Source organism: Euprymna scolopes, chromosome 1, assembly GCF_053919585.1.
Source record: "Euprymna scolopes isolate OS-2025 chromosome 1, ASM5391958v1, whole genome shotgun sequence".
In the NCBI taxonomy this organism is placed as follows: Eukaryota; Metazoa; Mollusca; class Cephalopoda; order Sepiida; family Sepiolidae; genus Euprymna; species Euprymna scolopes.
In genome coordinates, this window is record NC_136482.1 from 132,355,811 (window position 1) to 132,644,168 (window position 288,358).

Genomic DNA, 288,358 nt, shown 5'->3' on the forward strand with positions numbered 1-288,358 from the left:
TACAAAAATATCGATATCAAATATAAGCAACAAAACACCAATAACTATAATAAAATTAAAAATAGAAGAAAAAGAACTATAATTTGGTATACGGCCCCATACAATCAAATGTTAAAAACAAAACTTGGCAAGAAATTTCTAGATCTTATTGAAAAACACTTTCCCGCAACCAACCCCTTATACAAAATCTTCAATAAAAATACCTTAAAGTTATCCTACAGTTGTTGCGAAAATGTAGAGATGATAATTAAAGCACACAATAACAAAATACTAAATAAAAACAATGTAAACAACAACAAAATAAACAATAAAAAAGTAGACACCATGACAAAAATAAAACCAGCACTAGCAGAAATAATAATAATAATAATAATAATAATAATAATAATAATAATAATAATAATAACAAACCAACCCCGGACAAGAACAACCATACCATAAATAAAAATACTAATAACGAACAAGATAAATGCAACTGTAGACACCGCACATTTTGCCCAGTTCAAAATAAATGTCTAACAAAAAGCGTAGTTTATCAAGCAATAATATTTGCGAAAGAAACCCCGAATAACAAGAAATATTACATAGGCATGACTTCCTTAGATTTCAAAACCCGATACTATGACCACAAAAGTACATTCAACAATAAAAAAACACCGGATAAAAACAACACTAGCGAATAAATACTGGGAACTCAAAGAAAGCGGACATTCGCCGGTAGTCGAATGGAAAATAATAAGACAAGCTACCACGTGTAGACATTTAGACGACCCATGTAAATTATGCCTTCATGAAAAATTTGCTATCCTGTACTTTAAAGAACCCCAAAATCTATTAAACTGTAGAAGAGAAATAGCAAAGAACTGTGTTCACAAAATAAAACTTACTCTAGGATAGCGATACAAAATAGCTTTAAAACTAACAAAATCAATAGAAAATAAACAAATAAATAAATTAAATAAACATGAATATACATAAGCGATCACACACATATATATATGTGTGTGTGTATATGTGTGCATGTATGTATGTACACATATGTATATTTATATATATATAAAAAAGGAGGAAAACGTCTGCCTTAAACCACTAATCTAGTTCTAAAACAGATCCTTTGTTCGATAAAATGCATGCCCATTGGCTGATAGGAAGGGGCGAGGTGGATACTAGAAAGCTGATTGGCTAACTAAAATCCTCAGCAGAAGAGGACCATATAAAAACGAGAAACAACCACAGAATTCGCTCATAAGCCTGATGAATCCTAGAGTGGATGAAACGCCGAATATTCAGTGTAGCTTAATCGTCATATATATTTTATAAAATACTATATATATATATATATATATATATATATATATATATATATATATATATATATATATATATATATATAATGACTGTTTCTGACTTGTTCGAGCTATTGAAGTTTAAGTAATTTACCAATAAATTCAAAAGAAACAGATATACAAGTAAGAAAAGCATTTCTTGCGAGGCATGAAAATTATTAAATAAAATGAATTATATGCACTTAAAAAACTAATTTATTTCTATGTTTTAGTCATAATGATATAAATATATCATTTTCAACTAATTTTTTAAGGGCAACAAAATGCGCCAAACGTAAAATTTACCAAGGTAATTTTTAGTTTCAATTTAAATTAAATTTTATATCTTATTTTATAACGTTTATAAAAGTGTACTTTCAGAATTTATAATTTTCAAATTAAATCTTGTACCTAAATTTTAAAATTTATAAAGAAAAATTTTGTTTAACCATTTTCATAAGAGACTTGCCTTTTTTCTGTTGTTCTTGGCCTTCGAGTCGGGATCAAAGTGTAGTATCTGTTCTGCAGATGCTGCCTTAAGATAATTTGTACCAGTCAATGGAGGAGAAACCCTCTATACTGGGACAATTATTATTTTTGGTAACCAGAGTGCCCCCTTTTTGCCTACTTTTAGAGGAGCTGGTTTTTACCCCACATTAAAAACGGCCTTGTGCCTAATTTGCTTTGGTGGGGAAACAAATAAATACATTAAAGAAATGCTTTATTAACATATATTACATTTTTAAGATTATACGGTCCTTATTGTTTTTTAAATTTAAATTGAAAAGAATGAATATACTTTTGTATGTCTGGAAAATGTTGAAATCATGATTTTTTTTCAGTATTTTACTTGGCTGTAAAAATAAAGTTCCTTGTAATAAAAATGGTTAAAACCTAATTTAAAACAACAAAGGTAAAACAGAAAAGCATATACAATTAAGTCTACTCTTGTCTTTCCTTTCTTTGTTTTACTCCTATTTCTTCTTTGTATTTCTATTTTCTTTCTCTCTTTCTCTTCCTTTCTCTCGGGCCTCATATATTTTCGATCTAGGGTATTGAACACTGGTTGATTCAACATAAGATTTAATAAGAGTGAAATGATATAACATACCATCTGTATTTAGAGTATTGAGTACTATTAGAATCAGCATCTACCACGTTCCAAGTGGCCTCCTGCATTATTGCATGCATCTCTTACATCTGTGGAATTGAGAACTATTTACCGAGTGTCCCACTATATTGACAATTTGCTGATCCAGAGTTTATTTCAGATTATTGATCGAGGCCATAGGTCACAAGGAAGCATAAAAAACCCCGTGCTTAACACATTTCTATTAAAACGTATTACTATATGTCTCATTATCCTAGAAATCATTTGTTATAAACCAAAGTTTATCTACCACTTTCTAGCAAAATATAATGAATAAAATAGAAACAATTTCATAAGTGAGCAGTGAAAAAACGAAAATCAGGAGGCCTCCAGAGAGCTACTGGAAGCACTAAATAAAATTAAGGAGGTTACCAGAGCACTAATAAAACCAAGTTTCTAACAACTTCCTAGAAGATAATTATTTTTTAAGTGATCAGTGGAAGAAAAACTCAGAGGGCCTCCAGAAAGCTACTGAAAGCACTAATTAAAATTAAAGAGGCATCCAGTGTACTACTAAATTTAAAAATAAAATTACTCGAGATTTTACATGATATTTTGTTGTGTCCTATTCTTTCTGTCACGGGTAAGATTTTGTTTGCTTTTTCATGTGTGTAGAATTTTGTACCTTATTTCATATTCAAAAATAAAACTACTCGGTTTTACCTACTTTTTTGTATGGATTTGTCTTTTCCTTCACAATTAAGATTTTGTTTGTTTTCTTCGCATGGGTAGAATTCTTATATAAAAATAAAACTACACGAGATTGTACGTGATTCTTTTGTCGTACAGTGTTGTCTTTCTATCATGGGTAAGATTTTGTTAGTTTGTTTGTTTGTTTGTTTGTTTGTTTGTTTGTTTGTTTGTTTGTTTTTCGGGTGGGTATAATTCTGTACAAAGAGCTTATTTTTATTTAAAAATGAAACTACTCGATGATTTTATATGATTTTTTTTGTTGTATGACGTTTTCTTACTGTCGCATATCGCATTAAATTGTATTGCAAGATTCACTCTTAAACAAATTAATCGATCATGCAGCTGCTATGCATAAGAGGGTTCGTATATTTAGTTGTATTTAGTTTCATGCGAAGGAAGCAAAGAGAAGTGGCCATAGACCTTCAAATTTAGATAATTCCGATGTGGGGACAAATTTAATAATAGATGTTGAATTTTATCTATGTTCATTAGACACCAATTAAACAAGATTCCGTGAAATTCAAATTCTTCTTAAGATCCCTTGAATTAGCTATTTTCTAGAATCACCATCATGATATGGATTTTGATTAACATTGAAATAAGGATTCTAACCACAAAGTTTAGTATCATTATATCTTAATGTCAATCTTCCTAAAGGGACATATAAACAGTGCAACACTGTTCTGGAACGAATAACTATTTCTCTATCTATTTATCTATTTATCTATCTATATATTTAATCCTTACCTTCCATGGACTATTATTTTTTTAGTTCAATTAAACTTTTCTTTCTAAGCTATATGGGTGAAATTGGGTTGGTGGTTCGATTTCGGGGATCCGGTAATTTGCAACCGGCACGAGCGTGGATTTGCCAGTAGCTGTGTAAGATATCCCAATCGTATAAAAATGCTTGCTTTTTGAGCCTACATGCGACCCTTCTCTATTTTATCTTCCTTTTTCATTTCTTCCCCTAATGACGACATGTTATCTTTTTTCTCTCTCTCTATTTTCTTCTGTCTTCTTTTCTTTAACGAATTCACTTTTCTCAGAATTGATAATTCATTGCGAGCATTTACTCTGTCAGTAACTTGCCAAACACACTTTGAGTTAATCTGTGTAACCCCTTTTCGTTTTGACAGTTGCTTTTTGTTTGTTTTTGTTTTGTTTTGCTTTGTTTTTTTTGGGGGGGGGGTCAACTTATTTTCTAGGAGTTAAAATTCTGTCTGTTTTCTTTGATTAGTGATAAATGAATCGTAAGAACTTACCAACAATGTAATACGATTTTGCTCGAGATGCATTATATCGCCACATATATACATACATTTATGTATATATATATATATATATATATATATATATATATATATATATATATATAGAGAGAGAGAGAGAGAGAGAGAGAGAGAGAAAGAGATTAGTTGGACAAATAAAGTTGATGTTAAAATCTTCGTTGTCTCTTTTTCCCTGAAGATACCAGCTACACGAGAAAATTATCAAAACAGCAACTTCAGCCATTGCTGTTGAAAAGCCGACAACATATTAATTTATTTAGTCTCAAACTAGAAGTGTTTGTCGCCATAACAAAAATGTCCGATCACTTTTCAAATTAGGTTGTTGCTATTACGAATCGCTCATCTACATTTTTAATATTTTATTTACAACTAGCCACAGCTTTCTAAATACCTGTCGAGAATACGTGCTCGACAATCAGTGTGACAGGGCTGACCATTTCGGTGACCTTTATCTGTCGAACTGAGCTATTATGTCTTGGGTAGTCCAAGGAGGTTCACCCTCGCAAGTCTTTCCTTCGCTCTTTGGGAAGTTGTTTTTGCCAATTGCTTGAGGCTCCCCTAATGGGAAATGCAGACAGGTATACGCAAGCTAATTTTAGAGGCCAGCTTAGTGTAGGAACAAGGAGAGCTAGCTTTTTCTTCCACCTTTCTTTGTGTCGCATCATACGTGGGAAGTATGTAATGTTGGTATAGAAGTTTCGGGCTGGAGGGGTTATTAATCATTATAATTAGCATGTTGTTATTTCATTACATCCGGCATTCAAAGGAACTATTTATGTTGCATGTAATTCTCTTCAATAGTTTTGGAACCTATATGTGCTTATAATTATTATGATCATTATGATTATTGGGGTGTGACGATGGTCTAGTTGTTACCGATACGGATTGACGACCTGGGTGTCCCAAGTTCGAATCCAGTTCGTTCTACAAAAATCACTTTCACTCAGGAGGTTGGCAAGCTTCACACGCTCCCTCCCGTTATGAAAGAATTCTAACAAAAATATCGGGGAAACCAATGGCAACAATAGAATCTTGGGATTCATGCGATGATGATGATGATGATGATGATGATGATGATGATGATGATGATTGTGACGAGGAGGGTATATATTTCTACCACTGTAGTAGTAGTAGTAGTAGTAGTAGTATATGGGCATAGTAAGGGTACTTCAAGCAAAATTTGATGAAAGAGTTACAAACATAGTAGTAGTAGTAGTAGTAGTAGTAGTAGCAGTAGTAGTTGTAATAGTTGCTATTAACGCGCAGCACTGCAAAGATGCACGATGCTCAGTTTTGTGCAATTTAGAATGAATATGGATTAGTTTTTGGGGACGGGTGTTTATTTCAGAATTTTATCCCATCGATATTTCGATATCAACGTCGTTTAGAATCTCACGTTTTATTGTCAAAGACATATTAAGATCCATGAAGATAAATTATGTTTCATTAGTTGAACGGACACCCAGAGCAATATTGACACTGACTCTTTCCATCAATTAGTCACACTAATCATAAACTGAAGGAATAATGATGGATAATAATTTCTTTTAGATCATGTTAATTGTCGTGATTATGCCTGTAGCCAATGGCTGACGAGCAGGTCTAAATATAGTCATCATGAATGTTTTATTGGGTATAGGTCATCTGGCTACGGCTATCTCTCGGGGTTGAGTTTCTTTTTAGTGTTAACAAAAGAATTAGGCCAGCTCATTATAACGGTTATTATTGAGTTGTAAAAAGTGCTAACAAAATGAATAAAAAGAATGCATTACTGTGTGGAGATAAATCATTCTCACTGCCAGAATAAAACTAAAACTAAGCGGCGACTATAGTCGAGGGCGATCCGAAGTCTCCCTTTTTGTTAGTTGCTACACGAAATGTGGGAAATGGGACCACTAAATTCCCACAATTACTTCACTTGCTCGTGACACTTCCCTTATAATGCTGAGTGTTTAGCAAGGGGTCATCAAGTACCATTTTTTGTGGTCGTTTGTTATGACTCGACCGAGGATTGAACCCTGGTCCCTTTTCCATTAGCGAACACTTGTGCCTAGAATGGGCCGAACAAAAATATGATTAATTTCCAACATGGAATACTAAGTATATTACAGTTTAACTGTTGGGCGACGACGGAACAAATAAAAATATTCATTTATTCTTAATAGCAACATCCATTTGAGTCAACAGACTTCAATAATAAGAAACGTGGAATCACCACATCAGCTAAGCACTATCGCTATAAATTAACATGGGAAGGCAGTCGTCCATGTTAATGTCGTAAAAATAAAAGATTAACAAACAACGTAAACGGGCAGTCGCCAAACTTTAGCCACCCGAGCTTTGTCACTAATAAAGTATTGTTGGCAGTAGTATAGCATTAATATTTACGTATCGACTCTTCACTGGGCAAAATCTTCAATCTGTAGTTTCCTCAACCAATGAAAACACAAGAAATCTTCTCCCCGAATATTGGCGCGCAGTGCAAAAAAAGCCATAAAGCGTTTTCCTGTACTCTTTTCCCCTCTTTCGTTCACATACACCAGACTTGCGTGCGACATAGTTATACGTAGCTGTACAAGAAACGCAACGATAGACATACACGATCTTCTGTGCAGCTAACGGAGTACGCAAACGTCGGTCAACGAAAAGGTATTCTTTTTCAATGTAGCCATTCTGACCATGATCAAAATCGGATTTAAAGACTGTAATATCAGTTATTTTATACATGTCTGTAGCTTTTTCTCTTCACGCTTATCAACTAGTTCCATATAATAACCATTCGATTTTCTGAAATTTTATTTCATATTCCAAAATCTCACACACACACACACACACACATATATATATGAATATATATATATTGATATATATATATACATATATATATACATATATATATATATATATATATATATATTATTATTATTATTATTATTATTATTATTACTCACTGATGATAATCAATGATGTTCCCTGGAATCTAGGTAATAACAAGTCTCTTCACATTTCCAATACTCTCAACCTCTTTCGATACCTATTGCAAATGACTTTGCATTATCGCAACAGTCGCTTACCAATGATTTCTCGCTAGCAACGATAATTGTTTTGTTTTATTTCTGTTGCAGTTTCCATGTGGCTGGTTAGTGTCTGTATTTTACGTGAATTGGTTGCCGCATTCGATTTCAGCTGTTTTTATCACTGTTGACCATTATATAGTCACAGTCTTTCTCTCGATTCAAGTTTTTCTTAGTTTTATTTTCTAGTTTTTGGGAGGAACTGTAATTATTACCACACATGCATACACACACACACGCCCACATGCATATATACATACACAGATAGATAGATAGATAGATAGATAGATAGATAGATAGATAGATAGATAGATCATGTAACTCATTGTATATCATTATACGTACATATTATTTATTATGGTCTGTTATTCCTTTCAGTTCCCTGACAAGCTCCGGATATTTGTTTCTATTTTTATCTCTTTGATCTTCATCTTTTGATCTGCTGAAACGGTAAGATCTACAATTTGGCAGTTTCTTTTATTCTTTTCAACTATCATGATGTCCGTTCTACTTGCTTGTGTAAGGTTATCTGTTTGCTTCTCCATATTCCAGATTATTGTGTGTGTGTGTGTGTGTGTGTGTGTGTGTGTGTGTGTGTGTGTGTGTGTGTGTGTGTGTGTGTTTGTTTTTGTTTTTGTTGTTTTTTTTTGTTGCTGTTGTTGTTTTGGTGGGGGGGGGCAGTACTGTCTCCAGTGTGTGTATGTGTCATTTACCTGTATGTTTGAAATGCAATCGTTTGCATAGTTACCAGTGCACTGCTTTCTCCACGTAGTTGTGTCTGTTCTTGCATTCTTTTTGTGCTAGTTTGCTGATTATTATTGACTCACAAGGAGCTTTCACATAGGTCATCAAAGATCTCTCCTTGAAAACAACCTGTGGTGTTCCTTTTTAAGCTGAGTGACAACAAGTCTCCTTATATTTCCAGTTCTCTCCATCTCTTTCAATAAGTATTCTCCACCTTTTTCGATAACATTTGCAAATGAATTTGCGTTATCGCAACAACCGCTTACCATTGTTTTCTCACTGTCAGCGGTCATTAGTCTCCACTGGAATTTGAGTCGCACTACCCCAAGGTATTATTATTATTATTATTATTATTATTATTATTATTATTATTATTATTATTATTATTATTGATCTTGTTGTTATTATTATTACTGTTGTTGTTGTTGTTGTTGTTGTTGTTGTTGTTGTTGTTGTTGTTGTTGTTGTTGTTGTTGTTGTTGTCGTCGGCGGCGGCGGCGGCGGCGGCGGCGGCGGCGGCGGCGGCTCACAAGGAGCTTTCACACAGGTCATAATTACATGTGGTGTTCCCTGGAAGTCTCCTAGATTTCCGGTACTCTCCACCTCTTTCGATAACATTTGCAAATGAATTTTCATTATCGCAACAACCGCTTACCATTCATTTCTAGCTAGCAGCGGCCATTGATCTCCACTGGAATCTGAGTGGCAATGAGCCTCCCCAAGGTCCCAGTTCTCTTGGCACTTGTCTAGCGGAGGTCTTGGAGAGGGTATTATTATTATTATTATTATTATTATTATTATTATTATTATTATTATTATTATTATAGAAACAAATTGAATTCGTTTTTGTATAAATACGAAATACAATTAGAAACAAGATATTTCCAGAATACTTGATTAATTATATATTAAGAATTTAAAAATTATCTGAATATATATAAATAATAATATTGCAATTAATTATCTTATCGAAGTATTCTTTTTTTTAGTTAAAAAAAATGAATGAGAGAAAAAAGAAATATTTTTATGAAATGCCTGTAAGTTGTAAGGTCTTACTAATTTTTAAATATTTATATGCATCGATTAAGAAAATATCGGTATTTATATGTACTTTTCTCTTAACGAAATATAGGTATATGTTGGCGGATATAGTATATAATCGACGAAGTATATTGAAATTATCTTTATATTACGGGAAAAATACTGAAAATTTCCGTATTTAACTCGCTAGACAGAATCCAATATCAATTTGGCAGATCCAATGCTTTCTAGGTCTGTTAACGAAAAAATTCACGAAATATCTGTATATGTTATGTGATATGTTAGATAGGAGTCAAATTTTGAAGAAATATTCTGTTGTTTATATTTAAGATTGCATTATGTTTTATACCGTACGATGGAATGTAAAATGAATATATCAATTTTACAATGTATTAAGTTATAGTTATTCAATCATTGTATCACCGTAATGGAATTGAGATAGCGTGTATTTTTCTATTAATTTAAATACCAATGATTTATTTAAGAAAATAGTAGAATCTAATTGCATTTTTTTAGTTCGCCATATGGCAACGATATGTCGAGTACACATTAATTAATGATCATACATACTTCCGAGATTTTCAGGACATGCAACAATCACCGGAAACCAATTGTCACACAACTCGATAACGAAATGAATGCAATCAAATATAAATTGATGGCTGTAGACTTGTTGGTGTCACTGTGTGGAAATATTAAAGGCAGATGTGTAAAAATGAAATTGTAAAAGCCGGTGTGTAAAAATTAGGTTAAAAATGGAAAATTTTACGTTAGGTTAGTTTAATCATTTTCCATTGGAATTCGAGGTAGACGATAGAGCTACGTGTACAGGAAGTTGCATGCATGGCAAAGAAGCAAGATAGGATCTGCCTCTTTTGAGTTCAGCATCGTGGTCGGTTTACGAGGCTGCCAATACCGTTACGAGGGCTGGAAGATAAAGTTGCACTTCATCTAAATGCGCTAGTTATAATTTATTGTTAAATCACAGAGAAAATAATGACGTTATGCATACTCGTATTTTATTGCTTCCATTATTTCAGCCATAAAAAGACAATAAAGAAAATATCAACATCTCTCTGGGTGGTGCTATAACCACTGCTGAGAGACGTCACCACTCGTTGCGCCGTCACTACTCGTTGCGCTGTAGTTTGCATATCATATCGCAAAGTTCTCTTTTTTTTATTTTTCTTATCAGTTTGTTCAAGCTGGGGATGGAGCATCGTACCAGATGCAAAACATTCACTCGCTAACTCAGATATTCCAACCGAGAGATGCTTTTAAGATTCTGAACGTCCCTTCAATTGCAATTGCATTTGATTCACCGATTTGCATTTGACAGATACTTTTTGAACTTCTTTTTTATGAGTCCAGTTGCTCCTTAATAGAAATTTCCTAAGATTCTAATTTTTTTTCATGTAATACATAAGACCTTGGTATTTCGTTTACTTTCCCCTCTTAGCTCTGTTTAACCAATAATCGTTGGGGACATTAACTTCTACTAAGGTTGCTTCTTTCTTGTTGTCCCATATCACTATGTCAGGTTTTCTAGATACGTAATTGTAGAAATTGGATAATCATTGTGAATGGTGTATGACTTATTTCCGACTGTTCATTCTGGTAAACATGTTTCAAGGATTTGCTGCTGCATTCGATATTCAATTTTTACAGATCGTTCAGTGGTTACCTTTGCACACTCAATTGTGTCGGGGGTGGACGGGGTTCGTGCCTCTTCAGATCTGATTGAGTAGCCGGTTTCGCAAAATGTATTGCCTTTGATGTCATTACATCTATACAGTACTGAATTAGTAATGTAACGCTTCTAGGGCATCGACTTCAAAAAAATATTTCATTACATCCTTACGATTTAAAAGAGTATATTGCTCAAGATTTTATTCATTTCTCAGTCTAGCTGATAATTGATCGCTCTTTACAGTCTTTCGTGAGGGGGTGGCATGCCAGACATGTGAATCGTCACCCAGGCTTTAAGATGAATTACGAAATATAATCAATCTCATGGCGGTCCAAAGGAGAACATTGCAATCCGAAGCGATAGTGCATTGTTACAAGATTTTATTATTATTATTATTATTATTATTATTATTATTATTATTATTATTATTATTATTATTATTCATTCATTCATTCATTCATTCATTCATTCATCACTTAGAGTTCTCATGTAGGCCATCATCAGCGAACTGGCAACAACCTATGGTGTTTCCTTGAGTTCAAGTGTCTCCCGAGATTTCTAGTTCTCTCCGCCTCTCGTGATAAACAGCGAAGGTGACTTAACGTTATCGCAACAGCCGTTTAATATTGATTTCTCGCTGGCATCGGCCATTGATATTATTTAGGGTTTGGATGAAAAAAAATTCTTCAGTCTTAGTTTTCTATACATTTTTCCACTCTCATTTTGTGAATGTTTTATCGTAAAAAAATGTGATAAACACCGTTTGTGTTCTAAAATAAGGATATTTTAATTCTGTTTTAAACGTTTTATAGCGATGCATAGATAGATAGATAGATAGATAGATAGATAGATAGATAGATAGACATACGAACAGATAAATAAAGAGGGAGATAAATCATTGGATAGATAGATAGATAGATAGATAGATAGGTTGGGTGATTGATTGTAAGAGATAAAGAGGAGGATAGATAGATAGATAGATAGATAGATAGATAGATAGATAGATAGATAGATAGATAGATAAGTCTTATACTGTTATATAGATATTTCTATCAAAAGAGGAATTAACCGTGTTAAGTAAAGGAAAGTTGTACTTGTGTGCGCATGCAATTAAAAATTGTGTGCATGCGCCAGCTTGGGTATGTGTCCGTTATCATTGTGCATGTCGGTGCAGTGTACGAGTTCTTTATGAGAGTCTCAAAAGAATCCTTGCCAGATTTCCACATTGTTGTGGTGAAATCGCAAAGGTCAGTCGACATAATTGCGGTCCGGCGGAAGTTCCCAAGCAGCGTTAAACGAGACTTGGGGTTTATTTTTAGATCGTTAATTGCATCCTTTTCGGGAGTAATTCCGGGGCGGAAGGACAACACGAAATCCCACCAGAACCCATGAAGTTGGCCTTAAATCTACATTTAATATCGGTAATACAAGAAGCTTAAGTATCTGTTAACAACGACGTGAAATAATACAATGCAGACGGCGACCCTGGACAAACCGTAGCCATTTTTTTAATGATACCACTAACAATGACGACGAAAACGATAAAGAAAGATAATTATATAGATAAGATTAATAAGAGTTAGTAATAATCTATAGCAGAAAAGAATTAATCGCCCAAACAAGTAAAGCAACTAAATTGTCATACGAAACATCCAAGCTCATTGTCCTCCTTAAGCATTAAGTAGTATCAGCTTTCAATATATCAGCTTTAAAGAATCCGATTTCAAAAAAGAAAAAAAAACTCCTAAAATCATTCTTGGTAAGAGAATTTTTCTCAGAAAATTTAGTCCACGCTTCTTGATTTTAATGTCGTCTAAAAATATTTAGAAGTTTGATTTTTTAATAATAAAATGCTAAAAACTTAATATATTTTTATTGCATTTTCACCCCAAACAAAGCGCATCAATTTGATGTAGATAGCTACTATATGGGACATAAAATTCAGGGACACTATGTAGGGAGTTGAGAAGCAAGATGTTCGCTTACATTACACTTGAACTTCTACATGTTAATGCAGTCGAGGAAGCAGGAACCAGGTAGGAAATTCGAAAATCTAGCAGTTCTGGGGGAAAAAAACTATTAGAGTAGAAGTCTTTCTGGCATCTGTGGGTCTCTATGGTGTATGGGGTATGATTTTGCTGCTTGTCGGGTTTGTCGGGAGTATTTATGTCAAGGGGGTAGAAGTGCTTGTAGTTCGTCGGAGCATTTACCATTATTAACACTTGTAAAACAGGCAGAGGGGTGCAACATTTGGTGGATAAGACAGAGGCTGAAGCCTAACTGACAGTTCGGAATCTATTAGGTTGGCGACTCTCTTTTAAACCCTGTCCAGGAGTAAGAGACGAGTAGCAGATGCACCAGCTTAAATGTGACAACAATACTCCATACATGAGTGAATGGTGGCCTTGTAGATTTACAGGATACTTTCAGACGTAAGTATCTTCATAGGTTTAAATTGATTTTCATTAAATCTTAACTTGTAAACAATTAATTTACCAGAAAACTAATATACTTCGTCAAAAACTAATACAGAGTGATCCAAAAAAACAAAAACAAAAGCTAAATGGAGGCCATCTAGAACATATGCTGTAGAACGGAGAAAAAAAATGTCAAAGACCATAGTGTTTTGATGTGATATTTTGAATATAATAAACTAGTTATGACCAAAGTTTCATTTCATTCGGACAAAACACTAAGAAACGGGGCCTAATTAGAGTTGGGGCCCGTTTTTTTTTTGGGGGGGGGGGGTCACCCTGTATGCCAAAAACTTAATATACCCTATAAAAATCTAATATATCGAAAAATGTTTTCATATTACATAATATTTTCCCCCACTCTTTATCTGTGCCTAAACCTAAACATAGATTCCATGAACAAAGCTTCTTTCTTAGAACTGCACGCCTGTGGAATTGTCTTCCGTTTTCCTGCTTTCCGGCTGACTACAATATGGTTGTGTTCAAGTCTAAGGTAAATAAGTTCTTGATGAGCCGTTCCATATAAGTTATTAAATTTACCAAATTTTCATTACTAATGATTACTATATTGACCAACTTCTACTGTACACTCTTTAACCCTTATCCTTGAGTGGCCTCTGGGCCTTGATAATGTGGTGATGCCTTTGTAAAAAAAAAAAAAAAAAAAAAAAAAAATATATTGAAATATGTTTTTACAGCATTATATTGTTTGTTTTTTATGTTTGTTTGTTTTTTATGTTTGTTTGTTTTTTATGTTTGTTTGTTTTTTATGTTTGTTTGTTTTACTCACCTTCACTCCAAACAAGGCATATTGCCACTTGGACGTAAGAGACCATGCCTAAGAAAGATTAGGGTGTTGGTTTACGTTGCATTTGAACTTCTGCATATCAGTACCGTTTGGGAAGCAGGTAGCAGGAAGAGAATTCCAAAGTCTAGCAGTTCTACAGAAAAAAAAATATTTGAGTAAAAAAACTTTCTGACATTTAGGGACCTCAACAGTGAAGGGGTGTGATTTTGTTGCTAAGCGTGCTTGTCGAGGGGGCACGTGCAATGAGGTCATCAGAGTACATTCCATTAAAATACTTATAAAACAGGCACAGGGATTAGAACCTAGTTAACAAAGTGGGACCTATTAGATAGAAGATCCTTTTTTGAACTCTATCCAAGAGGGGAAGACTAGTGATAGATGCACCAGCCCAGATGTGGCAACAATACTCCATGCATGGGCGAATGGTATCCTAGTAGAAGTACAGGATACTCTCAGGCGTGAGCAGTTTTCAAGCACGATAAAGGGAGCCTTCCTTGCAGCAGTCTTAGCAATGTCCTCAATATATTTATTCCAGTTCATAATTCCTGTAAATGTTAAGCTGGGGAGTTTGAAGGAAAAATTCTCAGATAGGGAGTTATTTGTCATACATCTTTTCTATCTAAGCAAAGAATTTCTATTTATTTAAGAGTATACGCACTGAAAAGAGATTGTATTTGTCATGATCATAATCGCTTGCTTCTGTATAACGAAACGGATCTGTAAAAATTACTGACATTTTAACATGCCGGAGGAGCTGGTTTGCATGAAAAATAAATATTTGGATTTTGGAATGTAACTATTCTGTTATTCTTTTATATATGCTTTCTTATTATATTTAAAGCATACATTGGGCTTATAAAAAAGGGATCGGTATGCACAAAGAATGAAATATAATTGGGAAAAAATATTTTACCAAAAAAAAAAAATGTATATATATAAATAAAACGAAAACAGACGTATATACACATAGGTAGTATTTAAACTAATTCAGTTTTTCTTTAATTAATCTCTTCCTTCCGCACGTATTTTATCATAGGTCAATTTGGAAAACCGTCCGTCTTTTATGATGCTTAAAAAAGCGGCATTGTAATTTGGTTTCTGTCTTGAGTGTCCTGTCTTTGACATGTATAGGTCAACTATAAATCCATAATCCAAGAATTACACGTTGTTTTGTTTGTTGTTAATATTTTTATTTTATATTTTTCATTTTTGCGAACATCGCCCATGTTAATTTTGTTCTATTTCAGCGGCAAGATAAAAAGGTTAGCATTTTCTCATTTCAAATTTTCAAAATCCTCTGTAAAATATGGAACGTTGTTTAAAAGAACAAGCCGGCGTAGGTAGTTCATGTATATGTAAATTATCAGGTTATTTCTTCTTCTCTATTCTATCTATCTATCTATCGTCTTTTTTTTTACACGGTGATCACCACTTATCAAGGCCCGGAAGCCACTCAGGGATAAGGGTTATTGCAAGTACAGTACGTTAGTGTGGAGATTTGATGAAGTGTTTACTTAAGGGGGCGATTCATTAGGAATTTGTTAACGTTGGACTTGAAGACATCCAAGTTGTAGTCAGGTGGGAAGCAGGCAGACGGAACAGTTCCACAGGCGTGCAGTTCTAAGAAAGAAGCTTTTTTCATGGAATCCACGTTTTAATTTAGGCACAGATAAAGAGTGGGGGAAATTTTTCAAAGTGGATTCAGCTAGACGGGTGTTTTTCGTGAAAGATTGGCGAGGGGGGACCAGAGATTGGAGTTCAGACGAGCACCTGCCATGGAAATAACGATAAAACAAGGATAAGCTCGCAACGTCTCTTCTGTGGGAGAGAGGTTGCAGGGTAGAGAAAAGGGCATCCCCAACTAAGCCACGAAGTCTATTTTGTACTCTGTCGAGGCAGGATAGGCTGTTTTTAGCAGCTCCTGTCCAGATATATATATCGTCTATCTATCTATCTATCTATCTCTCTCTATATATATATATATCTTCTATCTTTCTTCTATCTATCTATCTATCTTTCTTTCTTTCTTTCTTCTATCTATCTATATAAATAAATGAACTCATTTTTCCCCTCCGACTTTGACCTTAATAGGATTAAAAATCATGACATAACATGCAACTGTAATGCGTACAGACTGTAGCACATTATCTGAGGTGTGCTATAGGCCTATTACCTCTACAGTTCCTCGATAATGGTACATTCCTATATTTTTTCCGGTGAGAGTCAACTGACAAAATCGGTTAGATTAAATGGAATTGCAACATCTTTTCTCTCTATTAGATTTCTACTTTCCCCGCTCCCCATTTACAACGCAGCGGATGCTTTCACAAGGAACAGTACGAGAGGAAACACCGATTTGGAATCATACGAGGTTATTTATGCCGTTTGTTTTTGTTTTTGTTGTTGTTGTTGTTGTTGTTGTTGTTGTTGTTTGTTTTTTTTTGTTTTTTGTTTTTTTTTTTATCTTTTTCCCCTGATTTATGCTTTCTGTTTTTCCCATAATAAAATAAAAATTTAAAAAATATAACAAGAAAACGCGAAAACGCGATTATTATTTTTGTTTTCTTTTTGCTTTTTTTTTAGTTAGTGTAAGACACAACCTGCGGGACTAACCCGTTTTTACTCCCAGTTTTAACGACTCTAACCGTGAAATCTAAGTATGACCTTTATTTATTATTGCTTTCAACTCAACATTTTTTGCACAAAGAATCCATTCTTTACTATTTATTATTACAACGCAACGATATCGTGAATTCACTTGCATTTCACTTAAATTAAAATTTAAACAAATAAATTCATTGAGAATTCGAGAAAACAAAAAACAATCATTTACAATTCGAGTGTGATGTGGGACTACTGAAACTAAACCAAAACAAACTTTACTGCGGAATTGATATTTAATCTAATTCACATTTTAGTTAATTCACCACGTTTTTTTTTGTTTTTTTGTTTTTTTTTCCTGCGCTTTCGCCTCAATGATTCGAGTTCGAGCCCCCCCCCCCTCAAACTTTTTTTTGATTTTTCAAACACCTGGGCACCGCCGGACCGTTCGTATTGCATCACGTTCATTTTTTAATTGTTTTTTTTTTTCACGATTCTTTTAAATAGTTTTAACATCGCTTTGTTTTCATTTTACCACCACCCAACCACACACGCCTCTAAAACCCTGTGCAACGCCGGGTAACCCCGCTAGTTAATCATATTATGTAGTTTTTTTGTGTGGATGTATTGACGGGAAATTGTTGTTTATTTATTGAATGAATGTTTTACTATATTTATTTCAATACTAAATGAATAATGTAAGAATTATGTCGCTCTCGCAATAATCAGTTTCATAAATACCTTGGACAGCCATTGTTTGTGTGTGTCCGTGGTAACCAGATGCGCCACTCTCCTTTGAGAAAGGAGCTCTGGTACGGCAACCAAATCAACGTATGTTACGTTGTGGGAATATTTATATAAGATCGTATATATACACTACAAAATAAACGTACGTGTATATATGATTGAATCGTACGTGTGTTTATATGTGTTTGCGTTTGTGACGTATTTGTGTCGCAGAGGAGTCTGTATATATGTATATAGTTGAATCGTGGTGTGTTGGATGTGTAAACGTGGCACAACTAAATGCCTATGTGTTCTAATCATAAAAGGATCATATGTATATACGTTGTGTAACGGACTGTTGGCTTCAAATCCTTAATGTCTATTTTAGCCCATGACTCTAGGTGTTGGAGCGTGCGTGTCAGAACATATAACACATGACGACAGACCTATTTCTGCTGGTGGCTGCCTCTGTCTTTTGAATCTGCCTGGGGGATTCGTCAATCATCTTTGGGGGAGCTGGAACCTATTGTAACAAAGACGCTTTAAACAGACCCAAGACGAACGATTGTTTTTATATATATATATTATTCACTCTTAGGTATTTTGTCATAGCAGAACTGGAATGAATCTTGGCTTGTGGTTTCTCTATATGTTACAAGAACATGTCCCGTGTTCTTGTAAGTAAGTAAAAATGAGATAGGATAGACCGAGAATTCGAACCTGGAAATCTAGGTTTGAAATTAAGATTCAGGAAGAAATTCCCATTTTTTGTTTTAATATAAAATAGCAGATATGTTTGTTTGAAAAGGAATTCGATTGTTTAGAGATGTTATTGTAAAAAGGAATTTTGATTGTTGAATTCTTTTTTATAAAAACAGAATTAAAATAAGGTTATCTAGAAGCGAACAATAGCAAATTTAAATATGTTGGAAAATAAGTCAGGTCGGAAATAGGTTAGAAGAAATGGGTTGAACACGTGCGAGCCAGACATGTGAGAATCATGCATGTTCAGGCCACGGAATCGACCAAGCACGTTTTGGCCATGCGATGACGTTATGGCTGAGAAATGAATTCTCAATATAGTTGCTAGTTTTAGGAGACAGAGGCAGTTAAAGACAGAGTCAGACAGAAGGAGAGAGTTGGGCAGACGGGAGACAAGAGAGTCGAGTTCGGATCGAATCCCCCTTTTGAAGCGAAGGGTTAGAAGTTGTAATCATGTAAAGACTTTGAATTTCTGGATGTCTTCATTGACCGGTCGAAGAAATAAAGGAACATCATCATTTTGTAACTGCGTCTTGTGTTGTGTCATTCTCAACAAACAAAGGTAAAGTGAAATTGTATTTATATGAATTTTGTTCACACACTCATCTTGATAATGAACATTGTATAAACCCCATCTTTAAATAATGTGTCTCGCCATCTTCTAAGAAATGTACCCCTCTCCATTATAAGTAATGACTGTCACCTCCTGTGATAAAAGAACTGATAACTCATCCCTCTCCTAAAACATGTCTTAAGAAGAAACATTCACAGAACTGTATAAATATATCTCTCTTTTATCTATCCCCCTCTCACTGTTATATACATGTCTGCCGTATCTCTCCCCTCATCAATGAATTTCTCCATCCGTCTCTCTCTAAATATGACTCCTATGCAACATATATCTCCATTCTGAGCCTTCCCAGTCTCCTTCATGGGAAAACTTTCTCCAACTCAACTTAACAATGGTTGCGCAAAGTGAAACACGTGATATGTGACACGTCACTTCCAGTGCAAACTGACCATATCACATGTTTTGACATGTTTGACAACTTGTCAAAACATGTTCTTTCCAGTAGTTGTCTAAGACGACCTGATTCTGTGAATATTTTTTTAAGCAAAGAACCGTATAGTGAGGCTCAGTCGAGCATCTACCATGGAAATGACCATAAAGTAGATATAAAGATTAGCAACGTCTTTTCTGTGAGAAAATAACTGTAGGAAACAAAATAGATACTGTCTCTAGATTGCTCAGCCGAATTTGTACTCTGCCTAGGCAAGGCAGAGTGTTCTGAACAGCACCTCCTCAGACATAACATCGGTACTCCATCTTAGAACGTATCTGAATTTTATACATATAAGGTACTGTGTTGATCGTCGGGTACATTTTTGGAGCAGTGGAATAATGAAATAATTTTTCAAACAACTTTGGCAACAAATTTGATATAAGTCTTCCGTTTCCGGTCGTAGAAACTAATTAAGACAAACGGGTTTTCTCAAGGAGAGAGCCATTCATTTCAAATCAAGCAAAACAAGCAGCGTTAGTGATTAAAGGAGAGGTACTTAGTTATAAAAGGATTAAAAGTAGAAGCCACTTTTATATATACCATGTTATCATTCTAAACACCAAAAGATGAAATCGATTTACACTCATAAATTTTTAATGTTCTAGTAGTAGTAATAGTAGAAGTAGTATGAGTAGGAGGAGGAGGAGGAGGGGGAGTATGTAGGCAAATGGGAAACTTTAGGTGTTTGGTTAAATAAATAAATAAGTAAACTAATAAATATTTTGAGTGTGAATTGATCCCATGTTTTAGAATTTGGAATGAAAAATAATGATGCTCTGAATGTAAAAATTCTTTTCCATTAGGTATAATATTTGTTACAAATATAATTTATGGAATATATAATTCTAGTCGGTTGGAAGCGCCGACTGTCGTCTAGGCAGTATTCCGCGGAGTTTCAAAGCTTTCTTTTGAAGAGAAGGAGTTTGCATTCTTTGAAACTCCCTGGAATAAGGATTTATTAACCATCTTTGTCGAAAAATAAATTTTACGTGTAAATTTTGATTTACGGCTTTCATTCATACTTTATATATATATATATATATATATATATATATATATATATATATATATATATATATATATATATATATATATATATATATATATTAGTGTTGGGGCGATTAATCGGAATCGGAAAATCGGAACTTTTGGTGGTATTGGAATCGGAAAAACTATAGTCTAATTTCCGATTCCAAACCGATTTTTAAAATTTTAAAATAAAATATAAAACAAGGACAAATTGTTTTTTTTTTTAATTAGAAGTTGTTCCTTTACAACATAAGGCTGAGAAGGGCCTCAGAATGAGTCATAAATCTCATTTACAGATTTAACATTGATTAGCAGAATTTAATTTATTTTATTTATTGGGCATTCATTGCCTCATATATTCGCTAAAATGTCTATGTGCTCTCATCCGAGGGAGTTCATATGATTATTAAAAAGTTTTAAATGCTCTAGGGGGGATAAATTTCGTTGGCGCCAGCTGTATATTGGGGTGCCTGTCATCGGTTTCTTCTGAAATAATTAAAGTTTTATGGCACCTCTTTGGGCACAAGGAAATCATTCGCGGCTGTGGCAATTGTTATTCCAAGCATATTTGAAAACCCATTCCTAGATGCAAAGTCTCCAAACCTAATTTAATTTGTTTTTATTAGTTTTTATTGCAAGCAAAGTAAATATTCTAGAGTTAACTTGCCTATTCAATATCATAGATTTTTCAAACCATTTAGCACCTTTTTGATAAATGGCCATATGGTGTCTATTAGACACTTCACAATTTAATATCAAAGATTTAACATGCTTGGAATTTGTTTTCTGACACTGGTTTTGTCTGATCACCACATCCTTTGAAATATTTTATATTCCTTATATTTTGTTTGCTGCCCGGAAAACTCGTCCCCGAAAAACTTGTACTCGGAAAACTCGTTCATTTTTGGTAGGTAGGAAAACTAGTCCATTATTGAATAAATATCGATTGAAAACACATTTTATGGCCGTTCTTGAAAGAGATATTGCTTTTAAAGGTGACTAAACCCCCCCATATTTTTTTAATTATTTTTACTTGCTTACTCTTGTTTAAAAAAATAAACTTGATCACGGAGTCACGAAGTCAAGACACTACATCGAAACCATATTTTTTTTTAATATTTTAGTGGGAACACTTTTTGTGTTATTACGGAACAAACAGAAAGAAAGAAAACACTTGTGTATCATCAAAGAAAGTAAATATTTTTTTATTCAGAAGAATTAATTTAGGTTAAACAATTTTGTGTTATTACGAAACAAAAAAAACATGGTACCGCACTGAAATAATAACGTTATTATTTTGAAAGCTATTCTTAACATGGAGAGGATGTTTTGTAACTATTCTGTGCTTTCACCTAACAATTTAATTAAGAAAAAGATATCGTGAAACTTAAATTTAACCTGAAAAAACTATTTAAAAATAGTGCGGTACCAAAAATACATACGCACTGAAAACACTTATATTCTTTGTTAATATCTTTTTGTTGGTCTTGTTTAAAAGTCATTTGATGGCACTTCTGCAGTATGCAGTATTGTTAGAGGGGTGCCCGGAAAACTCGTCGCGGAAAATTCATACCTGGAAAACTCGTCCATTTTTGCTAGGTATGGAAAACTAGTCCTATATTGAATAAATATCGATTCAAAATACATTTTATGACCGTTCTTAAAGGAGATATTGTTTGTAACAGAGACTATACCCCTCCATAATATTTTTAATATAGTCATTTGCTTACTGTTGTTTATAAAAAATAAAAGCGATTTTCTAAGTGTCCGTTTTCTACCTAACTGGCTAAGTTGTTAGTGGTTTCACTTACTTTAAATTCTGTTCAAAAATGAGACTACAAACCAGATAATATTTTTTAAACATTTATACCTACTTACTGGTGTTTTGAAAAGGGTAAAATCGATTTTTCTATCTAGCTGGCTAAGTTGTTAGTGGTTTAATTTATTTTGAAATGTTTACTCCGTAAAAAAAAATGTTTACTCCGTAAGAAAAAAAAAAAAAAAAAAAAAAACAAGTAGCGTCGAGAACGAGAAATAATACAATAGCGTGAGAACGAGAAATAATGTCCGACATAAGGGGATCACATCTTAAGGGTTTTAATAATCGCTAAATAATAGAAAATTGAAGAAAATACTGAGGGAGGTTTGATTCTCAAAGGAGCCCCCATCCTCCAAAAGAAAATAAATTTTAATATCTTTTAAATATAATTTAGAGCCAGGGGGGTTAAAAACTATATCTCCCTAGATTAATAAATTTCTTTACTGATTGCTTTTTTAATGATTGATTTAATAACTTTGAAATAAAAATTTAAAAAATAAAAGGAGTTAACGAGAGATTTTTAACACACGGCATCTGTCCCGTCAAAAAAATGTTTCGCTTTTTATTTATTAGTTAATTACATTTTTTTTATTTTATCAAGAATATTTTTAATTTTTTTATTTATCGTTTTGTTTTTGGATATGTAGTTTTTAACCTTCCTCTCTCTCTCTCTCTCTCTCTCTCTCTCTCTCTCTCTCTCTCTCTCTCTTCCTCTCTCTCCCTAAATTATATTAAAAGATATTCAAATTTACGTTCTCACGTAACACTCGACGCTACTTGTTTTTTTTAATTAAAAAGATGTTTGATAAACGGTACTAGAGTTTTCGATAAAATAAATTAATAAATTTCTTTATTGATTACTTTTTCTCTTAATGTTTATTTTATGTGTGCATTTGGTATGAGAGAAAAAAACTAATAGAATTAAAAACAAAAGAAAAGTACCGAACAAGAATCGAGTCTCTCCCTGTTTTTTTATTTGATTTGTTTGGGGTTTTTTTTATTATTTTTTATTATTCTAAAAAATATCGTTAAAATAAGAAAATTTAATGCCTAATGACTAGAAATAAAACAAAATTGTAATTAACTAATAAATAAAAAGCGAAACATATTTTTTTTTTTTTTTGCGGGGCAGATGCCGTGTGTTAAAAATCTCTCGTTAACTCATTTTTAATTTATTTTTACTTTAAAGTTGTTACTCCAGAGAAGATCCTAATTTGTCTTATATGTGGGTCAGAATAGCACTTGCTCACAGCACCGCGTTCATATTTATCCTCTATCATCCCCATAACAGTTGAGTTGCTATTATCTCTGAGAAAATTGGCCACATTCTGCCTATATCTCAGCTAACTATTACGTCTACGGAGACTTCAATGCCCACAATGTTGAATGCGTAGTCCACTCAAACAAGAAAGATAATGAGGGGAGGTACTGTCATGATTTCTCGATTACCTATGACCTAACACAAATTGTTCCCAAACCCACTCGTATGGCCAATTCCGACAGACAATACGCAAGTCTCCTTGGCTTTTTTCTTACAACTTGCACCGATCACTTAGTTGTCTCTGTTAAGATAAAATCAAAATGTAGTAAGTCATCAGATGTACCTCTCCGTTGTACTCTATATCGATACTCGATGACTGAGTGAGATAACTTCCGAACATTTATATCAGATATACCTCTGCACCTCATGTTCAAAATGAACGTCTCCTCTATAGTATCTGACCTTACTGAATGGTGAATTGTTGGAATAGACCGCTTCATACCCTCCAAAGAATTCCAGCAAAAACCCAAAAACAAACCGTGGTTCACCCCAGAATGTGCCGCTGCCATTGCGTGCGAAATCATTTTTCCATTGTTTCCAACGTAATAGATGTTGTGAAACCAAAGCCAATTTTAGGAAAGCCAACAACCATTGTAAAAGAGTAATAAAGAATTCAAGAGATTCGTATGCTTTATACCTCAAGTTTAAGTAGCTGAGCAGCGGCTTGCTGCCCACGAGTTTTGGCGAATAACAAATAGGGTCCTGAACAGAAGCGTGTCCTCTATCCCTGCAATCATCAATGAACTTTACAAAGCAAACCTATTTGCCAAGAACTTTGCAGCAAATACCACCCTTTGCGATCAGAGCAGCCTACCCCCGTATTTCCTTTTGTGTATGAAAACACACAATGTGCGTGCTTTTACCAAGCTTATCAAAAACCTTGATTCCAGTAAAGCAACTGTCCCTGACGGTATTCCAATCACAGTGCCTTAAAAAGCTTCAATTGGAACTAGCTCCTATACTTATAAAGCTGTTTAATCGTGGGAAACTTCATCAATCTGCCCCGTATTTAAAAATTGTTGAGAACGGTCATCTGTCTTTCAGTATAGACCAATTAGTCTCATGTGATAAATAAAGTGTCCAAGCACCTCAGCAAAAATACCCTGCTCAGTCAGTGACACACAATATGGTTTCCGTTCTGCTAAGTCTACAGCTGATGTGGTGACTGTAATATCACATAGGGCTAATGAATCTCTGCTCGGGGGTTTCGTTTCTAGAGCAATCGCTCTAATAATATCAAAGGCTTTTGATAGGTTATAACATAAAGGTCTACTTCACAAGATTTCCAGTTAAGAATAGCTGGAAATGTCCTCTCAATTATTAAATCATTTCTCTTTGATGGGTTTATAAGAGTACTCGTCGATGGGCATAAATCAGAAGCTTATAGTATCAACGTTGGCGTCCCTCAGTGTTCTATCCTCTCTTCCTGATCTTCATTAATTGTCTCCACTATCACATTATCAGATCATTCGTAGACATGTATACTACCATCTAAGGTAACACTTCAAAGGCCAGCAATGACCAAAATCTCTCTTATTCTCTATTCTGATTTTGAACACGTAGTGCAATGGGGAAAAGGGTGTCTGGTTAATTTTAATACGTTTAAAAATAAGCTTCTCTCTTTTCACCATGAATGCTGTGAGCCCCATCTGGTCCCAATTGAAATGAATGGCCCCCATCTTGGGAGTAAATCTTCTTGAACCGACCTTCATTCCTGATCTGAAATAGAACACATATATCAAATCCGATGCCAAGATCGCCGGAAAAATAGTAGAATCCTTATACTGCTCCAGTAGATGTCCCACTACCAATGCAATACTCGACCAGTATAAGAGCCAAGTACATTCTAGGATAGAGTACTGTTGCCAAATTTGGACAGGAGTTGCTCGAAACACCCTATATCCTGCCTTCGAAACCGAGTAGGTGATGCCGCTTTCTCTCTCCCAAAATCTGTCTCTGCTCTATCGGTATTTTTATGGCAAGTGTTCGTCTGAGCTTCAATCTATGCTCTCTTGCCAAACTTTTGCAAGAAACACTCGACTAGCTACAATCACGACCAACAATTCCCCCCTCCCTCTCTCTCTCTCTCTCTCTCTTTCTCTCTCTCGCTCTCTCTTTCTCTCTGCCTAAATCTAAACGCCAATTCTATTAACAAATATTCTTTCCTCGATCTTCCCGCCTGAGGAACTCTGTACTACTGGTCTGCTTCCCAACTGACTACTACAACATGGTCGTCTTAAACAAGTTTTTGTTGAGCTGTTCATTTAAATAATCAAATTATACCCAATTTTCACCATTAACGATTACTACACTGTTACCCCGAGAACTACCATTCATTCATTAACTATTATCCTCGTGGATCCTTCGGGCCTTAATAAGTGGTGACTCTCTTGTATTTACTCCATCCTTTTTGTTTTATCTGCTTTGTGAAATTTGTAATATCTATTTGCCTCTGATGAGTTGTTTTATGGCACAATGTAATATATATCACTACAACGAAACACGTGTTAGGGACTCATGAAAAAAAACGCTAGAATATGCTTTTAAGTAAAACAATTTGAAAATAAAAATTGAAAATATGATAAAAATAAACAAAAATCATGGATGTGGACATATTCTTTCTTTATTTTATTAATGGAATGTGACTCACTACTATATATATATATATATATATATATATATATATAGAGAGAGAGAGAGAGAGAGAGAGAGAGAGAGAGAGAAAGAAAGAGAGAGAGAGAGAGAGAGAAATAAAGAAATAATTTATTTAGAAAAAAAAACGCTTCATTATTTTGCTTTCTAATTTCTATAATATAATTCATACACGAAACGATGTTTTCAAAGTGCCAATATTTTTCTCATACAAAATATGCCTTAAATAAGTTTCTAGACATTTTTCGGGTGAGCACTTTTATTCATAGTAAAGTCTAGTTCCCATTCAAAGAAATATTCTCCGGTTGCAATGCACTTGTTGTACCGTTCCAACCAGTGGCGTATCTAGGGTATGGCAGGCATGGCCCGTGCCATGGGCGCCACTCTGACATGGGCGCAAAAATTGCTTGACAAAAATTAAAATTAGTAGTTAGGTATATCTAAGGTATAAATTATTAAGAAGGGGCGCACATTCAAACTTTGCCATGGGCGCCATTTTACATAGGTACGCCACTGGTTCCAACACCTCATAAAAGGTCCCACGGAGGTCCTCTTGTGTGAACGTGTCAATAATTCTTGTCACAGCCTCATTCGTCTCCTCAATTGTCTCATAATAACAGCCTCCAAGATTTGCCTTGAACTTAGGGAATACTTAAAAGTTCCAGGTAACAAAGTCTGGACTATAGTGAGGGTGAGGAACTGTCTTGATATCCATCCTGGTTAGTCTGTAATCTTCTCTGAACACTTTCGGGACAAACTTCGAACAAATCTTCCACGTCTTCAGTTCCTCACGAATAATTGTATATACAGTTCCCATACTGACATCAAACTGTGCGCTTATTGTTGATCAAACTCCACTTTCCTAAAACTCCAGAATAAAAACCTATTCATGTTATCAAAAAATGTTTTCCTTACTTGTCATTATCTCCAAAAAGAGAAAGTATTTGTGTCAAGGTTTAAGGCTGATTGGGAAGCCATCAGGGGACTCATCAGAGATGCCCCATGGAGAAATATCTTTTCTCTTACAGCAGAATAGTGTACAAATAAGACCACTGATGGTTCAAAACTGCAATTGAAGCACATGTTCCCACACGGAAATTCTATAACAAGCCCCACTCTCCCCAATAGTTTACATCTGCTTGTACAGCTGTCATTGCTCAACGGCAGCATGCGTTCTGCAGATTCAACCGATATAAGTCCAGTTCAAACAGACAGAAGTATAGGGAATCTAGAAGTAATTGTAAGAGAGTAATAGCGACAGCTAAGACATATTACACTGAAACAACCAGAAAACGCATCGAAGCACAGAAATTAGGAACCCGTGATTTTTGGAAAATCTACAACTGTAGTAAATAATGGGCAGCCCACTATCAAACAACCAAGAGGTTGCTTGCACGGCAACCGAGAAGACTAATCTGCTTGCCAGTCGATTTGCCTCAAACTCCACACTGGACCCGGTACACCACTCCCTCCCTGACTTTCCTTTGCGGACAGACGCCACACTAGACGATCTGAAAATCACCCCTTCTCGGGTACATGGTATCATAAAAAACCTAGACACCTCAAAAGCATGTGGACCCGATCTGTGCTATTAAAAAAATGCTCTGCTGAGGTTGCTCCAGTTCTCTCCAAACTTTACAATAAATGCCTTAACGAATCCCGACTACTGGAAAATCGCTTCTGTGGTACCAGTCTTCAAGAATTCTGGTGAAAGAACTGACACATTAAATTATCGCCCCATTAGCCTCTTCCCGCTTTTTGCCAAAATATTTGAGTCCTTAGTTAATCAAGCCTTAGTCCAACATCTAACAGCTGCTAAACTCCTGACTGACAATCAATATGAATTTAGGAAAGCCCGTGCAACAGCAGATATCCTAACTGTAATCTCTGGACGTATATACCTTCACTGGACAAAACAGGGGAGGGTAGAGCGGTAGCTCTAGATATATCTAAGGCTTTTGACAGAGTATGGCACGATGGTCTTCCAAGGAAAATTAGATCATATGGTATCATTGGAAGAATACATAATGTAATTAAATCCTTCTTAAGTAAGAGAAAAATCCAAGTTGTCCTTGACGGTCGTACATCTAAACAATATGATATAAATGCGGGAGTCCCTCAGGGGTCTATCCTTGGACCTTTATTATTCCTGATATTCATAAATGATCTCCATGATAAAATTGTTTCGGAGATAGGTATATTTGCTGATGACACCATTCTCTAACAGGCACGACAGAAAAACAAATGAACATATATCTAAGGAAATGGCAGAAATACTAGAGGATGACCTCCAATCTGTAGTGGAATGGGGACAAAAATGGATAGTCACATTCAATGCTGCCAAGACTAAACTTGTTTCCTTCAATGACTACAAGAAACCTTCTCTACCACCAATAGCAATGGCCAAGAACACATTACCTGAAAGTACTGCCTTTAAACTCTTCGGTTTAATGTTTACAGGGAACATGAACCGAAATAGATACATTGAGAGCATTGCCAAGGCTGCTTCAAAAAAAGGTGGGCTCTCGCTACCGTGCTAGAAAACTACTTACGCCTGGAAGTATCAGGTACCTCTATAAGGCCACCATTCGCCCATGTATGGAGTACTGTTGTCACATTTGGACTGGTGCATCTGCTGCTTGTCTTTCACTCCTGGACAAGGTTCAAAAGAGAGTCGCCAACCTGATAGGTCCTGAACTGTCATCTAGGCTTCAGCCTCTGTTCCATCGGCAAAATGTTGCATCCCTCTGCTTGTTCTACAAATACTTTAATGGTGAATGCTCTGACGAATTACAAGCACTTGTAGCTCCTTGACGTGCCTACCCCGACAAACCCGACAAGCAACTAAGTCCGACCCCTTTACAGTAGAGATCCCTAGGTGTAAAAAAGTCTTTAACTCCAATAGTTTCTTCCCCAAAACTGCAAGACTTTGGAACTCCCTTCCGAGATTCTGCTTTCCCAACTGTACTGATATGCAGAAGTTCAAGTGTAATGTGAACAAACGTCTTACTACTCATCTCCCTTCATAATGCCCCATGCAACTTATGTTCCCGATAGTAGCCCCCTACTTCAAAGTGGCACTGTGCCTTGTTTGGGGTGAAACTTGATTAAAAATATATATATATATATATATATATATATATATATATATATATATATATATATATATATATATATAATACACACATAAACCAAGTCATTTACAATTGTTTCAAAAATATATTGGCATAAACGCTATTTATTGCAAAATACTGATTTCGGGAATACTGATTTCGGGAATTATTTATATATAGAAATTTAATTCATATTCATATCATCCATATATCCATCAATCTATCATTCATATATATATATATATATATATATATATATATATATATATATATATATATATATATATATATATATATATATATATAGTGTTATAATGGAATAATTCCAGGAGGAAATCCGGGTATGAGAGCTCAATGTGGTAAACAGAGCAATTATGTAATTTCCGTGTTATATTTATATATATATATATATATATATATATATATATATATATATATATATATATATATATATACACACACGATAGATAGATAGATAGATAGATAGATAGATAGATAGATACATACATACATACATACATACATACATACATACATACATACATACATAAGTGAAATTTTATAACCATCAGAAAATTCTTACTCGGGTCGGTCTACGTCTCGACGACGTTAACTATCCGTTACGGTTCAATAATATATGTATATTAAGCAGGGGCGCCGGACGTTGCCAAGTCGTAAAATACGCTTAAATGTGATATTTTAATTTATTCTTATTATTATAGCTAATTATTTCATATCATAGAGTCCCCAATATTAAATATATATATAATAGTATTAAATTATCATAGTAAATAATAATGTCAACCTCTTTAAGAAACTTGTTTCTTATCGTTGAGCACTTTCAGTTGTAATAAAGTCGGTCAACTTAGCTAATACGCGCAGATTGTCATATAATGATAAGATCACTCTGACTGACTCTAAAAGCATTTAATAAAAATAAATGTTTAATTTCAACTTGTATCTCACACGGTTTTCAGTAGCCTAGTGGTTCGGGTCCTTGCTAATGAAATTTCTGTTGCTGTTCTGGCGTTAATCGTGACACACTGTACTGATGATTCCCGAAAGGATGAAACACTAGTGTGTAGGTATTTAATAATTACTAGATTACCCGTGACCCGTTGGCTCAGTATGTTATATTAGCTATGGAATTAAAGGATGAGTGTGACACTTCTGACGTAAAGAAAATAGTTTTTTTGTGATATAGCAGAAACATTTCTATGAAGGTATATAAAAATCAAAAAGAATACAGGTATATTTCTATGAGTCGTTCTGTTTATAATTGTTTATTTTAAAAAAAAACTTACAGCCATTGAATTATAAGTGGTTTGCCATACTTATAGGTAAATGTGCATTGAACAGATACCATAATACTTAAAGTTAAATTCAAATTTTGATATATCTTTTAATTTAAACGCGAAAAAAAAATGGGACGCTGAAAAAATACACAGTGAAATTACGTACACAGTTTAATTGTCGCGTTGATTATTTATTTGTAACGCAAATTAAAAAAAAATATTTTCGGGGTTATTTATTTATGTTGGTAGTGTAGAAGAAATGTGTGACTGTTCTTTTAAGAAAGGTGTATTAAAAAATGGCGAATAAATTTTTTTTTAAAATGAAGGCAGTGGGTAAATCGCCGTTCTAACACACTCTTGTGAACGCGTTAAAGTAGATTTGTTTGTAAGAAAATTGCGCTAAAATAACTTAAACGTAATATGGAAATGAACGATATAAAAAAAAGCCGAAATTATTAACAATTGTTTATGTGGATAATTTAAACGCGAAAAAAAACAATTGGGGCGTTGAAAACGTACACAGTAAAACAATAGGTTTTATTGTCTCGTTAATTATTTGTTTATGTACGCATGCGCAACCGCAAGTTGTAAGCCGTATGTTGGGTTACAACACCCGTTACAAGGTTATTTGAGTTTTATAATTATATAGATAGATTATAGTAAATAATAATTATATATATATATATACACACACACACACATATATATATATATATATATATATATATATATATATATATATATATATATATATATATATATGAAAAATGTTTATAATATATGGAGAAGGAAAGCAGACACATTGTCTAAAATCTATTAATAAATATTACGTATGTTTTCCTGTTTTCAAGACAGGTTGCCTCTTGAGTATTGCGGATAAACTTTATATCTAAAATCTTCAAGCCGTGTTTGTCGTTTTTTCCTCTTCCTTCCAACGCAAGAACGGCGTTATTGTCTGCCATAATTCCTTCCTTTTGGGATCAGAACCGGTCCAGCCATCTCAGAATCAGAAGAAAGAAAAAGGAAAGGAACGGTCTACTTCCTGTTGTAGATCATTAATTCTCTCAGAATCGGACGAGACGGACAAAAATAATGAGCAATAAAACATGTGCACAATAAGAGCAAATGAACAATTAAAAGAGAAAATCAAAGAACCCTAACCCCAAACAATATAAAACCGTGCTCCTCACTTCAACCCCCCCCACACACACACACTCGGTTCTTCACATTCATCATAGTTAATCCTTGTGCTGATAAGAAACAATATGGACTAAAAGGATTTCCTTAATATCATGTATCATGATTGCATAACTGCATTTGTGCAACTCTTAATACCATTCTTCATTCTTCAAAAATATATAATTTGTTTTTTGTCTGCTGTTTTTTTTTTTTTTACTTGTATCCACCAGAACCAAGTCACACTGCCAGTGAGATGTAAGGTGCTACTATGAATTAGGGGTCATATTAAAGGGGCATCCCACATAGGGCGTTGTTTAGCGAGATGTTTGTTTACATTACATTTTAGTTTCCGCATACTGCTATAGTCGAAGATACAAGAAGCAAGGAGGGGATTCCAAATCAAAGCAGTTTGAGTGTTTACACGAACATCATAGCAAACGAAATCAAGACTATTTAGAAAGTGCAAACTATTGGGGATATCAATGTTCGTGGATTTTTTACTATTGAAGAGTTGTCCCCCTTTGACCCATATTTGACAGTGATATAAGCAGCTTACAGTTTTCTCCCTTTGTCCGTTAACTGGTGACATGGACTTTAAAGAAGACACTCTAGTTGTCTCCCTTTGACTGTTTTTGTTTTTTGTTTTTTTGTATAAAAGGACGCGTGTGCTGTGTTTTCTTTCTCTTTGGTGTGTGGCCTTTTCCTGTAAACATGTAAATAAATAGACGCGTCTTTTTGTGTGTCTCTTGTGTGCTGGTAACATGTTACGTTGTTAATTCATTTGTTTCTTTGTCATCGTCAAGACATACCTTCCACAAATGAAGAAAGGATACTTTACTTTATTTGCTTCAAAATTAAACAAGTTTATTAATTAACTTAACAAAGTTTATTAATTAAACCAGCACAAACAACCGGAAATGTCCGACTACATCCTTAGAAAAGGTATGAATCTATATATCCGGCCTCCGGCTATAGGTCAAATAGAATAAAGCAAACTTTTAAATTTTGTTCTGCAACTAGTTTAGTTAAAGGCAAAATCTGACATACGACCAAATATTTTTCTGCTTATCACACTATTTCCGGTCTTCCTGAATTTTTCTTGTTACTGAACTCAGGCAATATCGGTTCAAGAGATGTGCGGTTTGCGGTTTGGTTAAATAAATTTAAAAAGAAGGTCAATAAAATTGATTAATAAGGTTTTATAGAGGAACCTGTATAGATAATTCAAAAGATATCTTGAGGGGCGATGCCTGCTTAAGAAAGAACGGCAAAACAAATCAAATAAAAATTAAATTTTGTCATTAAAGTAATTATTATGTTAAAGGATTTTGTAATGTTCATCATATCTTATGATAATACTGAGTTCGTCGTTTGGCATCAACGTTATAATCTATTACAAGTTGGTTCATCACTGCAATCACTGAGAATGTATTCCATTGTGTGTCTGGCAGATCTACAATGGCTTGTTCTTACTAGTACCCACCTGTAGTGTTACCTGTTGTTCCTTTCAACCTTTGCTTTTGCTCGGTTCAGGATAACCTAGTCTCATAGGAGATCCATTTCATGTGTTACGTATCAAGAACCTCACGTCAGTAGCGATTAAGTTAGCTAGTGTGACTTTATAAAGGTTCACATTGTGTACAACCCAGATCTATACAACAGGCTCGTTCTTAGCGTTGAATGAAAAATGGGGGATTTTAAGTTGAGGCAGGGGTCAGCGGTCAAACGCTGTAGACAAAATAGAAAGATGATGGAGAATGACGTCAAGTTTTCAGACGGAAAGAAAACTAAGTTTTTCAGATCAATCTTTCGGTGGAAGCCATGTGAACAAGATACCGCTAATATTGTAGAAATAATCTTATTCTTGAGGTATCTGCCTGCATCACTCATTTGAGTAGGTTATAAAGTTAATTTTTAGAAGTAAATAACTAGAGAAGATAATATCAGTCTCTCTCTCCTAAGTTCAGTATCTCCAAATAAAACCTTGAAAAAAACTTAGCGAACGTCTCCCATTGTGTTACTTTCTTAATGAAAAGAGTTTCATCGTCATAGTTAAACAGACAATACAATCGGCAGCCATTCATGAAACGCGGCGAAAGAGAAACAAGGAGATAAAAGACCAACGTATAAACACCCTCGCACGCATATATAAAGAACTTCTCTTTCATTTTTTTTATTGAAAATATAACACACGTATACTTTTTTCGGCGTTCTTGGATAGTTCCGTTTAAGTAGTAATTTCAATAATTCTATCTGTTAATTCACTAGTACTGTAACTGTGCAGGGTCAAGGGTCTCTTTGATCATGAAACGCCTTGATTTCTATCTGCCTCTAGGTTGTCAATAGTGTGATAGAGGGGTGCAGTCGATTTCCTATTTGCATTTTTGGATTGTCACTGGACTGCATCTCATCATCCACCGCGGAGATTGCGTCCACAGGAGTCACGTCTATGCAAGAAATAAGTCTATTATCATTAATAGCGAGGACATATCAAACGCTTTAATAGAAGCTCTGAAAATCTATAACACACCATGCAATTATGTCCATTTACAACCCACCATCAACTCACCTTGCGTAGCCCTTAAATAATATTAACCCGTGCTCTATCTATCCTCAAGAAATAAGTTTCAAAGCTTCATATGCTGTCATCCTGATGATTTCTTGAAACCAAACAGAGGCCCATTGCTACGCGACATCCATTGCTGTGGGTAAAACGAAGAATGGCTTTTGTGTTAAAATAATGTCGTATTATTTATAGAGATTAGAAAAATACTTCATCTTGTGCTAAAATAATATTATACTATTTATAGAGCTTAGAAAAATTCTTCAACAAAACCAAACACCCATAATTATGATGTCACGGTAGTGATGTGGTAGTCGAATTTCCACTCTAACTCACTCGTATGGTAGCTGTAAGAATTGATAAACATAAATGAAAAAACTCCAACAACCTTGTCACTCAATGGCTCATATTCTTTGATTTTTCTTCCTTTACAGTACTGTAAAGTAAGACGTAAGCTTCCCGTTTCATGGAGGAAGGGATAAAGACGAAGCTTCGAAAAAGTTCACGGAACTCAATTAGCTTCCATGCCAAAAATTTTTTTAAAAAGTCCCTTTATAGTTATATACCATTTCGGATTCCTTTCTATTGTGACCTTGAAAAGCCGATAACAAATATAGTAACACGATGGTATATTCACAAGAGTCTATATTTATAGAAGTACAGAATAGTTTGTTACAGAAAGCTGCGTCCGACACAGTGGCTGTGACTGCTACTAATGATATTTCATTCACATCGCGAAAAGATGTGGTACAAAGCTAGAGGAGGAGAATCAAGCCAGCAGAGGTACTATGGCCCTCTAAAAATAATCTGGGAGTAACAAGGAATCTTATTGGTTAGCAAGTTAAACACCACGTGTATATATAGAACACCTGGTAACACAAATTCCATGTATTTTAGCCTGATGATCCCATTGGAATAAAACACAGAATCCTCTGTGTAGCTTATTTGCCATAATATAGTTTCATAACTTACTATTTTATACTCAACTATTGAGCACTGCTAAAGTAGATACTGAAAATTGACGCATAAAATATTATATACTTAACATAATTAAATCCTTTTTAGATAAGAGAAAAATCCAGGTTGCCCTCAACGGCTGTACATCTAGACGATATGATATAAATGCGGGAGTTCCTCAGGGATCTATCCTTGGACCTCTACTGTTCCTGATATTCATAAATGACCTCCCCGACAAAATTTCCTCTGAGATGGGTATATATGCTGATGTCACCACACTCTGTAACAGGCACGACAGGAAAACAAATGAACACGTATCTAAAAAAATAGCAGAAACACTAGAGGATGACCTCCAATCTGGAAGACAAAAATGGATGGTCACATTCAATGCCGCCAAGACTAAACTAGTTTCATTCAATAATTACAAGAAACCTTCTCTACCACCTATAGCAATGGCCAACGACGACTGAGAGTACATCTTTCAAACTCATTGGCCTAACGTTCACAGGAAACATGAGTTGGAACAATTACATTGAAGGCATTGCCAGGGCCGCTGCAAGGAAGGTGGGCTCTCTCTACCATACTAGAAACTACTAACACCCGAAAGTATCTTGTAGCTCTATAAGGCCACCATTCACCCATGTCTGGAGTATTGCTGTCATATCTGGGCTAGTGCATTTGCTACTAGTCTCTCGCTCCTTGACAAGATTCAAAAGAGAGTCGCAAATCTGATAGGCCCTGAACTGGCATCTAAGCTTCAGCCTCTGTCCCATCGACGAAACGTTGCATCCCTCTGCCTGTTCTACAAGTATGTTAATGGTGAATGCTCTGACGAACTGCAATCACGTGTGTCCCCACAACGTGAACACCCTCGACAAACCCGACAGGCTGCTAAATCCCACCCCTACATTGTAGAGATCCCTAGATGTAAAAGATCTTTCTACTCCAGTAGTTTTTTCCCCAGAACCGCTAGACTTTGGAATTCCATTCCAGGACGTGCAGAAGTTCAAGTGCAACGTGAACCGACATCTTGCTGCCCAAATCCCTACATAGTACCGCAGTAGTTGCTGCCCCTCATAGTAGCCCCCTACACCAAAGTGGCTTGTTTGGGGTGAAAATATATCTCCCTATAACATTCTATGCTGATACAGAGAGAGAGAGGGGGATATATATATATATATATATATATATATATATATATATATATATATATATATATATATATATATACTAGACTAGACTATCCGTGAACCGTTGGGTCAGTATTTTATATTAGCTATGGAATTAATGTATGAGCGTGACACTTGTGACGTAAATAATATAGTTTTGTGTGACATAACAGAAACATTTCTATGAAACTATATTAAAATGAAATTATATTAAAATGAAAAAAGAATACAGGAAGATTTCTATGATTCGTTCTGTTTATAATTGTTTATTTTTGAAAAAAAAACTCACAGCCATTGAATTATAAGTGGTTTGCCATACTGATAGGTAAATGTGCACTGATCAGATACCATAATACTTAAAAGTAAATTCAAATTTTGATATATCTTTTAAATTAAATGCGAAAAATAACAATTGGGACGCTGAAAACGTACACAGTAAGATAATGCGTTTTATTGTCGCATGATTATTTATTTTTAATCCCATTTAAATATTAATATATCGCCTCATTTCCGTATCCTTATTTAAAAAGTCATAAGAAGTTTCCACAAAAAACCCTTAGCCATTTAAACAAATTTTTTTAATATATCCCATTCGTTGGATTCCTAAATTAGATTTCTCTATTTCTTTATTTCACATAATTAATTTTTAAAAAGAATTTTCTTTTTTTTATTTCTATATTTATAATATGGCCATAACAACCTTGCATTAACGTTACGGTTAATTTTAGTCTCGTATTTGCTCATTAGTGGCAAGTAATGTTTACAAATTATCGGTTGTTTTAATACTTAGATTTAAGACCTTTTTAGGTTTAATGTTTAATGGAATATGAGAATAAAGAAAAAGGCTGCATTATATATATTAATTCTCATATAACATTTCGAATAAAGGATTCTAATCTATTTATCATTATGTAATATTTTAAAATTCATTATCATCCTAATTAAATATGTTTCCATATCGTTACTAAAAAACAATTGCGAAGGGAGATAATCCAATTACGTTGTTAATTGCTAATAGTTAATTCTGTTGGAAAAGAGGGCAATATTAGTTCCAATAACAGCTAAAGGGAGATAAGTAAGGTCGTTTGATGTTTTCGGTCTGGTAATTACTAGAAAGCGTCTATGATTTACTAATTAATTTAATTAAACAGATCCAGAAATTGCTACGATAGCTTATTTAACAAATTAAAAATATAAATTATATTTTCTATCTTAAAAACTGTTTTTTTACCCATGGGTTTAACCTACATCTGTTATTTATCCAATAACAACTTGGGTTACTCATGTCTTCAAAGCCAAAATTACAATTCGTGTGTTGTATTCTTGGGTATCTAAACAAAATAGTATATATCCTCTAATTATAATGCTGACAGCAAAACCACCCAAAAGCTACAAATGTGTTTCACTCCGATGTGTCTAACCTGCATTTATGGGTAAAAACCTTTAGAACAAAGGGTAAAGTAAATAAATAAATAAACCAGCATGAATTCTACAAACTTTAGATGTCAGATGACAAAAACAATTAATTTCCAGTCCACAAATTGCTAATTTAATTTTTTAATAATAATTGCTGGTTTATTGTTAAGTTGTTTTATTGATTTAACAGTATTTTCTTTATTATTATTGGTAGTAGTGGTGGAGTTAGTAGTGGAAGTATTGTTACTACTACTTTTATTATTATCATTATTATTACTGCTTTGTTTTTATTACTATTCTTATTATTATTGTTTTTATCATCATTATTATTATAATCATCATTATAATTGTTGTTATTATTATTATCCCCGTTATTATCCCCGTCACTGCTACCATAACCGATATCACTATTAACATTAATCTTGAATTTACTTCTACCACAACTATTGGTAATATTATCTTTAACGTTTATCTTTAATGCTTACCTTTAAGTTTGTCTTTGCTTCATCTTTATTTTATCTTCAATTTTACTTCTATTCTATTTTCAGCTTTATTATTACTACTATTATAATTATAATCTTCATTACTATTATCTTTCGTACTATTATAATTATTATTACTATTATTTGATATATTTTACCACTCTCATAAGTAGTAATGGTTTTCTTACTCCCCCACTTCGACATCAATAGGTATACTTAACCTTTTACATCAAATTAAACGCACTCATAGTCATTGCCACCCTAATCTCCGACGGCCCCCTTATGATCATACTCCCTATATCATAACAGAAGAAACTGATATATATATATATATATATATATATATATATATATATATATATATTGCCACATATTACCTTTCAGTTTTAACCTCCCTCCCACCACCACCACAAATTAGAAGCGAATTTATAGCCGCCATCTGCCGTTTAGGTGGCACTTATCAAAATCAACATTACCCACTCCATAGAAAATAGACACCCCACAAACCGTTAAAATAAATACCATGCAGCAACAATATACCCCCTATTTAGCCATAATACATATACCCCTGAATCTCAATACAATGTTAAAGGCCATATATAATCTTATATATCATACTATATATAATAAGCTTCTCCTTATTTATGTAGAATTCAATAAAGCTTCCCCCAACATTCTATAATTCCTCTTAATCTCTTTTGCTCTAATTAACCTTAAGCTAGATGCCGCATCTTCTCTACTCTTCTGATGAGAAGCATTAGGCTTTGAAATGCCCTGGCATAAAGAGTCCCTTCTATCCCCCAAATTTTGCCTGTATTCCATTATTAAATAAATGATCCATTCTATATCTACCAATATACAGTTTTGTGTCTTCATTTCATACGCTTGTTGTCCTACTGTATAAGCTCCAATAATTATTGTTAAGCTTGACATTATCCGGATAGTCTCCTTTGTGGAATTGAACTTTCTCTTTCCTTCTAAATTAAGCTATATATATATATATATATATATATATATATATATATATATATATATATATATATATATATATATGTGGGCTTGGCTACACAAATAAAGATCTGAATTAAAGCACTGCAGTTATTAATTTGCCAGTGACTGAAAACCCCAATGCTTGACAAGCACGTCATTTGCAGGTAAATGCTTGGCTTCTATTAGGAATCATGAATTTAGATTGCTTTTATCGCTTCCTCCACTCTCCCTTTCGTTCTCTCAGACTGGCTAGACAGCTTGATGGATGGTGCTTCTCTGGAGAAGCGCTGCAAGTACAAGAAGGCCCTCACCCCGAGGATGACCTTCGTTGATGACTAACATTATATATATATATATATATATATATATATATATATATATATATATATATATATATATATATATATATATATAAAAGTTTGAATAGCATTTTTGTAAAGCATGAAAATAGTTAAAGAAAATATGTCTTTATAAACTTTAAAATTAAGGTACAAAATTTAATTTGAAATTTATCAATTTTGAAAGTGCACTTTTACAAACTTTACAAAAAGCGAAAAAAATTTTTAAATTGAATCTAAAAATTGCCTTGGATTTGTTTTATATTATGTACATTCGGTTATACTTTTAAAAATATTTAATTTCATAATTGATACCAATTAGCAAGATATAGATTATAATTTTCACTTACTTTTTAAGTACAACACAATATATATATATATATATATATATATATATATATATATATATTCGTCATCAATCCCGTTAGAAGGGAAATTATTTTTTAAAGTGATCAGTGAAAAAAATAAAGCACAGGAGACCTACACAGTGCTACTAAAAGCGCTAATAAAAATTAAGGAGGACCACTAAAAGCAAGTTACTAGCTCTTCTCCTCCCTAGAAAATTTTAAGTGAGCAGTGAAAAATAAAACTTCAGAGGCTTTTAGAGCGATACTGAAAGCACTAAATAAAAGTAAGGAGGACTTCTAGAGTACTAATTAAATCAAGTGTATACCTTCCTAGAGGAGAAATTAGTTTTAAGTATCTTATTTCTTATTTACAAATAAAACTACTCAATGATTTTACATCATTTTTTGTACGACCTTTTCTTTCCCTCACGGTTAAGATATGTTTGTTTTTGCATATGGGTAGAATTCTGTACAAGTATCTAGTTTTCTTATTTAAATATGAAACTATTCAATGATTTTACGTGATTTTTGTATGATTTTTTTTTATTTCTGTCATAGATTTGCTTGTTTGTTTGTTTGTTTGTTTGTTTGTTTGTTTAAATATAGATAAGATTCTTTACACGTACCTCATTTTCTAATTTAAATAATGTATTGTACACTACTTTTATTTTAAGAAAATACACTAAAAAATTTTCCATGTACGTAGAAAATGAACTTATTTTGCCTTTGAAACTTAAGTACATAATAATGTTTTCACCTAAAATGTGTTAGTCTAAAATATCACCAATCTACACAAGCACCCTATTTTTTTCTTGTGATAATGTTTTAAAATATGTTCTCAAATAAACATCGTAACAAGCAGATACAAACTTTTAGTATAGATTTTTCACTCTCTATTGGTATAAATGTGTCTCTTATTCTCCTTCCCCCTCTGTCTATCCCTCTCTCTCGCGCGCTCTCTCTCTCTCTCTCTCTCTCTCTCTCTCTCTCTCTCTCTCTCTCTCTCTTGTGATCTGTATTTTCATTCTGCTGCAACTACGCAATAATCTCCTTCTATGTAACGTCTTTAAAATATTAAAAATATCTTATATTCTTTTTCAAAAACTTTTAAATAACTTTCTAAGTGTTTAGAATGAAATAAGGAACAGTTTTTAGAGAGGTTTCACTAGCAAATATTCAGTACATAACGAGAAAAATCGATATCAAAATTCAAAACATCCAAAAATAAGAAATTTAAGAGACAAACAATAATGTCCTCGCAAAGTGAAAGCGCCTATTATGTAACACGATTTTCATGGACCCTGGACAGCACCAGATTGTCTTGCTGGTAACCATGAAGGTTAGGTGTAGCCAGAGGTGTTGACACTAGGCCAAAAATGGCCCATATCCCCACAGAGTGGTTAGGATATGTTTTTATTGATATATTGTAGAAAAAAGTAATTTTTCAACAAAGTGAACATTTGGTTCCGTGGAATCTGGTCTGATGTGCATGGAGATGTTGGCAGTAAGCCACATGTTTCATGTTAAACAAGAGACCACCTTGTATCTGATAAGAATTACCTAGAAAGACAAAAAGACCTCACGAAGAAGAAGGGGGGAATTAAAGAGAGATATGGATTAAGAGAAAGAGAATAGAAGAGGAAAGGGTAATCTCCAAATGATAAAGGGGAAAAGAAGAGAAATTACAAATCTTATAAAACCATTGAGATTTGCCTGATAGTCATTGGACCATACATATCAGCTTTTGGGCTTTAATCTGAAACTTAGATACTAAGAGCTAAGTGGAAAATCTTCCTCCTCTGATTGAGAAACCATCTGAAGCAATCCAAGTTGAAGAAATCCTGCATCTTGAAACTGTTAAGAATCCAAGTTTTCACTTTCCTTGAATTGATTTGAAAATGCAATTATTTGCAATGCCGACACCAGAATCAGCCCAAAATGCATGGAGAGAAGCGATATACCAACCATTTACCAGAGCACCATGAAGAACTCAACCACAACATCTGATGATGAGCAGCCAACCAGCATGTTAAAGGTATTGCCACAGATACTTCGGGTTGTGTGCGTTTCATGCGCTCTGAGCATCAGAGCAGTAGTCTCAGTAACAAGTAAGTGTCTGGTTACATTTTGAAGGATCAATCACTACACGAATCTAAGAGTGTAGCCATGTGGACTTAGGATTAGCCACTGTATTTAAGGACTGGACACGACCTGATTACACCAATTGGTTTGATCCCGTGAAGCAGAATTGTGTGACCCCTTCCCCAACCTGGTTACAATTAGATTAAATATACAGAAGTAGTAGAAAACATTTTTCATGAGGACAACATACACTACAACGCGTTTGATATGTTGGATCACCTATTGAACGCAGATTAGTGAGTTTATAAAGCTAGTTAAATTTATAAAAATGAAGACAAAATTCAAAATTAGTCTTTTTCTCTTATAATATGATGGTGTATTATATTTCTGAAATATATGGACTCTTTCAAACACCATTTATAGAGAAGATTACAACGACGTTTCAATGTAGCTTTGGAGCTATTTTTTTCTATTCTTTACTTCTGTAAATATGCAACCGTGTTGTCTCATTATCGGCCCTTAAAATCACAACCCTGGACTGGCGATGAGAAACTTGGACTAATTTGAACCAACTTAACCCATTCTTATGCCACACACAATTGTGAAATGGTCGATTAAGTGTGCATTGCATATCAAAAGAATAGCAGGTAAATCAAAAATTAGTGCAATTTAACCCTGTTCAGCCATGAATGGGACACAAAGAGCTTATCTTAAGTCAACAGTCTATAACTTTTTCCCATTTTTATGTTTTTTAAAAATTAAATAAATTCTGGTTGGTTGGGTTTCCATAGAATCTATAAGATAATTTAACTGTTTTGTCTTCGGATAAGTGCCCTGGTAGGTTCAAATAGCAATTGTCGATTGAAAATTTTATTGTTGATAACATGTCATCTGGGTAGACCATCTAGATAGACCTATGGGGATCTGATGTCGTCGTTACCCATGGATATTGAAGATGATTACTGGAACATGAATCAAAGACAAGTAATGACATTGACCAATCTCTCCTAGCAAGGAAATTGCGTGGTTATCTTCATATAAAAGGGGTTGCACTAGTGATTTTTGGCAGTAAAGTAGAGAACTCTTGAAAGAAGGATAGCAGAGCAAGAAGCAGACCAGTTGGGTGAAGAACCAATCAGATATTCAGTCCTGATTGAAAAACAGCCAGTAACCCCAAAACCTGTAATTCTGACAAAAGTCCCTTGAAACGAGAGAAGGGAAAGATACCTGTAGCTTATGCACAAAGAAATCCTTAATCACCATTCCCATGAAAGAGAATTAAATTGAAGTATTTCAACGTCAATTCACTGGAAAAATTAGTGAGGAAGAGAGGAAAAATCCCCCTGACTAAAAATGTCAGTAATTGCTGCAAGAGTTGGCCATACCATAGCTGATTGAGGAGAAAAGAAGAAAAGAAACACGTAATTTGTTGTTTTTTTATGCGCATTTTTTTGTTTATTTTTTTTCTTTTATGAGCAGACAAACTTTGTACAAATTATTTGAAATTTCTCATTAACTATATACACAATACATATATTTTGAAACAAACAAACTTGTTGACTTTTTCTTTCTTTTGGCATGTTTATTTGATGAAATTTCAAGAAAGGTAATTGGAACAAATGCAAAGATTTGGGGAAATGGTTTTTCATGTGGAACAGAAATATATTAATTATCGAATAGAAATTAACAAATGTGCATTCACAAAATGCTATTTGAAGAGCTATTTATAATTTTACTTTAGTTTATTTATAATATCGACTGTGCGAATTGAACTGCTTTTAAAAAGGTTTCTTTGCTATTAAAAAAATTGAGTAAAGTTGAACATATAAAATTTGTTAATTGTAAAAAAAAACGGCAACTTGTTGAAGTGATACAATTATTAACTAAATATTTTAGCCCTAAAACATTTCTTTTTTTACAAAAGGTGGATATGTAATCTCATAACGAAAGAGACATTCGCTAGTGTAGTTAACAAACACTATGATGATTTCAACTTATTGGGGTCGAGCACTAACAATTTCGATCTTTGAATAGATATTAGTATCAAATACAGATGCAGAAATCAGAATGATTCTTACTAAACGAAATAATAAACCTGGTTTAATGCGCAGAGGACTGCTAATGTTTTATTAGCATTTGTCAAAATTCAAGAGACATTAAACAAATCAAAGTGCCACATATTAGAAAAATATGTAACAAAAAGAAGATGCGACATTTTTGTGAAAAAGATAAAATATCTTGGTCAAATTATAAACAAAGATCGTAGAAAACCAGGCCCAGAGTGAGTGTGATAAAAATTATGTGAGCTCCCGAAAATGTAGTTACTAGTGTGCGAGCCTTTACTAGTCTCACACAAAAACACGAGTTCACATTTCAAGCTATATTACTTGTCATATACATACGCGCCCACATCCACACATGTACATATATTCACGTTCGCGTGCATACACTCACATTCATGTGTATATACACACACGCTAACATACACACATGTACTCACACACACGCACACAGATGGACGACGTCACTTCCCCTTTCAAAGGAAATCCACACATGCGCAAAAGACACACCGGAAACACCTATAAAAGGAAGAGACAAGCTGTTTCCAACCCTTTTTCAGACTAGCCTCCCGAGGTGATTGGTCGGCGCACTAGCCGCCGCCAATTCGGCAGGTGCGTGCATGCGCGTACCTCACACACACTGGGCCCAGATGGCCAAAGTTTGGAAATAGGAATGGAAGTTGTTCTGACTATGTTTTAATAGGTTTAAATTAGTTTTTAGGGATATAGATGGTAAATTGGGCCTACTGAAATCATTTTTAATCCATTTATATTACCATTTGAGCCCTTTCATGGGGAAAATGAGGATTTCCGAGCCAACGCTTGTTGCGGACGATGGAGGATAAAAGCCAGATTTTTCTCCGACCTTGAATTTGTTATAAAACGACTTCCTGAAGTGCTAGAGGGTTAAATTGTTTTGTTTTCTCAGTAATTTTATGAGGATTCCAAAATTTTTATTAGATAAGAGCTAGGCGGATCGCATTCTTGTCAATTTTAGGGTAGGATTGATGAAAATTTGGCTTATTTGTTGATCAGATTCCCCGGACCAGAATGAACAACAGTTATTAAATAGGATTTAATGAGATGATTGTAATTGCAATCAAAGTGCAATCCATTTTTTGTCAATTCTAAGCATTCAAGTAACCAACACTAGCATATAAGTATAAACTGAATGACAAATAAACTAACAAGAAATCAATGATCAACATAGACTAATCAAGAAGAATGTCTTCGATGACACTCGCATACCACTTCTTAGGCAGACTGATAGCGTTGATAGTCACAGTTACACCGATAGAGAACCTTTAGAAACCATGTTGTTCCATTGATATACGAGTGTGTAACAGTGATGCTTGATTGATCAGATGTAGTTAGTGGTTGTTGGGTAAGTCCTTCACGTGTTTCGAAATCTCCACTTTTGGTTGTGATGGTACCGTCCTCTTCCACAAGTTGATTGTACAGTTTTAGGGTGTTTTCTGCCGACCTGTTAATCGGGAAACCTTCCAATACTTTCTCTCTCTTTGTCCAATCTGCCTGTTTTGACTTGCACAGGATGCAGTCAGCTCCACCCAGACCAGAGATGAGCTTTTTGAACTTCTGATCTTTCATGGTGTCATGAATGATGACCTTCACATCAAACCCTTGGTCACCGACAGTAAGGCAAACTCCTTCTGACAACAGTTGAGCTCGAGCAGTATCAGTAGATGGAATCACGAAGTTCAAAAGGTCCTCGTCTGTTTCTTTTTCTCTTATCAAGAAGAGAGGACGTAGAGACCTGCAGTTGTTAGGAGCGAGGTTCTGCCAAAGAATTTTGGTAGTGTTATCATTGAATCGTCGGAGTTTCAGGGGTGTAATACCATACTGGAACATGTTTTCTTCAGCATCAAGCATATTTGTATGGTTCCACACAACCTGCTGATCTGCACCATCGCAACCATCTTTGAAGACCATTTCCAGGATACCATCCTTCTTCTCTATCTCTTCAGGTGGAACCAAACCAAGAATCGATGAAATTGTCATCTTAACCACATCTATGTACTGGACCTGGACTCCTCTGTCGTTGAGAACAGGAGAAATAACTGGACGGAGTTTCTTTCTTCCTTCTAACAACTCATTACTAGTAGGAAAGTAAATTCCTTTGGCAGCCAATAAGTTTCTCATCTTCCTCATCTGGTCCCTGTAAGTGTTAGTGAGTGCATAATAGTGATAGCCTCATCCACTTCAAAGGAGCGTGCGTTCGTGATGCTAGAGATAAAGATCTCATGACCGACTTTGGCAATCTTTTTCTCGGACTGAATGTTAATTCTATGAATCAGATATCCAAGTAGCTGGGTGACACGCAATTCAGGGCATTCTTGTTGGACAGTCACTGATGTGTTGAAGAAGAGATTCAGTTCTTTCCTTCTGCATCCGGGAGCCCAAATCAACAAAACTTTTCCTGCGTTTCTTTTGTGGTTCTACTGAAGGTGGACACTTTCTTTTGAAGTCGGTTGTTAATTTTGAAGCCTGCTTGAGGATTTTAGCAGTTCCCACTTTAGCATTTTTCAAACGCCCGAAACGCTTCCAACCTGTCATAAAGAATGTTGTCACTTCTTCACACTCCTTAATACCATGCGTGTCCATGAAATGTTGCAGACATTTTTTATACTCAGGAGATTTGTTTCTGCTGATCTGAGAAGCCACATCAATGATTGACTGGAAAACGTGGTACTCAGAAACAGCTGTGCGATCATCATCTACAATTGATGCCATCTTTGATCTGTTGATAGAGATATACAGATAATCAATTACAAGATGATATTGATAAAGCATGAAACAGCATTATACTAACACTAGATAATGCCACGTTACCTCCCCTTGCTAATGATCTATGATCCTAATTCTAAATGCAGGCAAGTTGATTAAACTAAATTATGACAATCAACACAAAGAACACATCAACACAAAGATTGAATGTTAGCTATTTCCTATGGAATTCACTGGAAAGAGCTCAATGGAGGAAAGATACCATTTTTTACAGAACTCAAAAACCTTGTCTTGTTCTTAAACAATGTGAATTTCAAAATTGTCGAAAAACCTTGTTTTGCCAATTTGGCTCCAAATATAGATAAATTGAATTTCAAGGTAATTTTTCAACAATAAATCGTATTCAAACCGCTAATAGTGACAAGTCAAACTGAACATTTTTTAAACCACCTCATCCGAAATTTTTCAAAACATATATACTATTAGTGGTTTTCTTGCTAATTGAAGGATTATTCATAAATTATCGGTCATTTTTTGCAAAAAATATGGCTATTTTCGGTCATTTTTTGCTAATTTTGGATAATTTTTTGGTCAAAATTTGGATTTTTATCATATTAAATATAGTTTGAATAGCCTAAATCACATATCTAAAGGTATATTAGTCAATTGATGATACAATCATAAGTATTTTGCCTCTTCTACCATAGGAAATTCGTAATCTGAACCGATCAGCAATTTTTACCAATTTTTAGCTTTGCCGTAATCATATCGTTCCGCGACGCGACGCATGACCGAATTTGGCATGATTTCAAATTGCGATAGAATCTCTCCACGATGTGCTAGAGACTTAATTTTTTTTTTTGTTGATTTAGAAATTGGATGGAGATGACGTTTATAGCCTGTAAAAATCTTTGTTGAGACTTTTTTATTTTGGCTATTTCCACCTCTGGGCCCACTGTGTCACACCACTTGCTACTATGTGGGACAAAAAGCTAACAGACCGTATGTACACCTTTACACTCTTTCTCTCTCTATCTACTACTGGTCCCTGAGAACACCTTCGTGTAGCTGACTGCTAACTAACGTCAACCCTCTATCCTTTTCTTTGTCTACACGGTGGACTGCCATTTCTCGTTCTATTACATTACTCACTTCTCTTCCCACACGCGAACAAACGATAGTGACCCGAACTTGAGATGAACACACATTTCCTTTCTTTTCTACAACACCAGTCCCGCAACAAACGATGGTTACACCCACGCGGACATGAACACATGTTATATTTAAAACATTCATTCTTTCAACAGTAAATAAACAACACGTTTATCTTATCCATCAATTGAGTTTTTGTTTCCTTCAATTCTATTCGTTTCATTATTTTCTTGTAGCGAGTTAGGGTATTATTATATCCTGGTCCGCAACACTAGAAAGTTTTCTTCGCTTACAAAATTATTACAGTTTGCTTATTCAAAATATGCTAATTTGCGGTTGGATCTAGAAGACAGAATGCCAGGAGCATTTGAATTTTTTTTTTTTATTCTCACATCCAAAAAAATAGTCTAAGATTACTGACTTCATCAAAAAAATAAAAATTTATCAACTCTATAAGGCTAAAAAAGGGTAAGTGTTTGGGAAATCTGCCCTATTTCGGGAGTATATGAACTCTTCCAGGCACGATATATGGAGGAAATATTGATGCGGTCTCTCTACAGCTTGTTGCTTAGAAACGCTTGACTATTGAAAATCAGTCGAGGATCCATTCTCAACAATCAGTCCAGTAGAAAGTAACTCATTTCAGTTTTCCTTTTGTCTGTTGAGATATTAGTCCTGGGTTATCCTAGAAGACCCATGTTCCCAACATAGCTCCACCTCTTTATGATGGAGTTATATTATTGCTAACTGCCCAAAGCACCTCAACCGTGCTTGAAGAAGGGGACCAGATCCTGACAAACAAGGCTGCCCAGGCAATTTTAGTAAGTCAGAGTGGCCCTTTATTAAGAGTGCTGGCTTGGGTTATATTTTTTTTATTTTCCATGAAATGTTATAAAAACAAAACAATAAAAAAAAAAAAAAAGAAATTAGGCACAAGGCCACTCAAAAGTTGGGGAGGGGGGTGTCTATCGTCATCCTCATCACTTTACCTTTGATAGTTTATGCTTGATCTAGTTCTCATTCATCACAATACCTCAAGCACACCGGGCAGTTGTCCTACTTAAGATTCCCAAACGAAAACGGTTTTATATATACAATTGTTTTTTTGGACAGACAATAAAATAAATTGGTAAATATAGAATTATATAAAAAGTCGTTTTATTTCATTGGCTTTGGGGTGGGGGAAAAAAGTCCAAAAAATAAACTCAAAATGTTAGTAAGACCCTTCCAACCATTTCTAGGTGATAGAATGCCCACTATTGTTCAACTTAGTGTGGGCCGAAAACGAGCAGGTCACTCTCTACATGGGGCTGAATTCTAGGTAGGATCAAAGAAACTGTATAGAGTGTATCAATTTGCTCCAAGATCATTTATTCGGGTAGCCGAGGACAAAAAAAAAAAATTGGGGGTGCAGGTATCTTGGTGGTTTCCTATCGGAGATGGAGGAGGCCATTCATTCAGCTAGCTAAAAACCTAGTCTAAGCAATTCTTTTAAGGGGCTGGAGTCCATCAGGACTTGGAACCATGCACGCCATGCTTAGGCGGGAAACACAAACTCCAACTTGGCATCTCTATGCATGCACAGACTCACTATCAATCCATCTTCGATCACAGGCTTCGGAGTGTAATCCTTTCCCATCACATCTGATCTTTACCTTCAGCTAGTGCTTGAAGAAGGGGACCAGATCCTGATAAGCAAAATATTCAAAACCCTAGAAATCCATATCACTATTCTGGCCATGGCCAGGATCGCATAAAACATCACTCGTCTCTTCCTGTCCCATCGCGGCTCTGCGCTGTGGATTACGTAGGACATGTCCAGCAAGCGAGGCTGATCGGGATCGATGTGAGGCATCACTTTGTTGACATACACCCAGTACCGTCGGAGTCCGCAGCATTCGAAGAATGTGTGTTCCAGCATTTCTTTGGCTGGGGTCCTGCAACGGGAACACCCTGACGATCTCACTAGTCCAGCACTTTTTAGCATGGCATTGAGGAGCAACGCGTTTCAGACCAATTGCCAGGTCAAGGAAAACTCAGAGTTGTTGAGATGTCTCGAACCTGGCACCAAGCTCCACCAGGAGCAGATTTCCTCCTTCGACAATCCCAGGCACTCGATGAGCAGATCATCGGTGGCCTCCTCATTAGTTTCTTATATAGTTCCTTTTTAGTTAGTCGTGAAAGGTCGCTGGGCCTAGGGAGGTTCCTTAGCACAGTACTATACTCTCTCAAGAACTGCATGTCTCTCCATGGCTTTTGACGCGCCTCGACCTTGTAGTCAAGGACGAGGTTGGGAAAAGCAGCCTCGACTGCGGAGTTCCACGCAGACTCTTCTGTCAAGGTTCAGCTCAGAAAGAACAGCCTCTCAGCATCTCGATGACAGATCAAGTCGAGCATTCCCAAACTTTCCTTACATGGACGTTGAATACAGACCTGTCTGTGAACCCAATGTTTCCCATTGTCCCAAAGAAGCAAGGACAATTTGCTCTGTAGCGATTTTAGAGTTTTCAGGCAAAGAAAGTACAGCCAGTCAGTAAAGGATGAGCAGAAAGATGTAGGTGGGGCACGCTTCCGCTCTGCCCTTCAAGGATAGTTTCCTTCGAACTCACGAGTTGACTGCAACTTCGACCTTACCTTCAACTAATACTTCTCCAGCTAGAGACCTGGTCCAAATCATACATCGAAGATCCAAACCAGGCCATCCATCCAGCTAAAAGGCGCAAAAAGGGAGTCGGTGCCCCTCCAAGCTCCCAACCACAGATCGGTCAACTTGCTGCGGTTGATTTTAGCCCCTGTGGTCTTTTCGTATTGTGTGTCTCGATGTTGCGGAGCTCAACATAAAGATAGTGATGTCATTAGCGAACATGGGAATTCTGGCTCTCGATCTGCCAGGCAGAGCAATCCTGTGCAGGACTGAACTTGCCTCCTCCCACCTCAGCTTGTGAAGTAGCGGTTCCAACGCAAGGACATAAAGCAGGAGAGACAGTGAACACCCCTGACACACAGACCAGGAGATAGTAAAGGATTTTGGACGCTTTCCATTTACTTGTACCACTGCCATCAGCACACGGTACAGTACAGAGATCCATATACGGGAATCCAGCAAAACTTCAGAACAGATGCCAAGAAGTGATAGTCGACCCTATTGAAAGCTTGGGACTTGGCCAAAATCTTTAGCTCTGTGTTTAGCAGAGTTATGGGCTTGTAATCATTTAGTTCTTCCCTGCATGCCTATCCGTTTTCCTCAGCAATATGATCATTCCCTTATTGACTTGACCTGGTATGAAACCCTTGACAACCAGTGGTTGAACACATCCATTAGAATCGGTATTAACATGGGTGACAACCTCAAATACAATTAATAATAGGTATCCCAAACCAAAATTTTATTTTTATCATATCTAAAAAAAAGTAATGTGGGCATGTAGATTTTTGTAAACCATTTACAAAAATACCAAATTTATTTTGGTAGGTCAATTAGCCATCAAGTTATGATCATTCAAAGTTTGTCGGAAAGTTGAAATTTGCTATCGTGGCCGAGAAGCCAAATTTCATAGTCTATAACTAAAAATGTAAGCTACTAACAAGTGAAAAATCCTTATAAATGTAATGTCATCTTGTAGTAGATTAAAATCAATACAAATTTAGGCAATAAATATTAGATGAAACCAACTTAAACACTAGGCAAAATCCCTCTATCAACGCGAAAACAGTGAAAATACGACATGGAAATGCAACTTTAACTGTTCATATCAATTTCATTTTAATAGCTAATGTATTGAATCTTCTTAGTATGATTCAAAACACATTAGAGATCAAGATAATTCTTTCTTTTAATTATAAATTGATAAAACCACTCAATTGTGGACCATGTAAAAGCAGTCAAACAGGCAATTTTGTAAAAAGGGCAAAAAAGGTAAAAAAAAAAATGAGTCAGAAGTATACGTTAATGAAATTGTTATAAAACTGTAACGATTGGTGGTAGAAGCTTGAAACTTTGCAACTTTACTAATTTTTGGGTGAAGAATTCAAAAAAATGGTTGTCTTGTTTCTAATAACAAAACTTTTTGCCACAGAAATACTTTTACTTTGGGAAATTTAAACTCGCCAAAAAAAGCACCGACAAGAATATTTAGAAATTTTTTATACAAAAAAAAAAAAGCACAAATCATTTTTTTTAAACATTGAAAAACTTTCAACTTTACAGTGTTTACCGCTGTATTGGAAAATTCAAGATGGCGTCCGACTCTCTCTTAAACACGGTAAGTTCGGGGGGGGGGAAGGTGTTATAAATAATAAACTAGACAAAATACTGTTAGAAATTCGCTCAATGTATATTACCGTGACATAGCTTGACATATATTCGGTGTTTTTTTAATAGTATTTGGCCTAGTTTATTATTTATAACACCTTTTCTCGAACTTACCGTGTTTAAGAGAGAGTCGGCCACCATTTTGAATTGTCCAATACATCGGTAAACACTGCATGTTTTTCGAGCTGAATAAACATGTTACATTGAATAAAAACACGAAAAATATATCCAGTTTGGTAGAAAAGTAACTTATCTTGCCTTTGATAACATTTATTTGTATATATTTGTTTTTGACAACTTTTTCGAATCTATGTGTACAGTAATACAAACCCCGTTTTGTTTATGGAATTTAATTAAAATAATTTAACAATGCTAAAGTTTATCCAACCGAAAAAAAATAAAAGTTTCCGTCAGTCCCACATAACTAAAAATGTTTTGTACACGGTTTTATTAATTAATTTAATTAAAATAATCTAACAATGCTGAAGTTTATCCAACCGTAACCGAAGGAGAAAGCGATGAAAGAACATATGAAAGTTTGAAAAAAGCTATAGAAAATAAACTGGCATTATTTTTTAAATTGTAAATTTTCATTTTTTTTAATGACGTTCTGAAAATATTAATTAAAAAAATATCTTTCTATAACTTTTAAATAATAAAGAAAAAACAAACTCACCTAAGAACTATGAGTTGTTTGTTTATGTTTTTCCGTTCAGTCAGTCAGTACGTTGTGCTGCTGTGTGGCTACTGGCTAGCTGACAGTTGATAATTGGTCTCTCTGCCATTAAGTTGAAAATCTTTGTAGGTACCCCAACTTTTATTAGTGTGCGCTCCTTGATTTATGGGGCCATAAACATGACACCAACAGATTATTAAAGAGGAGATATTCCTCTACAAAACTATGCCTTTTTCGGAATTCTTACTATAAAATTTCTTTCATGTTTCTTTCACTGAAGTTTTCAAGTTGGATTTTTTTTTAGAAAAACCACTTATAACCTTTTAATAACCTCACCATGTTATTAAGTGACCTTTTTTCTTTAAAATGATACCATTTTTATATACCTAGAGACTCACAATATGAAGCGCAACAAATTTGAAAAACATCAACATTTTTTTTGTGTAAAAAATAAAGCGACATTTACCAAAATTAGAGGCATAACTTGAAAAATCCTGAAAAAAAAACTATTAAAGACACAAGAAAAAGAATTATATATCTATAAAGACAAAAGATTAAATTTTATTTAAATCAAAACCATATGAAAATAACCCAAAAAACAAACGAGATATCGCAAGTTGAAGTTAAGGGAAATTTTACTTTATTTACTAGTTTTCGCACCTAAACTAGGCCAGTTTGAGATACCTATTAATAAGGCTGACCATCATCCAGACAATCTGTTGCAGCCAATCTGCTTCAGCGTAGTCAGGACCTCCCGCTCAGTAACCCTTCTCTCAAAACTAGCCGCTTTAGCCGCCTCAAGGCAGGAAGAGTCAGCCAATTAGTTGCCAAATTTGTAGACAGAGATCAGGCTGTTGTGTGACACACTCTTCGAAATGCTCTCAAAATCCCTCACAGATCTCCAGAGTTGACTTCAGGGATGCATCCACCTGAGTGCTTGACACTAGCTATATATTTGTCTGAGCTACGGATGGAGACCTCCCTACGTATGTCTGCATCGGAGTCCACAGCTTCATTGGCTACTTTCCTAAGCCTATCCCTAACTACCTGGTCCTCTTAACGCTCGCTAGCCTTGCACCAAAGGTCCTGCCTATCTAGTTCCTGACCTTAAGTATCCCTTAAACCTGTGGACCTAATGTTTTTTTCTAACTGCTTCTTCTACAATAAATTAAAATTAGGATTAATTGTTTTCCTTGGACTGAAAAATGTATTTTTATTGTAGAGGACGCTGTATTAGCCCATCTCCAGTTTGTGTATGTATTCAATATGGCATAATAAACACATGTTGTTTTCTCCTAATAAGTTTGTTGATTAAGTGTTCAATGTTGTTACCAGTCTAAAAGGTCATGGTCAGATGTCTTATTTCATACTGTGTTTATCATTACATATGACTATTAGTATTTTTTTTTTCAACAAGATATTCCTCATCTTACTACCTCTATGGGAGAGCAATGATTTAAGTGTTGACATTGACAGTAGGTACTAAGATTTTGTTCACTAATATTTCTATTGCTGTGTCCCACAATAAATTACAACAAAGACTTTTTATAAATAGTGCAGTTTAGATTTAATGTTCGAACTGAATCCTTCTGACAATTTATCTGCTTCCATACTAAGAAAAACATACAACTTTGCGACAACTTTTTTATTTCATATATTTTCTTTTCTCATATTGATAATTTCAGATTATGCAACCCATCACAGCATCAAGAAATAAGAGGTTGGAAACAAATTCGTAAAGTATGCTTTCACTAAGGTTTTTTTGAGAAAGACATTATCAAAGCTCAATGCATGACTTAATTTGATTCAATGGAAGTTTGCGACCATTCAAGTTACTGACCCATTTCAAGAAGATGCATGGTGGAGAGGGAGCAGAAGTAAAAATGAAACAAAATAGGGCATGATTCAATCAGAAGGGAACTTTCTGAGGATTTAAGTTTGTAAAACACAAAAAAAAAAAAAAATATTGAAAAGTTAGTAAAAAATAATTACTTAAGCCTAAGTTCAAGTGGTGAGTCCTTGCCCCCCCCCTCAAAAAAAACTAAATTCAGATGGCAAGCTACCCTTTCATCAAACAAAAAAAACTCATAAAACCACATATAATCATCTACACAAAAAAAAAAATAGATACTCCCATATTCATCCCCAAAAATGCAGAATATCTCCTATAGCACAAAAAAAAAGCCAAAAGCTATATGGACTGATGGCTGGAATTTTAGGAAAAAATTAAAAATTAGTCTCAAAAGGTGCGTTTTTCACCCCTAAACCCCCTGGGGCTCAAGCCCCAGAATTTTCCCAGATGTATATCCACATGGATTTGCTTTTGAGTAATATTCAGCAAAACCTAACAGTTGGAAAAGATTTTATGTTGCGAAAAGTGCTATTTTGACTATTTTGACCCCCTGGAGACGCAACCAAAATTTTCCCAGGGTCAAATATTACGTTTCCAGTTGTATATTCATGTGATCCCACTTTTGGGTAATTTTCAGTAACATTTCATGGTTGAAAAAGATTCTATGTCCCAAAAAGTGCTATTTTTGTCTTTTTTAACCCCTTTGGACCTCCTGGGGACGCAACCAGAATTTTTATCAAAAATCAAAGAATGTTATATTTCCTCCCTCGGGTAGTTATAACTTCATGCAAAATTTCAGAAAAATGTAATGAGTATTTATTGAGAATTTTGCAAATGAACAGAGTGAGAGTAAATTCTAACGTCCAAATCTGACTAAGTCGGTGAACCAAAAAACGTTTACCTTAAAATGCTAGAGTGGACCTAAAATGGAGCATTTTCCAATAAATTTATATACAATCACATTCTAAATTCTAAAGTTTTTTTTTTAAGTTTTCAAGTTCAAGTTTTTCAAGGCTGTTCACACATCATTGCTTAAAAACAAGCAAATCATTTTTATTTTTAGGAGAGGGATTGATGGAGTGAAAAGTGTTAATTTCCAATTTATTTCCATACTAAAAATATGAATTTGTTTTATTTTGTGTGTAAGAAAAGTTGAAAACATGAACAATATGTATGGTATTAGAAATAAACAAAAAATATTAAGAGAAAAAAGTATGGCAAAATAAACATTTCCAGGGAGAGGGGAAAAGAAGTAAAACATGAAAAGAGAAAGATAAAGCGAGAAAGGTGAAGAGAAATATAATTGAGCCAATGCAGAAATTAGTCTTTTATCTTCATAAAATAATAAAAGAAAATTATATATATATATATAATTTAAAAAAGCTAAGATCTAACATCTTAGATATATATATATATATATAAGATGTTAGATCTTTACTTTTTTAAATTTTTATATATGTACGGCATAATCACATTGATACACCAGTTCTCGTCAGATCACCGAAATTAAGCAACATTGAGCCTGGCTAGTACCAGATGGGTGACCATTTGAGAATTCTAGACGCTGTAAGTGCTTTCCGCTTATCTCGGCCTTATTTCCAGTTGTCCTGAACCTCCACTTGCCACTGGTATTCAACAATGTTGACTCAGGAGAGGTGTGGTTGGAGAATGCGCAACTCTTGCCACAAAAATTTCATGCGTAGGCACCCATAGTGGGTATCTAAGTCTGTCAAGACTGAAGGAAGCCTTTATATATATATATATATATATATATATATATATATATATATGACAGCCAAGGAAATGTTAGTGTATAATATAGTTAAGACAACAAAATGAATATTCTACTCATTGTTTTATTTACCAAAAAGAGAAAAAAAATTACTTTAAACCAAAAAGTTGAACTGTACAAATCCAATGTTTCATGATATTTTTTTGTTTTAATGAATGTCAGGATAAAATATGACAAAAAATAAAGAAATAATTTTTTTTAATGCATCTTTTCTTATATTGTTTGTATTGACATCATCCTTGCTACTTTGACTTTTAAGTGGAGAAAAATATATCCACAAGAGTTCAGAATGGAGAAATCACCAAGGTATTAAATTGTAAAATTCCAATGCAGAGTTTGTTCTTTTTTATAAATCAATTTTTTTTTTTAGGGGGGGGGGGTCATTCTTAAATAAGGCATAGAGAATGATAAAAAGTGAAATAGAAAACAATGTTGTTAAATTAAAAACACATGGGCCATTAATGATGTTTATGTGTAAAGGTCCTCCCGATCAGCACCAACATTGTCAGCATCTTCCATGGCACTGAAGTTCAAGAAGTGAGATGGGCGATGTACTTCATGATAAAATTCTTTGGGATTTGCGAGTTGCAAATCATACTTCATGTTTGGATCGTGGCGCACACCTGCAGAGAAAAACGATGTAAATAAGATATAACAGGAAATGGAAGCAGTCAATAAACTAATTTTATAGCAAATGAACTTTAAGGTTAAATTTCAAAATAGTTATGCTAATAGCTCTAATTATAAAAAGTTAAGTATGTTTCTATATATAGGATTAATTCCTATAATAAATAATTAACAAGTTATGAATTTTGGAATACAGATGCTAAGTGTAAGGCTGCATGATCTTGGCTATATTTAGTTAAATGTAATTTTGTGCAAAAGGAAACAAAGTGAGAGGTCGAAATCCTTCATAAAAATTAAATTAACCACTCATTTTTGTAAAATTTTGAAATAGGTATTAAATATCAATTAATAATTATTCCTCAATTTCGATTCCTTTGGAGTATTATAAAGTGTTTTTAAGGAGCATATAGACACCACCTCCAATTTAAAAAAATTCAGATTTGCATTCAATTTGATCCGTAGATATTAGATACCAATTAAGCAAGATTCCTTGAATTTCAATTTCTTCTGTATACCCACCCCCTTAAGCTTTAGCCTTAAATTGTAAACATTTTCTAGAATCAAAATCATATAATGTAATTTAATCAAAATCATATAATGTAATTTAATCAAAATCATATAATGTAATTTAATCAAGATTGGGTTCTAGATGGAAAGCATTATATCTTGATTTTAATCTTTGTAAAAGAGACATAAAAGTGATGTAAAATATCTGTTCAGGAAATTTTACCCATCATGGAATGGGTATTCGTCTAGTATTATATATAAAGTGGGTTTTCATCTTATTTTACTGATCAGTATAGTTCATATTTGCATATAGAATTTTACTTTGCATGTTCTTTAGTCCAATCATTGGTGTATACTTAAAATAGCCATTGTGTTCAAATTCACTGATTTTCACATTTTATTTGCTCAGTCATTTTTTCTTAGTGATTCCAGTACATGAGTGGAAGTAAACCCACACCTCACCCTTCAACCCCAAACGTTTTGATTATAAATCCACAATCTTTTCTCATGACATTTTTGTAATATACATAACAAAATGTCCTCTGCAATCCTTTGTTATAAATTTATATTTAATACTCATAACAGACTATTTTTCACTTTCTGTTGTTAGACATGATGTTTTTTATCTATTTATGGACATTCATTGCAATAGCAATTACTTGCTTTATATGTGAGCTTTCATTTTTCACTGCTTTGAACTAGCAAAAACAAGTTCTTAACGGTCAATTACTATGGAAAAAAAACTAGCAGGGTCATATTGTCCTACTAAATTAAAGTTCTCTACAAGGGGACAATTTTCCAAAAGTGCATTTCAGTGTATTTCATGAGAAAATTAGAATCAAATATAACATAATTATTATCTTTGCTAGCATATTACTATATCTTTACTCTAAAAAGGAGAAAGTAATTCTGGGGAAAATGGTATAATCACAGTATCTACTATACTACCTTCCAAAAGGGGAGGTAATACCGAAGAGAATAGTATCATACCAACAGAATTGATATTGCACAATCTCCCTATTAAAAAAAAATGATGTAATACTTACTCCTCTGAATTGAACATGGGAAGATAAATCATTAGTTTGAAATAGTAAAGTGAATTGAGAATTAAAACCTAGTAGAATAGAAATAATAGAAGTAATAATGTAGAGTCTATTTCAGACAAACCTACAGATACACAATCATCATAAGTAGTAGATAAGATTAGTCATAGAATTAAAAGTATAGGTTTGGGTTCAGACAGACAGATATAAAAATCTCTATTGGTAAAAGAAAATGGTACTTGGAAACAAAAAGCAAACCTCAAAGAGATAGATAATTTGAACAGACATTTTTAAAAATGGCTGCAAACAACTTTTACAAAAAAGAGACATGTTGTTCATTGTAAATTACGTACCCATGAAGTTGTAATTCCATGAGCTTTGAGATGGCACCATGAAAAATCCAAGGAAACGATCAGATAACAACATTTGAACTTTCTCATAATGAGAGGGCAAATAGCCTTTTGGATTGTTTCCAGTATCTGTATTCTGTCGACCCCAATCATATCCACTGGGAGTCAACTTGTAGGCAGTTAAGGAACAAGATCCTGGAGTGAAACTAAAAAAAAGAAAAAGTACATTCAAATAAAATAATAGTTTTAACTTTAAATCATTATGATTATATTTCAAAAAAATATGCAAAAACAAAAGTGTAAAAGAGTTCCAACATCAGTTGGATTCTTAAAATATTTCTAAAATAAAATCTTGTTAATTAACCACCTGCAAATCAGATCATATATATGGGCATACATAGAAACTGTTCCACTGTATCATAGTTCTTAAGGGTGGCTAGATTCACAAGTGCTTCAAACTGAGATCAAAACTCAACTGCTTTGCCAATAGTGAAATTGCTTATCCATTGAGCCATCTGCATAAGCTATGAAACAATATTAATGTCCATATAGGTATCACAAGCTGCCAAAAATATTCCATTCTTTTATGAAGAGCTTTGCATTTTGTTGTTTAACAATGTTTGGGTGGAGCTCTCGTAACGAAATCACCAATTTCCACTAGCTTTTAAAGCATTGCTCATTGAGTACAATTTGAGCTCTCAGTACCTGACAATATTTGATTTGATGAGATTTTGCTTACATTCAGTAGGTGTTGGATGATAGCATAGGGGTTAGAAGTGCCAATTGTCAGCTTGAAAATCAAGTTTCAATCCCAGTTTGAGGCACTTGCTTGTCTACCTGTACTGAAGAGCTGTGATATAACAAAACAGCCCATCCTTATGTGTGTGTATAAAATGAATATTATATTGGCAACAATACATGAGTATCTTATCAGATGATTCACAAACAGGAATCTGTTTCTCGTATATCACACATTGTGAGAATGTGTCCCATTGTCTAGCAGAAAAGTTGTCCTTTTACACAATGTGTTAGGAACTGTCACAGATGTAATTTCAGAGTTTTCCTTCCTGACTAGTTGTTCTAACAAGGGTTTAGAATTTAGAATATTATACTATTTTATTCCTTTGTATGGGAAGGAAAGACAGATTCATATCTTTGCAAATAATATTAAAAATGATGCAATTCAAACAAAATTTGAATACAACATAAAAAAAAATGTAATCTATGCAGGAAATCACTGCATTATTGCCCCCCACCACCACTACTATTTTAGTGTGTGTGTGTGTGTGTGTGTGTGTGCACATGTAAAAGCTAATTAAATCATTACAATTGACTGATCAGCTAAATATTTATTATCACGTTCAATGAATGCAATGCGAAATAAAAAAAACATCAAATACATTCAAGGCATGAAAGTGTCATTGTATAAAATAAAGCTTTTTACACCATAAAACTAAAAGAGGTTTAATACCAAGAAAAAAATAGAAGAAAAAAAAAATTTTTATATCTGGTGTAGTATTAGTCCTCGGCAAGCTATGCCGACTTCCTTCAAAAGAAGTTTACAAGGAATATCAAATTCAGAAGCGATCCCTAACCTCATGTATATTCCGATCATGGGAAGATGAAATACGGAACTGAACATTTCCAAATGGTCACCCATCTGGTATTGGCCAGGTTCAACATTATGTCCACACGATTATGCTATTTAGCCAAAGATGCAAAAAAATAAAAACATTCTTTTGTTTTATTTAATAAAACTGCTTTAGTTTGATTGGTTACTCACCTGCAAGTGATGATGACAGTTTTCTCTCCATCCCAAGATGAATTATCAGACATGACTTTAGCATGAGTTGTAATATCTTGGGGAGATAATTGGGGCAGTTCATTGGGTTGAGTATGAACCCAACCAAGAGGTTCCATCTCCTTCAAACAAAAAGTGAATACAAATTAGATAAACTGCAAAAACGTTTTTAATGCATTAAAAAGAAAAAAAATGTAAGCAATATCGAATGAACTATTTTGTTTTTTTCTGATGTCATCACCTTTTATTCAAACACAAAAATACTATAATTTACTTTTTCCTTTAAACTTTCATTCAAGCTAAAATTAGTTTGTATTTAAAGTCTTAAAAACTCATTTTAGTTAATAAATATAGGTAAGATATTTTAAAATCTGAAAAATTTTCTCATCAAAAATTTATTCAGACTTTATAAGATTTTACACTTAAAAACTATAGTTTTTTTAAAACTTGTTATAAAAAGAATGAAAAGAAAAATTGATCATATTTTCTTACTAACAATATACAAAAACTATTAAATCAAAATATGTAAGCAATATGAGATTATTTTTCTTTTTGATATCACTTGCTTAAAAATGAATAAAAAACAAAATAAATAATGCTAACTGCTTATCCTACAAATTCAGACGAAAAATATTATACTTATTTAAAATTCAAACATTATTTATTTTAAGTAACAAACATTAGTGACAAAGATAATGATTCAGAGAGATGATGATATGAGTTAGGACAAACGTGCAAATATTACAGCATTAGATTTTATTAATAGTTTATAGCATTATTCATATCATGATGACAATATTATCACTTAAGTACTAAATTTCAACTTTTTTATTAAACTTATGGTACTTGTATAGTTTAATCAAGACATTAAAAAATGAAAATACAGAAAAAAAGGTTATATTGTACGGATCCGTTTTGGACTGAAGATCTCTAAAAAAAAGAAAGTTCATTTAATTTGATCGAGTAGTTTTTTTTTTTACAGCAGAAAAACACGTCCTTAGGAGAGCGCGTTGAAGTCAGCCACGGGAGATAACTTCAGTTACTCCCTCCCCATCTTTAATGCTAGCTTTTCTTCCTAAAAATCGAACCTTTTGCTCGGTATCGTAACAAATTGCTTTTTTGCGTTAAAAAACACAAAAAATACTTGATGAAATTAAGTGAATTTTTTTTTTTTTTCCGGATAATTTCGTTCCATACCAGATACGTGCAATATAACCTTTTTTCAATATTTTCATTTTTTAATGTCTTCATTAAACTGTACAAGTACCAAACTTATAAATTTTTAACGAAGATGTTCAGTTCACTATGTAAGTTTAATGCAAATTGATGTTCTTGTTATTTCTCAAAGATTTTTATTATTTTATTTGGGGAAAAAAAAAATCTTCAAATTATTTATATGGATTGCACACCAGATTTTCAGTTTATTAAAATTAGAATGTTTGAACAACTTACCGTTCAATTTTTAGAGAGAGTGGAATTTACTAAAGAAATCTATTGTAAAATAATCCCTTGTTTGAAATTTCAAAAAGATGTTTGTTAACAACATTATTTTGAATTAGTTTAAAAAAAAAAAAAATCAAGTAGATCATTTGATGTAAAACTTAGAAAATTGAAGTCCCACCCATTCTACTAAAAACTGAACAAGAAAATTTTGTATAAGATTTTTTTACAATCTGAAAATGTTTAATGCATAATCAGATACAAATTTCACAAAGATTTAAGAAAAAAGAATTATAGAAGGAAAAGAAACGTTGCATATGTCTTCATAGACTTTCTTTTTTAATCTTTTGTTTAAAAATCGTCAGACGCATTATGTTTTAGCAGCATGTCTAAAGTAATGATGGGAAATCGTGCATGTCATTTTTTTTTAATCTTTCATTTAAAAACTGTAAGATGAATCACACTTTTAGTAAGGAATTGAAAATATACTTTAAAGTTTAAACTGTCCATTCCAGTTAAATGAAAAAAAAAAAAAAAAAAATTGGTCTTACCTGCAAATATTCATGATCAGGAAGTGTATTGGGTAAATGGACACGTTGATGCGTTCCCCACTGTGGGGGCATCACAATGCATCGGATTTCTTTTACTTGGGGATTGTCAGCTGGACTGACACCATACAAATAGCCAGCAATCTAAAAACGAAAGAAAATTGATCTGATTGCTTAAGTAATACCAGAAATGATTAAATAAATAATATGATTAACATCACTATTTTTCCAGCCTTAAAACAAAACAGTATTTGTGCATTTTTGTTTTTATTTAATCAAGAATCTTACTGCTAAATATTCAGGTTTATTTGTGTTTAACTACTTATTAACTAGTATGTTGTTCCAGGTTAAACAGTCTGTTTTTTTGTTTTAGAATTAGTTTTTTACAATGATTCTTTATTGTAGGTGTTTTTTAGAATGTGAAATTTGGCTATCCATAATGTGTGGATAATTTTGTTTGATTTAGATTTTGGTATTTGCTTGTTTCTTTTAGGTTGTTTAAGATATCATTTGGATTATTATTTTGGAGAGGTTTTCAAGTTGTTTGCTTTATAACAATACCAATTTTTATGAAGCTATATTTCTTTGTCGGATGTTATCTTGTTAATGCTGGATAGTTTTTATCATTAAATATGTTTGTACAAATTAATCTCTATAAAAAAAATTATAATTAGGACAAAATATATTTTCAAATCATATTTTTATATTTGTTACTTTATAATATCTGTAGCAAATATGTGCAATTTTTTTTTCTATCAATGTTTTTAGTTTTAGTTTTTGATTGCAAATATTCAGGTTAGCTAGTATATGTATTAGTAATTAGGATGTGAGATAAGAAAGGTCATCTAAGATATGAAGAAAGTCAACAATAAGTGCAAATCTAAAACCATGGGAACAGAAGGATACAGGTAAGGAGAAGTGATATCATATGGAGCAAAAGAATTCTGGTCAAGAAGATTTCTCAATCTTCAACATAATAATGTGCAAACAAACTTGTAATCAAGAATGCTTAATAATCTCTTTGTTCTTTTGTCAAGAATAGGATCACAGCTTGATGTAATAATTCAATTCTAATATGATGAGCATCATGTAACTCAATAAATCTATCATTTTCTTCACACAATGTGTACCGAATTATTAATTACCTATTTGTCAAAGAGCACGAGTCTGACTTAAGTTTCCGCAGATAAGTGCAGCCTCAACAAAATTAGAAGTTCATGAAAGCGGGCAGTGAAGATTGTCCGCAATCCTTTAAGAAGGAGTTGAAGGAAAATGCTGTTTTTCTGATTATTGGAGAATTGTTATAGTATGATTAAGGACTAAATTATTATGTAATACTATTTTAACTTTAAATGAAAAAAAACATACCAAGATCTATAATCTCACAAAATATGTAATAGAGATCAAATTTGCAAATATTTCATCAAATAAACCCCAAAACTGTAAATTCATTCTTTTACTATTATTTACAAATATAATCAATAGTAATAAAATGGGTTAAATTTAGATGAATTTCTCAATGTGTGAACACAACCTTTGTGTGTCTGTGGAGAGGGCGAAGCAAAAAGCAAGATGGAAAATGAAGGCAAGACGGAGATAGGAAGAGAAAAAAAATATGAAAAAAAAAAGGAAAAAGCAAAAGAGAAAGAGAGAAGGAAAGCTAAAATCCAACCAACTAGTTACAAAAATTAAGGAGGTAAAGCTATAACTACTTGGCAGAAATCATTTTCTTATATAAATTTTTTTTTAATTTTTTAATTACTATCAGAAAAAAAATATATTGCATGATTTTATTTTTTAAAAATCTTGATAATTTCTAATGTTTAGAATTGTATTCCATATATATTTACAAATTCCATTAACTTGAATGTTACAATTAAATCCATTTTATTTGGAATATATACAAAGATTTAAAAAAAAAAAAAAAAAAAAGGTGTTCTCACCTGTGCCCTCAAATCCGAGATGATGATAAACTTTTTCAGAATATTCTTCGGCAAGATGTATGTATAGCCAGTCTCTTTGATGTCATCTGAAGAGACATAGATGTGGTTGGTACGTAAGTGAAGATTTGTGGCAGAGATGGCACGGACACGCCATTCTGTTTTGGATGCAAATGTAGCAGTCTCATAATTGCTGGTTGTGGAAGTGATGATCTCATCTCCGTGTTTGTTCACTGTACGTGTTGTGGTGGCTGTTAGCTGGGATTGTTCCTTTGTTTGTTTCTCAATTTCAGCAATTTGTTGTCGTTGGGCAGATGGAGCCGAAATCTCCATACCCAAAATAATATCACGAATTTCGGATTGAGTAAGAGATGCAACATTGACACTAGTTAATAAAATAAAAATAAAAGAAATAACATAAGTGCAAAAAACAAATTATTTTCATTATACAAAATATACCTGTCCTAGAATGGCAAAATTGATTCTTCAAGCAGAACAACTTTGCACTATATTTATTCCTCCGTACAAAGATTAGAATCAAAACATAATGAAACTAAACCTTTTGTCTAGAATCCTTATTCTAATGTTACTCAAAATCTATTACATGATTTTGATTTTATAAAATGCCTCAAATATAAGGGCTCGAATAAGTTGAAATTCAGGGAATCTTATTTAATTAGTAGCTATGTTCTTTTTTTTTTTTTTTAACTAGTTTCTATTAAAATGGGGTTTTTTCAGCACACAATTTAATATCTAATGGCTATAGATTAAATTTAATGCAAATCTGAAATTGAAAGATTGTACCATATGCCTTCTAAAAAAGAAAACTTTCAAAATATTACTAGGAAACTAAACTTTGGGGAATATTAATTTATGTCTAATACCTATTGTTAAAATTTCACAAAAATCTGCATGTTTACAAGGGACTTCCAACTCTTCTGTGTGTGATACTAAATTAAATATAACTCAGATTACCCACCTTTACGCCTAGCAACTATATTCTAAAATTCATTAACAGACACATACCTAGCTTTATATAAATAGAGATGATATTTTGTTTTCAAGAAAATCATTCAGTCATCAGTTTTTGGCCACCATCTTGGATGCTTATACAATATAGCAATAAATGTAAATTGTCCAAAACCATTTTCAGTAAAAATCATCAGTAGGTTGAAAGTTTTCAATGTTTTAGGAAAACATTTTCCATAATAATGAGTCATTTTTACAGACAGAATATATCCTTTTATCTACGTGCGAAGAAATCGATCAACATAAAAAAAAAATGTGTAGCTTACTTGTTCTTTTTGCCATAGTCAGCCAAAATGAGATCTTTAAGTTGCATTTCAACTTTAATCCATTCTTCATCTCCGAGAGCCGGCCAAATGTGATGCGGCTCTGTCACAGTTGTTTTGTCAGGTTTCAAAATGATTTTTGTGCGATCGTTGTTCACATGGAGAGCACGCAAAATCAAAATTAATCTGGAGAAAGCCTACAATCAGCAAAAAGAAAAGGGAAATTGTATGATAAAAATATTGAATACTTAAGAATGAACATAAGTTTAGAGATGAAAACATTTATAATATAACAACAGATTCAATATAAATATAGAATAAATAAATAAATATTATATATATATATATATATATAGATATATATATATATATATATACTTGCAACACTAAACTTTATAACATGTCTAAATAATATATAATCACAAAAGCAAGACCGAATAAACAAATCTGATTTGAATTAGAATTGTTTAGAGAAAAAAACATTTTTAGAATCTAAATTTTAACCCATTAAATAAAATATTTTCTGTATCAAAGCTTCTGATTTAGTTTGTCACGGTTTAATTACTTCAATATGAGGGCCAAGTTAGATATAAAGTCGGTTTTTAATATGAGAAAAATCCAGCTGCCTCAAAAGGAGCACTCTGGATTGGGACAAAATTTAAATTGCCATGCTCTAGAAGGTTGTTTGATTGATTGATTGGTTTTACGGCATATCAACCTATGTGGTCATTTAATGCCGGAGTCATTTTTTTTTTTTTTTTTTTTTAACTTTTTTTTATTGGGGGGGGGGGGGACTTTTTCAGCCTTTCCTCCCTTTTTTTATAAAATTGAACTAAGAAATTAAATGTTGTATTTATACATGGATGTGTATATTTGGGTGACTTTAAATTTCCTTAAATTTTCTTATATAAATTTACTTTCCTTAGGTATGTTAGTTGAGTTGACCTTTTCAAAAAGGTCCTCCATATTGCTTTCTGTATAATATAATTTTCTAGTTGGGGCGAGGTCATCACACCCAACTAGGATATGTTTTATTGTGAGTGTCTCCTGGCATGGGATGCACTCTGGCGCCGATTCTCCATTTAGTATATAAGAATGAGTAAAGTTGGTGTGTCCTATGCGCAGCCGAGTCAGTATCACATCTTCTCGGCGTGATCTCTTGATGTCCAGACATCGTTCCTTAAGTTCAGGTTTGATTGAGTATAATTTGTTGCCCTCTTGCTGACTCCACCGCAGTTGCCATTTTTCCTGTATGTATGCTTTTATCTGGGGTCTAAGATCAGTATGTGGAATCTTAAAATTGTCAGTTGGAAGGTGAGAAGATCTTTTTGCAGCTGTATCTGCCCTGTCATTGCCTTTGATCCCCACATAGCTGGGGATCCAGACAAGAATAATGTTTTTAGTAGTTGAAAGGATATTGATTTTTTCTATTAATTTTGTTGTTAGTGGATTTTCTTGTTTTTGATTTTGTATAGATAATAGGACTGATAGAGAATTTGTGAAAATGATGAAGTTTTTGGTGGTTTCCTCTGAAATGATGTTGAGTGCTAGATCGATAGCTATAGTCTCTGCAGTGAATATAGATGCTTCATTTTGGTTTTATGGTATGTTGCTGCACATCCAGTGTGATTGTTGCTTTTAGACCCGTCTGTGTAGATAAAGGTGTAGTCTGAATATTGTAATTTTAAATGTTGAAGTTCGTCGTGGTATTCAATAGGGTTTGTGGTAGATTTGGACTTTTTGTTTAGGTTCAGTTTTATTTCTACTTGTTTCATGGTCCATGGGGGTGTTTTAGGCAGTTTGAAGTTGTGAATGCTGGAGATTGGAATTTTCGATTCTTCAATGCTTTCCTTCATTCGGAGCCCGAAAGTTTTGATAGTTTTTCCTCTCATGTTGAAGAGTTCTTCATATTTAGGATAGAAGGTACATTGGTATGCAGGGTTGTTTGGGCAAGACTTCAGTTTGAGTAAATATTGAAGGGCTAACTTTTCTTGGTGTATAGACTGTTCACGGGGGAGGTTCTGTATGCTCTTAGGGCCAATCTTAGGCCAGTATGGTGAATAGGGTCTAGGCTTTTTATATATGATGTTCGGGTTGATCCATATATGAAACAACCGTAGTCTAGCTTTGAGCGGACTAGTGCTCTGTAAAGTTTAAGGAGTGTTTCCCTGTCTGCACCCCAATCGGTATGTGCTACCACTCTCAAAAGATTTACAGCTTTGTTACATTTTTTTTCAGATAGTTTATGTGTGGGATGAATGTTAACTTTTTGTCAAATAAAATCCCTAAGAATTTGTACTGGTCAGTAACGGGTATGGGCGTTCCTTCTATGGTTAGGACAGGATCATTATGCATGTTCTTTAGTTTGCAGAAATGCATGCATTTCGTTTTTCTTTTGGAGAATTTAAATCCATTCTCTTCCGTCCATCTCATTACTTTGTTTAAGCACAATTGAAGCTTCCTTTCTATTATAGATATATATCTAGATCTACAGCATATTAGGAAGCGATCTACCCCAGGGTTAAGGTTTTTTACAATGTTGTTAATTCAGATACTGAACAGGGTCACTGACAGTATACTCCCTTGAGGTACTCCATTCTCTTGTTCTTTCAAGTCCGAGAGAGCTGTGCCAACCTTTATTCTGAACCGTCTATTTTTTTTTAAATTTTCAATAAAAATTGGCATTCTGCCTTTTAGTCCAAGCGCCTTCAGATCCCTTGTAACACCGTACTTCCACACAGTATCATAGGCTTTTTCCATGTCAAAAAACACTGCTGTTAAATGTTCCTTCCTTACAAAGGCTTCTCTGATGAAGGTTTCAAGTCTGACTATGTGGTCTATTGAACTTCGGTTTTTCCTGAATCCTGTTTGAAATTCTGTAATAAGATTCTCTGTTTCCAGGAACCAGATTAGTCTTTTGTTTATAATCCTTTCCATGGTCTTACAAATGCAGCTTGTTAGACCTATTGGCCTGAAATTCAATGGATCTGAGATGTTACTTGATTGGGATTGGATGTTTGAGTTTTCAGATTTGGGGATTGGTATTATTGTGGCCTCTTTCCAGGTCTCAGGTACGTTTCCACTGGACCATATAATATTGAAAATTTCAAGTAGGTATTTCATTGAGGTTTCTGGAAGTTTTTTGAGGATTTCATATGGAATTTCATCGGGCCCTGTAGCTGTGTCATGGGATTTGGTTAGCGATTCTTTTAATTCAGGCAAGGTAAGAGGTTGGTTGTATTTTTCAGTATTTTGTGATTTAAATAGAATTTTCTTCTTCTCTTCCTTTTCTCTAATCTTTTTGAATTTCTCTGTTTGTCTGTCACATGATGAAATTTTTGATAAATTATCTGCCAGGTTATTGGAAATGTCTTTTTGATCGGTGTATATTTTTTTTTTTTTTTTTTTTTACATACGCATCACCACATTATCAAGGCCCAGAGGCCACTCAAGGATAAGGGTTAAAGAGTGTACAGTAGAAATTGGTCAATATAGTAATCATTAGTAATGAAAATTTGGTAAATTTGATAACTTATATGGAACGGCTCATCAAGAACTTATTTACTTTAGACTTGAACACAACCATATTGTAGTCAGCCGGAAAGCAGGAAAACGGAAGACAATTCCACAGGCGTGCAGTTCTAAGAAAGAAGCTTTGTTCATGGAATCTACATTTAGGTTTAGGCACAGATAAAGAGTGGGGGAAATTATTGATAGTGTTTACAGCTAGACGAGTGTTTCTTGTGAAAGTTTGGCGAGAGGGGACCATAGATTGAAGCTCAGTTGAACACTTTCCATGAAAATAACGATACATCAGAGACAAACTCGCAACATCTCTTCTGTGAGATAGAGGTTGCAAGGAGGAGAAAAGGACATCTCCTACGAGGCTACGAAGTCTATTTTGAACTCTATCAAGGCAGGACAAGTCCTTTCTAGCAGCTCCTGCCCAGATGTGGCAACAGTATTCCATCCTTGGACGTACCTGGCTCTTATATAGATAGAGAATAGCATCAGCAGTGAGATATCTACCGGATCGATAGAAAGATCCCACCATTTTTCCAGCGGCCTTGGCAACAGATTTGATATACGTGTTCCATTTAAGATCAGGAGTAATGATCAAGCCCAGAAGCTTGTCAAAACTTGAGGCCTCCTGAAGACGAGAGCCATTCATTTCAATTGATGACAAATGTGGATTAGAATGTTGATGATGTAAAGAGAGGAGCTTGGTTTTAGATGCATTAAAAGTAACCAGCCACTCCTTTCCCCATTGTACTACGTGCTCAAGATCAGAGGAGAGAGAATTGGAGAGAACTTGGTCGTTTACTGTCTTAGATGTGGTACCATAAATGGTAGTGTCGTCAGCATATGATTTGGAAGATCATTAATGTAGATCAGGAAAAGAGTTGGGCCCAGGATGGATCCCTGAGGGACATCGGCATTAATACTGTGAGCTTCTGATTTTTGCCCCTCAACTACTACTCTTATGAACCTATCAGAAAGAAATGATTTAATAATTTTAATATTTTGTTGCCTTTAGAGATGTGGGATATTGGTGTACTAATACACTTTCCTTCTATTTTCCTCATCATGTTCCAAACTGTTTTCGCCTTGGTATTCACATTAATTTTGGATATATAATTTCTCCAAGTTGTTCTTTTGGATTCCTTTATGATTCGTCTGGCTTTTGCTCTGTTGTTTTTGAAGAAATCCAGATTTTCGCTTGTTGGGTACTTTTCGAATTTTCTCAAGGCAGCTCGTTGAGCTCTGATGGCTTTTCTGCATTCTTTTGTGAACCAAGGTTTGTTGTGATTGTTGGTTTTGGTTGTTTTCGGTATGGTATTATTTGCTATGTTTGTGAGTGTTTTAATGAAGTAATTCAAATGGTCATCTTCATCTATCTTTTCGATAATTAATTGGTTTTTGCACTGTTCCTGGAAGTCTTCCCAATTCGGTTTATGTAGGTTCCATTTGGGTATTTTTTGTTCAGTGCTAGTACTTGGACTTTCCAGGATGATTGGGAAATGATCACTCCCACAGGTGCCATTGTGTACTTTCCAGTCATAGTCCATATATATGGAAGGATCACATAAGGTAAGGTCAATGGCGATGAAAGTACCTGTTGCTGGGTACATATAGGTGTAGTTTTGATTATTAAGGAGGCATAGATTATTTATATTTATTATGTTTTCTATTTCTTTTTTATTTGTTTCTTTACTTCCCCATATTACATTGTGACTGTTGAAATTTCCTAGTAGAAAAAAGGGTTTAGGGATTTGTTTTATTAATGGAGTTATCTCAGTTTCGTTGATTGTATCTTTTGGAGGGATGTAGATTGAGCAAAGTGTTATAGTTCTATGTAGAGTCACTGTAACTGCAATTGCTTGCAAGTTTGTGTTTATATTTATTTGTCTTTGAGGGACTTCATTCTTCACGAGTATTGATGTGCCTCCAGAAGCTCTGTCCGTATCTTTATTTATGTAGTTGTAAGATGTGTAGTGTTTTATGTTGATGGTATTATTTTCATTCAGAAAGGTCTCCTGTAGACAGACAAGTGCTGGGCTCATATTTGTTATTAATAATGTGAGTTCATTTTGGTTTGCTTTTATCCCTCTGATATTCCATTGTAATATTTTGTTCATTTGGAATTGTGTTCAACTTCCATCATCTCCAATCCCTCAAATCTATTTTCTGTCGGAGTCCCTGTTCGAGATATAGATCGGGATCTTTCTTTTCCTGTTTTTGTTTGTTTTTGTTTTTTTTTGTCTGGGAGGATTTTTGATTCTTTTCTGGCTTGTGATGTGTTTGATGGTTGTTCGGTTGTTTTTGTAGAAATGGTTTGCGGTTTTGTTTCTTTTTGTGGTTCAGTAATGTCTTTACTTAATATTATCCTTGAATTGGTTGCAGACATTGCACTATTCATTTTCCTCATTTCTTCTAATAGTTCTTTCATTTCCTTTATTAGTTTGCTTAGGACATCAAATTTTCTTGTCAGTTGTATCCGTTACATGTATATGACCATTTTGATTGTTGATTGGAGTAGTTTTTTTAGTTGCATCTGCATATGTTTTAGTTTCAATGATTTTCCTGGCCTCTGGGTAGGATATATTCTTTATATGTTTTAGTTTGGTCACTTCTTTTTCTCTTTTCCATATTTCGCAATATCTAGAGCCAGCGCCATGGTTTCCAAGGCAGTTGGCACATTTGAAATCTTTTCTGCAGTCAATGTGTGGGCCGCTTTCTCCACATCTTCCACACACTGGTAATCGTGTGCACCGATCTTGATGGTGTCCAAACTTCTGGCACTTGAAGCATTGGAGGGGGTTTGGAATATAAATTTCTACATTTATTTTCATATATCCAACTTTCACTTCTTTGGGTATGGTGAGGGAATCGAAAGTTAGTATATATGTATTGGTATCGATTTTCTCACTGTTTTTTTTTTATTTGAACTCTGCGAACATCTAACACATTCTGTTTCTGTAAGTTTGTCTTGATTTCCTCCAAGGGACAAAGTGCAAGTTCATGGCTTTTCACTACTCCTTTGCAGGTATTTAGGGTTGGATGTCTGTAGCATTTGACTTTGATGTTTTCAAATAATTTTAGTTTCAATATTTCTTTAGTTTGTTTTTCGTTATGGGTTTCTATTAGTAGGCTGCCGTTAAATTGTTTTTTAATAGACTTTGGTTTTAGAGTTTTAAGATTTCTTTCAATTTTAAAAGGTGATAGTTTGCTCAAAGGAGTTTCCTCCATTGATTCTATTACTACGAATGTTGACTTCTTTGGTTTTATCGTCTCTTCCTCAGAGCTACTGATGTCAGAGACATCAGAGTGGGTTCTCTTTGGGTGGTTGGGTGGTTTTTGGGAGGAATAAGCCATATATTTTGTTTTCTTTTTTCGTCATCTTTGTTCCCCACCCACCTTGGAGTTCTATTTGGGAAGAGCCTGGGGGGAAACCCATTCGCCCAGCCTCCAGAGGGATACAATGATGATATAACCGACTTTGGTGGTATCATAATGATTATCTGTTCTCTCTTGATATTGCTATGGGATCTGTAGCAATCCTGAGGGGTTTACAGCCTCGTCATCGATATTCACACCTAATCGATTGACCATCAGCCACCGCTTTCCATCATATATTAGGGAGTAGGGTTATTTGTGGGAGGGGGGGGGTGTTGTATTAGTAGTGAGTTTTTGGAATGGGCAATATATGGTGGGGCTTGGCGTGACTGGCCGATTGGTCGGATCAGGCCTCTCCGACCGCCCGTCTAATCGAAGTAAGGGCCAAAGTAATGTGTTGCGGCGCCTAAACTTCTATGTATCCTGGTTTAGGCCCGCTCAATCACCAGGATCACGTCCTAAGACATTACGGGTAGCAACCCACGGCTAACTGGTTGCCCCATTGAGAGATTTTTACCCTCTGCAGGGGGGCAGTCGGTTTGTTCTCATGCCTTACCGACAGGGAAAAAAAAAATAAATAAATAAATAGATAATTTAATAGAATATATTTGTTTTCTTTTTCTTTCTTTTTTGTTGTTTCTTTTCCTTTTTAAAATCTGTTTCTATTTAACCCATAGTTGGGACCCTAACAGGTACTACCACTCCGGGTCAGGGTGGACCTGGGAGCAATGGCAATTAAGAGGTGGCTCCACACTCCCCAAGCCCGTAAGCCGGACCTCACCATCGGATGTAGTTTAAGGTCATATCCAGGACCGGGAGTAAGGTAGGAAAAAATAAAATAAAAAGGTGGGGGGGGGAGGCTGTTGTCGTTGTTTTTGGTTTTGCAGAACATAATTAAGTTTACAAAAAAGATCAGAAAACAAAAAAACGTCAATGTAGGTGCATTTTGTCTCAGGAAGCCACAGGGCAGCCTGATCTGGTAGCACCAGGTGCTCTAGAAGGATTTCTTCTTTAATGATTGAGTATTAAAAAGGTGTTAAAAACACACTGGATACATTTTGATCCTTTCATCTGTTAGTTTATGGGAAATTAAATCTTTTTGATTATTTAATCTTAAAGCACTATTCCTATTAAAAACAATTCATTGAAGATAAGCTGCCAGGTTATCAATAGCTTGGTATGAATGTGTGTGGGGGTCTTTTCATCACAATATTAGTACATAACTGAACATAGATTTGATTGAAACTTTGCATAGTTGATTCCACAGATAGTCAATTTGATAAGAGAATTCACCAGAAAAGCCATTGACCTGCTTCCACTCCAAGACTGGAAGAAACAGTATGATCATTAACTCAAAACGCGGCTCAGAAAAGTGAAGCAGATAGAAAAGTAACAGTTCAATCAACTGAAGGTAAATGTGGTCCTAAGCAAGCAAGTAACAATTAGACCAATCACACTTCAAAGTTTTTACATTATTATAACAGCTGGTAATGTAATAGTAATATTTAACATAAGTAGTTGGTTATGTAAAAGATAAGCAAATGAGTTATGTAGTTGAGAGGTCAGGAATGACATATCAAAACGAAGATACATGTTGTAGAACAGTAAAACGTGGCAAAAAATACAAGTGACTCTTTGGTTCTGTTTCAGGCATGTTTTCAAAGGATTTCTTAATTCTCTCTTTTACAGGAGGGTATTAAATGAAATCTCGATGTGTAACTATAAGATGAATTTTCTAAATAAATAAATAAAAATAAGAAAAATATTAAACCCACAAAAGGATAATGTATTATTATTAATGTATTGTTTTTAATACAGAGAGAACGGGGACAATCTTATAAACCCCACTATTAACACCATACATCACCCCATGAAGACATCTCTATCACTGCTAACAGATGACACTAATCAGCTTTCACTGGCCAATATTTCTTTACATAGCAAAAATTTTCCCATTGTGTTCTGTCTAGTTAAATGAGACTGACATGTTTTTTAAGAACTTAACCACCTCCTCTCCTATAAAGATGAGCAGCTTGGGATAAGACTAATAAAAAAAATATAGATATAAATCAAGAAGAAATATTAAAACCCAAACAGATAATATTCTGTTGGTATTATGTAATTATGTAGCTGTGATTCCCTAAGAAAATTAAGGCACTATGTTACAATAAGACACGAGTTTAAGTTCTAGATAAAAATTCATATCACACAAATTGCAGTGATTTACAAGATGAGTATCGTAAAATTTTAATTGCAGGATCCATGTCACTATTTTTATGGCATATCAACTCCCTTTGGATTATTTTATGTCAAAGATATTTTCAATAACTATAAAGACAATGTTGTAATATTAATTTTTTTTTTTAATGTTTTTTTCAAAAAGTTTAAAATAAAACTCACGGTATAGGATGAAATCGTCTTGAGCCAATCATCATAAAGATTAAATAAAACCATTTGAGGTTCAGTGGCTTTCAAGATAAGATCGCCAAATTTCTCCACCTTAAAAAGGAAAAAAATAATTATTAATTGCAACATAAAAATATTTAAATACTGTAATTATAACTTTGAACAAAATGTTTTTTTAAAAAAATTATTTTTTGTCAATTTTCTTTCAAAATAAATTTTTTTTTTCTTTGTAATAAAGTTGATGTACTTTACTTTATTATAACTTAGTTGTATCAATCTAGCATTGCCAAGGATCGATTCAAATTTGTTTCATAAATATTTCTATATTCTAAAACCGTGCCTTTTTATATTATGTTTGATATCTAAGCAAAAAAATGCAAATAAGAAATGTTAAATCTTAATAAAAGAATAAGAGTTATACCTTTTTTTTCTAGGCGTTTATTTAAGAATGCCTTAACTGCTAAACAAAAAGCATTTTTTTTAAATAATTTGTAGGAAAGTATGTTAGCTTATTGCCATTAATATGATACAATAAAAACAAATAAAAATTAGCTAATCAGAATCAAAGTTTGATTTGCTTAAATGCTATTTAGATGCAATTTTTTTTTTTAATTCGGACAATATAATTTCCTATTAGATTTTTGACAATGTTTCTGAGATGAGATATTGATGTTATTTAAATATTTCAGGCTGTTAATCTCATCTCAGTTGTCAGTCTCACTTCCAGTCACCACAGACTCTTCCAGGTGGCTTTATGACAACAAAAAGGCACCTGCTGAAGAAGACGAGAGACAATGAACAAAATGTTATAAATATAACCAAGATTTAAACTATAGTTCGTAACATGTTCAGTTGATATGAGCATACTTTGAGAACAGAATATGTATCAATTAATCTTTTAAATAACAAGCTTTGGTGCTAAAAGTAAATTTTCCATGAGACTATGAAAAATGAACAAAAAGGCAAATTACCTTGAGACATGCTTGGAATGGTAATTGCAATTCACTTCCTTTGATTACAATGTTGGGGAAATCAAGTAAATGGACCTGAAATTTGATATTAATAGGATTTCAGAATACGAAAAATTAAAATAAAAACGTTAATACAAAGCTGAAACATGATGGTTAAATTGCATTTTAATGGAAATACTTGAGATATTTGTATCTAAAGTGTACGTATGGATTTCACTTTCCAAAAGTGATGGTAATAGAAATAATTTTTTTAAGGTATTGTGGCTCACCTCAAGAGGATCCAACATTCCTTTTCGAGTCACAATAATTTGTTTGGGTTGTTCTTCAACTGGAAGAGATCGAATCAAGGCAGCAACTTCCTCAGCTGTTTTCCATTTGGCCAACTGTTAAACACAAAACACATTTTTTTTTTTTAAGTAAGAAACATATACAGAAGATTCTTTAACGATAGAAAAAAAAAAAAAAAAAAAAAAAGATATTGAGGAGATTGATTTTCCCTACATTAAAACACGGCCTTGTGAGGAAACAAGCAAATAAGGAGAGCAATAACTAACTACTTAAAAATCAAAGGACACAAATCTCGTTAAATATTAATCACAGTTAATTACCTTGAATCTTTGAAATAAATAAATATTGGATAAAAGTGAAATCAATACAATATCTAAATAGACACGTTTTGTATCATTTAAATTTTATTTTGTTGCAGCATAACATTCGCTGCAGTCTTAATTCAATCCTCTCAGAGCTGTTATTGTTCAGATGAGGTAGAGTAACTTAATATAAAGAACAAAAATACTTCAGAGGGAGATTTATCAGAAAAGATTTTCCATTTTCACATACAATATAGGGAATGAAGTGAAAAGTGGAAACAAGATTAAAACAAAAATTCAATGCTTTCTATAAATGGTGTATTAATATGAATTGTTTCTGCATGGGTAATTTTTCAAGTTTACACAAATGTGGGTTTCCTGGAATGTGATAATTTAAATTGACATCAATACATCTTGGTTAATGCTGGGTAGATACAGTTAGTATCTGTATATCTCCAAATGTATTCATGGAGTTTGGTTTTGGTTGTTTTGCAGAGGAAAATTGTTTTTGTTGTTGACATTGCAGAACATCATTGAGTTTTGTAAAGTGAAAAGGAAAGAAAACAATGATATCAATGTTTGGTGAATTTTAAGCCAGGAAATCAGTATCTTTAGGCAGTTAGATTTGGTAGCACAGAGTCAAACATGGACAAAACGTGATACTTATGACACAGAAAACAGATACTTACCTGACCTAAACGTTTCTGTCCAGCCCAAACTGAAGTGTGGATAATCTTCAAAAATAGCTGACCTGTACGAGGATTGAAGATGAAAATAGCCCCGTTGATTGGTTTAGTTGTCAAGTTGCCTTCAAAAGTCTATATTAGAAAAATAAAAATTAAAAAATTATACAATAAAAACAATTATATTTGATGAACATTATTACAAGTTTAATCAAAAGCAAATGATTTTTTTTTCAATTATTCATTAAATATGTAAAATAAAACATTTGGAACATTTACCTTGTGAATGGTGACTCTGTATACATTGGTATCATCTACAAACCAAATGATTTGGTTAGAAAAGAGTTCACCATAGTTTTGAGAACTGAGATAGGGCTCAGTCGGTTCAGAGGAATAAAGTTGCAGACCTTTCCTGATACGTTCTCTTAATACATAAAGAGCAGGGTTAGCTTTCATGATTTTTGCCATGGCTTGTTGAATCAGTGGTTTGCAACCAGGAAACCAATTCCCATAGGCACTGAAATACAAAAACAAAATATTAAATAAATGATCACGATTAAACAAATGCATTAATATTATCCCTCATCATCTATAGAGGATTGATTAAAAAGGACATGAAATATTAAGATGTTCAAGTCTTTGCATGAATGCTTACAGACAACTCTAAGTTAGTTATGTTAACTATTATCATAAAAGCAAAGTTAATCAACGTTTGTTTTCCTTAAGCATTTTTCTTATGTATTTTATTCACACAAAGTACAAGCTAAAATACCCAAATTTTGTAACTAAACAAAAAATTCTATTGTGTTAATTCACAATAATTTGCAAACTGAATTGACCTATCATTTACTAAATTTTTCCAACTTTCACCTTCTCTCAATGGATGTTGTGTGACCACTATTATTTTGTACATCATGACTGTTCCCATAATTTTTTTCAATCAAATGTAATAAAAGAAAGGATAAAAAGATTGGAATAGTCCATTGTAAACAAAAGGGGATCTCATCACAGGCAGTAATACTATTTAACCCATATTTGGAGATATATATATATAAATCATACTATCAGGCTGCCTTGCGTTGCCCAGTCATAAAACATGCTTAAATATGATAATTCATGCAGATTTCATATTCATCATTATAGAAATAATTCTCTATTGATTATTATATCCAATATATAATAATGATTTCAAACTTAAAAATAAAATATATCTGCCATCAGCTAGAATCAAAAACAAAACATTTAGCACTCAAGCCTTAATCATTACCGTTTGATCTATTGACAGATGAATAAGAAAGGTTAAAAATTAAGCGACTTCAAGCTATGAATGTATATTTGCACATACACAGAACTAATAGGTTTAGTCAACTTATTCCTGCCAAGATCAACTGATTTTTTACTAATTTTGACCCAATAGCAGCTATTTTTACCAACTAAAAACCAAATAGAAAATGTTCCACAGGTCCAAATTCCCTATATATTAATTTTGGTAAAAAATCATTTCACATGCACAGACAAGGTCATTTTTATATAGATATATATGAGTGTTGAGACGATTAAGCAGAATCGGAAAATAAAGACCTATATCAGAAGTGGTATCGAAATCGGAAAACTGTGTTTATTTTCCAATGCTAAAAACAATTTTTTATTGCATTTTTTATTGATTGTTTAAAACTTAATTTTACATGGCTTGTATTAATAATAAAATGATAAATATTTATTGATTTGAAACTACCAGTAAAACTAAAATCGATAGATTACCCAGCAACAAGTGTATTTTTCCGTTTGCAAAATTTTATGCACATATTACATAGGTTTTGCGGCAATCCGCTCCACTCACAAACGAAAACGACTATATATTTAAAAATTTAAAAGAATCGAAATCGTTATCAGAAAAAATATTGGAATTGTTCCACCACTCATATACATACATTTGCGTGTGCTAGAACGTTTTAATTCTAAATGCTACGAAATTATGCACAATATAGAAAATATGCATAATTAGAATTTAGCGTAATGGTTAAATGAAACCAATCGTCTAAGAAAACCATAAAAATGAATAATTAATGAATGTTTGTTTTCAAAGAAATATGTAAATTAGTTAACTTTCATGAAATTGATTGCATATCCATGATTGTGTATACTAAGTTCATTTTAATAATTTTTGAATAGAAAAAGTAGGTTTCTAATATCACTGTCAGTGCAACAAAAAAACTCAACTTTATAGGTGTGTGTATATATATATATATATATATATATAGCAAAAGGAAGCTAATTTTGGATTGTCTTAACTCTGTTTTTTTAATATTTAGCTGACTTTGCAAATTCATATTTTCTTGATTCAAACAATTTAACAATTCAATAGGTCACATTTTATTTATATATATATATATATACATATATATATATATATTAGATATAGAGATGAATGAATAATTGTTATACTATAAATCTGATTTTAGACTAATATATTTAATCAAATGCATGCCCAAAATGTTAAGCAATAAATTCATTTAAAGTAATACTTTTGGATCAGAGTCAATCGGAACGAATTCATTACTTTAAAGGGGCTTGACTTTTTAAAATCTCAGGAGTTAGAATCAAGTGTCTGGACAAGCGACTGACTCAATAACAATGTTTTGAAGTCATTCAAAAATTAATTTTGGAATTTATTTTACACTAGCAGAAGTACATATCGTTGACTGGGTACAAAAAAAAGCCTTAAATGGACTGATTTATATGACAACATAACTTTTAAATTCTTTTAAACTGATATTTTCTGCATAATTTTTCTATCTTATATTCCCTTTCATTAGCAATACACATGAAAAAATTGAAATAGCTTGAAATATTTCAATATTGGTATGCATAGAAAGAGCTTGATGAGCTAAGAAAGAATCTTTTAAAATTTTTTAAATCTGATTAAAATTAAGGAAGTTATGGCTATTTTTGTGCCTCACACGTTTGGATATTTTTCCCTCTTTAAGACCATATGCGTTTCGTCACATTTTTTACACTACTTTTTCAGTAAAAATGTCATATCTTTGTTAAAACACAAGACTAAGAAATGAAATTTACCATATAAGTGTATTTTTGTACAAGGAATCAGAATATGCAACTGAAAATCTCCCAAAGTTTATGGTTTCCAAATAATCTGCAGTAAATGTGCATAAATATGCAGCAATTCCTTAAAAATGCCATGTATCCATAAACAGAAAAGAAGTTGGAGAACTCAAAGTTGAATTGTAATGTGCTTTATGTACAAAAAACTTAAATCTAAACATAAGACCATTTAAAAATGAATATATTGCAATATTTCTTTGGTATTATTGTAGATTAACACCTTCTGTTTAACCCCACTCAACTCCTTCTGACCACCCCTCCAAAATGTGATTTTACCTTTTTAGGAAATTATGTATAAAATGCCATGAAAAACTTTAATGAAAGATAAACAAATTATTTTAGAATTGAATGTAAAATAATTTCCTATTACAGGTCATTCTAGCATTTTAGGGCAGTTCACTGTTTTTTTTTTCTATGGGAAAATATGCATGCTTTTTTTTTTTTTTTTTTTAAGATGATTATGTGTAGTTTTAAGAGGGTTTCTATGCAATGAGAATATGGGGAGGGTTGCCATTCGGACTTTGAATTAATTGTAGGGCTAAGGAAAATTATGTGTGAACATACTGAAAACTTGACAGAGACAAAGCTAACAAAAACAATATTAGAGGGGGGAGCGGTTAGTTTCACAAAAATTTAATGTAAAATAATTCATCATTTCCTGGCCGTTCTAGCATTTTAGGACAGTTAACCAATTTATTTTTCTGTGTATTTTTCTTTAAGGAAGGATCTATTTTTTGTTTGTTTGTTTTAGATGCTTGTATGTGGCTTACAGAGGTATTTTGTTGGGGGGGGGGGCTTGCCACTCGAACTTAGTGTTATTGTTAGGGTTAAAGAGTGTTTTAGGAGGAGACTTGCCACACATAATTTGTATTAGAGGTGAAGTTAAGAGAGCTTTTTTTCAAAAAGAGCGTTCAAAAATTTGTTGATTTCTATTTTCGAGGTTGAAGGTGTTAATTCCATAGGCCGTTTATACTACGCTGGAGCAGGTTGTAAAAATATCTTTCGCTTAATAAGTAGAAAAAAAAATAACGAAATAAAAAGCTTCCTAATTGTAGTTTGATGTGTTTTCTAACTGCTTTTAAAATTTCAAGAATATTTGATATAGATTTTGAGGGTTTGTATTACTATACACATAGATTCGAAAAAGTTGTCAAAAAAACAAATATATAACAAATAAATGTTATCAAAAGCAAGTTACTTTTCTACCTAACTGGATAATTTTTTAGTGTTTTTATTTAATGTAACATGTTTATTCAGCTTGAAAACAGTGTTTACCGATGTTTTGGAAAATTTAAAATGGCGCCCGACTCTCTTGAAACGGTAAGTTTGGGGAAAAGAGTTAAAAATAAAAAAGTAGACAAAATACTGCTAGAAACTCGCTCAATATATGTTACCGTGACATAGGCTGACATATATTCGGTGAGTTTTTAACAGTATTTTGTATAGTTTTTTTTATTTTTAACTCCTTTTCTCAAACTTACCGTGTCAAAGAGAGTCGGGCCGGGCGCCATTTTTAATTTTCCACGGTAAACACTGTATTTTTTTCGAGCTGAATAAACATGTTACATTGAATAAAAACACAAAAAATATATCCAGTTTGGTAGAAAAGTAACTTATCTTGCCTTTGATAACATTTATTTGTTATATATTTGTTTTTTGACAACTTTTTCGAATCTATGTATAAACGAGATTTTGATACTTATTTTGATTTTGAAAAAAAAACATTTGTGGCTGTTCGCAGTAAAACATTGTTTTAATTCGCTGTTCAAAACTAATTTAAAGAATAAAAGTGGATGCAAGCTATATATCTACAAAAGTTTTTGTTTTTTTAACCATGTTTTTAAATTTGACGAGATTTGTGAGAAATTGCAACAGATTTATAATGCCGAATTGGTTAGGATTGTTGTTATTACATATTCTGAAAACCGAATAGTTCTAAACTAATGTTATTCTGATAACAAAATAGCTCTAATTAAACATAAGAACATTTATATTCATATTTTCATGTTTTTCTTAATTCGTTCTTGAATAAAAATTAAAGAACGCGTGTTTGTTTACAACTGTGCTATCGCTGATTCTACAGGCTGGAGCTGCTGCTGCTGCTGCTGCTGCTTAAACTTTATTTGACCAAATTCGATAAATAGAAACAATTTTTTTTTTCGAGTAGGTCCTTTTAAATTATCAATTACCGCGGTCCTACTCAACATAAAACAATACTTTTAATTGATAAAGATAGTAAAAAGATTGATTTACTTACTACTGGGTGTCCGAAGAATTTTTTTTTCAAAATGTTCAATACTCGTCATATTAAAGTCTTATTTTTAACACAACAAAAAAAGAAATGGTCAAAAATATTTCGGACACTTGACAGTATTAAGATTAACACCTCTTCTAATTGGTTCCCAAATTTCATGACGAAATTCTTCATACAATCACGGTACGGACCTTTAGAAAACGGGGGGTCATTACAAAACCTTACCGAAAACGCCATTTTATGACGTTCACATTTTTATCACTTTATTTGCTTAAAACTCTTAAAATATATAATGTACATTCATATTTATTAATTCATTTGAAAGTATATTCATTTCCGAACAAAACAGTAGTAATTTGAAGACTTGAAGTGCTTTGGTTTAAAAAATATGGCTATTTTAGTAGAACTACCTTGAAATCTGTGATTATCCAAAGCGTTTTTTCGTCCGTGTGTATTACTACTTTCATTCTATAGATATACACATAGACATATCCGACATTGCACAGATCATCTTTGAGGGAGGAGGGAATAAGTTGCTCAAAAGAAGATGAGGGGGCAGTAGTGAGAATCTTTAACACAAATGTATGAACACTAATTAGGGTTCCCCATTATAAGTGACCCCCATGAGACCCCACCTCTGTTGGTGTGAATGAGCGATGTAACCCATAACCCCCCATTCTCATGATGGGTTATCGTGGTAAGTTCAGTAGCTCTATGTCATATTATGTGAGCGTGCATAGGGTTCCCAGTTATAAGTGAGGCCATGGTGGTGAGGTTGAACAATGTAAGACGTCAAAACTGCCTCCACCTGATGGTGGGTTATCCTGCCATATTTGGAAACTCTACAGGCATACATCAAACGGTGTAAATGTACACAGAGTTTTCAATTATAAGTGCCCCCCCCCCCACACACTCCCACCTCTGGGGCCCCACTCCCGTTGGTGAGAGTGAGCGGTGTAATCCATCAACTCCCACTTCCCCATGGTGGGTTATCCTGACAAATTTGATAGTTCTACATGAAACGGTGTGAGCATGCATAGGGTTTCTCCTTATAAGTGACCTCTGCCCTGGGCCTCACTTTATCATACCTATTTCAGATCTTTGATACCTTTTTTCTCATTACACATGGTCAGTTTAGTATTATAGTAAACCATACAAGAGCATATTCATGTACAGACACACAAGTGTTGAGCTTTATTATATAGATTTTAATAATTTAATTATAAAAAAAGACCAATTTTTATATTATAAATAAGTCACATTAATACAAGATTCAAATAATTTGAGTGAAATTTAAGAATTTAAAAAATAAATCAAAATAGGATTTGTTCTTCTCACCTGTGCAAATTATACGCTAAATCAATGGCGATGAGTACTCCTGTAGGTGATGGATAGATACTCATGTTGTCTGTGGTGTAGTCCAAAAATTTAGCACGGGCGTATCTCTCGATGTCATGAGAGTCATAGTCACCCCACCTCAGCTGGACGTCGATCCAATATTTCTGAGTGTTTGCATTATCCATTACATCTCTGTAAAGAAAAAAAAACAGGTTTTATTTTGAGGTTTCAGCAATTCATATACTATTCATATCAGAAATATTACATATTAGTCTGTCTTTTAGTTACAAAATTCCTCAAAATAAATGGAATTACCAAGATAGTGAAGTGAATGCAGACGGTTAACCAAAAACCCGGTAATTACTTTATTCTACAGTGACCCACAAAACAACAGAAAAATTAGCTTCATTAATTTACACGTATGTAATTGTTGGCAACAGAAAATGATTTAAGACGAGATATTTAATGTCCCCCCTTCCATTAGCATCTACACAGTTGACGTAGATGATCAACACTTTCAATCACCCTTTGGATAACTTCAAATGGGATATTGTTAAAAAATTCCCAAGTTTTTTAAAATATTTATGCCTGTGGTCTCCACCTCTGCAATTGAAATTGATGCAACAGTAAAATCTATCACATTGGCATCTGAACTTTTTACAGTCATTCATATGGTTCAATAAATCAGGAGTATTAGTTTCTGAGGGAGTCAATAGTGTCATTGGATTTATTGGCTTTTTTTGTTGTCCTTTTATCTCCTCTCATTACTTGGTTTATGTCATAGTAACACACAATGTGGTCAAAATCTAATTTTCCATTTTTTGTGGAGCACCCTGCATAATATATACAAAACACAACAAAAAGAAATTATATAAATACAAGAATGTTTTGGTATATTTAAAATTTATTTTGATTCTATTTGTAATTGTTCAGACTCAATCTCTGTAGGAAATTAAAAATGCTCAGGTTCTCTTCATTGATGAAACAAAATGCTGATCTTTTTCAAATTTAAAATCTGAACCATGCACACATTATGCAATATTGACATAGCAATAATCATAGAAAAATATTGGTTTTCTCTAAATGATGAAAAATGTTTATACTGACAACTCAAGCAAATGTTTGTTTTTGGATTTGATTTTCTTTACACACTCAAGTTAATTGGATAAAAGGGTTATGAAATAAAATTTAATGAAAATCGTGATAATTTGTAAAAGCGAAAATTATTTTACTTTGAATCTGCCAACAGTGATGGTCTCGAGACATTCCATTTGTAAGAGGCAAACAATAAGATGTCAGCACATGAACTGTTCATTTTGTAAGATTTTCGTGGATGGATAGTTTCTTTCTGAACAGTCTCAATTTCAAGAGCATCTAGCTCTTGATCAAACACCTGAAAAAATAAAATAAAATTAGTGGATGTGACGAAAGCAATCTAAGACATAAATTCACTACATATAAAACGTGGGCAAACATTCTACATATTTTGTATAAGAGAAATATAAACGATTTTTAAAATAGTCATTTAGAATAAATAATTATAGTACACTTTTACTAAATTATTTTTCACAAGTTTTATCCTGCAAATAACTTGGAACTGACCTATATAGCTAACAGTATAATAAAATTAATTTTAGTGAATAAATTATTAGTAATAAAGCTCATGAATTGTCAAAATATAACTGAACAAGGAATAACAAATATAAAATTAGCATCATCGCTTATTTTATTTTTCTCCAAACATGGAACTGCTCTTTGTTTCAATGCAATATTTTGTTTTAATTATAGCATATGACCTTTAATATATATATATATATATATATATATAGTTTTAAGAGTGTGGATGGAAACCAGCTTAGAAAAATCAATGCAAAAAATCTTTTCTCTTGTTTTTACAACTTTTCAACATCCTCCCCCCATAAAAAAAACCTCTCACAAATCTCCATATTTTGTACAATAATAAAAGTATAATTAAACAATGTTGAAAGAAATATAGATAATACAATGAAAGAGATAAAAAAAAAAGTTAAATGGAATTTTAATTGAATACAGAAAAATGAAATGATTCGAACCTGACACAAATCCATGACAACACTTTCATGGATCTTTTGCCACAAATGGGCACGGAATATTTGGATGAGAGAGATCTTTAAAGTTGGAATTTTGCCATGCATAAAGATTCCAGTCAAGTCAAGCTGTACTTGGAAACCAACATATACCTGCGAAGAGAAAGAGACATTATCAACTGATGAACAAGAAATAAAAAACAAAACATCTGAGTTGTCATTTAGAGCTGTGGGTTTAAGGTTTGCAAAATTTAAAAAAAAACATACAAGTTATTATAAACTGTATACAACTATGGTGTAAGCAGTTAAATATTGTACCATCAGTTTAGAACTCATATCCTGCTCAGAACGTTGACTGTCTGAAAACCATTCAGAGAAACACAACAAACGAATATCATCCTCAGACACTTGCTATAGTCTGAATACAGACCTTAAACTTTGATGTCTAGACCTCAAACTTTGTGACTAGACAAACACCGACAAAATTATTAATGATCTCACTAACAACAAATTGAACAATTTTGATCTTTGTCTAACACATGCATAAATACTTACCAAAGTCAGAAATTTTTTTTATACTCAGAATTGGTGAAAGATGGAACAAACTCCCTGCATCAGTTGTTGGCCATCAGGACACTGCATACTTTAAAATTCTTATGCTTCTGTGGTAATTCGTCAAAAAGTACACTCATCCCCTTAATACAAAAGCACTTTTGATTCGTTGTAGTTAAGTTGAGCATTGTACACAACTTTATTATTATTAATATTAACTGTAACCATTAGTTACCAAAGTCTATTTGTAGAGAGATTGAATTTTGACACTGAATATAGTTTAAGTGAAGAGCAGATTTAACAACCCAATTCAGTAACAGAAAAAAAATTTTCTGAAGTAATCATAAATTGTTTAATATTATTTACTCAATTTGAAAATACATGTTTTGTCTAAATTTGGAAAGAAATAGCATTTGAGGGACAAAAGGCTAAACATATTACTTTCGGCTGACATTAAACTTAGTCCTAAAATATTGACTTAATAGTTATAAAGAACAAAAAAGTTTTTCAAGATTTCTCAACTCAAAGAATAAATACATTTAATTTTAAATAATTACGCATCAGAAAACTAAAAGAATCTTGTTTTAAACAGAATTAAATTGAATTTTTATTATTAAAAAAATTTTTTTTAAATATTTCTATGAGGAAACTCCCATTAACTTACATTAGCTCTGTTGATTGTAGGAGACCACCACAATGTAAAGCGACGATTTGGAATTTGATTCAAGCCGGATCTCTGGGCATTAGTCAATTTTTTGTATTTCATGGATTCTTCAAAACCACTGGCTTTTTCCCTAGAGAAGATAACAAATGAACATCAAAAAAATCTAATATATAGATATATAAATAAATGTTAAAATATATAGATATACCAATCAGTTAAATATTAAAAAGTACATGGAAATGTTTACCTACCAGAAAAGACCTTCCCATGTAGGAAAGTAGGTTCCTTTGAAAAGTGTATGCTCCAGGATTCCTTCCACACCACCAAGAGCTTGGATCATGTCTGTTCTGTAATTGTTCAAGTTCCACAATTTACCATCATGGCGTTGATGTGTCCACCAGAATGGATTCTGTTTGAGAACCTTAAAGATAAAAACAAGATGTAAATAAAAGATAAATAAAATGTCTTTAAATTTTAACTATCATTCACATTTATAACTATTACTTTTAGGGAGTGCATGAAGATAAGGGGGGGGGGGAGGGCTCAGAAACTACTAGGACAAAATTTTGGAAATCCCAATACTGAATTTCACATGAAAAAAAATGGTATCTACGTATTTCTCGTATTTTTAAGATGATTATATCCAAAAATTACGAAAATCAATAAGGTAGAAAATTATTTATTGAAGAAAATAGAATTTTAAGAACACGATCATGTTTGCTTATGTAAGACACGGAAGAGTTCACAGGGATATCTCTAGAGAAGATCCTAATTTACCCAATATGTGCTTCAGGGTTGCACTTGCTAACACCACTGCATTTATATTTGCCCTCTATCGGCCCCACAACAGCGGAGTTACTATCTTTAAGAGCATATCTGAGAAAATAGACCACATCCTGTCTGCACATCCCTTGGCTAACATCCACATCTGTGGTGACTTCAACGTCCATAACATGGAATGGCTGACCCATTCGAATAAGACAGACGATGAGGGGAGGTTTTGTCATGATTTTGCCATTGCTTATGACCTCACTCAGATTGTTCGTGAACCCACCCGTGTGCCCGATACACCCGGTCAATATGCAAGCCTCCTAGACCTTTTTCTCTCAACTTCCCCTGAGCTATGTTCATGTTCCGTTCATTCTCCTCTAGGATCCTCCGACCACTCCGTCGTATCAGTTAAGATAAAAACGAAATGTAAGAAGCCCCCAGACTTACCCCTCCACCGTTCTGCATACCGATACTCTATGGCTGACTGGGATAGCTTACGTACATTCATATCTGATTTATCTCTGCACTCCATGTTTAAAAAGGAAGTGTCTTCTATAGTATCAGATCTGACCAAATGGTTAATTGTAGGCATAGACCAATTCATACCATCTAAAAAATTCCAACAAAAACCTAACAGCCAGCCATGGTTCTCCCCAGAATGTGCCACTGCTATCGCGCACAGAAATCACTTTTTCCATAGCTACCAACATAATAGATGCACTGAGACTAAAGCTGCTTTCAGGACTGCCAGCAACCACTGTAAAAGAGTAATAAAAAATGCAAGAGAGCTATATGCCCAGTCTGTTAAATCCAAGGTAGCTGATCAGCGGCTTGGTTCCCACCAGTTTTGGCAAATAACAAATAGGATCCTGAACAGAAATGTGCGTTCTATCCCAACCATTATCAATGGACCACAGGTCATCTCGTCAGCGTCAGACAAGGCCAAACTATTTGCAAAGAACTTTGCAGCTAATTCTACCCTATGCGACGAAGGCCATCAACTCCCCATATTTCCTCCTATAACACAGAACATGCTAGGTAACATACAAATATCCGTGCATGAGGTCACCAAGCTAATCAAGAACCTTGACTCCAGTAAAGCAACTGGCCCTGACGGCATCCCAATTATAGTGTTAAAAAAGCTTCAACCAGAACTTGCTTCCATACTTACAAAACTGTTTAAGCGTTGCCTTAAGAAGTGCTTTCCGACTCCCTGGAAGACCTCATCAGTTTGCCCTGTATTTAAGAATTCAGGTGATAAGTCATCTCCCTCTCAGTACAGACCAATAAGTCTCCTGTGTGTTATGAGTAAGTTGCTGGAATCCATATTAAATAGAGAAATAGTCAACCACCTTCTTAGTGACACACAATATGGTTTCCGCTCTACAAGATCTACCGCAGATGTGCTGACGGTTATATCTCACAGGAATTAGTGAATCTCTTGACAAAGGCTTCCTTTCTAGGGCAATTGCTCTTGACATATCAAAGGCCTTCGACAAGGTATGGCATAAGATTTCCAGCTACGGTATAACTGGAAATGTTTTCTCAATCATTAAATCATTTCTCTCCGATAGGCTCATAAGAGTAGTGGTCGATGGACAAAAATCGGAGGCCTGCAGTATTAATGCTGGAGTCCCTCAGGGGTCAATCCTGGGCCCAACTCTCTTCCTGATCTACATCAATGACCTCCCTAAACACATACTTAAATCATTCGTTGACATCTATGCTGATGACACGACCATCTACGGCAACACATCAAAGGCTGTAAATGACAAAGTTCTCTCTGATTCTCTCTCCTTTGATCTCGAGCGCATGGTTCAGTGGGGGAAGACGTGGCTGGTTACCTTTAATGCATCTAAAACCAAACTCCTATCCTTACATCATCAACGCTCTGATCCCCATCTGGCATCAATTGGGATGGATGGCTCTCGTCTGGGAAAGGCCCCGTGTTTTGACAAGCTTCTGGGTTTGACCTTTACTCCTGATCTGAAATGAAACACGTACATCGAGTCTGTTGCCAAGGTCGCTGGAAAGATGGTGGGATCCTTCTACCGCTCCAGAAGATATCTCACTACTGATGCAATTCTCTATCTATATGAAAGCCAAGTATGTCCAAGGATGGAATACTACTGCCATATCTGGGCAGGAGCTGCTAAAAACAGCCTATCCTGCCTTGACAGAGTACAAAATAGACTTCGTGGCTTAGTGGGGGATGCCCTTTTCTCTACCCTGCAACTTGTCTCCCACAGAAGAGACGTTGCGAGCCTATCCTTGTTTTATCGTTATTTCCATGGTAGGTGCTCGTCTGAACTCCAATCTCTGCCCCCCCCGCCAATCTTTCATGAAAAACACCCGTCTAGCTGAATCCACTGTGAAAAATTTCCCCCACTCTATATCTGTGCCTAAATCAAAACATGGATTCCATGAACAAAGCTTCTTTCTTAGAACTGCACGCCTGTGGAATTCTGTTCCGTTTGCCTGCTTCCCACATGACTACAACTTGGATATCTTCAAGTCCAACGTTAACAAATTCTTAATGAACCGCCCCCTTAAGTAAACACTTCATCAAATCTCCACACTAACGTAATGTACTTGCAATAACCCTTATCCCTGAGTGGCTTGCGGGCCTTGATAAGTGGTGACCACTGTGTAAAAAAAAAAAAAAAAAAAAAAAAAAAGAATTTCCTCCCGATGATTCTCGGAAAATTCCGAAAAAGATTTTGGAATTTTCCGAATAGACCTGAGGAAATTTAATCAGTGCGATATTTATTATTTTTGCTCAAATAAAATCCATATTTTTAATTTCCTTCATGCCCAGGTTCACTATATATAGATTATGTTTATTTTTTATTTGTTTTGCGTTAGTCACATTAAACATTTACAGTTACTTCCCTTGTTTATGGTTTCGTTTTATTTTATAAAAACAAGATGGCTGCAGTTTTTGACCTGCTAACACAATTAAAGGTTTTTTTTAATAATTCAGTAATATTCAGGTAATTTCGACTGCATAATTTGGAAGCTACCATTGTAATTTATTAGAATTGATAAAAAAATCAGTAGAAACCATTGTTTTTTATCTGAAACTCCATTTATTGACTACAAAATGTTGTCCTAATAGTGAAGAAGTGCCGAAAATACTCTCGTGTGATCAGTCCAGAAGACGATGTGATCAGTTAGAGAATCTTTTTACTACGAAAACTGTTTGAACTTGCTTGTTTGCTTTCTAGCTTGTTTGTCTCCATGCACAATGGATAACATCACAAAGGGATGAAATCATCCATTAAAACAGAAGACACTGGGATGAACCTTTGTTGTCATATGAAGTAAAAAAGGATGACCTCATTAAAATATAAACAACCCGTGCCCTAAAAGATAATGTCTATATTAGACAAACCATTTAGAAAATAGTTGCTTTGTCTGTTTTATGGCATAGCAACAGTTTTTTTTTTTTATTCAATTTTGAAGCGATAGTCGGGGAGGGGGATAAAATATTCAAATATTTCCTAGCAGTCTTACGGTATAACTAGACACAGTAGATCTAAAAGCATTTACACAGTCAATTCCATAGTTGCACTGGTATCATTTGCCAAATTACTGTAGCAGGTGGCCTTATGGGGTGTCATTCTTAATGGCTACCTGAAAATTACCACATTAAAATTCCGTAGGAAGTTATAAGACAATCATCCAGCCACTGATGGTGGAATAGAGTTAAAGACTTAATTTTCTAAATATTCCACATTGTTTATAGTCATCAAATGGAGAAAGCAACCATAAAAATGAAATCCAAGATGGAGTTACAATAAATGTGGAGAAGAAATATCAACATAATCAAAGGAAACAAACATACATTATGATTAATATTAAATTTAAACAAAATCGAGAATACATGTCCAACGATGCAATTGAAAACAATGCGCTATGTCAACTTTTTTAATAAAATTTTATAAAAGAATCTAATGAAGGAGTTGGTGTTTATTTAGACTCGCATTTATTTAGAAAAATGAAAAGAAAAAAACCTTTCTGGTGTACCTACTTGTCAGACCATGTATATGTTATATTCCAAAATTTTCAAAAATCACAAGAATTGATCAAGTAATTTTTCTTAGAAAATCAAATTTTACGATTTTTAGCAGGCATTGATAAACGCTTGATTATAGAGAAATTGGTAAGGGGGAGATAACCAGGGATGAATTTCGAATTTAATCAAATATGGCAATTGGTTTCTGTTGCATCAAGCAAGTCATAAAATTTGATTTTCTTAAATTAAAAAAAAAAAAAAAACTACTTGATCAAATTACATGATTTTTTAAATATGACACCATCATTCGTGATCGGTATGTATATCAAAGACTTTTCGCATTTTCTTTATTTAAAATTTTCATTAGAAATGCAAGTATAAATAAGCACCAAGGAGTTTAACTAGAACTCTCTTCATCGATTACCATAGAGATGAAGAGAAGGGCACCACTATTTTTCCTGGATTGTTCCACCTACCTTGAATTTTCCTTATAAGCCTTTACCAATTACTGTACCAAGAACCCCATCTCCTGCCATATTAGCAAGTATGCTAACCATTGTGTCAAATGGATCAGTATAAGAAATCTAATAGTAGTAATAATTTTTGTATTAGCATTGTTTTTTTTGTTTTGTTTTTTTTTTTTTTTTGTTTTTTTTTTAAGGTGTTCATGTCAGACATTTATAATTATAGCAAAGACAACATTTTACTTTATTTTAGAAATTAAAACATAAACTGGATAGTCTGGGTGCAAGAGTACATAGATTTCTGTTCGTTCCTGGGCAATACCAGGTATGCCTGTTAGTTATTCGTAAATTCACACCACTTTTACCAATTACATTAGTGATTAGCTCTTCCAAACTTAATTAGATACTATATTTAGTCCTGCCACATTTTCACAGGTTAATAAAACATACCTGATATTGTTTAAATTCAGTTCTGACTCTCCATCCTTTGTCATATGCCAATGTATGTCTGTCTTTCTGGAACAAAGTGTTGATACGAGGGATACCTCGGTCCCAACTGTCTTCAAGATCTTCCAGAGTTAATCTTCTGTTCTGTGCATTGGCCTCTTGTCTTTTCAGAGCATACTCTGCCCACACTCTTTGAGAGTCGATAAATTCAGATTCCCAAGGCATGATGTATCTGAAACAGAAAACATAAAACACAATAAGTAAAGTTTAACATGAACCCATGGCTTAACAGATATATAGATGTTGAGTAAGAATAAGTTTGAGTGACAGTTTTCTAAATATTGAAGATCCAGTCTTTACTACATGTGATAAAAACTAAAGATAACATAATTAAGACTTCTACCCAGTTAAGGTTGGTGGAATAAGAACAATCTACCTCCATAGATTAATTCAAACTACTGTATAGATTGTGAACTTTGACAAACGTGCACATAATAAAAGTCAAAGGTTACAGCGATAAAAACGTGAAAATAACTAAGATAAAAATAAAAACAATATTTTATGACAATTTGTTTTACAACCTTTTTTATTCAATTAACTAGCTTCCTATATGGAGAAACAATGGCTAACCTCTGAAAGGTTATCTGTATAATCATAAGTTTATAGTGAAGCAAAGCTGGCACAAGAAACAACACAACTTTTCTAAACCTAGCATTGCTTAATCCATTCACTTCTGATATAGATCAGCAAACATTTTAAAATATACATAGCATTTAATTAGATTTCAAATTCAACAGCAGCTTTTTATCAAATTCATGATTTATCAAAGATGACAAAAATTGTTAGAGGAAAGATGTTTACTTGACAATACTTATGAAGGTAATAGCAGTGTTATTTTCCCCAAGATATTTCACTCACAGTATCACACGTGTATCCACTAGATAAATTTATATGTCAGATCAGTTAGAGTTTTTGTTTTTCTTTGTTGTCAGGTTCCGGAAATTGCTTTGATAAAAGTCTTCACACCGCACCCTATGACAAGAAACATATGCAACTACAATGGAGCAATTGCAAGAGAAAATACCAGAGGCACACAGACTTATGATCATACAAGGAACAAATCAGATGCAGTGCATACATTCATGCCTATAATTCTGAGAAAAGATTTCATTGAATCAGTAATTGACTAGTTTTATTGTTATACATTAGACAACTGAAATCCAGGCTTGTTTTGATTGGAAATAATCCTTCACCTGAAAAACTATGAATTAAACTTTTACAAATCAGTATCATGTCTGTTTTTTTTCTTTCTTTTTTTGACCAGATCAATTCTGTTATTAGTATTGATTTCCCAAACTCAGAAAGTTACCAATATCAATAAGTAAACGTGACACCATGGAACCAACACTCAGTCAGTATCCACTTCACTAACGTTGTCTCTCAGCTACACAACTAAATAAAATATTTTAGATCTGAAGAGAACAGACTTTTGGTTTATTTTCAGCAGCATCTTAACTCTCACTTTCTGTATTTTGTCCTTTAGTCTACACATTCCATGATCACTCATGCTTCTGATAAAAAGGAAAGAATTGCTGCGGATTTTTTTTTGTTGTTGGCATCTATCCATCTAATACTTATTGTTGGATAGTTTTTGACCTTGAATCGTTTTTTTTTTTTTAAGCTTCTAACATAAAGTAGCTTCATGCTTTGTCTGGAGCAATGCTTAACCAATTGGAACAGTTGTAAACATTTTGATAATGCTGTATAAGCCAATGAAATATTGCCAAGTGTTTTCTATTTGAGCTATGAGTCAGATAAGAAATGTGGATTTACCATTCCATGCATCCACTCTGGTTCGTTATTACAAATTTTTCTATATTACCATTCCTATCACTCTTCAAAGCATAATGCTGACAATTATTTTTTTAATTCTACCACAATCACTAATGAAAAAAAGATAAATCTATTAAGGATCTATATGTCAATAAAATCAAAAACAAAAAACAGAAACCATAAAATAGTTATTAAACCATGCCATATTCATCACTGCTAACTTAAGTTAAAATTCTATCCACAAAAACAATAAAGAAAAACTTGGACACAATGTTAATGCAATTAAGCTCCATACTCTCATTGTAAAAATTAATATCAAAATGAAATACTAATATATAGCTAGGTAAATAATCTTTAATAAATTATATAAATTTAATTTACGTTTAACATATTTGTAATTGGTGCTCTTAGTTTTATTTGAGACATTTTTTTTTTACAATGTTCCAGCTTTGATTCTATATAGCATTGTCTGCTTGAGTAAAAAATTTTAAAATAAGCGAAGACAACTTCTTCATGTTTGTATCTTTTATGTTAATTAAACTAGCAAATATATAAATACTCCTATCAGTCACATTTTTGCTAGCCTGCATAGATATCATGAAAATCAGGCATACACTACACTACCTTCTCTCAATGGAGAAAGTAATGCCTTGAAGTATGGTATCATGATCACCAAAGAGATACAACACTACCTCTTGGTGGCAATGCCTGTAAGGATCATATCAAGACCGCAGAACTGATACATTGTCTTCCTCCAAAAGAGGAGGTAATGCCTCATAAGATGGTATGATGATTACAGAATATATACCACACTACACCTCCAAAAATGTAGGTAATGCCTGGGAGGATGGTTTCACAACAGAACAAAGATTACATAACTCCCCACTTTTGAATTAAACATTGGAAGATAGTACCTTAGTCTAAAATACTATAGAAAGCTGAATTGAGCATTAATAATAGTACCATACACTAATAGAAACAAAATAGTATAGATTTGGTTTCAAACAGATACAAAATCCGAATTAGTAACAGATTATAAGACAAATTCATGTATATTTTGCTTGCATTAATTAAGCTTTGATAATTATGCATTGAATTATTTTTCAGTATTAAATATTTACTAAAATCAAGCAATTAAATAATGTAGCCCCAAACGAAATTAAATATATATCTATTAATCTTCATTTTGTTTAAGTTGACACAATGTAGCCAGTTTCCCTCATCCTTGCATTCATCATGTAATTAGCATTCCCTCCCCTATATATCGGATGGTTAATTTAGCAGTTGTGATCCTTATTTATAAATTAACAAAAAACAGGAAAGTAAAATGACTCCTGGGAAACACCAAGTTTGTCCAATTAAATTGTATAAAATTCTTACCTGTACAAATTGGGAATTAACTGATCTTCATCGTGACTCATACCAGATCGGAAATGAGTGATACCAACATCTGTCTGCTTAGACCAACGGAGATCTGATTGTGGGATAAGAACGTGACCCATGGACAGCATACCCAATCCACCCAATTCTTTTGGTGTGTAAAACACGACTGGGGGAAAACGACTAGGCATTTTAGAGTTGAGTCCAATCTTGATACGGGTTTGAATTTTGTTCTCACACTTGACCAGAAGGTCCAACAGTTCTTGGGTATTGACCACAGCTTCTCGGAAGTATGTCATCAAGCCAATAAGAGCTGTGTTCCATTTATTGACAATCTGAAAGAAACAGAATTTATGTTAGATTTTTTTTTCATTTTTGGAAATAAAAAGATATATATTTTAGTATAAAATTATTATATAGACTTAATTAAAAATTGGGTAAGAGGAATTTATAAAATGCATAAGAATAAGATCTTAAAAAAATGATGCTCAAATATCAAATTAATGTTATTTTCAAAATAATCTATTTAAATATGGATATTTTCATTATATAATTAAGCATTTATAGTTTATACTGCAAAAATAGTTATATTTTCAACTGGGTAGATGGCTTATTCATATTATGTTGATAAGATTTGTATATTTTAAATTCAAATTTTTTCTCTTGTATAATAAATTTTATTCCAAGTCTTTTTAAACCTGTCATCATTTCAATAAAAAATACTTCTTTTCCACACATTAAAATCTGAGAATTTTATAGAGTTTTTCAAGTATGCTGCTAATCAATTTAGCAGTCACGTTTAAAACTAACCTTTTTACACTTCCTAGATCAGTATGGAAGAGGTAAGTGAGGAGGGGTCCAGAGATCAGGCAAGTGTATGGGAACCGAGTTCTCCACACAAGCGAACACACAAACACAAACAGATGACCTTACGGCAAACATGATTATCCCCCGATGTGATTCACTCTTGTGAAGAGCGTAATCGCCTTTAGATGTGTAGTTGGCAATCCCATCCTCAATTGTTAAATAGGAATTTGAAGAATAAAGTCACATGGTCTTCTTGCCATGAAATGAAGACACGAAGTATGCCTATATATAATTACAACCAAAGTAAATTTATTTACATCTAATTACAAATTAAAAATTGTAACAGTTCATAACGGAAGATAATTAATGAGTAACGTTACTTGCATGAGTTTTTGATGAGAGGTCGAACATCGGTTCAGCTGTTTACCAAAACCGAGAAGTGTTTCCGTTACATCTGCATTTGTTGCAAGGTCCAGCGAAAAGAGAGTGAATGATACAAACCGGAAGTGAAGGTAGCTGTATCGCCCCCCCCTCCCCATTCCTTGGGGCAAAGAATAATATTACCAGAGTTAAAGGGTGATAATCGTGTTTGCCTTAAGGTCATCTGTTTGTGTTTTCGCTTATGTGGAGAACTCGGTTCCCATAAGTGTAAAGAAGATCTTCATAAGAAAAATAAATCAGTTATTTTTAAAATATTTGTTAAAAGTCAATATCCCATTTAATGGTAGGGATGCTATTTTTAATAGTATGCTTATAACCTCTTACCAGGTGTCGATGGATACTTTAACAAATATATAAATATAGTACACTGAAATTTAAACATACAATTCTAACACGCAGTGCTAAGCTCATAACTCAGAGGTGCATAGATTGAAACTATGTCCTGTAACCAGTTGTTAGGTTTAAACATTAGATTCTGGTTCATAAGACAACAACAGCAATAACAACGAAACTCAAAGGTGTTAAGAAAATCAGTTTTAAAAAAAAGTGTTTTTCACAAAACTGACAGACATGTCAAAGATTTGGAGGGGAAAAAAAAGAAGCTCAATTCAATAATCAGAAATGCAAAATTTTTGCTCTTGAAATGGATATTTAAATTCAACACTATCAATTAACATTCCATTTTGCCAGATAAAGTAATAGTTTTCAAAAATTCACAGATAAAAATGGTAAAACATGACAGAAACAGTGTTTAAGTTATGAAAGTTGTTCACTATGTGTTACTAATAGAATCACTTGAATGTTTTTGTTCATATATACTTTTGTCATTACTAATCAGCAGAGCATTACCACTGTCAACTAAGGCTGCATATGTGGTGTGCCGTTGTATAGAAATGAAACTTGGCCAGTGGAGGTTGAGGACATGCGTGGCATGGAGAAACATGATATAAGAATGATACAATGAATGTGTAATGCAAGTCATAAAGACAGGTTTACATCTAATGGCATCAGTGTGCACAGCAGGAAACTTTGATGGTAAGACCATGTTAAAAAATAGAGGAGAGTTCTTGGGTTAGTAAACTTAGAAAAGTTGAGGTAGCAGGTTCACTGCTACAAACCGTATAACTAAATGATCTGACAGAAAAAAAAATATAAGGTTATAGTCAGCTAACATACTTCCTAACTTCTGGCATAGCGCTAAGAGGTGACAAGGCAAATCAGTTCCTTGACTTATTGTTCTTCAGTATTTCTATTGTGAATCAGTTTATTGAAATAAAATATAAGAAATGGACATTATTGAAAAGTATACAATAAAAATTAAACAAATTATACAGATAAAAATAACATAATTAGTCTTTATTTGCATGTTTAATAACAAAGTTAAATAAGTTTTTATTTGAATTTATATATGTTTATGAAAGTATAAAAATTAAATTACTGAAATCAAAATAAAATTTCAAACACCATTAAAAAAAAAAAAAAACGTATCTAATACATATTACCAAAATAGTCTTAAAAGATTTCAATATTTCTAAAAAAAGTAATAATTTCAATAATTCTTAATTAAAATAAGACCAAAAAAACTTTTAAATGATTATTAAATAAAAAAAAGGATCGGAAAAACGTAATAAAAAAAGAGTACATGCACAGGGGAGATATAGGTGTGAGAGAAAAAAACAAAGGAACTGATTTGCCTTGTTACCACTTCCGTTAGCGCTATGCCAGAAGTGAGGAAGTACGTTAGCTGATTGTAACCAAAAATAGATGCATACCATTTCTGGTATTCTATGAATCACCTTTTTCTTTTTTTTTTTTAATCAAATCTGCATTGATACTGTTTCTACTGCTTTCTGATTTGATGTTACCACTATTTTTCTTCTCGTTAGGGGTAAACTGTACTCATTACAACCAAGAAGCAGAACAGATTAAAAGGTAAGATGGTCAAAAGGTAGAGTGATTTAAACTGGGTTTATCTTCAACTCTGTATCGATTCAAACTGTGCGTACCTTTGTGAAAGTTGTTGATCCAGATGCCATCAAAATCTGACGGACACGGTTGTGAAACCGGTTCATAGATTCTTCATCAACTCTCAAGAAACACTGAGCTGTCCTTTCTTTTGTTATTTCATTCTGCAAATTCCAGACTCCATCTCTGTGAGTAAATTCTTCATGCGTAGTACGACACTTTGGAAGAATGCGACATTCAAACCCAGACATGTTGAACAGCAAGTTGGGGTTATCCTTACTGTAAACGGAAACAAAGCTATTTTCCCATTGAATAGTAGTTACAGAGCGGGGTAACCGGTTCTTAATGTCCCAAAACACGGCACGGCCCCTAAAAAAAAAAAAAAAGAAAAAAAGGGAAAAAAAAAAGAATTAATCTAAGAAAAAAATCATTTTCTTCGATGAGCATGCAAAATTAAATATTTTTCATAAAATATGACACTAGGTGATAATCATTTAAAAAAAAAAACATAAGTTACAAACTGGATTATTTGAACTACTATTTTCATCTTGGTTGTTATTTTCATGTGTTTCAGATGATGCATCTTTTCAAACTTAGGAATCTTTGATAAACATGATGCAACAGTCAGTTCTAAATGACAGTCTTCTGAAGGTTAAAAGTTCAATCCTTACTACAGGTTATAATAACTAAGAATAAAATTAAAAGATTTACTTAACACTTCTACCTAATCATGGCTGATAACAGAGCAATCGATCCTTGTGGATTAAATAAAAGGGCTTACTTTAAAATCCTATAATTTCCAAGTTCAACATAAAAATTCCCAATTTGTATTATTTGGATCATTCGGACTACTATAACATCTTGAGAATTATTTTCACAATGTTTCGGCCAATGTAACCTTCAACCATTTTCATGTGTCTCTTTTCAAACCTGGGACACCTGAAGAAGGTCGGAGGTTATAAACGGCTAAAACATTGTGAACTTAACACTCAAAAATTATAATACAAATTATTAATCCTTATTTCAAAAATTCTGGAAAATTAAAAGTTCCCAAGTTTAAAAAGATGCGCCTAAAGAAAGTCAGAGATTATACCAGTCAAACATTGTAGAAATACTAAAATGAGAATAGTAGTCCAAATGATATAAATTATCAATCCTCATCTAAAAAATTCTGAAATATAATTTTTTTTTATTTATTATTTGTTATATTAATTCTTAAACTGTTTTTTTTTTGTCTTTATATAAAGGAAAACCAATTCATAAATAAAAGCACTTTTTAAGCAATAGAAAATATTTATTTATTCATTTTTACTTTTGTTTATCTATAAAATTAAAAATACAGAAAAATAAAATCATGAAACCTAAATTTAATGATTGTTCAATTCTACATTCAACTCTGTAATCAAATAAATGTCTATCTTCTGTATTATCAAAAACAAATTGTTTTTTTAGAAAAGAATTTAGTTCAACTTTGCTTCTTTGTACAAAGAAGCAAAATTTTATTTACATAATGTAAAAAATTAGAACATTTGATATTCTAATTTTATACATTTTATTAACGACACACATGTTAGAGGTCCTTCTCTAAAGCGAGTGCTACCACTTTGAATGCATGTTACCATGGATAACACATAGAAAAAGAATGAAAAACAGTAATAACAGTTGATTTCACATGGAAATACATTTATTTCTCACAGAGAAAGTTTGTCAAAAACATACACAAGGGATAGAATGAAACACTATATCAAAAAGGGGGTGAAAATCGCAAACATAATTACTAACAAAATATTAACCATGTTAAAAGTTTTTAAATACAATCTAAATAAACATGGACTGCAATAGTAAAAAAAAAATATGATAGAAAATAAATAGCTGTGTGAAAGTCCCATCTGAAGTGCAACCAAAAGCAAGATCTGGAAAAACTGCGACAGCAGTATGGAAGCTATACAAAAATTTGAAGCTGAATCCAAACAAATTCAACTAGCTTTAAAACCAAAACAGAAGATAAGCTTCATTTTTGAATCTCATATATGTAGAGGAAGTTTTTGTTTTGTACTTCATGATTGAAGTATTCATTCTCTTGTTGCCAGTATAATATAAGGGAGATAAGCTGAATATGGTTCAAGAGAAATAACACTGAATCAATGTGGGGTTTCTTTCTTAGCTTTCCTTTTTTATTATTATATATCTTATTTTCTTTCTTGTGATCATGGCTGAAAATAATCTGGTTATTCTTTATGGATATTTAGAACATGACAATGATGATTCAATCTTTGACCACATTTTATTCAATTGAACTATATGGACATCGATTTTCCTAAAAGAGTCGTTTCTAGCTGAACTATATTCACGGGGAGTTTAAATATCTATATCTATCCGAACTTCACATGTTTTCCAAGTTGAATTCTCTCAACAACTCATCTCTTTTCTATGTCACATGATTAAATCAACTAATCAGATTCAGTTCCCGTATATGGGGTTACAGATAACCTCAAAGGTCATAAGTCAATCATACTTAACAACTCAATGCATCTAGAAAATCATAATTATACTTTAATTTAAAATTATATCAAGTGATATCTCATTATTTGCCATGTAGAATTTTGGAACATTTTACTATTTTCGACATTTTTACATATTTAAATGAGAAACAAAGTCAGTATAAAATAAATTTTTTTCCACATTACAGTAAGAAGAAAATGTTGTTTTCATATAAATTAAACATTTAACAAGATAAATTAAAGAATTTTAATAACAATGATTTGATAAAAGAAAATGTTACTTACAAATTGACATCATGCTTCATAAGTCTCATTCTGGAATCTCTTGGCCAGCATTTCTTGTTGTTATAACCAACAATATTTTCATTGTTTGGATCAGGGTGTTCAGTCAAGTAGCGTTGGATCAAATCACGAGCTTCTTCAGCAGTGAATCTGAATTAGAAATGTTAGTAATATGAGATTAGTCTCCTATTGACACACAAGACAATTATATTTTTGCTTTCAAAACAGCAATCTAGCACTAGATCTTAACTAGTGGTCAATAAGTAAACATTGTAAATAACAAAATCATTTTAAAAAATACAACAATCGAGTGATTAAATAAAAAGAATTATCTTATTTATTCAAGTATATTTAAAATCAAAGCTATCATTTGAACATAATATCTAGAAGAGAAGGTAAATGAGGCGCAATGATACAAATCAAGGTCTCATCAAAGCCTGGTGAAATCATCTACATGAAAAAGTCGAATGTTGAATGAACTGTAAAACATTCACAAGAACTCATCTATCTACAACCACTGTAAATTTTCCTTTCTTTCTCTGTGTATCTAAAACTAAACAGAATTGCCATAAACAAAGCTTCTTTCCAAGAAATGCATACCTGTGAAATACAATACCACAAGGTAGCTTATCAGCTGAGTATAACACAATCTTTTTCAAGTTTAATGTAAACAAATTCTTGTTGAGCCATCGTTTTAATTAAATTCTGCCCAGTTTCAAACATTGCTATCAATTCTCAGTGTTGTTTCACCAGTGACCAAACTCACTCAGTAACCCATATCCTTGAGTGGTTTTTTGCCTATAAGATGACTCAATAATATATTAAAAAAATAAAATTTTAAATGACCCCCTCCACCTACCACTGACTCTGCAAAATATTGTTAATAAAGCAGTGCAATATCTTAGAAAGATGTACTATATAAATACAGCAGTTATGTATTTCTGTAATGATTCGCCATTATAAGCAAAACATGGATATCAGAAAAAAAGAAAGACAAATCAATAGAAATTCAACTGAAAAAGAAATCTGTCGATTTACAACAAAGCCAGCAACACATATATAAGCAGCAGCAGCGTCTCAACATATGTAAATGACCAAGCTGTGGGACAGGGTAACATACCAGAGGAGGAAAAAATGCATATACCTGCAGACTAAAAAATAAAAATGTTAATTGACCCAGAGAGGGGAAAAGCAAGAATGCTACCATATTGTTCCTATTTACAATACCTCCCCACGGAACAGAGTTAGACACCAGGGTCGTTTTTTTAACGTGGAGAAAAGGTACAAAAATAAAAAATTGTCTCAGTCATGAATGACTATTCCTCCACTGACAGAACAAGAAATGGAAGTGCAGCATCTGAAGAACAGATACTGCACTTTGATCTTGGCCAAAAGGCCAATTGTTACTGGCTTTAGAAATACGTATTAGGCGGCTTGTGGAAACAACCGTCATTAAATGCCTTTTCTTTTAACGGATAAAATACAAGAAACTTGAATTTCTTTCCCTTGTTTCTTTGCGAGACTTCCATATACAACGTCGGGTCCATGTTAAAATGTAACAAGCATGTCACATAGTTTATTTGGCATTGTTACAACCAGGTTTTTTTCACAAAAAAGGGTTCAAAATAATAATAAAAAAGATTACTACTGAAGAAAATTCAGTCACAAAGGAAAGAAGAGATAATGAACTAAGAAAGAAAACTTGGAGAAAGAAAAAGGATTGCACGGGTCTGTGAGTAATATCCTTTGTTTGCTTTCTTTTCTTCTTTCTCCTGTTTTGTCAGTCACATCTTGTTATCACAAGAGAGAAAATCATAGAAAAATAGAAAAAGTAAGTAGATAGTAAATAAGTTAGGTAATAAAATGAACCAGATACAGTTCCTTATAAAAATACTGAAGGATTTTGCTGGTTAATTCACAAAGACAGTTTGCGATGTGGCTACTTCGGAACAAACCGGCTCACACTTGAACAGCATACATGCTATAGGTGATGGTGACTGGCACATGTGTGAAGTGCAGACAAGGGATCTGGAAAGTTTGTTTTTTGGGGTTTTTTTTTTTTTTTTTTAAATCGCAGGATTGTCTGAGCAAGGAAAGTGCAGTCATCCTATTGACTAAAAAGGGGTTCTGTGGGAACTTTATTTCACCATCAATCTTTAATGTCAAAGACAAAGTTGTAATATTACGAATCAGTTATATAATATTAAAGGGGAAATAGTTCCTGTTCATTTGACGTATCAAATAACTTATTACGTTTTAAATAGAAATTTAGAATTAAACATTTGATTTGAACATATTTATATTTTTGTAAATTTGTATCTTGACTATTCAAATGATACCTAACTTCCAGCTGAGAATACTAAATATTTCCAGTTTCTTTTTAAATTTTATGGATTATTAAAATCTTGAATTTAAAAAAGACATGCCCAACTCTTAGCATGAGATATGCTGAGTGACTTATAAATATTTTTTTTCTATTTGTATTTTTTTAAGCTGTGCCTGATGCTTTTATTTTTCAGTATTTTAAACTTGGAATCTTATAAATCTAATACTGAACACAGAAATATTAATTTTTAAAGTCATCTTTAATTTTAAAACTAATGGCAAACAAAATTGCTTGGCAGTTAAGTAAGACACTTGATATTAACTAAGCTGAAAATTGGGTGGGAAAAGTATAAACAGTGATATTTATTGACGTAAGCTTTGGTGAATTTATCATTTTTGGCCTCATTGAAACACACCTAGTTTTTTTTGTTTTTTGTTTTTTTTTATTTAAATATTATTGAGCCCTTTCTGATTAAAATGAAATATACTTATCTAAGTAGGATATGTAATATAATTTCAGAATATATAATTATAGGGATATATCTCCAAAACTCTCAAACAGACACAAATAGATGTAAGAAATACTGACCTGAAAAATATGTGAATTCTGTCAACATATCGGCAAAATAGCCTGATAGGATGCGCACTTTCAGTGTTGACATCCTGAAATTAATTTTATTTCATCAATTAATGGGGAGAAAAACAAATTGTAAAATAGTTGATAATATTTAAAACACAGCTATAATTGTAAAAACAATAAAAAGTAAAAGTTGAATTTTTTTATCATCAACATAAATTACAAAGTTCCTTCAATAAGTTTCCAGACTTTTTTGTACAGGCATTTAAATTTGTTGTAGACTCTTGAAAATTTAGTATGTCATTGTTATATATCTTATGAAATGACTGAGACGAATTTTTATGATTTCAGGTGCAAATAAACAGCTACAACAGGAATTGGAATAAACTCTTCTAAAGCTTGATTGTCACAGCTGGTGAATTTCAAAAATGCATTCTGGACACTTTAGAAGAACAATATGCAATAAAATTCTGTTTTAAACTTGGAAAAATGCCACAGAAATGTATGGAATGCTCCAGCTGCTTTTGGACCATCTTGCATGAATTGAGCATCAGTTTTTGAGTGGCATAAAAGATTCAATGATGGCAGGGAATCTGTGAGGGATGATGAGAGGTATGGGAGAAGTAAGGAAGTCAGAACACCAGAGCTGATTGGCAAAATAAAGAATTTCATGGATAAGGACCATCATGTGTCTATAGAGACAATAAGTGAACAGTTAAATATTAGTGTGGAAACTGTACACACAATTATTCGCAAGGAACTGAAGATGCAGAAGATTTGCGCAAAATTTGTCCCAAGGCTGCTCCATCCTTGTCACAGATTATTTGACCAAGATGAATATAAAGACAGTTCTTCACTCTCCTTATAGTCTAGATTTTGCTCCCTGTGGTTTTTGGTTATTCCCTTAGCTCAGGGAAAACCTTAGAAGCTGTCATTATGAGACAATTAAGGAGATGAAAGAGGCTGTGACGAGAGTCATTGGCACCCTCATACAAAAAGACTTCCATGAAGCCTTCCAGAAATTACAGGAATGGTACAAGTGCATTGCAGCCAGAGGAGATTACTTCGAAGAGGATAAAAATTTCATGTGTGTACTATGATAATACTATAATAAAAGTATCCATACAAAAAAGTCTAGAAACTTATTCAAATCACCTTGTAAGTATTACTTAAAAAAGTCTTTATATACAAAAATAATGTGATAGCTGTAAAATAGCAAATAGCCTTAAGGGATCAAAATTTGTTTTTATTCAAATATTTTAAATCAGAAACAAAAAAAGAAAATTCATTTAAATGTTTAAACAATTTTTGTCAATACATCCTTCAGTGATTTTTTTCCGCATTTTCATTTTTTTTTTAATGCAACAAAGAAAATCTAATTTTTCTAATGAATTTTATTTCTTTAAATTCTAATATACGTCTACTATTTTATGGGCCTAACCAAAATGGCCCAAGTGATCCCAGATGGAATCAAAAGAAAATTTAAATGGTGTATTTAGATGCTGCAAAGTATTTCAATATAAATCTTAATCAATCAATAAAATGATCATCCACGAACAAATAAGAAAAAGAAGAAAATTGTAAAACACTTACTTGGTATGTAAGGAAATCATTTGGCATCTGTGGTGGTCCTGCCATTTCACTGGCACGGTGCAATCCAAGGACAAGTAAATCCATCACTAATCCATAAAATTGAACAATGAAGGAAGAAAACTGAAGTCCTCGGATTATGCCATAGGAATTGGTGTGGTTCATATCCTATTAAAAGAAATAAAACAAAAATATACAAAATTTTATATATTTTTCTATTTTAACCCCTTAGCAGCTATTCTTAAACATAATCGAATTTTAACAGCTAAAATCATAATCAAATTTGTTCCACAGCTCAAAATCTCTTTTTTCATCAAGTTTCAAGTCTGTAGACCAAAAAGGTCTACAGACCTTGATAATATATATATATATATATATATATACACATATATATATATATATATATATAGGAAACATCAAAATTGTTTATATAGATGGCAACATTTCGTCTTTATTTCAAAATTTCTAATTGATTTCAAGAAATACAAGTACAATTTTTGAAAATATTTTGTATATTTTTGTCAACTTTTTTTTTTCAAATATTGTATTGGGTTGGGCAAAAATGTCATTTTTTATCAGATATATATATATATATATACAGTGATGATCATATTTATTGGCACGGTAAAATAAAAGTTAAATTTTGTCTAATAAATTCTAAAAAAGGGATTAAATTAAAGAAAATAACAAAGTATATTATGTATTTTTAACTGGCCTTTCCGATGCAGCAATCGGATTTTAGAAAAAATAAATAACAAAGGAACAACAAACATAATTGCAAAAAACCCTTGTTCAAAATTATTGGCACGGCTTTGTTTTTCTTTTAGTATCAGTATAATATCAATCAATTTCCGGTTTACATGCTTTCTGAACTTTTTTATAGCCATATTATGCTTGTTTAACGCTAATTCAGTGAATAATTTTTTTCAGATAATTTTTAGATAGCGATTTATTTAAACTATTATAAGCGACTAAATTATAATTTTCAATCGCCATGGTTAAAACTAAGGAACACAGCGAAGACGTCAGGAAGCTTGTTGTAGCATGCCATACCAATGGGGAGGGCTATGATAAGATTTCAAAGAAGCTAAACCTTCCCAAATCCACTGTTAGAGCCATAATAAACAAGTTCAAATCGCAAGGCCACGTTATGAGTTTAGAGGGTAGAGGGAGAAAAAGGATTCTTTCCTCAAGAGATGAACGGAAAATTGTTCGACAAGTAAAACATAACCCAAGGATCTCTGTTGGGGAGATTGTTGATGAACAGAGCACCTCTGGAGTGAATGTATCTCGACATACAGTTGGTAGAGTTTTGAAGAGAGCTGGTTTAAAAGCATGTCGTCCGAGAAAGACTCCCTTATTGAAGCCTATGCACCTGAAAGCAAGGCTAGCCTTTGCAAAACGTCATATTGATAAAGATGTTGCATTCTGGAAACGTGTTTTATGGACTGACGAAACGAAAATAGAGTTATTTGGCCATAATAAAGTGTCTTATATTTACAGAAAATCTGGCGAAGCTTTCCTGCCTAAGAACACCATACCCACAGTGAAGCACGGTGGAGGCAGTTTGATGTTTTGGGGATCCTTTGCTGCCTCTGGACCAGGGCGACTTGTTAAGGTCACAGGTAGCATAAAAAAGGAAGATTATGTTAAAATATTGGATGAAAACCTGAAAGACTCTGCTAAAGAGCTCTCACTTGGTCGTCGTTGGTGGTTCATGCAAGATAATGACCCAAAGCATTCGGCTAAACTGACTAAGAAATGGCTTGAGGACAATCATATTAATGTTTTGGAGTGGCCATCACAAAGCCCAGACCTTAATCCAATTGAAAATTTATGGAGAACATTAAAATTGAGGGTAATGCAAAGGAAGCCTAAGAATCTTATTCAATTGGAGGATTATTGTCAGGAAGAGTGAGCTAAAATTACTACTGAAGAGTGCAACAACTTGGTTGTAAACTATGAAAAGCGACTGAGGAAGGTAATCAAGGCCAAAGGCTATACAATTGATTATTAAATAAATCGTGCCAATAATTTTGAACAAGGGTTTTTTGCAATTATGTTTGTTGTTCCTTTGTTATTTATTTTTTCTAAAATCCGATTGCTGCATCGGAAAGGCCAGTTAAAAATACATAATATACTTTGTTATTTTCTTTAATTTAATCCCTTTTTTAGAATTTATAGACAAAATTTAACTTTTATTTTACCGTGCCAATAAATATGATCATCACTGTATATATATATATATATATATATATATACAGTGATGATCATATTTATTGGCACGGTAAAATAAAAGTTAAATTTTGTCTATAAATATAGTCTATGTATATATATATATATATATATATATATATATATACATCAAAAAATGACATTATTTTTGTACCAACCTAATACTTGTATTTTATTTATTCAAATAAATCATCCCAAGAAAGTCTTGAAATAAAGATGACACATTGCTGAATATATTAAACAAAAATTTTTTTTTCTTTTTTCCATCATCATATATCATTAAATAAGAATTTGAGAGAGTGCGGAAGAATCCTCTAGAAATATCAACTTGAAGCGATTATTTTTCTATTATTAAACTAATATAGAAAATTCAACACCCACATAAACATTGAACAATTAAAAATTTAATTGAAAATAATGTTTGACAGTAACTGATATTTTTAACATTCAGTGAAAAAAGAAGAAACAATGCATCTTATATACATCTGAAAAATTATGTTACAGATCAAATTCTTCTTTAGTTAGGAAAATTTTACAAAGGCAAAATTTTATAGAATGTAAAGAGAGAAGGAAATAATTTAAACTGTAGAATCACCTTGTAGTTTATGACAACGTTGTTTTTGGCTGTCATGTAATCAGCAATGTTATGGTCAACAATGAGACGCAACAGTCTGTTGAGAAGAGTCAAATCGATCTTCTCATACATTTTCTCAAACTTGGATTCCAAAAGAACATTGCACTCTCCTTCTGCAGTGTCCCAAACATCCTGCAAATTGTTGATACCTTTAAGAAAAGAGAAAATTAAAAGACTTTTTAATCTATATAATTCTGAATATATATGTGCATATTTACACATCAATGTAAACAAAATGGTTTGCATTATGCCAAGTTAAGACACACATTTTTTGTTTTTATAAAAGATTTATACAAATGTGATGAAACCCTTAATTTGTATAAAGATTTTTAAATGATAGCTTTTAAAAAATAACTACACTTTTCATTTTAACATATAATTTTGTTCTATCTATTTTGGGATTTTTTTTATGTGTCATCGCTTATCAAGGCAGAGAGTCAATGAAAGGATAACAGTTATATATAAGAAATCTTTGGTTTTAACATTTATGACCAGGCATAACAGGTGCTGATGTTGATTCTCTATTCAATGCAATCTCAGTCCATTGTTTCTAACAACCTCTTCTGTAAATTGGTTTCAAAATTTATTATTTTAGTGTTATTAACTAGGATTTGTCTTAAACTGGAGGTGGAACAGTTATGTTTTTGTAGAGGTTGATAAATCAAATTAGAATTTACAAGATGCCTGGTGAGGCGACAAAATATGGTAGTGATGGTCTTTAAAAAAGTTTTTTAGAAAAAGCTATTTACATCAAAACTTAACCTACAATTAATAATTTAAATTGTTAACATCTCTTGAACAGTCTGAAAATATTCTGACTTCAAGTGCCCGTTTCAGACACATTTTGACAATCTATTTTCTTTAGTATATTTTTTTATTTGCGTTTTTATTTTATAATATGACAAAGAATCAAAATCATTCGCGATACACACGGAACATATTCATTTCTTTTATTTTAACAAAAGATCATAAGAAAAATTTTTAATTTTTTGAATGGTATAATTAAACAAAAGCTTTCTGTCATTTTTAACAATGGTTAGTTAAATGAAAAAATGCTGCCTAAATATACTCATAATATATTACATTATTTTTCTTGTTATCAGTCAAATAAATGGTTACTTTAGTCCTTGGGGACAGGATTAAACAAAGAAAACTACAAAGTGAAAAATGAGACTCTTATAGGGTTCAAACTCGTGTCTCATGTGACGCTGGATTAATGAACCATATGGTTAGAAAAAGTTGAATTTGTACAAATAATATCTTTCATGCTTTGCAATAACTATTTGTTAATGTTTTTTACTACTGAATAACCACCATCTTGAGAATGCTTCAACAATTATAGTGAACTTGTTATATAATATTGGAACTTCAGACAGTATAGTATAGAAACAACCCAACAGGCCAGTAGTTACATGACATAAGAAATGAAAATTAAAAAGTGATTGAAATATCAACCTTGACACCATTTATAGACAAGTAATGGTGGAGGTTCAGTATCAGCTGGTTTGATCCATTGAGGAAACAGTCGTCGTTTGTCGGCTTCATACCACAAGTACTGATCTAGATAAGCATCTGTGATCTTTTCCAGGGGTTCAACATCATAGACTGGAACCAAGTGGCTGTACAGATCCATGAATTCAATTCCAACCTTTGAATATTAAAAAACAGAAAGTTACATTTACAAAATAGAAACGACCATAAAACAAAACAGCCAATACAAAAGAACATTCAAAATCACCACCTTTAGATAATTTTTTTTTAAATTTTAAACATAATAAATAAAACATTAAATCTCAAAATCATTTTTGCTTGGAAATAAATGGATAGAAATGAATGCTAAAACCAAAATGTGAAAATAATCTTATTTTAGATTTATTTTTTATTCAATGATCTAATCTTTAATATAATAGCATGGCTCTACATTGCGAGTGATTTTTCAAAGTGGCGGCTAGAAATAATGAAACGCTTATCGTTTGGCGATTGCATTTCTTTCATTGACAATCTTCCAAAGCTCACTACTGAGTGAAAAATATGTTTTCAACTTTTTTTTTTATATAAACTGAACAAAGTTAAATTATTTAAACAATAAAAGTTTAATAGAACAATATATCCCCTTTTTCTTTAACAAAGGCTGTTTAAAAAATATCTGAAGTACTTAGAATGTTTATACATTCAAGTATCAACATAAAATTTATTGTATATTTAGAATTACACTTATTAAAAAAAAAAACAGAAAAATTCTTATGATGTACGTATTCGTCACAGAACTAAGATATCATATTCTAAAAATCATGTGGGTTTGGCTAGTAACTTTTCTATTTGGCTAGTAAACGAAAACATTTAGTTGTCAAAAGTCAACTAAAGATAAGTTTGTCCGTAAGCCCTGAATAGGCAGTGTGCTTGTTTTAATATCTAATTGTACAAGTACTACTATTTTGTGTGTGACAACAAAATACATTCAAGGGGATACATCAACTGACTGATGTTTAAGTGCAATACCAATTTTCTGGCACTCTTAGTTCCAGAATTGGATTAAATATTTTATAGGACTATCCAATTTTACTTCAATAACTCATCAACACACCCCTAACCCACTAATTGTATACCTACTATATTTCCAAACTACTATGGATTGTTAAAAATTTAAACAAGCATTAGAAATAAACAATTGTTTACGTTTAATACAAAGGCTGCCACTTGAATGCGACCAGAAAACCATAACTGGTTAAATTTAAGCAAAATAAAATCACAAATAAAAAGGAAACTACCATAACTACATGCAATGTAAAGAAATTGTTGCAACTTTTCTATAGTTTCAGAGAAAAACATTACATACTTATGTGTCATACTGACATGTTGCACCTCTATTAAGATTGGTTATAATGTAAACAAAATGATAAATTCCAAAAATTACGAAAAACGACTGTTAGAAAAATAATTATAATTAAAAACAATTTTTTGAAGTAGCTGTTTTTCACTGTAAATTAACCTTTTAGAAGTTCAAAACCAGGGTTAGATAACAGCATTCTACAGTTTAAGTTGCTTTGCGCAAAATACAATGACACTATCTTTCGGGTTAGCCATCTTGCTTTTTATCAATATACAGCAAATTTTTTCTGAAAATCAGCTCTAGTACATCTTCTGCTAGACCATTTTTTGGAATTTTTGGAATTTATACTAATTTTGATATGGCACATAAGTTTCCCCTGAAATACCTTGGTTTTAAAATACACAGTTGGGTCAGACGACACACTATAAAGTTGCACTAAGAAATTAATGGTATACTATACAGATAGCCATCTGTTGGCCGCTCAGTAAACTAGTTTGGTGAAGTGATATTATCAAGTTCACGCTCATGATTTTGTCCATATAAAAAGAGGTTCCAGACAATTAGTTGATGGAAAATGGGTGTTGCACCTCTATTAAGATTGGTTATAATGTAAACAAAATGATAATTTTTTTTATGAAAGTAAATATTAAGTTATTTTTTTATTAGTCATTAGAACTGAATATTCAACACTCAAGACACTCATTTGGAACCGATTAAGCGTCTTTAACCATTACATCCTCAGTACACATTTGTTATAAAAATAACAACCAAGATGAGAACAGTAGCTTGAATAACACAATATACACACGCAAAAAGAAAAGTTCAATCAAATTTAAAATTAGATTTTAATAATTTAACAGACATTTTTAATAAAACCTTCATATTAAAAAAATATAAAAATTTGCACTCAATCTGATTGGGGAGAGGGGTAAAATATATAAATTTCTTAAAACTACTTTTAGACTTAATTTATTAAACGATTTTGCAGTAGTTTATATCAAAGTCTACATTAAGAATCTCATGACTATGTAATATATTAGAAAGATTTTATGTAATTTATGAAAGTTTCTAAATTCAAATGAATAAATGTGAAAGTTCAGCCCATTTCTCATTTTAACAGTAAAGTCAAATGCTGTATCTTAAGTTAATTCAATTTTAGATAATAGATGCACTCTTTTTTTAGATGTACATGCAGTATCAGTCATATGGTTAATTTGAAAATTGACTTTGAAAAGAGACATTTTATTAATTAACTATGATTTGTTGTGTTTTTATTTAATGATTGTTTTAATTTTAATATAAGTTATGTTTTCCAATATTGTTTTATTTCCTGAATTCTTAGCACTTCTGTTCAAATCTTTCTTGATTAAATGATTTGATTTTAAGCAAATTGCAAATGAAAAGAAACTGATTTTTTTTTTCAAAAGATAAATTTTTCAAAATTACCAAAATGGTAATATTTACCTCTCTATGAATAAATGAGATTTTGTTAAATGTTTACAACAAAGTTATGAATGAAATGCTTATTTCACATTAATGTTTCAAGTATTTCACATAGCAAACTTTGCAAAGCGATATCGAACCAACAAAGAAAGCTAGTGTAAGCATGAAAATGTATTATTTCTAAAACACTTTTCAAAGAATATTTTCCTACCTCTTTGAAGGCTCTTTGTGTGAGCAAGTGACGTTTAATACGAGACAAAGCTTCATGAGGATTATCATAAGCTTGTTCAATCAAACCAAGTTCCTCTCGCTGTGACTGATTTAACCTGCTTTTTACACTGCAAAAAAGAAATTAAAAAGAAAATTATCAATAATTATATATGAACAATACATTTCTTTTCTTTGTTCATGTGCCTAACACAAAACAGAATCTATTGCAACAATATTGCTTTTCTGAAGGCTACATGATCTTTAGATTTAATGTCAATAAATACTCAAATAAATTGAGAAATGGCTATAAAAAAAGCAGAAATTAAAGATTTAGGAAACTTATTTAATCAGACAAAAAAACCCAAAATTATTTATTTCATTTTTTAGTCTAGCTATCATATTAAAAGGAATGTTCCCATACAGTTTAAAACAAACCTGTAGGCTTCTTTGAGTCTCTCCAATGCCAGAATAAGCAGTTTGGTGTCATGCTTGTAAGAAAGGGGAGGAAATGGAATTGGTGAAAAGCGTCTGCTCTCAAGCCAATGTACAGTTGTGGTATAGATAGCAACAGCTTCCTCTGCAGTAATGTAAGGGCCATCCTACAAAAGTAAAGAGTTAAGATTTAGAAGAAAAAAAATCAGGAATAAAGCCTTTTATATATATATATATATATATAATTTTATAAAATAAAATATGAATACAAATCATTTCAGCAGTTTTTTTTTTAATCTAAATAAACCTTTTATTACTGCATCATAATTCAAATGATCAAAGAATTATTCTAGTAATGTTTTTCAATTCCTTAATGAAATTATGATCTTATTTTGATTACATTTTGACAGAATTTTTAAAGATCTTGTCACCTCCTCACTTAGTGCACTGTTGTTCCAAAATTATACGATCATCTGCTCCAGAATATATTAATAACAATTTTAAGACTATTTCATGTGTGTACTTCTTGCATTAAAATTAATTTGAATTTTTTTTTTATTCACTATTAATCATTTATTGGAATCAAAAATGCAATATCTTAAAATAATTTGATTAAAAAATTCAATCTACCAGAATATATTTCTGTTTCTCTCTAAACAAGTCAGCCATTTAAAGTTTTTTGTTAATAGTTGGAAAAAGAATTACTCTGTAACCCTTTTAAATTTTAAGGCATTTTTAAACATTAGTCATTTTTTACTTAAAAAATCCTTTATGTATCAATATTGAGAGTTTTTGATTGCTACTTACATCCAATAAATGTGATAGAGATTTTTTAAAAATTCATTGTCTTAAAATTAATTATAGTTTTCTATAACGATTGAGTTCAATTAGTTTAATGAACAAATGATAATATAATTACATTTTATTTTTACCAACCTATTTATATTAAAAAAAAATTTGATAAAACATTTTTTTACAAAAAGCAAAAGTCGAAAAACTTCAAGACAATGCCAGGTATTTACAACTAGTCCTGTACATCAGACAAACAAAAATTTGCAAAAAAGAAAAGAAAAAAAAAAAAAAAAAAAAAAAACAATATACCAGAAACTTACCTTTTTTTTTTTTTTTTTTTTTTTTACACGGTGGTCACCACTTATCAAAGCCCGGAAGCCACTCAGGGATAAGGGTTATTGCAAGTACAGTACGTTAGTGTGGAGATTTGGTGAAGTGTTTAAGGGGGCGGTTCATTAGGAATTTGTTAACGTTGGACTTGAAGACATCCAAGTTGTAGTCAGGTGAGAAGCAGGTAGACGGAACATAGTTCCACAGGTGTGCAGTTCTAAGAAAGAAGTTTTGTTCATGGAATCTACGTTTTGATTTAGGCACAGATAAAGAGTAGGGGAAATTTTTCACAGTGGATTCAGCTAGACGGGTGTTTTTCGCGAAAGATTGGCAAGGGGGGACCAGAGATTGGAGTTCAGATGAGCACCTGCCATGGAAATAATGATAAAACAAAGATAGGCTTGCAACATCTCTTCTGTGAGAGAGAGGTTGCAGGGAAGAGAAAAGGGCATCCCCCACTAAGCCACGAAGTCTATTTTGTACTCTGTCAAGGCAGGATAGGCTTTTTTTAGCAGCTCCTGTCCAGATATGGCAGCAGTATTCCATCCTTGGAAGTATTTGGCTTTTTTATATACATAGAGAATTGCATCAGTATTGAGATATCTTCTGGAGCGGTAGAAGGATCCCACCATCTTTCCAGCGACCTTGGCAACAGACTTGATGTATGTGTTCCATTTCAGATCAGGAGTAAAGGACAAACCCAGAAGCTTGTCAAAACACGGGGCTTCTCCTAGACGAGAGTCATCCATTTCAATTGATGCCAGATGGGGATCAGAGTGTTGATGATGTAAGGATAGGAGTTTGGTTTTAGATACATTAAAGGTAACCAGCCACGTCTTCCCCCACTGAACCACGTGCTCGAGATCAGAGGAGAGAGAATCAGAGAGAGCTTTGTCATTTACAGCCTTTGATGTGTTGCCGTAGATGGTCGTGTCATCAGCATAGATGTCAACGAATGATTTAAGTATGTGTTTAGGGAGGTCATTGATGTAGATCAGGATTGACCTTTGAGGGACTCCAGCATTAATACTGCAGGCCTCTGATTTTTGTCCATCGACCACTACTCTTATGAGCCTATCGGAGAGAAATGATTTAATGATTGAGAAAACATTTCCAGTTATACCGTAGCTGGAAATCTTGTGAAGTAGACCCTTCTGCCATACCTTGTCGAAGGCGTTTGACATGTCAAGAGTAATTGCCCTAGAAAGGAAGCCTTTGTCAAGAGATTCACTAATCCTGTGAGATATAACCGTTAGCACATCTGCGGTAGATCTTGCAGAACGGAAACCATATTGTGTGTCGCTAAGAAGGTTGTTTCTGCTGAGGTGATTGACTATTTCTCTATTTAATATGGATTCCAGCAACTTACTCATAACACACAGGAGACTTATTGGTCTGTACTGAGAGGGAGATGACTTATCACCTGAATTCTTAAATACAGGGCAAACTGATGAGGTTTTCCAGGGAGTCGGAAAGCACTTCTCCTTAAGGCAACGCTTAAACAGTTTCATAAGTATGGGAGCAAGTTCTGGTTGAAGCTTTTTTAACACTATAATTGGGATGCCGTCAGGGCCAGTTGCTTTACTGGAATCAAGGTTCTTGATTAGCTTGGCGACCTTTTACTTAAGTTCAGTAATGGATATGAATGTAATGTAGCTAGCATAAATTCAGTCTTTTATCCCCCAAATACTACAATTCCATGATTTTGTCTTTTTATATTATTAAATGTACTAACTGTAATTTTGCATTGAAATAGAAAAGAAAAATGAATGTAAAATCAAATTTAGATTAAAAAAAAAAAGTATCAGATTTTTGTGGTTCAAAGTTACCTTCAGATAATTGTGTTGTCTTTCCTGTTCTGCTTTTAGGTAAAGACGAGTCAAACGCCCGAGATTCTTTTTGCATACAGTTTTATCAACCTAAATAAAAAATTCATTAAAATATAATTTACAAATGGTAAAATCAACAATTTGTTTAAAATGTTAATGAATAAACAGATTTTTTTTTAAAATTCAGTAATCAAAACTGTCTTCACAATTTGTGAATAGTATAGAGTTAATTATCCACAGAGTGACTGTTTTGCTGTATCACAGTTCTTTAGCATGTTTAAATATGCAGGATTGAAACTGCTGCTTCTTTAACAGTCAACACAGGCTATTGAGTAAATGAAATTCTCACATTTATATGAACACTAAGTACCTGAAGAGTGCTCAATTTGTTTTTACAGTAAGCTTTTTATTATAACATACATGAAATTGACAAGAGTCATAAAATAACAATTAGGATAAGCATTGTTCATAGTAAAAAAAAAAAAAAAACATGATAAAGAAAAATGACTCTAAAATGTAACTCAAGTCCAGTTAACCCTAAGTTTCACATTCATTCATTTTTTAATCAAAAAATACTTTGTTACAAAAAAAAAAAAAAAAAAAGACTATACAAAAATACCAAAAATTACAGTAAAACCTATAAGTTACATGATTGTTTTCCATAAGGCTCTCTTTTTGAAAAAAGAAATTCATTATTTTTAGCCCAGAAACATTTTTAAATTACAACAAAAGCATATGTGGAATCATCATATCATTTACTTGAGTTAATTATTCAATCAAAGGATATGGATGGACATAGATATAGAGAGTGTCTTTACTTTGGTCATTAATATTAGAGGATGCACGACTGCCCAGATACATTGATGCAAATCATGAAATCGGCTTACTGGAATGAAAACTTAATCAAATCCATTGCATTTATCATCATAATGAAAAAGCTATGCTGTAAGCTTATTATATTAAACAAACCGAGCATGCAGGATCCCCCTTCATGAGTGAAAAATTTACTTTCACCATGACTAATGCTTGTGCAAAATTTCAAAAAAGTCCAAGGTGTGGTTATTGAGAAAAGTACAAACAAATGAATGGATGAATGATTTGGGGGCAAATTTTACCCCTAAAATGCCCCTTAGGATGGCAACCAGAGTTATCCCAGAAAATTTGTTCTGGCAAAAATTTACTTTCACCATGACAAATGTTTGTGAAATATTTTTTTAAATCCAAAGCATGACTATTGAAAAAAGTATGAATAAATGAACAGACAAACAGGAGTGAATTACTAAGTCCAATCCTTCCTTTGTCGGAGAACCAAAAAGCTATAAGTTCATTGAAGTGATATTTAAAATAATCTCAATAATTTTCCCCTGCACAAAATGACATTTGATGTTCTTACCGTGGCGCCACGTCTGATTCTTTCCCTGTTGTAATGGGCAGTGTTTGTCCACCAATCAGCTTTTGCTTTCACATAACGAAGAATCATGTTTTCAATTGGAATTGGCAGACCAGGAACCTTGAAAAATAAAACAAGATTTGAAAGTTATTTTCAAACAAATTATCAGCACTGTTTTGAAATGTTTTCTTTCGTTTTTTAATTATAAAATATTAAAAGTAGAGAAAAATATGAATAATAAAAATATTAAAAACAAAAAAATTAAAGCCATTAATCTTTCAATAAACTTACCTACCATTAACATTACATTTTCATTTAGAATAAGAAAATTAATAAAACTAATGGATGCATCACATTATTAAAAAAAATAAATTTGGATAAATCTTTGTTTATATATCTTTATAACAAAAATTTTAAAAATTGCCTTGAGTTACATAAATATCCTGGGTTTCATGGGTCAGCGTTAATTCAGCTTCAATAGACTAAGTTCATATTTTAATTTTGATCAAAAACATTACATGATTTTGATTCTAGAAAATGTCCAAAATTTAAGTCTTAAGCTAATAGGCTTAAAAAGAAATTGAAATTTAGAGAATCTTTTTTGGTATCTAATGATCAAGCTCAATAGGAATCTGAAATATTTTTAGATTCTTCCCATATTATGCTGCCTAAAAAACTTTAAATACTGTAAAGAAACTTTTTTTTTTTTTTTTTTACATGAAGGTCACCACTCATCAAGGCCCGGAAGCCACACTGAGATTTGAGTAATATTAATTCATGTTTAAAATCCATTGTAAAAATTTTACAAAGATTGAAGGTGTCTGAATTTTCACAAAGAACTTCCAACCTCTTCGCATAAAACTAACAAACTAAATATAATCCACATTTGTACTTAACAGCCCTGTTTCAAAATTCATGATGATCAGTTAATTAGTTTAGGAGGAAGTGAATCCTTTGTATATAAACATACTTAACACATATGCACCAAGTTTGATATGAATTTCAAAAACAGTTTTTTCAATGTTGACTTAGATAGGTCCCTTGTTTGAATTTTCATTCCAAGATTTGTAAATAAAAGCAAAACATAATTTTTAACCTTTACCACAAATTTATTCTACATAATATGGCAAATGTAATGGCCATGGAGGCTCCTATTTCTGCTAAATTGCAAAACAGACCCCCCCCCTCCTAAACAAATCTAAATATGTCTGCTTTTTATCTTTGTTGTTGGTAATTTTACACAAAGTAGAATTAGTCAATCACATTTTTATATTTGCAATTACTATTTTATATACATCAAATTATATTTTCTTTGCAACAGATGTTTCAGCTGTTGCAGTTGAGAGGAAAAGGCTTGATTTTGAAAGTTGTTCCTGGTGAGACAATAATTTGATTGGTAATATGTTTGCAAAAATATAAACATTCAAAATAAGGCCTTTTCTACATTTTTTTTTTAGATGAAAGCAACTAAGATTTTACCTTCCATGGAATGTTTGCTTTCCAGCAGCGCCAGGCTTCGCTGAGATGTTGCAGGATTGTTCTGGCTTTGTTTTGTTTTATTCCTTCTGGCATCATGTCCAAAATATCATGCATAACCTAAAAAAATGAAAAAGTAATATTAATAGAAAAGCTTGATCACAAAAGATAACATGTAAGCAATTTACATAGTTTTCTATTTGATGTTTCTTAATTCCTTTCTAGAAAGACTTTAGTTTACCCTCATTGCAAACTTGTAAATATAAATAATACCATTTGAAAATAGATAAGACTGATATTGAAGAAGTGGAGATTAAATTTTTTTATGCATCCATACAGTTTTATCCCAGTGCCAAGCATGAAAACTGAGATTGTCTCCTCTTGCCTCCATTTCCAAATTGGCACAATTGTCATGGTGGGCAGATTACTGATGAGATGGGCAGACATCCAGTATAATAGTTTCTGTAAAACTAGTCTTTGCCCGGACCAAGAATGTAATTGTGTCGAGTGAATATAAAAATCCATTATTGCAGACCTTACCATAGATTAGGATTAACACATCAGAAAAAAGAAAAATGCAAGTGCATCACTTACAAAGTTGCTACTACAATAGATGATCTGGTCTAATTTTTATAAAGCAACTGAGTGTTGAGATTAATCCATATCTTATGTATAAAGTCGATGCAGCCAAAGTTGTCATCATAAATGTTTACTAACTTTTGTCATATCTTGTATATACTTAATTTTTGTTGTGCTAGATATTTATGGTAAATATAAAGCCGTATTTAAAAAAAAAAAAAAAAAAAAAAAGGATTTCCAATCACTCTAGGTCTGGTATAAGTTGTATTGCAGGTGTTAAGAATCACATGTTATGACAGCACTCTTGCTGAACTGCATAATTAGATGAATTTGCAATGTGAAATCTGCTCAACCTCAACTTAGATCAGAAGATTTGTTGAAAGTACTACATTTACCCAACATAAATGTTACACTGATACGATCATATCATATATAATGTTCATCCTAGATAATCTGTTGTTGAAACATGGATTTCTCCAATTGCAGGAAGGTTGGCTGGCCAAGGAAAACTTGGAAGTAACTGATTGAACAAACCATATAGAGTGGAGTTTAGCAATAGTTGATCCACTGACACACAAGAAACGGAAAGTTAGCTTACAAAATATTACAAAAATGTCTAATCTCAAAATAAGGGACAAGCAATGTTAAATGAATAGAGAATAGATTTCATTTAATTCTATCGATATTTTCCTTTTGTGATATTTCAAAGGAGGAAGGGTGAGACTTTCTCTCACAGAAGTCTTCACACTTTTGTTCATCAAGTAGATTTTATTTAAGAGACATCTTTTTTGGATTATTCTGTTCAGTTTGAGTGCATGGAAAACCTGGAAAACAATTTATAAAAGCTAAAATAAATATTCTCTGTCACAATCCAGGTTAAACTGGATAAATCCAGCTAGTACTACATAAACGAGTGTGGATATAGCAAATACTTACAGCAGCTCTCAACTCCAAGTCATAATGACTTTCAACACGTTGTTTGGTCACTGTTTTGGCCACACCCTTTGAATGACGTCCTTCAAATTGCCTGGATAGGAGATTACCTAACCAACGCTCCAGTAAAGGGGTGATGCCACGCATGAAAAAGAGCCAAACTCTCCAACCAGCGGACCAAATGCCACAGCCTGGGCCTTTACCAACAGGGCCCTATTAAAATAATAAAAAAAGCATTTTGTTAAACCCAGTAAATACAAAATGGATTTTTCTTCATTTAAAATTTAATTATATGTAAAAATGGTTACACAGAATTTAAAAGAAAATTTTATGTTTATAAAAAAGAATTGTGATTATTCGAACTCTAAGTTACAAGTTTTAATCTCTTAATCTAATTCCAATAGATCTAAATGGCACCATCAGCATTAAAATATGAATTTAAAGATAATTTTAAATATTTTAATTTATAAAAGAAATTTAGCAAATGTTTTTTCCAATTCTAACAGTGACATTAATTGTAAATTATTTTTAGTTTAATCTACAGAGTAGCTGTAGATATTTTGGAATTGTAAAATGTTAGCTAAGTTGAATTAAGTTTCATTTTCATTTTACTTTTTTTTTTAATATTTTCTAAAAGAAAACATTTTTATACTTTAAATTTTTCATTATTTCAACAGTGGATATTATAACAAAATCATTTCAATATTCATAAATTGCCTCTTTAAAATACAATTTTAAAAAATAAAAGTTCTTAATATCTCAATTATAAAAAATACATTAAAATCATAAATTTTAACTATTTTAAAAGAGAAAAGATTGAGAGGGTCTTTATTTTGAATTTATCAAGTTAAAAATTGCAATGCTGTAGAACTTTTTAAAAAATAACTTGGATGAATAAAAAAAAATAACAAAAATTGTTTTTCAGGTTCATTTGATAAAATACTTTTTTAAATTTAAAATATGTATCAATATATTTTGGAGACCGTAGATAATTGTGTATAAGTGCACATGTATATTTTCGTTAAAAAAAAAGGCATAATAAATGTTGCCTTTAACATAAGAAAAAGTGATTCATATTAATCTAGCATCTAGAAAAAGAAAGAAAAATTGCTTTACATTAGAAAAAAATATTAAAAGATAAATCATAAAAAAAATCAATAAGCAAACCTACTTACTGTATTGAATCTGTAATAAATCAGATGTTTCAGATCTTTGCACATTCTGATTTGTCTCATCAGTTTATATTTGTAACGATACATGCCAGTCAGTTGGCCAACATGAGAAAAGATATACTGTAGGCCATCAGCAAGCTGAAAATGACAATTACATTTGAAAAAGCTATAGAAAAACAAGTTTATAATTAAATTTAATTAAATTCATCCGAAAAGACTCACCATTCAATTTAAAAATAAATTAAAATAGTTGTTTTCACAACTCGATGTCCATGTTTCAAATAAGTATAAACGAACACATTTCATTGATATAAAAACAAATTGTCTTGGAGTTGTACAAATGTTCGATCTAAACATGATTTTGTTAACGTAAATAATTACATATATTGCAACATATCTTTTTGCTATAAACTATATGAGCCAGTGTAACTCACTGTACACATAGAATCAATTTTTCAAACTTTAAAAAAGGGTTCAATGGTTTCAGAATTCATTTCAAATACATAACAATGTTACCATATATATATACACTGAATGAATGACAAAAGTCTATATTCCAAAGGTTATGATGTTGACCATCTTACAATTTATTCCTTTAATTCAGTTGACATTTACAATTCTTGACAGTATCTGTTTCATAGCACAAAATCAATCACTTAATTATTATATCAATCAGGGAATCTATTTTGCCCTTAACTCATCAGAAGAAATAGCATCAATCAATCCATCAAAAGGTAATAAAGTGCGTTTTGACATGATTAAAAATCCGAAAATTGGAAGAGAAGCTGTAAATACCTTATAATATGTTTACATTATGTCCTTTTTATACACACACATCTTATGTAAATTTCTTTTAGTTAATACATATATAGCGCAACAGTATATAGCTAGAGCTCTTAATTTAATATTAAGTAAAACCGTAGTTATTTATGGAATAACATTTCATATCTTTCAAAAACAACTTTCATTTACAAACAATTACTGTCTCTTCCAAGATTATATTTTTCTTAATATACAAAAATATCCCTAATTTTTCTTGAGGTTTCATCAGTGCATAAAAAATTCACTGTTCAGGCTGAAAAAAATTGAAAAGTATTTAATATTCATTTTACTTTTATACATTTTCTTCTTCCTCATAATTTTTCAAAAGGAAATACTTATTTAACCCTATATTTTCATATGTGTTATATATGTCCATATGTACATTCCTATTTTTAAACTCCTCTGATCTTGAGCGCGTGGTACAGTGGGGGAAGAGGTGGCTAGTTACTTTTAATGCATCCAAAACCAAGCTTCTATCGTTACATTATCAACGCTCTGATCCCCATCTGGCATCAATTGAAATGGATGGCTCTCGTCTAGCGGAGACTCCATGTTTTGACAAGCTTCTGAGTTTAACCTTTACTCCTGCTCTGAAATGGAACACGTACATCAGGTCTGTTGCCAAGGATGCTGGGAAAATGGTGGGATCCTTCTACCGCTCCAGAAGATATCTCACTGCTGATGCAATTCTCTATCTGTATAAAAGCCAAGTACATCCAAGGATGGAGTACTGCTGCCACATCTGGGCAGAAGCTGCTAAAAGCAACCTATCCTGCCTTGACAGAGTACAAAATAGACTTTGTGACTTAGTGGGGGATGCCCTTTTCTCTTCTCGTGTAAGCTCTAATCTCTGCCCCCCCCCCTCAATCTTTCACGAAAAACACCCGTCTAGCTGAAGTTACTGTCATTAATTTTCCCCACTCTTTATCTCTGCCTAAATCCAAATGTAGATTCCATGAGCAGAGCTTCTTTCTTAGAAGTGCACAACTGTGGAACTCTCTTCCGTTTGCCTGTTTCCCACCTCACTACAACTTGGATGTCTTCAAGTCCAACATAAACAAACTCCTGACAAACCGCTCCCTTAAGTAAGACACTTTATCAAATCTCCAATACTAATGATTACTACAATACTATCCCATTGATTACTGTACCCGCAATAACCCTTATCCCTAAGTGGCTTCCGGGCCTTGATAAGTGGTAACCTCCATGTAAAAATAAAAAAAGAAAATATGTTTATATTCCATCAATAAGAATAGAGAAAGAGCTAAATTACGGCAGATGTTTTTTCAATTAGAATGCTTATATTTATCAGAAAAAAAAATCCATACTGAAATGTCATATCCGAAGAATAACAAATTATGCTCACCTGAAATGCATCCACATTGCCAAGACGATATTGGACATGGCTGTCAACAACCAGTTTGGTCAAACGTAGGATTTCTCGACACAAATGGAAGGCATTACCAAATCTGGACTTCTTTCGTTCCTATAATAAATTGCATCAATTTTATTATGTATTTCATTTCATGAAAAAAAAAAAAACTAATTTCAGAAATAGATATTCATCAGTTCAACCTATATTTAGCAATTAATTATTTTAAACTAAAGTATGGAAAATCAACAAAATTGTTAGTACAATTTTTTTAACATGACAGTGGGTGCATTTACACATGAATGATAACAGAAAAGAACAAAACAAAAATGCAAGCGATTTAAAGATTATAAAATTGACTTTTTTACATTAATATTTCACAAAGTCATGTTTACAAGGTACGATTGTAGATTCCAATGCAATCTACAAGTAAAAAATATATTTTGTATTTACAATAGAAAAATGCAAGCATGAAAAGTAATATGATTAAGCTTAAACATGGAAAAGTAAAGAACTAGTTGTTAAAACTGGAAAAGAAAAGGACAAGATATTCTAGTAAAAAGTATAATAAATTCATAACTTAAATTATTGCAGCATTAAGAATTGATTATATAATGTTACTAGCGAGGGTACCCGGCATTGCCCGAGTGTTTGTTTCCGGGACGGAGGGGGGGGGGGGAGTTTTAAAAAATGTTATGGTAGGTAAGTAGGAAGGATCAAACCCGGAGTCATGAGTAAAAGTAGGAAAATAAAGTGTGAAAAAAAAAAAAAAAACATCTGCAACGTTAACAGTTCGGCCACCAAGAAAAGTCCATTCCAGTTGTTTAGGAAAAAAAACAAAAAAAAACGACTATGGTAGGTCGGCGCGAACGTGAAAATATAATGTGAATTGTCCAGCACGCTAACCACTACGCCACAGAGCACTGCAGTTTAGTTTAGTGATTTTAAATAACTTCACATGAAAGAACTACGAAGCCAAACCGGTGTTCTCTTCTCAACTGTTCCTTGTGAACGATCCCCAAACGGTGTTAAGTGGTGGCAGGGGGAGGAGGAATTTATTAGAGAGAAAATATTTTACCACTTCCATTGATCTTAACCGATTTTGACCATGACTTCTCAGCAGAAAAAGTATAGAAATCTAAGATTATCGAGGAATTTGAGAAATAATAAGCCTATAACACACCTCAGATATTGTTCTGCCGTTTGTGCATATTATATTTGCATGAAATATCTTGATTTTTAATCCTATTAATGTCAAAATCAGACGGGAAAAAATGAGTTCATTTTATTTATATAGAGATAAAAGAAATGCAGAGGAAACTTTTCTCAAGTAGTTTGTGAATTAATTTTAATCCAATTTTAAAAGTTAAAAAAAATTTTTTTTTTTTTACATGATCCTCATCTTAAAAAGAAACGAAATATTATTTAAGTCATGGGCCACTAAATTTTAAGATAAGTAAATTTGAAGAATTAAAAATATCTTGGAAATCACAACTGTGCAAATAGCCTTTCTTGATTTATTCTATGCTTCTTTTTGATACCAAGATCGTCATAATTGTTTGGTTAGAATTATTAAATTGTGAAATATTTAACAAAAACTAAACCCTGAAGGGGTTGTACTAAGATCATCTAGAACAGCACATGAAGCTATAACCGAGGAAAAACATTGCTTTTCTATTGCGAAATAGATATATAAAAATATATCTGTACAAAATTAGATTTTGCACATTTCTACATACAAGCTCTTTAATAGAATAAGCATACAATCAACAATCAGTAAAGAAACATAATGAAAAAGTTGCATAAAAACTTACTTTTGTGGTAAGTGTTTTCACAGGTTTCAAGTTGAAATTGTAATCAAGATGTAAATAGTTGAGGTTCTTCCGATGAATCAAGAGGTTCAACATGTTATAACCTTGACGGCAAACTTGAAGACCTACTTCAACCCAATCCAATTGAGTGGTTTGGAAGAACTTGGTTGCTTTGAAAGAGCGGAATAAATATCTACATACAAAATTAAAATCAAAGAAAATTATTTCATAACATTTCTTTTTAGATTTTCAAATATGTTGGACATATTATTATTAGATGCAATAGTAAATAGATAAAAATTATAGTTAATTTTTTTAAACAGTAATGAGAGAGAAATAAAATGTATTGAAAGAAAAGTGAGAATTACAAATTATTAAAAGTCTGTGTGGTAAATATATTACCTTTTTTTCTGTGCTTTGGGAGGTCGATGTTTCAAAGCATTCAGCACATAGTACTTGAGTAATTTTTGGTAGGATACTCTCACTTTGACTGGCATACCTGCTGGGCAATGCTCACGGTACCTTCACAAAAAGAAATAAACATCTTTTAGCAGACAGTATAAAATAATTAAAAAAGACATTGTATACTTTAATCACTTCAAAATACTCCTTTCCTAGACAATATTTCACTATTTAGGAAGACGGTGATTTTTATTACAAAATATATGAACATTTTAATTAATCAAATCATATGTTAACATTAAATGCATACTAATATTCAGTTATAGTCAGCTAACATACTAACTTCTGATGTGTCTGTTATCGAAAAAGGTGACAAGGCAAGTCAGTTCCTTCACTTTTATTGTTCTTCAGTATTTCTAGTGTGAAGCAAGTTTGAAATAAAATTACATTAATGAAAAATATACAACAAAAATTAACAAAATTATACAGATAAAAATAACAATCTTTATTTATACTTTTATTAACAAAAAAAATTTATATTTGAAATTTTATAAGAAATATGTTTACGAAATTATAAAAATAAGATGTTTTTAAAAATTTTGTTAATAAATATATGTTTATGGAATTATAAAAATAATTCTGGCGAAAGAACTGACCCATCAAATTATCGCCCCATTAGCCTCCTCCCACTTTTCGCCAAAATATTTGAGACCAAAATTAACCATGCTCTAGTCCGGCACCTTACAGATGCTAAACTACTGACTGACAAACAATATGGATTTAGACAAGCCAGTTCCACAGCTGACATCCTCACTGTAATCTCTGAACGTATATACCATTCACTGGACAAAGCGGGGGAGGGCAGAGCGGTAGCTCTAGATATATCTAAAGCTTTTGACAGGGTATGGCACAAGGGTCTCCTCAGGAAGATTAGATCTTACGGTATCACTGGTAGAATACTTAGCATAATTAAATCCTTCTTAGATAAGAGAAAAATCCAGATTGTCCTTGACGGTCAAACATCTAAACAAAACAGTGTGATATAAATGCGGGAGTTCCTCAGGGGTCTATTCCTGGACCTCTATTGTTCCTGATATTTATTAATGACCTCCCCGACAAAACTGCCTCTGAGATGGGTATATATGCTGATGACACCACACTCTATAACAGGCATGACAGGAAAACAAATGAACACATAACTAAAGAAATGGCAAAAACACTAGAGAATGACCTCCAATCTGTAGTGGAATGGGGGCATAAATGGATGGTCACATTCAATGCTGCCAAGACTAAACTGGTTTCCTTCAATAACTACAAGAAACCTTCTCTGCCAACAATAGCAATGGCCAGTGACTCCCTGTCTGAGAGTACATCTTTCGAACTAACGTCCACAGGAAACATGAGCTGGAACAATTATATTGTAAACATTGCCAGGGCCGCTGCAAAAAAGGTAGGCTTTCTCTACCGTGCTAGAAAACTACTGACACCTGAAAGTATCCTGTATCTCTATAAGGCCACCATTCGCCCATGTATGGAGTATTGTTGTCACATCTGGGCTGGTGCATCTACTACTAGTCTCTCGTTTCTAGACAAGGTTCAAAAAAGAGCCGCCAATCTGATAGGCCCTGAACCGGCATCTAAGCTTCAGCCTCTGTCCCATCGACGAAACGTTGCATCCCTCTGCTTGTTCTACAAGTATTTTAATGGTGAATGCTCTGACGAACTGCAGACACTTGTGCCCCCACGACGCAGACACCCTCAACAAACCCGACAGGCAACTAAATCCCACCCCCACACAGTAGAGATCCCTAGATGTAAAAGATCTTTCTACTCCAGTAGTTTCTTCCCCAGAACCGCTAGACTCTAGAATTCCATTCCAGGATCCTACTTCCCTAACTGTACTGACATGCAGAAGTTTAAGTGCAACGTGAACCGACATCTTGCTGCCCAAATCCCTACATAGTGCACCAGTAGTTGCTGACCTGATAGTAGCCCCCTACATCTGAGTGGCAATGTGCCTTGTTTGGGGTGAAAATGTAATAAAAAAATAAATAAATAAATAAAAAAAATAACAAATGAAATTAATAAAATTTCAAGCATCATAAAAAAGCACATCAATACAATATTCCCAAAATAGCTGGTTTTGATTCTCCACTACCACAGGAATTCTTGTAGATGATTATTGAAGTTTGCATCATTAGTCCCTTTCATGGCCTTGAATTTAATTTTACACAGACTCCAACTACCTTCTACACAATTTGTGTGAATAGTAGGATCATTTGAATCAGTAGTGTGGTTTATCACAGCATGGTTTGGTAGTGCATTCATGCCAACCATCTGTCACAATTCATGTGTCTGGTCAAACGTATTATTGAATTATTAACACTTAAAAAAGAAAAAAAAAAAAAAGCATGCAAAATGTGTCTTCAATAATTCTTTAGAAAAAATTAAATTAATTTCAATAAGTCTTAATTAAAATAAGACTGAAAAAATTTTAAATCATTATTAAATAAAAAAACGATCAGAAAAACATAAAAAAAAAAATAGTATATGCACAGTGGAGATACAGGCATGAGAGAAAAAGAGCAAAGAAACTGATTTGCCTCGTCACCGTTTCTAGTAGAAAACACACCGAAAGTTAGGAAGTATGTTAGCTGACTATTACCTAATATTCTTCTATATAATCTTGATTTTTTAGATGAGAATTGGTTATTCTGCATTACTTAGATTCTTTAGGCTACTGTTCTAAGATATACTTGAAGAAAGTCTGAGATTACATCACCTGAAACATAAAAATAACACTCAAGATGAGAACAGTAGCTCAAAGAATTCAAACGAAGCAAGTCTTTCGATTTTTATAATCAATAGTTTTTTTCCTACAAAATTATTTGGTTCTGATAATTTTTTTTCATGGACTATTGCAGTATATTAAGAACAATAAATATAATTATATGTATTTCTTTCCAGAAAATACTTTTTAGGGAAAGATATTTTCATACGAATGCCATCAATACAAAGTTACTTCCCTTTATTTGGAATAAAAGATACTTTACGGGGTGGGGATGATTTAAAAAAAAAAAAAAAAAAAAATGCAAGTAGATACTAAATTCCTGTTCACATATGCATAAAAACAAATAGAATTGAAATGAATAAAAACGAATAATAGATAAACCTGGTCATGGATATGAAGCATGGATATTTTACACACAAATATTTACATTTTTTTTTTTTACATCATCACTTAGCAATTCAACTTTTTGATTGACATCGCTAAATTTGAACGCTTTTCACTTCCTATGGTTTCATAGCGTAGCGGAAAGAAGTCACGTTTTCTTTCACCTTCTTTTCTGCCTTCGCCTCAGGGGTTCGATCCTGCCTGCCTACTAACACTTTTTTTTTTTTTTTTGGTGCTCAACACACACCTCCAAACACCCAGGCAACGCCAGGTATCCCCACGAGTATATATTATAAGATTTCCTTTTTTTGTTGTTATTATTGTTTCAATGATACTTATCTTTGTTTAATTAATATCATTAAATAATCAGTTAAGTTAGTATACGGAACTGGGCATAAATAAAAGAAAATCAAAGTGAAAAATGAGACTACCAGAATTTGAACCTATGCCTTCAAAAGAGGGATTAATATTTTTCAATTTGTGGTTTGTTTTTATTTCCAGTCCCTGGACTAAATTAACCATTTATTTAATGGTATTTCCTGTGTAAACACAAGCCCAAATAAAAAAAAAGTCAGATACATAATATACTCTCGAAAATAGATTCCAATTTATATATATATATATATATATATATATATATATCTATAATATAAAGCTGAATGTGGGTGTGTGTGGTCACGAATAGGCTCCTATATGGTTGACTATTTTTAAAAAACTGATTATATATAATGATAGAAAATGTATCGAGACACAGGAATGGGTAAGTTTGATCTGGCAGAAAGGTGGTTCCTTAAAATCGTGGAGTCTGCGTTCGCACCTGGTCCACAAAGTATGGAAATAAAAAAATTAAAAAAAACATTTACAAGTGTTTTTGATATAGATGTACATAAGAATACTTTGATAAGTATGTTTTAACTTAAATAGGGATGGTATAATAAAATTGTGGGGTCTGCGTTCGCACCTAGCCTCCATGGAATGGAAATAGGCACAAACTTTAATAAAGACTCTTCATATCTATCTGCGTAAGTATACTTTGATGATTATGTTTCAGTTTGAAGAAATATGGTATAATAAAATTATGAGGTGTTCGTTCGCGCCTGACCTCCATAGAATGGAAATATGTCACAAAGTTTAACAAGGTTTTTTTAATATAGATCCACATAATATTGTGATAATTGTTTCAGTGTGAGCAGGTATGGTATAATAAATTATGGGGTTTATCTATTTTATTTTTACTTTCATCATATTTTGCTTTGGTTTTGATACTTCCAAATTCGAAGCTATCTCTTTACAACCCTTCCTTTTCATAACCTATCATAATTTCATTTTCTGTAGGCTGTTTTTGAACCCAATCAACGACGGGTACTTTTGCTAGTATATATATATATATATATATATATATATATATATGTATAAACAAGAACAAATACAGTGTCATAAATGTTTATAAAAAAAGTTATTTTCATTTTCCTTACCATGATTTCACAAGAGGCACATCAATGGCTCTTCGTGTTTTTCCAGATCTCATGTTAAAAGGTCTTGGTGCCCATAAAAGTGAAATGCCATTGGCTGTGTTGTCTGTATAAAGTGGGGTATCTTGCATAAAGGATTGGACATATTCAGGAAGCTCAAAATCCTCATCATCATCAGGTAAAGGTTCAATAACCTGAAAACCAGGAAATTTTAGATGTTTTATATGCAACTGCATTTAACATTTTTTTTTTTTTTTTTTGCATATAAAATTTTGTTCTAATCTTCATAATTTACAGGGTTTGTACAGATTTTCAATGTCCATTTTCAAGGACTTTACAAGACTTTTCAAAGTTTTTCAAGGCCTTCTCCAGACAAAATTCAAGTTTTCAAAATAAATTTTGAAGTTTCTTTTACAATCCATAGTGATTCAAAAAAGTGGTAAAAAAATCAAATATAATGTTAACAAAACCAATAAAAGTTACTTTGCAACCTACTTGCATAATTTTTGGTGTTTTTAAGTAGTTTTAAATGCTTTTTATTTCATCTCAAATATTAAGTCTATTTACGGCTTTTAATTTCCAACCAAGATGGCTACCGTCTTTTCCAGTTATTTTTTTTGGCCCGGCCAGCCTAATTTTAAATTATGACAATTTGGTGGTGGGAAGGGGCGCCATGCAAGGACGGTGGCCACCACTACTCCTCCCACCCCTTTATGCCCTACAGCAAAAAAAAAAAATTAAATTATAAATGAGAACAAAAATAGACGGAGATTTGAATCTTTATCATGAAACTATCCGAGGTAGTTTTGTGATAAAGGGACGTCACTCTATGCAAATTTCAGAACAATGTATATCGATTTTATTTTCAATATTTAAAAAATATTTTAATAGTATTTTTATTAATACTTAAAAAAATAATTTAATAGTATTTATTTCGATTTTAGTTTTAATATTTCAACACAAATTTCTACTGGACATAAAATACAGTTTTCAAGAAATTTTCCATATTTTCAAGAATTTTTCAAGGTAATAATAGAAATAAGGCCTTTTCAAAGCAAAAATCAAAATTCAAATCTGTACAAACACAAAGTTTATTTTTAATGTAGCTCAAGGAAAAATTATGCCTGTTAATTATGGTAGTTTTTTTCTCCATTTATCATACCTACATTAGCATCAAAATGACTCACTCTTATTTAATAATACAATATAATCTTTTGAAATATTGTATAGAAACCAAAACCCAAACACTTATTTGTATTGTCAGAAATTTAATTTCTTCCTTCTTTTTGTCGTTGTCTTTTATCTTTCCTCCCTTCTTTCCTTCTTTAACTTTACGTCTTTTTAACGAGCTGCTGCTGCTGCTGCTGAAAGAATCACGCCACAATTGGTTCTACTAAGAGATATTTTTCCCGCGAAAATTCAACAAGTGCACTAGAGAGCGGAGCGAAAGTCAGTTTTGGACAGAGATTCCACGAGGGTAACACGCAAGTTACGAGCTCTGGTCCTACTCAGACATTCAAGTCTTAAAAATAGTAAAAGTTATTTCATTGTTCATAGGAATGAATAATGAGTTTCAGTAAGAGTCGAATCAAGTTGGTTGACTCGAAAAGAAAAGAAAGAATCAATTCTAAGAAGAATTGATCTATAAACTTGACGCACGAGATGCGATTAAATGTCGGCATGTGGAAACCGAAATGTCTTTCCATGTTGTAACCAGTGAGAATTTCATTTGACAAGAAGGACGAACGAAGGTTTTACCAAACAACATTGAGTTTTCAAATTCAAGGATTATTTTCAAAAGAACTTTCAAGGATTCTGTCACTGAAGTGAGGACAGATCGATTTGGAGTGGCGTGAAGAAAATATATATGTAAAAAAAAGGACTCACACACATATATATAAAGATAAAAAAAGAAAGGTTAAAAAAAAACGAAATCATTGTTTTACGCAGTAAGTTCTCTTATTCTAATTTTCTCTTATTTCTGTACTCTCTCTCTAGTGTTAATTAAGCCTTTAGTGCTTGCCATAAGGACATTTTTTGGCAGTCGGATTGGTGAACATATAAACTGTATTTTCTCTTGTAAATTAAACATATAACCTTTTTTCTCAATAATTGAACTTTGCAGCTTTGCTGCCTTCTTTCCCCAACCCTTATGCTTTCTTTTTCCCTCAATAAAATGTCAATATTTTTTTATTCTTAAAAGTATTTCCTTGTCTTTATTTTTTTATGTCCTGATTTTTCTAGGCTTATTAACATGAACCATGTGGGATAACCTTCACGGGACTCAGTGAATAAATTTCCCGCAGTATGCATAACTATTATATTTAAAGTTAAAATAAATTAATGCTTGGTATTATTGATTTTTAATTTTATTGTCCTCTGCTATATATGTACATATATGTAATAGTCTTGTTGATATTAATAATAATTAAAGTAATTTAATGAAAAATGGATAAATTACCAAAATCTTTTTTAAAACATTATGTTTATTAATTTTTAAGAAAGGTAATTTAAATGTAATCCATTATATTTGAGCTAGCTAGAATGATATATGAATAAAGCATAAAAATAGGAATAAGATTTTATAGAGAAAGGGGATGGAGCAACTTCGTTCTCTCTCTCTCTTTTTCTGCAAAGGGAATGTTGTAACAGATATGACACAGTTTATCCATTTTCAAACGAGTGGCCATCGTTGTCAGCCAATACGTCACAGATATGTCTATTTACTTTATACAAGATAAGTATTTTATAAAACAATTAAAACTCACCTTTGTTGCATGCCTGTGAGAAATGGGGTTGATAAGAGGATCAAAATAAAATGCTGGCAAATCAGGGTCTTCAGTTTTGATATAAACAACATTCGGTTTATGGTACCTAGAAAAGAAAAAAATACAGATTATTATAGGAACAGTTAAAAGTTACACGTAAAAAAGAGTAAATGTTCAGCATCTTTATTTGAAAGAGAAATTGCCAATAAAAATCTAGGATTATTGTTCAGTAAATGAAACATTTCCGAGTGGGAAATGCATGTATTTTAATTACTTTTGATAAAAAACCCAATCTATTTACCTACTTTAATATTTGAATGTTAACAAATAATGTTGTTCTGAACAATGTTATAATTTTAAATTGCGTTTGTCAAAAACCTAATAGATTGAGAAATACATTTGTTAACATAAGGATATTGTGAGGTCCTCATTTTGATCAGGAAGTTGCAGTGTAAAGAGACAATCTCTGCCACCTACTAAAGATTTGGGGTCTAATTATGAAAAGGTTTAAACTGATCATTTTCACCTTAGCTCGGTATTCATTATCTATATGACATTGTAAACAATTTTCATGAAGCGTATAATAAAGAGAAGGTACTTTTCCGTAAACATAGTGCAAGCAAGACTATCTATAGAGATACGAGTCTGATCTCGGCTGGAGTACATAAGACAGCTAACAAAAACCATTGCAGCATATGGAATGAGATAGGTGTAGTTCAAATCCTACACAAAAAGCTTGCTGGGAAAGCTGGCTGTCTCTATCTTTGGTATATATATTATTCCTTAATTGGAATTCATTTTTGAGATGAGCATTATATATATTAATTTTTTTTTTTTTTATTTCGGACTATTATTCTCATCTTTATTAGTTGTTGTTTTTCATCTTTATTAGTTGTTTTTCATCTGCCCGTGGCGCAGTTGATAGAGACGTTGAATCTCTACAGTTCCAGATGAACATTGTCTGAAGATAGCGGTTTCAATCCCATCCAAAGCGTGCCAGAGGTTTACTTGGCCAAAAATGTGGTAAGACGACAACAACTACGGATGGCAGTGATGGCTGAGAATGCAGTTAGGAGATTCGAAGTTCCTATCCGTCGCGGTTACCACCTGACGAAGGCCAGAAGAATAGTTGGCCGAAACGTCGTGAATAAACAAACCAATAAAAGATGAAAAACAACAACTAATAAAGATGAGAATAATAGTGCGAAATAAAAAAATTAGTCTCTATCTTTGTTTTTTTTTTTAGGGGGGGGGGGCGTAAAGGCGTCAAGGCCCGGAGGTCACTCGACAATAAGGGTTAACGAGCGCACAGTAGTCAATGGGGCAATATTGTAGTAATCATTAGTAGTGGAAATTTGGTAAATTGGATTACTTAAGGGGACGACTTATCAAGAACTTGTTTATGTTAGATTTGAAGATGACCAAATTGTAGTCAGCTGGTGCCCAGCAGTGTTTATACTTTAATTTATGAATGTCTTTTTTTATTTTTAAACTATACCTTATTTTTCTTTTTTTACAAAGTAGTAATTGCATAAATATATTTGAGGTTATTTCTTAAACTCTTAAATTTATAATCAATAAGAAACTAAGAGTCAGAGGATATGTGCTGGATGCACAGTCAATGTAAAGCCAATCCTAACCGTATTTTATTAAAATAAGCATTTTTTGTATTTGTTTGTGTTAATTCTAAACAGTATTTCTCAAAGCTATACACTAAAAAAAAAAAAATAGAAACAAATTTTTTGTTTTGTTTTAACTATTTTAGACAAAAGTTTTTAATATATACATCTGGTTGAGGTTCAAACATAAGAATTGTACATGAATTCTGTATGCTTATCGTTATGCTACAATTACTTTTCAGTCAAGTTCCAAGCTCCACATGTGCTTATTATATTGTTTATATTTAAATGTGATAAAAAGGAATTGTATTTAAGGCTTTTTGTGGGGTGTTGGCATGAAACAAAAGAAAGATTAGGAAATAATTTATTGTAATCATAATGATTTATCTGATAGCCAAAATAGGTAGCAAAATGTCAAAACTAAATTTATTAGAGTTAGTTGATTAGGTCAGCAAGAAAAATCTCTATTTTATCAATATTCCTAACCTGATTAAATATTTTTAGAAATAAACTGAAGCAAAATACATCATATTCATGCAAAGAACATAGTAGGGGGGGGGGGGCTAGTCAGTAACAAACACTCATTTCTATTGGCTTGCTAAAATCTGGTAACAAATTACAGCAGCACAAAAGGTAACTATAAAAAATGAAAACTAGGTTCTAAAAATAAAAATGAAAAACCACGTTATCCCATGAGTGAAGAGTTGCACAGCAAAATTTTTGCTCACATTACATTTAATTTTTTGCATGTTGGTATAACAAGGGAAACAGGAAGGGAATTCCCAAGACTAGCAGTAAATAAGTTATTAGAGTAGAAACCCCAACAACATTTGGGGACTTCCACAGAAAAGGGATGAGATTTGTTGGATTGGTCAGGTATATTTACATCGAGGAGGTACCAGAGCAGTAAGTTACTTGGAGCACATTCCATTGAAGTACTTGTAAAACAAGTAGAGGTGCAAAATTGTGATGATGCGATAGGGGTTGGAATATGGTGAACAATGAAACCTATTAGAGACTCTTCTTCAATAAAAGGAACTTCCAAATTGAGAAAGAGAAAAACTTTAGGAAAAGGGAGGGTTTATGCTACTCATCTTTACAGATAGAAATTTAGAAAACGATTTGCAAGGGAGTAAACATCGAAAAAATTTATGTTACAAAAAATTTTTTTTTCATTTATTAACATTTTATAGGATATTATGTTTCTGAATTTTGGAGATGAGGATTGATTATTCGGACTACTGTTCTCATCTGGTGTGTTATTTCCACAACATTTCAGTTGATTTAACCTCAGACTTTCTTCAGGTTTATCTTATCGAACTCTGGAATCTTTCTGTCGAATTCCGTAATCTATACAGAATTTAAAACGGAACCCTATATTTAATCCATTGACGAAGAATTCTTCCATCAGCTATGACTGGGTAGAAGTCCTAAGTAATTTGCAATTGTATTTTGAGTGTAACCCATACTGAGGATTGAACCTTCAACCTCCAAAAGAGCTAAATTTTACCAAATAATAATTCATTCATTACACCATGGATTCTTGCAGAGGTTGTGAAGATAACACTCAAGATGAGAGCAGTATTTCAACATATTCAAATTTTGTAGGTCAAAAAAATTCTCAAATAAAACAACATAGTTTAACAAGGAAATGGGAAGTTTATATATATATATAGATACACACATTTTTTTTATGTATGACGTTTTCAGCACCAACTGCCAATACTTGAACAGCAGGGAATATCAACATCATATATTTATGTATCACGACAAAAGCAATAGCCTATAATCTTGTATAAGTTATGTGCACAGATAATCGTGATAATAGTGGACAATTAATATACAATAATTTTTAATACAAAGATGGATTATGTTGTAAAAATATAGTCTTTTTTCCAAATAAATTTTATTGTGTGTAAATATAACCAGAAGTTCCTATTTACAATGCCTCCTCACGGGACAGAGTTAGACATCAGGGTCATTTTTTAATGTGGAACAAAAATAAAAATTGACTCAGTTGTGAAGGATTTCCCCTCCACTGACAGAGGACAAGAAATTGAAGTGTAGCATCTGAAGAACAGATACTAGTTTGATCTTGGTCGGAAGGCCAAAAATGAATTTAAAAACAATTAAATGGAAGCTAACATTTTGATTTTAAAACATTTTGCAATGAATCACTTTAATATTACTACGAATGATAAAGAAAAATATTACATTAATAAGAATCAAATTATAAATGAATTGTATGGAATATGAATTTATTAGACAATGTTTAAAAAAATAAATATGCAAATGAATGACTGGAGTGTGTTTTGTAATATTTCCCGTCAGTATATATAATCATAAGTGAAAATATTTTGTAAGATTGAATTATGTAAACCTAAGGTATTTTAAATATAGTTTGGATAAACATAAAAAAAAAAAAATCTTTCATATTTATTCATTTAGATTGATATTCAAAATTCTTGTAATCTTAGTAATGAGACATGATATTTTTCAAATGTTTGAAAGATATAAAAGAAATAATTCTTTAGAAAATAAAATTTCTTACCAAGAAAGATGTACTTGGAAAGGGATATTGTTGTACAGATAAGGAAAAGCAATTCTGTATTCTGTACGAACTGGTTGTCGGATGATGATTTTGTTGATATCATTAAATTCATTCCAATCTTCATCTCTGAAAAAGAAAGTTTGATAACTCTAAATAAAAATAAGCAACACACACATTCAAGTTTCTTTTTTAAGTGATCTTATATAGTCGTCTTCAAGTTCCCAGTAGTAATGCCAAGACAAAGAATTACTTCTGAGTTGTTTTGAGACGAATTCTGGTTACACTGATTGCTTTGAATTTTTCAACATAACTCAGCTTTGCTTAAAAATATGGCAAGTGATAACTAAATGGTACATGATTACATATTTGGAACTCCTGTATCTAAGATTTGGATGATCAAAGTTTAGAGAGATTGAGCAATATAGAGGGATTCCTGGCATTGAAACTCAAGTTTTAACAGGGTTCACACCTATATATTGCTCCAAATTTTTCCTTTGGGTATATATTTCAATTGGCAGATTTTAAAGTCACAGAATCTTCTTTGACTGTAATATATTAGTACAATATCTCACAAATGCTATTGTCAAAGTCCTGCAATTCATTGTAGTTGGAAATCAACAATAAAATTTTTTTTTTTTTAAATGGATATTCTTAAGATGCATCTATAGATAATGGTTGGTTAGGATGGATAAGTAAATGTGAGTCGATATCTAAGAACACCACGCAAAAGTGGTTTTTGTAAAGGTCTACATTTTTGCCGACTACATGTTAAAATGAAATGTCCTTACAATATGAAGAAGAAAGCGAAGACAATAATATTGGTATGTAATAAAAATACATTTTTATTTTGACTAAATTGGAAAGAAATTAAAAACAAACAATAGTAAACTTGAGAAAATGTAAGATGCCAAACACTAGAGATGAACATGTTATTCGAAACTTAAGTGTACCAGTCTCTTTTTACTCGCTTCTTCATGTGAGCAATGTTAGGCACAAGGACAATTTTTACTGTAAAGAATCCAACGCCAAAAAAGAGGGAACTTTAATTGATAAACAATAACTGCATGGTAAAGATGGCCTTTTATGAATGAAAGGACAAGGAACATGCAATAAACTCACACGCCGCTCCCAGAGGAAATAATGGCTGGGATAATGACCTCCTGACATTAAACTGATACATTTAATCTTAGCCGAAAAACTGATAGAGACAGATTTCTTTTTTTTTTTTTTTGAGATGCTTCGAAGCAATTAAAATATGACAAGTCCATTCAATCTGCATGTTTAGCTATGTAAATGCTATTTCAACCATAAAACAGACAGAGACTCTTAAAGAGATGTATGGACATGTCTAAAAGAATTCAACATCATTTACAATTCTAGTCAATTACAGCATAGTTGATGTAAACCCAAGCTTTACCTTCAATTGCTACTGAGAAGGCAAAAAAATATATATATACATATAAGAAGAGACGACTGTAGTAAAAAAAAAAAAAATATATATATATTTATATATATATATATATATATATATATATATATATATATCTTGAGTTTCAACTGATGAAAATTAAATGACTTACTGGAGTTCTTTATCTTTGACAAGTGGCTCAAATTTGGGTCCACCTGGAATAGCCAAATTGAGGGCTTTGGCAGTAAAGAAAGATTTTAAATCAAACAGGTAGAAGTAGTTTTCATCCACAAGATCAGTGAGTAATTGGTTGGCAAGTCGATACAAAACCGACATGATAGGTAATGACAAGTTCCAGTGGCGATAAGTGGAGCCATTCAAATACCTGGAAATAAATTTTAAATTCATGCATTTTAAACTGATAATGATGGAATATAAGAAATGATAACAGACAATATGAAAATTTTATCTCTGTACAGTTACACCACCATGAAAAAAGTCAACTTTTTTATTATTAGACATCGGAAAGTGGGATACTTTAACAGTCATCAACTCTTACAATTTCTATGCATTTCAATATATAAGTTTTGTCCTTTTCTAAGTTGAAATGTTACTTATTACAGAATACTATTATGGTGTCACCATTTTGCCATCCTTTGTATTAAACTACACCTCAACACTCACTACTTTAATATTTATATGAACTATTATTTTCGACTTTATGTGCATCTAATCAAATATAATGAGCATTTTGTACTTCCATAGTTTAATGCAATAACCTGCAATGTTATCATGTAATAAGTAAAATCTAACAAAGAAACTGGATTCTCATTTTTTTGTAGTATTACAGCTGACAATTGATATTTTATTCTACCTAGCCACTTTGTCTTTTTCCTTCCAGTTTAGTTTCTTTAAAAAGAACTTATTTCAACTAAGAAGTTTTTTGGGTTTTTTATTTTTACAATTAAAACAATTTTCAATAATTATCTAAAAAGCTATGTCAGCATACATTAATAATAAAAAAATCTATATTGATCCTTTTTAGCTAATATAAAAATTTACATTTGTTTACAATAAACTATTTCTTGCAATTAACTGTACACAATACGAGGTGAAATATTTTTTATTCTAACATCTACTTACAATTTTTTCCATAAAATACAAGTTGTCAATTATTCATAATGAAAAATGAATTTCCTATTATTTATATGTGATTAACTCAAATAATGTAAGGAATTTCATTTTTATCTTGAAGGTTAAAATAGGAGTTAACAACCTTACTATGAGTTACATATTTTTTTAATCATTAATGTAATATTTATTGAAAATTAATACATAAATAAAAACAATACATTTCCAACAGAAACGATATATATAATGGGCAGTCCTCAGTCATGACCTTCTGTTAAAAAGTTCATATAAGAAAATCGTTTTAAAGACGTCAGGTCTTTTTGATGTTTTTGACGATCGGGATGATGAACACATAAATAAGAACAATATATGTCCAACAGAAACGATACGTGTAATGGGCAGACCTAACTTATTGAAATTAAAAAACTAACAGTAAATACTAAAATTTAACTTCTTTTATATTGAACTTTGAAAATGTTCACACAAAAATGAAAGAAAATTAAAATGACATTAACAAAAATAAATTTTATCAAAATGCACTAATATTCTCAGAATTTATAACCATTAAAATATTCACTCCAAAAATTAGTCTATTTAAAAATAAAACATTTTTTTTCATCATGAGGTTAAAGAAGCACTATAACAATGTAAGCATTTACAAGTAAACTGTTATAAAAATAAAAATTAACAAAAAAAAATACAGCATTGGAATTGAAAACTTACTTTGTTTCTGCTAGTGGTTTATGCTCATAAAACCAGTTCATAACTGCTTTGTCTTCTTCGTTGTCCAATTCTAATTGAATGGCTTCTAACGGCTCAACATCAAGCACATTGTCAGCATAGTCCAAGGGAGGTTCTTCATCGTCAAATGGTGGAAAGCGCATACGTTTGAAATGACGACGATCTCGTTTCTCACGTCTCATCATAATCCACATAGAACTAAAGGTAGAAGGAGAAAAAAATAAAAAGAACATTAACAAATATTAATTCATGTAGAAAATTATCTACAACACATGTCATGCCGCCAGATTTTTGGATTTTGTTTGCTTTTTAATTTAATTAGTTTTACAAACTCACTTTTTTTTCTGATTCAGACAATATACCACAAGCTCAATGTCTAATAGTTTTTCTAGCATATGTATAGCAATACACATGAAAAAATTGAAATAGCTTGAAATATTTCAATATTGGTATGCATAGAAAGAGCTTGATGAGCTAAGAAAGAATCTTTTTAAATTTTTTAAATCTGATTAAAATTAAGGAAGTTATGGCTATTTTTGTGCCTCACACGTTTGGATATTTTTCCCTCTTTAAGACCATATGCGTTTGGTCACATTTTTTACACTACTTTTTCAGTAAAAATGTCATATCTTTGTTAAAACACAAGACTAAGAAATGAAATTTACCATATAAGTGTATTTTTGTACAAGGAATCAGAATATGCAACTGAAAATCTCCCAAAGTTTATGGTTTCCAAATAATCTGCAGTAAATGTGCATAAATATGCAGCAATTCCTTAAAAATGCCATGTATCCATAAACAGAAAAGAAGTTGGAGAACTCAAAGTTGAATTGTAATGTGCTTTATGTACAAAAAACTTAAATCTAAACATAAGACCATTTAAAAATGAATATATTGCAATATTTCTTTGGTATTATTGTAGATTAACACCTGTTTAACCCCACTCAACTCCTTCTGACCACCCCTCCAAAATGTGATTCTACCTTTTTAGGAAATTATGTATAAAATGCCATGAAAAACTTTAATGAAAGATAAACAAATTATTTTAGAATTGAATGTAAAATAATTTCCTATTACAGGTCATTCTAGCATTTTAGGGCAGTTAACTGTTTTTTTTTTCTATGGGAAAATATGCATGCTTTTTTTTTTTTTAAGATGATCATGTGTAGTTTTAAGAGGGTTTCTATGCAATGAGAATATGGGGAGGGTTGCCATTCGGACTTTGAATTAATTGTAGGGCTAAGGAAAATTATGTGTGAACATACTGAAAACTTGACAGAGACAAAGCTAACAAAAACAATATTAGAGGGGCGAGCAGTTAGTTTCACAAAAATTTAATGTAAAATAATTCATCATTTCCTGGCCATTCTAGCATTTTAGGACAGTTAACCAATTTATTTTTATGTGTATTTTTCTTTAAGGAAGGATCTATTTTTTGTTTGTTTGTTTTAGATGCTTGCATGTGGCTTACAGAGGTATTTTGTTGGGGGGGGGGGCTTGCCACTCGAATTTAGTGTTATTGTTAGGGTTAAAGAGTGTTTTAGGAGGAGACTTGCCACACATAATTTGTATTAGAGGTGAAGTTAAGAGAGCTTTTTTTCAAAGAGAGCGTTCAAAAATTTGTTGATTTCTATTTTCGAGGTTGAAGGTGTTAATTCCATAGGCCGTTTATACTACGCTGGAGCAGGTTGTAAAAATATCTTTCGCTTAATAAGTAGAAAAAAAAATAACGAAATAAAAAGCTTCCTAATTGTAGTTTGATGTGTTTTCTAACTGCTTTTAAAATTTCAAGAATATTGATATAGATTTTGAGGGTTTGTATTACTATACACATAGATTCGAAAAAGTTGTCAAAAAAACAAATATATAACAAATAAATGTTATCAAAAGCAAGTTACTTTTCTACCTAACTGGATAATTTTTTAGTGTTTTTATTTAATGTAACATGTTTATTCAGCTTGAAAACAGTGTTTACCGATGTTTTGGAAAATTTAAAATGGCGCCCGGCTCTCTTGAAACGGTAAGTTTGGGGAAAAGAGTTAAAAATAAAAAAGTAGACAAAATACTGCTAGAAACTCGCTCAATATATGTTACCGTGACATAGGCTGACATATATTCGGTGAGTTTTTAACAGTATTTTGTATAGTTTTTTTTATTTTTAACTCCTTTTCTCAAACTTACCGTGTCAAAGAGAGTCGGGCCAGGCGCCATTTTTCATTTTCCTATACATCAAACACTGTATGTTTTTCGAGCTGAATAAACATGTTACATTGAATAAAAACACAAAAAATATATCCAGTTTGGTAGAAAAGTAACTTATCTTGCCTTTGATAACATTTATTTGTTATATATTTGTTTTTTGACAACTTTTTCGAATCTATGTATAAACGAGATTTTGATACTTATTTTGATTTTGAAAAAAAAACATTTGTGGCTGTTCGCAATAAAACATTGTTTTAATTCGTTGTTCAAAACTAATTTAAAGAATAAAAGTGCATGCAAGCTATATATCTACAAAAGTTTTTGTTTTTTTAACCATGTTTTTAAATTTGACGAACAATGTGAGAAATTGCAACAGATTCATAATGCCAAATTGGTTGGGATTGTTGTTATTATACATTCTGAAAACCGAATAGTTCTAAACTAATGTTATTCTGATAACAAAATAGCTCTCATTAAACATATAAGAACATTTATATTCATATTTTCATGTTTTTCTTAATTCGTTCTTGAATAAAAATTAAAGAACGCGTGTTGTTTATACACTGCACTGTGCTATCGCTGATTCTACAGGCTGGAACTGCTGCTGCTGCTGCTGCTTCTAGTAATACTAACTTCATTTGACCAAATTCGAGAAATAGAAATTATTTTTTTTTTTCGGGTAGGTCCTTTTAAAATTATCAATTACCGCGGTCCTACTCAACATAAAATAATACTTTTAATTGATAAAGATAGTAAAAAGATTGATTTACTTACTACTGGGTGTCCGAAGAATTTTTTTTTCAAAATGTTCAATACTCGTCATATTAAAGTCTTATTTTTAACACGACAAAAAAAAGAAATGGTCAAAAATATTTCGGACACTTGACAGTATTAAGATTAACACCTCTTCTAATTGGTTCCCAAATTTCATGACGAAATTCTTCATACAATCACGGTACGGATCTTTAGAAAACAGGGGGGGGGGTCATTACAAAACCTTACCGAAAACGGCATTTTATGACGTTCACATTTTTATCACTTTATTTGCTTAAAACTCTTAAAATATATAATGTACATTCATATTTATTAATTCATTTGAAAGTATATTCATTTCTGAACAAAACAGTAGTAATTTGAAGACTTGAAGTGCTTTGGTTTAAAAAATATGGCTATTTTAGTAGAACTACCTTGAAATCTGTGATTATCCTAAGCGTTTTTTCGTCCGTGTGTATTACTAATATGTATATATAAAAATGAAAGAACTATACTAAAAATTTTTTATATGATCATTTCATCGTTATTCTAAAACTTTCTCAAGATGATGGATTTAAAGAAAACCATAGAATTCAAAATTAAAAAATATGTGGTTCTTTTATTATATGGAAAGAATGTTTTTATTCTTTCATTTTTCCAAACAAAACACAGATGTTTAAAATTTTTTAAAAAATATTGTGCTTTAATGAAGTAGAATGATTTTTTTATGTTATGAGTTTTGTTGAGAGGGGAGGTTTATGTTTAAAGTTGTTGATGAGCTTGAGTTGAGTGACACATTACAATATATATAAATATAGACTTTTTAAGATTTTATATAATTGCATTAATGTCCAGATAAGTAATAATACTCTGAGACATGCTATGATGCACCAAATGAAATTTTACTAAGTTTCAGTTAAATGGTATTTTACATTAAAAGGTTTAGTTTGCTTGTTTTGTTTTAGTGTATATCAACCCCTTTTTGGGCTATTTAATGCTGAATCCAAAAAGTTTATGCTTCAAGTTCTAAATATTTTCAAATATTTATTCATGTTGTTTAGTTTGATTGTTTTATACAAAGTTGTTTTGTTTTTTTACTTTGCAGAACATGATTGAGTTTTGTAAAGGAAAAAAACAAAATCAATAAGATTATACCCAGACCCACATTAAAATGTGAGGGAGTGGAGAGAAGACTAAAATTCATCTCTTTAAAATATTGATCAGACACTATACCACATTTCAAAGAATTCAGTTATTAAAATGTTAAAAAAGGAAAAAAAAAAGTGTAATACTTACCCCCATTGTGCAATGTAAATAGGTTCTACAACCCAAGGGATTTCATTCACAAAAGTGATAGCACCCGTGATATGGTATAAAACTTTGACATCACGGATCTGTTCCCATGGCATGGGCATATTTTCCAAAAGTTTCATGACAGCATGCGGCATGTATTTCAGAGCTCTAGTGAAAGAAAAAGGATTTCATTAGAATATATCAATAATAACATGATTAGAAAAATATTTTTTTCCGAGAGACATCAGATAATAAGGTATGCTATTATATAATCAACATACAAAGACAAAATGTTCATTACAAGTTAAGGAGTTATTTTTCTTAAACTCAGTTTTGTTCACTTAAATTTAACAAAATATTTTTCATTAAAGTGAAACTTTAAAATAAAGATCTAAAATAAAGAAAAAGTATTCAAATTTTACAATTTTTTCTGGTTTCAAAATTACAGCGCTTATGCAGTTTAGCAAGGATATTAAAATACAAAGATAAAGAAAAGTTTCTATGATTTACATACAAATGGAATGGAGTTCTCATTTTAAAAAAAAAAAAGAGAAATCACTTAATTTGATCAAGTAGTTTTTGTTTTTTTTTTGTTTTTTTTTTACAGAGAAAAATCAAATTTTAATGAGATCCATCACAACGCAACCACTTTGATAATTTCAGCTAACTTTGCCAAAATTTGACAAGATTATTTTTACAGTTTTAAATAATTTTAGATATTCCATTTTTTTCTTTGTTCTTTGCTTTTCTTTAAAGCATCATTGCGGGAGTACCTCAGGGGTCTATCCTTGGACCTCTATTATTCCTGATATTCATAAACGACCTCCCTGATAAAATTGTTTCGGAGATGGGTATATTTGCCGATGACACCACTCTCTATAACAGATATGAGGGGAAAACAAATGAACACATATCCAAGGAAATGGCAGAAACGCTAAAGGATGACCTCCAATCCGTAGTGGAATGGGGACAAAAATGGTTGGTCACATTCAATGCTGCTAAAACTAAGCTTGTTTCCTTCAATAACTACAAGAAACCTTCTCTGCCACCAATAGCAATGGCCAAGAACACATTACCTGAAAGTACTTCTTTTAAACTCCTCGGCCTAACGTTTACAGGGAATATGAACTGGAATAGATACATTGAGAGCATTGCCAAGGCTGCTGCAAGGAAGGTTGGCTCCCTCTACCGTGCTAGAAAACTACTTACGCCTGACAGTATCCTATACCTCTATAAGGCAACCATTCGCCCATGTATGGAGTACTGTTGTCACATCTGGGCTGGTGCATCTACTTCTTGTCTCTCGCTCCTGGACAGGGTTCAAAAGAGAGTCGCCAACCTGATAGGTCCTGAACTGTCATCTAGGCTTCAGCCTCTGTCCCATCGACGAGATGTTGCATCCCTCTGCCTGTTCTACAAATACTTCAATGGTGAATGCTCTGACGAACTGCAAACACTTGTACCTCCCCGATGTAACTACCCCCGACAAACCCGACAAGCTACTAAGTCTCATCCTTTTACAGTAGAGATCCCTAGGTGCAAGAAAGCCTTTTACTCCAATAGTTTCTTCCCCAGAACTGCGGGTCTTTGGAACTCCCTTCCGGGATTCTGCTTTCCCAACTGCAATGATATGCAGAAGTTCAAGTGTAATGTTAAACATCTTTCTACTCATCTCCCTTCATAATGACCCCGCTAATTAAGTCCCTGATAGTAGCCCCCTGCTTCAAAGTGGCACTGTGCCTTGTTTGGGGTGAAAATTGAATAAAAAAAAAAAATTTTTTTTAAATAAATAAAAAAATAAATAAAATTTTTAAATTTATTAATAAAATTATTAGAACTTCATGTGTTTTGACAAACTAAGAATTAGATGGAATTATCTCCCTTGACCCCCCCCTCCAATCTTCGTAGATGGAATGGCAAAGATGGCTGCATCGCGATGGGTCTCACTAAATTTTTTTTTTTTTTTTCTTAGAGGAAAATCAAAACTACTTGATCAAATTAAACGATTTTTTTATTCCATAACAGGTACATATATTCTAGATTTTTCTTAATCTTTGTTTTTTAATATCTTTGATAAACTGTATAAGCACCAAAATAACATTATTTTTGTAAATCATATTTACAAAAATTAACTAGTTTATACTCAATTTTTGAGTAGTGTTTGCACAATACGTCGGTATGTCAATTTCTATCTTCTATTGCTAATACAAAGTAAAAACAATTGTAATTTTATAGAAAAACAGTATGCTCATTAGTATTTGTATGAGAGAAAGTAACTACGATGAATTTCTATGTTCATTTACCAGTATTATCCATAGCCTACAAAAAAGTGTGTATAAATGATTAGCCATGCTAATTGAAAGAATCACCGCAGTATCCATTAGACCAAGCACACATCCTTTTATGCATACAACGGATCATTTTAATGATCTGAACACTACTTGAAATGATAAAATTCATCTCAAAACTAGAAAAGATTAAAATAAAAGACAATTATAAGATTTAAAAAATCATAATCTTATGATAAAATCTATTTGTAATTAAGTCATATAAAAAATTCAATTGCATAAAAACTTACCCCAAATAAACTCTCTTGTCATGCCTAAATTTTCTATTGGTCATGTCTCCATGATCACGGATGATTTTGCGAACATGTTCTGGAGGCATTTCCTCTTTTTGTGCATCAACAAAACCAAATTTGCGTTTATCTGCATATCTTTTCGATTGTAGTTGCTGCCATTTACGAGCTGAAAAAAGAAAACGGCATTTTAAAGAAACATGCTTCTTTTTTTTTTTTTAATTTAAAAAAGAATACGGACTCATCATATAAAAATATTGAATAACTTTGTGCCAGACTAGAAAGTGAATTTACAAACAGCTAATTCTGAAGATAACACAAGAGATATTCAAAACCATTTCTAGAAGTAACAAAATAGAACATCTCGAATCATGCTAGACATTGAGATAATGCCAGAAAGCAAAAATCAAGGATAAATTCCGCCTAACCAGCATCAATGCAGGTTTTATGTTTTAAATTGGACCTGCTTCTTCACCAGCAACCCAAGCATTTATTAAAAGAAAAAGAACCCCCTAATGCGATGTTGTGCTACAAATCACATAAACATTAGAAACTACATCATCTAAAAGAAAAACCTGATGCAAATGCTCAACATTAGCCAAAGAAAATCATCCCAGAAAAGTCATTTTCTGTATTTAATGCCTCCAACTTTAGCATCCAATAACAGTTAATAAAGATAACTTTATAACAGGATATTTTCGTTTCTTTATTATCAGCAATCTACATACATAATTGTATTCATCTTTTTTATACAAAATAGTTAAAGACTTATTTGAATTAACAACTAAAAAAGTATAAATACTTTGATGTAAGACCATCACATTTGGTATAATTTTCTAGAGCATTTTCTAATGGATCATACCATAGACTCAAAAATGTTACTTAATGTCTTGTTGAACACTCAGTGAGGATCAAAAGTAGGTGGAGTAATTCAAAGAAAGAAGTGGCATCCTCCCATACATCTTGGTGTAATAACTAGTGGTGGGACGATTAATCGGAATCGGAATCGTTAATCGTAAGAATCGTGTATTTTGGGAGGTATCGGAATTGGAATCGCATCGTTAAAAAATACCTTAATTTTCCGATTCCTTCATTACGATTCTTTTAGTCTGATGTTGAAAAAAAGAAAAAAAATTCCTGATATTTCTAACCGCAAGAGAGAAATGTAGCATGTTATAAAAAGAAACCAAAGAAATTCATTATTAAAAGGGCAATGCTTAGTGCCCCTCCCTTACAAGGTTCATTCATTCAGATCTATTGTAATCAAAACTACAAAAGAGTTAACTTGAAAAGAAGTATGCAGGGCTCTACAGTGCGAGTAAAAATTAAAAAAAAAAAACGCTTATCTTTTTGGCGACTGTTTTTTTTACTGACAAATCTTCTAATAGTGAATGAAAATGCTTTTTCAACTTAGATTTTCTTAAAATAAAACGAGCAAAGTCAAATTATTTAAACAGTAAAAGGTTTAATTAGAACAATATACTTTTTTTTTTCTTTTTTTAAAAGAAGGCTTTTGAAAGAAATATCTCTAAAATGAAATTGATCACGTTGTATTATTTCGCAAAATTTTGACAGTAGTCGGCTTCTTTTGAAGTTTCAAAAAAATCGACCCCATACCTATCTCTTCCAAACCTAAAGTTATTAAATAACCCCTTCGTTAATTTAAGGGTAATTAATTCAATTCAGTGAAGTTGTTTTTTTTTTTAATTTCATTGAAATAAAATCCATTATTTTTTTTATTTTTTTCTCCAGAAAGATAAAACCCTGAATTTGATTATATTAAAAGCAGAATAATATAATCTTTTTTCTAGAATTATAAATTGAAAATTTAAAAAAAAGTGTTTGGCGCAGTTTTTTTGCCGAACGAAAAAGAAATTAATATATATTTTTTAAAAAATTTATTTCTTAAAAATTTTAAGTGGCATTCCCCGGCGATTTTAAAGCACTCTCTCTCAAAAAAAAAAAAAAAAAAAAAAAGATTTGATTTTTAAGTTTGGGAAAGATATATTTATTATAACCGAATTCCTGTATGAAGACTGGATCTACTTTATTGGACGTTAATTTGAGAGATAACTGATTTTTCAATGTTTAATATGTTTTTAAAGTTTCAATTATCAATTTTTTCAATTTATTTAAAAAAAAAAACAGGGTTTAAAATGTATTTTTCAAGGTAACAAGCTTCGAAATAAGTCTAATTAAAAAAAAATCACTTAATTTTTAATTTCGACAACCCTGAGAATTTAATTATTAAAAAAATATTGAAATGTGACATTTTTTTATTTAACATTTCTATTAGTTCAATTTATTTTCTTTCAATAATTCATTTCACTCAACAAACTTCACCATTTTTTTTTCATTTTCTTTTTTATCTTTTTCTGTAATTTTGGTAATTATGTTTGCTCAATTTTATCTAGTATTTCATTTGTTTTTTATAGTGGTATCATTTTTATGTGTGTTCCTTTGATATACCCTATTTCAAAATTAGTTTGGCTAAACTTATTCTTCACGTTAGAAACAACGTGTAAAAGCAATGAAAAAGTAAGAAAAAACAATAGGTGTTAACTACTCTTTGTGAATTATGGAGGTCTGAAGAACTGCTGCACAAATACAACTATCAATAGCTAAACAAAAAATCGTTTTTGAAATTCCTTTAATTGTAACTTTTCGCTATACCTACCTTTTGGTATAAAACACAAAAACTTTCGATTAATGGTATTTCTCAAATATGGTCGTTAACTTTGGAAGGGTTATTTTGTATCTACAGCGCCATGTCACGTGGTATATTGTTCTTTTTCATTACGCACGTTCATTTATAAATTATTAAATTAAATATTTATCTTTTTTATATTTAATTAGTATATATTTTCTTTCTCTTCCGCTATATTTTTTTTATTTAATTCATTAAATCTGTTAATTATGAGGACCAAAATAATGAATCGTGTTAATTTATTCTCTAATTTTCTTGTTTTTGTTATGTTATATAAATTCTATTTTATTTGTTTTTTCTCTGAAGGATAAATTCTATTTTCTTTGGGATTTTTTTTCTGTATTCCAATTAAGTAAAATAAATTTTCTCTAAAATAAATTTTGCTAATTTTTCCATTTAGTTTACTATATAATAATTTTATTTAAACCAAAACACGACGGTGTAGACATAAAATATCTCTTCCAAAGTTAGGGAACATATTTGGGAACTACCGACCATAAGTATAAAACTACCTGGTATATTTCAAAACAATAATTCCCTAGGAATCGGAATCGGACTTGGTATCGGAATCGTTAATCAATATTTTCCTGGAATCGGAATCGTATAAAAATTAGGAATCGTCCCAACACTAGTAATAACCAATGAAACTTTGGATCACTCTAGACTACAGTCAATCCATTTTCTTTTCTTTTTTTACATTATTAATACATGTACAATTAGAAATCCATAGCTCTTTTGTAAATAAAATTACATTGAAACATTCATAATAAAATGATTTAAAGTACGAGAATTCCAATGAAGATGTTTTTTGGTTTTGTTTTAAACTAAAGAAACAATCACCATTTATCAAAGTCAAATACTTGTGGGGACCGTTCTTTCTGTTGATATTTGGATTTTAAAATAAGTTGCAATCTCCAGGGAAACATTCATGTGGTAACATGTTCCACAGAAGGAAAGCTTTTGTAAAGATCATTAAATAAACAAACCTAATATTTATAAATTTTTGGAATATATTAGGTATGTCAAATATCATTTTCCTGCTAAAATAGAAGTTTCAAGAAATTTTTTTTTTTTTTTTTTTTTAATCAGAAAAAAAAAACCCCTAATAATCCCAATTTAATTAAATGTTTGGTATATGGCATCATGACAAAATTAGAACTCAAAATGAAGGCACATGGGAAAAAGTCAAGGTAGTTGGATATAGTGTTGGGACGATTAATCGGAACCAAGAATCAGAAAAATCAGAACTTTTAGGAGAATTAGAAAAATTTGTGCTCATTTTCCAACGCAAAAACGATTTTTTGATTGTCTTTTTTTTTCTTTTTTTTTTTTGATTTTGTTTAAAGCAAAATCTTCCATTGCTAGTAGTAATGATGAAATAATAAATATTTATTGATTTTAAATCAAATTAAAACTAAAATCTATAGATCACCCCACAAGTGTATTTTTATGCTTGAAAAAAAAAAATAACTGCACATTTAACATGTGTTTTTACAGTAATCGGAAATGAATAACAAAGATATTGTTAAATATTTAGAGATTTATAAAGAATCGGAATTGGTAATTGTTCTGGAATTGGGAAAAATATTGGAATCACCCCATCATTAGTTGGATACCCTACACCAACATTTCAAAACAGACGGACTTGATGCTGGCAAAGCATGATGAAGACAGCAACCTAGTGCGGACCACGTTTTGGAGGATAAACACACAAGAAAATGAAGTAATGAAAGAAGGGCTTTTATTTTTAATAAACGTTTATTGGGGACTTAAAAAGCAAAAGTAATCTTTATTAGTTTCCAGTTTACACATTGAAATAAACATTGAAATTGTAAGAAAAAAATTCTTTTTTCATAATTTGATACAAGAAAATTAATTCTACATTTTTGGAAAAAGAATTCATTGCAGAAATAAATCCATTCAGTATCCTCAAGTAGCCACCAAGCTGTGATAAATGACCTATTAGTAAAATGTAAAAATAAAATCAATTGAATATCTTAAATTTTATCATTAAAATCCTGTAAATTAAACACATTTGCATTTTTATCAGTTTTTTTTTATTAATTGTGAACTTATTTTTTTTTTTTAAGAAAGTGAAGTTTTATTTATGCAGAAACATAAGTTAACTGTTTTTAGTTTTAGTTTTTCAATTAATATTGAATGGATCTAAATGTTGTGGCTATATATTATTAATAGATTCCAAAGACAATTATTTTTTCTGAATTGAAATACACGGATTTAATAAACGTCCAAGTAGATTTACACATCAAATCTCAAATGAAAATAACTTACCCTTTTCCTGTAATCTTTCTTCAGACATATAATCTGGAGGTTTCGGCGGCATAGGTTGTGGTATCGGTTGAGGCATTGGTGGTAACTGTGGTGGTGGTGGTGGTTGGGGTTGGAGTTGAGGAGCTAGTTGCATGGGCATCGGCTGTTGCCCAGTAATTAATACTGGCTGACCAGTAATTAATACTGGTTGCCCAGTGGGTGTGAACATATAGGGGAACGCCATCACTTCAGAAGCAGTAACACGTTACTTCTGACTGAAAAACAATAGCAAATATATAAAATTAAAGAATTTTTATTTTAATGGATATCAAATCTGAAAAAATAAACAGAATCTGCAAACTAACTGACCTATTCAAACCATGAATATATACCAGTATACTATGTAACAAGTGCAAAACCTTTTATATTGATAGCAGTCAGACAATTCCGTATTCAAGAACACTTCAATGTACAGGCATCTCTTTTTTCTTTTTTTTAGAAAACACCTATTTAAATGAAGACATAACTGTAAGTAGTGAAACAACTGAAAAAGAAATGTTGGCAACTTTAAAATTAAGAAGGCAATACTTAGAGAATTTAGTGATAAATAAACAGCATAAACAGCAGATTAAAACAAAACACAGAATTCTTACACTGAATACATAGATAACTCATACATAACATTTATGCTCAAATTCAAATAACTTATCAGCTCCACACTTATGAAGACATTCTAACAATAGCATTCAACAGTTATCCGTTATGGATTTATAATATTTGTTAAAATTCAGTAGAAAGTGACTCTTTTGGAGGTTAAATGTTCAATCCCTCACTGTGCTGGCAATATTCAGAATACAACTGCTAATTACTTAGGAATTCAGCTTGATCATGGCTGACAGAATGAGAGCATGCAACTCCCGTAGATTAAAGAGTTATGCTCAAAATTCCATGCAGATTCCAGACTTTGAAAGTATTTTTGATATTGCTTAGGCTTTTGAAGCATTTCTCACACAGAAAGTTGTTGAGATGCTTGAACAAGTGGTAGTCAGTAGGTGAGAGGCCTGGAGAGTATGGCGGATGAAGCAGAGTTTCGTAGCCCAATTCATTCAACTTCTGCAGGATCAGTTTAGAAACATATAGTCGGGCATTGTGGAGGAGAATTGACTAATGCTGGCTGTTGTTGTCGAAGTTTCTGATGCATTTCATCAATTTGTTGACAGTACTTCACTGACGTAATGGTTTTGCCTACATTCAAAAAACTAATGGATGAGACAGGTTGCAGACCACTAAACAGTCAGTATAACCCCTTTTTTGTGTGCAATTGTGGCTTTGGGAAGTGTCGTGGAGCTTCGTCAGCGTCTAACCACTGAGCTGAGTGTCGCCGGTTGTCATAAAGAACCCACTTTTCATTGCAAGTCAAAACCCAGTCGAGAAATGGGTTCTTGTTGCATAAAAGAGAAGATGAAACTTCATAACGTCATTTCTTTTGGTTGTCGTTCAATTCATGAGGCACCCATTTATCAAGTGCTTTGTCTTTCTAATCTCACTCAAGAGGTTGTAAAGTTACGTCTAATTCAGAAGCAAGTTCTCAAACAGTTATGTGTGGATTGGTTTCGACTAAGGGTTCCTGGACCACACACTTTGTTGATATCGCAAGCTGTTTTAGCAGCTTTCCGGCCTAGCTTGAATTTAAATAAGAAAATTGGCAAATTTACTTTTCCATCTTGCATGCATTGTTCTGAAAAGACATTGCTTTAAAACAATTGTAATTTAAACGATTAGATAGAGCATAAAAATGCTCTTTAAAATGATATATAAAGTAAAAGTATTCTAACGAAAGCTTATTTGAAAATACATTATTTGAAATCAAAATTAAACGTTCTCCAAGAACTTTCTTTTCAACCTATTATAGATATATCATTTTCAAATAAAAATTTATCAAAAGTGCAATATATGATTAAGTTACTCGTATTTGAGCGTATTTTACAACCAGGCAATTCCAGATGGCTTGCTATGTTAAAAATAAAACTACTCCATGATTTTACATGATTTTTGTTGTACAACATTTTCTTTCAGCCACGGATAAGATATATTTCTCTATATCATTTTTAACACTTTCTCACACCTGAGGTTATTCCCTGTCTCTACAAATCTACAAGGTGCCTTCAATAAGTTTCCAGACATTTTTCATATAGGTACTTTTATTGATGAAACTGTAGCCCCCTTCGAAGTAATCTCCTCTGGCTGTAGTGCACTTTTTCTACCGTTCCAACAGTTTCTGGAAGGCTCATGGAAGTTCCTTGTGTCAATGACTTGTTACAGCCTCTTTCATCTCAATCGTCTCATAACGACAGCCTCTAAGGTTTTGCTTGAGCTTAGGAAATAACCAAAAGTCACAGGGAGCAAGGTTTGGACTATTGAGAGGGTGAGAAACTGTCTTGATGCCCACCTTGATGAAATAGCCTGATTTTCTCTGAGCACCATTGAAACAAACTTTGCACAAATCTTTCCCATTTTCAGTTCCTCACGAATAATTGTGTGTACAGTTCTCACACTGACATCAAACTGCGCACTTATTGTCTCTATAGACACACGATGGTTCTTATCTATGAAATTCTTTATTTGACCAATAAACTCTGGTGTTCTGACTTCCTTACTTATCCCACACACCTCATCATCCTTCACAGACTCCCTGCCTTCCTTTAATCTATAAATATAAAAGCGAAATGTATGTATGTGTATTCGCTTTTTCTGTGTGTCTACAAAAGGCTTCTTCCAGAGAAGCGGTTGGTCGGTTCACAACTTTTTATATCACATATAAATGGTAATATCTCACAGTTTAACAACGAAGCTCGCCTATTTAATTTGGTCGATTTCGGGAAGATAAATATTCAATATTTGTCGCTCGCCGCATGTGGGTTAGTCTTTTTCCTATAACATCTTGGGGGTGGAAAAAAAAGCGTTCAGAAGTAAATGAATACTATCCCGCAGTCAAACTCATTAAAATGGGCACCTGCTAAATCCAACTAATTAAATAAATTCAAATGTGTTTCCGTTAGCATCTCGCGGTGGGGCAATGGTTAGCATCGCACGTTTTTTTGTTTTTTTTCACACTTTAATTTACAACTTTGCCTGAACGGTTCGGGTTCGATCCTCATACTTACTTTTTTTTTAACCCCCCCCCCAAACACCCAGGCAACGCTAGTCTCCCCCTCGCTAGTCTCTTATACCACTCAAAAACTGAAGCTCAATTCATGCAAGATGGTCCAAAAGCAGCCTGAAGCATTTCATATGTTTCTGTGGCATTTTTTCCAAGTTTAAAACAGAATTTTATTGCATTGTTCTTTTAAAGTATCATTTCATTGCATTTTTTAAATTCACCAACTGTGATAATCAAGCTTTAGTAGTGTATTCAAATTCATGCTGTAGCTGTTCATTTTAACTTGAAATCATAAAATTTGGTCAGTCATAATTTGGTCATAAGATGTATGGCAATAACATACTGAATTTTCAAGAGTCTATGATAGTTTTAAATGCCTGTACAAAAAAAAGTCTGGAAACATTAAAGGCACCTCGTACTATCAGACCATGTAAAGAGTATTGTCATATTTGGGTTGGTGAATCTCTGTCCCATTTGAGAGTTTTTAAGGTACAGAAATATATCTGTAATTTAATTGGCACTATCTTCTCTACAACTTCTCTCTCACAGACATGATTTGTTAGTCTCAGTCTTTTCTATGAATACTATTCTGGTATGTGTTTTTCAAAATTGTCTGATCTATTCCCTGCTCCTTTTGTTCTGGCTCGTTTGATTCGTTGGTCTTTAATCAATTTGCTGTTTTGATATGTCATTGTAATACAGCTTCCTATTTCAAAAACTTCTTTCCAAGAACCGCAAGCTTGTGGAATTCTCTTCCTGCTGACTATTTTCCCCACTACTTTTAATCTTGGTCTTCTCAAGATCAAGCTTAATAGCTATCTCCTGTCTTTACTATAATCATCTTTCTTTCTTGTTAGCTCTTTACATTAAGCAGTTTTACACCTTGTCTGGAACAATTTTCATACAAATAAATAAAACTTCTTGACTTTACATGATTTTTTGTTGTACGTTTTCTTTTTGGCTCAAAAATAAAAAGGTGCTTGTACAAAGAAAGACAATAAATCGATTTTTTTAAATACAATTGCAGAAACAGGGGACATAACTCAGATTGCTTATTTTAGAAAGCATATTTTAGATTACTTTCAATTTTTGCTCATTGTTTGTTATTTAATTAGTTTTTATTAAAAAAATACATTTTTGATATAAATTTACAAAAAAGAACTAGAAATTATTCAACATTTAATTCAATTAAAGTACTGTTTTTGCTGTTTAACTAAATTAGTACGTATGAACTTATTGTACCGTGCTGAAATAATGTTATGTATAGAGCCATTCATAACATGGGGAGAGTGTTTGTAACTATTCTGTTTTTTCACCTAACAATTTAATAAAAAAAAATCTCCATTGTTTCATGATTTATCTCCTTTCTTTGTACAAACAATAACAGAAAATACTGGTAAAAACTTACCAATAAATGTTACTGTGACATTTATTGGGTGGGTTTCTACCAGTATTTTTTTTTATTTCCAGTTTGGAGCTATTATCGAGACTTCAAAGATATAAGCCACATCATGACCATTTAGTTTTGTTTTCATGTCGCGCGGGACACTTGTTTTTCGATGTGAATAAACATTTTAAAAGTTAAGTAAAAATACAAAAACTTATATTGCTAGGTAAAAGAGTAACTTATCTTGACTTTGATTATATTTGTTATATATATATTTTTTGGCCACTTTATCGTACTTGTGTCTATTGTAAAACAAACCCTCAAATTCTAGTCACTCATTTTCCATAATTTTCTGTTTACACTAATATTTTTCAGTGCAGCTACACTATAATAGTGAAATTCAGAAAACGAAAAAAAAAATCGAATGGCATGTCAGAAGTACTTAAATATTACCACATTATTTTAAAAACACAAGTTTTCGATCTTTATCGTAAAAAAGCCCACGTCATATTTCTTTTTGAACACGTGACATACCAAGGGAAGTACCCCAGTAATGCTAAAACTAATTTTTTTTACTTACTTTACACCTTAACAATCACCTTTAAAATGACGACTTTTATAGGTTTTCAGATATGCAGATATGAAAAACAAATATTGCATTTAGCTTTTTCTGCAAACAAGTAGCTTTCTGGATATTAAGCAATGTAATTCTTTATGTTATCAGTGGTGGCTTTTTTTTTGTACGTTAAGGATGTCCAAATTGTTGTGTAAAATCACCAACATTTTACGCACTATCAGCTACATCATCATTTGTGCCTATCTTATAGTTGTGCATACTTTTTACAGATGCCACAAGTCGTTTTAATTGAATCAGGAAAGCAGCATATTTTTGCTATTGTTTATGTTAATTTTATCAATTAGAGACCTCCATACATTTTTTTCTTTGAAAATAGGTGCTAAAATCAAGTCGATCATCCCTCTAGAAATAGACATTTTTAACAATTAAAATAATTTCAAGTTGTAGTTGAATTTGCAATTTTATAATTGCCAACTCATTGTTTATATTGTATGAAAATATTCTTTCTAAGTTGGAAAACCTTTATGAAAAAATCTATGTTTAAAACTTCATATCGTGAAATAGAATTTTATTCTATTTAAATCTTTTAAAAATTAATTATTTTTTTAAATTGTTGTTTTGCTGTAATTTAACTAATTATGATATATATTATTGATAAAAAAAATAAAAACAATGTTTTTAAAAACATAATATTGATTTTATGTCCATTTTTTATATACAAAGTGAAATAAGTAATGGTTGTTTATATATATAAATATTTTTTAATTATTTAAGCTCCCCAACTCTATAAAATGTTGCAATTTTTATGGACCCGAATTTATTTTTTTTATTTTCATAAAATGAAATATGAGGGGGTTAGAACACTTTAAAAAAAAATATTTCCCCCCCCCTCACATATTTAACAAAAACTACTTTTAAAACATAAGTTAATCATAAATGAAACATGTATCGAAAATTTCATGAAAATCTGACCATTAGTTGATTTTTGCTAGAATTTTTAAACACGGGTGGTGTTTACACCTTCAAAATGATCACTACATAGGAATGTTGTTTTAAGGCGTGGATAACGTAAACACGATTTTGGTCTTGCATTTTCATGCGCTATAAAAAATTTTTAAAAATATTACCAGTTTATTTTAATCTTTTAAATGGTACAAAAGTTATGATATTAAATTAGTTACATTGTCTTACATATGGGGAGGTTAAATCTATGTCTCGATTTGGAGGTACCTATTGTACATGCATATTTTTGGCACACATGCGTCAAAAATATGTTCGATTTTTATTGTAAAAAAGCCCTTATATTTCTTTATGAAAACGTCACATGACATTTTTTGACAGAGTTTTTCTTTAAATAATTGCGCATTTTGCTAAAAATACAATAATTTTTTAAAGCAATTTCTTGTTTATTCACCTATGGTGAGTCAACCGTGATACTAGGAGTTGTTTTCAACACATATGACGCCTAGCATTCCCAAAATGGTCACCCATCTGGTACTGGGCAGCATCATCATTGCTTAACTACGGGGGTTATGTAGGCAACAAATATATATATATATCGCTCATAAAAAAATGAATTAAACCCTTCACTTAATCAGTCAAATCAAACGCTAAAAATACATGGCTAAATATAGTTTATTTAATTAGTCCCCTCCAGGTCTCCATACTTTATTTTAAACTATCATTAAAATTTTTTTTTTTTTTTTTATTTCGCTACGAAAATCTATAGAGTGATATAAAAAGTTGAAATTATTTGAAATTCAGGTACTTATAATATTTTTGCATATTCTAATAGCAAGTCATCATAAATCTTATTTAGGTGTAAAAAAAAAAAATATTTGGTTCCAAAACCATTTTCAAAAATATTTTAATGTTTTAGTGATGGAGACAAAAATGGTGGTGAATGGTGTGGTTGTGGAAAATTTTTAATTCTATTAAAAATAGTAGAAAAGGTTTTATATTATTCTGTTTTTCATGTGGTAAAATTCAGGCTTTTATCTTTCTAGGGGCAACTATTTTTGTTGCTCAAGAATAATGGATTTTAATTTGTTTTAAAAACAACAACTACCTGTTTATTTTTCAACTTTTTGGCCGTGCCTATTTAAAAGTAATTTTTTTTGTTTTATGATAACACAAATGTTATAACTAGCAATACACATGGTCGTTAAAACGCTTTGGACAATCACAGATTTCAAGGGGTTTCTGCTAAAATAGTCATATTTTAAAAACCAAAGCACTTTAAGTCTTCAAAATACCACCATTTTGTTCAGAAATGAATATACTTTCAAATGAATTAGTAAATAATAACATACATTATATATTTTTAGAGTTTTAAGCAAATAAAGTGATAAAAATGTGAACATCATAAAACAGCATTTTCGGTAAGATTTTGTAACGACCTCCCCGGATTTCTAAACATTTGTACCGTGTTTCTGTGAAGAATTTTTTAATGAAATTTGGAAATTAGCCAAAAGAAATGTCATTTTTAATAATTTCGAGTGTCCGAAATTCATTTGACCACTCGTTTTTTGTTGTGTTAAAAAAAGATTTCAAAATGGTGGGTATTGAAAATTTTGAAAAATAAATCTCTTCAGACACTCACTATTAAATAAAACAATCTTTTTACTATGTTTATTCGTTAAAAAGATGATTGAACAGTGTTTTCTCTAGTGGTACGTAGCAATTTAAAAACATAATATCCGAAAAAATCGTTATGAATTTGAATCAAGACTTCTGTAGTATTAGTGATAGTAGCTGTATCAGCAGCGATAACATGGCATAAACAAACGTTTGTTTTGTTTATTTTTATTCCAAATCAATTTTTTTTTAATTGAAAATCTGGTGATAAAAAAAATTCTTACATGTTAGAGCTATTTTGTTATCAACCATACAAATATTTTTAAAAATTGGGTAGTAGTAAATTTAAAAATATTTTAACAAGCGAAAATATGAAATATGATGTTTTGGTTCACGTGTACGATTGATTATGAACGGTAACACACTTCTAATTTTTGTCCCTTAAAAAATGTTTTCAGTGAATTATCATCGAATGGAAACTAATCTACCCGATTATTAAAAAAAAAATTTTTTTTAAATAATCAATATTTAAATATTTGTAGGAAGTGCTCAGTTAAAAAATAACAACGGTAGGAAAGGACATGAAATGTAATTAAAAATCAAAATAACATTAATTGAAATTTTTTAATAATTTGTCAGCTTTAGCAAAAACTTGTGTCTTTTTTTTATATTTAAATAGAATTTAAATACTTGATATTTTTCCAAGCATCATGTTTTCTGTTAGAGGTATGTTACTTTTTTAAATAACATTTACTTTTGTCTGTTTGTCATAATTCTTGTAAAGTTTCACAATGGGTATCAAACACCCTCCTAAAAAAAAAACAAAAAAAAAACGCTTAATTCTATGTTTAATCCTAGGTACGAGTGGCAAGCCTTCTCTTAAAACCTTTAGCCTTAACAATAATGCTAAGTACAAGTGGCAGAGCTCCCCACTAAACAAACTTTCCCTGTGAGCTCATATAAACGTTAAAAAAAAAAAGCATAAAAACATTTGAAGAAAAGTGCACATGATTAATCTCCCCCCCCCCCAAAAAAAAATAAATTGGTCAACAGTCCTAAAATGCTAGGATCGTCTTGAAATGGTGAATTATTTTACATTTATGTGAAACCAACCCCCACTCTAAATTCTAAAATTGTTTTTGTTTTGTTTCTATCAAGTCTTCAGGATGTTCACACATAATTTTCCTTAGCCCTATCATTAACCAACCTCTCTACCTCCTCATAATTTCACAAAGACCCTCTTAAAACCATGCATAATCGCCTTTTAGCAAACAAAAAAACACCCAGGATTTATCTATCATAGGAAAAAAGGGGGAGGGGGTAACTGCCCTAAAGCGCTCAAATGATTCAAAATGGGAAATCATTTTACATTAAATTCTAAAATAATTTTTGTTTATCTTTTATTAAAGTTTTTCAAGTTGTTCACATGCAATTTTCTATAAAGGTAGAATCACATATTTTGGAGAGGTGGTCAGATGGGGAGGGGTAACAGAAGGTATTAATCTACAATAATACCAAAGAAATATTGCAATATATTCATTTTTAACCAATCCTAGATTTCGATTTCAGTTTTTGCCACATAAAATGCATTACAACTAAACTTTGAGTTCTCTAACTTCTTTTCATTTAATGAATACATGGCATTTTTAAGCAATCGCAGCATATTTATGTGAATTTACTGCAGATTATTTGGAAACCATTCATTTCTGGAGATTTTCAGTAGCATATTCAGATTCCTTGCACAAAAATACATTTATATGGCAAATTTCATTGCTTAGTCTTGTGTTTTAACAAAGATATAGCATTTTTACTGAAAAAGTAGTGCAAAAAATGTGACAAAACGCATATGGTCTTAAAGAGGGGGAAATATCCAAACACGCAGGGCATAAAAATAGTCATAACTTACTTGATTTTAATTGAATTTTAAAAATTTAAAAAGATTCTTTCTTAGCTTATCAAGCTCTTTCTATATATATACCAATATTGAAATATTTCAAGCCATTTAAATTTTTTCATGTGTATTGCTATTATAACTAAAATAATTTTGTTTAATAAATATATAGTTTCGTTTTTCGTGTCTTGACTCTGTGAATCAGTTCTGTATCCACTTCCGGTAGCTTGATTTTTCTGAACACTGATTACCCGTTTTTTTATTGTCTTTGATAAACTGCACGATAGGTACTTGTGAAGAATTGTGGAGAAAGGAGAGAATAATCTCGTGACATCAAAGTATAGAAAAGCAGAAGTGACTTAATGATTTTTAAAATTTTTGTTTATCTTCTTTAAACTGCAATTAATAATTAATCTTCGTTATAATTTTGTTAGGTTTTAAGATTTACACAGTTTAATGATTAATAATATTATAAATATTTGTATATTAAATATGAAATACGGTTTTACTAAATATGTACTACTGTTCATTTGGTTAATTACCCAGTTTTCATACTTTTACTTAGTAAAAGAGACAAACTAGGTATCATAGTGGTTTATGAAATGTTTATTTTTTGTGCAAATCGGTTTTAATCTGGCGATATAATAGCTGGCAGGAAGCATGCTTATATTATAACTTAATACTTAAAAATAATTTAAATATCATTAATTAAAAATCTATGTTGTAATGAAACATTTTGAAATAATGAAATTTTAATCGTTTTAAAAATTAATTTTTAAGAAGTTTCTTTTACTTTACAATTCAACTGATTATGGCATATACTGATTAGAAAAAAACGCTATTAAAAAAAACTATTAAATTTATATCATTTTTTTATTGCAACTTCAAGGTAAATTTTTGTTCAATACGTTTATTTAAACTTTTATAAAATAAATATTTTTTACTTATTTGAACTTTTTACGTTTCATAATAAATAGAAATTTCGATCAATTTAAATATATTTTGTTCAACTTTCGAAAAAATAAATAGGGGGTGCAGGACTGAGTCAGGACTGCAGGGACCCTGCAGTCCTGACTCAGTCCTGCACCCCCTATTTATTTTTTTTTTTTTTTTAGTGCACCCTGCAGTGCAGGGTGCACTAAAAAAAAAAAAAAAAATACCCCCCCCCATATATTTTACAGAAACTGCATTTTATATGTAATTTCATTCTAAAATGGATAAGTATCGAAAATTTCATGAAAATCTGACCATTAGTTGACTTTTGCTAGATTTATTAAATACAGGTATGTTTTCACGTTCGGAATGCTTACTACATGGAAATGTTATTTTAAGGCAATTATGTAAACACGATTTTCGTCTCGCAATTTAATTATTTTCGTACGATGAAAAAAGTTTTTTTAAATTATTACTAGTTTATTTTGCCCTTCTTTTAAATGGTGCAAAAGTTATATTTATATTAATTTATAACAAAGTTACATCGTGTTACATATAGGGGGCGTAATTCTGTGGTGAATTTTGGAGGGGCCTCCTACACGAATGGAGACTACTTTTTTTGTGTCGCTTTTGTTTCGGCGTTTCATGCGTTCGAAAAAACTTGCTACAACTTAGTGTTTTTTAATTTTTTTGTTGTTGTTTTACTAAAATAGTTAATTTTTTTTATAAATAATTTTTAAATTTAACAAAAAAACTAAGTTCTCGAAACACATTTAAGATAAAATAATTTGTGATTATGAATAGGATTACAAATTATAAGCATTATAGTACTAGAATTAACTTCCGTTAATTTGATCATAAAACAAGTGAATTTCTCGGCCATATGATTGACATATTTAGTTTTTTTTTTGTTTTTTGTATTTATTTATTTTGTATTTATGTAGAATACGAACAGTGCTCTGCTACTGCTGCTGAAATAATAACGTGGGGAGGAGGGCTTTTTTTCAATTACTATATACTTTCATCTAACAATTTAATAAAAAGATACCGTAAAAATTGAAATTAACTTGAAAATCCTATCTAAAAAAAAATAGCACGATTTGTATTCTGCATAAGTACCAAATTTTTTTTTTGTTTTGTTTTTTTGTTGTTTTTCATATTACAGTATTTCATATTAAAAAAAAAATCTTTGTAAACTAAAATAGTCGAAATTGTATATAATTTTATTTAGTTTTATTATAAATAATGACTCCATTTTTTAAAGTTTCCAAAACACATGCATATTATGAAAATCGATTTTAAAGTTAATATTTCCACTATTTCGCAATTAATCAAGAGCTCAACTCGAATTCACATGTTCTCCAGTTTAATAGAATAACATAATTGGGTGGATTTACCCAGTAGCTTGTAAATTTAACGAATATTAAACAATAGAATAATATAAATATACATCGACTATTAGATCTATGTATACATTGTTTTTTTTTGTTTTTTTTATATTTAAAAACTCATAGTAAAACGTAAACATGTAGAAGATTTGATGCGTACACAAAAATAAATATCCTTTCTTTACTTGGATAAACTCCACGTTGTCTAGATATGAAGCCCGGCGTGATTTTTCTTTTTTATTTTAGTTTTAGTATTCTATATCGATCATTAATAAAATCGAAACACGGGGGTAAATTATTCCTTATTTCATAAATATCTAAATGTTATGCAACTCACCTGATAGAAATAACGAATACTGCAAAACTGTAAGAATAATAAACGACGTCAATGTAGGATGTGAAAAAAAAAAAAACATGGCGGCAAACTTCGTACACCGACTGACTACTTCCGGTTTCGAAAACAAGAACGATAACTCCGATTTAAAAAGGAATAATCGTTTAGTTTGAATAATTTTAAATCGTTGTTTTGATTTTGGGCTTTTAGTTTTGGAAATGAAATCTAAAAATACTAATCCAAAAGTTAGAAAACGACCGAAGCCTTCAACCTCCAGAAGAAAGCAACTCATGGCCAGAAGGAAGCAAAAAATTAATAATTTAACGATACAGACTTCGTCACAACAGAAAAATGTTAAAGAAAGTAGGTATTTGGATGGATGGTGGATGGATGGTTGACTTCGTTCTTATGATCTACCGGCATGAATCCGAAACAATTTATTAGTAATTATGCAGAGAAGATACCGTGTTATTTTTTATATTATTTTCAAGTTTGATACTTATGCAGAGAGGTGCAATGCTTTTTTATATAGTATTTTCAAGTTTTATGGTATCTTTTGTTTATTAAGTTGTTAGGTGAAAGTACAGAATATTTACAAAACACTTCTCATGCTAAGAATGGTTTTTCTAAATAACTTTATTTCAGCATAAGTATCTTTGTCTCTGCATAAGTATTTTTTTTTTTTTTTACTTAAACTATGCTTAATAATAATAGTAATAATGGCACTTCTGTATGACAGTGGCATAAGTCGACTGAGACGAGTTATCGACCCCCCCCCCGTTCTTTGAATGAGAAACGCCCTCTACCGGCTGTTATGTGAACTTCAAATATAAACAAGTGTCTCCGAGAACGCAAAAATATTTAATTACGAAATAAATGATACAAAAATATAGGAAACGCAAAACATTTATAGATTGTTTTTTTTAATTATTTGGGATTTTTTTTCCTATAAGATTGTATGAAATATAGCAACATATAATTATTTGTTTTGTTTCTGTTGTTTTTTGTTTGTTTTGTAAGAAATTTAATTCTCACAAACTCAATACTCCCTGGCAGAGGCAAAATAAATTCAGAAATTAGAAAAGCCATAGCTTCAAACTCAAAATTAATTCAATAATAACAGCAAAGAAAAGTCATTGGTTCTGGTACAGTTCATTGCAAAACGGTGGGGAAGTTTTGCATCCCTAAACAGGGAGCCAATAGTTAAACTCCTTTTGGTGGAGTTGGAGTGGTAGTTCAAATTTTCCTCGAAAGGATTCATGATAATTCATGGTGTTCTCAGTAAGAATGTTGGCACCTATAATTAGGCATAAAGCGAGTCGCTTGGGACTTTAATTGAATTGAGAAAAGTTCCAATAGTTGGTAAATATAAATATGAAGAAAAAGTTCAAAGGATGCCATCCTGTACTTGGATATCTTCGGCAAAATATAAAGGTGTCTTTGCTTGTAGAGATGGAAGTCCTTTGTTCACCAACAGTTTGGTGAAATAACATGAAGGAATTGTGGCGGCTCCATTCCTGGGAGCCGTTCTTGTGAGTCCTTTTCCTGCCGATTGATTCACGTGGACTGAAAAATAAAAGCATGATACAAAAAAAGGGCGGCAAGCAATTCACTTGACTCATTCAACCTAACCAATCATGGGTTGTTTACTAGAACTGTGTAGGCGGCTTAAACAAAAAACATGGTGGCTGTAAATGGAATTTCTCATTTTTTTCACAATAAAATTGTATAAAAATATACCAAAATATAATTTTAGTTTGTCAATGTAGCAAAATATTTTAAAAACATGAAACATTTATAGAGGTTTTTGCACAAACTTTTAGAAAGGTACGAGTTATCGACCCCTGTTTTTTTTAATGAGAAATGCCCTCTATTCGCCGTTCTTGAAACTAAAATACCCACATTCACCTCATGACACTGTTGTACAGAAGTGCTATAATAATAATAATAAGCATTTGTATTACAATCCATAGAGATATGAAAAAATTATCAAAACACAAATATATATACAACAAACAAATGTTACCAAAGGCAAAGTAAGTTCCTTTTCTACCTATCTGGATAAGTGTTTTTATTTAATGTAAAATGTTTATTCAGTTTGAAAAACAAGTAATATTGAGCACTACTGGAGAACAAGAAAAAATAGCTGCGATGTCTCTTTACATCCCTGAAGTCCCGATAAAGACTTCAAAATAAAATTAAAGAATCGTACTAAAACTTTTGTCGAAATTGTTTAATAAATATTACATTTCACTCTGCAATTAACGTCGTATACTTTTCCAGAGAATTCATTGTCGAGCCCAAATATCAGCTTCTTTATGTTTTTGTAATGTTAAATGTTTTGCGATGGTTTTAGCACCCCAAATTTTTGTATGAAAAAATGAATTAAAGAATGATAAACTGGTAAAAAAATAAAAATGAAAGAAAGTTTGTTTTTTTTTTAATTAAAGAATCGTACTAAAAACTTTTGTGGCATTTCCTAAAAATGTCGAAAATTTCTCTGACACTAAAGTAGTGGATAAATCAGAGTTGGGTCTGGTATTAAGGTTGCGAAATATTCCTAAATCGCAACTCCCCAGCTCTGTCAGGAGTCAAGTAACGCAAGACTATAAATCATAAACCTGTGCGTCCAAACTCTAGCGAAGGTAACGAATAAGAAGGTTCTCTAGAAGTAACCGTCATAAAGATACTTCTCAAAGAGTCCCAGTAGTAAGCCACAGAAGGCGCACCTTACCCACCCACCAAATAACTCGGTGTGTAGGTAAACAGAAGTACACCAAGGTATTTTTAAGCGAACAAGATACTCCAAACAGACTCACTCAAAGACTGCTTCTCCAGACAGTTCTTAAATAACTGTCACATATGCAAATCACTTCCAGCCAGCAGCAGGTATAAGCCAGAGCCAAAACATAACATTGTCTTGCAAAGTCAAAAGAGAATCTGACTCTCTTCTGACATCCAACATTCTCAAATCAAGGAAGTTGTTTAACTTATTTTTCTCACACACTCCCAAGAAACTAAAACAAAAAAGATCATCTCAGAGAAAAATAAGGGAAACCATTGATAAAGATTTTCACTGTAACGTGATAATATATATTTCATTTTCTTTCTGTCCTTTAATTCAGTTAAAATGTACAGCCCGTTTGTAGAATTAGGAAACAAAAGTCAATGATTAAGTGAAGGTTTTGTTAAATTTTAAAATTGTTCACTGCAAAAAAAGGTTCTGCGTTTTGTTATTTCAGGAGTAATAGAATAAATAATGGAGCTGATAAATAGTTTTCTACTTAACGAATGTTTTAAATGAAGAAAAAAGTTTCACCAAGTTTTAATAACAATTAACAAAGTGGTCAGCGTAATAGCCTTTTAACAGAAAAAAATATCCTTCAAGCATTTAACAATAGAGATTTAAATAGATATTTCCGATGAGAGAAGAGGACAGCTCTTATAAAAAAAGTCAAATTAATCTGAAGTTTTCTTTTAAAAACAGTCAGTAAATAGATAGCATTTCATTTTGACTGTTAACAATAAATGTTGACAATAAATATACCACAAACACAAGGTCAGAAAAAAACGTTAACTAGAATAAAAGTAAATTTAATTCTAGTCTCAATTGTAATACTATTAATATTATATATAATATTATATATAATATATAATATTACTATATTCTAATTTCCCATTAGAAAAAATATATAATAAACTTATCCATTCATTCCATTTTGGGCTTTATGGATAAAAAAAAAAAACTATTTGAATTAACCCAAAACCAGAAAAAAAAATTGCAAAATATTATTTTGTTGTTGCACTAAGCAAGCCCAGAAGTACGCCTACTGACTCCCTAAATACCTCAGTGTGTTGGTAGCAAAAGTACACCAAGGTATTTTTAGTCAAACAAGATGCTCTAACTGGACCTAACGACAAAGCCCCCTAAATCCAACAGTATATGGTTTGCAAAGTGGTTAGGACATACAGATAAACCTCAGTGAGTTATTAGAGAATTCAACATTATAAAATTTGGCAAAACAAAATTATGAAGGAATTTGTTAAATGCTAAAAAAGGTAGAACCACAAAATCTAACAGAAGAAAATTAAACAAATGTTTTTCATATAAAACTGTAGCATTTGATAGTTCACATCCCACTAAGAATTACTCACCCTTTTTAAGATGTCAGTTTGCTTCGATTTTTCTTCTTTCTTATCCCACGCAGTGAATGTTTTTTTTTATTCTACAATTCTAACTTGAAATACAAGGGGTCTAATTAATCATGAGGAAACCTGGCGATTTGTTTGTCTTTTTTTTTTTCTTTTCGGCCTTTTTTCTTTCACATTCAGAGAAGATTCCAAATGTCCTATTAGTTGTTGTTAATAATTTAACTTGGAAAAAAAAAGATGTCATTTATTCATGTTGACAATTTATAAAAAAAAAAAAAGTTTCTTCCCCACCAAGGATCTTTCTTTTCACAAGGTCGGGCTGGTTGTACGCAAAACAATTTGTTTATTTTCTTCAAAATTAAAGAGTAGAATAAATTCCCATTCGTCCAACTCTGTTAATATTCAACATTGAAATCCACAGCTCCTAGTTCATAACAAGCAAGGCTTTTTTCTTCTCTCTTCTTTTGGCTTGTTTGGTCTCCAGTTTTTCTAGTTATAGTGATGTTAATATGCTGCTTTTTCTTTCAGCATGGTTGTTGTAGTTTTTAAAGCAACTCAACGGAAGAAGATTCTGTTCTTTGAGTTGGTTAAAGTAAAAGGAGTAACACGTCCTGATAACAGAATTATTTCACAAAATATCGAAAATTTCTTCGACACTAAAGTAATGGATAAATCAGAGTTGAGTCTGGTGTTGTAAAATATTCTTAAATCGTGACCCTCAGCTCTGTTAGGAGTCAAGTAATTCAAGACTATAAATCTTAAACTTGTCCGAACACTAGTGAAGGTAACGAATAAGAAGGTTCTCTAGAAGTAACCATCATTAGAACTTAGTCCCAGTAGTAAGCCACAGAAGGCACACGTTACCCATTCCCCAAATCGCTCAGTGTGTACGTAACAAAAGTACACCAAGGTATTTTCAGGCGAACAAGACGCCCCAAATCGACCCACTCAAAAACTTTCACTCACTGAAGACAGCAATGCTCTTGAATAACAACTAACTGTCACATATGCAAATCACTTCCAGCCAGCAGCAGGTATAAGCTAAAGTCAAAAGAGAATCTGACCCTCCTTTGCTCTCCAACATTCTTAAGTCAAGGGAGTTGTTTAACTTATTTTTCTCACAAAGAATCTTGGATGGGATTCGAATTTTTGTTTCTTTTAAATAAATATCATTACAAAATTTTTCACAGGAACTAATAAGAAAAAGCAAACATACGAAATAGGGAGCTAAATTGGCCAAAAAGTGGGTGCTTACTGTATGCTAATATCTTAGTTAAGAGTTATCTCCCTCAGATCAGTCATGACATATACAACAGCACCGAATTTTATTATAATAAAGGCAGAATAATGTAATACGTTTTCAATAATTTTTAATATACTTAAATTTTTTTTTTTCCGAAAAAACAGTCAAGTACCAATTTTTTACCGAAAATTAAATTATTAAACAAAATTATTAAATAAAACTTAAATATTTAAATAAATGTTTTTGAATAAATTAAACTAATTTTTTATGTCTAAATAAAATTTAGAATGATTTTCTATAAGAATATGCAAGAATATTTGAATATTAATATCTAAATTCCAAATAATTACAAATTCCATATTTTATGACAAGTCAATAATGTAATCTTGAATTGTAAGCTTTTAAATTAAAGTATGGAAACTTATACTGGTTACAAAAAAAAAACAAAAATAAAACTGCTTTGTTTTCTTATATATTTTTTTATATCAACTATGAATTTTTGATATTATATATTTTAGTTTTAATATCAGTTTTAGTCTGCTCTTATAATTTCTAATTTTTCCTTATATATTCCTCAGAATAATAATTTATTAATTTATTTAGAATAAATTTTATTATATTTTCATAAATTGAATTTATTTTTAATTCCATGAAATCCTTTTCCATTTCTTATTTTCTAATTAATAACAAGTGAACCACATTCCATGAACCAATTTTGTAAAAAGATTGTAAATTTTTTTGTTTTTTATGGATTCAATATTTTATTGGATTTTGTTTGAAAAGTTTGAAAATAATGGTCAGATGATCTCTTTTGGTACATTTTGAATGCTTGCCTTCCTAATGTCAACAAACACGCAAACAACAATCTTATAATTTTGAGTGGTTTTTCTTTAAAGGGGATTTGGATGTTGATGAGAAAATTGTAGCATCTATTTGCCACTATACTTCAGGGAATCTCATGTAAATGACAGAAACAATTATTGTAATTTTTAAACTTTCACAGTTGTATTTGTTTTGTTTTTTTCTTGTTTTCTTTGGTATCAATTTGTCAAAGCATTCTCTATTTAATGGTATATTGATAACATTGGGCCTTGGGAAAAAAAAGTGACCAAAAATGAAGAAGTTGGGAATGGGGGGTCTTAAATAAATGTAATAAAAACTGCAAAGTAGCTAAGCAGCGGCTTGGTTCCCACCAGTTTTGGCAAATAGCAAACAGGATCTTGAACAGAAGCGTGCATTCTATCCCAACCATCATCAATGGACCTGAGGTCATCTCGTCAGCATCAGACAAGGCCAAACTATTTGACAAGAACTTTGCAGCTAATTCTACCCTATGCGACAAAGGCCATCAACTCCCAGTATGTCCTCCTATAACAGACAACACGCTATGCAACATAAAAATATTTGTGCTAAACCTTGATTCCAGTAAAGCAACTGGCCCTGACGACATTCCAATTATAGTTCTGAAAAAGCTTCAACCAGAACTTGCCCCTATACTTTCAAAACTGTTTAAGCGTTGTCTTAAGGAGAATTGCTTCCCAACACACTGAAAAACCTCATCAGTATTTAAGAATTCAGGTGACAGGTCATCTCTCTTTCAGTACAGACTAATAAGTCTCTTGTGTGTCATGAGTAAGTTGCTGGCATCCATATTAAATAAAAAAGTAGTCAACCACCTCAGCAGAAATAACCTTCTTAGTGACATGCAATATGGTTTCCATTCTGCCAGATCTACAGCATATATGCTAACAGTTATATCTCATAGGATTAGTGAATCTCTCGATGAAGTCTTCCTTTCTAGGGCAATTGTTCTTAACATATCAAAGGCCTTTGATAAGGTATGGGATAAAGGCCTACTTCACAAGATTTCCAGCTACTGTATAACTGGAAATGTTTTCTCAATTATTAAATCATTTCTCTCTGATAGGCTCATAAGAGTAGTGGTTGATGGGAGAAATCAGAAGCCCACAGTATTAATACTGGTGTCCCTCAAGGGTCCATCCTGAACCCAACTCTCTTCCTGATCTACATCAATGATCTCCAAAAACACATGCTAAAATCATTCGTTGACATCTATGCTGATGACACGGCCATCTATGGCAACACGTCAAAGGCCGTAAATGACAAAGTTTTCTCTGATTCTTTCTCCTCTGATCTTGAGCGCATGGTACAATGGGGGAGAGGTGGCGGGTTACTTTTAATGCATCTAAAATCAAGCTTCATCAATGCTCTGATCCCCATCTAGCATCAATTGAAATGGATGGCTCTCGTCTTGGGGAGGCTCCATGTTTTGACAAGCTTCTGGGATTGACCTTGACTCCTGATCTGAAATGGAACATGTACATCAAATCTGTTGCCAAGGTCACTGGAAAAATGGTGGGATCCTTCTACCGCTCCAGTAGATATCTCACTGCTTATGCAATTCTCTATCTACATAAAAGCTAAGTACGTCCAAGGATGGAGTGCTGCTGCCATATCTGAGTAGGAGCTGCTAAAAACAGCCTATCTTGCCTTGACAGAGTACAAAATAGACCTTGTAGCCTAGTGGGGGATGCCCTTTTCTCTTCCCTGCAATCTGTCTCCCACAGAAGAGACGTTGCGAGCCTATCGTTGTTTTATTGTTATTTCCATGGGAAGTGATCGTCTGAGCTCCAATCTCTACCCCCCCCACGCCAATCTTTCACAAAAAACACCCATCTAGCTGAAACTACTGTCAATAATTTTCCCCACTCTTTATCTGTGCCTAAATCAAAACGTAGATTCCATGAACAAAGCTTCTTTCTTAGAAGTGCATGCCTGTGGAACTGTCTTCTGTTTGCCTGTTTCCCACCTGAATACAACTTGGATGTCTTCAAGTCCAACATAAACAAATTCCTGATAAACCGCCCCCTTAAGTAAGACACTTTATCAGATCTCCATTACTAGCGATTACTACGATATTATCCCATTGATTACTATAACCTTTATCGTCGAGTGGCCTCTGGGCCTTAATAATTGGTGACTTCCTTATAAAAATATATATATATGAGAGAGTTAAAAAATTAAGATTGATTCTTTAAGATGAGACTTATCGAGATAATGCAAAGCTCAACAAATTGCTTTGGAGCTTATATAGAGTATCATTAAAATAAGAAAACGCCACTATAAAAATATATACTAATGCTTATAGATTTATTTGTTTATTCAATAAGGATGATACATCAATTAGGAGTGTATGATAAGTAAAACTCTTTATACCATGGTATTTTGAAGCCTAATGCTTCACATCAGAAGAGGGAAGCAGATGCTAGGTAACAATAGGGATGCAGCATCTAGTGATAGCTACATTAGGAACGAAATAATTATGCAGTGAGAGGAGAATGATAAAATATTGAAAAGGAGATGTGAGAACTAAAGTGATCTCTATGATATAGGAGGAATATAACTTCTATAAAATTAAGTTAGGTGTATATCACGTATAACATAGTGGGTTCAATATATGTGTACATATGTGCACTTATACTCTCGGGAAGAATATAGAAGTGATTGAAAGAGGATGTTTATTTAATCATGTATTTATGGGTTATAACTATAGAAGGGGTTTACTTGAAATAGGGGACTTATACTAGGTCTGTATATATTAGTAGAGTTATCAGAATTACAACTTGTATATAAAATTTGTTCTTTGCTTAATTGGTGAAAATTTCATGTTGATGTGATACATGAATTTTGGTAAATTTTTAAAAAGAGACTCCATCTTCATTGATATCGCGAGCTGTTTCAGCAACTTTTCAGCCTAGCTTGAATTGAAATAAGAAAATTGTATGAATTTGCTATTTTTCCATCTTGTATTCAACGTTCTGAAAAATAGACATAATTGCTGTAAAACGAGTGTTATTTAAACGATTAGAAAGAGTGAAAAACACTTTTTAAAATGATATCTTTTTATATATAAAAGCCAAAATGTTTGTTTGTGTGTGTATGCGTGCGTTTTCGTGTATGTCTGAGAAAGGCTTTTTTCCGACGCCTTCTCGTGGGTGTCGCTTCTTCTTAAAACTTTTTATATCACATCTAAATCATAATATGTACGAGTTAACAACGGGGGAGGGGGGGGGCCTGTCTATTTAATTTGCCCGACTTTCAAAAGATAAATATTCCACATATTTGGATCGCCGCATGTTGCTTTCACTTTTCAGTATAAAAACAGCGAAACTGGATTCGAACCGGATGTAAACATCACCGTCATCTATCCTGCAGTAAAACGATTTGACCTCATTAAAAACTGCAGAATAGTGTGATGTCTGACATTCACTTTTTAATTGCTCTTACATTGACTGTCGCTTTAGCGCAGGTGTTCAGGCTCAGCCTATGGGCGTCAAGGCTCCGGATTCAAGCCGACCTGTCAACAAGCCCTCTCTCCCTTATTTTTTTTTTCCATTTTTAAAATCGCTGTTTTTTATCGTTTTTTTTTTATATTTAAACAGGGTTAAGTTTCCTTTCTGTTCTTCTTTACCCCCCCCCCAAACGTGTTGTATATTGTTTTATATTGGAGGAGATGATATATTAAAACGTGTCATGTGTTATCTAGTGGATGTAAGATATTGTTCTTTTAACAGACAGATAATAAACGTATAAATCGTATGTATGTTGTTTAGCCAGGAGGACATGATATTGACGTGTAAACTGAGTCATGTTGTATCAGACTTATCACACGGGATATTTTTACAGTTCATATGTAAGAAGAATAATATATGCCTCATACCTTTTGTTTTCTTGAAGAGTTCTTCTGTATCTTACCGCTGCTCCGTGACGAACCATGAAGCGATCAGCACGATCCAATTAAGACATCTGTTCTTATTTGTGAAACCATTTAAACAACTCTTTATATTTTTATAATATAAATTTATTACAGTTGTCTCAAATGGTTTTCACAGGATCTGCAGTTAGTCTACATTTTCTGTTCATACAGCCCACTTCTAGCTGTTTGTCCACCCCTGTCTAAACGTCTGTCCGCTCTGGTGGTCAATCCTCAACTCTCTGAATCTCTCCAAAACTAACTACATCACGTGTTCTCTTACGTCACCTAATTACGTGTCTCAGCCCAACCTAATCCACAACTAGTTATTTGTTTATTCAAAACCCCAAAATAATGTTTACATATATTTTCTACTTTCACATTCCTTTTGCGATTCACACGTCAATCATTTCTTCCGCAATTTAATTGTTTATTCTTCTAATCATAATAACTGATCCAGTGACCATCCGTTGCGCAAATCAATTAATAAGAATACAATAACAATAATAATAATGTTTTGACCATTGACCCCGCTTGCCACAGTTAACAGATACTACGCTATGATCACAGCCTAAAGGATCATAACATTACAAACGCACATACCTACAATCACCCGGGCAATGCCGGATACCTCCCATTAGTATAAAATAAAGGTATAATAAAATGAAACTTATTTGAAAATATATCATTTGAAATTAAAATTTTAAATTCTGCAAGAATTTTCTTCTCAACCTAATATTTTATTGTTTCTCCATTTAAAAATTTTTTTTTAATATGTGTAAACATTACCAGTTTCCAAATATCACTTGATTTAGTATCTTATGGCCAGTAATTTGGTTCCACGATATTACCAGAGTACGATTACATCTTTTATTTACTGCTTCTAGTATTACCTTTCTGTCTCTATAAGTGTCTTTTATTTAGTTCCTTGACCACTTTAGAACTACACCAATTATATCACCTATCTTAAAGATTATTATGTATTTTTTTATCATCTATTTATTTTTAACTAGCAGGGCCCATGTACCAGCATTGCCTCGTGGAAGTATAACACAAAGCTATAACAGATTCTGGAATCTCATCCCCCCCGAAAGCCAAGTAAACTACATTTATCAGCCCTGTAAAATAGCAAGCACTAGCAACCCTGACTAAATGAAATCATCTGGCTTCCACTGTCAGGCATTATCAGTCAGTGGCAGGTAGCGGAAGTCATTGGCTTTCACTCATCACTGGGGTTTACTGGCGTTTAGTGTTATTTGCAAGTACTGGCAGTCATGATCAGTATTGATATTTAGTGAACTGCTCTGAACAGAAAGTGTCTGTCTCCAACTGTCAAGCATAGTTGGGCAAGTTGATAAGTGGTGACTCCTTTGCAAAAAAAAAAATATATATTAAAATTGTGATGTCAAAGGAGATAACTTATCCCAACTTATTTTAGGATCCTAAAACTTATTTCATTGGAAATAATATAAGTGACTAAAATAGGAATTAAACTATAATTTTTTTTTTTTTTTTTTTAATTACATTTTCACCCCAAACAAGGCACATTACCACTTTGATGTACTATCAGGGACATAAGCATCAGGGGTACTATGTAGGGAGTTGGGCAGCAAGATGTCGGTTCACATTACACTTGAACTTCTGCATGTCAGTACAGTTGGGGAAGCAGGAACCCGGATGGGAATTCCAAAATCTAGCAGTTCTGGGGAAGAAACTACTAGATCTAGGGATCTCTACTGTGAAGTGGTGGGATTTAGCTGCTTGTCGGTGGTATTTACATCGAGGGGGTTCAAGTGCTTGCAGTTCGTCAGATCATTCATTGTTAAAGTACTTGTAGAACAGGCAGAGGGATGCAACATTTCGTCGATGGGAGAGAGGCTGAAGCTTAGATAACAGTTCAGGGCCTATCAGATTTGCGACTCTCTTTTGAGCCTTGTCTAGGAGTGAGAGACTAGTGGCAGATGAACCAGCCCAAATATGACAACAATATTCCATACATGGGCGAATGGTGGCCTTATAGAGGTACAGGATACTTTCGGGCGTTAGTAGTTTTCTAGCATGGTAGAGAGAACCCACCTTCCTCGTAGCAGTCCTAGCAATACTCTACATGTAATTGTTCCAACTCATGTTTCCTGTGAATGTTAGGCCGAGGAGTTTAAAAGATCTGCTTTCAGATAAAAAGTCTTTGGCCATTGCTATTGGTGGTAGAGAAGGTTTCTTGTAATTATTGAAGGAAATAAGTTTAGTCTTGGCAGCATTAAATGTGACCATCCATTTTTGTTCCCATTCCATTACAGATTGGAGGTCATCCTCTAGTGTTTCTGCCATTTCTTTAGATATGTGTTCATTTGTTTTTCTGTTGTGTCTGTTATAGAGCATGGTGTAATCAGCATATATACCCATCTCACAGACAATTTTGTCAGGGGGGTCATTTATGAATATTAGGAATAAAAGAGGTTCAAGGATAGACCCCTGAGGCACTCCCACATTTATATCATATTGTTTAGATGTACGACCGCCGAGAACAACCTGGATTTTTCTCTTATCTAAGAAGGATTTAATTATGTTAAGTATTCTTCCAGTGATACAGTATGATCTGATTTTCCTGAGAATACCTTCAGTCCATACCCTGTTAAAAGCCTTAGATATATCTAGAGCTACCGCTCTACCCTCCCCTGCTTTGTCCAATGAATGGTATATACATTCTGAGATTACAGTTAGGATGTCTGCTGTGGAACGGGCTTGCCTAAATCCATATTGTTGGTCAGTCAGAAGTTTAGCATCTGTAAGGTGATGGACTAGAGCTTGGTTAATTATGGTCTCAAATATTTTGGCAAAAAGTAGGAGGAGGCTAAAGGTGCGGTAATTTACTGGGTCAGTTCTTTCACCAGAATTCTTGAAAACTGGAACTACAGAAGCAGTTTTCCAGCAGGCAGAAAAGCAAGATTCATTAAGGCATTTGTTGTAAAGTTTGGAGAGAACTGGAGCTAAAACTCCCTTTATTTATTTTTTTAATGTAAAAAAAAAAAAAGAAGAATGTGAAGAATGGCAATTACAATGACATGGAAAACAGGTATCAATTAATGTTAACCACATTTTTATCACTAACCCTAAGTTTGAGTGGCAATGTTGTAAAACCGCATGTAATTGCCTGAAAGAAAAAATAGCTTGCCACTTGAACTTAGATTATTCGTAAAAAAAAAATGTGGTTACCAATAATCTGATTTATAAAACCCACTATTCCTGTCCGTCTGTTTGTCTGTCCCTCTCCATATTTTCAAACTCTATCTTTTCCGAAAGTAAAAGTCGCAGAGCAGCACTAGAGGCCTTAAATGATTGGATTTATTATGGACTATTCTTTTATGGGTCTTTAGTCGGTTAAAATAGTTTTATATACAAAATCTGGACAAATTAAAATATCATATTTAAGCGTGTTTTACAACCAGGCAAAAGCCCCCCCCCCCCCGCGCGCTAGTTGATATACATGTTTTTTAATTGTGATAAGTTATCTAATATGACATTTGTTTCACTCTAAAATAAAAGACAATTAAACTTTGCCTTTCTTTCTTTGCTTTATTTTCTTTTCTTATTTTTTACTTTTAAATTCCATTGTTGTTTTATATATTTCTTTCCTTTTTTTGTTTTTTAACATTATTTAATTCTATCTAAATACACTGTATATTTTCAGAAAATAAATTAACAGCATCTATGAAAAGATTGGATTCGTCGAAGAGACGGAATTGGGTTGATTTAAATAAAAAGCAAACTGACTTTTTAGCAAACGCAATTAATTCAGCTATCAGGTATGTATTGTTTGGACTACCATTCTCATCTTGGATGTTCCTATTTACTTGCCTCTCCATGAGGGCAGAGTTAGACACTAGGTCAGTTTTTAATGCATGGAAAACCCAGCTCGCCAAAAAGGGGCACTCTGGATACGAACAAAAATAAAAATTTTCTAGGTTATGAAGGATTTCTCCTCCACTGACTGAGGACAAAAAAGGTGAAGTGTAGTATCAAACTAGATATACTACACTGTGATCTTAGCCCAAAGGCCAGACTTAGATGTTATTCTTAGAATTTTTCAGCTAATGTATTCTCCAAGCATATTCAGCTGCATCTTGTTGAATTTGGGAATCTATACCAATAAAATATTTTTAAAAGTAAAAACTCTTAAATATATACAGCAAAAAAGAAAAAAACGAAAGTATAATTAAAAAATTGAATTGTTAAAATTTAGATGAAACATGACAAAGGTAATATTTTTAGATGGATGACGATTAATATTGTCAGCTAAAAAAACAAAAATGGATTACATCAATGAATTTTTTATATTTCTACTTCAGAATCAGTACATTATTTATGCATTTCTCTTAAATAGTGAATAAATTAATGTTCATTTTCATTTTTTATTCGTTTTCAGTTTTGTCGTCTCCACAATAGAAGTTGATTCTGCTGAGAAATTTGAGATGCAGAACACTGTCCTAAACGCTGCACGATCTGTGTAAGTATTTTGAATAAATAATAAAAAAATAGTACAAAATTGAATAGTTAGCCCTGATTATATAGATAATGATGATGAGTTGCATGAGATGTAATTTTTAATATTATCTGATCTGAAATAGAAGACTTGCATCAAATCCTTTGCTAAAGTCATTTAATAAAAAATGTTGGATCAGTCTACCACTCCATGAAATACCTTGATCCTGATTCGATTATCTATCTATTCATACAAAAATGGAGTACTGTTGCTGTGTCTAGGGATGTGATGCTCGAACACTCTTTCTTGCCTTGACAGAGTACAAAATCAATTTCGAAATCTAATGGGAGAATAATCCAATCTCTAGTTTCTTTTCCATAAAACATTCACAATACAAACTCATCTAGCTACAACCACTGCAAAGAATTTTCCTTTCTTCCGCTGTATATCAGAAACTAATCAAAACTTCCATGAACAAAGTTTCTTTCCAGGAATTTTCCACATGTAGAAAACCGTACCACTGGGTTATTTCCTAGCTTAACGAGCTGTCTGCTTAAATAATCAAATTCTGACCATTTAATCCATTGTTTTCAATCCCTTTTATGTGTTGTTCATCATCAACTGACAATCTCATTAACTCTTATCCTCGAGTGGCCTTTGGGCCTTGATAAGCAGTGACACATTAGTAAAAAAAAAAAAAAAATGAAATCTACTAGCTCAAATACCTAAAGAGTTAATAATATTTGAGACAACCTTTGATTCTATTATAACTGGTTGAGCTCTCACTCAATAATTCTTTAATGTGTGGGACTACATGCTGCTCCTCTCAATGACAACAATCGTCAACCCTAACACTATTTCCATGGTTTTCTTCTCTTTCATCTTTTTGTACTGTGCCGCCCTGGTGACCACAGTGGCTCACAAGTATTAAAAACATAAAACAACTCAAAACACAAACTCTAGAGAAACAAAAGACTCTTCAACATTATATATCAGTTAGGCTCTCTGTGCATTGCGGAAAACGACCCTTTAAACACCAGGTCCACATCTATGTAGTTGGTCAAGGCCTTTTTGTCCTTGGTTGACGTTAGCTCATCTCAATCTGCTCAGAGCCACAACCTACCTGCTACTAGAAACTGGCCTCAACTGACGCAAACTCAAGACTGTCTGTAAATTGTGTCTAACTATTGTAAACTTGCAAAATTCACTGCCACTCTTAAAACTATCTGAAAACTATTTTTGTTTATATTTTTACTAATTTTTATAGCATCGCTCCTCTCTCCAAATTGGCCATGGTTAGTTATTAAAGATTTTCACAGATTTCCCCGTCATAACAACCAAAGTACTTATTTAGTACAGTTTTCAATGCCAAAATCTTCTCTGGACACTCAAAAAATCCCACAAAACCATTCAATTGGAGGCGAGAGTGATTCTATAAAATTACTTGACCTCATGTTTATATATACCTAGCAGGCCGCCCAGCGTTGTCTGGTCATAAAATATGCATAAATATTATATATAAATTCAGGCAGAAACTGAGATGTGCATGTGAGTATTTTTTTTTTTTTAATTTTTTTTTTATTTTTTTTTTTTATTACATTTTCACCCCAAACAAGGCAAATTGCCACTTTGGTGTAGGGGGCTACTATCAGGGGAAACAACTACTGGGGTACTATGTAGGGATTTGGGCAGCAAGGTGTCGGTTCACGTTACACTTGAACTTCTGCACGTCAGTACTGTTGGGGAAGCAGGGACCTGGAATGGAATTCCAGAGTCTTGCGGTTCTAGGGAAGAAACTATTGGAGTAAAAAGATCTTTTACATCTAGGGATCTCTACAGTGTGGGGGTGGGATCTAGTAGCCTGTCGGGTTTGTCGAGGGTGCTCGCATCGTGGGGGGGGGGGGCACAAGTGATTGCAGTTCGTCAGAGCATTCACCACTAAAATACTTGTAGAAAAGGCAGAGGGATGCAACATTTCGTCGATGGGACAGAGGCTGAAGCTTAGATGCCAGTTCAGGGCCTATCAGGTTTGCGACTCTCTTTTGAACCTTGTCAAGGAGCGAGAGACTAGTAGCAGATGCACCAGCCCAGATGTGGCAGCAATACTCCATACATGGGCGAATGGTGGCCTTATAGAGGTACAGGATACTTTCGGGTGTTAGTAGTTTTCTAGCACGGTAGAGAGAGCCTACCTTTCTTGCAGCGGCCCTGGCAATGCCTTCAATATAATTGTTCCAACTCATGTTTCCTGTGAACGTTAGGCCAAGGAGTTTGAAAGATGGACTCTCAGATAAAGAGTCATTGGCCATTGCTATGGGTGGTAGAGAGGGTTTCTTGTAATTATTGAATGAAACTAGTTTAGTCTTGGCAGCATTGAACGCGACCAACCACTTTTGTCCCCATTCCACTACAGATTGGAGGTCTTCCTCTAGTGTTTCTGCCATTTCTTTAGAAATGTGTTCATTCGTCTTCCTGTCGTGTCTGCCATAGAGTGTAGTGTCATCAGCATATATACCCATCCCAGAGGCAATGTTGTCGGGGAGGTCATTTATGAATATCAGGAACAATAGAGGTCCAAGGATAGAACCCTGGGGCACTCCCGCATTTATATCATATTGTTTAGATGTGCGACCGTCGAGGACTACCTGGATTTTTCTCTTATCTAAGAAGGATTTAATTATGTTAAGTATTCTACCAGTGATACCGTATGATCTGATTTTACTGAGGAGACCCTCATGCCATACCCTGTCAAAAGCCTTAGATATATCTAGAGCTACCGCTCTGCCTTCCCCCACTTTGTCCAGTGAATGGTATATATGTTCAGAGATCACAGTGAGGATGTCTGCTGTGGAACGGGCTTGTCTAAATCCATATTGTTTGTCAGTCAGTAGTTTAGCATCTGTAAGATGATGGACTAGAGCATGGTTAATTATGGTCTCAAATATTTTGGCAAAAAGTAGGAGGAGGCTAATGGGGCGATAATTTGATGGGTCTGTCCTTTCGCCAGAATTCTTGAATACTGGTACAACAGAAGCAGTTTTCCAACAGCCCGGAAAGCAAGCTTCATTAAGACATTTGTTGTAGAGTTTGGAGAGAACTGGAGCTACTTCGGCTGAGCACTTTTTTAATAGCACAGCTGGGATAAGATCGGGTCCACATGCTTTTGAGGTGTCAAGGTTTTTTATGATAGCATGCACCTGAGCAGGGGTGGTTTTCAGATCGTCTAGTGTGGCGTCTGTCCGCATAGGAAAGTCAGGTAGGGGGTGGTTGGAAGGGTCCAGTGTGGAGTTTGAGGCAAACCGGCTGGCAAGCATGTTAGCCTTGTCGGTTGCTGAGGAGACAACCTCGTGATTGTTGGTTAGTGGGGGAATTGTTGATTGCCCATTATTTACTACACTGTTGTAGATTTTCCAGAAGTCTCGAGTTCCTAGTTTTTGTGCTTCGATGCGCTTTTTAGTGGTTTCCATAAATTCTCTCTTAGCTGTCGCTATTTCTTTCTTAACGTTATTTCTAGCTTCTATATACTTCAGTCTGTTTGAACTGGACTTATGTCGGTTAAACCTACGGTATGCATGCTGCTTTTGAGTAATGGCAGTTGCACAAGTCGACGTAAACCGTTGGGGAGAGTGGGGCTTACTATAAAATTTCCGCATGGGAACATGCGCTTCGATTGCAGTTTTGAACCAGTCAGTGGTCTCGTTTGCACATTGTTCAGCAGGGAGAGAGAAAATATTTTTCCATGGAGCATCTCTAATTAGTTCCCTGATGGCTTCCCAGTCAGCCTTATTATAATATCTCCTTGTTTTGAGCACTGGCTCTTCAGTTTTGGGTCTAGAGTTTAGGGCGATTTCAACCATTATCACTGCATGATCAGCGTTCCCGAGTGGGCTGTGGGCTTTCGTTATGCAGTCATCGGGAACTGTGGTCAAAAACAGATCTAGAAGTGATGCGTGTTGTTCTTCCTGGTCAGGGAAACGGGTTGGAAACGTAACAATTTGTGATAGGGAGTGAGATATAGCGAAGCTATGGGTTGTGCTGCCCGCTGCATCTGTGTGAGTAGAGAATCCAAGCCAGTTTTTGTGGTGGACATTAAAGTCACCAAACACATGTATTTGTGCGCTAGTGTCGAGGGACAGTGCCGTGTCTATGCTGTCAGATACTTTGTTTATTATGGAGCAGTCCTGAGTCGAGGGAGAGCGGTAGAGAAAATAATAGTAGCTTATGAGTATTATGTTTTTCTAAACAGTTCACTTCTTTTAAGTAAAAAAAAAAAAAAAATATGTGAGCTGAGATCAAAACCAAAATCCAAAGACAATGAGTCAAGTATGATAACCAGTAGATCAGCTTGACATAATCTTTAAAATGTGTTTTCAAACATACTTATTTTTAACATAAAGAATCTGTCATGGGAGCCATTCACACATGCACATTCGTGAAACAGTTGACAGATAAAAATCCGATGATCTCTCCCCACATACCAGTTTTTCAATTTTTATCACTTAGCAGCCTTTTTTCCTGGATAAAAACTGATTAAAAAGTTTTCCACGTCTGAATACCTTTTATACCAAATTTCAAGTGTGTAGATCAAAAATTTGTTGAGTATATAGGTTGAGAAGTGCCCTCACACACACATTATCACTTTTATAGATATATAGATATTTTGTATAAAAGCTGAACAGTCTTAAAATAATCAAAATCTGTTCTAATTTTAATAATCTGCATACTTTTTGTCTATTTTTAAAAATTTCTTTAAAATCAGAAATTCAGTATTTTCGGTGGCACTCTTTGGGATCTCTTTAAAAATAGAAGTTAAACTCAGCAAAATTTTACATTGATCAAAAACAGGCTGATATGGTTAAAATTGTGAAAATGCAACTTGCATGATTGCCGTTATGTGCCTAAGGTCATTTCAGGAATGACTGTCAGGAATAAAAGCTGTAAGAGATGAAAACTACAGAATTACCAAAGATATCAACATTTCTGATGTCTATATGTAATTCTGATGCCTATAAGTAATTCGTGGATGTTTCTCAAGTTAATATACAGAAATGATAAAGTATTACTACTAAGCAAGTATGTTATAGCAGAACAAATAATACTCCTTTTTAAGATTGAATTTTGATAAATAAATCCATGTAAATAGTAAAAACTGCTAACAAATTCATGAATAGCCCTGGTAAATATCAGTAAGTACATCCAAAAATGTGTTTTGCTTTTATTTTTAATACTGGTACAGTTTGTGACTTGTGCTAAAAATGACTTCTGATGCATGTTCTTGCTGTTTACATAAACTACTGGAAGTTGATGAAGCGCTTAGCTAATCAAATTGCAAGGCAGCAGGCAATAATTTTCAATTGTAAATTGAGTAAATTGTAAAATTTGATTTGTCTGTAATAACACCAACAAAATATCAAAATTTTGGAAAATGGAAAAAATATTTTTTGGGAGTCCTAATTTTTAAAAGAAAAAAAACTTTTTTCTTTTTTTTTTTACACCTAACCTAACCTAGTTGTTTGGTTCAAAAGCTGTACAAAAAAATATACAAACAAAAAACAAATCGTAACCAAACAAACCTTAATTTTCTTGTGGAAAAAAACTTGTATAAAAAAGTTGTAATAGTTATTTCATTATATTTTCTTTGTCAACAAATAAATGTTTTTTTCATAAAATTTAACATACGGTGGCTTTTTTCTCTTTTTTCTTTTTCTTTTTTTTTCTTGCTTTAAATATTTCATTATTTTTTTCTGATTGATAGTGTTGCTTTCATTTGATTGTAATGCCAGATCATTTTCATCTGCGTCTTCCAGCTTTTTTGCATATATCACTGAAAGATGCAGACAAAAACTCTTTTTGCATGGGTAACAAACTGTACAAGTACATTATTTTTAGATATATTCAGAATATTTGCTTTATTTGTAGATTAATGCAAAAAGTGAAGAAAATCCAGATTCCACCAACAAAGTTGTCAGTGTCAAAATCTAATCTAATGTCCAAGGTAAGTGCTGGATTTATTATATGTTATATATTTGCTTATAAAAAACATAATCAAAAACTCATTTTCATTAAATTTGTTTATTCTTAAACGGATTTTTTCATATTAGATATCAAATAGATAACATAAACTATTAGATGGCTTTCATAATTATCTATATAACATGTGTCTGAATTTTGGAGATTTTACTAAGTACTTTATCTACTATGTCACAGATCCTTGGTGTAGTGGATAAAATACTTGGTGAGATTCAGTTGTACGTTACACTCTTCTGTAGGTTGATGGTTGAATCCTCAGTGCAGGTGTCACTCAAAGTACAACTGCAAATTACTTTGGACATTACCCAGTCATGATTGATAGAACGAGAGCATGCTAACTCTGTGGATTAAATATAAATTTCTGTTTGAAATTCTGTGCAGATTCTGGAGTTTGACAGATTTCTATGTTTAACAGAAAGAGTCCAGAGTTTGACAAGATACACCTGATGATGGTCGGGTGTTACATCGACCAAAAATCGAAATAATATTAATAATCTGCATAATATACCAGTTATAAGTATGTGACTATGCCTGGGTGTACTTTAACTTTATACCATTTATGTATGAAATGACTTCAAGCTAAATAATAAGCTAATTAAGGCAATAGATAATGAAGTCAGCTGAAAACAAAGTAAAATATTAGTGAAATTATTCAATTATTATTTCTTTTTCTTTTCTTTTTTTTTGTTTACACCATTTTCATTTTTCATTTTTGATAAATGATTTCGGTGGATAAGCATCTCTGTGAATTATCCAGTGAAAGTTAACAGTGAATCTCTGGAAATGTCTGTTATTAAAAGCAATACAGATAGAATATATAATCGATGTTTTTGCTTTTGTAAAGAGCAGATCAATAATTGACTGGCTATTTGGAATGAAATATTGATTTAGTAAGAAGGAACTTTAAGAACTAAACAGACTTAACTAAGTTACATATATAATTATTTACTATAATAATTATTAAATACTTAGTGCTCAATGATAAGAAACCAGTTTCTTAGAGGGGCAGACATAATTATTTACTATAATAATTATTAAATACCTACAGACACTAGTGTTTCACCCTTTCGGGAATGATCAGTGCAGGTTGTCACAATTAACACCGGTGGATAGATCCGAACCCAGTAACAGAAGCCATCTCTGGCTTCATTAGCAAGGACCCAATCCATTCAGCTACCGTTAACCGCAAGAAATATTATTGAAATTTAAACATTTTTTTTTAACGCTTTTTAACATCTGTCAGTGATCTAATCATTATATGATGATCTGCACATAAGAGCTAAATTGACTGACTTTTATTTCAACTGAAAGTACTCAATGATAAGAAACGAGTTTCTTAAAAGGGCTGACATAATTATTTACTATAAGAATTATTAAATACCTACAGACATTAGTGTTTCATCCTTTCGGGAATCATCCTATATATATATATATATATATATATATATATATATATATATATATATATATATATATATATATTAAATTGTGATACAATGAATTTCAAAAAACCCTTATTGAAATGAAGTGGTTGAGTTTCATATCAAAGATTTTTTATTATTCTAAGCAAGACAAAGACTACTTTAATATATTAATCTCCTTAACCTATAGGTTTCGATGTCTACCATCTTATCAGAGAAGAGAAAATATTAGCAAATATTTATAAAGGTATGTACCCTATTTGTCAAAGTCAACATAATTAAATTATCTTTAAATTATCAGAAGTCCTGTAGCAAGAAGATTTGCAGAAAAGGATATGAAGATCTGATGAGATGGTAGACATCGAAACCCTATAAGTTAAGGAGATTAATATACTAAAGTATCCTTTGTCTTGCTTAGAATAATAAAAATCTTTGATATGAAACTCAACCACTTCATTTCAATAAGGGTTTTTTGAAATTCATTGTATCACAATTTAATTTATTTGCTTTATCTTGCATATCGAGCAATTCTTATTTAGATGGGATAACTTATAGAATATTACCACTAGTAATATTTTGTAAACCTTATAATCATAAGTTTCCATACCAACTGATTGTTAAAAAAAACTATTCTGAAGTATATATATATATATATATATATATATATATATATATATATATATATATATATATGAGTGCGGGTGTAGATAGAATAAAGATATGTTGTAGTTAACAAATTCCTTGTTTTTTTGTTTTGTTTTTTTTAAGATAGATCCCCATAAATAATTTTCACTCAGGTTTTGAATCATGAGTTCAGATATGTTTGAAGAAAACAAGTAATCAGACTTCGATTGGTCTCCTCTTTTAAATAACCCTTCTCTAAATAAAACGTTTGCAAGTCAACAAGTCTCCATTGTGTTCCATGCATAAGTAGATACAAGTTAAACAAAAGATCACAACCATAAAGGAATCACGTTGCACACACAGAAAATCAACAATAGAAAGCATGAAAAAAAAAACAAAAAAACTGCACATGTATGAAAAAGACTTGTATTATTTGATTTGGGTTTTTTTATTGTTTATTGACAAAATCCCGCAAGTGCACAGTTATTGGTAAATACCTGTTTAACGTTTTATTAATATAAAATGTTATTCAACTTCCTGTATGGATAACTGTTGGAAACGACACTAACCCTTTGCAGGTTTAATTGGCTTCCTCCAAATGAGGAAGTTCCATGGAAGTATGAAATTCACAAGTCGTCCCCAGTTGCATGTATATCACCGTTAGGGGAGATGACAGCGTTATGTTTTTGCAACTCTTGCAGGGAGATGTCAACGTCCTCCTACATACAGTGCTTGGAATTCTCAAATTGGTCACCCATCTGGTACTGACCAAGTTCAACATTGCTTAACTTCAGCAATCTAACGAGAACTGGTGTGTCAACGTGATTATGCCGTACTGGAATGTAACCTGAATGAAGATGACTGTTAGAAGCTGTCAAATGTGGAAAATAGTAAAAGCAAACAAAAGGACTGCATATTTTTTAAAAACACATCAAGAGTTGATTTGCATATGCAGCTTTTGATTAGAAAGCTTTATTAGTCAGTGAAATAGGGGAACATCACTTTTATTATAAACATGTTTCCTTGTTTTCAGGCTTTACATTTTTGTTGGGGGGGGCTGTGCGCTTGTTCAGAATTCCTTTCATGAAAACAAAAATCTGCATGATGTACATATCAATGATGGAAATAAAATATTGTTCACTAAAAATTATGTAAATTGATCAAGTAGTTTTATTTTTAAATAAGAAAATCAAATTTTATTGCTAAGGTACAAGCGATGATTTTGCGATACCATCTATAAAATATTTTGAAAGAACAAAGTAGATAACTCCAAATCAATATTTCCAAAATCTTTTCATAATATGAGGTGGTGAGTATTGGGAAACAGAAATAGGCTTAAAAATGTTCTTTATAAAACTAAAACCTCTTGATCAATTTACATGATTTTTGGTGGACGATACTTCCCATCACATCATACAGATTTTTTTTTTTGGGGGGGGGGGGGTTGAAAATGCGCCATCTTTTTTAACTCCTAATTGTAGTATGTTATCTTCTTTTTCTAGGCAACTTATATCAGTTTATCTGAGAATATGGATGCTACAATTCGTTCCCTGAATGAGTCCATCAACAAGGAAGAGAAGTTATTAAAAGAGAAAAAGAAATTATTAAAAGGGATGTAACTTGATTGAGGAAAAGCTTGTAATTTTTTTTTATCTCAAAAATTTTCTTAATTTTCATTCTAACAGACCACATCAGTTTTTAAATTCATTAATTAAAGATGGTAAATATATAGGTACATTTTAATTTTGATAACAAAAAAATAAAATAAATAAATGATATCGTTCGGTGTTGTGTTCTCTCTTAATATTTGATCTGTAAATGATTTTTTTTTCAAGAGGTAGATATGCAAATGAAATAAACAATATACAGTGAGACCTCGGTTTGCAAACATAATTCTGAAAAGTTCTAAAGCCGAATCATATTTTCTTATTAAAAATAATATCAAAGAGATTAATTCTTATATACTGAATATTTTTTAAATATTTTAATTACTAAAAATCTGTTATAATATTGTTTTTAATACTAATTATAATGTATAATATAAAACCTTATTTCATATATTTTCTAAACTTTTTATGAATTAAGTTTTTAGTATATATTTTGACTATTTTGCCGTTCTTGTCCAAAATTCCTTCTATATTAAAAACGAAAATTTTAAAAAATGATGTAGGAGTGACTGTTTCAGTTGCTATTCTTAAAAAATTTCTGAAACATAAGAGAAATAGCATTAATTCATCCTAGATTTATGTTGTAATGCCTACAAATTCCCATTAATCACTTAAAAATTATTTTCTTTATAAAAATAAAATTACTTGATTAATTTACATAATTTTTGGAATATGTTTTTCATTTTGTCATGGGTGCATACATCATACATTATTTTGCTTTTTAATGTGGATGAATTCTGGTCAAGAACCCATTTTACTGCATATTTTGTAATATTTCTTTTAAAAATATAGTTCCTAAGTAAAAACTCAGATTCAAAAACTTAAAAACCCAGATTAATTTATTGAAGAAAAAGAAAGCTACAGTAGAACCTGGGATACGACATTAATCTGTTCTGGGGTTGGGATTGTAAGGTGAAATCGAAAGTACATATTAAAAATTAGTAACAAAGTACAGTACGATATATAATACACATATATATAATCAAATAACATTATAAATAACACCGTAAGGCAGGACAAATACCATAACCAGGGTTTGGAAAAACATTGTATTCTACATCGTAATCTGAAAAATCCGTATTCTGGGGTTCTACTGTATCTTGATTTAAAAATTTGGTAGTGGCAACCCTACACAGAACGTTTTATCAGACAAAATGTTTTGGTTGGTGATTCAATAGTTTGGATATGAAAATTTTGTTAGAAAACCAAGGTATTTTTAGTTTTCATTGTTTTTTTTTTTTGTTGAAAATCCAACTGTGATTTGACTGCACAACAATCACGAGGCAAGTAAAGCCAAGCAATCAATAACAGCAAACAAACAAAATAATTTGTATGTATGAAGTATACCAGCACAGTAAATAATCCTTGAAATCATAAATTCAAACATTTTATTTATACAAGAGGTGATGACTGCTTATGATCATCATCATAATAAAAGTAATAATTAGAGTGCAGATCTCCACCAACACCTGAACAGATATAGATTTGTTGTATTGACTCAGGGATGTGAGTTCTTCGCTTTTTAGCAGAATCTGTCATGAGTGTTTACATTTGTGATCTTTTAAACCAATGCATTTCAGAAGAAAGCATTATTACATACTTGCGTGTTATGGCGAAATTAGTATATATTCCAAAAATTACAAAAAAATGATACAGTAGAAAAATAATTACAAGTAAAAATAGAATTTATCGTGTTTTAATGTGTTTTAATATGGAAGAGTTTTGTGATCAATTCAAGGGAGATAACCCTTGACTTAAGGGTTTGGCATTTTAAAAAATTGTAAATGTGGATGGTTTTTGTTGTTATCTAGCACATCTACTGGATCATTTTTCATAATTTTTGGAATTTATACTAATTTCACCATGACATCTAAGTATGTAATGTTGTCACTTGAAATGTGGTGTTTAAAAGATCATCAATCTAAACACGATAAATCTTTTTGTTTTTCATATTCAAAAAAAAAAGCATGGTTATGTTTCAATCTCTAGAGCATTTCATAGTTCACTTTTTCATTGAAACCCACTTTTTGTTTGAAATAAGAAAATGCTGATTTCTGCCAAATTACTAGAGATTTAGTAATTTTTTTTTCATCATTAATTTGGCTTGATGGTGTTTTATGGCACATGCATTATGTTTTTTTTTTGTTTTTTCTCCATCTTGGCTTCCTTTTCACTCCTATGATAGTTTTCTCTGAAAACTGAAAATGTTAAGACATCAAAAGATTCATGACAAAGGGGTTGGGGGAAGATGACTTATAGTACACAAAGCTCTTCATCGTAAGACATATTCAGCAAACAAAAACAGAGTTTTTGTTTGCTGAATATGTGACAATGGATGAAACATGGATCCACCATTTCACTGCAGAGTAAAATCGGAAGTTGACTGAGAGGCAAAAGTAAGTGAAAGTTATTCCAAAATGATCAAAGATGCAAACATCAGCAGGCTAGGTTTCAGCTTACATATTTTTAGATGTGTAAAGTATTTTGTTTATCGATTATCTTGAGAAAGGATAAGACATTAATAGCCGAAAATATATAGCATTATTAGTATGTTTGAAGGAAGAAATTGCAAAAGTCAGCCAGTGCTGTTTGATCAAAATAACTTACTGTTTCACAAGTCGATGGCAAAACTACTATATGAATTGTACTTTGAATTGTTCCTGCACCCACCTTATTCTTTAGATCTAGACCCAAGTGACTCCTGGCTATTTACTGTTTATAAGAAACTTTTTCAACTATCGATGGTTATGGCTAATAGCACCCTACCTGAGAGACAAATATTCAAACTGCTCAATCTAACAATGACAGATAAACAAATACATAAAAGATACTGCTGCAAGGAAGGTGGGTTCCCTCTACTTTCTCACACCTGCTAGTATCCTGTATCTCTACAAAGCCATTATTCACTGAAACATGGAGTATTGTTGTCATATGTGAGCTGGTGCACTAGCCTCTCTCTTTTAGATGGGATTCAAAAAAGAGTTTCTAATCTAATAGATCCCATGCTGCATTTATTTATTTATTTGCAGACTTTTATCCTCATCTTTGTTGTTGTTTCACCACATTTTGGCCAACTCATCCTCTGTCCTTCTGCAGGTGATTAACAGTGACAAGATAGAAATGTTAAATCGCATAACTGTATCCCCAGTAATTACTACCTTCTGTAGTTGTTGTTCTCTCACCATGTTTTTGGTCAACTAAACCTCTGGTCTGTTTCGGGTAGGATTGAAACCACTATCTTTGGAGCCCGTGGCGCAACGGATAGAGGCATTGAATCTCTACAGTTCCAGATAAGTATTTCTTCATCTTGAAGAATCTCAGATCCTGTCTCTCTAACTCTGACTCTAGTTCTGACTAGTTCTCTCGTTCTGACTCCAAAACATGTGTCCCTTCCTTATAAATTGGAGTTGCGGAGTGTAGGGTGACCCTTAACTCAATTGACGTTCCCACCCATGCTAGGCTGCACTAGCCGACCCATGAACTGTGAACTTGCAGCTGCATTCGCCTGTTGGGTTGAAAGCATCTCATTGAGTTTGTCAACTTTAACCTTTGACACTCATGCACCAAGTTGACACCATCAAGTTGTTCGGACCAGGTCCGCATTATTCGCGTACTGGACATATAACAACAGTTTCTTATCTCATCACAAAAGAAGCAAAGTTTAAAGTTCACAACCATTGTGTAAACATGAGTCATCTTCAAAGGAGCCACTATTCAACGCATTTAAAAATGAGTGTTTCTTTTTGGTTAGGGTTTTTGGTTAGGGGTATGACTGAACTATATTACTTAACGTTTTACCTTTAATACGAGCTATAATTTTTACTTTACTTAAATTGTGGCCAACAGTTTAAAGGCTTTAAAATCACTTTTAAAATATGACATAATGTTTAATAAATCTTTCGTAAAACTATTAGTAAAGATTTTGTGTGTCAGAGTGTTTCTCGCCTATGCATAACTTTGATAAATGTACATTTAGTTATTTTTATTTAATTACTATTAATTGGTATATTTGCTGAAATCGAAAATAAAATAAAGAGCGGAAAATTAAATTTTTTAAAAATTACTTTTTTATAAATGTAAACATGATTATATTTTGAATTATTTTTTTCTAAATGCGCAAAATATCTCTATCCGGGCAATGCTGGATCTTCTTGCCAGTCTATGTAATTAATGCTATTTTCATTACCTATGCACTCACATGTTATGGCATATGTCTGGCATTAATACAGTGAGTTTGTAGCACGATAGAGATGTGATATGAGTAACTGTGATAAACCTATATGATCCCCCCGCTCGACAATGATCGCTAGCCCCAATGCTGCATCCGTGGTCTTCTTCTTTGTTTCTCTGTTCATTTCTTCTGGCTGTGTCAATATCTCTCACATTGGTGTTTGCGGATGGCTTTACAAATATAAAAAACAAAATAAAACAAAACACAAAAAGTATAAACTCTGACAGATTCTGTAAATATTAGTTATATTCTGCATTCAACTGTCATACTCACAACTCTCCTCAACTCTGTCATCAACCATCACAAACCTAAGACTGTCTGTAAACTGCTCCCAAGCATCATAAACTGTCACAAAGCCCACCAACACACTTAAAACTGCCCGTAAATTAACTCTAAATTCTTTTATTCTGGTTACATTCACATCCTGACCAACAATCCCATTTAAGCATTCTTTTGTGTTCCTTATGTGAATAATTTTTTTCCTCCAACTCAATTTTCTACACCTTTGTTCTCATTAAATTATTTCCTCTCTTTTTTGTTATACTTTTCCTTTTTTGTTCCTAACACTGGGGGGAAAGGGGCATGAAGGCGCCGTAGTATTACACATCTTGGTAGCCTATATAATTAATACTAATTTTATTATTTTTAACGTCCATATATGCCATATACTAAACAGTGAGCATGTAGCAAGATAGAGATGTGATAAGAATGAACATAAAATGTTTTTAACTTATATAAGCTACTCTTTTCCTTTCCCTGTCCATTTAGCTTAGTCTTTCCTTTCCTTTTTTTTTTTTTTAAACTTTTGCTCACTCAAACAAGAGATATTACCACTGAAGCATAAGACTGTGGGGAAAAAGGGAAAATAAGACCAATTGCTAAGGACATTAATGGGTTATTTCCCTTTTAGCCAGAGAAATCTATGAGAGAGAAGGATGTTCACCATGCCAAATAGTAACGGTGAGAGTAATGAAAATATATACTAACAGGGCTATTGTGATAGAAACCAGCTTTATTAGGGGCAACCTGGGTGGGGAGTTGGACAGCAAGATGTTTGTTTACAGATCTAAGACAGCAAAAATTAGAAGGGATCCAGAACATTTGCTCTTTCCCCCACCCACACACATACACGCCTGGGACGAGGACGCAAAAACAAAATGAACACTTCAACCGCCTCTACAAGCTCCATCATCTCACGCACATATCCATAAGCACTGAGAATAGATCAGACAAACAGAAACAAATTGCTACTAACACGCACAAAAAGAGCAAGGTAGGCCCACACATACACAGTCATGCTGTCTATACTCACATACGCATATTACTCCCATATGCATATTCACATTAACAAATGTACATAGACATACACATCCCTACCCCTCATGTTTGCTAATTCACTGAACATTTTTCTATCAAAACACGATTTTGCATAAACTTTCCCAAATGAACATTTCCTAACTAAAAATTACATTTATCCTCTTGTAAAATTATAGTTATAGAAACGTTTTGTTATTAATATTGTTTTCCTTGAATTTTCATTTGCAAAACACTGTTCATGTTTTTAGTTAACACTTGCTCGCTGGTGACTATTCTATTCTAGTAATATTTCATTCATGCTCATTTTAATATGCGTGTACACCTGCTGTTTAACCCTATTTTTCTTCCTTCATCTTAACCATACAACCGTATATATGTTAATTGTCGGGATCGTTATTGTCAATCCACAAAGATGCAAATGTCATCTAAAAATAATCCTGCAAAGGTCAGGAGCCACGCCATACTATATCCTATCTAAATCAGGACCCATGCTACAAGTTTTCTGCTAATTACTGTAAATCTAGGCTCTTTACTTTGGGAGGTGGAGGGGATGTAAAATAAGAGATAATTTATCTTAACTTATTTTTAAAAAATGTTTTCAACAATTAATTTTTACGTTTGAAGTATGACTTTATTTTTTAATTATGAATTCAAAAAAATATTAAATTATAATAACCGATCAAATTGCAATTTTAGATTTGTTTTCTTTGCTTCTTCCAATGGAAAAGAATAAGACCATACGTCCTTCTTGATAATCGCTGGCCCTAACATGATTTTCTATTTGTCTTCATCTCTTCTTGTTCTGTGACCGAGGGTGTGAGAACTAGTTCACAAGTATAAAAATAAAACAATGTAAACTCATAAGAGACCACAGAAATTAGGAAATCATGATTTCTGGAAAATTTACAACAGTGTAGTAAATAATGGGCAATCAACAATTCCCCCACTATCCAACAATCATAAGGTTGTTTGCACAGCAACCTAGAAAGTTAACATGCTTGCTCATCAGTTTGCTTCAAACTCGGCTTTGGACCCAGCAAACCACACCCACCCATTTTAATGTTTGATGCTCTGACGAACTACAAGCCCTTGTACCCCTTGACATAAATACCCTGACAAACCCTACAAGTAGCAAAGTCCCACCCCTACACAATAGAGATTCCTAGATGTAAGAAAGCCTTCTACTCTTATAGTTTCTTCCTCAGAACCGCAAGGCTTTGAAATTTCGTTCCGGGTTCCTGCTTCCTCGACTGTACTGACATGCAGAAGTGCAAGTGTAATGTGAACAGACATCTTGCTGTTCAACTCCCTATGTAGTATCCCTGCAACTTATATCTCTGATAGTAGCCCCTACATCAAAGTGGCACTGTGCTTTGTTTAGGGTGAAAATGTAATTAAAAAAAACATTCATGAGTGTGTGTGATAAAAGACCCACAAACGTTATCTCCGGATAAAAGTTGTTTTCCTTTTTAGGGTTGCTTTTCTCCATTTTCCCAATTGGAAAAAATATTTTCCTTTTTAAGGTTGTTTTCTTCGTTTCTTTAACAAGTCAATAAAAAGTTTTGTTTTGTTTTTTGTTTTTTTGTTGTTGTTTTTCAATTTTAATTTCCAAACATGTTTTTAAAAAAATCGTTGTTGTTTTTAAGTAAAAATATTTTTACAACAATTTGTAAACATTTTTTAATAAGTTAAGATTTTAAAAAATAAAGGAAGAAGAAATACAGAAAATCTTTGTTAAAATCAATTGTTAAAAAAAAAAAAAAAATCTAGGCGCTTCTACAGAATTGGGATGAGATTTTGTAGTCGATAAATGGAGTTTTCAGATAAAAAATAATGGTTTCCATTTAATTTTTTTTTTTTTTGTCAATTCTAATATATTACAATGGTAGCTTCCAAATTATGCAGTCGAAATTACCTGAATATTACTGAATTATTAAACAAAACAACTTTAATCATGTTAGCAGGTGAAAATGTTCTACCATCTTGTTTAAATCAAAACGGGAAATTACCTCCTTTTGAATTCTCCTGGGTCTTGCAACCATTTTCATCAAATTTGTAGTTGACTAGTGGATATATTATACATATCCCCCAGTCGTACAAAATAGGAAAAATGAATTGTTTTGAGGAAGGAACGAACAACGCGTTAAATTGAATTAAACGAACTAGAATTTATTTCGTGAAGAAATAAATGAAAGAAAAGGGTACATTATGTGTTTAGTTTGGTGTGCGTCTCTCGCTGTTAACTGGTGAGAAGGAAAGTCTATTGTTGTATAGAGAGAGAGAGTGAGAAAGTCAATCCAGTTTGGCGTGCGTCTATCGCTGTTAGCTGGTGAGAGGGAAAGTCTATTGTTGTAGAGAGAGAGAGAGAGAGAGAAAATCAATCCAGTTCATGGAGATAGAAAGCGTGTAAGGTCTACATACTGTCTGTTGACTCTTGCACTCACACATAGTAGCAGGTGACGTGAGGCGCGCGCGCTCCGAAAAGGGCCGGTTGGTCCGTCGACCTCTCAGGTCGGAAGCCGAATTGAAAAGAGGGAAACAGCTTATGTCTCTTGCTTTTATAGTTGTTTCCGGTGGTCTTTTGCACATGTGTGGATTTCCTTTAAAGGGGAAGTGACGTTGCCCATATGTGCGTACGTGTGCGCGTATGTGTGCGTACATGTGTGTACGTTAGCGTGTGTGTGTATGCACATGAATGTGAGTGTATGTACATGAACATGAATATATGTACGTGTGTACGTGCGCGCATATGTTTGTGTGCGCGTATGTGTATGACATGAAAAATGGCTTGAGATGTGAACGCGAGTTTTTGTGCAAGACTAGAAAGGGCTCGTACAAATTCTATTTTTGATTTTCTTTACTATTTCTTGGCCTTCGGGACAAGATCAAAGTGTAGTATCTGTTCCGGCAGATACTGCAAGCAAAGACCATATGTGGGGGCGACCCCACATATAAGACCTTGGTCAATGTAGGGGCAACCCTTCATACCAATTGTCACTATCCAGCTCCCCTACTCCCCGGGGAGTTGGTCCCCATTTCCCCTTCACTCCTCACATTAAAAATCGGCCTTGTGCCTAATTTGCTCGGTGGGGGAGCAAATAAATACCATCTGTTCTTCAGATGCTGCACTTCTATTTCTTGTTCTCTTTCGGTGGAGGAGAAATCCTTCACGACTGAGACAATTTTTATTTTTGTACCTTTTCTCCACGTTAAAAAACGACCCTGGTGTCTAACTCTGTCCCGTGGGGAGGCATAGTAAATAGGTATAATCATCTTAAAAACACGAGGAATACGTACATACCATTGTTTTCAATGTGAAATTCAGTATTACGATTTCCGAAATTTCGTCCAAATAGGGTAGAAGCACTAAAATCTAAAACAAGTTGAGATAAGTTATTTGCCCCTACTTTGCTACCCTACAGCCACTCTTTTTTCTTACATTTTTTTTTTTTTTTTCAGCAACACTAGGGTTTTATTTTACTGCTTCGATTTTCCTTTCCTATATTATCTTACCTGTTTACCATTGCAAAAACTCTTATAATTAGTATAATTGTCTTTGTTTTTTCTTAGAAACTGAACTGGTCGACCAGCTTGCTCCAAGAAAAATTATTTATAACGTTTTTCTTAGAAAACAAATGTAAAACGCAGGAGTAGAAAGTAATGACTCATGTGATTTGCTTGTCTTATTCCCTTCCACCCGTCACTTGTTTCTATAACTTTTCTTTTGTTGAAACAGTAATCTGATTCCATTGAATATTTCACTCTGCACAATAAACTGCTTACAAAAACAACTTTTGGTTTTTCCAAGTAATTTTTTTATTATTTTACGCACCTAGTTGTATCCACCAACTATTTATTTTTTGCATAAATACTTTTCGATGTTTTAGGTTTCTTTTTATAATTCTTTAATTTAAAATACCCGTCCCAGGATAGGTAAAATGAATCCCATGAACAGAAAAGATTTGTATCACTTTAATGTTCCATCATGAAGATTTAAATCAAGATATACTGCTATCGAACTTTATGTTTAGAATACTCATTCCAATTTTGATGAAAACCAATAAATGATTTTAATTGTAGAAAATGTCCAAAATTTAAGGGTTAAGCTTAAGAGGTCTCAAGAAGAAATTCAAATTCAAGGAATCTTGCTTTATTAATACCAAATGACTATGGATCAAATCTGAAGTGAATAAAGGACTTGGTAAAATTAAATTGTAAGTGACACTCTTCAAGAGGTTGAAGGTTCAATCCTCAGTGTGGGCGACACTAAAAAATACAATTGCAAATTATTTAGGACTGGCTGGCAGAAAGAGAGCATGCTGCCCCATGGATTAAATGAAGGGTTACGTTCGAAATTACGTTCGGATTCTTGAGTTGGAAATAAAGATTTCTGAGTTCAACAAACATTGTGAAAATAACACTTCAATTGAGAATAGTAGTCTGAATAATTCAAATAATATGAACCCTTTACAATGTTCCAAAATAACTGAAAAAATAGAGAATAATTATTAATTGATGTCTAATACTTATTGCTAAAATTTAACAAAAGATATCTGCACTTTCTTTACCTATTTTTTCAAAATTAAATCAAACTAAATATAACTAAATATAGCTCATATTACTCATTCTTATGCTTAACAGCTGTGTTTCAAAATTTATAAAGATTAGTAATAGTAAATTAGTTTATGAGAGAATATATATATATATATATATATATATATATATATATATACAGAGAGAGAGAGAGAGAAAAAGGAACAAACCGAGTTATGTGTTCATCAACGTTTCGTCTTTATTTCGAGACTTATTATTATTTTGTATCGCTATCCTAGAGTATATTTTATTCTGTGTACATAGTTGTTCGCTATTTCTCTCCTACAGTTTAATAGATGTTGGGGTTCTTTAAAGTACAGGATAGCAATTTTTCCATGAAGACATAATCTACACGATCGTCTAGGTTTCTACATGTGTTTGCTTGTCTTACTATATTCCATTTGACTACCGGCGGACATCCGCTTTCTTTTGAGTTCCCAGTATTTGTTTGCTAGTGTTGTTTTCATTCAGTGTTTTTTTTTTTTTAATTTTTGAACGTACTTTTGTGGTCATAATATCAGATTTTGAAATCTAAGGAAGTCATACCTATGTAATATTTCTTGTTATTCGGGTTTTCTTTCACAAATATTGTGGCCTGGTAAACTATGCTTTTGGTTAGACATTTATTTTGAAGTGGGCAAAGTGTGCGGTGCTTACAGTTGCATTTATCTTGTTTATATTATTAGGACAACTCAAAGTAAAAATACATATTTCACCAGTGAATTTCCAACTCACAACCTTTGTATTCCTAGCTATAGTGTAGTATCTGTTCTGATGCTTCACTTCATCTTTTCTGTCCTTGGTGAGAGAAGGACAAGTTTTTTCATTACGACTGAGGCAATTTTTTTTTTTATTTCACGCTAGAGTATCCAGATTTTCTTTCATTCAAAACCGACATCGTGTTTAATTCTGTCCTCGTGAGAAAAATCCGTATTCATCAAGGCACTGTTTGTAAATACGATATTCTAATCAATTGTACTATGGTGCAAGTACGAAATGATGATGTTATTACCTACAAACATAATATTTTCAATTACCAATGATGTAAAAAAAAATTGTACACTTGGTCACTTACTGTTTGAGTCGTTGTCGCTCCCTCTCCCTTCGCCTTCATCCAATACTTCTATCTTTCTGCTATTATTTCTGCTGAAGACATTCTAAAGGAGACAATGACATGCAGAATAGTGAGAATGTCGGCGATCAGGCTGGCTTTGATATTGTGGGGGGTCATGTTGGTGATGTTCTCGATGTATGATCAAACGAAGTAGTCCAGTGGGTTCAGATCGAGGGTGGAGGGGAGGGTAGTGAGAGAAGGATACAAAATCATAGCACTCCTCCTGAAGCCAAGCCTCAGTCTCTTTAGACTTGTGGTCCAGTGCAGAGTCCTGCTGCCACATCCAGGGTCTGCCAGTGGCCACCTGATTGCACCAGGGATTCACCTCACTCTTCAGCATATCCAGGTATATTTTGGTGTTGACTTTTGAAGATGTGAGGTGGCATGATGTGGCCCTCACTTGAAACCATACCAAAGACCATAACTGTGAGTCATCCGATGTGTTGAGCTGTGCCCTCAAGCATTGAACCATCCAGATTTGCATTTTGAGAGTGCTTGCAATGGTCCTGTTGTCATAACTTGGATTGGTAAAGAGCATGAGTTGTACAGCGGCCCATCTCTGATCTCGTTTGTTGAACATTGTGTCACTTTCAGACATGATAGAAGGCTCCTATCGCTCTTGGGATTTGTACATACCAGCCAACTAGTAAATGGGCTGCAACAAAAACAGAAAACCGGTTTTCATCAAACGGAAATGGAATTATGTCATCTTTTCTAGGGCGACAATTTTATCGTTCTACCCTGTAGTTTAGCTAATGTTCTAACTTTTTAAATTTAACGATTGAACAAAGTAAAAAAAATTATTGTTCAAGTCATTGCATACTTCACCTCCATCCACTACTGCATCTTTTTTTTTTTTACATTTTCACCCCAAAACAAGGCACATTGCCACTTTGGTGTAGGGGGCTACTATCAGGGGCAATAACTACTGGGGTACTATGTTGGGATTTGGGCAGCAAGATGTCAGTTCACGTTACACTTGAACTTCTGCATGTCAGTACAGTTGGGGAAGCAGGGACCTGGAATGGAATTCCAGAGTCTAGCGGTTCTGGGGAAGAAACTACTGGATCTTTTACATCTAGGGATCTCTACTGTATGGGGGTGGGATTTAGCTGCCTGTTGGGTTTGTCGAGAGTGTCTATGTCATGGAGGCACAAGTGTCTGCAGTTCGCCAGAGCATTCACCATTAAAATACTTGTAGAACAGGCAGAGGGATGCAACATTTCGTCGATGGGACAGAGGCTGAAGCTTAAATGCCAGTTCAGGGCCTATCAGATTGGCAACTCTTTTGAATCTTGTCTAGGAGCGAGAGACTAGTAGCAGATCCACCAGCCCAGATTTGACAGCAATACTCCATACATGGGCGAATGGTGGCCTCATAGAGGTACAGGATACTTTCGGGTTTTAGTAGTTTTCTAGCACGGTAGAGAGAGCCTACCTTCTTTGCAGCAGCCCTGGCAATGCTTTCAATGTAATTGTTCCAACTCATGTTTCCTGTGAACGTTAGGCCAAGCAGTTTGAAAGATATACTCTCAGATAAAAAGTCACTGGCCATTGCTACAGGTGGCAGAGAAGGTTTCTTGTAATTATTGAATGAAACCAGTTTAGTCTTGGCAGCATTGAATGTGAGCATCCATTTTTGTCCCCATTCCACTACAGATTGGAGGTCATCCTCTAGTGTTTTTGCCATTTCTTTAGATATGTGTTCATTTGTTTTCCTGTCATGCCTGTTATAGAGTGTGGTGTCATCAGGCAATCACAGGCAATTTTTTCAGGGAGACATTAATGAATATTAGGAACAATAGAGGTCCAAGAATAGACCCCTGAGGCACTCCCGCATTTATATCATATTGTTTAGATGTACGACCGTCGAGGACAACCTGGATTTTTCTCTTATCTAAGAAGGATTTAATTATATTAAGTATTTTACCAGTGATACCGTATGATCTGATTTTCCTGAGGAGATTCTCATGCCATACCCTGTCAAAAGCCTTAGATATATCTAGAGCTACCGCTTTGCCCTGCTTTGTCCAGTGAATGGTATATACGTTCAGAGATTACAGTGAGGATGTCTGCTGTGGAACGGGCTTGTCTAAATCCATATTGTTTGTCAGTCAGTAGTTTAGCATCTGTAAGATGATGGACTAGAGCATGGTTAATTATGGTCTCAAATATTTTGGCAAAAAGTGAGAGGAGGTTAATGGGGCGATAATTTGATGGGTCAGTTCTCCGCCAGAATTCTTGAATACTAGTACCACAGAAGCAGTTTTCCAACAGCCCAGAAAGTAAGATTCATTAAGGCATTTGTTGTAGAGTTTGGAGAGAACTGGAGCTACTTCGGCTGAGCACTTTTTTAATAGCACAGCTAGGATGAGATCGGGTCCACATGCTTTTGAAGTACCAAGATTTTTATGATAGCGTGCACTTGAGCAGGGGTGATTTTTAGATCGTCTAGCATGGCGTCTGTCTGCAAAGGAAAGTTAGGCAGGGGGTGGTTGGAAGGGTCCAGTGTGGAGTTTGAGGCGAACCGGCTGGCAAGCATATTAGCCTTGTCAGTTGCTGAGGAGACAACCTCGTGATTGTGTGTTAGTGGGGGAATTGTTGATTGCCCATTATTTACTACACTGTTGTAGATTTTTCAGAAGTCACGTGTTCCTAATTTTTGTGCTTCGATGCGTTTTTTAGTCGTTTCAGTAAATTCTCTCTTAACTGTTGCTATTTCTTTTTTAACGTTACTTCTAGCTTCTATATACTTCTGTCTGTTTGAACTGGACTTATGTCGGTTAAATTTGAAGTATGCATGCTGCCTTTGAGCAATAACAGTTGCGCAAGTAGAAATAAACCATTGGGGAGAGTGGAGCTTGCTATAAAATTTCCGCATGGGAACATGTGCTTCAATTGCCATTTTGAACCATTCAGTGGTCTCATTTGCGCACTGTTCAGCAGGAAGAGAAGGGAGGACTAAATTGGAATAGAGACGATGTTTGAGTTTTCATTGGTGTTGAGTGGACAATCAAGCTAAAGAGAACAAAGTCAGATCAGAGAGATAGTAGAGGGAAAACAGTAAGCAGGAAGAGGGTCCCATAAGATATTTTCATGGCAAGTGCTTTTTGTGGCGGCGAAAGGGACAAATATTTTCTTGTAATATGTGATAAACGATAATATGTTCTTGTTTCATTTTTAGATCTTTTTTTTTGTTGTTAATTGATATTTTTTCATTGTCAGAATTATTTGCTTATTAATTAAACAAAATGCCCCAACTAGCTTTATACTACAAACTGACATTTATTGGGTGGTTTTCTTTCAGTATTTTGTTTAATTTTCAATTTTTGAGCGATTATCGCGACCCCAGATGATCATCTCATGTGATTCATTTTGCTTTCATTCTATATTAAGCACTCGACACCACCTGTGTTTCGAAATAAATAAAAACTTTGAAATAAGTTAAACTACAAAAAATTATCCAAATAGGTAGAAGGGTAACTTATTTTGCCTTTGATAACATTTAATTGTTATATATTTACTTTTTTTTTTTAACCACTTTTCATTTTGTTTTCTATACTACAAAATGCCCGAATTAATCAATTTGAATGGATAAACTTTGTCATTCTTTTTTATGCTTATGCAGTATAAGGACAGTGGTATCGTAGGAATCGTTTGGGCAGTTTATAGAAAACGCCGAAAGGTGTCGAACGAAAGTTTCGTGGGTTTTTTTTTTTCTATGCAAATGCTGAATCATTTTTTTTTCCGTGAAAAATATTCTTCTGTTAATACGAAGCTAATTCAATGAAACATTCATTGAATAAAATAAAAGAAATGAAAACAATATTCTTGAATAATAATTTGGACAATCAAGCATTAAGAATATTCAATGCATTGCACTAGGTGTGTCAGAATTTTGGGTGAATTTTTGATACCCTTAACAGAAAACTACGAATAAAATATACAAAACTCGTAATTTCTCTTTTTAAAGTGGTTTGTTTAATTTCTTTATGGAATATACATTCAAAATAAACTATTCAAGTTTTTTGAAAAATAATAGAAATATTATTTCTTTATTTAAAAAAAAACATTGTTTACAAAGTGCCTGCATGCTCTCATGCAGCCATTTTTTTATATAATAAAATGAATTGAATTTTACAAGTTAAATTTTTTCAATTTAAAAATCTATCAAATTTTTTCTATTGGTTCAATTTTTACAGTATTTGCAGGTTTAATGTGAAAATTTATGCTCTTTCCAATAAACTGAGTATAATATTCTAGACAAACGTGTTTTTTTTTAAATTCACCCCCCCACACCATTTTGAAATGTCTATTAAAATGAAAATAATTAATTTTCTCACCTCAGATTTATATATCACAAATTGAAGATAAAAGATCAATAAATAAAATAATCTAATTTAAAACAAAAAAAAAAAAATAGTTTTGTGCAAATTTACTTGTAAAGTCAAAAGTTTAAAACCTTTTCTTTAAAACCATGCTGATTTTCTTTTAAGTGAAACCTCACATTTTAAAAATTTTGTCCTGAAAAGATTGAATACGTACAACAATTTTTTTCTGCTTCATTCAATGTATTTTTTTTAGATTTAAAAAAATCACTCACTAAAGAAGAAATAAAATGTATTAAATCAAAAACTCATGTATTTCTTTAGGAGAATTTTTAAAAAATGGAAAAATGGTCGAATGTTTTTTTTAACAGCAAAAACTAATAAGTGAAATGTGATCATTTTTCAAGTACGATGCCCCAAATTTTGTTTACAGCAAACGCATGCCAGAAATAGAAAATGAGATTAATTCTGGCGCTTACAGGCCACCATAGTTCTAAACTAAAAAAAAATGAAGACGATTGTCTCCTCTTTTTTCCATTTGTGACAAGCTGAATTTGCTGTATCTTTGAATCATTGCTTAAAAAAATATTTTATTTAAAAAGTACATTGAATATAAAATATAAATATAGATAAATTCTTAATAATGAAGAATGGAAGTACCCATTAATTAGTATTTTTATAAGTAAGTGATTTTTTGGAATTTATATATGTTTATTATATTTGAAGCAAGTTAAAATTCGTTGATTTTTTTGAAATCATTTTTTAAAGAAAATAGATTTTAAAAAAACAAATATTGCATATTTTGCCATTAGACCTGTTATTATTTTAAAATTTGGTCTTCGTTCCTTTTATTGAAAAAATAATTAGGGTTTAAATTACATTTTTCAAGTAGTTATAAGCTCCGAAAATAATAAGTCTAATTATTCAAGTTTTTATCACGAATTTTTAATGGCTATTTCTGATACTGCTAACACTGCACAGTGCACTGCAACAACACTATAATAGAGAAATTCGGAAAACGAAAAAATTGATTAAAAAAATAAAAGAATCATATCTACTGACTTATTGTGTCAAGTCAATTCCAACTAAAAGCAATGATATCTACTTAATTGACATGTCAGAAGTACTTAAATATTACCGCATTATTAAAAAAAAAAAAAAAACTCTCACAATATTTCTTTGGGAACACATGGCATAATACAAGGGAAGTAACTTATATTTATGATTGTTAACGCACAATTTTTTTTTTTAAAATGGCAATAGTACAAGCAATTACCTCCCCTTGGAATTCGCGTTTTTTTTTTGTTTGTTTTTTTAGGCAAACATTTTATTTTCGCTAATTTTCGCTAAAAAAATGTTTTCTTTAATAATTTATTGTGTTTGTATTAAAACAAAATGAAAATGAATGCCAATGCTCAAAATGAATAAACATTTTGACCTCTCCCTTTACTTAGAAAATCACTAAAAATCAGGAAATTAACCAATTTTAATGAAATTTTCAGTATTTATCAAATAATGATCACAGAATATATTGAATCCATTATTTTTTATTTAATTCTTAGTGGAAATGTATTATTTTGTTTAAACAAAAAAATACCTTTACTAAAGTTATGGTTTTCAGTAATAAAAAAAAAATTAAAGGAATTTATTTTTGCTTTTTTTATGAAAATAAAGCATCGTAAAATATTACAATTAAAAATATATATTTAATTTTTACAGGAACATTACGATATAAGCCCGTAAAGTCTGTATTAATGAATTCGATATAACTTGAAGAAAAATTAATTTCTTGAACTACCAATATTATCATTGAATTAAGCATTGTTTATTTAATATTTTCACACAAACAATTATAACAGCAAAAAATATTTCTACATTTTTTTTTAATTACAGGTTTCGCATAATTTTTATATGCAAGATTTTAATATTTTCCTAGCTTGAAAGAATGTGAAACTTTTGGCGTAATGTAATTTTTATATAATATTGAACAATAATTTAAAAAAAATTAATTTAAAAACAGGGACATAGAAAAATAATTAAATTAAAAAATGGAAAAAATATGTTGCGTTGTGTGCACTCAGTCTATATAACTGCGTGGACAATGGTCGCCGGACAAGTTTACCGACGAGTGTATATTTTGAATGACAACTAAAAGACTCGACTGTTTACAAAAGAATTCGAGTTTATTTTCAACAATCTTTCTTTACACTTTTGTCGGTTGTCATTGACTCCACTAGCGAGGAGAGAGGTGTTGTTAGAGATAGGTGGCGTGGCGGGGGGGGGGGGGGTTGATAGATGACAGGCTCGTTCTCTCCGCGTCGGCCGCTACTCTCTTTTAAAAACCAAAACATCTTTGTTTATATTGATATCGGTCACGTTTCTCTAGCCCAGCTGCGAATGTCTCTGCATTCCGATCTGGTCATAAAATATTTGTTGATGTTATTATTTTCGATTGTAGGCCAATTTCCTTTTGTTTGTTTGGCCTTGAAACATTTCCAAATGTGTGTCACTAGCTCAGGTGACGCTCGTGCAACATTCCATGTTGTCATGGTTGAAACGTGACCCTCATATCACGTTCTTGGCTTGCCTCTCCGATTTCTTCACAGCCTGTCCCCTTTATTATACAACACCCCTTCCATTCTCCATTTTCAAAATTTTGACCTCAAAATTTTACCTTCCTCTCTCCTCCCCCTGGAGTTTAATTACATTGACAACAAATATAATTTCACAACAATTTACAGGTTTTTTTCCTTTTTTCTTTTCACACAAGTTCACATTAAATACAGTCCACAAAAGTCTTTTAACAATTGTCCTTTTTCAACACAAAACAAAACAAAACAAAAAACAAAAAAAAAATCATAATGCACACATCTTTTCCTTTTTTTTTTCAAAAGTTCATCACAAAACATTTTAACAAACAACGATCAAGTTTGTCCATTTTTCTTCTTCACTTCTGATGCGTAGTTCATTGACCACCAGTGGTTACTGCACTGTAATTATTAAATTAGCATCAGTTGTTATGACACTCGATAGCTTCCCTGCATGCTTCTGCAAAAGTTTTTTTTTTTTTTTTTCCAAAAAAAAAAACTACTTTTCCCTTTCAACTTACTAATTGAAATGAGGAGCCGCTGCTATTTTCTCAAGTGTCACTCATTGTTCGACCCGTGGAGAAAAGGCTTTTATTAGCGGGGTTTGACTACCTTTCTCAACATGGTATTCACCCATCCCAAACATCCCCCTTTCTCCCTGCTCCCAGCAACTGGCGTAGCTTGTGCCCTATTTGCTACCGGGTCGACTATATGTCTCCTTGCACGACGCGAAATATTATCCGAGTCTGCAAAACGTTCCAACTGTTCCAAGCGTGCCGTCATGCTGTTCACATTTCCCGACGACATGCTTTGCGTCAATATACGGCACTCCATCAACGGAACATTAGATTCCTCCTTGGAATCCCTTCGTTGATGTCGAGATTTCTGCACTGGGAAACCAGTCTCTTCTGGTTCGGTATCGCTCTCCAAATCCTCTGATACCTCCGGAGCTGCCAATGCAGTTTTCCTTAACAGTCTCTTTGTAGTGGGGATCTCCCACTCCTCAATAGACGCTGCCCGTAAGTGCTCAGCATGCGCCTATGTTACAGAGCCCGTTAATTGGTCTCTAATTCTATACGAGACAGGACCCGTTTTATCTATCACTGCATAGTACGGTTTCCACCGCATATCTAATTTTCCTTTCCTCTGGTGGTTCTTGTAAAACACTAAATCACCAACCTCAAACTCGACAGTCTTTGTCCTTTTTTCCGAACTATCTATCATTCTTTTTCTAGCTCTCCTAATATTGTTCCTAACTAGTGTGAACGTCCGATGCATTTCTTGTAGAGCGATCTCGTGATGTTCACCACCATAGTATACTCTGCAGGGTCTCAATATATTGTCTAAAGGCAGAATCATATCTCTATTATAGAGCAAGTAATATGGTGAGAATTTTGTCGTTTCGCTCACATGGAACCTAACAGCCGCTAGCATCTGATTCATATATATGCCTCACGACTGTTCATTGTTCCCCATTTTCTTAGCTAATACGTCATGCATCGTTCTATGAAAGCGTTCAACTTTTCCATTACTCTGAGGATGATAGAACGACGTGGTCACGTGATGCACATTGAGGTCCTTCAATGCTTTTTCCATAATTTTATTAATATTTTCGGGCCCATTATCCGTTAAAAGCTGGAGTGGTGCCCCGAACCTGGGAAAAATCTCATCAATCAATAGATGCATCACAGTTTCTGCTTTCTTATTTGGAACCGCAAAAGCCTCCGGCCAACCACTGTACATGTCTATAAATGTCACTATATACTGGTTACCCGAAAGCGTCTTTGGGTAGGGCCCAGAAACATCTAATGCCAGTTTAGCGAAAGGAAAAGGAGGCAAATCGCACTCCTGCATTGGAGGTTGTTGTTTCCTCAAATTTCTGGTCTGACACGGAATACATTTCCCTATGTATTCATTTATTTCCTTAAATAAACAAGGTCAGAAATATTTTTGTTTAATTGCATGAAACGTCTTTTCCACGCCCATGTGACCATTATCATCGTGATATTGCACTAAAACCCTTTTCCTAAGATGCGATGGTACATATAATCTAATTAGTGGTTCGTCGTCGGGCTGCGACAAATAGTATACTACTTCGTCCATTACAATGTACTTTTTTCTTTCCATTTTGGACGCTTTACCATTTTTCATACGCATCTTTAAGTCCACGATCTCCTTATCCTCTTCTTGTTCCCTAATCATATCTATGCCCGCTAACGTAGGTTGTTCGTGCTCACCCGATGAGTCCTCAGCATTCTTATACGATGCATACTCATTCGGCTCAAAGAGATTAGAGTTTATTGTGCTCACTCGATAGTTTCTACTATCTATCTCTACAGGGGGATCATTTGTGTCCTGGCTTGGATTCACCGCACGTGACAAAAGATCAGCACAAACATTATCTTTCCCCTTCAGGTATCGTATGGTGCAATTATAACCAGCCATACTTAAAGCCCACGTCTGTATTTTCCTATTTTGTATCGGTGAGTTTAATAAATATTCTAAAGGTCTATGATCCGTATAGATGGTGAACGTCACACTATGCAAATAATGATTTAATTTATCAAGGGCATAGTGTATCGCATATGCCTCTTTCTCTATCGTTGACCATCTTGTTTGCATATCACTTAACTTATGGGATAACAAGTAAATTGGTTTCTCTACCTCTTTACCTTCCCTTTTATCATAGACCATTTGTGGCAAACATGCCCCAATCGAGTGATCGGAGGCATCCGTATACAGTCTGTAGTCCCTTTCTGGATCGGGATAGGCCAGTAGCACCATATCTGCGAGTTTTGCTTTTAAGCTATCAAAGGCAGACTGACATGCGTCGTCCCATTGGAAACGTGCATACTTTCTCGTCAACCGGACTAAAGGTTCGGCGATATCGGAAAAATTTTTTATGAACCTCCGATAATATGACGTCATACCAATGAAAGCTCTCACTTGCTTCACAGTGGTTGCAGTCGAAATCAATTTTATAGATTTGACTTTCTCCAGGTCTGGCTGTATACCCCTATCGCTAACTTTGAACCCCAGATACTGTATCTCTTGTTTAAAAAACTCACACTTTGTGGCTTTTAACCTGAGGTTATGTCTCCTAAGACTACCTAATACCCTATCTATATGTTTTAGATGGTCTTCCTTCGTATTGGAAAATATAAGTATATCGTCCAAATACGGCAGCGCAAACTCTTCTTGTCCTCTCAAAACTATGGACATTAACTCCTGGAAGACCCCGGGGGCGTTCGCCAGTCCGAACGGCATCACATTAAAGTGAAATAATCCCCTTTAAATCTAATTTTGTGAAGTATTTTGCTGACCCGAGCGAGGCTAGAATATCATCAATTACTGGTAATGCTCGGGCATACTTCTTTGTGACTTTATTTAGTGCTCTAAAGTCCACACAAATCTTTTACTACCATCCTTTTTCTCTACTAAAACTATTGGAAAACTCCACGGGCTATTCGATCTTTCGATTACTCCTGCCCGCATCATTTCCTCTAACGCTAACTCTACCTCTTTTCTTTGTTTTAGCGGTGTTCGATACGGGCATTTTCGTATGGGCTCATGCGTTCCTGTATCGATACGCATCTCCACCGTATTGGTTCTGCCCAAATCTTTATCCTCCGTAACGAACAAATCTTTATTCCTCTCAAGTACCTTATCAACTTCCGACTTAAATTCCTCGGGTACTTTAACTCCCTTCACGGTTTTGTCGGACTCTTTTCTCATATGTTTTTCTGGCATGGTAATTTCAGTAATACTACCAGCCACACTACATCTAGCTATTGGACAACCTCTTCTTAATGTGACTGTCTGGTTGGTATTATTCTTGGTCACGGCACCAAATTGAATATGTTATATATTCGTTATCATCGAGGTTATCCTTGAGAGGTACCAAATTGAGCTTTCGTTACATTTGAATATGTTATATAGAGTTCTTCATTTAGGGGCACTTTTTACGTTTGGGTGTATACACTGTATAACATCAAAGATTCCGTGTGCGTATGATTGTCTCTAATATAAATGGTTGTGTGTTTGATTATCATAAAGGGAATCGTGTGTGTGACATGTAATTTCTGAACCTACCTCTGCTTCTTCAAAACGGACCATCTGGAAATTTCTCATCCTGGAGGGAGACTTGATACCTGTTTGACGAAGATTTATCACTCCAAGACGATGAATGTGTTTTATATCTTTTTATTTCACTTTCCCCAGAGGTCCTGCAGCAGGTGGAAGTGAAATCTGCTTGTGTGGGTTCTTCTTCACACACGTCAGCGTTCGTCTCCCCCCTCCCCAGTTAAGAGGGGGAGACCACGGAAAAACGTCCGTCTTCTTCAAAGCTCAAATCAAATCTCACCGATCTGCTGATCACGTCATACATACGTAATTTGGTCAGCTGACCTTTGGTTCTGGTAAGCGTGTCTACCTCCACGTTTACTCTCTCTCTCTCTCTCTCTCTCTCTCTCTCTCTCTCTCTCTCTCTCTCTGTAACAAATATACAAACGTTCAGAATAGTAAGGATGTACATCTGGGGAAAAAAAAGAAAACTAGCATCCCTTTCCTCCCTTTTAATTACATGACGTCATTTTCACAGTCTTTGGACTGACTGAAATTTTAGGCTTCCATATATTCCGTGTTTACAAAGCTTTCGTTTGTTGCATTTTGCGAACGGCAGAATCACTCGGTTTGGGGGGGCTAATTAATTTATGTTTTGTACAAAGAAGGTGTTTTTTTATTATTATTTAATTCAATATCTTCGGACTTTACTTTACTAAATATCTTTGAAATAGACCCAGAAAAATTTTATTATATTTATCTTTAAAAGGATTTTTACAATGAATTTCAAAATTTAGCTGAATTGGTTAGCTCGCCGTGAAAACATTTTTCATAACTTTTTCTTTTTTTCACGTGTACAAATATTTTTTCCTTTTGGAAATTAAGTTCAGTCTTTAATCTTTCAAATACAATCAAAAAGTAGTCAGAAGCCTACAAAAAAAAATCAAGATAAATCGGCTTTCAAAACTAGGTCCCCCTATCTTTGTCCGCCCATTTTTGACCCTACCGAGACAAATAAATTTGAAAAAGTTGTCAAGAAAACAAATATATAACAAATAAATGTTATCAAAGGTAAGATAAGTTACTTTTCTACTTAACTGAATATTTTTTAGTGTTTTTATTTAATGTAACATGTTTATTCAGCTCGAAAAACATAGCGTTTACCGATTTATTGGAAAATTTTAAATGGCGCCGGACTCTCTGTTGAAGACGGTAAGTTTGGGAAAATGAGCTCCAATCTCTGGTCCCCGCTTGCCAATCTTTCATGATAAACACCCATCTAGCTGAAATCACTGTCAATAATTTTCCCCACGCTTTATCTGTGCCTAAATCAAAATGTTGATTTCATGAACAAAGCTTCTTTCTTAGAAGTGCACGACTGTGGAACTCTCTTCCGTTTGCCTGTTTCCCACCTGACTACAACTTGGATGTCTTCAAGTCCAACATAAACACATTCCTGATGAACTGCCCCCTTAAGTAAAACATTTTATCAAATCTCCAATACTAATGATTAATACGATACTATCCCATTGATTACTGTACTCGCAATAACCCTTATCCCCGAGTGGCTTCTGGGCCTTGATAAGTGGTGACAACCATGTAAAAAAATGAGTTAAAAATAAAAAACTATATAAAATAATGTTAGAAACTCGCTCAATATATGTTACCATGAAATAGGCTGACATATATTCGGCGGGTTTTTAACAGTATTTGTATAGTTTTTATTTTTAAATCATTTCCCCAAACTTTCCGTGTTCAACAGAGAGTCCGGCGCCATTTTTATTTTTCAATACATCCTTAAACACTATGTTTTTCGAGATGAATAAACATGTTACATTAAATAAAAACATTAAAAAATTATCCAGTTAGGTAGGGTCCTGGATATGACCTAAAACTATATCCGATGGTGAGATCACACCTTACAGGCTTTGGGGAGTGTGGAGCCACCCTTTAATTGGCATTGCTCCCAGGTCCACTCTAACCCAGTGTGGTAGTACCTGTTAGGATCCCAACTATGGGTTAAATTAGAATCCGATGTTAAAAAAATTATATTCCATTAAAAATCGTTCCTCAAAATAACTAGAAAGAAATAACTGAAAAAGGTTGATATGCCGTAAAACTAACACAACTAACCAACCAGTTAGGTAGAAAAGTAACTTATCTTGCCTTTGATAGCATTTATTTGTTATATATTTGTTTTTGTTTTTGTTTTTTTGACAACTTTTTCGAATCTATGAGTATAGCAATACAAACCCAATTTATTTCTACTTTATCGTTTTCCATAATTTTGGGATATATTCATTACTGTAATACGACAATTAAATAGAGATCATTGGTTTGCCTTGAAATTTAATATTAAAAATAGTGTAGTTACATCGAAAATTCAAATTTTAATTAAGAAAAAAAAACACTCACTGTAAATGAGTAAAGAATTTCATGAGTAAATATTTATTTTTTTGAATAACAAACAACTGAGAGCAAGCAAAAAAATATTTTCATGTTTTATATGATATTTTTTCTTTTTATAATTTTTTGTTCTAACAAATATTAAGATTTTTTAAAATAATCAAGTAATGATAGCAAACAAATGTTTTCTTTATGATATTTTGTATTAACGTTTAGGCACCTTTTGTTATATATGTATATATCTTCTTCTATCTTCTATATCTATCGATCTATCTATCTGTCTATATATATATATATATATAAAATGAACTCATTTTTCCCCTCCGAGTTTGACCTTAATAGGATTGAAAATCTAGAGATTTTATGCAAATGTACTGTACACACACTGCATCACGCTATCTGAGGTGTGTTATAGGCATATTACCTATCCACTACCTCGCTGATCGAAGCTTCCTATATTTTATCTGGTGAGAGTTCACTGCCAAAACCAGTTACGATCAATGGAAGTAGTAAATTCTTCTCTCTCTAATAAATTGATACTTCCACTGCTACCCATTTATACCGGCCATGACCGTTTACAGGAGACAACTATGGGCGAACACCAGTTTAGGTTTCTATAAAAACTGGACTGCAATTTAGGTGAAATGCACCACGCTTACTTTTACGTTGGTTCAAAATAAAAAAAGAAGATTTTTAAAAAACTTTACATTTTCTTTCCTTAAAATAAAAATTATATTACTTCAATTCCGTTTTATTTCGCGTTCTGCTCCATTTATAATATCGTTTCTTTTGATTTTTTTTATTGTATTTTATTTGGGTTTTGTATGTTTCTTTTCTCTGTTTTTCGTTTTGCCGATCTTTCCATTTTATAAATTCATTTCTTCTCTCCGTTTTTTCTCTTTTTTTCCAAGTTTATCATCGTTTCTTTTTATTTATTTATTTATTTTACTTTCCTCTGTTTCTGTTTCCACGATCTTTCCATTTTCTTTTATTATTTCTGCCCTTTCCGTTTTTCCTCTTCTTTCGGCAAGTTTGATATGGTTTCTTTCTTTGTAAAACAGCCGGATTTTTTTACACTAAACGAATTTTTCCTTTTTCTTCCGTTTCTTTGCTCTTTGTTCGCTGTTTTTCGAATTACTATTTTTTTAAAATAAACATATAAATCATTTCAGTTACATTTCGCTTTGGTCGATGCCTTTCTCTCTATTTTCATCGTTTATTTCTTTTTTTTTCTTTTCTTTTTTAAGTATTTTCCTTAGAGGCTACATTAGGAACCCATTTTTTTTCATTCTTCTCCCTTTTTCTTCTTTTTTTTGGGGGGGGGGTGGAAACGTCCATCTCACGTCACGTTCGTATATAACAAAATATTTCTTTGGTAGATTTCCGGGTGCTAAAACCGCAGTGATGGAGATTCTTCTAATCTAATCGAGCCACAGCAAAGCGTGCCAAGGTACAGCTAGTATATACATATATATATACGAAAGACTTTTACTGCGGGTTGACAGTTGAGGACACTTCTGGTAGCTGGAGCTTCTGGTAAGATGACGTTCTGGAAATAAAAGGTGTTTTAAACTACTCAAAGGCAATCTCTTTCCTCATATCTCTTCCACAGAACATCCTGATCTCTACTCACTCATAATGATATTAAATAAGTATCTGCACGGTAAGACAAACTTATTTTATTGTCACACTCACAAAAATATAAACGTTACTTATATAAATCACATACATAATGATGTATGCATACAAAATGGTGTCAGAAGTTTAGAACCCATTTGCTTTGTTGACGAAAAAAAAATTATAATAATAAATAAATAAAAATTAATAAATAAAATGGATTCGCATTTTATTCCGCCTCCTCCACCTGATTTTTCCTCAGAAAATCTTTCCGAAGACTGGAAGGTTTTTAAACAAGACCTTAAAATATATTTAACGGCAACGGAAAAACTCGAGAAAAGTGACGAAGTCAAAATAAACATTCTTTTACAATGTCTAGGCAAACAAGGCCGAAGAATTTATAGAAACCTTGATTTTCAAACTGAGGAAGACAGCCTTAAATTTGCAATAGTTTTAGACAAATTTGAAGAATTTTGTAACTCTTGAAGAAATGTAACACTCTCTCGTTTTCAGTTTCTCACTGCTCGTCAGGAAGACGCGGAATCGTTTGATGAGTTCATTACTAGGATAAAAACACTCAGCCAAGAATATGAATTTGGTGAACTCTGTGAAAGTTTAATAAGAGATGTAATAATAATAATAGGTACTAATGACTCACGTTCACAAGAAAAACTATTGGGCGAATCTGATTTAATCTTGGAAAGAGCTATAAAAGCGGGTCGAACGGCTGAATTAACTAGACAAAGACTGGAGGTATTGCAGAAAGAATTTAAATCGGTGAATTTTACAAAAAAAAGTCAAAATAGGAAAATACTAATCAACCACAACAACGATCCGATCAAATAATAACTACAGTGAATGACAAAATAAAAAAAACTTTAGATTCTGTTCATTCTCTCATTTTCGTGGAAACTTCCCTGTATATGGTTGAATCTGCAACAAATGCAAAAGACAAAATCATTTTGCGAGTAGATGTCCTGCTAAAAGAGTAGTACAGAAAGTGCACCAGGAAGACAGCGAGGCATCTTCTACAGATGATGACAATTATGAAAATTATGTGGATAGCATCTCTGCCAAATTCTCATCCAAGGAGAAAAAAGTAACAAAAATCCACAAAGTTAATGCCTTAGCTGAAGATTGGAACATTAATTTACAAGTCAATGGGACGAACATACTATTTAAAATGGACTCCGGCAGTCAAGTTGACATTCTTTCGATAAAGGATTACTACAGATTATCGGTTCATCCAAAATTGCATTCAACCCAACATAACACTTTTTGCCTATAACGACACAGCAATACCACTTGAAGGTAAGTGTGTTGCTCAAGTAATAAGTAATAATGTCAAGTATCATGTCATGTTTGTCATAGCAGATATAGATGCATCTCCAATACTAGGACTAAACACCTGCACTAGTCTCAACCTAAGAAAAAAGGTATGCAAAATTAACACAAATAACAATGATTTTCTCTCTGAATTTAAGGAATGCTTTGGAGAACTTGGGACTCTCCCTGGTATTTATCACATCACAATGGACCCAGAAATTAAACCTGTTATAAACCCTCCACGGAATATTCCAGCTGTACTAAAGAAAAAATTAAAAGAGGAACTTATAAAAATGACAGAGTTAGGTGTCATTAAACCTGTATCAGAACCAACAGAATGGGTATCATCACTGGTGGTAGTGAAAACCCCCAATGGTTCACTTCGTGTATGCCTTGACCCAAGGAATCTTAACAAGGCGATAAAAAGAGAGCATTATAGGCTACCAACAGCATCAGACATAATACAGGAAATGGCAGGTGCAAAGTTCTTCACTAAGCTTGATGCATCTAATGCATTCTGGCAGATTAAAGTTGATGAGAAAAGTTCCAAACTTCTCACTTTCAACCCACCTTGTGGACGCTACAGATTCACACGTCTACCATATGACATACACAGTGCCAGTGAAATATGTCATGCAAAAATAGCAGCTATCATTGAACATGTTGAAAGATGCAAAACTCACAGGATGATATCATCATTTGGCAGAACTCTTACAAAAGAGAACTACTGAGGTTCTGAATGCTATAAGGAAATCCGGCATGAAACTAAATTAATCAAAGTGTCAGTTCAACATAACTGAGTTGACATTCCTAGGACACAAAATATCCAGTGGAGCGGTTGAACCTGATGACAAAAAATGTAAAGCGATCATGAACATGCCAGATCCAGCAAACAAAACAGAACTCCAGCGTTTTCTAGGCATAATAAATTACTTAGGAGAATTCATCCCTAACTTATCAAATGAAACTGCACCTCTTCGCCTCTTGTTGGAAAAAGATAATATGTGGTCTTTTCATAAACCACAGAAAGAAGCTGTTCGATGACTAAAAAAATAGTTACACAGAGTCCAACATTAAAATACTTTGACCCAGCACTTCCCATCAGAGTCTCTTCAGATGTATCAACCCTCGGACTAGGGGCTATGTTGGAACAAAAACACAATAATAACTGGGCTCCAGTGGCATTTGCTAGCCGTTCTCTTACATCAGTTGAGGGTAACGATTGCCCGATTGAACTGGAAATGTTGTCTATACTATTTGCAAGTGAACATTTCCATGAATTCTTATATGGGCAACGCTTTCTAATAAACAATGATCACAAGCCTCTCAAAAATATTGTCACAAACCCAATTTCTAAACCCCCACCCAGAGTACAACGTTTCCTATTACGCTTACAGAAATACAATTTCGAAATTGAATACACTCAGGGCAAACTAATGCACGCTGTTGACACACTCAGCCGTGCAGCACAAAAGTACAACAATCCAGAAATCTCTGACAAAGAAATGAACTTTTTTGTCCACTTCCTAATTTCTTCAATACTCATTAGCAACAAACGTCGACAACAGCTCATAACTCAGACGGCTAATGATGAAACATTATAACAACTGCAACAGAAAATCAAGTCAGGATGGCCACAGCATCGAAATAATCTCAACGCCTGTCTTCAACCATATTTTAATTACGGAGATGAGATGACATACCAGGAAGAACTACTATTAAAGGGTCAACAAATTGTTGTCCCAACCAATATGCGAGCAGAAATGCGCAGGATTTTACATCAGGCACATCTTGGTATTGAGAAAACCAAATTCAATGCTAGGCAGTCTCTTTTTTGGCCAAACATGAACAAAGAAATAGAGGATATGATAAAAAAAATTGCAATTCATGTCAATGCTATAGCAATCTGTAAAATTTTTTTGACTTCTGATGGGGGGGGGGGGTATGAGACGAATGGATTCGCCAATCATTTTTGTAACCAACGGCTGTGCTAAACAACCAATGAAAACGTCGCAAAATTATTATAAAAATTGTCGAATTTTGGATTCAATCAGTTCGCCATTTGCTATGTCACGGACCGCATTTACTTCTTCGCCGCCATCTTGGTTACTGATCTGAACTACACCGCCATCTTGGTTACTGATCTGAACTACGCCGCCATCTTGGTTACTGATCTGAACTACGCCGCCATCTTTGTTCAACACAATGTCTCAAAACTTAACAGGTTATGCACCCAGCCACCGTCTTTTCTTTGACGGATCAGAATCTAAATTCGAATTGTGGCAGGTAAAATTTCTGGGATATCTAAGGATTCGAAAACTACACAAAGTCATACAATCTACAACAGAAAATCCAAACGACCCCGAATTTCTCGAAAAAAACGTGACTGTTTTTGCAGAACTGATTCAATGTTTAGACGATAGAAGTCTGTCTCTGATTATAAGAGACGTATTGGATGATGGGAGGAAAGCATTGAACATATTACGAGAACATTATTTATCAAAAGGGAAACCGAAAATAATATCCCTATATACAGAATTAACCTCTTTGAAATGTAACGAGGATGAAATGATTATCGATTAAGTCATAAGGGCAGAAACAACCGCCAATGCCTTAAAACTCTCAGGTGAAATAAGAAGCGATAGCTTGTTGATATCAATGACCCTCAAGGGACTTCCAGCCGATTTTAAACCATTTACAACTGTTATAACTCAGAAAGACAAACCCATAAATTTCAGCAAAATTAAAGTGACGAAGAGACTAATTGTATGCTCGTGGACAATAATAACTCCAGCAATATTATTAAGTTCAAAAATGCTTCTCGAAAGCAGACACCACCAAATTACGCACCTCACTGCAACGTATTCTCCAAAAGTAATTTTCCCAAGAAAAAGAAAAAATTATCTGCTATAATTGTGGACGACCCAACCACCAAAGTTTCCAATGTCGATATAAACGCTCTAAAATGGACTCTGTAAAAAACGTTGAGAACTTTGAGGAAGAACATACATTTCTATTCACATGTAACTTTGACAATACCACAAACGGTAAAAATCTCCTTATAGACTGTGGTGCTACAGCCCACGTTATCACCAAGGAATCTGATTTTATTAATTTTGATTCAAACTTTAATCCACAAAGTCATTTTGTCGAACTTGCCGATGGTAGTCAAATAAATGATATAGTCTTGAAAAGAAGCGATGCTAAAATATACCCAAAAAATAATAAAGGTGAAATCTGTAACTGTATTCTAAAAAATGCTCTGTTCATACCTACATTTAAGCAAGACATATTTTCCGTGCAGGCTGCAATTAAACAAGGCGCAAACATACAAGTTGGCCAAAGTACATCAAAATTGACATACCCCAATGGAACTGTATTTGACATTAAAGAAAATGGCCGACTATATTATTTAAAAAGTATGGTTCCCTCAAAAACTGCCTGTCACGACTTGGAAACCTGGCATAAAATTCTAGGACACTGCAATACAGCTGATATTAAAAAATTACCAAATGTAGTCGAAGGCATGAAAATAATACCTTCAGACGAGCTCCCAAATTTTGATGCACAGGGGAAAAATGACAAAAGATATAAGCCGAACGCCAGACAAAAAAGCTACGAAAATCCTCTCACTTGTGCATTGTGACTTAGCAGGTCCAATCAGCCCGATGGGGAGAAACAATCTAAGGTACGTTTTGAACTTTATTGGTGATTTTTCCGGTTTAATTATGGTTTATTTTCTAAAACAAAAATCCGACACTATCCTCGCCATTAAGAAATATTTAGCTGATGTTGCCCCGTACAGTTCAGTAAAATGTATTCGCTCAGACAATGGGACTAAATTTACTAGTAAAGACTTTGAACTTCTGTTAATTAACCACCGTATTAAACACAAGAAATCGGCGCCATACTCCCCCTTCCAAAATGGCACAGCTGAAAGGGCATCGCGAACCCTTTTTGAGATGACAAGATGCCTACTTATCGAATCGAAATTAGCACATAGTTTATGGACATACGCTTTAATGGCAGCAGCATATATCAGAAATAGATCGTTCAATAAAAGGCTAGGAAAAATACTGTATGAAGCGTTTTGCGGTGTAAAACCTAAAATGAATAGAATGCCTCTATTTGGTTCTGATTGTTTTGCATTTATAGAAAACACTAGTAAACTAAATACTAAAAGCGAAAAAGGTACTTTCGTAGGTTACGATGAATATAGTCCGGCATACTTGATCTACTTTGCAGCTCAAAATTCCATAAAAAGGGTTAGATGTGTAAAATTCAATGATACATTAAATTTAAAAAATGGTGATCCAGTGAATGAAAAACGTGAAATATTGCCTAGCATCTTAATCGAACACAATGAAAATATTAATAACGACGACAATTACAGTACTTCTGATGAAAACAGTAACCAGACACGTCGATACCCAATAAGGGAGCGAAAAAGGCCAGACTTCTTACAAATTGAAAAGATACAAGATTACGCCGTGGATTACTGTTATTTGTTGAACAGCGCACTGGAAAATTATAATGAGGCGATTAATTCAGAAAATCACCAAGAATGGAAACAAGCTATGGTATCCGAATTGAAAGCTTTATCTGAAAATAACACATACGAAATAGTGGCAAAACCAACAGATAAAAATATAATTTCTTCACATTGGGTTTTTTCCAAAAAAACTCACAGCTTCTGGCAGTGAAACTTTTAAAGCAAGATTTGGGGCGAAAGGTTTCTCACAAATTCCTGGAGTGGAATATTCTGCAACATTTTCACCAACGACAAATTTAACGACAATTAGAATTTTATTACAACTTGCCACTCAATACAGCTTAAAAATACATAAAATGGATGTAAAAAATGCTTATTTAAATGCTCTGATTGACTGTGAAATCTACATTTACCCTCCAGAGGGATTTAAAATGAAAAATAAAAATTGGGTGTGGAAATTAAATAAATATGGATTAAAACAAATTGCACACAATTGAAATTTAACACTCCATAATTATTTAATAGAACAGGAATTCAAACAATGTCCTGTAGACGCGTGCATGTATACCAAATATGTAGGTAATACATTGTTGATTTTGTTTTTTTTTTTGGGTTGACGATATATTACTCACCTCAAACTGTGACAACACTAAGAGATGTTAAAAATGAATTAAATAAAAAATTTAAAATGGCCGATCTTGGACGACTGTCATGGTTCCTCGGTATAAAATTTACCTGTGAAAATGAAACTATAACTATGAACCAATCACAATACATTGAAAAAATTCTGCTCAAGTTTGGAATGCAAGATTGTAAGCTGCGTTCAGCTCCCATCGAAATGGACATAAATAAAAAATATAGGGACCGAAACAAAATTCATAGATAACCGAATATACAGGGAAATGGTAGGAAGCCTCATCTACTTGATGAACGCAACAAGGCCTGACATATGTTACACTGTAACAAAGCTATCTAAAAACTTATCGAAACCGACAGTTAAAGACCTTAATCGTGCAAAACAAATCCTTCATTACCTAAAAGGAACCAAGGAACAATCTTTAAGATTTAAAAAATTCACATATCCTCTAAATTTAGAAGGTTTTTCGGATTCAGATTGGGCTAACTCTGAGGATAGAACGAGTATAGCGGGGTATTGTTTTAGACTGTCAAAGACTGGACCTATGATCTCTTGGAAAACTAAAAAGCAACAAATTGTTGCCCTTTCTACTTGTGAAGCAGAATATGTGGCTCTTACTCATTCCGTGCAGGAGGCAATTTTTCTGAACACCCTTCTAAAATCTATTTTAAAACCAAATCTAAGTAAAAAAAAAAAAAACTATAGTAATTCATTGTGATAATCAGAGCAGTATCTTATTAGCAAATAATTCTATGATTCATCAAAGGTCGAAGCATATTGATATCAGATATAATTTTATAAGGGATGAAATAAGAAAAAAATCTATTACTCTTACTTATGTGACGTCTGAGAATAATATAGCCGACATTTTCACTAAACCTATAAAAAGAATAAAATTAAGACATTTTGTAACCGAACTTTTTGGAATCTAATTATGAATAAATCTCTTTTCAGAAACCCAAAAGGAGAAGCATGAACAGTTAAAATCACACCAAAAAAAAAAAAAAAATTGTAAATTGTCCCGAGCACGACGTTAACCAGCGACCATTTCTACCAACAGCACAACCTTACCCTGACACAATATTTGGTTTACCCAAACCCTGCAACCAGAGTTAGGAGTTCGATCAAGGTCAGGACAACCAATACATCAACCCAGATGGATGCAAGATTATGTATGTTAAGTGGACTTGCATTTCAATAGCAAAGGATCTTGGGAGGGGGGATGTTATATATATATATATATATATATATATATATATATATATATATATATATATATATATATATATATATATATATATATATATATATATATATATATATATACGAAAGACTTTTACTGCGGGTTGACAGTTGAGGACACTTCTGGTAGCTGAGGCTTCCGGTAAGATGGCGTTCTGGAAATAAAAGGTATTTTAAACTACCCGGAGGTAATCTCTTTCCTCATATCTCTTCCACAGGACATCCTGATCTCTACTCACTCATAATGATATTAAATAAGTATCTGCACGGTAAGACAAACTTATTTTATTGTCACACTCACAAATAGATAAACTTTGCTTATATAAATCACATACATAATGATGTATGTATACAACACCTTCCGGTATTTTCCATAAATTGGCCAGATGATTCCGACGATAGCACGGTCCTTATACTGCATAAGTACCCTTTATTTGGATAATGTCCAATTGTTATATTTACACTTATCGATACATGTACAAACCATTATACACCCGTATTGTCGTCGGTGATCCATGTTCTTGTTTGTTTATAAATAAAAACACTTGGACGCCGATAGTGAATTATAAAAAGATTTATTAAATAAAAAGAACAATTACAAAGAACACCAGCGGGATCGGTCACTTCCTTAACACATGTGGCAGAAAGAACGACAAACGAATAGATAGACGGATAGCTAATCTTGCTACATCTAGATACATTGTGCGCACCACCTCCTAGGGGTGGGGCAGCGCTCTAGACTCGTCTTTCCTGCTTGCAGTATCGCCATATAAAGAAACAGACAATCTTTCTTCTCGGGTCACTTCTTACCCTTAAAAGTGTCACTCAAACTTTTCAGTTAAAATACGACTCTCCTTTAAAAAGAAAAGATGTTTATAGACATAACGAACGAACAAACAAACAAACAAACAAACAAACAAACAAACAAACAAACGATATGACATAAATAAATTTATATTCACCATTTTACATGAGCGGATTTTTTGATAACAGAGTCCATTTTACAAAATGCTAGCAGGAAGGCGCCCGGCATTTCCCCATCAAAAAATATGCTTAAATATGGTATAACACATTCATGCAGATTTTTCTTTTACATAGGCATAACCACTTATCAAGGCCAGAGACCACTCGAGGATAGGGGTTAAGAGTGTACAGTAGTCAATTGGACAATATAGTAATCGTTAGTAATGGAAATATATTATAGAGTTTTCTCACAGAAAAGAATTGTTCTGTTAGGACAATTAATTTTACCTGTCTTGGGACGGGTATTCTTTCAGTGTATTATAATGAAAACAGATATAAAAAAAATTACAAAAATTTAGATTTTAGACAGAAAGGTACACACTAGCCGAAATTTCCACGAAAGAAATTTTCTCTTCAAAAGAAAGCGAAAATAAAAGTTAAAAAAAAAAACACAAAAAAAAAACAGACAAGTCCATACGTGAGTGGTTTCTTATTTTGCTATGCGTCATTTTCTTTGAAATAAAGCCAGCTGGATATTTATTTTTCATGTTGCTATGAAGAAGAAACTGTAGCTACGTGCATAAAGGAGTGGCAACCTTGTATTACTTACTGCAATTGCGTTGCACAGTAGCGTAGCTACAGTAAACGTTACCCGGGGCGGTCCGCTCAAATGGCACCTCACTGACCCTCACTTCACTCTATAGTGAATGGTTTGCTATCGTTAAATTTTCATACAGGCTCTACTTATTTCCTGACCGATACGTTACTGCTTACACGTATAATCAAAGACAAAATCATTTACGAAAAAAATGCAACTATTCATAATATCACAATAATAATAAACTTATTTGCTAGTATGAAAACTGGGTATAAAAACCTTTTTTAGGAAGAAAAACGTAAGTGTATATTACGACGAGTCACTTTGTAAATGGATGAATAAATAAATTGATTAAGTGTTATTATGAAGAAGAAAAGGGACGTTAGAAACGCAGTCGAATAGCAACGCTGAAAAAGAAAAAAAAGAAAAATCAGTTAGTGAGTAAAATTGGAAAAGATGGTTTGAAAACAAAAAGACGATCTGGCTTATCAACTCATTAAACGAAGTGAATAAAATTAAATAACACAGAAGAGGATCAAGTGATGATAATAAAGAATAGAAAAAAAGATTGTGAGTTAACGATCTTTTTGTTTTATATTTAAATCTACACTAGAAAGAAAAAAAAAACGGTACTTAGGCAGTTTTGTTACCGCGATTTTTCCGAACCTTCACGAGTGTTTGCGGGCAAATATCGAGAAGAACAGTGATATGCCGAGCTGCTTAGCCAATCGAATTGAATTTATTTTTTTTATTCAATTATTTGTTTTATTTATTTATTGTCAAAGTTCACACTTTAATAAAATTCTTTTTTATCAAAGTTTCCAGATAATTAGGATAATGAATCTATAAACTTTGTTGGCCCTACTACACACGTGACAACGAATCACATCGAGAGAATGTGGAGGGAAGCAAAGCAAATAAATGAAATCGAGTTTAGTAACAGGTAACTGTATTCCTTCTTCGCGAGCACAAATAATATGATCTGGCAGAACGGCAGAAAAAGTCAACAAAATGTCATTCACTGCCTGTACTCTGGTAGCCAACTCGGAATGGAAACGGTCCAGATACTCTAACATTGCTTTCTTAATCTCCTGCTGCAATGGCAATCCAGCATCTTTTGCCTCCTCTCCTGGCATTTGTTCTTTCTTCTGATTCTCCTCTCTGTAGAGATATCAAGTTCTTCACATTTTGCTGGCCGGCATTGTCAACAACATTGAAACGCTGCTCTTCCAAAAAGACCTTGATAGCTCTTAGTTTGGTAGCAGCGATGTGCATGTACTTCTGAGCTATGTTAACTTCTTGTAAAACGTCAGTCCAGAATACCAAAAACCAATGGAAGAAACATATAGCTGGCAACAGATTGTGTGCAGTGCCTCTTGTCTCGTTGCTGTCTTCGACATCACACACAGCTTCAGTAGCTTTCACAAACTGATTAAACCTCTGTATGTGCATTCCAGCGAGTTGTGGACAATCTTCACTGTAAGATCTGTGTACTTTACTAACACATCCCAGCGATGGGTCTTCAGAGCGAAAAAAGTGTACAACGCCTCAAGGCTTCCAAAAAATGTTACACAAGAGGGATTGTAAGAAACCGAATGTGTTATATAGCGCCAGGACCCCTAGGTTGGGAACGGTCGTAGTTAGTAAGTTCCCCGCTGACAACAAAACCAAGCAGCCGTCTTTTATTGATCGTCTATTTTGTTTAGTTTTCTGGTTGTTATGGTAATGGCCAAGACAGCAGAGTTATTTCCCCCTTGACCGTGCATTTTTCTCTCTCGGTTTTCTCCAGCTGTCATTCGCTTGTCATAATAATGTTGCCGGCTGAAAGAGAATTAACATGCACACAAAGATCAGACGTAACTCAGCATACCAATCAAGACGTAAGACACGCTGGCTTTTTATATAAAAATATATTTTGTTTTGAAATTATTTTTCTCGTTGTACATAGAGATTTTTAACAGTTCAAAATTTAACGGTGTGGCTTACTGTTCGTTTCAGTGATGGAGAGGGGGTGAAAACGTTATGCTCTCGACAACGCACGTCTCCTATCGGCGTCTCTCTCTCCTTTTTTCTTCTTCTCCTCTCCTCTTCTCTACCTCTTCTGTTGGACTCCAAAAATCACCTTCTTTATATTAGCATGTGTTTTTTTTTCGGTGATTTTCCACGCCACGCCACCTGTCGATCACTCTGTTATCGATAATGGATCATGCATTTCCTGATCACGTTTCTCAGTTACACATGCATTCCTGCATCTGACCCAGAGACATCGTAACCCACTTCTCTTCAGCTGACCGACTATTGACTTTGTTTATACACGTGAGTCCATAATCTCATGCTAGTTTCATATAGCATTCCATCCTTACAAGGAATGTCACGTTTCATTTTTTTGTAAACAAAAAAATCGTCGTCCGATTTCTCTGTTTACGACGTAATTATTTTTTCGCTTCGACTGGTGGACAATCGATTATTCGATGCCCACCTTTCAAATCTTTTTTTTTTAAAGAAGTTTTTCTTTTCAGTTATGTATCGGATGGTCCCAGACATCCATTACATAACAAATGTTCCCCCACAAAGGTTCAAACACTGATTAGAACAAGGTACAAAAACAGCACTTGGGTTAATGTCCATTGTTAAAATGTTTTTGATGAGTGTGGATGGGTATGGCTTCCAAAATTTGGACGATCTTATTCATACCTACGCGTTATGACAATCAACTAATGAGAAGTTTTTGACCTCATTATAAAAATATCGAATGTTGGATTCAAGTCAGTTCGCTATCAGTCCCCGTCTTGACATAACTGAACCAATGCTGATCCAGACTTCATTAATTCTTCGCCATTCTAATGCCGCCATCTTTGTTCTACAGTATTACTCATCACTCGAGATCATGACTGCATTGATTCCTCGTCACTTTGATTTACTGCCGCCATTTTTATTCAACATAATGGCTAAACACTTAACAGATTATGGGCTCAGCCATCGACTTTGCTTTGATGGATTGGAATCTAAATCCGAATTGTGGCAGATGATACGAGGATATGAAAACTATACAAAGTTATTCAATCTCCACCAGAGAATCCTAACGACCCTGAATTTACTGAAAAGAACGCAACTGTTTTTGCAGAACTGATTCAATGCTTAGACGACAGAAGTCTTTTTTTTTCTTTTTTTTTTTGCACACTACTGTGAATTCTGGCCATGCTTGCTACATTATCGTATCCTTGAGCGTGACAGAACTTAATATTCGATCTTTTATTTTCTAATTTCTCAAGGATATCGTAAGTCAATGTAATAGCTGTTTTATCTTCAACTGTAAAAATCCCAGGAATGACTCCCACACTTCAACTGCAGCATCGCCGATTTGTACATATTTGATTACTGTTGATATTTGATCTGCATGCAAAACGTCTGGTGTGCCATCAAAAAGTATACCACAGTACTTTGCATTCCTGATGTCAGCAACGAGTTTTCTAATCACATGTTTACCAAAAGAGAAATAAACTCGTTCTGTGTTCCAGGCGACATGTATGAACATATTACCTGACTACCTGCGCTGGAGACTGAAAAGATGTTCCTTTTACACATCGAAGTGGGATAACAATTCAACAAGCTCCAAGAAATTACCTTTGTTTAATGAGGACGTATTCTCGCGATATCCTGTAAATGATAGGTTCTGTCGTGCAAGAAAAAGTATTACGTCTAAAACTCTGTGAAGAATATTTATGAACTTCCGTTTCTCTTTCTCCATCAGCAAAATGTGCGCTCCATCGATAGTTTTTTGCAGCTAGAGTTCTGAAGCCAGCCTTTTCACTTCTCCCAGCATGATAGATGATCCTTTGATTGTTCATGCTCAATAGTTTTAGGATTTAGCTTCTACAAGGTTTCAAAACCAATGACGAAAGTAGACGTTCCAAACGCCTTGTTGTCTTTGGCAAACAACCGACAGCAAAATCAGTACAACTTTCCGTCACACAGCGAGTAAGCCATCCACGATCGTAGCACCCTGTCGCCATTTGCAAGTCAGGTTGTAGAAAGTTGCCGGAATTCACCTTTAACTTTTGCACCTGGCCTTTTAACCGACTTGAAAGGCTCCTGTTTATTCTGGAATGGCATGCTACCCTTTTTGATAATATCAATTCTGACACTATCAGGAACAAGCATTTTCCACAATGACATATCGTTGAATGTTGACAAATTACTGGTGATGCTTCAAACTCTTCTTCTGATCGAGCTGCAATTGCTGTATTATAATATTCTTCGATATATGTCTGTTTTTTTTGGGGGGGGAGTACAAGAAAGTCACCACTTATCAAGGCCCGGAGGCCACTCGAGGATAAGGATTATTGCGTGTACAGTAATCAATGGGATAATATCGTAATAATCGCTAGTAATGGAGATCTGATCAAGTGTCTTACTTAAGGCGGCGGTTCATCATTTGTTTTGTGTCGCTGTCTCTCGGTTGCTTGCTATCACTTGGAAAATGGCCTTTGAATTGTTTTTCATGCGTCGTTCTTTCAGCTTCAATAAAATCAGATATTTTGACGGTTTCTTGTTTCTGTATCCACATCAGCAAAAATCCTTTAATGTCGTTTAGCTGCCTCTTTTGCCTTTTTAACTTGCCGTTGCTAATAGTCGCTGGGACGGTTGAGTCGTTTCATGGTTTTTTTTTTTTGTTTGGTTTTTTTTACATAGGCATCACCACATTATCAAGGCCAAGAGGCCACTCAAGGATAAGGGTTAAAGAGTGTACAGTAGAAATTGGACATTATAGTAATCATTAGTAATGAAAATTTGGTAAAGTTGATAACTTATATGGAACGGCTCATCAAGAACTTATTTACGTTAGACTTGAAGACAACCATATTGTAGTCAGCCGGAAAGCAGGAAAACGGAAGACAATTTCACAGGCGTGCAGTTCTAAGAAAGAAGATTTGTTCATGGAATCTACGTTTAGGTTTAGGCACAGATAAAGAGTGGGGGGAATTATTGATAGTGTTTACAGCTAGACGAGTGTTTCTTGTGAAAGTTTGGCGAGGGGGGGCCATAGATTGAAGCTCAGTTGAACACTTTCCATGAAAATAACGATACATCAGAGACAAACTCGCAACATCTCTTCTGTGAGATAAAGGTTGTAAGGAAGAGAAAAGAACATCTCCTACGAGGCTACGAAGTCTATTTTGAACTCTATCAAGGCAGGACAAGTCCTTTCTAGCAGCTCCTGCCCAGATGTGGCAACAGTATTCCATCCTTGGACGTACCTGGCTCTTATATAGATAGAGAATAGCATCAGCAGTGAGATATCTACCGGATCGATAGAAAGATCCCACCATTTTTCCAGCGGCCTTGGCAACAGATTTGATGTACGTGTTCCATTTAAGATCAGGAGTAATGGTCAAGCCAAGAAGTTTGTCAAAACTTGAGGCCTCCTGAAGACGAGAGCCATTCATTTCAATTGATGTCAGATGTGGATCAGAATGTTGATGATGTAAAGAGAGAAGCTTGGTTTTAGATGCATTAAAAGTAACCAGCCATTCTTTACCCTATTGTACTACGTGCTCAAGATCAGAGGAGAGAGAATTGGAGAGAACTTGGTCGTTTACTGTCTTAGATGTGCTACCATAAATGGTAGTGTCGTCAGCATAGATGTCTACAAATGATGTAAGGATGTGATTTGGAAGATCATTAATGTAGATCAGGAAAAGAGTTGGGCCCAGGATGGACCCCTGAGGGACACCGGCATTAATACTGTGAGCTTCTGATTTTTGCCCCTCAACTACTACTCTTATGAACCTATCAGAAAGAAATGATTTAATAATTGAGAAGACATTTCCAGCAATACCATAGCTAGAGATCTTATGAAGTAAACCTTTATGCCATACCCTATCAAAGGCTTTAGATATGTCAAGAGCAATTGCCCTAGAAAGGTTGCCTCCGTCGAGAGATTTGCTAATCCTATGAGATATAACTGTAAGCACATCTGCTGTAGATCTAGCAGAACGGAAACCATATTGAGTGTCACTAAGAAGGTTATTTTTGTTTTGGTTATCTATATTTCGGTTCTGAAAATAAATGAAATGCTTATTTTGCCGTGCACCTAGGAAACTCGACAGCATTTGATATTCGTTTTTCAAGTTACAACAATATTAACTTAAAATAAAACATTCAAATTTTGAATTACGACAAATGCTCTATGAATTTAGACAACCAATTTACAAATAATTGAATTATGATTTTTTGTTTTGTTTTTTTGTTTTTTGAAAAATTACACGCGCAAATTTCAAATTTTTAAGATATCTAAAAGCAAGCTCATTTAACCTGAAACTACTATAATAGTGAAATGAAAACAAGAGAAAACCTATGGGCCCCAACAAAAATTATTATTTTCTGTCATTGTCAAGAATCTTTCCGACTCAAAAAAAAAAAAATACTATTTAATCTTTTATAGGTTTTGAGAATCTGAAAATGAATATAACATTTAAAACTGTCGCAGAGAAATAATTTTCATGATATGAAAAAATTACATTATCAAAAAGTGTGGGATCTCTTTTCTATATAACTTTAACGTAAAATGACCCCCCTCACTTTCTGACCGCCTGTTGGGGGGAATAGTTTTGTTTTGAAGCCTGAGAGCTTGGAGGGGCTGCCTAAAAGCTTTTTTGTGGTCAACTTCATACGAGCATCAACTTTTTGGCTTCCTAATTAAGGGAATAGTTTTGGGGGTATAATTATTTGATAAGTATGTTTTCGTTTGAACAGGGATAGTATAATAAAATCGTGGGGTCTACGTTCGCGGCTGGCCTCTATGTAATGAAAATATGCCGCAAAGTTTAACAAGAACTTTTGATATTTATCCACATAAGTATACTTTGATGAGTATGTTTCAGTTTAAAGACAGATGGTATAATAAAAATTATGGAGCTTGCGTCCTCGCCTGGCCTCCGTAGGATGAAAATATGTCACAAAGTTTAATATAGATCCACATAAGAATATTGTAATAAGCGTGTTTCAGTTTGAAAATGTTGGGCATCATAAAATTATTCGGTTTTCCTGGCTTTCATAGAACGGTTTTTATATTTTACTAAAATCTACTTTAAGAAAAAGAAGTTGTTTGTGAGTAATGTTGAAATCAATTTAGGTGACTAAAATAGGATTTGACCAATATTTAAATAATTTATGATAAAAACCGGAAGGGTTAAACTATTTGATATTACTTTCTATCTGTGTGGTCTTGTCACCTTTAAGTAACTGATTTTTTCTTTAAATATAAAAGTTACTTAAAGGCGTTTAGTTTAAATGTTTTATATATATATATATATATATATATATATATATATATATATATATATATATATATATATATATATATATGGCAATGTTAACAAAAGTCGTATGGAAGATGGCAGCTGCAAACGGATGTAAAAAATGGAACGGAACGCAAACTTTAGTAAAACGAAGTTAGCGAGTTGACTGTACCGCCTAGCAAGAAAAAAAAAAACAACTCGACGGCTGATAACAACAATTAATAATAAGCGTGTTCTAATTTTTAACTACTCTGTACTTGTTATGGATATGTTAATAATGAAAATAAAAGTAGTGTGAAAAAAATATAAATAAATAAAAACACAAAAAAACTTATCTAGTTAGGTAAAAAAGTAACTTAGCTTGCCTTAGGTAACATTAGTATTTTATTTATTGTTTCACCAAATTTCAAATGTACTATTACAAACTTCAATTTTAGAGCTTTCAATAAAAATCGGCACAAAGATTCTTAAATGACCAATTAATTTATATTTTTTTAAGAGTTTGTAATAGTTTCGAAAAGATTTCTTAAAAATTAAAAACTTAAAAATTACATAATATATGATAAATAAATTCTATTTTCGCCTATTCTCGCTGGCTGGCTGAAACATTTTTTGTCGGTTAAATTTTGTCATCTCTCTTTGGCTCCCACCCGGGACGGACCGTTCCCTCTCCCTTACCTTTTCCACTGGCGTTGCAACCAGCTTTCTCTGTAAATGTGTTAATTTGAAGAAGAAGAAAAAAAAACTGGTTACAATCGATATTTTTTTTTTTTTTTTGTTTATAAGAATAAAATTCATGATGAAGATAAAAATTGAATAAATTACAATATTTATTAATCCATCTATAATTAATTTAAACAAGAATTGAAAAATGCTTAACCCATTCCAAAGATAGACTCTTTTAATCATAGAATACACATTAGTAAAAAAAAAGGCATCATTGATTCGTATGAATTTGAAAATACATAAAGAATTTTTATGAACTAAAAATCATTTTCAATAGAAAATACTGACAGTAAAAAAAATCAAATAACTAATAAATTAACTACTAAATTAATCAATTAATTAATTAAGTTGTACTCTTTAAAAAAGAATCTGGAATCTGAAGTCTGAGTTGATTATATTGAAATAAAAAAAAGTCAGTTTGATTTGAATATAACAAAGAATCAACGAAGTTGTACTCCTTAGGTTTAAATAGAAGAAATTGCAATCTGAGGTGTGAGTTGATCATAGCAAAGTAAAAAATGTCAATTAAATTTGAAAATATGCAAAATAATCAATTAAATTGTACTCTGTAACTCGATGTGTAGATGGTTTCTACTGACGTCCAAAAATCAATACTAGGTTGCAGATGTTCGTTTTAATTGCTCTATCTGCCATTTCTATTATCTGGGTATCTTGTTATATAAAGAAAACGTTTACTTTTAATCACACACACACACACACACACACACACACACACACATATACATATATAATTACTTCATTTACTCACATAAAATTAATATACGAAAGTATAAATTTATGCGTAAACTTTAAGTATTTACTTCAAAAGTGCCCAATACGTAGGTAGAGCTAGTTAGTTTATTATAAAATATATATGGCGATTAAGCTACACTGAATATTCCGCGTTTCATCCACAGGAAGAGTCCTAGAGTGGATGAAACGCGGAATATTCAGTGTAGCTTAATCGCCATATATATTTTATAACTAACTAACTAACTAACTAACTATATATATATATATATATATATATATATATATATATATATATATATATATATATATATATATATATATCGGGCAGTCCGTCGATTTTGACAATAACATGGAGGTCGGTTAGTGTCCGTGTCGAAGGTGCAATGTGAGTTCAATCGGAGCTCTTCAGCAAGAGCACGACCATCATACTCCAATCGCCTGAGTGCTTAGATCACGCCGCGGCTTCAAGTGCATCAAACCTGCCGATACGCCCTCACTCCATCGCCACAGGACTTTCACCTCATCTTCCAGCCTAGGCAAAATAGGTATAAGCAGCTTGCCTAGTACTGCTAGCACCCTCTCTGCTAAAAGCAAAAGTACAGAGGCAAGGACGGGCCAGGACAGTCTGCACACATGCAATCAGCAGCATCTGATGACTGAGGCAGACCTGAGTCAAATTGTACATCACCCTTCTTGACCGCATCGGCACTGCGGTGCTGGTTCACCCGCTGCGCAAACCGTTGGGATTCCTTCTTCATCCGCCAAGAGCATCGTTGACCAGGCTTGGATATTTGTGACCCTAAATAGGGGGGGGCTACACCTTGCCCTGCAACGATTAAAGGGTAGTGACATTCTCCCCAAAACCCTGGAGCTCCCGAACCAGGGCCTCATTGTCAGATGTAGTTTTACATCATACCCAAGACTATATATATATATATATATATATATATATATATATATAACAATATTTATACAAAGTTTTATACTAACTACATGGACAGGCAAGGTCATGACGTCACCAATGACATGAACATTTCTAAAGATTATAAAATACAAAGTGCATTTTAAAACATATCTCATCACTAAATAACCGTATCAGTTCAATAGTCACTATTTTCACCATCAGACACTATTTCCTCACTGATATTGTCACAATGCTATTCTTGATATGGTCGACATACCCATGAACAGATAAGTCTGTGTCTTTTGCAAGTGGACCGAGCAAACATCGTATCAAAGCTACGTCTTCATAACCTTAATGTCGTATACTGTTGCAAGACTCCGTTTATCCGAGTAGAAATAAAGCTTGTTGTCATTGTTGTTTGACATGTGATGAAATAACAACACAAATAGATCTTCGCCAATGACACTAGTACATTTGTTAAATGACATTGAGACTGCGGCCTTAACAATCTTCACATCTGCATCCTCTTTTGGCTATACTTCATGCGTTGTGAAAAGAAATTGATAAGAAACCGTTTGTTTTCCAAATGCAAGAAAGAAATTCTCCTCTTTTTTCCGATAAATTTGGTTCCTTTAGCAATGTTCACGTTGTTACTTATTCAGTTTTAGCGACGTCTCTAATGGGTAATGTTCTTAATATTTCGTCCTCTAGTGTAACCATCAAATACTATCGTAGCCTTATCATACTGCTTTACTGTGAAAGATGCTTAGTCGTCAGCGATTAAACAATATGTCTTTCCTTTTAACCACTTCAGTCGATGGAGAAGAGAACCTCCGTCAGAACGTTATGTTTCAGTCTGGTACATCCTTGAGTACTACGTCATCTGAACTCTGTTCTTTTAGAGCAGCCATCAGTTGTCATTTGTTTGGTTTCTGTAACAGATGTTTTGCCTCAAAGAAGAATGGTGGGTATGGTGAAAGTTCATAGGCCATCACCTCATCAAGGGAAAGATTAGCGGTTTGAGACATCACAAAAAAACTTTCTGAAGGTCTCTATTGTTTTGTCCTTAGCAATGTCAAGTGCCACACTAGATGCAAGGGTCTTGACTTTCATAAACCGCTTATACGGAGCGAGAAAACAGTGATTGACCCTCCATTGTTGCCACTATTTCTTTGTTAATGGTATACAGGTCATGGAGATTCACACTCTTACTTCTGGTGCTTATTCTTAGGGATTGAATGCCGGTATACGAAATCAAGGTTAACTTTACTAGGTTCGAATACCTCGGCTGGCAGTAATTAACACTTTCTACTCCGATGAGAAACGTTCAAAACGCATATGTTCGTACGTTAAAAAATAATCATTAATTATTAATATTTATTTTTAAAATATTATATATATATATATATATATATATATATATATATATATATATATATATATATATATGATTACTTCATTTAATCACATAAATTAATATATGAAGATATAATTTTATGCATAAATTTTCAGTATTAATACACAGGTAGAGCAAGGTAGTAACTTACTCCTACTATATATATATATATATATATATATATATATATATATATATATATATATATAGTCATCCACATACAGTAATGTTTCGCTGTTTCACAGCTCATCAGTGCGGCTAGACAAGCAACTACCTCAAGCCAGGATCGAAACCCGATCGTCCAAACGACAGCCAGAGCTTCTAACCATTGCGCTATATGGCTGCTGCTATGCAGGCAGTGAATTAACAATGTTTTTACATTGTCCAAAAACCTAAGCTCAATTTGTTTACACAAAGAGCATCGTTTCATACGCTAATGGTACTTTGTTTACTCCTAGAAATTTGGATTTTTTTTGTGTATTGATATTCATATTAAAAACATTTTTTCTATTTATTTAAAAAGAAAATACAACTTTGTTATATATGGATCGTTGAATCTGCAAAGATCTAGCTAATTTGCATATTCTTTTAAACATTGATTTTAATTAATTCCTTATTAGGTTTTTGGTTTTCTTATGGAATGATTATCTTTAGTTAACTATTACGTGTAATCATATTTATGAAGTGTACTTATATTCATAATTTACGTGTAATTTTATTAGTTGCGTAATATTTGCATAAAAAGTTTATAATAAACACAAAACTCTTTCTATATAGATTTATGTATACGTATATATTTTTGTTTAAAAAAAATTCCCACCAAACTCCTCTGTCAGTCTTTGGTCTACAAACATGAAACTTCATATATTGCGTATGCGCACTTTATATTTGCGTTTTAGCTGGGGAAAGTCGGTGAAAAAGTGTGTAAATAAGAAAAAAATGGAATTTGCCAGGTGAAGGTCGAATGACAGCATTACGAATATGCATGCGTAACGTAATAGCTATTGGTTTATGTTTTAATTTTTAGTCTTGCAGCAAACATGTCTTCATGGCTCAGGCATTAACTTCAAAGGAAAAAGTAAATTATAAGATAAACATTTTGGTTTCGATTTTCGGTGGTGGCGCATAAGTCATTTTTTTTTTTTAACTTTTTAAATCATTACTATATATTAAGTCCAATATAATATGATAGTAAATACGAAATCTTAATCAAAATATCATATTTAAGCGTATTTTACGACCGGGCAATGCCGAGTGGCCTGCTAGTATATGTATATATATATATATATATATATATATATATATATATATATATATATATATATTAGTGTTGGGATTATTAATCGGAATCGGGAATCGGAAAAATCGGAAGATTTGAGAGTATAAGAATCGGTATCGGAATCAAAAAAATTGATGCCTATTTTCCGATGCCAAAACGATCTTTTACTTGTCTTTTTTATTTGATATTTTTTTTAAACCAAAATCTTTTATCGCTGGTAATAATGATAAAATAATAAATATTTATTGATTTTAAATTTACCAGTAAAACTAAAATCTATAGATCATCCTCCACAAGTGTATTTTGACGTTTAGGAAAATATCTACATATTTAACATGTGTTTTTACGAAAATTTAGGGGAAATAACAATCTTATAGTTAAATAATTAGAGATTTATAAAGAATCAGAATCAGAATCGGTAATTATATCGGATTCGGGAATTTAGTACGGAATCAGTAATAGTATCAGAATCGAGACAAATATTGGAATCGTCCCATCACTAATATATATATATATATATATATATATATATATATATATATATATATATATATATATATATATATATATATATAGAGAGAGAGAGAGAGAGAGAGAGAGAGAGAGAGAGATCCAGGAAATAAAGGAAGGCTATAAAAAAGAAACCGTGGGTCTTTGAATTTTCAATAAAATTTTGCACTATATATGCTCTGACCCTATTAAATAGACTCAGTGAGCTTAACTTAAAATTAACGGTGAATGGTTTTAAAATAACAATCTAGACCCGTTAAACGAAAACGGTATACATTGAAGGTAATGGCATTTCAAAAACAAACCCTTATATATATATATATATATATATATATATATATATATATATATATAATGCTCCCTATCTTGGGTTGAGCATATTGGGAAGCTATATATAAACTGCCATTAGTGTATTAAGCGACGCTCTTTGAGTAAACAAATTTGAACTATGTTAAAACATTCGTTAATTCATTACCCACAAAGCAGCAGCCATATAACATAATAATGAGAAGCCTTGAATGTCATTTAGATGGTCGGGTTTCGATCCTGGCTTGAGGCAATTGCCTGTCTAGCCACATTGATGAGCTGTGAAACAGCGAAACAGTACTGTATATGGATGACTATAATGCTCCCTATCTTGGGTTGTGCATATTGGGAAGTGATATACAAACTGCCATTAACGTATTAAGAAGCGACGCTCTTTGTGTAAACAAATATACAAGGATCACCACCAACTTACTTAAGAATAAGGATTAATGAGTTGGAATGGTCGTTAGCTAAGAAATGAAAAACTTTACGAGAAGGTTGGGAAACATAAACCAAGTAAAGTGTTCAACAGACCGGGGGTTGCGAAGAAATTCGTTTGTGGAAGTTCCGCCTGACATTAAGCATGTGAAAAAGTGAGGAAGATTTTTTTATCGTTATATAATAATAATACTTGATATATTTACAGACTAAACGATAATTGACTTTTTACAAGTATCTTTATGTTTTATCCAACGAATGCACGTCAAATTTGATATTAAAAATGACTAAAAAAAATTTTATTCAGCTTTTAATGTTTGTATTTCCAAAATCTATAAATAATCACTTACGTCATATTAGTTTATACGCTAGTGGCTTTCTATTAATACAATGATTCTGAACAAGAAAAATGAACTCTTCTACGGTAAAAAGTTATGATGTTCTTCGAATTGTGTGTGTTTGCACGCAAAAAGAAATCAGTGATTGGTTGGCAAATAAAAGAATAGGAAAAATATACGTGATGAACGCAGTACTTTTTACGGAATTTGAATCTCACGTTAATCTTCTATATATATAAATCTCAAAAATCTGTGTGTATGTATGTATGTATGTATGTATGTTTGTTTGTAACGCTAAAACTTTTGAAGCCACCATTTAATTGCTATTGCTACCAGGTCCACTCTGATCTAGAGTGGTAGTACCTGTTAGGGTCCCAATTATGAGTTAAATAGAAACCGACATTAAATAAACAAATATATTCTAGGAAAAAAATGTCACTGGATTTGCCATGAAATAACCTGATATAGTGTTGATATGTCATAAAACAAAATGAACCAACAAATTCACCAATCGACACAATATCAACAAATGTATCTTTCTTTTCCTTTTTCTGTGCTTATTTCTTGGTTCTAAGCTTATCATTAACTAACCCTGACATTTCTTTTACTTTGTTTTGTGTAAATATTTTATTTTGTGTAGAAAAAAAAAAAACCCATTTCGCTACCACATTTGCAGCGAAATGTTAGCATAAATAAAATCACTGGTGACAACCCATGATGTTTTTTCTTATGAACACCAAATAACCAACACGCTTTCCATTGGTTTTTCATGATAACAATTTAATATTGATAAATTATAATAAACATGTCCATTACTTTTCTCTTTTTATCAATAAATATACTTGGTTGATAATTAGAGGACTAAAAAACCAGATTTGTAAAAATCTCATTTTTTTTTTACACTCTGAGAATTTTCTTTATATTTCTTTGACAAACGATTTGTTTTCAATGGACTTCAGCACATGATTGTTATTGCTTTTTCCCCTTTTGTCTTATATTTTTTTTCTTCATGCCAAAGATTTTATATATCAAATTTTTTCTCATTTCTTAAAGTTTATTTCTTTAATTTATAGTCCGCCAATATAGTATTAGTTTCAATTCCATTGAACACAATGTTTTATATAGTAAACATCAGCATATTTCACTTTTCAAGTATTTTTTTATTTTATTTCAAATACTATGTTTTATTTCATTTTGTTGACACTCATTTACCTCTCTGGGGTGCTACAAGGAACATGTAGAGTGATATATCAAACATGAATTGATACTTTATAACAATAGGTATCTAGAATTTTCAGATAGCAATGTTGATAGTTTTAAACATGTATACACTTATAATATCATAATATAAAGAAATGTATCTTTTTTTTCTTTTCCTTTGCTTATTTCTCTAACCTAAACTTATCATTAACTAACCATAAACTTTGTTTTAGTTTTATATATATATTTTATATTGAAGAATAAACAAAAATTCATTTCACCACCACATTTACAATGTTAGCATACACAAAAATCACTGGTTACAATCATTGATAGCTGTTTCTTATAAGCACCAAATAACTATCACTATTTCGATTTGTTTTTCATGATAACAATTCAATATTGATACATTATAAGAAACATTTCCGTTGCTTTTCTCTTTTTATAAATACAAATAATATTAAGCACACCATACCAAGACCACTATTTCAGCATCTAATAAACTGCCTACCAAGATCAATGTTTTCAAGTGACAACGGAGAGTATTCATGTTATGTTTCACATTTTTATGTTTTGATATATTTTGCTGCTTAATATCAAATTCAGCAGATGAGTTCTTTCTTATGCATCAAACAATTACATTTTCTGATATTCATTAAAACTAATTACTGAATATCAATTTCATATTTTCTTTACTAAAATATTGCTGTTCTTGATTTCACCAAGTGGTGCGGATCTGTTTTTTACATTAACAATGTGCACAATATTTGAAGAATAAAGATATTTTTGTTTTTGTGTTTAAGGTGGTGAAGGTGATCCGGGGAGTGTTTCCCCCCCCCCCCAAAAAAAAGGTACTTTTTACGAATGGGTATCCAAGAAAATTTCAGTATTTTGTCAGATATTAAAATTTTCATTGACCACTCTCAATAATATCAGAAATGAACAAAGTTAATTAAACAATCTACACAATACAAACTAACTGTTTTGTTGGCTTTTTATTCTGACTCCAAACTAACCCATAACTACATTTTTCTTTTATTTTGCAAATTTGATTTCCTTTAGTTTATATTGTGTAGCTGAATCAGAAATTTATTTAACTTTTGTCATTTGTAGTTAACATGCTATCAGCGCAATTACTACAGTGTAATCACACATGATCTACCAAAATAAAAACACTTCAGATAAAGTCTTAAATAGAATTCAGTTCCTTACATGACATCTGATGAAGTCAGTACAAACGTTACAAACTAATACTTGAAAAACAATTTGACATTTACTGTACTACAATATCACATTTGTATAGAAGTACAAATCTGGATACCTATTCTGATACCTAATAAAAGAAAGGATACTCTTGGGGGCGGGTTTTGATGATAACAAGTCACTAATTAGACATTATAATAAACATTCAAATAATTTAAGAATTTTACCAAAATAAAATTACATGGTAATCACCCAATTTCTGCCACAAAATTTTGATTGGCAAAACTCATAAATATAAAATATATATTTTCTAATTTCATCTTTTTTTTTTTTTACATAACCAGGTTTGATGTTTTCCTAAAGACTCAAATCACTATATTTTGCTGCTTAATATCAAATGCAGCAGATGAGTTCTTTTTTATGCATTAAACAATTACATTTTCTCATATTCATCCAAACTAATCACTGAAAATCATTTTCATATTTTCTTCATTAAAATATCACTGTGCTTGATGTCATCAAGTGGAGCAGATCATTATTTTTTTTTTCATTTGTTTACACATTTTTTACAAATGTTTTTGAGAGTCCATACAAAGTTATAAGTGTTCAACATTTTTTTTCATTTGAATATATTTTGTCTAAGATTCTTAGCCTATGTCATTGCATACCAATTTGTTTCTTGAAAGTTAAGTTCACTGTAAAAACATCTGATACACCAAAATCCCTGATACCTGTTTCTTATAAGCGCCAAATAACTATCACTATTTCGATTTGTGTTTCATGAGAACAATTCAATATTGATACATTATAAGAAACATTTCCAGTGCTTTTCTCTTTTTAGCAATACATATAGTTGGTTGCTAATCAGAGGACTTAACTAACCCTATACTATGCTTTACTTTGTTTTGTATATATATTTTGTATTGTGTGGAATTAACAAAAACTCATATGCAGAAGTCTGTTGATTCATTCCAAGAATCCCAATGCGACCAACAAACTTGAAAGATTACAATTTCTTTTTATTATGACCAATAAGAAAGCTCAAGGACTAAGTTGTTGGACTCATCCTGATCACCATTTTAAAGTATTGTTAACAGTAAGTTTAACATTTTAAGTACAGAACAATATTTCTTTTGATATTTATAAATTACTATTTTCTGTGACAGATGTTACTTTTTCAATATTGATTGTACCCTCTTTTGTGTTTTTAAATTTTGCATACAATAATATTAAGCACACCATACCAAGACCACTATTTCAGCATCTAATAAACTTCCTACCAAGATCAATGTTTTCAAGTGACAACGGAGAATATTCATGTTATGTTTCACATTTTTATTTTTTGAAATATTTTGCTGCTTAATATCAAATTCAGCAGAGGAGTTCTTTCTTATGCATCAAACAATTACATTTTCTGATATTCATTCAAACTAATTACTGAAAATCAATTTCATATTTTCTTTACTAAAATATTACTGTTCTTGATTTCACCAAGTGGTGCGGATCTGTTTTTTACATTTTTGAAGAATAAAGTTATTTTTTGTTTTTATTTTTAAGGTGGTGAAGGTGATCCGGGGAGTGTTTTTTTTTTCCAAAAAAGGTAATTTTTTATCTACAGATTTGAAAATTTGTATATAGGGTATTCAGACATATGGAAATATATCTAGCATAATCTATCTATTATATCTATAAAAGTGAGAATGTTTGCGCGTGTGTGTGTGTGTGAGGTAGCGAGAGAGAGAGAGAGAGAGAGAGAGAGAGAGAGAGAGAGAGCAATTCTCAACCTATATATTTAACAAATTTGTTATCTACAGATTTGAAAATTTGTATATAGGGTATTCAGACATATGGAAATATATCTAGTGTGTGTGAGAGAGAGAGAGAGAGAGAGAGAGAGAGAGAGAGAGAGAGAGAGAGAGAGAGAGAGTAAGAACAATTCTCAACCTATATATTTGTTGTGGTGGCAGCCACTTATTTGCATATGCGAGTAGCATAGCACTATGAATCGCAGACCTAGGTTGGCCTTGGTGTGTCTTACGTCTTACTCAAATGCCACCGAAAGTGACGCCGAAGAGCGTACATGTCCTCCCACCAAGACTCTCTGACTCGACACCGTCATTTTTACATATTGTAAATATACCTTTTCTTTAATACACTTATTATTGCATTATCTTGTTGTTTGCGTCTTCATTGTATTTCCTTACTAATTATTGTTCAACCTTGCAACCACAACAATATTCAACAAATTTTTTATCTACAGATTAGAAAATTTGTATATAGGGTATTCAGACATATGGAAATATATCTAGCATAATCTATCTATTATATCTATAAAAGTGAGAATGTGTGAGAGAGAGAGAGAGAACAATTCTCAACCTATATACTCAACAAATCTTTTATCAACAGATTTGAAATTTGGTGTATACGGTATTCAGACATATAGAAATATATCTAGCATAATCTATCTATTATATCTATAAAAGTGAGAATGTGTGTGTGTGTGTGTGTGTGGGAGAGAGAGAGAGAGAGAGAGAGAGAGAGAGAACAATTCTCAACCTATATATTCAACAAATTTTTTATCTACAGATTTGAAAATTGTATATAGGGTATTCAGACATATAGAAATATATCTAGCATAATCTATCTATTATATCTATAAAAGTGAAAATGTGTGTGTGTGTGTGTGTGTGAGTGAGAGAGAGAGAGAACAATTCTCAACCTATATACTCAACAAATCTTTTATCTACAGATTTGAAAATTTGTATATAGGGTATTCAGACATATGGAAATATATCTAGCATAATCTATCTATTATATCTATAAAAGTGAGAATGTGTGTGTGTGAGAGAGAGAGAGAGGGAACAATTCTCAACCTATATATTCAACAAATTTTTTTATGTACAGATCTGAAATATCAAATTTGTATAGAAGTAGAAATCTGGATACCTATTCTGATACCTAATAAAAGAAAGGACACTCTTTAGGGCGGATTTTGATGATAACAAGTCACTAATTAGACATTATAATAAACATTCAAATAATTTAAGAATTTTACCAAAATAAAATTGCATGGTAATCACCCAATTTCTGCCACAAAATTTTGATTGGCAAAACTCATAAACATAAAATATATATTTTCTAATTTCATCTTTTTTTTTTTTTTTACATAATCTGGTTTGATGTTTTCCTAAATGTTCAAATCACTATATTTTGCTGCTTAATATCAAATACAGCAAATGAGTTCTTTTTTATGCATCAAACAATTACATTTTCTCATTCATCCAAACTAATCACTGAACATCAATTTCATATTTTCTTCACTAAAATATTACTGTGCTTGATGTCATCAAGTGGAGCGGATCATTTTTTTTTTTGATTTGTTCACACATTTTTCCAATTTATATATATTTTGTCTAAGATTCTTAGCCTATGTCATTGCATACCAATCTGTTTATTAAAAGTTAAGGTTCACTGTAAACACATATGTTACACCAAAATAAAAACGCTTCAGATAATGTCTTGATATTCAATTCAGTTTCGCACATGACATCTTATGAAGTCAGTAGAAATGTTACAGACTTTTGAATCTCAAACACTTTCAATACTGTGCACTGATATTTTCTTTTTTGGAATATAAGCACATTCATGATTTTTTTTTACAAACGTTAAAAAATTTCACATTGTGTAGCAATGTACTGAAACAATTATAAAAATATTTATTTTTATTTTGGATGATGCAGGGCATCCGAAGAGAGATTTTTCTAACAAAATGAAAGTATAATTTTTAGCAATAGGTATCTAGGAAAAGGCCACTACATATGTTATAAATTCCAAATTTCCACAACCTGGCAAATACTGGTACATGCTAGCAAATTTAGATTTGCAATTACAGAATATGATTCTAATTTTTTCCTTTGCTCTTTATTCTAACACTACACTAAGTTTACTGTTTTATTTCGCTACAGTTGATATCGTGTATAACAATAAGAAAATCATAGTGAACAATGCATTCAACAAAATTTCACACACATTTCTAGATACCTATATCTATTAAGTTCAAAAGAAAGGACACACTTAGGGAGGTATTTTGGTGGTCAAGTCACTAAATAGAGATTAGCTGGTTTCCCGGCATAGCCCAGGATGTAATAAAGATTGACTGAAATACATGTTCTAGCTGGTTTCTAGGCGTTGCCAGGGATGTAATATAGACACATTATGTTGTATATTACCTGTTCTCTTCTCCCTAAGGTAAAATAATTTCATATACATGCTGTAAATTACCTATGCTAGGGATAAAACATGAACAATACCAGTCCTAGGGTAGATAAAACAAATAATACATAGAAATGAAAGATTCCTCTCCCCTAAGAATAAAACATATGTTCAATATCTGCTTTTGTTTTTTCATTGTTTATACGGTCCCGAGCAACGCCGGGTAGCCCTGCTAGTCTATAATATAAATCTCACTTGTCTCTTTAAATGTATGTATGTATGTATGTATGCCCTAAACTTTCAACAGAGGCGACGGATCTTTATGAAATCGGTATCGTTTTGAAGCTCGACCCTTCGGACGACAAATATGGAAAAATTGACTAAAAACATTAATTCCTTCATCCTCAACTGTGCACTTTTCTACAGGGGGATCGGTTTTTTCGCCGGTATTTTCGAACGTCATCCTCTTTTTTCGATTGTCTAGCCTTAATTTAAACCTTCGCCACTTTCGGTTTGGCTATGGACGCAACGGCAAAGACGTTACGTTTTTTTTTTTAATTTTTTTTTTTTTACGTTCTTTTCCTCCTTAGCGGTACGGGTTCGAACCTGCCTGCCTACTATCAATTTTTTTCTGTTTTGCTCAACACACACCTCCAAACACTCGGGCAACGCCGGGCACCCAGGCTAGTATTTAAGAAGTTTCTTTTCATAAGAAAAAGAAAACGAAAGTTAAAAAAAAAAAAACAAGCTAATAGCGATTTCTTATTTTTATGTGCATAATTTGGTCATAGAATAATTGTATTTTCAGGATGTTCATTTTAGTAAATAACATTCTGTTTAGTAATAAGATGTTTGTATTTTTATGATAGTTAAGAGTATTTTACTTAATAATATCCATTGCATTTTTGTTGTTGTTGTTGTTGTTGTTGTTGTTGTTGTTAATAGTGTTCTATTTGGTAATAAAATCCTATCATGTGAGATCTTCGTCGTAGCTCAGCCTAAACGTCGCTCGCAACTAGTTCTCTTCAAAGGTCATTTTAGACTAGAGGCAAAATACTGAAAAGAGCATAGAAATTAATTTAGGGAGTACGGAATGGTAGGAGTGATCCATACAGAAGATTTTTCAGGTGTAGTGGATGCCCATTGAATTGGGCTTTTATTAAATTGTTAAAGCAAAACGAAAATGGGCGCGGTGGTCGAAAATTTTATAATAATATGGCACGGCTTCGTATGTAATTAAGATAATTCTATGAAATTTGCTGTATATTATCACGTGTGATGCATGGTGAACTTAGTTCAGATAGATTCCCACATTCTTTATACATTTAATATGATTTTATTATTACTTTGTAATCAAATGAAAGATGAACATTATTGTGAAAACGCTTAATGCTAACAAAATCACCAATTTTTTTATTCATGAAATTTTGAAGATGCTCATGCTTACAATAACAAAAAGCTTGAAAATATATAGTCTGAGTCATCGTGGGTACAGTTCAAAGGTGTAGAGTTGAATTTAATAATCAAAGAAGAAAGCGCCCGCGTGTGTATGTAATGTGCGGTTATACAACTTACCTTGGGATGGGATCTGAGAGAGAGAAAAATTAAAGATGACAGCCATGGATTTATAAGGTATAGTCTCATGGAATCTCACGAGATCTCATCTTCCATTGTACACGTATGCAAATAGAATGGAGTCAGTTTTCTAATAAAATGCCTGTTGGCAGAGGTGGTTGGGAGAACACGTGCTGGAAGTTGAGAGAGAAAGTTGACAGTGATGAATTCTAGCTGAACTTTTGCTTACTGCATTTATTTTATTTTATGTCCTTTGGTGATGCATTCTCCTTCAGTAAAAATGAAGTGTCGAAACAAGAAACGCTTTTCATTTTGTTGTTGTAGAATTCCTGCCTTCCTCCCCCCCCCCTTATCTAAAAAAAAGAGATCCAGATCGTCCCTAATAGTCCGATATCTAAACAACATTATATTAATGCATATGTACCCCAGGGGTCGATCCTTGGGCTTTTATTATTTCTGGTTTCCATAAACGACCTTTCTGGTGCAATCACATTCGAGAAGGATATATGTGCTGATGAAACCATACTTCATTCTAGACAGGAGGGAAATAGAACCTGTTCATACACTAGGTAGTGGCTGAATACTTAGAAAATAATTTCAAATATGTAGTGGGATGGGTGTTTTCCTTTAACAATTGTAAAAAGCCTTTGCAACATCAAATACTATAACTGACAGCATCCTTCCCAAGGGTCAAATATTCAAACTCCCTAAACTAACATTCACAGGTAACATGAATTGGAATACACACATAGAAGATACTGCTAAACCTGCTGCAAATAAAATAGACTCTCTCTCTACCGAACTAGACAACTTCTCACAGTGAGATAAGATTGAAACTTAGTAACCCGTGTGTAACCTATTAGGTTAAAAATTCTTTTTTGGGTCATGGTCAGAATGGAGAGACTAGTGATTGATACACAGGACTCCATGCATGAGTAAATCGTAGCTTTGTAGAAATATGTAGGATACTTGTAAGTATGAGTAAGTTATCGACATATACCCACTGGAATGTAGGTGTGAGTCAATTATCGATATATACCTGTAGGAATGTTGGTGTAAGTTATCGAAATAGACACCTCTATAATCTCTCTCTCTTTCTTTCTCTCTCTCTCTCTCTCTCTCTCTCTCTCTATATATATATATATATATATATATATATATATATATATATATATACATACATAGATATATACATATGTATATATACTAGCAAAAGTACCCGTCGTTGACTGAGTTCAAAACAGCCTACAGAAAATGAACTCTGATTTAGGAAAGTATGATAGGTTATGAAAAGGAACGGTTGTAATGAGATAGCTTCGAATTTGGGGGTATCAAAACAAAAGCAAAATATTATGAAAGTAAAAATAAAATAGATAAACCCCATAATTTATTATACCATACCTGTTCACACTGAAACACTTATCACAATATTCTGTGGATCTATATTAAAAAAACCTTGTTAAACTTTGTGACATATTTCCATTCTATGGAGGTCAGGCGCGAACGAACACCCCATAATTTTATTATACCATATTTCTTCAAACTGAAACGTAATTATCAAAGTATACTTACGCAGATAGATATGAAAAGTCTTTATTAAAGTTTGTGCCTATTTCCATTCTATGGAGGCCAGGCGCGAACGCAGCCCCACACTTTTATTATACCATCCCTATTTAAGTTAAAACATACTTATCAAAGTAGTATTATGTACATCTATATCAAAAACACTTCTAACGTTTTTTTTTTTTTAATTTTTAAATTTTTTATTTCCATACTTTGTGGACCAGGCGCGTACGCAGACCCCACAATTTTAATCATTATGCCAGATCAAACATTCCTATTCCTGTGTCTCAATACATCTTCTATCATTATATGTGATCAGTTTTCTATAATAGTCAACCATATAGGAGCCTATTCGTGACCAGGTATTTATTTGCTCCCCTACCGAGCAAATTAGGCGCAAGGCCGATTTTTAAAGTGAGGAGTGAAGGGGAAATGGGGACCAACTTGGCCCGAAGGCCACGTCACGTTCGTGACCAGACACACACACACACAGACGTTCAGCTTCATATATATATATATATATATATATATATATATATATATATATATATATATATATATATATATATATATATATTAGCCAAGGAACTTTTTCTGACTTCATGTCGCCATACACAGCATTACCTCGCATGTAATCAATAACAAGTATATCTCCTCTTTCACAGTTTCTGAAATTTAATTTTATTCTTTTATTCAGTCTCATACATACTTATTCGGGTTTTCTTCACTGCATATTGTGGTTTGTGTTTTTGTTCATAAATTCCCGCCCGACAAACAACTCTCCTGGCCATAGTTATCTAGAGTCCAGACTGATGGAGTTTATAAAAAGGGACAAAAAAATATATACTAGAAGGCCGCCCGGCGTTGCTCGATAGTAAAATACGCTTAAATATTATATTTTAATTGATGCACATTACATGTTTATTATAGAGCCAATTCTCTATCGATTATTATATTGTATTTAATATATATTAATGATTTCAAGTTTAAAAAAAAATGACTCGTGTGCCATCAGTTAGAATCAAAATCAAAACATATATCTCTCCAGCATTATCCGTTAGCGCATGCATGACCTAAACCCATACGTTCCTCTCTGTCTACAATTTTTAATTCGCCCCATAATAGTAGATGATTTCCATTTTCCTTCCAGATGTTTTCAGCTATACGTACTACGGCTTTTCGATGTTCTTCTAACCGTACTTTCAGTGGACGACACGTTTCACCTTTGTATAGCTTTCCACATTTACATGGGATTTCATATACACTGTCCTTAGTCATAAATAGTGATATTTACAACTAGAAATAAAAATAGGTTTAAGGCTCCTAAAATTCGTACTAGAATTTTCCGCAAGGACCCGTGGCGCAGAGGTTAAAGTACTTGGAAAAATCAATTGTAAAAAGTGATATTCTCCTGAAGGTTCAATCCTCAGTGTGGGCGACCGAAAAATACAATTGCGAATACTGTCATGGCTGAGGGAATAAGAGCATGCTAACCTCGTAAATAAAAAGTTCCACTCCAAATTCCATCCAAATTTCCGAGTTCGACAGAAACATTCCCGAGTTCGACAGAAACATTCCCGAGTTCGACAAGATACACCTGAAGAAAGTCGAAGGTTACATCGACCGAAACATTGTGAAAATCACACTCAAGACGAGAACAGTAGTCCGATGATTCCAAATAATATATATATAAATTCTAGTTTTACGATATCTTTTTTGTTTATTAAATTGTTAGGTGAAACTACAGAATGGTAACAAAACACCCGCCAGCCCGGTAACATAAGTGTATAAGTACCAATAAAGTGATTTTTAATATCGTATTCAGCTAAATCCATAACAAGCGACAATTAAATGAACGGCTTATTTTATTGTCGCTACACCGTAATCACGTGATTAAAATTTTAGCAGACTAAAAATTTGGAGACACAAGGATCAGGAGAACCCGAAATAGTAATTCAAGCAGGTATGCATGGAAAAAATAGTAGAATCGAATGAAGCATGCATGGTCCCTCGTGAGTGTACAGCGAACGAGGCATAAAAAAATGACTACGTTCAGCATTTTCTCCCCCCCCCCCACACACACACATTTAGCCCAAACGTGCCTAGAGGACGTCAAATCCCGGTGAAAATGAACAAACGGTGCAATTTTAGGCCTTAACATATGTAAATTTGAGTTCTTCAAAAAAAAAAAAAAAAAAGGAAATGACTAGTTTGCCTCCCTCCCATTTAGCCCCAAAAGTCTCCAAAGTCTTAACATATTTAAATTTGAATTCAGCACCATGAAAAACTGCTAACAGAAAATTTTGGACAAATATTGTAAAATAGTCCCAAAAATGGAGCGTTTGTATTAGCCCTAAAAGAACCCCTGGGGCACACCCAAGAGTTATCACGAAGTATAGACAAACAAAATTATATAGAAATCAGTTTTTTACAACTTTTCAGAAAGTTTTATAAAATGCAAAGCATCATTTTTTTTTAATAAGCACAAAAGTGTCAATTTTAGCCATTTTAACCCGAAAGGCACCCCTAGGGGGGCAACCGGAGTTTTCCCGGAAAATCCGTTCTGTTACTTTTTTACTCATATCATGTTTAATGTTTGTGCAAAATTTCAAAATATTTCAAGGTGTAGTTATTGAGAAAAGTGCGAACAAGTGAGGGTGAATTTACAGGTCCACCTTCCTTTTGTCGGGGGACCAATAACAATTTCGTTTTAGTAAGAAGGTTAACGAAATAGTAATTCGTCCTTTCCAGGTAAATACGTGCCTAAGTAAAAAAAATAATGCATCAAACAAGAACACCACCACCACCAACAACAACAACAACAACAACAACAACAGTAGTAGTAGTTAAACAAATAAATAAATAATTGACGTTTCATTGCATTTCGAGTTTCAGTTTTTAAGTTTGATGGTCACGAAGTATTTTTTGTGGTGATTGGGTCAGGGTATTCCCGTTGTCACATTTAACCAAAAAAAAAAAAAAACCCCATTAAACTCAACGATAAAAATCATAAAGATAATATTAAAAAAAAAAAACAAAAAAAAAAACTTTTTTTTTAAACTCCTGAGTGTTACGTTTTTAATCGATGATATTAACGTGATGAAAGAAAAACCAGGTGTCCTGTGTGGATTTCAGGGAGGGGGGCGCATTTCTGCAACCCTCAGCATTTTTTTTCACTTCCACTTAGCCACGCGTGGCCGGGTAAAGCTAGTATACAATAATATAACAAAATACAGTGAAAATATTTATCCCGGGCAATACTGTGTTTAAAAACACCTGCTCTATATAGAATTGTTTACTGATGACTCCTTTCAAGTAAACATGCCTGTTCTATATGTGATATTGACTTATCATTTACCAAATATAATACTTTATTATTACTATTATAACCCCTTAGCGACACCGAATGAACAAAAGACGGAGAAGTTGTGTCTTCCGGGCCACACTGCGTTTAAACATACTTTCTCTATCTATGAGGTAAAGTACTTTTGGATTATTATATACATCTTACCGAATTTAAAACTGTAATTTTACATTTATTGCCCCGGTTAAAGTGCTACTAAAACAATCTAAATAAAATTAAGAATGCTGTCAAGGCACTACTAAAAAGTAAAATCACTCTTCCCGCGTTTCTTGCTACTGCCTTTCCTTTGTCTGAAAAGAAGCTTAAAAAACGTTAAATAATTTTGAAAGAAAGCGCCGAACAGAAAGAATACAGTGAAATTATCGCATTTTCTTTTCAAATTATGTCTTAAAAACTCACACACACACCCGCACACACAGCGACGAAATATAACTCTTCAGGATGCACTTGGAGATTCGAGAATATTTCCATTATGTTACCATGTTAATTTTACATATTTATATGTTTATATTTTATGTAGATTCTCTAACCTTTTTCTATAGAGCACACACAAACACATACACACATACACGCATGCGCACGGACACGCACACACACACACACACATACACAGATATTGAAATTCAGGGAATCTTCCTTAAATGATGTCTAATTACTAGGGGTGAAATTCAATGCAGATCTGAAATAACTTAATTTTAAAATGGGAATTTTGTTCATATAACATCCCTAAAAACTCTTAAATTGTTGGGATTTTTGATTTTATGTGTTTTCACGTTGGAAGTGGAATATTATCTCGTTGACAACGAAGCTGATGATAATTGATTGCTGTAGCCGTTACGGCCAACGACATAACTGCGGGGTCGGTATATTTACCGAAGAGCCTCTTCGGCGAAGAGGATAGCGGAGGTTCGAACTGGTATACGATGGTATCTGGGTTGATACGAAAAGGTGAACGTTTATAAATAGAGAGGGTTAAAAAAAAAATGAATAGTTTAAGAAACCACAACAAAAGTAAAGGTAAAAGAATACTTGTGGAAGTTTCCAAGAAAATAATTTTCTTTTCATAAGAAAAGGAAAACGAAAGCAAAAAATCAAGGCAATAGTTATTTCTAATGCGCGTAATTTTCTGTGAAATCAAGCTAGCCGGATATTCTTCTTTGAATACACCACAACACATCGAAACTATCTACGTAAATGTATTAATTGAATACCTCGTGCCTAATCGTTATGCAGAGCAAGTAAATAAATATTGCGTCGTCGTCGTCGTCGTCGTCGTCGTCGTCATCATCATCATCATCATGCTCGTTTGTTTTGTATATGCTGGCGTTAATGGGGGCGTTTTGTTATGGATGAGGAAGATTACCGCGATCTCACTGGTTGAGAAGGATTGTCCTCTACTTTGTCGACCCCCACTGATGCTAACTTTAGTTCCAAATAGTTCGTCCAAGATAAAGGACATTTTTGGCGGAGGGAGGATCCTTATTTAAATCAACACATTTATTTATCTCATTGTTTAGGGGGAAAAAAGGCCATATATTAGGCACCGCCAAAACTGGGGGGGGGGCAGGTCAGTACTTTTTGACGGACCGTCTTTTTAAAAATCTACCAAAAATCAGGTAATTATCCGATCAATACGAAATTTTCAGCGATTATTAAGAGAAGAATGAACTTTATAACAGTGTATTTATTTTTCATAAACGATATTTATATATATATTTTTTTTTGCTTACAAAAACCCCCTTGTTTTGAAGTGGGAACAAATATGCTTAAAATAATCATCTGAAACTGAACAAAACATATTGTGTTGTTGTAAGGGACAGAATTATAGATTTAAAAAAAAAAATTGTTTGCATACCTTATTTTGACGTCTGAATATCAGAACTTCGATTGTGTTTAATTATCCCGCTTTTGAGTTTTGAAGTGTGAAATTCGGTGAATATGTTAAGTAAAATAATTAATTTAAGTTAAGCAAAACAAAAAAAAATTTTTTTTTAATATTTATACGAAAAAAGCCATTTTAAAATCTTTGATAAATAAATTAACAATTTTTTTTTTTAGCGAGCCGAATAATGCATGACCATTATTAAATAGGGCATGCTTTGAAGAATCGATACCAAAAAAGAAATTCGATAAATATTGTGCCCTTTGTGTTAAAAATAGCATCATTTTTTTCGATCTCGTTTGAAAACGTTTGCCGCCTTTCGACTACGGTGGACCAAACGCGCTGAAATAATTTTTTTTTATTCTGCTTTAAATTGCCCCCCCCCCCATTTTGGGGAGCCTGGCCCCACACACATACACATTAAAAACCAAACTCATACAAATGGTCACCCATCTGGTACTGGCCAGCCTCAGCTTAATAATACATTGAAATTTTCGTCACTGAAAAATAAGTTTTTTGGGCCTGTTTGGTCTTCCATATTTTGTTTCTTATCAAACGCAAACGTAAACAGTGTCGATCTAGACTCTAGATTGACGCGAAATAACTGGTTACATATATGAATAAGTGGAATTATTTGAAATCCAGGTACTTATATTATAATATTTTTGCATATTCTCTTAGAAAATCACCTTAAATCTTAGTTAGACAATAAATAAATAAATAAATTAATTATTTCAAAAACCTTTTTTTTTTTTAAATATTTATGTACGTTTTTTGTGCAAGACAAAAAATGTCAATTGTTAACTTTTTGGGAAAATTTAACATTTAAAATTAAATTAAAAATAGTAGAAAAAGTTTTACATTATTCTGTTTTCTATATGATAAAATTCAGGGTTTTATCTTTCTGGAAAAAAAAAGTTACTCAGAAATAATGGATTTTAATAAATGTAATTTCGTTTTAAAAAACAACAACAACTTGATTTTGCGGCTATTTTTGGCGGTGCCTAGTTTTAATACATTATTTTAAATGATTATAGTGACATTTTTTCCGACGCTAAAAAAGACATTACTAATATTACATTTATATTTGGGGTAAACAAGTAGTTTTCGATTTGTTTTTAATTCACAACAAATAATGTTACCAAAAAATCTGATATTCAGACGTCAAAATAAGGTATGCAAACAATTTTTTTTTTAATCTATAATTCTGTCCCTTACAACAACACAATATGTTTTGTTCAGTTTCAGATGATTATTTTAAGCATATTTGTTCCCACTTCAAAACAAGGGGGTTTTGTAAGCAATATATATATATATATATATATATATATATATATATATATATATATATATATATATATATATATATATATATATATATATCGTTTATGAAAAATAAGTACACTGTTATAAAGTTCATTCTTCTCTTAATAATCGCTGAAAATTTCGTATTGATCGGATAATTACCTGATTTTTGGTAGAGTTTTAAAAAGAGGGTCCGTCAAAAAGTACTGACTTGCCCCCCCCCAGTTTGGGCGGTGCCTAATTAAAACCAATTTAATTTAAACTAAACAGGAATATTATTTATATCAAGTTCAAAAATTATTTTATTGAAACCAAAAGAATAGTTTTTTCGAAAGTTACGAAATATAACTGAAAAATAAAATATATAGATATGAAAATTAATGGCCGAAATATAACTGAAAAATAAAAGATATAGATATGAAAATTAATGGTCGAAATACACTAAAAAATAAAAGATATAGATATGAAAATTAATGGTCGAAATACAACTGAAAAATAAAATATATAGATATGAAAATTAATGGTCGAAATACACTGAAAAATAAAATATATAGATATGAAAATTAATGGTCGAAATACAACTGAAAAATAAAATATATAGATATGAAAATTAATAGCCGAAATATAACTGAAAAATAAAAGATATAGATATGAAAATTAATGGTCGAAATACAACTGAAAAATAAAAGATATAGATATGAAAATTAATGGCCGAAATATAACTGAAAAATAAAAGATATAGATATGAAAATTAATGGTCGAAATACACTAAAAAATAAAATATATAGATATGAAAATTAATGGTCGAAATACAACTGAAAAATAAAATATATAGATATGAAAATTAATGGTCGAAATACACTGAAAAATAAAATATATAGATATGAAAATTAATGGTCGAAATACAACTGAAAAATAAAATATATAGATATGAAAATTAATGGTCGAAATACAACTGAAAAATAAAATATATAGATATGAAAATTAATGGTCGAAATACACTGAAAAATAAAAGATATAGATATGAAAATTAATGGTCGAAATACACTGAAAAATAAAATATATAGATATGAAAATTAATGGTCGAAATACAACTGAAAAATAAAATATATAGATATGAAAATTAATGGTCGAAATATTACTTGTTTGTTAGATACAAGGAATAACATGTAAACAATTGATGAAACTATCTGGAAAAAGATAGGCAAACCTGAATTCTGGGAATTTAAAAGCAAATTTGATGCTAGAGTAACACTCGATGAAAAAACGAACAAAAGTTTTATGTCAAGTCAGGGAAAAAATCAAATTTATTCCGCATTGACTTAATAGTTTTATTTAATTCATGGGAGAAGCCGATAAATGCGTTTTGTAGGAGATTAAATGCGTCGAGTATGAACAAGTCAAAACAAACTGGAATTTTTATTAAGGATTTGAAAAGCGAATTTAACAAAGTTTTTGCAGACGAACTAGGTTGCTATACGAAGACGGAAGTGAAATCGAACTCAAAGACAACGCAAATTTAGTATTCAAGTCAAAAAGAAAAGTCCCATTTTCATTGATAGAAACAATAGATAAAGAAGTACGGAGATCAAAAGAAAATGGAGAAATTAAAAAAGTGGAACTAGTAGTCGGTATGACCTACAGTATACGTAAAAAAAATTTTTTAAACACAATAAGATAAGGGTCTGCGTGGATTTTTCCACCGGACTGAATGAATGTCTCAGAGACTACACATATCCACTTCTCACACCGGAGAAGATATTTTCAAAGTTGAATGGCGGCAAAGTCTTCTCGAAAATCCATTTGTCAGTAGCTTATCTGCAAGTCAAAGTAATAGAATGAACAAAGTAGTTAACCATTAACACACATAGAAGGTTATATAGATTGAAACCGTTGCCTTTTGGTTTGAAAGTAGCATCGAGCCTCTTTCAGCAAATTATGGATACGATGCTTTTGGGTCTGGAATGCACAATGGCACCAACTTACTTTCGGAAGAACCCCCCCCCATCCGCCTTTTCTTTTATATCGTAAGCTTCTTAAAACGTGACTAGCTTAAGCTCAGAATAAAATCACGATTTTCTTTTAACGGTTAATTTAAAAAAAAAAATGTTTTGAACGCTACTAACTTAATTTCTTTCACTACAGTTTGCAATTTGGAGACGGAATTGTTTTTGTTGAGATAAGTGATTTCAATTTTAATCATGCTTTTTATTTTAGATTTAAAATATTAATAACTCCATTTATTTCAGCATTTAATTTGTGTATTTCTGTTTTATTAAATACTAGCTTTTTTTCTCTCGTACATAAATGTTTATTTATCTACCGAGTTGATTGCAAAAATAGATTACGAATTGTACTCATTTTTAGTTCGTGTGAGGGGAATCTATCACCATACTTTCCCTTAAACACGTCCGTTGGACTTTTATTAAGTACAATACTTAATAGTTTTTTGTTTTTTTTTTGTTTTTTTTAATGGAGAGTAGAAAACGCATTGTGGATGCGTTATCGGCAGCTCCTGTTACTCTCGCTTCTTCTTATTTGTCCCTCAGTCCTCATTTTTTAATGAGTGATTTTTCTGACAAAGGGAGAAGAAAAAGCTGTTTTCTAGGTTGGCAGTATTTTGTGCGAACAGTTGGCTGAAATGGCGGAAATTTTCTGTTTCTATGTCTATCCTTGTAGCCATGTCACTAGTAAGGGTGCTGGAGGTAAACGTTTTGTCTGGGCTGACGTTATCCGCCTAATAGTCAGGGACCCGAACCTTGGATTAACCACTAAGGAGGCTGTCCTATCAGCAGGTGCAAAGTACTGGGGCTGCTGTATTGCCATTTGGTGAATGGAATCTGGACCATGCAGTAGCTTCTGGTGGGGCCTCTCGATGCCATACTAGTGGGTAATTGTTACGGCTTTACCTTATCATTAGCTACAAATAAAAAAAAATTCTTCGTTTCTTTTTCTCTCTTAATTTCCCCTCTCTGTCCTGCTCTAAGTAAATCTGACGACCTAGTCCACAAATTTCAAAATTTCATCATGACAAGTTTCAAGAAAAAATACACGATTAAATCCGGTTCTCCAACTTCCAACGTAGACCCCTACTACCATGTCTCCTTCTCCAACATCAGGGGTCTACGTTCTAACCTTCCAGAGGTTGAAACCCAATTACAGGAGACTAAACCAGACCTTTTATTTTTAAGTGAAACTGGCATTGGACAGGCTATTTCCCTAGAAGAGTTTGCAATTAAAGGATACTCTAACTTAACTTCTAAATCTGACCCCCAAGATCGCCATGGGCATGGAATATGTGCCTATATTAAAGATAGCTTTCCATGTGGTAGGGACATCTCCAGGGAAGATCCTAACTTACCCTATATGTACTTCCGGGTTGCTTTAGCCCACACTACGGCATTTTTATTTACTCTCTATCGCCCCCACAACAGCGGAGTTACTATCTTTAAAAGCATATCTGAGAAAATTGACCAAGTCCTATCTGCTTATCCTTCAGCTAACATTCACGTATGTGGAGACTTCAATGTTCACAACGTCGAATGGTTGACCCACTCAAACAAGACCGATGATGAGGGGAGGTTCTGTCATGATTTCTCCATTGCCTATGACCTCACTAAGATTGTTCAGGAACCCACCCGTGTGTCCGACAACGACGGCCAATATGCGAGCCTACTAGACCTTTTTCTCACAACTTGCCCTGAACTATGTTCAGTTTCTGTTCTGTCGCCTCTTGGATCTTCCGACCACTCTGTTGTATCAATTAAGATAAAAATGAAATGTAATAAGTTCCCAGACGTACCTCTCCATCGTACAGTATATCGATACACTAAGGCTGACTGGGATAGCTTCCGTACATTTATAACTGATCTACCTCTGCATTCCATATTTAAAAAGGATGTGTCCTCTATAGTATTAGACCTGACGGAATGGTTAATTGTAGGTATTGATCGTTTCATACCCTCGAAAAAGTTTCAGCAAAAACCTAACAGCTAGCCATGGTTCTCTCCAGAATGTGCTGCTGCCATTGCGCACAGAAATCACTTTTTCCACTGTTTCCAACGTAATAGATGTATGGAAACTAAAGCCGCTTTCAGGACTGCCAGCAACCATTGTAAGAAAGTAATAAAGAGCGCAAGATGGTTGTATGCTCAATCTGTTAAGTCCAAAGTAGCTGAGCAGCGGCTTGGTTCCCACCAGTTTTGGCAAATAGCAAACAGAAGCGTGTGCTCCATCCCAACTATCATCAATGGACCTGAGGTAATCTCGTCAGCATCAGACAAAGCCAAACTCTTTGTCAAGAACTTTGCAGCTAATTCTACCTTTTGCGATCAAGGCCGCCAACCCCCAATATTTCCTCCTGTATCTGAAAACACACTATGTGATATACGTATATCTGTACGTGATGTTGCCAAGCTAATCAAAAACCTTGATTCCACTAAAGCAACTGGCCCGGACGGTATTCCAATTATAGTACTCAAAAAACTTCAACCTGAACTAGCGCCCATACTTACAAAACTATTTAAACGTTGTCTTAAGGAGAATAGTTTCCCATCTCCCTGGAAAATTTCATCAGTATGCCCTGTATTTAAGAATTCAGGTGATCGCTCATCCCCCTCTCAGTACAGGCCAATAAGTCTCCTGTGCGTCATGAGCAAGTTGCTGGAATCTGTGTTAAATACAGAAGTAATCAACCATCTCAACAAAAATAACCTTCTTAGTGACACTCAATATGGTTTCCGTTCTGCTAGATCTACAGCAGATGTGCTTACAGTTATATCTCATAGGATTAGCAAATCTCTCGACGGAGGCAACCTTTCTAGGGCAATTGCTCTTGACATATCTAAAGCCTTTGATAGGGTATGGCATAAAGGTTTACTTCATAAGATCTCTAGCTATGGTATAGCTGGAAATGTCTTCTCAATTATTAAATCATTTCTTTCTGATAGGTTCATAAGAGTAGTAGTTGAGGGGCAAAAATCAGAAGCCCACAGTATTAATGCCGGTGCCCCTCAGGGGTCCATCCTGGGCCCAACTCTTTTCCTGATCTACATTAATGATCTTCCAAATCACATCCTTACATCATTTGTAGACATTTATGCTGACGACACTACCATTTATGGTAGCACATCTAAGACAGTAAACGACCAAGTTCTCTCCAATTCTCTCTCCTCTGATCTTGAGCATGTAGTACAATGGGGAAAGGAGTGGCTGGTTACTTTTAATGCATCTAAAACCAAGCTTCTCTCTTTACATCATCAACATTCTGATCCCCATCTGGCATCAATTGAAATGAATGGCTCTCGTCTTCAGGAGGCCTCAAGTTTTGACAAGCTTCTGGGCTTGACCATTACTCCTGATCTTAAATAGAACACGTACATCAAATCTGTTGCCAAGGCCGCTGGAAAAATGGTGGGATCTTTCTATCGATCCAGTAGATATCTCACTGCTGATGCAATTCTCTATCTATATAAGAGCCAGGTACGTCCAAGGATGGAATACTGTTGCCACATCTGGACAGGAGCTGCTAGAAAGGACTTGTCCTGCCTTGATAGAGTTCAAAATAGACTTCGTAGCCTCGTAGGAGATGTCCTTTTCTCTTCCTTGCAACCTCTATCTCACAGAAGAGATGTTGCGAGTTTGTCTCTGATGTATCGTTATTTTCATGGAAAGTGTTCAACTGAGCTTCAATCTATGGTCCCCTCTCGCCAAACTTTCACAAGAAACACTCGTCTAGCTGTAAACACTATCAATAATTCCCCCCACTCTTTATCTGTGCCTAAACCTAAACGTAGATTCCATGAACAAATCTTCTTTCTTAGAACTGCACGCCTGTGGAATTGTCTTCCGTTTTCCTGCTTTCCGGCTGACTACAATATGGTTGTCTTCAAGTCTAACGTAAATAAGTTCTTGATGAACCGTTCCATATAAGTTATCAAATTTAACAAATTTTCATTATTAATGATTATTATATTGTCCAATTTCTACTGTACACTCTTTAACCCTTATCCTTGATTGACCTCTTGGCCTTGATAATGTGTTGATACCTATGAAAAAAAAAAAAGAAAAAGTCCAATGTGAACAAGTTCTAATTGAATCGTCCCCCTAAGTAATCCAAGTTACAAAATTCCCACTGTTTACTATGCTAAAATCACAATGACTAATGTATACCTATTAACCCTTATCCTTGAGTGGCCTCTGGGCCTTGATAAGTGGTGACATCCATGTAAAAAAAAAATGGCATTCTTCGACGATATATCATTAAAGAGTGAAAATTTCGAAGAACACAAAAATCATGTTCGATAAGTTTTTAAAAGAATTGATTTAAGGGGGGACTTAAAAGTGCGAATTTTGTATGAAAAAAATAAAATACTTGTGTCAGATAATCGATCACGAAGGAAGAAGACCGAACCCCAAAAAGAACGGAAGCCATAAAACATATGCCTATTTCGGATAATAACTAAAATAGAACCATTTCTTGATATAGCAAACTACTACAATTTATACATTCCTAAAATATGCATGAATTGACAATGTCATTGAATAAACTGTTGAGCAAAAATAAAAAGTGATGCGGGATGAAAGAATGTGATAATGCATTTAATAAAATAAACAGAGTGGGGCAGAGTAACTCGCTTATTTGGAATATCAATATAATTTAAATAAAGAAGTTCCTCTTCTCCACCCTGAAGAAATGTTATTATCGGATTTAACGTTAGCACAATACGATCCGAAAAAGGAATTAAATGTAGCTTCAGGCCCAATTCATTCTGGCATAAGGGCCGTGCTGCTACACAAATTTGAAGATTACGTAACAAAACTAATAGCTCATGCTTCAAGAGTTTTACTACCTGCGGAGATAAACTATAGTCAAATTGGGAAGAGACTCGTCATGATGTATGCTGTGAATAAACAAAACATAAATTTATTAATGGGAGAACATTTGTTCTGTAAACCGACCATAAACTACTATTATCGATATTTGGATCGAAAAACAGTGCCCATGCCCATTCCGCGAATAGTTTACAAAGATAGATATTGTTTTTATTAAATTATAACTTTAAAATACATCCAAGAAAATCGCACACTCGGATGATCTTTCGAGACTAATCCCGAACTGTTTAAAGAAATAGTGATTGCAGTACTGAAACAAGAATAAGACCAAAGGAAGTATTGATTAACACCGTTAAAGAATTATCAGTTACGTTGGACGAAATTAAAACAAAAAACTAATTAAAACGAACAATGAATAAACAAGTGAAAGAAAATAAGAAGTATAAAAAAAAAAACAAAAGCATCGCCATTTTCAATATGTGACAAAAATTTATGTATGCGTAAAAAGTAGTAATATCACGTGTCCTACGAAAGAAAGTCTTGAAACAATTTCATTTGGGTCATCCGGGTATATCCAGAATTAAATCATTAATGAGAAGTTATGCGTATTGATCGAAAATGAACCAGGACATGGAGAATTTCGTAATATATTATAAAGGGGGTCAAGCAGAAGCCAAATCATCACCAGTAAGAACTCAATCCTGGGCAAAGACGAATATCCCTTTGGTAACGCATTCATATGGACTATACAAGACCATTAAATGAACATTATTATCATTTAGTGATCGTAAATAGCTACTCTAAGTGGATAGGGATTTTCAAATAAAAACACCCAGTAGCAGCAAACATGATAAGAGCGCTAAACAGTGTTTAGTCGGTTGGAAGTATCAAATGCCATAGTAAGTGACAATGATACGATGTTCATCGGACGTGAATTTAAAGTTTATTATGATTTTTTTAGCAATGGAACACATAACAGCACCGACGTATAACTCTCGATCTAACGAATAGGCAGAGAGGTTTTTCGATACATTTAAACGAGAATTAAAAAGCCAACGGATTCGACAATGAAGAGAAAAATATTTAAACTTTTTTGGTTGTCTACAGAATAACGCCAAATCAGTATATAAAGTGAAATTATCACCTTTTATTGCTCTAAAATTTTACCTGTCCATATTTGACTTTTAATTGGAGTACGCTAGTGTTCGCGTCAATTTAAAAAATTAACTTCAAATCGAGAACGAAAAAAGAAACTTCGCACAATGGAAAATTGTTATTTAAATTTAACTTTAGAACTAATGCAACACAAATACAACAGGAACACAATGGGCTAGTTAATATTTAGTACTATAGCCCTTTTGAAATTTGACAACCTACAATCTTTTGGGCATTTGTTGAATTAGTCTGCGACAATACTCCGGTGAAAGGGCACCCCACTTTTCTTTAATTTTTGTTCAAAGTTCTTACAGATTTGAAATTTTATCATTGCGTAGTTGTTCCTTGATGTAATGCCATACGTTTTCCATAGGATTGAGGTCTGGAGATTGTGCAGGCCAATTCAAACACGGAATATCATGCTCTTCAAGGAACCTCTTGACATTGCCAGCTGTTTGAATGGGAGAATTATCCTGCATGAAGATGGGATTATATCCAAATTCCGGCCAAAGTAGGGTAGAAAATGTTCAGTCAATATATTAATGTACTTGGTCGAATTAAATCGACTTTGCAAGCGAACTATAGGACCTGGGCCATTGGTACTAATAATGTCCCACGCCAAAACTGAACCTCCACCACCTTGCAACATTGAAACTGTACACCTATAATATAACTTCTTCGTCTTTCCTTCGACGAATGTACTGCCTACCATCACTGCCTAGCCTATTGAACTTGTTTTCGTCGCTAAAAATCACTTTCGACCAATACGAAGAATCATTATCTTCATTGCATCTTACAAAGTCCAGACAGCGCTTTCTGTTCTTTACAGAAATCATTATCTTGCAACACAGCCTTCGCAAATTAGATTTCTTTCAATTTTTTCTTAACTGTAGATAGAGAGCACTTTTTAACAAGATTTTACTGTTGTCGAATTTGAGGACCCGTTTCAAATATGTTTCTGAGACTGCGGATCTTAAGTTAAGCTAGTTTTTAGTTAATTTGTTACCGCAGAGTTTCTTTTTACCTTCCTGATTTGAAGTTATTTTTTTTAATTGACATGAACACTATTATACTTCAATTAAAAGTCAAATATGAACAGGTAAAATTATGGAGAAATAAAAGGCGAATCAAAGGATGTATAGGTTGTTTAAACAGTTACATTAAATTTAGTTTAAATTTGCGGTTTTTGAAAAAGTGACAAGTGCAGACTTTCTTTTTTGTGCCACACACACACACACACACACACACACACATACACACACACACACACACACATATATATATATATATATACATATATATATATTTAATTATTATAGCAAAAAAATAATTATATATATATATATATATATATATATTTATATATATATATATATATATATATATATATATATATATATATATATATATATATGAAAATCTTTTAGGTCGTACAGAATTTTATAATTGCTAAATAAAGACTATTTTTTAATCATAATGAATTATAAAAAAAGTAAAAGTTAAAAAGCCAGCGGACCAGTTTTGTTCCTCACTTAACAAAGCTAAATCGAGGAATAATTACGATTAAAAAATATTCCTATGAAATGAAAATTTGATTCTTTCCCGACTTATTTTTCCTTTCGCTCTTTTTGTGTCCCCCGCCATATTTCAATCTCATAGATATATTTTTTATCGTAATTATTCCTCGATTTAGTTCTGTTGAGTGAGAAACGAAACCGGTCAGCTGTTTTTTTTTTTGTTTTGTTTTTTGTTTTTTTCACTTCTATTTTATTTTTTAATTCGTTAGTCTTTATTTAGTAAATATATTGATATATCTTTCTTTAGATAATCATAAGGCGGTTGGAATTTTCTATCCCTGTCACACTTACTTTTTTACAAAACGAGTTCATTGGTTTTTCCTATAAATTGAATTGTATCATCAAATCAATACCAAATAAATTAGAAATTTTGCCTGGTATGACATAAATTTTAGTCTTTACTGTATTTTCATTCAGTGTCTCCTTTGTATAAAATTCACCTTTGAATTTTAGTCTATTTCCAGAAACACCTCTAGCAATTTTTTCCGTATTTTGTAACTTTGGATATCCAATTTTCTTCCAAGTTACTTCATCAATCTTCAGAAGACAGTTTACTTTCCAGTCATTAATTTTGACATCAATATATTTTCTTTTCTTACAATTCTTGGACTCTTTTTTTTAGATCCGAGGGTATTCATTCTTTCAGGCTTAAGGCCTTTTTCTTGTTGCATACGGTTGATATGTAACCTTTATGTCCGCACATAGCATATTTTATTTTTAAAATAACAATCTTTTGTGAAGTGATTTTTTTCCACATGTTCTACAGTATTTTTTCATAGTGGACACATTGTTTAACCCTTTTGTATTTTGGCAATATTTTTTTTCCTTTAATACTTGTATTGTCCTGTTTTAACTTCAACATCTTTTGACACTCTTCCGTAACGTTTTGTAAAGTTATCTCAGTGTCTAGATTCATGATTGATAATATCCTTGAACGAATTTCTTTATCTTTAGCGGCTGTTAAACCCTGAACAAATATTAAACATTTAAGCATATATCCTTTGAAGTCTTTTATCCTGAATAATTCACATTGGCCATTTACTTTTCCTGCATAAGCAATAAAATTCTCCTCATTTTGTTTCAAAATATTTAGACACTTATGACGTGTATAAAATAAGCTGTCCTGCGCCCCCCCCCCGTAAATTCTCGATAATATATCTATCGTCTCTTTAAATGAAATGTCTTCAGGTTTCTTTGGGAGAATGAAAGTTGTATACTTGGTATTTTCCTGGGTAACAAGTTTTGTAACAGCAGAATAATTTTTTTCCTTGTCAGATCACGACTGCTGGAAAAGTCAGACCATTTGTTTGTTCATACAAAAATTTGATAAAGAGTTTGCAATTCCTTCAGGTGTAAACCGACAATCTTTTTTTTTCTACTTGCCTCATTTATATAGTTTGTCATAATTCACTTTGCTTTCATTTTTGCTCTTGTAAATATTCCATTTGCTTTTGTTGCGTTTGGTTTTTGTGATTTCAGTTATTTTCTCCTTAAGTTTTAAAACAACCAAAAATTAATTGTACAAAAAGAAAATGCTAAATAAATTCAATGAATTTGTTTAAAAGACTCATATTATTTCGTAAGAATTTAGAAAAATTTTGGAGAAGAAAATACCACAGTGACACTAAACTGACCGCCAACATACAGCAGCATAAGAACATGTTCCTTTTTTGAAGTCTTATTTATTCTTATTTATTTTTCTTATGAGAAGAAAATAAATTTGAAATGGATTAACAATATTTTTCTTTTCCTTTTTTTTTCAGTATAACTGACTAAGTCAGGTTTTTTTTCTTTTGAAAAAATTAATTACTTATTTTTTGTGTCTTAGTTTTGTGTTATCTTTTTGTGTCGTATTCGTTTTAACATTTTCTTTTTTATCAGTTAGGTTTTTAGAACTTATTTCCGTCTTTCGTTCAGACTCAGTATTTTTCCCCCCTCGACCATGTGCGTTCCTGAATTCAGTTTCACATTTTTTTCCTTTTAAGTTCTTTTTAGAAATAAATTTTTTGTCTCCAAAATATTATACGCTCAACTTCCGTCGCCAAATGATATATCTTTGTTTAGTTATCATAACACAGGATATTCACTTAGGGTTATTACAAAGGTTTATTTACAAAGGGAATACAAAGCGAGAGTCTATCTCTCTCGATGTCTTCGAACTCTCTGATTCTCTGAGGAGTATTTCCACATTGTCTACATATTATTGTATGGAAAGAGTGCTAGGTCATTCTATTATAACACTCACTCACACACACACACACGTATATATATATATATATATATATATATATATATATATATATATATATATATATATATATATATATATACTAGTAAGGCACCCGGCGTTGTCCGGTCGTAAATACGCTCAAATTACATATTTTAATTTATGCAGATTTCGTATAATAGAACCAATTCTCTATTGTTTCACCCCTTCTCAGGTTCATGGTATCATAAAAAAACCTAGACACCTCAAAAGCATGTGGATCCGATCTCATCCCGGCTGTGCTATTAAAAAAATGCTCCGCTGAGGTTGTTCCAGTTCTCTCCAAACTTTACAACAAATGCCTTAACGAATCTTGCTTTCCTGACTGCTGAAAAACCGCTTCTGTATGGTACCAGTTTTCAAGAATTCTGGCGAAAGAACTGACCTATTAAATTATCGCCCCATTAACCTTCTCCCGCTTGTCGTCAAAATATTTGAGTCCTTAATTAATCAAGCTTTAATCCATCACCTTACAACTGCTAAACTCCTAACCGACAAACTATATGGATTTGGGCAAGCCCGTTCCACAGCTGATATACTAACTGTAATCTCTGAACGTATATACCGTCACTGGACAAAACAGGTAAGGGTAGAGCGGTAGCCATCGATATATCTAAGGCTTTTGACAGGGTATGGCACGATGGTCTTCTAAGGAAAATTAGATCATATGATATCACTGGAAGAATACATAATGTAATTAAATCCTTCTTAAGTAAGAGAAAAATCCAGGTTGTCCTCGACATCTAAACAATATGATATAAATCCGGGAGTACCTAAGGGGTCTATCCTTGGTATTTTGTTATTCCTGATAATCATAAATGACCTCCTTGATAAAATTGTTTCTGAGATCGGTATATTTGATGATGCCACCACGCTCTATAATAGACACGCGGGGAAAACAAATGAACACATATCTAAGGAAATTGCAGAAACACTAGAGGATGATTTCCAATCAGTAGTGAAATGGGGACAAAAGTGGATGGTCACATTCAATGCTGCCAAGACTAAACTTGTTTCCTTCAATAATTACAAGAAACCGTCTCTACCACCAATAGCAATGGCCAAGAACGCATTACCTGAAAGTACTTCCTTTAAACTCCTTAGCCTAACGTTTTATAGGGAACATGAACTGGAACAGATACATTGAGAGCATTGCCAAGGCTGCTGCGAGGAAGGTGGGCTCTCTCTACCGTGCTAGAAAACTACTTACGCCTGAAAGTATCCTGTAGATCTACAAGGCCACCATTCGCCCATTTATGGAGTACTGTTGTCACATTTGGGCTGGTGCATCTGCTACTTGTCTCTCACTCCTGGACAGGTTCAAAGGAGAGTCGCCAACCTGATAGGTCTATAATTGTCATCCAGGCTTCAGCCTCTGTCCTATCGGCGAAATATTGCATTGTTCTATAAGTACTTTAATGGTGAATGTTCTGACCAACTACAAGCACTTGTACCCCCTCGGCGTGAATACCCTCGACAAACCCGACAAGCAGCTAAATCCCACCCCTTCACAGTAGAGATCCCTAGGTGTAAGAAAGCCTTCATCTCCAATAGTTTCTTTCCCAGAACTGCTAGACTTTGGGACACCCTTCCGGGAGTCTACTTCCCAACTGTACTGACATGCAGAAGTTCAAGTGTAATACGAACAGGCATCTTGCTACTCATCTCCCTTTATAATATATAATACCCCTGCAAATTATGTTGCCGATAGTAGCGCCCTACTTCAAAGTGACACTGTGCCTTGTTTGGGATGAAAACTGAATGTATATATATATATATATATATATATATATATATACATACATATATACATATATATATACATACATATATATATATTAGTGATTTCAAAAGTAAAAGAAAATATTACTTGGGTGTCATCAGCTAGAATCGAATCCAAAACATTTAATGCTCCAGCTTTAGTCGCTTTCGTTTGGGCTATTGATAAAAAAAATATCTAAAAAGACTAACATCAAGTATAAACTTTTTCTCTTGAGACTATTTTTTTAGCACAATAGAGGTTCTTAATTTTGTTTGCTGGAACATAGTCTCCGCTGAATGTAATGCTAATGGCGTGTTAGGATTAGATGTGATCCTGTAAATCTGAAGAAACTGTTGTAATATTGTTGTATTGCTGTATTGAGGGCTCGTTTTAAAGTGTCGACGAAGCGTTCAGCCATCCCATTAGATCATTGGTGATACTGAGGGAATGGGGGCTCTTTAGATGATATATTTGGAACATCTCAGAGAACTCTTTGGAGTCCGGGAACATAAATTGCGTTCCGTTATCACTTACTAAGCAGTTGACAACTCCAAACTGGGCAACTAGTTCATGAAGGAAATTAATAAGTACCCTTGAAGTGGCTTCTAATCATTTTGTGTGGTTGTCCACCACAATTAAGCACTATCAATTCTCCAATGGCTCTGTGAAATATATATGAATTCTAGACGAGGGTTAGTATGTTTTGGCTACGGTTTAAACGTAATTTGTGGTACTTTTGTCGTCAACGCACAACCATTGCATAATTCGACCATTCATTTTGTTTATTTCAGGATGAGGCATATGAAAATTCTTTGTAACTCTTTTGGTATGACAACCCTCTCGCTATACAGTAGGTTATTCCACACAGAAAAACTGTTCTATACTTTCTGATCCTTATACGCGATTTTCTGTTTTGTAGCATTAATAAATTCGTCATTTTGTGCTTCGCATTTAATTTAATGACTGAAATATTTCTGATAGTATTACACGTCATAGTTTTAATTTCACTATCGGTAGGTTTTGAAACAATTACTGAGGCCTCAAGAGATTCACTTTGTTTCGGAACTAATTTTGAAAGTCCGTCCGATCTGCTTGGAGGAAAGGTACTTGAAATTGCAATTCATCAGAATAGTGTCTCACTTCAGCAATCTGTTTGCTATGTAGACGGTTAACCCTTTTCTTCAACCCAAAAATAGTCAATAGAAATTTATGGTCGATCTGCAGTATAAAGAATCATCCGTATAAGTATTGGTGGAACGTTGTAAATGCGAAGATGATAGCAAGCGCTTCTTTTTCGATCTGTTAATAGTGTTTTTCTGCTGGAAGCAGAGATCTTGGCGCGTGTGCAATCGGTTTTACTTGCATCTGACATTTTATGTAAGGCACAGACCCCTATTTTATAAGCGTTCGCGTCAGTAGCGATTATTATGTCTGGTTTTGGGTCATAATGCGTGAGGAATAGATCTGACATCAGAGCAAAAGGAATATATAGAAGGAGTTATGTTGATTTCCTTTATCTATGGATTTTCAATAAAGGCTCATATAATCAGAGGAAATGAAATGCGGCTAGCAAAATGTTCAGCTGTGAATAGACACTTATTTTGCTTTACAGCACAAAGGAAATCAACATAATCACTTCTATATATTCCTTTTGTCAAACAATAAATTCTTAATTCGAATATATGAGTCTATATGTTGTTTTTTCAGAATTTAAATATAACCACTAATCATCATCATCATGACGGGCTCCTTGCCCAGACAAACGTGACACTTCCTCTCCAGAGTTTCCTGTCTTCCATCAGTTGCCTCAGATCTTTAGGTTCACAGTTGGTGTCGTGTGCTATTTGTTGGATGTACGTGGATCTAGGTCGTCCTCTGCTTGCGCGCCCGTGTCGTGGAGTTCATAGCAATGCATCACTCACCAATTCATGCTTGCTCCTCATACAATGACCGGCAAATCGTAGGCGTCTTTCTCTAATGGTATTAGATATGGCAGGTAGATTGCCATAAAGTTGCTGCTTCGTGGGATGATTTTGCCAAGATATATTTAATATTTTTCTTAGCATACGGGTGTATGTGCCGTCTAGTTTTCTTTGCAATCTTTTGGTGAGTGTCCAGGTTGTAGCACCGTAAACAAGGACAGACTCTACCACTGCCCTAAAGAATTGCCTTTTCAGTTTGTCAGCCAGTCTCGAAGTCCATACTGAATGTAGCCCATCCAACACTAAACTTATATATATATATATATATATATATATATATATATATATATATATATAAATTACAATAAATTTACCAAGGTAATCAAAATGGTAAACTTAAAATATATTATAAATATTAAAGAGTTAATATTTACAAGTAAAGTAATCTCAAATATCCTCTCCACTTATCTTGTGCTTCCTTTTTAAAATTAAATATGTTTTTAACTCTTTTTCAAGATGTTTTTAACATGTTTTATTAATCATTTGTTCATATATATATATATATATATATATATATATATATATATATATATATATATATATATTCAACACACGTTGCTAAGAACAACAAAAAACTTTTGCTTAATAGTATCTTTTTTTTTTCGATTTTCTTATGTTAAAAGTGTCACGACCCGGTTAATGGATGACCGAATTGTTTGGCAATCAGATCGAGACACATTAATTTATTTTATTTGATATCCAATGTCTCATATTTATCTTCGGTTAATCGTCGGATGTCGGATCAACCAGCGAAATATATCATTAAGGGAAATAGAACAACAGAGCAATGAATGACAAAACAAACACTCAATCAAAGTTTAAAATTCAATAAAGATTTTTATATACAAAAAAGGAAGAAGAAGAAGAAGAAGAAGAAGAAGAAGAAGAAAAAGAAGAAGAAGAAGAAGAAGAAGAAGAAGAAAAAGCCACGATAAAAAGAATGAGTGAGATAGACGTACCTTAGGGGATGTTTGCCAGATGTATGCGACATGCAATTACGATATAATATGTGAAAAAGTTTGTGGATAAGAAAAGATATTGGCATGAGATAGGCGAAACTTAGCTGTTTTGTCCGTTAGGGTAAACACGGATCATAAATTCACAAACACGATATCCAAGAAAAAGTTGAGATGGCAAAAGTCTATCTCTTCCTCGAATCTTAATTCCAAAGAAGAATAAATGTGAGTTCAATCGGCAATACGATCGTATTTGAATAATAATCAGCAATTCAATTAATTCAAATCTCAATCTTCGATGAAGTTCGATTCTCGGAGATAATGTTTGTACACCGGGCTGTATCGCTTCTTTTCGTCAACTGTTTATTTTTTATTTTCAAATCCCTCGTGGTCCGCTTTTCCCGCCACAAATGTTCGCTGTCTGGTTGCCATGACGACGTATTTCCGCTCGTTACGGCGATATTCACACCCAACCTCTGTCCCACTTCCCTCAGCAAAGTGACTGCCACGCCACATCATTTACAGAGAGAGGGGGTTGTCTGGCTGATTAGATTTTAAGAAGAGAGAGAGAGATATATAGAAAGTAAGTCTTAACGCCAGATAGATAGATAGAGAGGTAGAGATATTCAATGTTCGTTTTGCTCTGACGTCACATCCCCCCCTTAAAAGGCCGAAAACTTATTTTCCTTAAATGACGTTTTCGGATATAGTGCGACTTATTTATAGGCGGGATAATGCATCCGCCACTATGTTCTTTCGGCCTGCGATGTGCCGTATTTTCAAATTAAATTCTTGGGCCAAGAGACACCACGACAACAATTTTCTGTTATTGTTTTTCATGCGATGCAGAAATTGCAATGGATCATGGTGCGTATATACGATCGTAGCGTCCGCTGACGATGTCAGATAGATTTCAAAGTGCTTCAAACTGTCGATTAGAGCTAATGCTTCTTTCTCGATCATTGAATATTTCTGCTGGTGAATATTAAATTTTCTGGAGTGATAACTTACTGGATGTAATTCTCCATCGTCAACCTCTTGTAAAAGCACTGATCCTAAGCCATTATCACTAGCGTCAGTAGCTAGAGAAAAGGGTTTGTTGAAATTCTTAGCTTCCTCTTTATGTTTGAGAAGGCTTCTCTGCATTCGTCTGTCCACAAGAATTTTGTTCTTTTCTTGAGTAATTCGATTAATGGGTTAGCAAGATCGGAGAAGTTCGGGCAGAACCTTCTGTAATACCCTGCTAGACCTAAGAATCTCCTGATATCCTTTACATTCTTCGGTTCAGGGTAATTCATGATTTTGCTAATCTTAGCCTCCTGGGGTGATATTTTTCCATATCCCAGTGTATGTCCTAAATATTGCACTGTGGCTTTTCCAAATTCACTTTTCGCTAGGTTAATCGTTAGATTTGCCTGCTGGAACCTGTGAAAGACTTCTCTTATTGTGTCCATATGGGCCTCCCATGTATCGCTATAGATCACGATGTCATCTATATAGGTATCCACGCCCTTTACGCCTCTCAAACATTTATCCATCATTCGGACGAATGTTGCCTGGGAGTTTTTAAGTCCAAAGGGCATGACGCGATATTGGAAACTGCCTTCCGGCGTAACAAAGGCTGATATTGCTTTGGCCGCCTCGGATAGAGGTACCGCCCAATATCTGTTGAGTAAGTCACATTTCGTTAGATACTTGGCATTTCCTGTTCGATCTATACAGTCGTCCATTCTGGGTATGGGATAAGCATCAGTAGCCATTACTCGATTCACCTTTCTGTAATCAGTGCAGAATCGCTTCGATCCATCTGGCTTGTCTACGAGAACGCATGGAGATGCCTAAGCACTATAGCTGAGTTCTATAAGATTATGTTGTAGCATATAATCTGTCTCGGCTTTCATATGCTTAGCTTTATTCGGATTCATCCGGTAAGGATGTTGTTGATGGGCTTTGCATCTCCTACATCGATTTCATGTACTGCTATTTTCGATTTGCTAGGCACGTCTCCGAATAAACATTTGAAACTTTCGATGAGCTTCGATAACTCCTCCCGTTCCGTTGTGCCCAAGTGATCCAATTTCTCCCCCAGCTTTTCCAAGATTGCAGAATTCTGAAGTTTAGGTGATTTTTCTTGGAGCACGTCATAATAATCATGACTATCACATGTTCCGCTCTCACTCAACTCCGGTTCTCATGCGGCTATTTTTGCCATTTCTTCATTTCTGTTGTGATATGACTTCAGCATATTTATGAGGCATTTTCGAGTTTTCCTGTAGTACTTACCAACACAACAAACGCCCTCGTGTTTGTGCCTTGTATAGGCATGCGCGACAACAAAACTTGGGTTTTTATAAGCGGAAGTCTCGAGGTTGTCAGGAATCTACAGGCGCATGCGCAAGTGAAGGGATTGAGATAGTGGTATAAAGGCAGGTCGAGTGAGAAGGTTGGGGTTGTTGTTGTCATTGGACGTTATAGTGACGCGTGCGTTAGCAGGTGATTAAGAGGCGGTTTATTTTTGTGTCAAGTCACGCACCTCGGTGAAGGTCATTTAAATCGTTCACCTCGGTGAAGGTGAAGGTTATAAGCTATTTCGGCTATTTCATTTTGTCTCTTTTCCTGGACAACTATGGCTGGGGCAAAGTTTGATTTAAAACTGATACCCGAATTCGACGGATCCACTTCTGTTGTCGCCTGGGTCGAAAGGGTTGAGCTGACCTGCAACCTCTGTGAAGTAAAGGGGGTGCATACCGTGATTTCCCTGAGATTAGGCTGGAGGCGCCCTAAGTGTATATCAGCAACTTAGTCCTGTGAAGAAGGCTGAAATTACCTGTATAAAAAACGCTTTATACAAGGCATTTGCCATGGATCCCTGTACGGCCTACGAAACATTTGCCACTAGGAAGCTCATGCCAGGAGAAACCGTGGACGTCTTCTTCGCGGAGCTGAAGAAACTTGCAGTTCTATTTGGCAATGGAGTGTCAGAGCGTATGCGTTTGTGGCCGGCCTTCCCACCCAAGTTAAGCAACTGTTGAGGGCTTCCACTAGCATATTTGTAACGCCCATGGAACATTTGTTAGAACGCGCTCGAGCCATTATAAGAGATGAGGAGGACCTGAGGGAACCGGTTGTAATGATGGCGCAGGCAGCCAAAACTAATGCTGAAAAGAGTCCCAGTTTGAGACCCACGACCAATGGGAGATGTTTCTGCTGTGGCCAGCGAGGCCATATCGCAAGAAATTGTACTAACAAGGGGCGGGGGCGCCCGCGCTGTTTCCAATGTGGTAGTTATGGACATTTATCCCAAAATTGTGCGGGAAATGCATCAGGGGGCAGGACGTCAGCGCCGCCCTGTTCCCCGGACAAGATTTAATTGAGGCGCAACCGACAATAAATGTGTACGTGGACCAAGTGCTTTGTTCAGCTCTTCTCGACTCCGGGTGCTCACACACCATCATGAGTGCCAAGTTGTGTCGAAACTGGACAAAGCAGAACATCAAAGTAACCACAATAGGTGGCAATACGCAAGCTTGCTGTGGAGCCGGAACTGTCAAAGTCCACACAGATTCTGGTGTGGCCGCAAACATTATTGTGCTAGTGATGCGAGGGGATTTGCTGGGATTCGATGTACTGTTGGGATATGATGCTATTAAGGCACTGGGGGAGTGGTTATCGGAAGAGATGGGACTGTGCGATTTTTGGAAACCCCAGTGTGTGCTGCAGTTCACATTGATCGGCCTGATTTTAAGGTGGACTACGACCCTCACCAAAAAGCATGGACTGCATCGTGGAAGTGGACAGAAGGAAGGGCGCCAACCGAACTCAAGAATAGCATTGCAGAGTACTCGATATCCGACGAGATCCGTAATGAATATGAGAAGGAACTTGACGCATGAATCCAGGATGGATGGCTGATCCCCTACACCAACAAGCTGGGACCACCCAAGAGTCTGATTCCCTTAATGGCGGTAGTCCAGCATAACAAATCAAATGTTCGTCCGGTGCTGGACTATCGTGAACTCAATAGATACATTGAGACGTACACTGCCGATGCTGACGTGTGCGCCAGCAAGCTGAGAGAATGGCGCCAGAAGGGCTCCAATTGCGGAAGGCTTATTTGCAGGTGCGAGTGGATGAGACATTATGGCCGTTCCAGACAGTGTGGTTCCGGGGTCAGAGATACTGCCTTACTCGGCTTGGCTTTGGGCTGAATGTGGCACTGCAAATCATGACGACCATCGTAAATGCAGTGTTGTCCCAGGAAAAGACCACTGAGGACACAACATCGGCCTATATTGATGATGTGTACGTCAATGAAGACGTACAATCTGCGTCGCACCTCAGAGAAAAAGATCGCTCAATTCAGGTTGGAGTGCAAGGATCCCGAACGTCTGAGGGATGGAGCACGGGTATTAGGATTGGACGTTTGCGGGAAAGACGGTACCTTACGATGGAGGCGTGGCAGTGAGATTCCAACCATCCCTGATTTTATTACACGGCGGACTATTTTTTCCTTGTGTGGGAAACTTATTGGTCACTTACCAGCGTGTGGCTGGCTCCGAGCAGCTGTGGGCATCATCAAACGCAGAGCAAGTTTAGTAACTACAGTTTGGGATGATATATCTGATGATGCTCTTCTAACTCTGATGACGACAGAAACCCTAGAGAGAGTTAACAAGGAGGATTCTGCCCGTGGAGAATGGTGTGTCGATGGGGACACTGTGAATGTGTGGGTTGATGCTAGTTCTTTGGCATTGGGAGTGTTATTGGAGCAACGTGGAAATGTAATTGAAGACGCATGCTGGCTGCGACCCGTGAATGATGCTCAACACATCAACCTGGCGGAACTGGATGCTGTTGTGAAGGGTTTAAATCTGGCACTGCAATGGCAGTCGAAGAAGTTACACTTGTACACGGATTCTCTCTGCGTCTACCACTGGGTGTCCGACACTCTCTCGGGACGAGCAAGAGTCCGTACTAAGGCAGCCAGTGAGATGTTAATCCGGCGGAGGCTAAACACCCTGAAGAGTCTGGTATCAGAATATGACCTGTCGGTGAATGTAACGCTCGTGGCATCACACTGTAATCATGCAGACCAACTAACCCGTGTGCCTCACAAATGGTATGAAGCTGTGAAGACAGGCGTGGAGTTCACTGCTCGATCTTGGGCAGTTGGCATGATTAGCTCATGCCAAATACAAAGAATTCATGTGCAGAGTGGATATCCAGGTATCAAAAGAACTTTTTATTTTGCGAGGCGTGTGGACCCAGCAGTGACAAGGGCAGAAGTCAGGCAGATCATCAGGCACTGTGAGGCATGCCAGTCTATCGATCCTACACCTGAGCAATGGCAGAAGGGTCGATTGGAAGTTGAGCATGTGTGACAACGATTAGCGATGGATATTACACATTACAGTGGTAAGCCCTTTCTAACCCTTATCGACTGTGGACCCACTCGTTTTGCGGTGTGGCGGCAAATGACCAGGCAGGACTCAGCGAATGTTGTCCGCCAACTGTCATCTATCTTTTCTGAGCGAGGTGCTCCGGAAGAGATATTGACGGACAACGATGCTGCTTTTTGTAGCCACCAAGTTCGGCAGTTGTTGAATGAGTGGGGTGTCCGACTACGACTGCGATGTGCTCATGTGCCATCAGGGAATGGCATTGCTGAGAGGAGCCATCGCAGCATCAAGAGAATTGCTGCCAGAAAGCAATGCACCATTACGGAGGCCACGTATTGGTATAACATCACACCAAAGGATGGGAAGACACTAACAACAGCACCGGCCAATGCCATACACAAATACCGTGTTAGGATAAAGGGCATTGACACTGTCCAACCAATCGACGAGGAGAGTCATAACAAATACAAGGTAGGGGATCCAGTTTGGGTTAGACCCCCTGGAAACCGGTGCACCACCAAGTTCAAGCGAGAACAAATATCTGGAGTGGTCAGCCAGCAGTCGGTCCTTGTTGATGGAACCCCACGCCATGTGCGCGATCTTCGCCCGGCTAGTGAAGTACATCCCACAACTACAGAGAGCGATGAATCATCAGATGATGAGCTGCTCATGAGTGAGGTCACCGAGCAAGAGAGTGGTAGTTGTAGTTCGTCTGATCAGGCAGGATCAGAACCAGAACCAGAACCACACCCAGAACCAGAACCAGAACCGGAACCTGAATCCGAGAGTGTAAATACCACCCTTCGCAGAAGCCAACGAACTAAGAGGCCACCCCCGGAGTGTACTCTATGTGATCATCAGATCAGGGGGGAGTGTAGTACTTACCAACACAACAAACGCCCTCGTGTTTGTGCCTTGTATAGGCATGCGCGACAACAAAACTTGGGTTTTTATAAGCGGAAGTCTCGAGGTTGTCAGGAATCTACAGGCGCATGCGCAAGAGAAAGGATTGAGATAGTGGTATAAAGGCAGGTCGAGTGAGAAGGTTGGGGTGGTTGTTGTCATTGGATGTTACAGTGACGCGTGCATTAGCAGGTGATTAAGAGGCGGTTTATTTTTGTGTGTCAAGTCGCGCACCTCGGTGAAGGTCATTTAAATCGTTCACCTCGGTGAAGGTGAAGGTCATATTTCCTTCTTCTATTCGGTGTTCCGATGATATAGTTTAGGTCACTGACCTTCCTTATAACTTTATAAGGTCCTTGGAACTTGGATTTGAGTGGATGGGTATTCATTGGTAATAGAAGAAGTACTTCGTCTCCCACTTCAAATTCCCGTTGGATCGTCTTTTTGTCATATCTTAATTTCATTTTGGTTTGGGTGTGCTCCAAATGTTCCCTAGCCAAGTCGTTTGCTTAGCTTATCCGTTTTCTCATCTTCAGTACGTATTCCGACAAATTCGGTTGTCTTGAAGTGTCCACCAGCCATTTTTCTTCTATTAGTTTTAATGGTCCCCTGACTGAGTGTCCGTATATCAGCTCGAATGGGTTATATCCGAGTGACTCTTGGGTAGCTTCTCTCGCTGCAAACATAACGAAAGGTAGTCCTTCATCCCATTCCTTTTGACTCTCCATGCAGTATGCTCAAAGCATGCTTTTCAATGTGGAGTGGAATCGCTCGAGTGCTCCTTGTGACTCAGGGTGATATGCGCTCGCTCGAATCGCTTCGATGCCGAGTTGTTCAATGGCCTGTTAAAAGATCTTGGAAGTGAAGTTTGATCCTTGATCCGATTGTATTTCTTGTGGCAAACCGAATTTTGTAAAAAAAGTTCACCAGAGCTCCAACTATTTTCTTAGATGATATGTTTCTTAATGGTATAGCTTCTGGGAATCTGGATGTTGCGCACATAATTGTAAATATATATTTGTTTCCCTGCTTTGTTCGGGGTAGGGGTCCTACGCAGTCTATGATCACTTTGCTGAATGGTTCGCCGGTGATAGGTATAGGTTGTAATGGAACTGTAGGTATGTTTGAATTTGCCTTTCCCGCTATCTGACACGTATGGCATGTGCTGCAAAACTTTACTACATCTCTTTTTATCCCTGGCCAGTAAAAGTGTCTAGTTATTTTGTCGTAAGATTTATTTATCCCCAAATGTCCCGCTAATGGCATCTCATGTGCTGTTTTTACAATAAGCACCCGGTAGTCCTGAGGTATTACTACCTGATCTCTATTTTCCCAGTCTTCGATATCAGGGTATTCTTCAGTCTCCATCTTCTCATCAGGATCACGTTGCAGATATGATATTCCGAGGTGCCATTATCTTTTTCCGTATTCCCTTCGGCCAAATCGAAATATTTCTTAAGACTTGGATCCATCTTCTGTTTTTCGATAAGATCTTCCGTAGTGGTTTGATCACGTAAGATGTGTTCGCCATCTTCCTCTCTTGTCGGTAGTTCGCGCCTTTTCTTGATCTTCCCGCCATTTTCTCTTGATTCCAGCGCCATCTCCTCTGCCTGCCTATGTTTTCCTCCTCCACATCCTCCTCTCTGCTACGTGTTCGAGTTTGTGCGCGCGTCACCACTCCCGCCTTTTTCTGATTTAGGTTCGCTTTTGGCGCCCATTTTCTGACTTCCCTCTGTTCTGGTATACCCGTGGCCATTACTCTGGATCCAGCTAAGTCGTTTCCTAAAAGCATATCCACGTCCTCGATCGGTAGAGTTTCGACTACCCCTATTTTTATCATTTTCGAGATCCATTTCGACTCGAGGTTTATTTGATGGATTGGGATTTCGTGATTTTTCCGCCTATGCCTTTAATTTCGACCTGTTCACCCGTATCGGATCGTCTTCCTTTGGGGAGTCGCCTTCTTAGCAACAGGGACTGTGATGCTCCTGTGTCTCTCAGTATTTTAACTTTCGAGGTGTTCCCACTATCGTTCGTCTGTGACACTAGTCCCATAGCTATGAATGGTTTATAGCCGTCCTCTATTTCTTTTCACGACACTATCCCCTGTGGTGTGGTTTGACATTTTTCTTCCCAACGGAATTGATTTCTACAATTCCTGGCCGATCTTTCCACAATGGAAGCAAGTTATCTCCTGCCTTTCTCTGCCTTTTATCGGAGGATTATTTCTTGCTGGCACACTCTCGATCGGTGTATAGTGGCCTTTTCCTCGCATGGTCGGTATTCCCGCATAGCTGTGCTTTGCTTTGAATGTCTTATGTGTCAGGGCATGTTCATCTGCTAAAGTAGCTAATTCGCGTGCAGTTCCAACTCTCCTCTTCTCTACATAAAGCCGCAGTTGGTCACTCAAGCCCTTTTTACATTCTTCGATGAGAATTAATTGTTTCAGCTTTTCGTAGTCTCCCTCCGCTCCCTCGGATGCGCTCCATCGGTCGAAGTATGTTTCCTTCTGTCTAAGGAATTCCGTATAGGATATAGGACTGAGTTTCTTTTTTTCGATAGTTTCGAAACTTTTGCCGGTATGCTTCTGGTAATAGCTGGTATGCCGCCATTATCGCCCTTTTTACCGTCTCGTAGTTTGCACATTCCACAATCATCAACGACGCGTAGGCTTTTTGCGCCTTGCCGCTTATAACGGTTTGTAATAGCATCGTCCACATGTGATTCGGCCATTCCAGATTGATCGCTGTTTTCTCGAAGTGCTGGAAATATTCATCGACCTGGTCTTCTTTGAATTTTGGTACTAGCCTGACTTGCTTCGCTAAGTCAAATTCTTTATTGCCTGATCCAAAATTTCTTTCTCGGAGTTCCAGTTCTAATTTCCTGGGTTACTGCTCTATTCGGGCTTTTTCTATCTCTGCTCTGGCCATTATTTTTGTCTTCTCGAGCTCGATTTGTGCTGATGTCACTTCTGGAGGTTCTACCTGTAATTTATCCAGTATCTCGTCCTTGAATACATCCTTGTCGACCATGTATTCTGCAATTATCTTATAAAGATGAGCTTTCCTCATAGATCGTCTGACATCTAATTGGAGCTGTTGTCCTATTACGAATGCGTTGTCCTTCTTCAATTTTAATAACTGCTCCGCCGATGGGTTTCTTAAGAATTCCTCTACTGTAGACATTTCTACTTCTGCTCGTCTCCCCAATTGACAGAGTTCGGATAAAGATAAAAAGTAATGAGAATTCCCGGACGAGCCCCCCCAAATTATGTCACGACCCGGTTAATGGATGACCGAATTGATTTGCAATCAGATCGAGACACATTAATTTATTTTATTTGATATCCAATGTCTCATATTTATCTTCGGTTAATCGTCGGATGTTGGATCAACCAGCGAAATATATCATTAAGGGGAATGGAACAACAGAGCAATAAATGACGAAACAAACACTCAATCAAAGTTTAAAATTCAATAAAGATTTTTATATACAAAAAGGGAAGAAGAAGAAGAAGAAGAAGAAGAAGAAGAAGAAGAAGAAGAAGAAGAAGCCACGATAAAAAGAATGAGTGAGATAGACGTATCTTTGGGGATGTTTGCCAGATGTATGCGACATGCAATTACGATATAATATGTGGAAAAGTTTGTGGATAAGAAAAGATATTGGCATGAGATAGGCCAAACTTAGCTGTTTTGTCCGTTAAGGTAAACACGGATCATAAATTCACAAACACGATATGTAGTACTTACCAACACAACAAACGCCCTCGTGTTTGTGCCTTGTATAGGCATGCGCGACAACAAAACTTGGGTTTTTATAAGCGGAAGTCTCGAGATTGTCAGGAATCTACAGGCGCATGCGCAAGAGAAGGGATTGAGATAGTGGTATAAAGGCAGGTCGAGGTTGGGGTGGTTGTTGTCATTGGACGTTACAGTGACGCATGCGTTAGCAGGTGATTAAGAGGCGGTTTATTTTTGTGTGTCAAGTCGCGCACTTCGGTGAAGGTCATTTAAATCGTTCACCTCGGTGAAGGTGAAGGTCATACGATATCCAAGAAAAAGTTGAGATGACGAAAGTCTATCTCTTCCTCGAATCTTAATTCCAAAGAAGAATAAATGTGAGTTCAATCGGCAATACGATCGTATTTGAATAATAACCCGCAATTCCATTAATTCAAATCTCAATCTTCGATGAAGTTCGATTCTCGGAGATAATGTTTGTACACCGGGCTGTATCGCTTCTTTTCGTCAACTGTTTATTTTTTATTTTCAAATCCCTCGTGGTCCGCTTTTCCCGCCACAAATGTTCGCTGTCTGGTTGCCATGACGACGTATTTCCGCTCGTTACGGCGATATTCACACCCAACCTCTGTCCCACTTCCCTCAGCAAAGTGACTGCCACTCCACATCATTTACAGAGAGAGGGGGTTGTCTGGCTGATTAGATTTTAAGAAGAGAGAGAGATATATAGAAAGTAAGTCTTAACGCCAGATAGATAGATAGAGAGGTAGAGATATTCAATGTTCGTTTTGCTCTGACGTCACAAAATAAAACATAAAACGATGAATGTGTATAGTGTGCATTTTGAAACATACAAAAATTGAATGCTTAAAGATTTGTATCAAAATATAGAATAACAGGAATAAATTATTTTAATTATGTAAATTCATCAGCTGTTTAAATATTTTCTAAAAAAAAAAAATATCGATAAAAACTGAAGCATACACTTCAAAATGTTTTAGTTTAACCCTAATTTGTGTATCCAACCTTAGAATGATTAGCAAGATAATTTTTTTATGATTATATCAAAAACATACTTTTCGTTTCTGAATTTTTAGATGAGGGATGGTTTTTCGTATTATTTAGATTCTTCGGACTACTGTTCTCATATTGAATGTTATTTTCACGACGTTTCGGTTAATGTAATCTCTAAATCTACTTCTAGTGTCATTTTCACATGTCATATTCACAACGATCCGGTCGATGTAACCTATGACCTCATTGAAGAATATTAAGTTGAAAAAAAATTCAAAACAGAAAAGTTGTGTGTTTATGCGTTAAAAGTAATTAAACATTTCGTTATTTCATGGATTTTAAAGATTAAAATACGTATTCATTATTTATTTATTTATAAACTAGCATGAATACCACGGAGACGCCCGGGTGGACATGAAATTTGATTTGGACACAACTGCTATACTAAGAATATTCAGCAACCCCCAGAAAAGAACGGAATAGCCCAAAAAAGTAGTAGGTGACAACTTCCTCACCAGATACTTCGGCAATCAGTGCACTGGAAAAAAAATTAATGAATCAAAACAACTTTTCTCTCAGTAAAAATAACAGCGAGTGTCCGGGTGATCACAAAAACGAAAATGAGATAAACGCCACGTTAGGCAGACTCGGAACTGAAACGAAAAACAACTTACTGATGAACGCTTTTGCCCAGCGGACCATTCTGGTTCTGATCCTGCCTGATCAGACGAACTACAACTACCACTCTCTTGCTCAGTGACCTCACTCATTAGCAGCTCATCATCTGATGATTCATCGCTCTCTGTAGTTGTGGGATGTACTTCACTAGCCGGGCGAAGATCGCGCACATGGCGTGGGGTTCCATCAACAAGGACCGACTGCTGGCTGACCACTCCAGATATTCGTCCTCGCTTGAACTTGGTGGTGCACCGGTTTCCAGGGGGTCTAACCCAAACTGGATCCCCTACCTTGTATTTGTTATGACTCTCCTCGTCGATTGGTTGGACAGTGTCAATGCCCTTTATCCTAACACGGTATTTGTGTATGGCATTGGCCGGTGCTGTTGTTAGTGTCTTCCCATCCTTTGGTGTGATGTTATACCAATACGTGGCCTCCGTAATGGTGCATTGCTTTCTGGCAGCAATTCTCTTGATGCTGCGATGGCTCCTCTCAGCAATGCCATTCCCTGATGGCACATGAGCACATCGCAGTCGTAGTCGGACACCCCACTCATTCAACAACTGCCGAACTTGGTAGCTACAAAAAGCAGCATCGTTGTCCGTCAATATCTCTTCCGGAGCACCTCGCTCAGAAAAGATAGATGACAGTTGGCGGACAACATTCGCTGAGTCCTGCCTGGTCATTTGCCGCCACACCGCAAAACGAGTGGGTCCACAGTCTATAAGGGTTAGAAAGGGCTTACCACTGTAATGTGTAATATCCATCGCTAATCGTTGTCACACATGCTCAACTTCCAATCGACCCTTCTGCCATTGCTCAGGTGTAGGATCGATAGACTGGCATGCCTCACAGTGCCTGATGATCTGCCTGACATCCGCCCTTGTCACTGCCGGGTCCACACGCCTCGCAAAATACAAAGTTCTTTTGATACCTGGATGTCCACTCTGCACATGAATTCTTTGTATTTGGCATGAGCTAATCGCGCCAACTGCGCAAGATCGAGCAGTGAACTCCACGCCTGTCTTCACAGCTTCATACCATTTGTGAGGAACACGGGTTAGTTGGTCTGCACGATTACAGTGTGATGCCACGAGCGTTACACTCACCAACAGGTCATATTCTGATACCAGACTCTTCAGGGTGTTTAGCCTCCGCCGGATTAACATCTCACTGGCAGCCTTAGTACGGACTCTTGCTCGTCCCGAGAGAGTGTCGGACACCCAGTGGTAGACGCAGAGAGAATCCGTGTACAAGTGTAACTTCTTCGACTGCCATTCACAACAGCATCCAGTTCCGCCAGGTTGATGTGTTGAGCATCATTCACGGGTCGCAGCCAGCATGCGTCTTCAATTACATTTCCACGTTGCTCCAATAACACTCCCAATGCCAAAGAACTAGCGTCAACCCACACATTCACAGTGTCCCCATCGACACACCATTCTCCACGGGCAGGATCCTCCTTGTTAACTCTCTCTAGAGTTTCTGTCGTCATCAGAGTTAGAAGAGCATCATCAGATACATCATCCCAACCTGTAGTTACTAAACTTGCCCTGCGTTTGATGACGCCCACCGCTGCTCGGAGCCAGCCACACGCTGGTAAGTGACCAATAAGTTTCCCACACAAGGAAAAATAGTCCGCCGCGTAATAAAATCAGGGATGGTTGGAATCTCACTGCCACGCCTCCATCGTAAGGTACCGTCTTTCCCACAAACGTCCAATCCTAATACCCGTGCTCCATCCCTCAGACGTTCGGGATCCTTGCACTCCAACCCGAATTGAGCTAACTTTTCTCTGACGTGTGACGCAGATTGTACGTCTTCATTGACATACACATCATCAATATAGGCCGATGTTGCATCCTCAGTGGTCTTTTCCTGGGACAACACTGCATTTACGATGGTCTTCATGATTTGCGGTGCCACATTCAGCCCAAAGCCAAGCCGAGTAAGGCAGTATCTCTGACCCCGGAACCACACTGTCTGGAACGGCCACAATGTCTCATCCACTCGCACCCACAAATAAGCCTTCCGCAAGTCTACTATAGACACATTGGAGTCCTTCTGGCGCCATTCTCTCAGCTTGCTGGCGCACACGTCAGCATCGGCAATGTATGTCTCAATGTATCTATTGAGTTCACGATAGTCCAGCATTTTTATTTGTTATGCTGGACTACAGCCATTAAGGGAATCAGACCCTTGGGTGGTCCCAGCTTGTTGGGGTAGGGGATCAGCCATCCATCCTGGATCCATGCGTCAAGTTCCTTCTCATATTCATTACGGGCCTCGTCGGGTATCGAGTACTCTGCAATGCTATTCTTGAGTTCGTTTGGCGCCCTTCTTTCTGTCCACTTCCACGATGCAGTCCATGCTTTTTGGTGAGGGTCGTAGTCCACCTTAAAATCAGACCGATCAATGTGAACTGCAGCACACACTGGGGTTTCCAAAAATCGCACAGTCCCATCTCTTCCGATAACCACTCCCCCAGTGCCTTAATAGCATCATATCCCAACAGTACATCGAATCCCAGCAAAACCCCTCGCATCACTAGCACATTAATGTTTGCGGCCACACCAGAATCTGTGTGGACTTTGACAGTTCCGGCTCCACAGCAAGCTTGCGTATTGCCACCTATTGTGGTTACTTTGATGTTCTGCTTTGTCCAGTTTCGACACAACTTGGCACTCATGATGGTGTGTGAGCACCCGGAGTCGAGAAGAGCTGAACAAAGCACTTGGTCCACATACACATTTATTGTCGGTTGCGCCTCAATTAAATCTTGTCCGGGGAACAGGGCGGCGCTGACGTCCTGCCTCTGATGCATTTCCTGCACAATTTTGGGATAAATGTCCATAGCTACCACATTGGAAACAGCACGGGCGCCCCCGCCCCTTGTTAGTACAATTTCTTGCGATATGGCCTCGCTAGCCACAGCAGAAACATCTCGCATTGGTCGTGGGTCTCAAACTGGGACTCTTTTCTTGGCTGCCTGCGCCATCATTACAACCGGTTCCCTCAGGTCCTCCTCATCTCTGATAATGGC

General features: G+C 33.6%; 2 protein-coding genes across 2 annotated transcripts; one reads left to right on the forward strand and one right to left on the reverse strand.

Annotated features, from left to right (window-relative positions):
• Window positions 1–56,833: 56,833 nt before the first annotated feature.
• LOC145269232 (pre-mRNA-processing-splicing factor 8) lies at window positions 56,834–166,996 on the reverse strand. Its single transcript, XM_080124886.1, has 43 exons — window positions 166,890–166,996; window positions 154,661–154,914; window positions 149,662–149,830; window positions 147,087–147,251; window positions 142,818–143,033; window positions 141,136–141,348; window positions 139,556–139,681; window positions 135,386–135,491; window positions 132,621–132,811; window positions 127,971–128,090; window positions 127,572–127,761; window positions 125,752–125,871; window positions 123,567–123,701; window positions 122,395–122,604; window positions 120,883–120,999; window positions 119,407–119,523; window positions 118,014–118,103; window positions 115,066–115,229; window positions 114,632–114,758; window positions 111,603–111,795; window positions 110,109–110,296; window positions 107,282–107,446; window positions 105,701–105,774; window positions 102,790–102,936; window positions 100,045–100,372; window positions 96,791–97,125; window positions 93,581–93,809; window positions 88,129–88,298; window positions 87,878–88,007; window positions 86,668–86,814; window positions 85,828–85,988; window positions 84,596–84,787; window positions 78,160–78,397; window positions 77,887–78,015; window positions 76,877–76,990; window positions 76,608–76,682; window positions 75,631–75,729; window positions 66,337–66,530; window positions 65,045–65,426; window positions 63,105–63,245; window positions 61,096–61,235; window positions 59,316–59,518; window positions 56,834–57,408 (listed from the first exon to the last, which is right to left on the reverse strand). Exons 2-43 carry the CDS (start codon window positions 154,881–154,883, stop codon window positions 57,254–57,256), a joined length of 7,128 nt encoding a protein of 2,375 aa, XP_079981012.1. The 5' UTR covers window positions 154,884–154,914; window positions 166,890–166,996; the 3' UTR covers window positions 56,834–57,253.
• Window positions 166,997–167,104: 108 nt separating this feature from the next.
• On the forward strand, window positions 167,105–191,388 carry LOC145269293 (uncharacterized). The gene is made up of 5 exons (XM_080125014.1): window positions 167,105–167,249; window positions 180,744–180,858; window positions 181,479–181,559; window positions 187,455–187,530; window positions 191,113–191,388. The coding sequence occupies exons 1-5, from the start codon at window positions 167,105–167,107 to the stop codon at window positions 191,227–191,229; spliced, it is 534 nt and encodes a 177-aa protein (XP_079981140.1). The 3' UTR covers window positions 191,230–191,388.
• Window positions 191,389–288,358: the final 96,970 nt, after the last annotated feature.

What these genes read in the sequence shown, in the direction of transcription:
- LOC145269293 (XM_080125014.1), top strand. Translation starts at nt 167,105, where the DNA reads ATGAAATCTAAAAATACTAATCCAAAAGTTAGAAAACGACCGAAGCCT. An exon ending in ACAGAAAAATGTTAAAGAAA is followed by an intron (nt 167,250 to 180,743) that starts GTAGGTATTTGG and finishes GTATATTTTCAG; the next exon opens with AAAATAAATTAACAGCATCT. An exon ending in CTAAACGCTGCACGATCTGT is followed by an intron (nt 181,560 to 187,454) that starts GTAAGTATTTTG and finishes CTTTATTTGTAG; the next exon opens with ATTAATGCAAAAAGTGAAGA.
- LOC145269232 (XM_080124886.1), bottom strand. Translation starts at nt 154,883, where the DNA reads ATGGCGTTCCCCTATATGTTCACACCCACTGGGCAACCAGTATTAATT. An exon ending in GACAAGAGAGTTTATTTGGG is followed by an intron (nt 147,252 to 149,661) that starts GTAAGTTTTTAT and finishes TTCTTTCACTAG; the next exon opens with AGCTCTGAAATACATGCCGC. An exon ending in CCCAAAGCACAGAAAAAAAG is followed by an intron (nt 127,762 to 127,970) that starts GTAATATATTTA and finishes TTTTGTATGTAG; the next exon opens with ATATTTATTCCGCTCTTTCA.